The following is a 288358-nucleotide window of genomic DNA, read 5'->3' as shown; positions in this document are numbered from 1 at the left end:
AAACTGTAGACCAGGCTAGCCTCAAACTCAGAGATCCGCCTGCCTATTACTACTTAAACTTTATTTTTATTTACGTGTATGTTTGTTTGTTTATGTGCAAGGGTATTCTATGTGTGTGGACGGCCTAGCAGGCCAGCTGGAGTTACAGGCAGCTGCGAGCAACTTGACGTGGCTGCTGGGAACAGAACTCAAGCTCTCTGAGAGAGTGGAAGTGATCTTAACTACTGAGTCATCTCTCCAGCCTCCACTTAAAATTCTTAAAAATTTATATGTATTATTTAATAAGCTGTGTATTTTTGAGCCACGATACCTTCAAAGACCATGAAGTATCAAGTAGAGGTCTCTTCTATCTCCACCCCCACCTCACTAACAAACATATCCTTCTTCCTGGTGCTAAGAATCAGTCCAGGGTCCCTAGGCACATGCTGGGCAAGTATTTGCCGCTGACCTACATCCCCAGCCACTCTTAATAATTACTTATTATTATTGCCTGTTTTGATACAGGGCCTTAATGTGTAGATTTGACTGGCCTAGAATCTGCTAGATCGGCTGCCACCAAACTCATGGTTATCCTCCTGCCTCTACCTTTCAAGTGCTGGGATGATACTTTTGTATCGCCACTTGCAACCACAATAATATTTAATGATAGACCCGCCCTCTGGATTTTCTAAGCCAAGAATTCTCTATGTTGCTTCCAATGAAATCTTTTGGATAATTAAAAATGCTGTTTTAGGCCCTTGTCCTACGCATAGGAGTCAGCATGAGCCAAGGCCAGGGGTAGTTCTGTGAGTATCCTTCCATTTGATTCTTCTTAGAACATGGAAAACATTTTTCCTTCATTTTATTTGCTCAGTGATAGATTCTCCTGAAAAACTGGAACCCAGATGTCAAGATGCATTCTTTATTTTTTTGGAGGTCAATATTGTTTTCAAGTTTAAAATGTTGTTTGTAAATGAGGACAATATGAAGATCTTGTTGGGTGAGATATATTAAGAAGAAGAGCTACAGACTTCTTCATATCCTATGTGATTCTGAAGGCATTTCTAAAGAGAGGTTAGAAGGTCCAACCCCCGTAGCTTTTGCAGGATTTGCTCTGCAGCTGTGGATATACTGATGCTCTTTTGAGAGACTAGACAGCACCTGGTGTTAGGATGCCGGGAGAGCAGAACCGAGCGAGCTGCTGGCGTACTCCCCTCTCCCCTCTCTGTGCTAGGTGAGGAAAGTTTGGAGAGGGATAATGGGGCACATGTGATCTGAAGGTGGGGGGGAACCAGCGATGGTGGTGGGGTGTAAGGGGCACAAAGAAGGACCGTGGGTGAAGGGGACGAAGGGGAACAGAGCACTAGGCCACATTGTAAGAAAGCCTTGATGTACGCTATTGTTATGTACGCTAACTCAATTGAAACAAACCAACAGAGTAAGGAGAGGGAGCGTTATGGTAGCAATTTGGTCCTGTGTATCCACTTCCTCAGTCTTACCTGGGGTACCTGAAAAGTGGGCAGGGATTTATCAGAAGAGACTCATGAGCCTGTACTCAGGGATGACCTCACCAGGGGCTGCCTGATTTCCTTGGTTCTGGCCCCATAGATGATGGGGTTGATCAGACATGGGAGCAGCAGGTAGAAAGCACTGAGCAGGTTGTGTGTGTCTTGGGAGGCAGCACGAGCCACGTGGTAGACAATGGATGAGGACATGGTGGAGGAGTAGACAGTGAAGATGACCAGCAGGTGGGAGCCACAGGTGTTCAGGGCCTTAGACCGCGCTCCACCTGATGAGATCTTGAAGACAACATGGAGGATGCGGGAATAGGAGGCTCCTAGCAGAAGCATATCCAGGACTCTGTTGAAGATGCGAACAGTGAGTCCCACGGTCTTATTCAGTGAGATGTCCCCACAGGACAGCTTCATCAGGGCCATGTGCTCACAGGCAAAGTGATGGATCACATCTGAGCGGCAGAAGCGCACTCGGGAGGCCAGCACCACCACCGGAGCAACGATGCATGTGCTCCTGGTGGCTGCCAACCCCACCAGGCAAGCCAGTAGCTGTCCTGTCACTATCTCTGGGTAGCGGAGAGGGTAGCAGATAGCCACACAGCGATTCAGGGCCATGACCAGGAGGATGTTGCAGTCAAAGACAATGAAGAAGTAGATGCAGAACATCTGCCCCAGGCACTGAGGGAGGGAGATGCGGTTGAAGCGTGTGGAGAAGCTGAACAGCATGGTGGGCAGCACGGTGGTGGCAGTGCAGACATTGACAGCCAGTAGCAGGGCGATGAGCAGATACATGGGCTGGTGCAGGGTCTGCTGGGATGCCACTGTGTGGATGATCAGGGCATTGGTGAAGAGGATCACCAGGTAGAGGCTGAGGAAGGGCAGCACCAGGAGGGCTCTGGCTTCTTGTATCCCTGGGAAGCCCACCAGGAAGAAGCTGGTGTAGGACTCATTGTAGGCGCCATTGCTCCACCCTGACATGATGCCCGAGGACACAGGGCGTCTCCAGGGAGAAGGAGGGGCAGGATGCCTGGTTTCAGTCCCTGAAAGGCCCTGCAAGAACCTGCCCCAGCCTTACCAGGCTGGACTGGGTGCTTTACCAGTCATCGGCTCCAGAGTTTCTGTTGAGGGAATGAAGAGCTGCATGTTAACATTTAGTCTGCTATCTAGGAAGTGACGACTCCCCAGTCCCTCCATGGCTGTGAGCCTAGGAAATGACGACTCCCCAGTCCCTTCATGGAAATTACAACTCCCCAGTCCCTCTATGGTTGTTTCCCATTTGTCACTGAGTCCTGATTGGAGACCTACCTTTGACCGTTTGTATACCTGGGACTTGGAACGTCAGGTGAACAATGTCTCTGTTTTGAGTGGCTTCAGATTGTATGGAATGTGATCCAAGTGAGAAGAGAGAAAACGCCGTGAACTCCCGTGTGTGGAAGTGGAACCCTTTCCCTTCTAGGTTCAGCTGATGGGACAAACCCAAGGTGGGGAAGGGAAGCAGAGCAGTGTCTCTCTGTTGTCTTTTAAGACGGCACCATCCGGGTGAGTTGTACAACTGTTTCTTTGGTTCTTCCCCGCCTCTTTCTCCCTCCTACCCCTACTTCTTTCTGAAATCATCATCCGAATGCTACATTCACCTCAACTCTGAGTTTTCAACTCTCCCTTCAGAAGTTCAGACCTTTAATCTCGAGAGCCATCCTAAGCCGACCCCAATGTCTGAGCAGAGGAGGTTTGGATTCTGGGACTGGGGCCAAGGGAGGAGACTATGGCTCAGGGCTGAGCGAAGTTCTCAGAGAAGAGCCTGGACTACGATAAGGAGGTGAGGGGCGGCTCATATTTCAAGTTATTTAGTGGTGGTGAGAACGGGGCAGGAGAGGGCAGCATAACCATTCTCGTGTTCCCCGGGATCCCAGATTCGGAGACCTGTGGAGCTCAGGAATCTGTGAACAGCCGAGGATGGACTCATAGGGGGGAGTCAGGTCCTCCTGCAGGAATGCAATTCCCCTGGTCAGAGCACAGCTATCTGACGTTGGGAAGACAATGGCTTTTGAGGATAATGGTTTTACTTTGTTTTGAAGTTCTATCTTTTGGTGAAACAACCCACTGTACCACAGTTGGAGTTTGGGACGGAGTCCACCCTTAGCAAGAACTTTCTATGGAGCTACTGGCATCCCTCGGAATATGCCTCCCTTGCTCCTGAGTGTGCTCCCAGGAATCACACAGAGTTCATCCAATCTATAAAACGGTGGCTAGTTTGTTTGTTTGGTTTGGTTTTTTGAGACAGCATTTCTCTGTGTCTCGCTGGCTGTCTTGGAATTTGCTCTGTAGACCAGGCTGGCCTCAAACTCAGAGATCCACCTACCTCTGCCTCCCAAGTGCTGAGATTAAAGGTGTGTGCACCACCATGCCTGGCAAAATCCAGTCTTTTAGAGGAGGCTTTTGGACAGGAGTTTGGGTTGGTTTAAATGTGGTCCTGACAGGACAGGTGCTGGCTGTGTTTCATCTCCTGACTATAGGAAGCATCAAAGTGCGTGGCTGTCATTGATCAGAAGAGGGAGGCCAGGCTGGGGAGACGAGGGTGAAAGCTGGAGTGTGCTGAGCTCATGGGACAACATGGTGGAGACAGTCACAAGGAAGCCCAGTCCTGCCACTCACTGCTGTGACTCTGGTAAGTGAAGGGCTTATTCCATCCTTAGCTCTGAAGTGGGACTTACTATAATGGCTCTCAGGATGTCTGTAAAGATGATGAGTAGCGTGGATGACTCTGATTCTTTTCTTATCTTTCTCCCCACCTCTCCCGCCCCCAGGGTCTCATGTCCTTAGGATGGTCATAAACTCACTGTGTAGCAGAGGTTGATCTTGAACCCCTGATCTTTTCTCCCAAGGGCTGTGCTGGTACAGGCATGGGCCACCAGATCAAGTTTGGGGCTTCTTTCTCTATGTCCCTTTTTGGTAAATAAAAGAAGTGAGCTCAGGGCCCCTCTGTAAATCCTGGACATGAACAAGGAGTCTGGGGACAGAGGAAAGGCTGCTGCCTTGGTCCGTGGGCATAGGTACCTACGCTATCCTGAGTTTGTAGGCAGATAGGTCACGCAACCTTAGTTCCCATCTGTCCAGAAAAGGGAAGGTACAGTCTCAGATCTCTCCCTTATACAAAAGCGGGTCCTTTGTGGCACTGGCTGTGATGGCAGACATCCGATCTTCAGGTACACAGATTTGCTGGGGGACACTATTCAGTGCGACACTGGCTGCTCTGAGATGCACACCTGTCAGGAAGGTCTAGAATTTACCTTCACACACGAGGAAAGGAGTAAGTCAGATTCAGTCTGTTGCAGTACGGTTCTGGGTTCCTCTCAGAAGATGACTTAGGAGACATGACCAACCTCAGAAACCCTGACAACCAAGATTAGAGGCTGGGACTGTGGATGCGTGCTCTTCATCCCCCCTGGATTGGCAAGGGTGGCGTACGGGCAAGAGGAACTGAGGAGCTGGAGTTGGCCCCTCCTCATCCCCATCTTCTCTGAGAGCCTCACCCATGCCCCTGCCTGGCTAAGCACATACTCTCCTACTTACCAGGACACAGGCAGGGAAGTAAGGACTGGTCAAGTCAGCCCCAGTCGCCAGAGTGAGTTAAATTCTCTCCCTTCTTCCCCGAGGGAAACAAGAGCTCCTGAGGTTCCCTACCAAGTTCTGACTTAGCCAATTACCAGGGCCCCAGTGGCCGCCAGGATCCTCTATGTGGGGGATGGAGAACGAGAAGAGCTCCTGCTGAGAGAAGCTAGGGAAGGGGGGGGGGAGGGACACACACACACACACACACACACACACACACACACACTTGTCTGTAGGGAGCCGAGTCCCGGCAGAGAGTCTTACCCGGGATTTTCCTTTGACTGTCTCACCCACTCCTTCCCTTCCCAGGGTTCTCATCCTTCTGATGGAGTCAGCCACCCATCAACCCCAGTGACTCCACATCCCCATACCCAGTCTGTCCCTTGTACCCAGCCCTGGAAGTCTCCATGGATCACACTGCACACTGGGGTCATGTCCTCATTCTCAAACACTCATCCTTTGGTGTCCCCTCTGTTAGAAATGCTGCCACCCCATGTGTTCTGGGGTGGGGTAGAGAAAGCAGTCAGGACTGAGAAGGGCCTCGAGGGCTGCCTCCTCTTCCTAGCCTATCCCTGCCTGGCTTTTGTTCCTTCTTTCCCTAGCAGCCCCGTCCTGTTAGGATTGTTCATGCTTTCAATTTCCGTCCATTTGTATGCAAAATTCAAGAAGTTATTGTTTTTTACTGCTGAGTAGTACTCTAATATGTATATATTCCATACTTTCTTCATCCATTCTTCCATTGAAGGACATCTAGGTTGTTTCCAGGTTCTGGCTATTACAAACAATGCTGCTATGAACATAGTTGAGCATATACTTTTGTTGTATGTTTGGGCATCTCTTGGGTATATTCCCAATAGTGGTATTGCTGGGTGCTTTGTGGGAGGGAGCCCAGGTAGTTTGGATGCTCACCTTAATAGACCTGGATGGAGGTGGGTGGTCCTTGGACCTCCCACAGGGCAGAGAAACCTGCTTGCTCTTTGGGCTGAGGAGGAAGGAAGACTTGATTGGGGGAGGGGGAGGGAATGGGAGGTGGTGGCGGGGAAGAGGCAGAAATCTTTAATAATTAAATTAATTAATTAATAAAAAAAATCAGCAAGAAAAAAAAATAAATATTTTTCTTTCTCAAAGCTCTTTAAAACAAAAACAAAAAAAAAAAAAACAAAAAAAAAGGATTGTTCATGCTTCAGGTGCCAGGAGCGGCCACTTCTCTGTCTGACACCCAGGAGGTGAGATTACGGTAAACTTAATTTTTCTTAGTCGTTACTCACTTGACGGGTAAAAATGGAACGTCTTTGGTTCCTTAGGTGTTCTTTCTTTTTCTCCCTTCCTCACTGCCCTCACCTTTGAGACAGCATTCCACACTGTGGCTCAGTCTGGCTTGGAACTTACTATCTTCCTGTCTCAGCCTAACCAAGTGTTATTACATGCACATCACTTACAATTTTCTGACGTTTGAACATTGGCTCTGTGTGGACAGTGTGTGTGAACAGTGGTGTGAACAGCACGTGTGTGAACAGCATGTGTATGAATAGCGTGTGTGTGAATGTGTGTGTGAACAGCGTGTGTGTGAACAGGTTGTGTGTGAACAGCATGTGTGTGGGAACAGCGTGTGTGTGAACAGTGTGTGTGTGTGAACAGTGTGTGTATGAACAGTGTGTGTGTGAACAGGTTGTGTGTGAACAGCATGTGTGTGTGAACAGCGTGTGTGTGAACAGTGTGTGTGTGTGTGTGAACGGCGTGTGTATGAACAGTGTGTGTGTGAACAGGTTGTTCACTGTGATTTGGTAAATGCTTTGCTAGCTTAACTTCTGTGTTTTTTTGTTTTTGTTTTAATTTTGTTTGGAATGATTCTTTTCTCATACAATACATCCTGTCTACAATTTCAGCTTCTGTCTATGACATAAACATGAACTCTCCCGCAGGAGGCCCTCCTGTGCTCCATGCTGGAGTTCCAGTATGTATGTATGTATGCCACATACATGCTTGGTGCTCAGGGAGGTCAGAGGAGAGCATTGGATCCTCAGAACTGGAGTTACTGAGGGTTGTAAACTGCCCTGTGAGTGCAGAGAACCAAATCTGAGTCCTTTGCCAAAGCAGCAGCACCCTTAACCACTGAGCCTCACTCCAGTCCCCTCCCCCAGCCTAGTTCTTTATCCAGGCACTTGAGGACAAAGTCCAGGGCTTGGCAGCCAAAGGGGAAGCTGGTGACGGGAGGAGGATGTGTAGTGTCTGACTCCTGGTACGGAGCGTGTGAAACTGAGGCTAGCTCAGGGTCATGTGTCTACACGATGCCTGGAAGTCAGAAGAAAGTCAAGCACAATCCAGGTATGTCTTCTAACGGAGTGTGATTTGGACACACTAGAGCCAGAACGTTCTGGGCACAGCAGGGAAGTTGCTCAGACCCAGGGGTCTGAGAGAAAGTAGAGTTTGAATGACCCTTGGTCCAGGAGGTTCTGGATGCCTGCAGCAGGTGTGCTGACATTTGATTGTAATCTGGGTCAGGATGGGAGGGGACACACTCAGTCTGGGATTCTGGATGCAGCAGGTGTGCTGACGTTAGATTCTAATCTGGGTCGGGATGGGAGGGGACACACTCATAGTCTGGGTTCAGCAGCCACATACAGCGAGGAGAGAGAGCTTGGTAAGCCTTGAGACCCATCAGTGGCACACACACTGAGAATCTACCAGGAAACTAATGTGTAGCTATGGTTGGGAGGCCCTGATCTAGACTTTCCTGCAAGGCTGTCTGTCTTCTGTAAGAAACGGTTTTCTATGGGGCTCAGTGAGCCCATCCTGGGCTGCACAGCGGGCAGAGCAGGGAGCCTTAAACGGTACTTCTGCGCTGATGGAACTCCACTTCCATTCTGGCTGACTTGGTCCTGAGGGAGGTCAAACTGTAGACCAGGCTAGCCTCAAACTCAGAGATCCGCCTGCCTATTACTACTTAAACTTTATTTTTATTTACGTGTATGTTTGTTTGTTTATGTGCAAGGGTATTCTATGTGTGTGGACGGCCTAGCAGGCCAGCTGGAGTTACAGGCAGCTGCGAGCAACTTGACGTGGCTGCTGGGAACAGAACTCAAGCTCTCTGAGAGAGTGGAAGTGATCTTAACTACTGAGTCATCTCTCCAGCCTCCACTTAAAATTCTTAAAAATTTATATGTATTATTTAATAAGCTGTGTATTTTTGAGCCACGATACCTTCAAAGACCATGAAGTATCAAGTAGAGGTCTCTTCTATCTCCACCCCCACCTCACTAACAAACATATCCTTCTTCCTGGTGCTAAGAATCAGTCCAGGGTCCCTAGGCACATGCTGGGCAAGTATTTGCCGCTGACCTACATCCCCAGCCACTCTTAATAATTACTTATTATTATTGCCTGTTTTGATACAGGGCCTTAATGTGTAGATTTGACTGGCCTAGAATCTGCTAGATCGGCTGCCACCAAACTCATGGTTATCCTCCTGCCTCTACCTTTCAAGTGCTGGGATGATACTTTTGTATCGCCACTTGCAACCACAATAATATTTAATGATAGACCCGCCCTCTGGATTTTCTAAGCCAAGAATTCTCTATGTTGCTTCCAATGAAATCTTTTGGATAATTAAAAATGCTGTTTTAGGCCCTTGTCCTACGCATAGGAGTCAGCATGAGCCAAGGCCAGGGGTAGTTCTGTGAGTATCCTTCCATTTGATTCTTCTTAGAACATGGAAAACATTTTTCCTTCATTTTATTTGCTCAGTGATAGATTCTCCTGAAAAACTGGAACCCAGATGTCAAGATGCATTCTTTATTTTTTTGGAGGTCAATATTGTTTTCAAGTTTAAAATGTTGTTTGTAAATGAGGACAATATGAAGGTCTTTTTGGGTGAGATATATTAAGAAGAAGAGCTACAGACTTCTTCATATCCTATGTGATTCTGAAGGCATTTCTAAAGAGAGGTTAGAAGGTCCAACCCCCGTAGCTTTTGCAGGATTTGCTCTGCAGCTGTGGATATACTGATGCTCTTTTGAGAGACTAGACAGCACCTGGTGTTAGGATGCCGGGAGAGCAGAACCGAGCGAGCTGCTGGCGTACTCCCCTCTCCCCTCTCTGTGCTAGGTGAGGAAAGTTTGGAGAGGGATAATGGGGCACATGTGATCTGAAGGTGGGGGGGAACCAGCGATGGTGGTGGGGTGTAAGGGGCACAAAGAAGGACCGTGGGTGAAGGGGACGAAGGGGAACAGAGCACTAGGCCACATTGTAAGAAAGCCTTGATGTACGCTATTGTTATGTACGCTAACTCAATTGAAACAAACCAACAGAGTAAGGAGAGGGAGCGTTATGGTAGCAATTTGGTCCTGTGTATCCACTTCCTCAGTCTTACCTGGGGTACCTGAAAAGTGGGCAGGGATTTATCAGAAGAGACTCATGAGCCTGTACTCAGGGATGACCTCACCAGGGGCTGCCTGATTTCCTTGGTTCTGGCCCCATAGATGATGGGGTTGACCAGACATGGGAGCAGCAGGTAGAAAGCACTGAGCAGGTTGTGTGTGTCTTGGGAGGCAGCACGAGCCACGTGGTAGACAATGGATGAGGACATGGTGGAGGAGTAGACAGTGAAGATGACCAGCAGGTGGGAGCCACAGGTGTTCAGGGCCTTAGACCGCGCTCCACCTGATGAGATCTTGAAGACAACATGGAGGATGCGGGAATAGGAGGCTCCTAGCAGAAGCATATCCAGGACTCTGTTGAAGATGCGAACAGTGAGTCCCACGGTCTTATTCAGTGAGATGTCCCCACAGGACAGCTTCATCAGGGCCGTGTGCTCACGGGCAAAGTGATGGATCACATCTGAGCGGCAGAAGCGCATTCGGGAGGCCAGCACCACCACCGGAGCAACGATGCATGTGCTCCTGGTGGCTGCCAACCCCACCAGGCAAGCCAGTAGCTGTCCTGTCACTATCTCTGGGTAGCGGAGAGGGTAGCAGATAGCCACATAGCGATCCAGGGCCATGACCAGGAGGATGTTGCAGTCCATAGAAACCAGAAAGTAGATGCAGAACATCTGCCTCAGGCACTGAGGGAGGGAGATGCGGATGAAGCGTGTGAAGAAGCTGAACAGCATGGCAGGAAGCACGGTGGTGGCAGTGCAGACATTGACAGCCAGTAGCAGGGCGATGAGCAGGTACATGGGCTGGTGCAGGGTCTGCTGGGATGCCACTGTGTGGATGATCAGGGCATTGGTGAAGAGGATCACCAGGTAGAGGCTGAGGAAGGGCAGCACCAGGAGGGCTCTGGCTTCTTGTATCCCTGGGAAGCCCACCAGGAGGAAGCTGGTGTAGGACTCATTGTAGGCGCCATTGCTCCACCCTGACATGATGCCCGAGGACACAGGGCGTCTCCAGGGAGAAGGAGGGGCAGGATGCCTGGTTTCAGTCCCTGAAAGGCCCTGCAAGAACCTGCCCCAGCCTCACCAGTCTGGACCGGGTGTTTGGGTTTTCATGAGTCTCCAATATTTCTAGGAGAAAAAAGAAGACTTTTAGGCTTATTATTTAATGAGCTATACATATTTCTATAAGTCATTGCTTGCATTTCCAATATATCACGGGAGCAGATTTTGTGTGCAGAATCTGTGGGTCAAGTGACAGTCACACTTTTTCATGTATGAAGTGGATTTCCAGAGAAGTTGAATGGATCTCATCACTGACTCAGTGGTGGCTGACATGTCTAGTTGATTTTGTTGTCTATCAGGAACTTGATATTTCCCTAGTAGTTTAAATGTTAGTCATTATGTATTTTTGAGACATGGTTTACTAATCTTGTCAGCATTTTCACTTTGTTTGTGGTATTACTAAGACTAAAAGTCTACACGTATAAAATTAATTCAATTAATATATCTTTTTGTAAATTATTTCCTTTGTTTTTAGCATAGAAAATACTATCTTATTCAAAGGCCAAACAGATAGTGAATATATTCTGTTATTCTTTGGGATATGAGTTTTATTTTTTGTATGTTTGTGTCCTAATGTTTGTGTTGGTGTGCTTGCCTGAGTGTCCGGAGGTCAACACCAGGTGTCTTTCTGTACAAACTCCCACCTTATTCCTGAGACGGGTTGTTCACAGTTTGTCTATATTTTCTGGCCTGGGTGTCCCTGAGATCCAACCGTCTCGGTTCTCATGTTTGTTCAGCAAACACTTTATACTGTTCTACTTATCTCTGCTGCTGTGTTAAAACACTATGCAAAAGAGAGAGAGGCTTCTGAGAGAAAGCTTATTCTAGTTTACAATTGCAGACAGAGCCACAGTGGTGGAGAGGCATGGTGGCAGGCAGCTGGAGCAGGAAGCTGAAGTCGCCTCTCCACCAGCACACAGGAAGCAAAGTGAGGACATAGGCCCCCAAAGCCCACTCCCCAGTGACATAGCATCTTCCAGCAAAGTCCTACCTCTTAAGGTTTTATAATCTTCCCAAATGGTGCCACCAATAGGCGACCAAGTGTTCAAATGGGAGACATTGCTCTTTCAAACCATAACGTCCACTGAGCAATCTTTCCATCCAAGTGTTTATGATGGGCTCTGGAAAAGCCCACGGAGGAGCAGACCCCTGAGCCAGGCTGGAGATGTTGGGAAGCAGCATACAGGCTGGGAGGAGAATTCTGGGGTTGAGACTTCACACAAGGATACCGATGTTCATGGGCGTGGGGCTGTGAGAAGCCATCCAGAAGCCATGGATGAGGGTGAAGGAATAGGAAGGCAGAAACCAAACAAGACTGTGTGGCTTGGAGCCCAGGGTTTGAGTGTGCTTCAGCAGTGATGGGGTGGGGAGTCAGTGGATGTGGTGAGTGGGCTGGAGGGCCTTGCAGGACCTGTCAGGGGACCCTACACGCTACTCACTGGCCACCACCCAGGCTCAAATGTGAAGCTTACTAAGAGGAAGGATCCCCTCTTTCAGGCAAGGACATCTCACATGACCCTTCCCTATGTCCTGTGGCCCAGGACTTCAACCCCTGCCAAGATCCACAAGCCTTCCCCTCCCCTGTTTTATACAGATATTTGTCTTTGGATTCAGGCTCCATCTGAATAACAGTAGAATCTCACCCAAAGATCCTTCATTCAACTTCATCTGCAAAATACCCTTTTCCTACACGATTACATTCATAGGCTCCAGGGGTTAGGACCTGGGCATTTTTGTGTGTGTGTGTGTGTGTGTGTGTGTGTGTGTGAGGCCATTACACAGCTTACTAAAGCCTTTATATGTGGAGTGTGGAAGAAGCAGGAGAGGGTTGGTGAGGAGCCTTGCTCTGGGGTCACATGCGGGTGTACATGTGTGTCAGTGAGGAGTCTTGCTCTGGGGTCACATGCGGGTGTACATGTGTGTCAGTGAGGAGTCTTGCTCTGGGGCCACATGCGGGCGCACGTGTGTGTGTCAGTGAGGAGCCTTGCTCTGGGGTCACATGCAGGTGCACGTGTGTGTATTAGTGAGGAGCCTTGCTCTGGGGTCACATGCAGGTGCACGTGTGTGTGTCAGTGAGGAGCCTTGCTCTAGGGTCACATGCGGGTGCACGTGTGTGTGTCAGTGAGGAGCCTTGCTCTGGGGTCACATGCAGGTGCACGTGTGTGTGTCAGTGAGGAGCCTTGCTCTAGGGTCACATGCGGGTGTACATGTGTGTCAGTGAGGAGTCTTGCTCTGGGGTCACATGCGGGTGTACGTGTGATGGTCATGGTGGGGTCCAAATCTGTGTCCCACCTTGTAGAGGTCTAAAGTCATGGACTCTAGGGAAGCAGCTGAGAAGAATGGGACCTACCTCTGCTAAGGTTGTGGTCAGCCCAGGCAGGCTTCCTGGGGGAGGGGAGCCTCAAGCCTTGTTGTAGGAAACAGCTGCCCATAGTTACTGAGCGAATATCCAGACAGAAAGATGTCATTCATTCAAGGGTCCTTTGAACACGCAACCCCCAGTTACGCCTCTTCTTTGGTTCAGACAGCTTCCACGAGTAAGCTGACCATCCTCTCTCAGACTGGGGTATCCTCCTGCGGGTTGGCAATGTCCAATGAGATGGTGAGCTTCTGAGGCTGCAGAGTGTAGAGGGCAGAGGGCAGGTCCTGAGGTCAGTGGCCAGGTCCGCATGGCAGTTCACCAAGAAGGGACACAGAAAGTGGGTCCAGGCATCTCAAAGGCAACAGGGTCACCTGTGGGCCTGCTCCTTCACCCACCCTCATGCCTGTCAGCTTTTCTTTTCCATCATCTTTCTTGGAAGTTCACCATGCTGTGCTAGGTCCTTTGGCCCTCTCCATGTACCAGGTACTGCTGGTTTTATCTCCAGCGTCCTCTCTGGCGAGCTATTAGAGCCTTCATTCTAGGTCATCTCCAAGTCTCCTGCAGGTCAGCCCTTCCAGCCTCTTCACTTCCTCCAGCCCCTCATCACCTAAGCAAAGCCCACTGAGGCTCTCACCATCAACTCGCCAAGTCTAGACTCTCACCTTGCTTTCAAGACTCTCCTCTCCCCAGCCCCCCTGAACCTCTCATCCCTCCTCATCTGACTCATGTGATGCCTACCCCTCTGTCTGACTGGCCCTTCCTTCCCAAGCCTCACCAGAGTGGGCATCACCAGCTCTGGAAGCTGCCCTGCTTGCCTTTGTCACAGTGTCTGAATCTTTCAGAAGGAGGGGTTTTGTGGAATTGGTGTGTAGAGGAATGGGAGGAATGGCTGTGTCATGCAGAGTAGATGGGAGGCTTTGGGGAGACGAGGTCTCATGTAAGTCCTTGACATTGTTGTGGTCTGAGGATTCAAATCAACCTGTGTAGACACAAGGGGTTACAAAAAGCAAGATTCAATAATGGGGCAGCACAAACAGAAACTGACTAGTCAGGGACAACAGCACAGATTCGGGAGCTGACTGTGTTTCAGAGGTTCATCTTACTGAGTATTTAAGCACAAAATCTACAAACATCTGTGCCAAGTTACAGTTACATTTTCCCACCAATTAGGATTCAAAGATTAGGGACTTTTCATACGTGTTCCTTTTGGGAAATATTTGTTCAAGTCTGTAAAGATGTATCGCATTTGTTTAACTATGCAAAGATATGTTGCTGTTTTATCTTGCCCACTGAGGGCATTGAATTGATCTAATAAGAAACTGAATGACAAATAGTGATGGAGGAGGTATAGGCAGGACTTCTGGGCAGGGAGAGTAAGTGGTAGGAGAAACTTAGGCTTGGGGGAGATAGAAAAAGAGACACCAGGAAGACGCTAGGGGCCAGTCAGGCAGACATGGAGGAAGCAGGAAAATAAGAGATATAGAACGAAAGGTAAAAAGTCCCAAGGCAAAACAGATGACTAGATGAATAGTCTATGGAGCACAGTGCCCACAGAGCCAAGAGATGGGGTGGGTGTTTTTTGGCCATTTGATAGGTTATGGATGTTTGTCATCATTTAGTGGAGATAGAGGATAAAAGATAAGTATTCATCTCTAATGTTTTACATTGATATGGACTTTTGTATAGTGATACAAATTTAAGGTTATTTTTGTTATACTGTATATATGTTTCTACTCTTGTTTAAGGTATTGTATCTGTGCAGCTCATTTTAAAATGTAATATAAAATTCTAGTAATTGAAAGCTATTATTACAATCTGTTTAGGATAATTAAGAGATGTAGGTTAATAGTCACCTATAACGATCAAACTCATAGTTATGTTAGGTATGTTTTTAAGGGTAAACAGATACGTTTTAGATAGATAGGTGATCTATCTTTAGAGATCTACAGAGTATGGCACTTACAATGCTTAATAACTTGTCTTTTCATGACATGAGACATGTCTGCTCCTGGCAGCACCGATTTACTTCATAAAAGGATGATGGGCATCAAAGAATCTCCATGTGAAGTTCTATTTCATTGTGGCAAAGCTAGCCACTCAGGCAAGAAACTACCCTTGCCTCGATTGTTGACAGTATACTGTACAAACTGGACTAGCAGGACACAAAGGGAAAAGACTGCCAAACTTTACCAAGACAAGATAGGAAAGTTCTTCAAAATTCTTGCTTCACAGAAAAGTCTGCCAGACATTCTAGGTCTGTAGGCTAAAGATGGCTACCCTAATGGTGCAGAGGAGCCTTAGGTGACTGTCCAGGCAGCCAGCTGCTTCTGTCATGTCTATGGTTTTAGAAAACACTTGCTCTGCTTTTCCTGTTTACTCGGTTAAGATTGCATCTGTTTCAGGTCTTTGATGGGGATGAAGATGAGATAGTTATATCTATAGTTTTACTTGTTACCAAATTTAGAAAACAAATTGACATGAGATGTAAAGTTTATTGGGTTGAGAAATATAAAAGCTTAGGTTTTTATCTAGGAAAATTTTTTTAAATTGATTTTTATTGAGCTCTACATTTTTCTCTGCTTCCCTCCCTGCCTCTCTCCTCCCCATCAACTCTCTCCCAAGGTCCCCATGCTCATAATTACTCAGAAGATCTTGTCTACTTCCCTTGTAGATTAGATCTACGTATGTCTCTCTTAGGGTCCACATTGTTGTCTAGGTTCTCTGGGATTGTGATTTGTGGGCTGGTTTTCTTTGATTTATGTTTAAAAACCACTTATGAGTGAGTAAATGTGATAATTATCTTTCTGGGTCTGGGTTACCTCACTCAAAATGATGTTTTCTAGCTCCATCCATTTGCCTGCAAAATTTAAGACATCATTATTTTTTTCTGCTGTGTAGTACTCCATTGTGTAAATGTACCACATTTTTCTTATCCATTCTTTGGTCGAGGGGCATTTAGGTTGTTTCCAGGTCCTGGCTATGATATACAAAACTGCTATGAGCATAGTTGAGCACATGTCCTTGTGGCATGATTGAGCATCCTTTGGATATATACCCAAAAGTGGCAATACTGTGTCTTGAGGAAGGTTGTTTCCTATTTTTCTGAGAAATCACCACACTGACATTCAAAGGGGCTGTACTAGCTTGCATTCCCACCAGCAATGGAGGAGTGTTCCCTTTTCCCCACAACCTCTCCAGCATAAGTTGTCATCAATGTTTTTGATCTTGGCCATTCTTACAGGTGTAAGATGGAATCTCAGAGTTGTTTTGATTTGCATTTCTCGGATGACTAAGGATGTTGAACATTTCCTTACGTGTCTTCAGCCATTTTAGATTCCTCTGTTGAGAGTTCTCTGTTTAGGTCTGTACTCCATTTTTCTATTGGATTATGTGTTCTTTTGATGACCAATTTCTTGAGTTCTTTGTATATTTTGGAGATCAGACTTCTGTCTGATGTGGGGTTAGTGAAGATCTTTTCCCATTCTGTAGGCTGTCGTTTTGTCTTGTTGACCGGGTCCTTTGCTTTACAGAAGCTTTTCAGTTTCAGGGGGTCCCATTTATTCATTGTTTCTCTCAGTGTCTGTGCTGCTGAGGTTTTATTTAGGAAGTGGTCTCCTGTGCCAATGCGTTCAAGTGTACTTCCCACTTTCTCTTCTATAAGGTTCAGTGTAGCAGTCTTTATTATGAGTTTTTTGATCCATTTGGACTTGAGTTTTGTGCATGGTGATAGATATGGGTCTATTTTCACTTTTCTACATGTTGATATCCAGTTATGCCAGCACCACATGTTAAATATGCTTTCTTTTTTTCCATTTGATATTTTTTGCTTCTTTATCAAATATCAGGTGTTCGAAGATGTGGCTTGATATCCAGGTCTTCTATTTGGTTCCATTGGTCCTCTTGACTGTTCTTATGCCAATACCAGGCTGTTTTCAGTACTGTAGCTCTGTAGTAGAGTTTGAAGTCAGGGATTGTGATGCCTCCAGAAGTTCTTTTATTGTACAGGATTGCTTTGGCTATCCTGTTTTTTTTCCTTTTCCAAATGAAGTTGAGTACCGTTCTTTTGAGGTCTTTGAAGAATTTTTCTAGGATTTTGATGGGCATTGCTTTTGGTAAGATTGCCATTTTTACTATATTAATTCTGCCTACCCAAGAGCATGGGAGGTCTTTCCACTTTCTGGTGTCTTCTTCAGTTTCTTTCTTCAAAGATTTAAAGTTCTTGTCATACAAGTCTTTCACTTGTTTGGTTAGAGTTACTCTGAGATATTTTATGCTATTTGTGGCTATTGTGAAGGGTGATGTTTCTCTGATTTCTTTCTCAGCCCTTTTATCATCTGTGTACAGGAGGGCTACTGATTTTTTTGTGTTAATCTTGTATCCTGCTACATTGCTGAAAGTGTTCATGAGTTGTAGAAGTTCCTTGGTAGAATTTTTGGTTTCACTTATGTTATGTTATGTTATGTTATGATAGTTTTATCATATCATCTGCAAACAGTGAGAGTTTGACTTCTTATCTGATTTGTGTCCCCTTGATCTCCTTTTGGTGTCTTATTGCTCTAACTAGGACCTCAAGAACTATATTGAACAGATATGGAGAGAGTGAACAACTTGTCTTGTTCCTGATTGCAGTGGGATCGCTGGGAGTTTCTCTCCATTTAGTTTGATGTTGGCTGTTGGCTTGCTGTACATTGACCTTATTATGTATAGGTATGTTCCTTGTATCCCTGCTCTCTCCAAGACCTTTATCATGAAGGGATGTTGTATTTTGTCAAAAGCTTTTTCGGCATCTAATGAGATGAGGTGTTTATTTTTCATTTGTTTATATGGTGAGTTATGTTGACAGATTTTCGTATGTTGAACCATCCCTGCATCTGTGGGATGAAGCTGACTTGATCATGGTGGATGACAGTTCTGATGTGTTCTTGGATTCAGTGTTTTGAGGTCTAAAAAGATGGTTTTGAGTTGATGATACAGGTTAGGATAGAAAGTAAATTAGGTATACAACTTTGGATTCACCAGATAGAATGAAGTATTTTCTCTAAGTTTGCCAAATACAATGGACTGGATATTGTAAATGTAATTCTTACTTGGTAATTGATCTTATTGTGTATAGTTTAACTATGTTAAAGCTAAAAACTTTCTTCTTATTAAGACAAAAAGGGGAAATGTTGTGGAATATTTATTTACCTATGCAAAGATGTATTGCATGGTTAATGCAAAGATGTGTTGCTGTTTTACCTTGCCTGCCCAAGACACCGGATTGGTCTGATAAAGAGCTGAATGGCAAATAGTGATGGAGGAGATATAGGCAGGACTCTGGGCAGTGAGAGTAAGTGGTAGAAGCTTAGGCTTGGGAAAGAAAGAAAAAGAGACACCAGGGAGATCACAAGGGCAGCCAGGCAGACATGGAGGAAGCAGGAAAGTAGGCAAAACACAGATGAAAAGAAACAGATTAAGTTACAAGAGTTAGTGGGATAAGCCAAACTAAGGCTGAGCATTTATAATTAGTGATAAGTTTTCGTGTCTTTATTTGGGAGCTGTTTGGTGGCCAAAAAAAAAGTCCAACCACATGTCCATCATTGTCAACATCATAGAATGGAGCTTCCCAGTCTAGCTAATCAGATTCATTTGCTCCTTCTGTTGTTAGGAGCAGCTGTGATATTTTTAGAGAGCTAAAGATGAATAACAGGCCATTTTTCTTGTTTAAAGAGGAAGTGGGTCAGCTATTGGAAAGTTCTCAGCTCTCCTAGGGCTCAGGAATGTGATTTTTGTTTCACCCTACAGGTAAAATGGAGTCTGAAGTAAAAATGGCAGTACTTAGGACAAAGAGCTTTATCCTGTTTCCAACAATATCTGTCTCAAGAGAATCATCTGTGCTCCATGTAGAGCTCACCAGTGACTTCTGAACTTGTATCTCCCTTATATCTGCACCCATCAAACCCCAGCCCAGGGAAATAGAACATGTGACCCTAGGAGGCACTGACAGGAGGTACAAGGAGCTGGGCATCTAGGCTCTTGAGTGTGCAACACTCTGGCTGGAAGTCCTTGGCTAGTCACCACCCCCATTTTGTGTTTTTTTTTTTTTTTTTTTTGAGACAGGGTTTCTCTGTGTAACAGCACTGACTGTCCTGGAACTTGTTTGTAGATCAGGCTGGCCTTGAACTCAGAGATCTGCATGCCTCTGCCTCCCAATTGCTGGGATTAAAGGCTTGTGTCATTAAGCCTGTCTCTCTCTCCCTTCTTAAAAGAAGGGTGTTAGATTGGGTAGCTTCATGGACTTTCCCTTCCTAGATTGCATGGAAAATAAACCAAAACAACTGAGATTTCTTTGTGTGTGTGTGTGTGTGTGTGTGTGTGTGAATGCATACACTCCAATGCGTGAGCATTCAGAGGCCAGAAGCTGCTGTCTGCTGGCTTCCCATATTGTTCTGACCCAGGGTCTCTGGAAGCTGGGGCTCACTGTTGTCACTAGTCTGAGGCTCACCTGTCTCCACCCCTAGTCCCAAGGTTACAGATGTGTACAACCATGCTTTAAAAACCAAAACCCAAACCAAAAACATTGGTTCTGGGTATCTGAACTCACTTATCCTGTACTTTATCTACTCAGTAGCCCTCCTGGATTCGGTTAGGCCATAGTTTCTGTGAGCCTGGCCACACTGTGGATAAGAAGGCTCGTTCATGGTCCTCAGCTAATTCACTGGGGAGAGGAGTGGCTTTGCCCCTCTCTGCAGATGAGAACTGAGGCTCTGAGCAGGCAGTCTGAGTAGCCACAAAGCGAGGTCAGAGTGTGTCCCCTGGCTCTCCAGTCTCTGGTGCCCACCCTAGTTGCAGAGGCACAGGACAGACTTTCTGTCTCCTGGATGCTGGGCAGATTGTCCTTTGTACAAGGTGTAAGGTGAAAAAGGCCAAGGAAAAACACCCTGACGTGACCTTGACTTGACCCCAGGACCAAGGCCTGAGATCCTACCAGTCCCTGAGTTTACTCCGGAGTCAGGCTGTAGAATCCCTCCCATCCCTGAGCACAGAATCCCACCAATCTTCTGAGGTCCCTGAGTGCGAAATCCCACCATTCCCTGAGCTTGCCCCAGAATCAGGCTGCACAAATCCAATTCCAAATCACCTTGGAAAGCTCCCCCTGCCCTGAGAAACCCTATATAAGCTCTGCACCCTGTTCAGTTTGCTGCTGCTCCTCACCCTAACAGCAGCCACCCTCCCGGATTCTTCCTTCCCAACCAATCTCCTGAGCGAGGATTGCTGTGCCATGTGACATTTTCAGCAGAGAGGAGCCCAGCTGTAATGACTTTTGCTCAGGTTTGAGGGAAGCAGAACTGCAGCACTTTCTCTGGGGAAACTTCCCCTAGTGGAGCAGAGCCGTAGCAACTTCGCTGGTGAAACCCTCCCCTCCAGAGCAGAGAAGTTACAGCGGGGAACGCTCCCTGGAGCGGGGCTGTAGGCTGCTATGCTTAGCGGGACTTTGTGTTGTTCCTTGGTTCCCGACCGTCAGGATACTTTTCCATTAGAGCTGAAACTCTTACACAAGGTCACCCTTTGCTCACCCTGTTCTCTCAGCCTTACACCTCTACTGTTGCTGGGTACAGTCTTAAAAATGGATGCTGGTCCTTTTGGTGGATCTGCTGCTTCCTCCAGCCTTGTCTCTGTCTTCAGAGAAGGAACAGAAAAAACCTTTCAGACAGTAGACAAACAGCCCAAGAGAAGGGCTTCCCTCAAATCTTGTCCCATATAGAGGGGCAGATAGGCTGTGGAATCATAGGAAATGATTGAAAACATCTTGGTCTACCATTCCTCCTCTTACAAGGGTATTCTGACCATGCCTTTAGTCGCAGCACTCAGTAGGTGGAGGTGAGTGGATCTCAGTGAGTTCAAAGCCAGCCTAGTCTACATATTGAGTTCAAGAGGAGTCAGGGGTGCACGTGAGACCCCTGGCTTAAACAAAAGGGTAGGTATAGAAAAACAGCTGTCCACAGATCTGTGACATCTACCAGGGGGGAGGCCAACACTGCCTCGTCAAGAAGGAGCCAATCAGTCGCCAGCCCCTGATTTGTCCTCCCCAGTGTTCTGACCTCACCACTTAAAGGGTCTCACAGGCCTTTGTAAAGCAATGATCCTCAGACCTCTCCCGGCTGTGACAGACCGGCCGGAGAGCTGACCCTTGGCTGGACTAACTGGGTGATAGTGAGGACTCACTGGACTCAGGCCTGGCTCTGATGTGGCCTCTCCTTCTAGAGCACCCCGCTTGGGCACAGGCTGGACGGAGGTCACTTTACTGGACTAGTTGGGTGCACTCTAGAGTCCTGCCCCCCTGTGCGTCTCATGCACATAGAAAGGATAGAAACCCTTCCCTCGCAGGGTGCTTTGGGCTGAGCACCCTAGCCCCCCTCAAAAAAAAAAAAAACTAGGCATCATGCTTGAAGACCTCCTGCTTTAAGTAGAAGGGAATTTGAAAAAAATGGTGTGGTATGGCTGCAGTGTGCGGGGACAGGTGAGAGGTCACCTGAGCCTGACCAGGGGCCTCAGGGCCCTGATGGAAACCCAGCAAACCCAGCTATTGAATTCTGGTTTCTCCCCTGCTGCAAGATTATTTGGCTGTGGGCCTTTTGATCTCTGGGTGAAGCTTCTGTTGCTGCGTGTCCTTTCTAATCCAGTCTGGACACCCCAGGATCCGTGCACCAGTAGACCTCTGGCTTCTTGCTTGGAACTTCCTCAGCAGCCAGAGATGCCCCCCCCATCAGTCATAAAGACCCGCCCCCCCATCAGTCACAGGCTGCACTTCTCAGAAACGCCACAAGGTGGAACCCAAGCGCCACACACCAGAAGGCAACTGCTTCCCCGGGTCTAAGCTGCAGGGATTGTGTCTGGGATGTTTGAGCCTGGCCGGGCTGGTTTAGAGCCCCCTTAGCGCTAGACTTCCCTGTACATCTTTACACACCCTCTAAAGGACTCTCTCCATTCCAGTGTCGAGGCCTGGAGCAGGGGACCTGGATTCTGTTCTGGTTCTGAGCAGTCTTGGAAGTTAATCTCCTTCCCTACCCCACACTTTGAGACTCAGATTGCTGTTCTGATGAATGAGCACAACATCATGACCAACTTCATCTCCCTTCTGTGCCCCTCTTCTTCCTTTGTTCTTTCTGCCATATTTACTGAGGCCCCTAGACTAGGTGTAGCATACAGCTGTGTGCAGGGTCAATTGAGGTCCCCTAGCACAGACACAGACAACGTGGAGTCTAACAATATCTGAGACTGTAAATAGTCTTAGAACAACCCTGACCCCGACTCACAGGAGAGGAGGCAGGTGAAAGCTCCCCGCCCCCATGGTCGCATGACCAGGAAACAGCAGAGCTGGGATTTGAACCTGGACCATTTGACTCTAAGCCCCATCAAGGCTGGTTTCCATGCTTACCTGTGTTGGGTGCTATGGCTTCTCTGAGTTCCAGCCAGTCTTCTCCAGGGGACTTGGGGCCAACTTTGGTCATTTTCTCTCGTACTGTTTGAATGCAAAGGGCCTTACAGGATCCTGTATTTATCGCTAGATCATCGGGTGGTAGCTGTTTTGGAAGGACCCGGGGCCTACCTGGTGGACACAGGCCACTAGGGGTAGATCTTTGGAAGTCCTGCCTACTTCTGTGCTGTTTGCTTCCTACTCCACCAACATGTGAGAAGTGGTGACTGCAAGCTCCTGCCACCAGTCTGCGAGCCCACGCTAAGCCTTTCCCACCGGAGTAAACTCTGCCTTCTGCAACCAAATAGTCTTCACGCCTTTGCGGACACTGTTAGGGATTTTGTCACAGCATCAAGCAAGGTGACTAGGGCACTTGCCCATCTGGACCCTAACCTCCCTCCTTCCTCCCAAGTCCCCACTCCTCCTGCAGGTTTGGTTCTGGCGAGGACTCACAAGGAAGCAGGAGCCCACTGAAAACTCAGGGGTCCTTAGAAGGTTCTAGGCCCAGCTTTTATCTGCCGTCTCCTGGACACAGGTCTATCAGGAACAGAGGCCCAAGTCCTCTGTCCTCGGTTCTGGTCCCGTCGTGAATGCCTATCATGTAGATTGGGGCGATTGATCTCATCCTTGCTCCAAAGACTGTGAAAGCATGAGGGGTTTCCCCTTCAGAGACAGCGTGAGGCGCGTGAGGCTGCCAGAAGGAAGGGCTGAGGGGCACACACAGCAAGCTCTTCGCTTTTGTTCAGGATGGAGGTAGGAGAGGCATCCATCAGCCTCTGTGTGTCCCCAGTTCTGCCTTTCTCTGCTCTGCATGGGCTCCATTGCTTATGGTGAGGTGTGCTGTGCGTACTCATACGTGTGCTGTGCGTACTCATGGTGAGGTGTGCCATGTATAGTCATGGTGACGTGTGCCGTGCGTGCCCATGGTGATGTGTGCCATGCATGCTCGTGTTGACGTGTGCTGTGCAGCAGTGCCAGCAGGGTGAAGTGATATGAAAGTGCTAAGGAAAATCTGCCCTTCCTGCCAACCTGCTCCTACACTCTCTGGGCAGCAAAGCCCTGGACTTCACTCTGGGCCTGGTGACCTCCAGACAGGGGTCCCAGCCTTCAGGACCATAGCTGCCTTGTGTGGGAGACAGTACAGGATAATTCTCTTCAGTTCTAGAACGCACAGGACACGCTCACCCGCTTCTCTCAACTCTGTTCTCACAATAATGCCAAGGAGCAGGGATGCTGAGGCTGAGCTCAGGCAGATTGTGACATTCCACACTGATGCTCAGCTTGTCTCTCCATCCTCTATCCCAGCATGGGCCACGTTGGATTTACTTCCCAGTCTTCATCAGACTGAAGAGGGCACAGGGAGCCTGCAGTAGACTCAAAACTTGGAACCTGCTCCCCAACCTGACATGGGCTAAGGGAGAAAAATTACTTTCAGATTTTTAGCACCAAATTCTGTGACCCCCTATTTCATTAAAATACTGTGGTATAAACCACAGTAAAAAGAAAAATTACCCAGGGCTGTACCTGTGACAGGTGTCATAGACACTGCCTTTAACTTAATAATGTTATGCAGTAGATTGCCTAAAAGTCCCCTCCCATGTATAAAGAAACAGAGATCAGAGAAGCTAAATCCATATTATGTGTATTTGCACAGCAGCAGTAGAGTGGGGGTCTCAGTCTAGAGCTACTGCTCCCCACAGGGAGCAGTTAGACGTGGTGGACAGTTGGGAAGTCTCTGTGTCTTGGCTTATTTTTCTCTAAGTCGGGGCGAGAACATCCACCCCCTGGAGATCTTCCGGGGCACATGGATTGCATGATGTGAGATGTTTGCTTCTGAAACATGGCCGCTTGACCCTGGCATCGTCTTTACCTCACCTCGCTCTCTCCCGAGGCTGTTGTGAGAAGGAAATGGGGCATTTGTGACGGGCCCTGGGAATGGAGGAGCCATTTCAGTGCCGCAGTTCTTGACCTCATGTCCTAGGACAGCGTGGGGACAGGGTCAGGGCATCTCTCACCAAGTTGAGGGCAACCTGAGGCTCTGAGGAGCCAGTAGCGCCTCAGACGGCCAGACAGTGGCTGGGGCTTACGCCTGGGCCTGAGCAACCTGGAGAAGCCTGGGGATCAACAGGGACCTGGTGTCCCTCAAGGTTGGGGAAAGTTTTGGCTTCAGTAGAGAAAGTTGTGGGCGCCATGGGAGAAGATTACAGGTACTCAAACTTTTCTCCCTCTGAGCTCATCGTGGAGTCCCTCAGGCTGCCAAGCGTTTTGCCACTAATTAGGCCATAATGAGCTGGACCTTGGTGGCTCCTTTAGGTGCCCCCGAGGATGCAGAATCAGCAGGACACCTGGAGCCCAATTACTGTAGCCTGGACCTAATGCCTGGTCCAGCTGAGGCCTGAACCCCAGGAGCCCCATCTACCCCAGGTGCCCACTTTTCTTGCCTGGCTAAACTTTTAATGAGAGCCATGGCTGCTTCTCTCACTTCCTCAGGTGTGACCCCTGGGCCCTGCCTGCTTCCCACTTAAAGGCACAGAGCAATTTTTAGTGTCCAATGCACTGCAGTTTGACTGGCTCTGTCAATCAACAGGCAGGTCTGTTAGTCAACACTGACCCATGTGTGTGTCTGGTGCAGGCCCAGGTTTCTCAGGACTTTGTTATTCAGACCAACAGTCACAGAGTTGGCAGGGGGACAAGATGACGTAACACAAACTGAAGAGCCGAGTGCTGGGAATGAGTATCATTGCCTTTAGCCTGGCTGTGACCTTGACTCTGACCTCTATTCCTAGCTGGACTCAGCCAGCTCTGACCCTGGTGCTCTGCTGACCCCTGAGTTCTCTGCTCCAGACTAGGTTGACCTAGTGACTGTGCTGTTTTTAGGTCTCTCTGGGCTCCAGTCCTTCCCTATTCTCCCCCGATTTCCTAGGCTTTCAGACAGTCAAGGGCCTGTCCCTAAACATGCCTGCCCCTCACTGCACAGATGGGAGGAGATACAGGCTTAGGGAGGAGCAGGGCTGCGTGGATACTCTATGTACTTTAGTATTGTTTGGTCACCTCAGCAGCCATGTGATGGGAAGCAGGCAGCCATCTGCCTACCGGTCTGCAGACTCTAAAGTAATACTGTGCACATAGCATTTCTCCATTATTCCTGGGCACATTTTTGTGCCTCTGCTTCCCCAAATCAGAAAATATTAGCATGCACCTCATAGGGTAGTTGTGTTAAGTGAGTTCATGTGGAATGCTGGAGCTGGTCCTCTGCATGGTGGGATCTCAACTGTTAATTCCAGCCATCTTTGCAGTTACTATGATCCAGGAGCTCAAGCGGCTCCTACTGTGTGCCAAGGCTGGTGCTGTCGGCCCTGGGGTTGCAGCAGTGAACACGTCTGCCCTTGACACAGATTTTAAGGGGATTCAGACAAGGTCAAGGTCAAGGGTGGGGTGGCTGAGGTGGGCCAAGCCCCTCAGCAGAGGCCCTTGATCCTCATCTAGAGGTGGGGCGGAGGCACAGCAGGGAAGGGTTCCCAGAGGAACTGAAGTCAGACGTGGTTTGTTGAGTTCTTATAAAGGATTGGGCCCTGTCCAAGTGTTTTGTGAGCACGGCCTTAGCCCACCAGAACTACATAGGCAGTGAAGTCGCTTTTCTACTAGGGGTGGTGGTTCAATTAGTTCTCGCAAACCACCCTGCTGGCAAACAGTGGTGCCAGGACCCAGTCAAGTGTTGTTTAAACTCAAATCTTGTCCCCATTTCTTCATCTTTAGGGTGATATTTCTTCATGTATGGGGGTGGTTGTGATGGACAGACAGAGGAGGGAGGCCCTAGAGGGAGAAGAGAACCATAAAACTAGCTGTACAGAGAGGACTCAGCCTTGAGATTTCCCCTGCAAGGGTCTGGCCTGAGTTCACACCGCTGGCCCACTCGCTAGCAGTGTGACTCTGACCTAAAAAAAAAAGTGACTTCATTGCTGTGCACAGCGGTTTCATTCTGCAAAAGGGGAGAAGGGCAAAAGCAGACCACGGATTCTTTGCCCCCGCTGCAGCTTTGTATTACTGCATTTTACCCTCAGCTCTTAGCGGTCTCCCCTTCCCTCAGAGAAATCTGGGGAGCTTGGGGGAATAGGCTAGCATGTAGGATGGTGCTTGGGACATAGGATGTGGACAGAGGAAGCTGTCACTACCCCACACTACTAGGGGACGTCCCACAAGGCCAAGGATGGTATTCTTGAGCACGACAAGCATTTGAGGTGTGTCCCAAGGTGCAATCCGTGAAACAGCGTCACAGGACGCTACTATCTTTTCAAAGAATTGAACCAAGAGAAACACCTTTTCCCCTCCAAGATACTCCAACTTATTAAAAGAAATTGTCAGCCCACCAGCCCTCAAAGCTGAGGGAGAGAGCATACAGTGGTTCTCAAACTCAGGGCCGGGGCCATAGTGCCTTTTTGTTTGTAGCACCGGTGTGTTTGTCTCCTAAAAGACAATTGGGAAAACACGAGGTTTTCTTTGCCTTTTCCTTTTTTTATTTCTTAAAATTTTTGATTACAGGGTCTCCGATAGCCCAAGCTACTCTAACTGGTTGTGTAGTGGAAAATGGCCTTGAATTTTACACCATCTTGCTCCTACCTCCTGAGTGCTGGAATTATCAGTGTGTGCCACCAAGCCAAGCTCACAGGGCTTTTGTTTTGCTGCAGTCTGACACTGTGGGTCTCAGTGTCGCCATGTGGGCTTAGTTTCCTTCTGCGAAATGGGAACATGCGTGTGCACACGACAGGGCCTATCGCAATGTTATCAGAACTAAGTGAGGAAACCAATGTAATTCTACATAATTTCTGGCACACAACAGTAAATGTTGACTTTTTGATAGATGTAAACCTCCTCTGATCCCCCCTCCAGATGTGTGGATCTTGTCCAGAGGTTAGCCCTTTCAGTTTGCGGTATAAGTGGAACATCCACACATCCCAGACTGAGACCCAGTGATCACTTCCCCCTGACCTCTGGTCACTGGACCAGGGGCTAGGGTTCGGCAGCCAAGGCTTTTGGGTGGGCTGGGATGAAGGGCGGATCTGGGGATCCGGCCGAAGGCACAATGAACTCTAGTTTGTGTCTCTGTCCCCTCAATGGCGGGTGGGGGGCGGGGGGAGCGGGGCGGGGGGGGGGCGCGGCCGCCTCCGCTCTGGTGGCTCCGGGAGCTGGCGGGCGGCTGCACGGTTGCCTAGGCCGGGCCTCGGCTGCGCTCCGCTGGGGCTCGTTAGCACCGCGGGCTGGCCGTCAACGCTGCGGCCCGTGGGAGCCAGGCGATCTCGTAAACACGGGCTCCCCGCGCGCTGACGAGGCCCCGGGGAGGCGGCGGGCTTGAGGGCAGCGGCGGGCCCTGAGCCCGAGGATCCGCCAGGGGACCCGGGCTCCCTAGGCCGGTGCGTGCGACCGCGAGAGGGCGCCCGAGTCCACGGAACGAGCCTGCAGGGCGCGCGAGGCTGCGGAGACGTCGGGCGCGCTGGCTCCAGGAAGGCTCCTTGTTTAGGGGCTGCCAGTGTAGGCGGTGTGGGGGACCTCAGTGTCTCCACGACAAAACATTGATCCCGATTTTTCTCACTCAGGTTTTAAAAATAAACGCAACAAACTTGTAGCCAGCCTGGGGCTGATGGAGGTGCAGGGAAAGGTCTTGGGCGAACGTACTAGGGCGCTTCCCTTTTTTATAACTTTACTACCTGGCAACAGGCTGCGGTTCTCAACGCTCTGCTTGTGTTCTGGTTTAAATCCGACTAATCTTTCTCTTCTCCTTACCAAGGGAAACTTAAAATTAAGATGTTAAAGGATCATATTAACACATGCTTGTAATACAAGCCCCAGACGTGGAGGCAGACGCATCAAGGTCATCCTTGACCCAGCAAGTTTGACACCCGGAGATCCTGCATCAATAGACAAACAAAAACAATAGCAAAACAACCAAACTACCCTCCTCTCTCTCACCCTCTCCTCACAAAATAAACAAAACCCTAACCCCTAATATTCCCCTACCCCCAACCCAAGGGGTTAGAACCTGTATTTGGCATTGTTAACCCTGTTGGAGAAACCAGGCCTGCTTGGGATGGGTGTGGCTCCGAGAGAAAGCCGGCTGAGTTCTCTGGACAACCACACCTGTTAGCACTCGTTGCTGCCACGCTTCTTTCTGTTCTCCGTAGCGCAGGGACTGGCTCTACCGCTGTCCCGTGCACCCCCCTCCATCCCGTGTCCTTGTCCTTTCTGTCTAGAAAGCAATAGTGCTTCTTGTCTGCAAGTAGCTCATCCTAATCCTGACGTCCACGGCACTGTGGACCCTCTGACTGCGATGCCTGTACTTCTGACAGACTGGGTGGGGAGTGCTGATGTCCCCTTGAGGGCGGTACCTCATCAGCTCTGCTTGGGGTGGCTTACCATTAACTTCTCACAGTTTTGGAGGCTGGGTATTTCAAGATTCAGGTGCTGGCAGATGGAGGGCCTATTCAGAGTGTGCGGAAAAAGGGAAAGTATTGGGCCGTGAGAGCAGCGGGAATGAGACTCAGGCACGTATTAAAGAGAAAAGCTTCTTTCTTGAACTTTCAGCTCCAGATGCCTGGCTAAAGCTCACTGGAGGCAGGTAGCAGGCTGCTCCTTGGTCAAGAGAAGCAAGCTTTTATTGATCTGGAGGTGGGGTAGGCTATGGCTTGCTAATTTCCTGTCGTTCATGGGCACAGCGGAACTTTCTTCTTGTGCACAAGCATTCTGGTCTTGGGATTTGTAAGCTTACTGATAGCAAGGGAAACTGGGAGCTACTGAGCTCCTTATTGTCCTGTACAAATATCTCGGCTTCTTGGTTTGTGTGGATCAACCTGAGGGACTGTCTGTCCTTCAGTTGCCGAGAAGTACAAGGGCCGGACAGAAGAAGCTCACCAGGCTGCAGTGGGAAATAGACAAGTTATCTCTGAATTACAGTTTTGGAAAAAAACTTCTTTTCCTCCTACAAGACAGGGTATCTCTGTGTAGCTCTGGCTGTCCTGGAGTTCTATCTGTACACCAGGCTGACTTTGAACTCAAGAGATCTGCCTGCCTCTGTACCCTGAGTGCTGGGATTAAATGGGTGTGTCACCATTCCCAGCTGGAAAAAAAAAATTAAATGGTCAACAGTCTCTCTACGTGCAGAGTTGAGGAGGATGTGGCTCAGACGTTAAGACAGCAAAGCAGACAGACACAGTATGAAGACAGAACTGCCCGGCCTTCTCATTTAGTTACCCATCAGAGGCCCGCAGGCTGCGTCAAGGAGTCAGGGTAACTGGAGCACTGGTATAAACCCCATGTCAGGCCTTACCCATAGTTCAGCTGGGCGATATCCTGAATTAGGGTAATTAGAGCCAATGCCTTTTTGCTCTGACAGACTGCCTGACGTTAGAATTGACTCGGAGGATTTGCAAAGGGCATTCATGCAGGGATGAGGTTTTTTCTTTCTCACACTTTCCTTTCTCATTTGTATAGCCATTTTTTTTTTTTTTTGATTTTTGAGACAGGGTTTCTCTGTAGCTTTGGAACCTGTCCTGGAACTAGCTCTTGTAGACCAGGCTGGCCTCGAACTCACAGAGATCCACCTGCCTCTGCCTCCCGAGTGCTGGGATTAAAGGCGTGCGCCACCACCGCCCGGCTTGTATAGCCATTTTTGAACCTGACTAGTTTTAACTTGGTCTGGTGATCTTGTGATCAAAAAGCAAGTCTTTAATTTAAAAAAAAGGTTAAGAGTCCAGAGTTCATTTGTCCTTTGTTACTCTATGGTGTTCCTATCTGTGGGAGCAAGATAACGAAAGAGCCCCTCTTCCCATCATCCTTGGCTCTTCAGAAAGTTGCTGTTTTCTGAGCTGTGTCTATTTCTCTTTCAAAAGTGCAGGCCAGCATCAGTGTGTGGGATGCCATCTCACGGTGGCTGTAGCAACTCCTGCCTCCACAGTGAACTGCACGTGTCATCTGTGTGGTGCAGGCATGACTTCCTTAGCAATGGGCTCTATATTGAGAAATTTCGTTTTGGGGGTTTTGCTGTTGTGTGAACATCATAGTGTACTTGTGAAAGCTTAGGTGGTATAACCTGCAATGCCTAGCTTTATCTGCTACTGCTCCAAGGCCATGCTGAACAAAACATGATATTAAGTCAGGCATTGGAGAAAACTATGCAACCTAGAGACATGGGAACGCATGAGCTTCTGCGGGGCAGCACTGAGTTGTTTATTTCTCTTATAGGAGGTTCCCTGAAGGGCATGCCTGAATTCCAGTGCTCTGGAGAAGCCTTGGATACGAGGTGAAGGAAGAACAATTTCTGAAAGCTCCTGTGCTGGCTAGCCCAGTGCATGTAGCAAACAAGAGATCTTGTCTCCAACAAGCTGGAAGGCCTCTACAATCTGGCTGCTGGAGGCTGAGGTCCCTGCTTTCCTTGGCCAGTTCCTGCCACAGCTAATTTCCCTGCGGCCTGTTCTGGCACCGAGCCTTCCCTGGCAGAGCAGGCTGCACGTGAGGAGACTCTGTCACTATTCCTAGCAGTCCTCCAGGGTCCTCCCGGTGCCACGTACCTGGTTATTACAATTACGAATGTATGTGAGTGCATGTGTTATACTTTATCCAGTCCACAGCTGTTGCATTAGCCCAGGATCGTATACGAGTAAGGGGCTGTGCTATTGCGTGAGGGGCTGTGCTATCGTGTGAGGGGCTGTGTTATCGTGCGAGGGGCTGCGCTATCGTGTGAGGGACTGTGCTATCGCGTGAGGAGCTGCGCTAGTCCATGATGCGCTAGGCATTGGGGTGTTAGCCACTACAGTCTCGTGGGACCACTGTCTCTATGTGTGGTCTGGTGTTGATAAAAAGTTGTTGTATAGCACGTGGCTGTATGTTGGTGATAATTCTGGGACAGAGGGAGGAGTTAGAAGCAGGAGGAATTCCATTCTCGGCACTTGGGCTCTCAAGTGGCAAAATTGGCAGGCATACCACCTTTCTCACCTGCGGCAGAGCATTGTGAGCGCCAAACCCAGCCCACAGGGGGTTCCCAAGGGCGCTCACAGGTGAGCCACGAGTAGAGCAGCAAACTGCTCCTTTCTTGCTTTCATCCTCTCTTCCTGGCACAGGCTCTCCACCACTCCTGGGAGTGGGCCCTGCTGGGGCCATGGCTGCCTCTGCACTCGGGTGGTTGGCAGGCTGAGGTCCCTGCTTCCATTGGCCAGTTCCTGCCGCAGCTAATGTCCCTGCAGCCTGTTCTGGCACCGAGCTTTCCCTGATGGAGCAGACAGCATGTGAAGAGACTGTTCTGGACAGGCAGGCCAGTTCCATCCCTGCCATTCCCGTCGAGTCCTTCCTAGGTGGATCAGCAGGGGCAGAACTTTCCCAGAAGCCTGCATGCTACTCTGTTAATACATTCCTGTGTGTACTAATAATTGCTTCCGGGCGTGAGTCTGCAGCTCACAAAACGGGTGTTCCCAAAGCGTGTTTATCTCATCAGATGCGTGGGGGAGATTCTGAGTGGGTGTCAGGAGACAGTCTTCCTCACATATGAGCCTCCAGAGGATTCTGGGACACAGGCTCCCATGTTGCCTCCTGTCATCCTGGCTGCTGGAAATATGGCTTCTCATATGGATCTTGTTAGTCCTGCAATGCCAGAGGCTCTTGTTCCCATTTTCCCTCCACATTATAGGTCGCTCTCCCAGAATTTGCATTGGCAAGCTCTCCCCAAATTCTGCATCAGACTGTCTTGTGCTATGCCAGCTCTGGCAGGACATGAGAGGGACAGAGAGCAGAAACTCAAATGGCCTGTTAGAGACAGTCTTCACAGCTTGTGGAGATGCCCTGGGGATACCCGGGAAGGGAGAGTGTGGGAGGACCAAGCCTCCTCTTCCTGGGTAGGTCTACCTTGGTCTATGTCTCACCAGTGGGAGAAACTTTTTTATTCTATAAAAGGTAGTTATCCAGACAAGGATCCATTGTGAAGTTCAGCTCCCACAAAAGGAATAAGGAACAGTTACGTGAATGTCAGTGATCAAACAAGGAAGCCATCTTGGCCAAATGTGCTTGCTAGCCCAGGTTGGGTTAAAATGTTTTGCCAGCTACCTTTGCTGTGTGGCTAAGGTGGTTGTGTTCCTTTGTGCGGCCCTGAGATTATTGTTTGTTTTCCTCAGTAGGGAAGTGAGGTCTGACCGAGAAGGCAAAGGTGCACCAGAGTCATCCAGAGGCTTCTCAACAGTTCCTGGGCTCCACTGTTTCCCGTTTCGGTTCAGAGGCTTGGGGCTCAGATTTGCGTTTCCCTCAAGTTCTCATAAAGTGCAGCTGCTAGTCTGTCCATCCGTCCGTCCACGGACAACCCTTTGAGGAGTTTTAGGGTAGTTAGTGATTTGGGAATATTTGCCCTGCAAGGAGTTCCTTAGTCAAGAGACATACAGCATAAATACAGCTTTATAGATTTGTCCCTGTGGCATTATAAAATGGCACAGGTGTTTTTGGTGTGCCATTATTATTATATATAATAATCATTATTATAATAATTTACACTCTCAACTTTCCATTCTCTTAATTAATGATATGAACTAAGAATAGAAAGAGATTTCCTTATTTTAAGTTTTTATATGCTGGGATCTCAGGCACATACCATTGTAGAACTTTAAGACAATTCTGAAGCCATTTCTGACAACTCTCAGTCTCAGCAGTAATGCTCCCCCCTTCCCCCCTGGGAACCAAGGACCTAACAATTGCCCACACAAGTTGGGAACATTCCATCATCTTTCTGAGTCCTTGTGAATGTTCTCCAAATAGAACTCAGCTATTGAATAGGGGCAAGATAACCCTTAGGTGTTGACTCAGTTCCCGGTGTTTTGACTCAGTCCCTGGGAAAGGGGCAAAGTGACCCTCAGATGTTCCCTCTTACCTCATCTGATCTGGCAACCACTCTCCAGCCAATTATTGGTAATAGCCTTTTTGAATAAGCCAATCATAATAGTTAAAGAACAACCCCCAGACACTCCTTCCTTTAAAGGTTTTTCCCTTTAAAAATAGCCTGTACCAGACATTCAGGGTCTTCTAGCTTCCCGACTGCTGGAGGATCCTGTCATGACCGAATTAATAAAATCCTCATGTTTTTACCTCAGCTGTGATGTGAGAGATGGTCTCTGGGGGCGACTCCTCCTCCTTGGTGATTGGACGCTAGGGTCCAACACCATCATGTCTATGTGTCAGTTCTTTTTGGGCAGAGGTGAACACTGGAACCAGCCCCAGGTAGAAATGCAGTTTGCTTAACTAATCGGCAGGCTCGAATGCTGGCTCCAAGGGAGCTGTGCAGAAACTGAGAGGCTCTGTCATTGCTAAAGCTTATGTCTGAGAATGACTGTGGTTCTGGGGGTAAGTCTCAGCTGCAGGAGTGTGGTTATTTTGGTTCTAATCTCTTGCTGGTGATTTTGCATTGCTGTGTGTCACAGTCACTGTTCTGTTTCAGTGAAGAGATGATATGCCCAAGGCAACTCTTGTGAAAGAAAGCACTTAACTGGGGGCTGGCTTACAGTTTCAGAGCTTTGGTCCATTATCATCATGGTGAGAAGCACGGTGGCAGGCATGGCAGGGATGGTGCTGGAGAAATAGCTGGAAGCTACATCCTGATCCTCAGGCATTGGGGTGGGGAGGGAGGGAGGAAGGGAGGGAGAGGGAGAGAGAAGGGGGAGGGAGGGAGGGGAGGGAAAGAGAGAGAAAGAGGGAGGGAGAGGGAGAGGGAGAGAGAAGGGGGAGGGAGTGAGGGAGGGGAGGGAAGGAGAGAGAGGGAGGGGGAAGGAGAGAGGGAGGGAGGGAGAGAGAGAGAGAGAGAGAGAGAGAGAGAGATCTTGGCAAGGGCTTTTGAAAGCTCAGAGTTTACCCCTAGTGATATACTTCCTCCAACAAGGTCATACCTCCTAATCCTCCTAATCCTCTTTAGCTCTACTCCTTGGGGACTGAACATTCAAACACGGGCCTATAGAAGCCATTCTTATTCAGGTCACCACACTACATTGACACAATCTGTCAACAAACTTGCTGTTTCTTCACTTGGTTATTAAAAAAACCCTAACAGAAACTACTTAACAATCCCTGTTGTTATGTGTTTGGGTTATCTCTGCTCACTAGGGTGTGCTTGAGTGTGGGGTCACTGAAGGGTGCACTTGTGAAGGCTAATTTTGCCTGTGGCTATTGCAGGAGGGCCAGGTGTGGTGGTGCACACCTTTAATCCCACCATTCAAGAGGCATAGGCAGAGGCAGGAAGATCTCTGTGAGTTCCAGGTCAGCCAGGACTACCTCTCAAAAAAACCGTCACCCACAAAACATCATCATCATCATCATCATCACCAACAAAAATGGCTGGGAGGTTGATGGGGCACACCTTTGGGTGTCTGTAATAGTTTCCAGAGATGATTAGTTTATGAGGTTGGTGATCTCCTGGACGGATCCTTTCATGGATGTCTCCTAATTTAGCATTGTTTTGAGATATGTAAAGAGGGGAATTGTGGCCCCACTCCCTGAATTTTATGGAAAGTATAAATTATAGCCGATGAGTTATTAATTTAAAAGAAAAAGATTGACGTAAAGTTGTGGGGTTAAGGAGGTGGGGTGGGTCTGTGAAACGTTGGTGTGTGTGATCAAAATACACATATGAGGTTTTTAAGGAACACACAAAAATAATAGCAAATTCATTTTTATATTGCTAAGTGGATTAATGATAAGGTTGGTGCCTGCTGATTTCCATTATAATAGAAGGTAGTCTATTTCATAAAACAGTGCCCAAATCGTGTTTATTGAAAATAGAAAACAGAAAACAACAGTGGCACCAAAACCAACATAATCTATGAGACTGTAATCTAGGAGGGGCGGTTGCTGAGGAGAGCATGGAGCCTGAAGAGGTGGAGCAGTTTGCCTCATGTGCATAAGCTTGAGGTGTGTGCGTGTGCGTTTGCATATAAAACATATTTACATATATCTGAGTCCAGTCAGTAAATACATATAAAACATATTTACATATATCTGAGTCCAGTCAGTAAATATATATAAAACACATTTATATATATCTGAGTCCAGTCAGTAAATACATATAAAACATATTTACATATATCTGAGTCCAGTCAGTAAATATATATAAAACATATTTACATATATCTGAGTCCAGTCAGTAAATACATATAAAACATATTTACATATATCTGAGTCCATTAAGTATTGCCCTTATTTGCGTCTATTTTGGCTGACAATTTAGGATTGGGGTCTTATCCCCGAATATAGCAACAATTCACAAAACAAAACAACAACCTGGCTCTCCCTTTCAGCAGCGGTTCTTGATCAAGGGGTTCAATCTTGTCAAATTCTTTTTTTTCTAGTTGTACATATACTAAACAACTGTTTTAAAAATAATTTCTTTCTGATTCCAATATATGCTAGATTTGCTGAAGAATTTAAATATTTGGGGTCACGTACAAATCCTCAAGCAGCAGCGGTTGAGAGGGGAAAGGTTTCAGAAGCTCTGCTTTAAGTCTCCCATGACACTCTTATTAAAGAATGATCTTCTTGCTTTAGGAGACTGGGTCGGATTGTACCCAGAAAGGTCACAACGAATGGGGGAACACTGGCAGATAATCAGTGTGCTAGACCCCCAGCCATGAGACCCCTGTGAAAGCAGGAGTGACCAGTGGGGATGTGTTAATCAGGCAAATCCCTGACATTCAGGAGACTGACAGTCGTCCCGGATTGGGTCTGTTAGCTCAGTTGCAAAAAATTCAAGAACACGGACTGTGTTGTTCTTGGGCCCCTCACAGCAGGCTAGTGAAGAAAGCCAGATGTTGTTGAAAACATTTGCATGTGATTTGTATTTTCACTCTACGAATAGAAGGTGAGATTTTTGGCTCACCTTTGCACATAGGACTACTTTAAACCACATGGGCTTTAGCCACCAGCACACGTGGATCTCCACCCCTTTCTTCATTTCCCACCTCACTGCCCTGCATGGGAACAGCCTGCTCATCTTCATTGTCCTCACAGGCCTGGTCTCCATGGACCCATGGACCTCTTCCTCTGCATGCGACGGGAGCAGGCATTGTCCTCTCCACCTGCACGGTTCCCAGGCCTTGGCCATTTTCTGGTTCCATGCTGGGGAGACTTCTCTGGATCCCTGCTCACCAACCGTTCCAGCTTCATCTCTGAGTCAGGGATCTTGCTGGTGATGACATTTGACCGTTACATCGCCATTTGCTACCCCATGAGGTTCACTGCTGTAGTTGGAATTTTCTTTGAACTGCCAACCAGTTCCCAAATAAAGACATGGAGATTTATTATTAATTATGAATGTTTGGCCTTAGCTTTAGTTTGCCCACTAGCTCTTTTAACTTAATGTAACCTGTTTCTATTCTTCGACGTTTTGCTTTGCTTGGGGCTTTTTACCTGTCTTTGAAAGATTGAATCTTTATGTCTTGTTTTCCTGTTTCCTCCATGTCTCTCTGTCTGGCTCCTAGCCTCTCCCTGTCATCTCTTTTTCTTTTTTCCTTGAGCCTTCCTTTCTTTCCTCCTCCCTCTTATTTTCTTTGCCCAGAAGTTCTGCCTATACCTCCTCCCTTGTTCATCCTTTTATTAGACCAATCAGGTGCCTAAGGCAAGGTAGAACAGCAACAAGTCTTTATAGAATTAAACAAAAACAACACATCTTTATAGAGTTAAATAAAAACAACACATCTTTATAGAATTAAACAAAACAGCACATCTTTATAGAGTTAAACAACACATCACTGTTCTCCCTTCCTCAGGGGTTTGGACACCACACCGCACACCATGTTCATGTCCTCCTGGGCAATGTCTGCATTCTGGGTCCACCGATGCTGTATCTTATCATTTATGGGGTCAAGATCAAAGAGATCTGGGACCAGGTGGTTTGTGTATTATTTCGAAGGCAAATATGACTGGTGTTGGAAGCAGACTTTCTGTTTTTCCAAATACGAGGGAAATTCTAGTGTGAGCATAAGGATGCAGATGAAGTATCAACCAAATGATTTCTGGTGTTGATGCTTCTAGGTGAATTCTATCCATTAAAAATGATTCTTCCAAAACCTATACCTTGTCACTAAATATCAGTGTCTTTGGGGCCTTCCCTAGTTCACTTCCTTGCTTGTAGAAGGGAGAAGTACACCGGATTGTCTTGCTCAGTCTCTCTTACCCTGTAACCTTGGACTAGAGAATCAGATGAGATGCAGTCATGGCAGTGACCGTCCTGGTAATTGCAGTGTGTTTTACGCTCCAAATCACTTTAATCTCAGAAATCACAGAACATTCTCCTGCGTCCTTTGCATCTTCAGGATCAACACCATTCTGCTTTTGCTCTTACTTTTCCAATCAAAAGGAAAATAAAACAAAAACGAAAACTAATGGGAGTCTATATCTGCTTACAGCCACGAGCACACTCCGGCTTCTCAGTTAGCAGGAAGCTACCTTGTTTGCTTGTTCTGCTGACTTTATCTGCGCCTTTCCCTCTGTTTTAGCTTTGACCACACAGCTCACTGAGCGTGTATTTGGCAGCATCACAGTGATTTTTTTTTAAAACCCACTGTGTTTGTTTCAACTTGAATATAATGCATAGGAGCGGGTCAGAAAGCCTCTCCCACTGCTTTTTGGAAAAGTTCTGTCTCATGTAGCCCAGGCTTGCCTTTCACTCGCTGTGTAGTTGGCCTTGAACTTCTGATCCTCAAGCCTCTATCTCCTAAGTGCCAGGACCACAGCAGTTTCCACCAGAGCCGCAGTGATGAACCAGAGCCGCCCGAGGCAAACCAGGGCACCTCGCTACCACGCTACAGCTGGATGCGGTGGGTTCGAACCAGTTTCCATACCTGCTTCTGAGCGGGACTTAAAGGCTACTCTCTGCAGTCTTATGCTTTACAAGTGAAAAAATCACAACATGAAAGTGCAACAAGGGAGTTTTTCAGTGTACACTTTTTTTTTTTTGGTTTTTCGGGACAGGGTTTCTCTGTAGCTTTGGTGTCCGTCCTGGAACTAGCTCTTGTAGACCAGGCTGGCCTCGAACTCCTAGAGATCCGCCTGCCTCTGCCTCCCGAGTGCTAGGATTAAAGGCGTGCGCCACCACCGCCCGGCTTCAGTGTACACTTTAAATAGGAACAATCAGTGTAAAGAAAAGGTGATTATTAGTGTTGAAATTTTATTTATAAAGAAATTGATTTCATACATCTAAAAATAAATATAACCAGTGCACACTCACAAGAAGGCATGTTCCTCCAAATTAAAAAATGGTTTTAAATGAAAAATTAAAATAAAATTGCAAAGCCGGGCGATGGTGGCGCACGCCTTTAATCCCAGCACTCAGGAGGCAGAGGCAGGCGGATCTCTGTGAGTTCGAGACCAGCCTGGTCTACAAGAGCTAGTTCCAGGACAGGCTCAAAAACCACAGAGAAACCCTGTCTCGAAAAACAAAAAAAAAACAAAAAAAAAAACAAAAAAAAATAAATAAAAAAATAAAAAATTAAAATAAAATTGCATCAGTTTCCCTCTTCATATTCTCCCTCCCATCTTTTCTAACTACCCTTTCCCCCAATTCTCCCATGCCGCCAATTCAAGCTGATAGCCTGGTTTTCTCTGATTACCATCATTACATATATACTATGTGTATGTGCACCAATATGTAAATACAGCTTGCTGGGTCCATTTTTGTTATTTGTCTCTTTATGGTTTCAAGACTGACAGCCAGTAAGGGGGGGTCATCTCTGGGAGAAGCGAATTCTTCCCCCAGAAGTTCTTAGTTGCCTGTAATTTCATGGGACCTCATGGAATTTACCCCATTTACACTGCCGTGCTTATCGATGTCGTCATTGTTCTGGTCTTGTTTGTGAAGCCGTTTCTTTGAGAGACTGTCTTCATTGCAGACTTCCTGGTATTCTGGCTCTTACAGTCTTCCCATCCCCTCTCGGAAGAGTCCATTCCTTGAGTCCAGATGCAGGAGCTCTGAGTAGACGTGTCTGATCTGTGGATCTCTGCATCATGTCCAGCTGTGGTTTTTCTGTCATGGTCTTCATTTGTGTAAAGAGGCTTTTTTGATGAAGCGTGTTCATTGTACTCATCTGAGAATCTGTTGCATTTTCTATTATCATTATCAGTATTATTGTGTATGTATGTGGAAATAATTTTGTCACTGTGTGTGTGTGTAGATGATACCATGTAGAAGTTGGTTCTCTTCTACAATGTGGGTTCTGGGGATAGAACACAATTAGTCAAACTTAGTGACAACTACCTTTGTCTGCTGAGTCGTTCTGTGGGCTCTTTGCCCAATTAGAGACATTAACTGGCTTAACTTCCTCAAGGCATTAGGTTAGATATTCTTGCTGGATCTTATTCTTATCTACTAGAGAAATTTTAGGATTTGATTATCATACGGGTGGGGTAAGGTACTGGTATTTGTGGAGCTGTAGACTCATCAATGTGATAGAAGGTCTTAGAGATAAGAAATGTAACAGATGTCATCTAATATTTATGTAAGGAAAAACATGTGCTTCCTCCATCTCTTGTTGATGACTCTCAGTGTCTCTGCCTTCTTCTTCCCAGCATCCTCTCTGCCCCCCAAATCCTGCCTACCTATTGGCCACTTAGCTTTTTATTAAACCAATCCAAGTGACAAATCTTCACAGTGTACAAAATGATTGTTGTACAGCACTCCAGCACCATGTGTGCCCATGTGCTGCCATGCTTCCCACGGTGAGAACATGGGATTAAGCTTCTGAGCTGTGAGACAGACCCAGTTAAATGTTTTCCTTTATAAAAGTTACCATGGTCATGATGTCTCTTCACAGCAAGAGAAACCCAAACTAAGACACTATTATTAAACAAAATGAGTCACACAATAAAACCAAAGTCTTGAAAAGAAGAGAGGGTGAGGGAAGAGAATAACCATAGTGCAATATATATATAAATAAAATGAACTATGTAAACAAAAGTAAATTTAAACTAAAAATTGTAGTTGACAAATGATTGTATATACTTATAGTATAAGACAATCATTTAAGATACTTAGAATAGCTAAAATGAGCTAATTAAATATGCTTCACTTTACTATGATGGCTAATTCAGATCATCAATTTTCTACCCTTAAGAGATGCCTAGAGAATTTGCAGAGCCCTCTAGTGTGTCTGTGATGGCATTTCCTAAGACATTTCATTGTTATAGCACATCAAGGGCAGGGAGATTGCTCAGTGCACAAAGCACTTGCCACACAAGCGTGAGGATCCGAGTTTGAATCCCTAGAGCCACTTAAAAAACACTCGCCATCCTGCTGCTTCTGTGGTGAGAAATCAGGAGAATCCCCAGAGACTCCTGGGTCAGCTGTCCTGTTGTTTGCAGCAGCAAACACCACAAAAGAGGTGTCACAAGCGGAAGATGAGTGTGGTAGCCAGAGTTGCTCTCTGGCCTCTGTAAGTCTGCACAGCAGAGGTCTCCTACACTCACGGACATGAATGTGCTCATTCGAGTGTTAGGAAAAGAGTGTTGGGACTACAGCTAGATGCAATGTGCTACATATTTGAAAACGGAAAGTTCTTTTTAAGAGTTCTCGTTAACCAGAAAATGACTGGTTGAAGAAATGCATTCACTAACTAGCTGGGCTTGGGAGCTGGAGAGCTAGCGTGGTGGCTAAGAGTACCGGCTGTTATTCCAGAGGGCTTGTGTTTGGTTCTTAGAGACCACATGGCAGCTTGCTCACATCTGTAGCACCAGTTCCTGAGGCTCTCTGATGCCCTCATCTGGCCTCCTGTTGTATTAGGAACACAGACAGGCAAAGCAACCCCATGCATGAAAGAATAGAAAAATCAAAATATCTTGTTTTGGCTATTCCAAAGTGTATGTGTTTTTAAGACACCATACTGTATATTCCATAAATGCAAAATCATTGACTAGATAGCTAATTTTATGTTAAATGCAAATAACCATATTTATGCAGTATGGAGAGCAATTGTAACACACCGTGAAAGAGGAAGATTCAGATGGTGCCTAAGGACTGAATTCAAGTTCACTTATCCATCAAAGCAGATGCTCCCCAGAGTCTGGCCAGCGAGGGTAAGGGCAGAGAATAGCGAAGAGCACAGCACAGCATGTCAGGAGGATGGTGGGTGAGGAGGTGCTGTATCTGGGGAACGGGTCCATGGGAAGCGTTGCTGGGAAGGTGAGTCGCAGCAGCAATGCCTTCAACAGTTCTCACTGCCAGGAAATGATCAGATGGGAGCTTTCATTTCCTGGCTGCCCAGACCCGAATAATCACCCAGAAACTATATTGACCACAACATTGTTTGACCTATGGCTCAGGTGTATTTCTAGTTAGCTCTTACTTCTTAAATTAGCCAGTTTCAATCAGTCTACATATTGCTACATGGTCGTGGCATTACCTCATTTTCTACATGTCTTGTTTCCTTGGTGACCGGCTGGCATCTGCTTGACCCTGCCTATTATCTCTCCATATCCCTGTTCATATTTCCTGCCTGGTTTTATTCTGCTAAACCACTGGCTGAAACAGCTTTATTCATTAGCCAATAAAGCAACACATATACAGAAGGCCTTCCCACATCATTGATTTATGCCATTCTTGCTAGTGCCTCAGTTGCTGAACCAAGGAGAAAATTTGTGAGGAAATCTTCCCTGAAGTTGAACAGTCAGGGGCTCCCAAATGCCATTCCTTTGCTTCGTCAGCATCTTCACATATCCCACAACCCCGTCCCCGGCTGGGGAACCCTTAGACGCTAGGCCACCCAAGCACCTGCAAAGTCACACCCAGTGACAGATGTCATGTAATTCTAGCATTCATGTTTTAACTCCACCCATTTAATTAATCATATTTTAATCAATAAATAGTTCGTGTGTATGCAAAATGATAAGCACAGGCCAGGTGTAGGAGGTAAAGAAGTAACTAAATAAGACACTGGTCTCATACGCAGAGTCTAGATTTTTTTTTTTTTTTTTTTTTTTTGGTTTTTCGAGACAGGGTTTCTCTGTAGCTTTGGAGCCTGTCCTGGAACTCCCTTTGTAGACCAGTCTGGCCTCGAACTCACAGAGATCCGCCTGCCTCTGCCTCCCGAGTGTGCTGGGATTAAAGGCGTGCGCCACCACCGCCCAGCCAGAGTCTAGATTTGAATAAATTGATAAACTAATAAGTGGCATTAAGATAGAAAAGGGAGTGTGAGGGACCTAAGAGAGGAGGGCAAGAGAATTTGTCCTCTTTGGGGGAAGACAGAATGCCATGTTTTCTCTTATACACAATGTAGCTTTAAATATATACAATGTAGCATGTGTGTTTCCCACAACTAAGTTTCTGGTAGTGAGAATTTGAAGGCATAAAAGAGATTATTTGGAGGGAGATTAGCAAGTTGCGGGTGGGAGAGAAGGAGGGTGGGTAAGAAGCAGACAGGAGCCAGATCCATGATTTAGCTGTGTGAGAATATTATGAAACCCATTCTGTACTGTAACTGAAATTGTGATTAAAATTTTTAAAAAGGTAGCAAAAAGGAAATCGTGAAGACCCTTGTCTTTATGGTCATCAGCTGCTCTGTCATGTTTGGTGTGGTAGCCTTGCCGAGTAGGAATGACCTTCACGAAGGAAGTGTCACTGTGGGGATGGGCTTTGAAGTCTCTGCTGGAGGCTTTGCTCCAATGGGTTCACAGACCTGGGGCGGATGTGTGGAGTCAGAGCCAGGAGGAGACTGTGACTGCCTGTTGTTGCTCAAGCAAGAGGCCCCATAGCCTGGGATGTCTTTATTTATCCAGCTCGGACAGTTTTACAACCAGCTTTTACTACCTAAGTTTCTAAAAATGGTTGCAATAATTACCAGTTTGTTCCTTCGCTCTTTCCCCTTCCGTCTCCCAACTCCCCCACTGGTAGCCCCTCCCTTTTTTTTGACCTATATAATCTCTGCGCTCAGAAGCATAAGCGATTTTGCAAGCTACAAGGGAACTTTTCTAACTAGGCTCTTTCTCTAGCACCATGTCCCGCCATGATGATAATGTACTAACCCCCTGACACTGTAAGTCACCCCAATGCTTTCCATTGTAAGAGTTGCTGTGGTTGTGGGGTCTCTTCACAGCAATAGAACTAAGATGGCTGGTCTCAGGGTCATCTGTCTCTACTTGTCTCTGTCTATCATAAGCTGGATAAGTGGAGGATAAAGGCAGAGAAAGCTATGCTTGGGTGCAACATCAGGTAAAGTGAAAGTGAAGCAATCAAAGGAGACAAACAATGAAAACAAATGAGTCGGGGGCTGGAGAGACGGCTCAGTGCTTGATGGCACTTGTTCTCACAGGAGACCATGGTTCAATGCCCAGCACCCAAACGGCAGCTCACAACTCCAGTTCCGGGGATCCAATGCCCTCTCCTGGGCTTCACGGGCACCAGTGATGCATGACCTACATTCAGGAAAAACACATAAATTAAATAGAAGTAAACAAAATAAAATAAATTGTTAAAAACAAAGCAAATCCAACTGTGTCTTGAACAATCAGAGCTTGCATGTCCTATTAATGAGCAATGGATATTTTATTCTTTAGACCGTGGAGATCTGCTTTACTCTCAGTTACTCTGAGGATGAATATCTCTTTAACACAATCCTTGTCGTGAAGGATAAAAACTTTGGGGGCTGCAGAGATAGCTCAGCGGGTCAGAGCACTTGCTGTGCAAGCACGAAGGCTTTTGTTTGGATCCCATCACCCGTGTAAAAATGCTGAGAGTAGCCAAGAGTTCCTGTAGCACCAGCACTGTTGAGGAAAGAGGCAGGACAATCACCTGGGTTTGTTGACGACCAACTTTCCTTCAGGGTCAGTGGGAGACCCCATCTCAAAGAACAAGGCAGGAAGTCATAAAGCAGGGCACTTGACAGCCTCCTCTGGCCTTTGTTCGCATATTAGCATGCACATACATGTCATGTATGTACACACATATACACACACGCAGAGAGAGAGAGAGAGAGAGAGAGAAAGAGAGAGAGAGAAAGAACTACTGATAACCAATAAATACTACCAGCTTTTTATTTATGTGGAAAATTGTGTTTAACTGTGTTGTAGGAACGGCGGGCTGTGTTCCTGGCACCCGGCCGCCTGCACAGCTAGCTTTATATCCGAAATAATTACACGGAAATTGTATTTTTTAAACAATGTCTGGCCCATTAGTTTTAGCCTCTTATTGGCTAGCTCTTACATATTGATCTAACCCATTTTTAATATTTTGTGTAGCACCATGAGCTGGCTTACCAGGAAAGATCTTAACCTGTGTCTGTCTGGAGTGGGAGAATCATGGCAACTGCCTGACTCGGCTTTTTTCTCCCAGCATTCTGTCTGTCTACTCTGCCTACCTAATTTTCTGTCCTATTAAAGGCCAAGCAGTTTCTTTATTACTTAACCAATGAAACAACAGATAGAAAGATGACCCTCCTCCATCATTTCCCCTTTTTCTGTTTAATTATTTCGGGGCATAAGCTAGCGGGCGGCCGGGAGCTAGGGCGGCAGGGAAGCGGCCTGCCGCTCCACACAACATAACTGTCCTGGAACTTCTCTATAGAGCAGGCTGGCTTTGAACTCAGACCAGGCTGGCTTTAAACTCAGAGATCTGTCTTCTCTGCTTCCCAAATGCTGGGGTTAAAGATATGTGTCACCAGGCCGGCAAAACCTAGTCTTTTACAATGAGGGAAAGCTGGCAGGGTGACCAACCCAGCCCAGAACCAGGACTATGAGTTAGCCCACCCAACACCCACCTCATCTATAAACTGCTGGAATGTGTGAAGGGGCTGGACCTGCAGATCCAAGGTTATGGGATCTCCATGACACAAGGCAACGATAGGATACCCAAGAGGAAAGAGGAGCCCCAGTGAGGGACCCAGTGTTGATGGTGTAGCAGAAGCCAGAGGCTGCGAGCCAGACCAATGACTCGCTACAATGCACACTTACAAATAAAGATGTATGGACGACTGAACGGTGCACTGTGTGACTCCCCAGATCATACTACAGCTTCCATTCCCAGATTTGTTTTATTGTATCTTTGTTGTTGTTTGTTTTGTTATATTTTAAATTTTGTTTTGCAGGGAGGTTGCAAGGGCAGGGGGTGGAGCGAGGAGACGAGGAGATGAGTGGGATCGGAATGTAAGATGTGAAATCTACAAGGCATCAATAAAAAGCTAAAAACAGGCCGTTTCCTCCCTTGTTCTCTCTTTGCTGCTTGACCTCTGACATCGTGGGTCACAAGCACGCTCCTGGGAAGGGCCTGTCCTAGCCGGGCTCTACCCTACACTGTAACATTCCCACGTAGCTGAAGCTGATCTCTGACAATGTGAAAGAACAGAGTCACAAACTGGCCCTGGATCCCTCCAAATAGGCGAGGTCCTAAGGGGCTCACATAGTGTGACACGGGTCTGTCTTTGACTAGTAATAAAATCTTGAAAATCCATAAGTACAAAAGCCTTGCCCCTGATGTCCCTGATAATCTCTACCATTTGATTTATGGGTCTGGGATCTTCACGACTTGCACTCAGAGGTTTGGGTGCCACACTCCACCTCATACCCACATCCTGTTGGCCAATGTCTGCATTCTGGCCTCACCTACGTGGAACCCCATCATTTATGGAATGAACACCAAGCCCAAGCAAATCCAGGAGCAGGTAATTCATGTCTTGTTTACAAAACATAAGTGAATTTGGCCCAAAAATTCAGAACTCAGGTTTTGGAATCCACAGCTATCTATGGAGTGGTGTTTGGAACTGGTGGATATCTCAGTCAGTTTTGCATCTTCAGCAACTTTACTAGGGAGGTTGTAGAACTGAATCTCTGGTTTCGTATCCGTGAGAGCAGTGTCGTGTTCTCGTGTACTCTGCTAAACAAAGACACTCTTGTGTAGGCTCTGGGGTAGATGGGGTTGTTTCCAGACATCATGTTCTCGTGATACTAGCGTGAGTTTTGGAACAAAGTGAATGAGAACACTCTGTTGCCTTGGGATTCGCTTCATGGAGTTTCTCAAGCTCTGAGACATTTATGATATCTCTGGGCCACCACATAGAACATTTCATTCCTTCATGCTCTTTATTTTAGTTAAGTGACATCCTGGATCAGTGATGTTGGGCTCTGTTATTATTTCTTTTTAATTTTTTAAAAATTTTTTCATTGCTTTTACTGAGCGATACCTTTTTTCCCCCATTCCCTTCCCTTCCTCCCCTCTCCCTTTTTACCCTCTCCTGTGACTCCCAGGCTCCCAATTTGCTCAAGATATCTTGTCTTTTTTTACTTTCCTATGTAGATCCATGTATATTTCTCTTAGGGTTCTCTTTGTTGTCTAATTTCTCTGGAGTTGTGGCCTGTAGGTTGGTTTTTCTTTGCTTTATGTCCAAAAGCCACTCATGGGTGAATACATAGTATATTTGTCTTTCTGTGCTTGGGTTACCTCACTCAATGTGATTTTTTTTCTAGATCCTTCCATTTGCTTGCAAATTTCAGGATGTCATTGCTTTTTTCTGCTGTGTAGTACTTCATTGTGTAAATATACCACATTTTCCTTATCCATTCTTCTTTCGAGGGGCATCTAGGTTGTTTCCAGATTCTTGCTATTATAAATAATGCTGCTAGGAACATAGTCAAGCACATGTCCTTATGGTACAATTGAGCATCTTTTGGGTATATACCCAACAGAGGTGTTGCTGTGTCTTGAGGTAGGTTGTTTCCTAATTTTCTGAGAAATTGCCATACTGATTTTCAAAGCGACTGTATAAGTTTGCATTCCTACCAGCAATGGAAAAGCATTCCCCTTATCTGACATCCTCTCCAGCATAAGTTTTTATCAGTGTTTTTGACAGGTGTAAGACGGAATCTCAGAGTTTCAATTTGCATTTCTCTGATGGCTAAGTATGATCAGCCCTCTGTCTGATGTGGGATTGGTGAAGATATTTTCCCATTCTGTGGGCTGCTGTTCTGTCTTGTTGACTGTATCCTTTGCTTTACAGAAGCTTTTTAGTTTCAGGAGGTCCCATTTATTAATTGTTTCTTTCAGTGTCTGTGCTGCTGGGGTTATATATAGGAAGTGGTCTCCTGTGCCAATGCATTCAAGTGTACTTGCCACTTTCTCTTCTATGAGGTTCAGTGTGCTTGGTTTTACATTGAGGTTTTTGATCCATTTGGACTTGAGTTTTGCGCATCTATTTGTATTCTTCTGCATGTTGAAATCCAGCTATGCCATCTGCTGTTATTTCCTACTGAAACGTACTTAGATGGCGTACACGCTAAGCAGCCCGGACTGTAAGCCATATGGTTCACATTTGTAGACCAGCCTTGAGGCGCCTGTGTCTGCTGACTTGTTTTTGGAGAAGAAGGCTGTGGTCCCTGCAGGGGTGGAGCCTGCTGGCAGAAAAATGAGGAAGTCAGGCTATGTACTTCAGAGCTCTTTTAGGGGACATTCAAGTCCTTCACCTACCCAGGCTGGCTTTTACATGGGCACTGTGGATCCAGACTCAAGTATGTGTCCTTTTCGTCACAAGAACTTTATATCCTGATCCATCTCCCAACCCCTATGTTTATTTGTTGACAAAAATTAGCAGCCATATTTGGAACTATGGATGATTCATTTCAAATTTTCTTATGGCTACCAAACTTTTGGGAGGCCTGTCTCTCATAAAAATGGGTTACCCTTTGCATATTGCCTGTATATGCTATCTCGTGCATTTTCAATTGCCTCTGGATTATTGATAACACTCAATACAATGTAAATATTGTATAAGCAATTGCTATACTGTATAGTGAATAAATAATAAACCAATAATGACAAGAATAAAAGGTCTGCATTTGTCTAGCATAAACACATTCCCCCACCCCAGGCATTTTGGGATCAGAAAAAACCTGGTAGAAGGGAATCTCCCAGGAATCTACAAGGATGACCCCAGCTAAGACTCCTAGCAATAGCAGACACATAACCTGTACTGGCCATCTCCTGTGATCAGATCCCTGCCTAGCCCAACTGTCATCAGAGAGGCTTCATCCCACAACTGATGGAAGCAGATGCAGACCCACAGCTAAACTTTAGGTGAAGCTCAAGGACTCCTGCAGAAGAGGAGGAGAAAGAATTGTAGGAGCCAGAGGAATCAAGAACACCACAAGAAAACTCACAGAATCAACTAACCTGGGCTCATAGGGGTTTGCAGAAGCTGAACCAACAACCAGAGAGCCTGCATGGGACTGACCTAGGCACTCTGTATATATGTTACAGTTGTGTAGCGTGGTCCTTTTGTGGGATTCCTAACAGTGAGAACAGGGGCTGTCTCTGACTTTTTTGCTGGCTTTTGGGACCCCCATAATGATGTCACCTTGCCCAGTCTTAATACATGGGGAGGTGCTTAGTCTTATTGCAACTTGATATGCCATGTTCTGTTGATGTTCATGGGAGACCTGTCCTTTCCTAAACAGAAATGGAGAAGTGGATTGCAGGGGTGGGAACAGAAGGGGAATAAGAGGGAGGGACTGGAAGGAGGAGAGGAGGGAGGGGAAACAGCTGCTGGGATGTAAAATAAATTAAAGAAGTAGAAAACATTCCTCCACAAATACTTTCTATCTGTCTTTGGTTGAATCCATTGATAGAGGATCTACAAATAAGGAGGGTGGTCTGTGTACATAAATACATTTTTGTATATTGACTGTGTCTAACACATTTTAAAATAAGTAAACGTTGTGAGATGACTGTCATGCTCTTCCTTCTTCACAGAGAGCACATTTAATTCCACATGTGCTTGGAAATAAGTTGTAATTGAAATTCCAGTGGTTTTTGATGCTTTTCCCCTTTTTATGCCTATTTGCCACCAGTAGTAAAACTCTGGAAAATCTACAAAAGGACCGTGCTGTCTGGGGTGATGAAGTCTGAGAAGCCGAGGAAAGACTGTTTCAAAATACTGGGCGGAACTCAGGCGCAAACAAAGAGCAGGAGCCGACCCCGCCCAACTAATCCAAGCTGCCTCAGGTTAGGAAGCAGGAAAGGGTGCCTGCTGAAAGTAGTCATGTGCTAGTGACATCACGGAGCAAGTGCTTTTTCACTTTCAAGCACAGACTCTGTGTTTATGTTTTCAAACACACTAGCAGAATACCAGCAGAGTGAAATGTGCTGTTCCCGCAGAGGACCTGAGTTCAGTTCTAGTGTGCATTTCATACAGCTCACAGCCTCACGTAATTCCAGCTCCAAGGCATTTGTTACCTCTGGTCTCCACAGGCCAATGTACACATAGGCCCAAAAGTGCCCTTATTTACACACAGACATGCATATAATTTAAAAATTAATAAAAATGGAATACAATGGTGATTAACTCATTTAACATGACAGAAAGTTAAAGAAGCAGAAATCATGAGAGTAAAAAGAAACTAAATAGCATGGGAGTTGATGTAAACAGAAGCAGAACAATATGCGTTATGTACTTATGTGTGAGTATTCCAAAGGAACGTTTAAGATTTTCAGGTTAGCAGTCAACTAGCATTGCTTCTTTATGCGTCCCACCAATAGGAAGACCTTCATAAGCTCTGAGGCAGAAACATTAACTGTAAAAAGATAAGAAATCCTATACCATGGAAACACTAATCAATTGAAAGCCAATGTTGCCATATTAATAAAAATAAAGGTGGGCGTTTGTTATGTAGTAATTGTCCCTGAACTGCAGCATTTCATCCTAGAGGGAGGCTATAAGACTCAGGGAGCGAACAGAATGTGAAATCTCAGGAAAGTACTCAAAACCAACACCATCCACAGGGTCGCTACCAAGGCCACATAAGTAGTAATGACTACTGGGAAAGAGAGGCTCTGTGGGGTAACGCTATTGTACACTGTAAAGATTTGTCACCCATATTGGTTTAATAAAATGCTGATTGGTCAGTAGCCAGGAAGGAAGTATATAGGTGGGGTGACCAGGCTAGGAGAATTCTGGGAAGAGAAAGTGTCAATCGCTGGTCAGATGCAGAGGAAGCGCTGCCTCACAGAGAAAAGGTGTCAAGCACATGGCTAAGCATAGATAAGAATTATGAGTTAATTTAAGTGGTAAGAGCTAGTTAGTAATAAGCCTGAGATAATAGGCCAACCAGTTTAAAATTAATATAAGCCTCTGAGTATTTATTTGGGACTGAATGGCTGTAGGACTAGATGGGACAGAAACTTTTGTTTACAGGAGACTCCCAATTGTGTCAAATTGTCTGCCAGCCAGGCAGGGAGTTCCAAGGATGTGGTTTTGATGAGTCATAGCCCGTACTGGGTTGGGTTTTTGTGCCCTCCGTGCTCCTGGTAGTGACCCCATCCGACACCTAACCTCATTAAACTTGTTCATTTGCCAAGTTGGACTTGGGTGGAATCATATCTTGGGCCTGTTATCACTGACTACTTCTGTTGAGTAAGATGTTTGTTCCCAACATCCCAGGAGAAGTCACAGAACAACTTCAGAAGAAAGGCCATGACTAGACTCATAATAATTGTGCTCTATAGTCTCCAGAGAAACATCAAGACTTCCAAATCTTTTCACTAAATAGCACAGACTTAAAATTTCATTCAGCATTTTTACATGCTAGATTCCAGAAATGTACAATGAAAAATGAAGTTCAAATCAATTAAGATCAAACTAAGTGAAAACAGTTAAAATAAGACTTTGCTGTTTTCTTATCCAAAAGCACTGGGCACCCCTGACTCCTGGAAGCCTTCCTAGCAGCTCTTCCTATTTACACACAGTTACTGGACTTTATCTGCATCTCTTCTGTTTCTGTTCAGGAGGCTGATGCACAGAGCTGGATTCGAGCCCCTCTAGTGTTTGTATACCTCATTGACTTCCCTCAGGGTGCACACAGTTTTACTCTTGGTGAGCGGTTGATTGACTTGTGGTAGTAGATGCCCACAATAGGACTTGGTCCAAATCAGATCCTTCAGTTTAGCCGAGCAAAATACTTTCCCCCTTGTGGTCCCATTGTACACCACTGTTCAGGGAGCATATTATTTCAATTAGCTATGCAAAACTTGACCTGACTGTAATATTTCTGTCTCTTCAAAAATGCAGTTCATATCTTATTCAGCTGGTCATCTGATATAGTTCCAGGCATGCCAGCCGTGAAGCACAGCAGAGAAGTACTATATGACTCTGGTATCATAGACACTACCTTTGGGCACAGGATGATGAGATTTCAGTCCTCTGTGGAAGGCCGTCTGCATCGGTGGATACTGTCAACCACACTGGTCTCGGCTATACACTTTCCTGCCTGCTGGGCATCCCTGACCTAGAGGACCAGCACATGTGGATCTCTCTCCCCATCTTCATTTCCCACGTCACAGACCTGCTTGGGAACAGCCTGTCCATCTTCATTGTCCTTACAGGTCTGGTCTCCGTGGACCCATGGGCCTCTTCCTCTGCATGCTGGTGGGAGCAGGCATTGTCCTCTCCACCCGCACGGTTCCCAGGCCTTGGCCATTTTCTGGTTCCATGCTGGGGAGACTTCTCTGGATCCCTGCTCACCAACCGTTCCACCTTCATCTCAATTTTGCCCACAATTCTGCTTTTGAAAAGACGAACGTTTTCCAGAACCAGCAGGTCTTCTACACACAGCTCGTGAACACACCGGCTTGTCCAAGTTTGCTTGTAACAACATTCAAGTAAATATCTGGCATGGATTTTTTGTTTTAATGTCCACAGTCACTTTAGATGTTGTGCTAATATTTATTTCTTACATACCAATTCTCCGTGCTATCTTCTACCTTCCCTCCCAAGGTGCTTGTTATAAAGCTCTTGGTCCTGTGGGTCCCATGTCTGTGTCATCATACTCTTTCATGGGCTTGTGATCTTCTCAACCCCCTAGACTGCACCTGGTACCCATGTGCTGCTTGCCAGTGCTTGCATTCTGGCTCCACCAGTGTTGACTCCCATCATCTATGGGGCCAAGACCAAGCAAATCCGAGACCAAGTGACTCACGAGCTGTTGTATTCTCAACCTTATAGTCACGTCTGAGGTGAACTCTGCAGCCCTGGCAGCTGAGTAAGGTTGAGCCAAACTATTTATCTCAATGACTCTCTTTGTGGATAAACTCCACTAGGGGAATTGTGATATGCTTCTCAAGGTCTCAGATCAGGAACGGGATGGGAACACTTGGAGTTTAAGATGTATAGCTTTGTTACTGTATGAGCTGCGGTCAGTGCTGGGCTCTCCTCTGGTTTGAGTATTCATGTCCCGCCAATGCGTCCACCCCATTTCCTCATTTCCCTTTGCTGCCCTTCCCCTTCCCACGTTCTTTTATCCTTACTTCGACTTTCGCATCATATACATGTGTAGTTATGTATCTCACATACGTGTGATTTCATGCATCTAAAACCTCGGGTTCACAAATGAGAGAAAAGGAGATATTTGTCTTTCTGACTCTGACTTACTTTGCCTAACACGATGATCTCCAGCTGTGTCCAAGTCTCTGCAAATTATGTATTTCCATCCCTTTTCTAGCTGAATGAAGCAATGTGTCTATACATACACAATACTTTACAATTATTTTTAATTGATTATTTGTGAATTTCACATCGTGTACCCTGTTCACAGACCTCCCAGTCTTCCCACGTCTGCTTTCTCTTCCCTATGACCTTCCCACCCCAAGGGGAAAAAAAAAGTCCATTTTGTGTTGTCCATATGTTTTCTGGAACATGGTCAGATTCTTAGTGACCAGTCTCCTAAGGAAAGATGAGTCTTTCTCCGCCTGCATCCATGCCAGAAGTCACCAACTGAGCAGAGCCTAGCAGTGGCCTGAGCCCATGCCACTGCCTGTTACTGTCAATGTTCTGTGGTGTGGTGAAGTGAGGGGCCAGTATGCCTGTGTACATCACTCCAGGCAGAAGCCTAGAGCACAGCGTTGGGACGGGCTTCCGTGGTAACATGGGCAGTAGACATTTGTATCAGGACCACTGGCCCACTCTGACTCTCAGCAGCTATAGGGCTATGATGGCCTCAGGTGGTGTACACATGTCAGTCACATCAGCATGGCACCCCGAGGCAGCAAAGTCCGAGGACGGCTCCAAAGCATCAGGCGACCACAGCGACCGCTTATGTCTACACGGGTCTCAGGTTCTTCGTGGCGTGGTGCAGCAGCATGGACCACCAATACTAACTTGGTCTCTGGTGGCCTCCATGGCCACTGTGGTCCTTCTCGGAGGTCCAATCCAGACAGTGGGATTTTTTATTTATTTACTTCAAACAGATTCCTAATAAGTACTAAAATGTAAGTTTTCTATGAGTAATAAGATAAAGCACAGGGATGTGAGAACATTCCTGTCACCGTTTCCATCTTTGGAGCACCTCGTGTTTACTCAAGGAGCTCAGCGTGCACGTAGGGATTAGATGCTGGGCTGCTGAGGGCTCAGTGATACCAAATCGGAGGAAGGAGAGATTATAAAAGTTATCCTCTGACCTGCACACACGCTCCATGACATGCATGTGTGCAGTTACACATACACAAATCATATATCCCATACATACACACACACCAAAACCCAAGCCCTAAGGAACTGTGTGTCACACACAAACAAAAAATTAAAAACTACATAAGAACAAACTAGAAGCTATGCCAACGCACAGCAGTGGCAGGGAGGAAGGGGACGGAGAAGTGATGTAATTGAGATTATATTATAATCTCAAAAATAAAAATCCGAGAAAAGTGTCATGGCACACGAGCAGTGCAGAACGCTCACTCACCCACTACTTTTTTCGAGAAACATTTATAACTCATGTGGTATTTGCGCTAAATTGGAGGCAGGTGCAGCCATAACCGTGTGGTGGAGCTGTGCTGTGTTTTGGTAAGTTTTACCTTCTCCCGCCATGAAACAAAAGTGAGATGGTTGATAGCCATTTTCTTCTCTGTGGTGACCATTTGACTCTGTGTATCCAACAGCACCATGCCCGGCACCTTAAAATATACAACAAAATCTAATTAAAAACTAAGCCTGATTCCCTGAAGCAGGGAAAACAAAGAAAGTATGTAGTTACACACTTATTGCCACAGCTAGTCGGAACATGCAATATACAGTATGCAATGTGAGTTACAAGAAGCAGACAAAGAAGCTGGGAGTGCTATCAAGGGAAACATTTTATCAGTAGATGCTGGCATTAGCTCGACAGACACAGCAATGTAAATACTGACTGCTTAAGTAGACGACATTTTGTTATGACACTGTCAACATAGCACTAGTTCAATGTTGGTTGAGTGGATGAGATAGATAAACAAACAAACAAACAAACAAAAGACGTATGAAAGAGGTAGACAGACTTCCAGTGTTTAAAGTGATTCTTAAGTTAGGGTTTAAGAGGATCATGTGGAATGAAGCTTGGGGCTCTCCAGAAGGCTTCTAGCCAAATCCCTGTCCTCTGACTTTATGTCTTTCCCACCGAATTATCTCACCCCACCTCATGGAATCCCACAGGAATCTTTTTACTATGGGCCTCCAGGGTGCGTGCCGTGAAAGAGTGATATTCACATAGGACGGTAACTCTAGAAACGAATGTGGTGAAAACGTGTGTGGTGTGTGTGTGCACATGCACGTGTGTGTGCGTGTGCATGTATATGTGGTGTGTGTGTGGGTATGTGTGTGAGTGTGTGCATGGTGTGTGTGTTTGTGTGCACATGCACATATGTGTGCATGTGCATGTGTATGTGGTGTGTGTGTGGTGTATGTGTGGTGTATGTGTGTGTGATATGTGTGTGAGTGTGTGGTGTATGTGTGTGTGGTGTGTGTGAGTGTGTGGTGTATGTGCATGGTGTGTGCGTGGTGTGTGTGTGTGGTGTGTGTACATATATGTGTGCACATGCATATGTGTGTGTGGTGTATGTGGTGTATGTGCATGTGTATGTGAGCATGTGTGTGGTGTGTGTGGTGTATGTGCATGTGTATGTGAGCATGTGTATGGTGTATGTGCATGTGTATGTGAGCATGTGTGTGGTGTGTGTGTGTGTGGTGTATGTGCATGTGTATGTGAGCATGTGTGCGTGTGTGTGTGTGTCTCTGCATGCAGCTGGCAGAGGCGGGACTGAACACAGACGGCTCAAATGTTCGTGTTATTTTGGCCTATACCACACTGTCAGATGCACTTCTGAAGTTGTAGCATAACTAGAGTTGGTGGGAAATGGGATGGAAGCCCTCAAAATATGGTTTGAGTAGTCAACATAAGAGACTGAGGTTTGAAATATTTTTATTGTATGGTATTTATTTATTTGGTGTGCATATGTGTGTAGTTATGCACATGCCACGGCATGCATGTAGAGGCCAGAGGATGACTTGGGCGTCAGTTCTCGTCTTCCCCTGTGTGGATTCTAGCGATTGCAGTCATGTGGTCAGGTTTGGCGGCAGGCACCTTTCATACACGGAGCCAGCTTGCTGGCCCAAAGAAGGTCTTTAAATTTAAAAGAAATTTGATGCTACCTAAACTTCTATTCAAATTATAGCCTGGCTACTAACAGAGTGTTTGAACAAATTGTTTGTGAAGCTGTCAGTTTCTTGTACAAAACTGTGATAGTTTCAATTTCATAGCTTTGGTGTGAGGTTTAGAGAAAAGAAATATATTTAATATTTAGGTATTTAATGATCACTATTATAGAATTAAGAAGCATAAGTGACAGAGATTGGAGATTACAGGTAGAAAAATGAAAGGTGCCACGAGCCTTGGTAATTGTGACTCAGTTCTAGGGAACGTCACGCGCTGGGAGATGGTAATGGGTGCATGTGGGCGGGCAGGAGAGCAACATCATTAGAGTGATGGGTTATTGTGGAGACACAGAGAGGGCTGGTCCTCAGATGGGACCAGCCTTTCAGAGGAGGAAGAGGGAAAAGATGACGGTGTATACAACTCAACTTTAGGTATCGAGCGAGCGTCCTTGAGGTGAGGGTCTCTACCAGCATTTTCCTCCTTGAACTAGGAGTCTGAGTGTTATAATTGTCTGATAAATTTGTTGTTCTATCCAGTGAAAAATGATCTGTTCTGTTCTCCTCAACCCATTCAGGTCTTTGGGAAGAGAGAAGTGACCGTCATATCCTATACTCCAGAGTATGGATAACCTGGCCTGGGCATGGCGACTTTTAATTACACAGGATCCAGTCATTCACTCTATTCTGCTGGGCATCCTGGCCTGGAAGATCAACATGCATGGATCTCTCTTCTCTTCTTTATCTCCTACTGGTTGCTCTCTTTGGAAACAGTGTCCTCACCCTTGTCACCATCACTGAACGTAGCCTCCATGAACCCACGTACCTCTTCCTCTGCGCTGGCTGTGGCTGACCTCGTCCTGTCTACTGCCGCTGTGCCCAAGGCTCTGGCCATATTCTGGTTTCATGCTGGAGCAATTTCCCTCGGTGGCTGTGCCACTCAGATCTTCTTCATCCATTGCTACCTTCATTGCCGAATCAGGGATTCTGTTGTCCATGGCATTTGACCGCTATGTGACCATCTGTGACCCACCGCCCTATGACACAGTGCTCGGTCACATGGTGGCTGCTAGGGTCGGCCTGGCTGTGGTCCTGAGAAGTTTCTGTGGGATACTCCCCGATGTGTTCCTGGTGTGACAGTTGCCTTTCTGCCACAGCAACGTGCTGCTGCACACCTACTGTGAGCACATGGCTGTTGCTAAGTTTGCCTGTGCTGATGTTAGTGTCGATGTTTGGTATGGCTTGTGTGTTCTCCTCTCTACTCTAGGCCTTGTGCCCTGCTCATCTTAGTGTCCCACAGCCTCGTTCTCTATGCGGTCTTCCGTCTTCCCTCCAGAGGAGCCCGGCCAAAGGCTCTGGGTACATGTGGATCCTGCGTTGGTGTCGTTTCCATGTTTTACCTGCCTGGCATTTTTACCATAAGTTTGGGCACCACCTTCCTCTCCATATCCACATTCTACTGGCCATTGTCTGCATGTTGGCCCCTCCCATGCTGAATCCCATCATCTATGGGATCAAAACCAGGCAGATTCGTGAGCGTGTACTTAGTATTTTGGCTTCACGGTGGAAACTATACTGAGTTGGATTTATTATCAGGTGGCATATTTACCATACAGAGCTTTAGCTACTTTGCAAAGAACGAAGAATGAATCCAGACTCCCATGGAGAGTATACAAAGAGACTTGTCCTGACTTTCAAAGTCACTTCATCATGTGATCAAAAAAAGATAGCGTTTAGGAAGCATGGGCTTTTGAGTCAGGACTGAATCCTGACTTTGCTGTTGATGAAGATGGTGGTGTTGTTGATGATGATGGCGATCTATTGATCCTTGGACAAACAGCTTATTTTCACAGAAAGTCTTCTTAGGATATGTTTGGGACAACTTTAAAAGAGGGATGCCCACACCAAAGTAACTAAAAGAACAAGAAAGTTTTACTTACAATGAATTTTACTAATGCATCACAATGAAAACATCTGCGTTGAATCTGGAGCAATGTAATTGTGTGTATACATTAATTTTCACTAAAACACATTTAAGTCAGAATGTAGCTTAATGCAATAGAAAGCAATGCTTGTGAACATAGTGGGGGTGTGCACATACTTATGCGCATATCTTAGTTGGGAGGTTGGTTCTATGAACATCTGGCACAGAAATATCTTAGTTGGGAAGTTGGTTCTATGAACATCTGGCACAGAAAAAGCATAAGGCTTATTATTGTTTTGTACAGTGTTGTATACATTCCTCTTACTTATTAATCATTAGTTTTCATATTAGAGGTCTCTGTAGATTGACGAGGACTGAATTAAAACATTGTGAACATTACAGCTTAATAAACGTCTAATGTAAAAACTCCACATTTTGGTTTGCAGGCTTGTCACAGTCTTCGTAGTTCTTGACTGTGCTCTGATGGTATCTTCATTAAACTGTGGCATGGCTGACCTACAAACAGGATTTTTGTTACATATACTGCGGAATAAATTGTAACTATATTTAAAAATTTCTTTCTTTTTACTTTAGTATTTTTAAAGTTTTTATACATTGCTTCTTTTTTACCCTCACTTTAAGATTATTTCTTTGAGAATTTGATACAGTGTATTTTAACCCTATTTACCCCCTCTCCTCACACCTTCCAAATCTTCCCTCTCTGCTGTCTTACTCTGTGTCCTCTCCTCCTTTAAAGCTCACCAGGTACTGTTTACATTCACATACTCTTGGAGATATGGCTCTCATCGAGAGTGGTCTACCCACCAGGGTCCACTCCCTTGGAGAAAACTGACTCTTCTGGCAGCTACCAACTACCAAACGCTCTTTAGGTAGGGGTGGGGCTTTGTGCCCATCTCTCATCATGCTGATTTTGTCTGGCTGGAGCCAGGACAGATATAATGTTTCTTTAATATTTTTTATGTCTGTCCATTTGAAGGGTGGTGGCAGACTGAAAAAAGTTCAGGAAAATCAACAGGCCTTTCAGTCTGTAGGGCCCACCGAACAAGGGGCAGCAGCCATGTGTGCAGCCAGTTGGGCCTGTGGGGAATGCATTCTGAGTCCTCTGATAAGGCTGCCTGAGAATACGGTGGGGACATTGGAGCCCAGCTCTGCAGTCCCTGTGCCTATGACAGCTAATTGTGGGAAATAACTGATATTGAGCGTAGCTAAATTTCATCTGGGTAGTACTGTGGGATCTTTAACTCCAGGGCCAGGCCCACAGCACCTAGCGGACATTCCCTTCCACTGAAAGAATCCCAGGGCAGAAGCCGAAGTCCAAAAAAGGACGGGAGGAGTGCTGTTGGAGGAGGAAGGGAGGAGTGCTGTCAGGATGGGAGGAGTGCTGTCGGAGGAGGAGGGGAGGAGTGCTGTCGGAGGAGGGGAGGAGTGCTGTCGGAGGAGGAGGGGAGGAGTGCTGTCGGAGGAGGGGAGGAGTGCTGTCGGAGGAGGAAGGGAGGAGTGCTGTCAGGATGGGAGGAGTGCTGTCGGAGGAGGAGGGGAGGAGTGCTGTCGGAGGAGGGGAGGAGTACTGTTGGAGGAGGAGGGGAGGAGTGCTGTCAGGATGGGAGGAGTGCTGTTGGAGGAGGAGGGAAGGAATGCTGTTGGAAGAGGGGAGGAGTACTGTTGGAGGAGGAAGGGAGGAGTGCTGTTGGAGGAGGAGGGGAGGAGTGCTGTTGGAGGAGGAGGGGAGGAGTACTGTTGGAGGAGGAGGGGAGGAGTGCTGTTGGAGGAGGAGGGGAGGAGTGCTGTCGGAGGAGGGGAGTAGTGCTGTCGGAGGAGGAGGGGAGGAGTGATGTCGAAGGAGGAGGGAAGGAGTGCTGTCGGAGGAGGAGGGGAGGAGTGCTGTCGGAGGAGGATGGGGAGGAGTGCTGTTGGAGGAGGAGGGGAGGAGTGCTGTTGGAGGAGGAGGGGAGGAGTGCTGTTGGAAGAGGGGAGGAGTGCTGTCGGAGGAGGGGAGGAGTGCTGTCGGAGGAGGAGGGAAGGAGTGCTGTTGGAGGAGGGGAGGAGTGCTGTTGGAAGAGGGGAGGAGTGCTGTCGGAGGAGGGGAGGAGTGCTGTCGGAGGAGGAGGGGAGGAGTGCTGTCGGAGGAGGAGGGGAGGAGTGCTGTTGGAGGAGGAGGGGAGGAGTGCTGTTGGAGGAGGAGGGGAGGAGTGCTGTTGGAAGAGGGGAGGAGTGCTGTCGGAGGAGGGGAGGAGTGCTGTCGGAGGAGGGGAGGAGTGCTGTTGGAAGAGGGGAGGAGTGCTGTCGGAGGAGGGGAGGAGTGCTGTCGGAGGAGGAGGGGAGGAGTGCTGTCGGAGGAGGAGGGGAGGAGTGCTGTTGGAGGGGAATGTGAGTCAAGCACAGACACCAAAGTGTAATAATGAAACTTACTATATGTTTACAAAAATTTATGAAAAAATTTAAAATCTGTCAGGTATTGCTTGATATTCTGAAACACAGAAGCATATAATAAATAATCTCAGGGCATTTATTTATTAAAACGTTCTTTGGCAAACTTCATACTAGCTCTAAGTTCAGTGTTTACATCCTGCCACCGATGTCACACCTGCATGCGGTCCACAAAGCCACCTTTTCGACCAAACGGTGTGACCAGCACTCACAATGTGAGCCCCATGGTCAGCTTCTTCGTTCCCGGACGGACAAGCCACCGCTCTGCCACAGGTCAAAGCTTTACCTCTAAGTTACTGAGAAAGGAGGCGGCTTCTGCAAAGTGTACTTCTAAGACAAACAGAACCACAAGTAATTTCTTAAGAATGGATAATCAGCTGGGGTGTGGTGGTGCACTCCTTTAATCCCAGCACTAGGGAGGCAGAGGCAGAGGGATCTCTGTGAGTTCGAGACCAGCCTGGTCTACAGAGCTAGTTCCAGGACAGGCTCTAAAACAACAGCAAAACCCTGTCTTGGAAAACCACAAAGAAAAAACAAAACAATGGATAATCAGGAGAACACACAGTGTTAAACAAAATTTGGAATGAAAGAAGCACAGCTGCTTTCTCCCAGTCCAGCTATTGACACTCTTCCCGTTTGATTCCAGGGCCTCTTCACTGGGTACAAAGCCTTCATTAGACATAAAGGGTGTCTCTAGTCCTCTGCTCATCCTCCTAGCAGTTACTTTAATGATTCTTTCAGCTTTCTGAGGTAAGTTGTTGTCGGCAGTAAGCTTCGATACTCTGACCTGTTGCACCAACGGGGTACTTTCATCCTAGCTGTACACACACACACACACACACACACACACGTTAACCTTTAGTCGCTTAAGTTCTGCGCTGAGCTGGGTCTCTGTGACGCTGCATTGCTACAGTGGAGAGGTTTTTTGGTTTGAGCAGCTGCGGTTTCTTGACTCTGGCAGCCATCGGGTCATAGCTGTTTCCACTCACACTGTACAGAAAATCTTCTGGAACTACTGACTGAATTAAAAACAGTCCTGAATTTTCTTTATTGTACATTTATCCATCCTTCATTTTATCTTCTTACGGTATTTTTGAAGCTCTGGATATATTCATGTTCTAGTTCAGGTACTCATTTCAGTGTCTACCTAGACTTCGGCCATCACTGGGGACGTGAGCACACTGTCATTGCTACATTCAGCTCTTGCCTGTCACTATTTTATTCTGACTTTGGTTTGTCACACTGGAAGATATTCCTGACCTAGTCTACAGATGAAGTGTGTTGGCATTCTGGGGGCGAGGGAACAAACAAACAAAAGAAATAAAAAACAAAACAAAACAACTCTGGTAACAAAAAACCCCAATCCAAACTAAAAGATGTACAATGTTAAATACACATATTTGGACTTCTCCAACAAGAACCGAAGCAGTTTCTTAGGACGCCTTTTGACAAGCCATGGACGATACAGGAATAGATAGGTAAGTGGCCCAAGTTAATAGCCAAGAAACAGAGAAAAGAAAACAAAGGAAGTCACACGAAGGAGACAGAAATGTGGTCTTGTCTGGGTTAGAAGAGTTCGGGTCCACTGTGAGGAGTCTGTCTCACCGGCGGGAGTCCTTAAGGAACCTACGGTAGGAATATTGATGTTGAAGGTTAGTTGACGTTGACTTTCCATTGCTCCAGCTAACGCCTTCATTTTGGGCTCTGGCTCCTCTAAAGAGATGAGGGTGTGAGATGGTTCCCCTGGAGGGGCAAAAAAGGCAGCGTGCATGGCAGGAACACCAACAGGAAGTAACAGTCTCCGGAAACTGCCTTCAGTAGTCACTGGACCTAGGTCATGACAGGGAGGAGGTAACAGCAGTCATTGGACCTCGGTCGTGACAGGGAGGAGGAAACAGCAGTCACTGGACCTCGGTCATGACAGGGAGGAGGAAACAGCAGTCACTGGACCTCGGTCATGACAGGGAGGAGGGAACAGCAGTCATTGGACCTTGGTCATGACAGGGAGGAGGGAACAGCGTCCACAAAGTGCGGTCAGCAGGCACCGAGTCCGACCATCACATCTTCAGTGGACAGAGCTTCAGAGGGGCTGAGTTTCCTCCACCGTCATTGAAACTGACATTGAAAAAGGGCCGCAGGGGTCCAGCAAAGTCACACTCCGAGAAGGTGTAGATGAGGGAGCCATGGTCAGTGATGTTATAGAAGGAGACAATGCCAGCCTCATAGTCTACAAAGACCCCAACTTGGCACGGAGGCACCTGCAGGTGGAGAGTGGTCTGGGGGACGGTGCCAGCCTCGTAGTTGTCTTTTTTCCACAGCCAAATGGTCCAGAAGCCGTTCTCAGGACTGAGTGAAAACAGCCCCTTCCTCTGCACAGACTCTCGGCAAACCCCCAGATCCCAGGCCTCCTTTCCGGTCACATCTACCTCCCAGTAAATCTTCCCAGAAGTGAATCTCTGTGCACCTAGCACCATGGGGTAATTATCGAATCTCTCCGCATTTTCAGGCACATTCTGACGGGTCTCTCCAAGCCTCACTTGCCTCCTATCCTTTGGGATGATGAGCCATGGGTTGGCTGTGTTGCGATCCAGAGTGATATGGACTGCGGAAAGAAGGTCACAGGTAAGTCCCGGTGGGGCCAGCAACTCTGCCTGTAGTGAGGGGAATCATGTGAACTCCTTTGAGGAGGGAGGGGTGACCTTGAACCTTACTTTGTGACCCACAGCAATCCTGGCCCTTTCCTTGGCAGGTGAGGAGACCTTACCTGTGTGTCTTTGCTCCACATGGCTTTTCCACATGCTACCATCCTGTGCTCCCCATGACCCTCATTGTCCCCTTACGTTCGAGCCCACAGTTCCTAGAAGTCACCTCACCCCAACATGTCCTCAGCATCTTCTTCCGCCCTGGCACATGGCATGCATTTGTCAGGTCTGGGGAGGTAACATCTAACGTATCCAGGTTCAAGGATCCACTCCTAGGGGAAAAGAAGAGTTTGAGAATTGTACTTGGCACTCCTGTCTTCTACCCTGGGCCCTAACGACATTCATCATGGACACTCTGATAATTAAATTCAATACAAATTGACAAATACTCGTGCATTTGATGTCCATGTGAAAGGAAAGAAACAATTTCAGAGTTCCAAGCTCTAAGAAACTCAAGGAAACCCCCATTCCTTCCCGAAGCCAGACGTCACCACTAACTCTATTCTACACACTTCTGCAGGCAGCCCTCTAGGAGGTTGGGTTCTTCTGTGAAGAACCTGGAGTCCCAGCATGCTTGGATTGCCTGCCCCCACCCTTTTTTCTCTTTTTGGTTTGTTTGTGGAGGACTTTAATGTATAAAGATGATACAGTCTAACTACAACAGAGAACTTATCAGCTGAGATGTCCTTTTGAGGCCAGAAAACATTTCAGACAGGACCAGGTCTCTGAGAACAGGGCTGCCTGGGAAAACCCCCCGTGCGTGTGTGCCTAGCTCAGTAACCACTTCTATGTACGAAGCTCCCCGGTCCCTTTTCTAACTGAGGAACCCTGTCCTTACCTTTCTAGGACAATCCTTACCTCCTGGGGAGAGAAGAGACATAGAGTCAATTCTGGAGTTTCTGATTGATCACTGAGACCTAACTCCTCAAGGCACGTGCCATTACCCATGTTTCCTCGGGGCTGTGCTCTGCACCGTTTCCCTGAACCACAGGTGATTCCTGCTGACTCTTAGCAGAGAGGACTGCTCATAGAATATCCAGGATCCAACATGGCTGTAGTTAGGATTCAGCCAGGGATTTAAAGACTGACTGAGAAAACAAATTAGAAGGGCTAGGCTCTTGGAGGAGGTGGGTTGATCATGGAGATGGAAGAAGAGGAAAATAAATAGCAATACCCAACTGAAGCCCAGAGGCAGTTTCAGGGAGAGAATGAAAGGCTAAGGTAGGATATCCAGAAAAGCTCCTTGCCATTTATGGGCTTGAGGAGTTTGGGGAGGAAGGGTCAGCTGCTTGGAAGCTTTGTTCTGTGCTGTGGCTAATCCTCTGCCATATTTAGAGGGAGCTTAGGTGGGAATATTCGTTCCCAGAGAGTGACAACCACAATGTTGGAACTGACAGGCTCCTAGGCTCAGTCAACAGGCACTAGGGAGCCCAGTTCAGTGATGGGCAAGAAAAAGCCTCCACGTCAAACCAATATGACCAGCTTTTCTGAACAAACCCCAGAGAAATGTCTGTTTGCACCTGACTGAAGGCACAGTGATGGAAGAGGGAGAAAGGATCTAGTCCACAATGTTCCAACGTAGATGCAAGACGGCCGTGGAATCTACGTGATCCTAAGAGCAGTATGTATGCGTGTCATCTTAATCTCTGCCTCTTACTACTTCGACATTTAACTTGACTTTCTCACTGTCTGTCAAGCCTCTGCTCCCTGGTTTCCTCATCCGTGGGATGGGATCACGGTAGCACTTACCTCACCCACAGTAAGCCGTCTGTGTGCTGTTTAGGACTCCACAGTTATCATTACGGGACAAAATTAGAAAAGAAATAGTAGCACCAATACATAATTTCTTAGTTAATGTGCTCTGGAAAACATTATTTTAAGGCCAACTTTATTTTGGGAAAAGAGTGAGTCCTATTTGCAGAAGCAGGACAAGCTAAAACGCAAGCAGGCGGCTCACAGAGAACACAAAGAATTTAAAACGCAGCAGCTCGGACTAACGCTAGGGCACGCTCCTGTCCGCCCTCCATGACTTCACAAATGAGAAGTTGAGTAGAGGAAGGAAAACCAGCTTCCCATGACCTAACACTCTGGAGGGAAACGACACAGTTCAGTTTTATAAATTACATTCTTTAAAACATGGCTGCTTGTCTAAGCACCAGAATGGATTTTCTCATTTAATTCTTTTTGAAAAAAGAAACAAACCACTGGAGATACGCAGTACTACATCCCAGGGACGTGTGTGAGGGCGGTGCTCCAGTTCCCACACATGGGCCACTGCAGCTTCCCAGTGATGTCTGTCTATTGCTTGCTACACGGAACACTTTCTCCTGAAATGGAAGCCACTCCTGGGTACACGGTTCAGGAATTTAAGAGTATCCCAAAGATTAAGGAGGCACTTGCTTTTAGAGTGGTTCCAGATAGCTCTGGCTACTCCGGGAGCTTGTGCTGGGGCGGAGGTGGGGGGGTGTCTTACCTGCAGTAGCTCCAGGTTAGAGCCCCGGCTCCTCCGCTCCAGCTCTGTGATCAGCTCCTGCAGGGCCTGATTCTTCTCAGCTAGCTCAATCTCCTTCTCCCCCAGGACTCTCAGGTGCTCCCGCTCATCCTTCTCCAGTTTCTGCAGCTGCCTCTGCTCCTCCTTGGCCAGCAAGTTATTCTGGTGTACAAACTCCGAATGAATCCTCGACTTCTGTATGTCCACGTTCTTCTGCAGTGGCAAGGCAAAGACAGGAGTTTTACATTTTTATTTTTGATCAAATTTCCTAGGCTTTGGTGGGGAGGCGTTTCTGTTCCCTGGTCACCTATCCCCGTTTATGTCTAGGAATAGGCTCGCACGCACACACCCATACCACGCACAGGGCACGCTCTCCAGCGCACACACGACCTCTGGAACTATCAGGGAAACAGCGCTGTAAGCGGCACACTGGGGCCGGAGCCGTAGTAAGTTACAGCTTCACAATTTCTGGCACCAACAGTCATTTTTCAACATTTCTTCCAAAACCCAGCAACACCCATGTGAGTCCTTTTATCTTTCTATCTCTAAGCCCTGGGGCACATCAATGGCCCCAGGATGGGAGGGTCACCTCTCCCACCCCAGGATGACCTCTTTGCCACCACAATTGATTAGTCTTAGCTAATTCCACTTCCTCTTTTGGGGTCTGTGATTGCTGTAAGCCCTTGCTTGTTTTGTCAGTTTCAAATGTATCCCATTTTCTACCAGCAAATTAGCAACGTGACAGGCTTTAATTCTTTATCAGGCTTTGAACTAATAACCTGGCCGCCACTAAGTAGCCACTCAATCAGGTGGACATCCTACATCAGACTTACATAGATCTCTTTGAGCTGTTTCCCCCAGCCACGCTTTGTCTAAAGGGCACAGCTGGGATACTCTCAGGATACCTCAGACCCAGAAACTACAGCATTGATTCTGTTATCCCAAGAGTGTTATCCGCTGAGACAGGTCAGAAGGAACGGAGTGGCCTTCTTACACTTTCTCCAGTAATTCTTGATCTTTGTGCCAGATTGGGGGAAATCTCATCTGATTTCAAGTTTCTTCCTCTCTCTCTCCCTTCCTTAAATTCCTCTCTATCTAGGGGTATAGTGTGGATGATTCTTGGGGAGTGACCTATGTAACAAATCTCCCAGCCCTTGGAGAGGCACAGTTATGGTTAACGCTCGCTTGAGGTCAAGACCTGGGACCCAGCCCATCCTTGGCCTCTTGCCTTCCAGTCTGTTCTCTGCTTCGCAAGATCCATTTCCAGCTTCTCGGCCAATTCTTTCCCTTTCTTCAGTTTTTCTAAAGCCACACGGAGCTTCTCCTGCAGAGAAAGGTGGCAGGTTAGTCACCAGCTAGAGGGGGATGGGAAGACTTTGGGGAAAGCCTAGTATGTCTTACAAAACAGAGCTACACTGACAGGGGGATGGGGTCTGGGTCATTACATCTCTCGTTCACCAGGAAGCCAAAACACATGATTCGTGTAGCAGACCCATGGTAGCCTCAGCTCCTGAGAAATAAGCTTGCGTTTGATGTGTAAGTTCCTCTCAGTGAACGAAGAAAATAACCTTCTATTCCCCAACTTCTCAGCTATAGGGGTGACTCTCAGCCACTGTTCTGGGGAACAAAGCATCCTTCCTAGGCCATCTTTTTATACCCACGCAGATCTCTGTGCTAGGGCCTCACCTGGTACACCTGAGCGGCCTCTTCGATAGGGACCTTGGTGTGGTCACGGTGTTTCCCAGACTGGGCACACACCCAGCAAAGGGCCTGCCCATCTTCCTCACAGAACACGTGAAGCTTCTCTCCATGCTTTATGCAGCGGTCTTCGGCGCTGCCCTTCTTGGCATCCTGGGCTGTTTTTTTAAGGTTTTCTATCATGTTGGCTATATGTCGATTGGGCCTGAGGTTTCTGAGCATAAAGCGTTGCCGGCACTCGGGACATGAACCACCTCCATCTTTCCCAACCTCAGAAATGCATTCCTTGCAAAAGCTATGGCCACATTCGATGCTCACTGGCTCCGCCATGGGGTCCAGGCAGATGGCACAGGTGACATCCTCCCACATCTTTTCCACAGACATTTCTGAGGCTGTAGAATTCTGAGGAGTGCAGAGAGGGGGAGAGATAAAATGAAAGCTTGCAAGACAAAAGCAAAAGCAAGGCAAAACTAAAACTCCCCAAAATAATGCAATGGAAAACGCGTGGGAGAATGACATGGAAGGAAGAAACGAAAGGAGGCAAGAATATCAACCTGGTAACAGCAGCCTCTCCTCCATAGTCTGACCCAGCAATCCAGTCAGGCAGAAGGGGAAACTGAGTCTCCAGGAGAGGCAGAGAAAATTGGCGGTGATAATGCTGTTACCACAAGTCCACCTTCATCACATCCATCCCCGCTAACCGTCAGGGTCCACACTTCTCCCACACACTTTCTCATCTCACGCCTCCACGTGCAGAGAAGTTAACCACAGCAGAACTGGCTATATCCCGTACGCCATATTTACCATGGACCCGCCACATTCCAGCCGGGTGCTACATGCTTATGTCAGTCTTCATTGATCCTGACTATAAGCACAGGAGTCAGGAATTCCTCAGTTATCACACAAGGCAGAGTGGTCGAATATGAGGGGCTGCGTATGTGGTAAGTAAACAACAGATACGCTATACCATACAGCCTAGGTGTGCCAGTAGCTCCCCTACAGGCTCATGCACGTGTACTTCAAGATGTGCATTCGTTAGCACACCTGCTAAGAGCACATTCCTAGCCACGAGGGTTGCATTGTATGCATGTATATATGTATACACTTACCTCCAGCAAGGTTTCTCAAGGGGCGGGGCTTTACCTGAGCTCCCCTCTGGGCTAGGTCACAACCTGCTTCTCCCACCTTTACCAGCACCCTGCCTCAGCTCAGGCACCACTCACCAGGGCCCTTCCAGGCCACTGGAAAGTTACTTTCAGAGCCCAGCCCCCATGGCAGGGCTGGAACTAGAGAACTCTGCAGAAGAGAAGCAGCAGGTGGGCCCGCCGGTTGGGGTGCGAGACGCTGGTGGGAGGGGGCTCCCCGAATCTGGGGCGGAGGAGAGAGCCGTCCCACGTGGGCCGGGGATCCCAGCCTCACTCACCTTACCAGGTTCCTCAGCCTTGGCCACTGCTCTCAGCTTCGCTGCACAAGCCTGATCCCTAAATTTCACTTTCAGTTTCCTCTCAGAGGTCTGTCTAGGAGGAAGAGGGTGGAGCAAGGGGAGGGCGGAGACGGGGCGGGGACAGTGAGGAAAGAGGTCAGAGGTGCTAGAAGGCACCGTCAGCCAGGGGGCAGGCGGAGGAAACTGCAGTCCCGGGACCGTGCTCTCTGCGTACTGCGTTCTCTCTGAATTCTCTCTGCTACTCTCTGCGTTCTCTCTGAGGCCACCTCGTCTCATTTCCCAGCACGTAACCTACAGGATACCGATCTGTTGTCTCGGACACTGGTCTTCAGGTCACACTTGGGAGCCTCTGGGAGAAGAGGTCTGGATGGAGAGGAATGAATCGCCACCTGCTTGCTACTCCCAGGAATGGATTCCTTCCCACAAGACTGGAAGTTCTTTAAAATCTGGGCTTTGAAAGATCCCGCCACCGTTTTATTAGCATATATTAATTGTACAGTGTACTGTAATTAAGTTAATTTCCCGTTGCTTTATCTTCCGATTTTTCTCCCCTCTTCTCACATAGTCTGGGGTGAAAAGTTGATTCCTTGTGATGTTAAAGTAGGTGCTGTCCCAATGAAAGGAGTTGGGATTTGTGGGCATCGACTGCATTTATAACACACTAAAAAACATCGGTTGATTTTTTCTTAATATTTATTATATTTAGAAAACATAAAAGCATCTCATGTTTTGAATTTTTTAGTCCTATTTAGGAGAGATTTTCTCAGGTGACATATACTGTCTAGACTGTGCTACTGTAGTGGGATTTGATTGCAGGAACACAAACAGCCCCAGAAAGCAGAATGAAAAACAGAGTCAGCGAAGAGAGCTGTAGACCTCAGAAGAGACATCTTCACACCACTGAAGACCTGTGTTTCCTGCAGTCAGCAGGCCAGAGAAGAACCTCATCCCCAGATAAGGCAGAGGAAGAGTCGGTGTCTATTTTGCTATATAACAGTAGATGGCGCTCTGTTTCTGTTTGCAGGCTGGATTGACACACCCACCCTAAGGTTCTGTTGGTACCTGGGCACACAGCTTGACTAATACAATAGGTGTAGGTAGCTGCCTCAACTCCCACGTTGATAAATGTTTGAAGATCCAAACTATCACTCATTCCAAATTTTCTTCACCCACAGATAGTACTTTTATATTCCAGTCCGGTTCCGCCCCTCCCCCCCTTAGGTGACTCAAGTCTTTATTTGGGAAGGCGTAATGCCATTGACACACATTACTGCCCAGCATATTGACTGTTTAGTGAACTGAGGAGGAGTATTTTGGGTTTTGATCATAGTCTCCACTGAGACTACTTTACTTTAATGTGTGTCAGTAGCCAAAGTTGTCCCTGGTGGTAGGGATAAGTCCACTCTGGCCAGGACAGGAAGGACATCCTCTGCCTAGTTCTAACTTAGTGACCTAAGAGGCTCCAAAGCAGGACCGGTCGGGAAGAGGAAGGGCTCACCAGGAGCGGGAGAGGTGCAAGAGTGGGAGAGAGAAGGTTGCTCATTTTTTTTTTTTTTTTTTTGATTTTCGAAACAGAGTTTCTCCGTAGCTTTTGGTTCCGGTCCTGGAACTAGCTCTTGTAGACCAGGCTGGCCTTGAACTCACAGAGATCCACCTGCCTCTGCTTCCTTGAGTGCTTGGATTAAAGGTGTGTGCCACCACCACCCGGCGTAAGGTTGCTCATTTTAACTGTGCGTCAGAATTAGCTTCATAGATGAGGTATTGGCTGGTTTCTGTGCCTGCAATAAAATACCACGGGTTGAGTAATTCGTAAAAACAAGTTTCTTTTTTTATGGTTGTGGAAGGCGGGAAGTCCGAGATACGGCCGCAGCAGGTTTGCTGCCCCGTACTTGCTCTCTTCTTAAGATGGGGCCTTCTCTTTGGATCTGGATTCTAAGCCACAGCTTCGTTTCTTGTAATCATCGTCGTCATCAGCATCATCGTCGCCATCATCACCTTAATATATGAATTTCATGCATACACAGACACCCAGATCACACAGCAGATAAGTTTCCAAATTGGCGTCACACCTGGGCTCTCGTCAGGTCTGCTGGCCGCCTGTCCTAGCTGATGATGCCCATCCCAGACGAATGGTTTCCATGGAGAAGCCCCATTATTAGGACTTGCTGGATCTAAAACAGTTTCATGGTTACAGGTAATGCTTTGGAAATAGCTTAGTGGTGCAGGTTTAAAAATGGCGACACCTGGCAGACATAATGTAAAAAGAAAAACATATGCAGGAATATTACTTTGTTTGAAGAATTCCATTCGCTTAATGTAAATAATATCAGTAGAAAACTGCTCAGATTTTCCTAGGCACAGTAAAAAAAAAAAAGTCAGGCTAAGAGTTAGTGTTATACATAATGGCAGCAGTCCACTTCCTCCAGGGACCCCCAGCTTCCTCCTTCCACTCCCCCCAGAAAGTGATGGGATCTCCAATCTTAAGACCCCGTTATGGATCAAATGCTGTAAGCAAATGCACAAAGAGAGCCAGATTAATTTTGGCTGTAAGTTGGCTGGCTTGAGGTGCTGGCTGGAGAACTGGTCTCTCTCTTTAAATGAGTTTGATATAGTTCCTCTGCCCGCCCCCCAAAGCATACTAAAACTCTTCCATAGCTTTGACCAAGGGGAGGGCAAGGTTAATATGTGTGTTGGTATAGAGGAGGCTTGTTGGGCCACCAAAGACAGTTCTTAATATCTAATGGGGAAGTCAAAAGAGCGTGTGTAAAGTTTATAAGTCCTTTCCCAAGAGCCCCATGTATTATAATTTATTTAGGTTTTAAAGGACTCAAGTGTGTGTGTGTGTGTGTGTGTGTGTGTATGTTTTAAAGTGCATGAATTTGGTAGGAAAAATGGTAGGGGAGTAGGGGAGGAAGTGGGGGAAAGGGAATGGGGAATAGGAAATACAGTTGATCAAAACACAGTATATGCATGTATGAAATTCTCAAATAGTAAAAAAAAATTCCACATGAAAAGTTTGTATTTTAAAAGAGAATGTACAGTCATTTTATAAAGTAAATGATCTGAAATAAACCAGATTAATGAGTGTTGGAAAAAACGAGATTTATTTTATGTGTGTGTTTACGTGCGCATGTGAGCAAGTGCCCATGAAGGCCAGACGGCGATGCTGGATACTCTGGAGCTGGGCTTATTAGGCAGCTATGTTGCCTGATGTGAGTGCTGAGGACCAAAATCTGGTAATCTGGAAGAGTAGGAAGCACTGTACATGGTCTCCCAGCCACACACGTCCTAATCTAATCCAGCAAAGATTCTTTAGAGCAATCATCACCTCCAATATACAAACAAAGACTAAAGATCAAGGACGTCACTTGTTCACAATCACATATTTGGTGAACTAAACAGCCCAGAAGTTTTCTACTACATCAAGCTAGGCAAATGATCACCAAGGACATTCCTGGGAAGGAGAGAAAGCTTGCTTCTGGAGTCTTTACCTTCCAACACTGCCATTTCCAAGCGCCACCTTGGGGTTAAGCAGAAAAGTTTTCATCCTCTCTCCCAAGTTCCCCAGGCCTAAGGTACTGGTGTGTGTTTCTGGCTAGCCTAATTCCTCTTTGGAAGAACTTGGCAAGATCACACTGATGCTTTCTAGATACAGGCATTCTTCAAGGTCTCTTCCACAGAAGGACAGAGTGTGCCCAATCTCTAGGTACCCTCTTGCTCCCCACCTGCCTCCGTCTGTCACAGGAGTTCATGGGGCTGGGTCTTCAGGAAACATAGCCACTCTTGTATGAGTTGTCTTGAGCGCCCTCCTGGTGCTCCTAAGGAAACTCATCAGGTATTAAAACAGTTGCCTGATGCTTCCACACGAAGTCTCAGAGCTGCCTGTCCCAGAGCTCAGGGACCTCAACAAGGTGAGCTGAGTAAATCTCTTGGATTTGCGTCTGGTTCCCAGCAGACCTGTTATGTCTCCACTTCCAACAGGAAGATTATAAAGCACTGGCCTTTTTGGGCAGAGCAAGAGATGCTTCTTACTAACAGAGGAACAGATGAGAGGAGACACGGGCTCCGGAGCTGTGGTGAGTGAGCGGATGAGCTGCCAGGGCTGGGCGGAGGGATGGGGCACCAGAGCCTGTACCGTCTGCCTGTGCCATCATTTCCGCTACTGAGCAGCACGGTAGCCATCTAGAGCAGCCGCCTTCCCTCTGGGTCAGTTGCCCCTGAGACGTGAGAGTGCCCGGATGAAGGCTTTTCCTGATCTCTTAGCATGAGGGACTTGAGTCTGTGAGACTTTCTTTAGGGCTGACTGTTCCTAGGTGGCCGGATCAAGGACTAGCAGGAGAAGATGGACACCTCAGGATGAAGGGTAACACTGTTCTTCAATTCTCCACTAACTGTTCCAATCTGGGAAGAGCTATAGGTCTTCCTCGTGACGCGTGTAGTGGCTGCTTCAGGCACAGGCAGAACCTGAAGTGTTCTACAGCCCGTTGCGGGGCAAAGTTAACTACAGTATGGGATCAGCTGCCTCGCTAAACCTCCATCTAAGTGGCGATTTCTGACTAGTTTGAGGAAGGCAGTTGACAGTCTCTCTTCTGCTAAGCTAACTCGGTCTGAGGAGGCCTTAACCGTATGATGCTGGTCCTGTTAACACTTACTAGAGCAGTAAGTGTTACTTCATGACTTCTGGATGATCTCATAGACCTTCACTGCCCCTCAAGGATAGATGTGCTCGTGTTGTTTCTTGTTCACAAATCAGGCAATTTAGGACAAAGAGGTATCAAAACATGCCCAATACTCACTGGTGGCAAGTAGCAATGCTGGGATTCAAACCCAGACTTTATGGATCTAAAGCACAGACTTGAAATGTTTTTAGATTAGTTTAGTTTATTTTGTGTGTGTGAGTGTTTTGCCTGCATGTCTGTATGCACACTACATGTACTCTCAAAGGTTGTTGTCTGTCATGTGGGGTGGGGAAGCCAGCCTGGGCCCTCTGCATGAGCAACAAGAGCTCTCAATGTCTGATCCATTTCTTTAGCCCCTAGAGTGTGCACCTTTAATTCTGTGCTGCCGCCTAGAATGTAATATATATTGCGTGCCTACATGCTCCATGCTACTAAAATTGCCCAAGGAAGTTAAAGGGTTTTAATGTTCGCAGTGAGCTCAGGTGTCCTTAGGCTTATCCGTATTAATCCTGGAGGAGGAGCCCAGTGGCCTGCTATGAAATTGGCATAGTGCTTGTGATTTACATAAAAGCTTTTGTGTCAATCATTGTTTGTCTTTCTTCCCTTCTTCCTTCCCTCCCTCCCTCCTTTCTTTCCTTCTTTCCTCCCTCTCTCCTTCCTTCCTCCCTCCCTCCCTCCCTCCCTCCCTCCCTCCCTCCCTCCCTCCCTCCCTCCCTCCCTCCCTCCCTCTCTTCCTTCCTTTCTTCTAAGTGTCTATAGCTATTATATCTTGATACTAAATATATTCTGGACTTATTGTAGACCGTAACCTCACCAGTTAAATGTAAGATTTTAGTTGCTCTTTGTTTTAAAGCAAAGACAATACTCATACGATTAGATTTTGAAGATCAACTATTTAAAACATTCGAAGAGATTTAATACAAGTCAGAATAACAACAAGAGAAGGATCTGATTTATTTAAAACAAAAATTTTTTTCCTATAAAGATCAGGAGTGTGTAAACAAAAAGTTTTACAAGATTCTCCAGTTTCCATTCTTTTCTCTTAACCTCATTGCAACTCCGCTGACAGCATCAGACCCAAGTTTGTTATTAGTTTTGGTCCACGGACTCTGAGGATCCCAGTTTGTAAGGGGTGTAGGGAAGGAGGTGTGCAGAGCAAATCACCTCTTCGCCCACCCTGCACTCATCCTCCCTACCACGTACACAATGAAAGCTTCAGTCAATCTGGAAGCCACGGAGGTGGAGAAGTGTGAACTGTTTGGTGAACCTGCAAACAGTTCATAACTTCCTTGTCATGGGTGCCTGGCATAGGCAGGTGTATCCCAAGCTTATTTCTGAGCAGTGTAATTTTAGCCCTCATGTTAGCTGAGGCACATTGGTATCATGGCTTGAGGAAACTTGAGTTTCTGGCTCATGCCAGTTTCTGCTAGGCTTAGGATTCGGCACTGTGATCTGTTTTTCTGTGTCTTCCCTTTAGGCCCTAGGACTCAGATGGCAAAGCCAGAGACTTAAACCCTCACATTCCCTTGAGTGTTGGTGACTGATGCTTGGTTGCCATAGAAACCTTCTTGGGATCTCCAACCTTCTCTAAGCTGGACTATTTCCTTTCAAGACTCATAGTGAAGCTATTAGTGATAGACTTCTTTGATTGCAAAACAAATAGACTTTACACTATTCACGACCTTCTGGGACCCGGATAGGTAAAATGATGGAAGGACAGGGAATCTAATTTAATTTTTTCCATCCCCAGAATTGACTGTGTTTCTGACTTTTCTCTATCTACCCAACCTGTGCATCATTTATCTATTTTATCTCTTCCTCAGCCCTGTCCTCCTGCTCCCTCTACATCTACTTTGATCAAGTGTCTGGGTCCCTCTTAGGAGATTCCTGCTTTGAGAATGTTCTTCCTCAGCCATAACTCCATATCTGATCCACATGGTTTACACACAGGGTGGCCATTAAGTTCGTGAGCTCCTTTTGGTGTAGGATGTAGAAATCTGAGAATTCTCAAGGACTGGTGCCTGGGACACTAAAGGGGTCATGAAGGAGGCAGGGGTGCTAGAGGACCAGCACTCTCAAGTATGTAGCTTCCTGTCACCTCTTTGGAGACAGGCATTTCCAGCACTAATCATGTTAGTAGGTCCAATAGATAATAGAAGAAGCAATCATAACATGGTGCCTAAGAGCCCCTGGGATCAGGTTGCCTCGAATTCTACTCTGGCCATTCACTTCTTCACTTCATGGTCTTAGGCAAGTCATCAAATTACTTGGTGTCTCAGTTTTCCCATGTGAAAATGGGAGGATAATTCTATTCTCATAATATAGCAAACCCTTAATAAGTAGGGAATTTATTATTATTATAAAATTATTATTATTGGAGCCATTGTATAGCCTAGACTGGCCTCAAACCCACAATCTTCTTATCCCAACCCCTCCTATGTACTGGCATTGCAGGTGTGCTTTACTGCTGTGATAGGTGTGAAGTATGTGTGTGGTAGCCATGTCAGTACTCATGTACCAAGCACTTAATACATGTAGGAAGAGATGGTTATTTTAAAAATATTTTGGGAGCGAAAATGCTGATGGCAGGCACACCAGCATTGGTATCAAGTCATATGTTTCTTCTGCTTACTTCTAATGAGGTAAGACAGGAATTTTTGTCTCTTCGATTGTTTTCTCATCTTCAGGAAGGAGACAAGGCCACTCAAAGGCTTTGGAAGGTGGGGGCTTCATGAGATGTGGGCTATAGAATCTAGGCTAGGGCATGGTTAGCATTGCCCTTTCATCAATTCTACAATGTGTAAAACAGTGTGCAGTCTTTCCCATGTTCATGAGCACTCTGCGACATCAGTCTCATGGTCCTTTATTACATGAAAGGAGATGATGCTGGCTCAAGCTGAGAAACACAGCTTCTGGAGGCCACACTCACTGGGGCTGAAGGGTAGAGGGTAGCCCTTGCAGTGTTACTCTGACTGGATAGTTGCTCATGTTTATGTGTGAGACCAAGTGTGGTTTGACTTGTGTGACAGAGAGGCTTAGGCAGAGCATACAGGTGTGCACACAATGCGGGGAGACTGTAGGATTCAGACAGACAAGATGATGCCTGCCACGAACTTTCCTTCAGCAAGCTTCATCCTCACAATTCTCCAGAGAGATGTGCTTTAAAATAGGGCAAAAGAAGGAATGACGGAACTTTGATACTGATTAAGAGCTTATATTTCTGAGTTTTCATTACTCAAGAGTGTCCTTAGACTTTCTTTCTTTTTTTTTCAAGAAGCAATCCAAACTACATCTTTATTGTCATCTAAAATATAACACTGATGAAAATGCAAAGCATTTCATGATATTTAGTGTATATGTATGTATATATCTCTATCTATCTATCTATCTATCTATCTATCTATCTATCTATCTATCTATCTCTATATATCTATAACAGATGACAAAGCAAACCAACAGAAGGAAAAAGCCTCAAGAGCAGGCATAAGAATAATAGACCTGCTTGTTCGCGCAACGAGAGTCCCACAAAAGTACTAAACTCAAAGCCATGACATATACTCTGAGGGTTTGGTGCACACCATGCAGACCCAGTGCTTGCGGCTTCAGTCTCTGTGAGTTCACATGAGCTTTGCTTGGTTGGATTAGAGGGCCTTGTTCTCTTGGTGTCCTCTGTCCCCTCTGGTTACTCCACTCCTTCCGCCTCCTCTTGCACTGGGTTTCCTGAGTTCTGAGGTCCCCAAACTTTCACTGAATGAGAGAACGAACTGACAAGGTGAAGTAGACACCATGTCAGACACATGCTGTTGTATATACTTACGATGGAAGAATCCTCCAGCAAAGAGATGAACAAATTGCAAGTAGATGCAGTGGTATGGATGTGTCATAGATATAAAGTTGAGTGAATTACATGTGCACACTGTATGATTATAATTATATAAAGTTTCAAGATTTGTGACATTCATCTTTGGTGTCATGAATCAAGATAGGGGGAGGATGGAGTCACTGGAAACAGTCATTGAACCTGGAGATTCTGAAAACACTTGTTTTTTTATTTTAAACTGTACTATTATTTTTTTGAGTGAGTGTGGGGGGGGAGGGAGGGGAATAGAGGTGGACATGCTATGCACACGTGTGCAGATCAGAGGATTGCTGTGTGGACATGGTTCTTTTCTTCCACCTTTACATGGGGAGTGACTCTGTTTGCCAAGCTTGCCCAGCAAGCACCTTTACTCTGAGCCATCTTGCTGGCCCTCCTGGCCCTCAGTATTCGGCTACGTGGATATACTCACCTTGCGGGAATCCATCAAACTTTACATTTTTGATTTGCAGACTTTCTTGTGTAAGTGCTATATCCTAATCAACATATTTTAAAACAATCAAACAGCAAATTCGATGAGTAGAAGGATATCTTACCAATTCAGGGTACGTAGGGGAAAGGTGACTGAAAAGATTAGAGACATAAGATGGGCACCATGGAGACCGCTTAGCTCTGCTCCTCTGTACATCAGGGACCATCGATGCTCACAAATGCCAGAGTTGCCCGAACAGAAGTGCCCCCTATTTATTTATTTATTTACACATTCATTCTTTGATTCATTTATCAATTCTTAGCTGTTTATGTATCAATTTAAGTACTTATACTGAACTTTCCGTAAATATTTTGAGCCTAATTAAATAAATGGAAACTTGAAAACTGAAATACACAAAGATTGCAGTAAACGGGACAATGGAGCCGATTCGTTACTCAGAAGAATGGTGTGGGTTTGGATTGATTAGTTTCATTGGGATCTGAAGAGAAGAGAAAGTTCAAAGATTAGCTGATTAGGAGAATATATTCAGAGTAAAAGGACAGGTTTTTGAGTGTTTTATGGATAAAACAAAGGAAAGGAGACAGGAATCCACAGAAAAGGGACTGTGGCTTTGGGAGGGATGAGAGAGGTTAGTGTTTTGTTCATTCAATCCGTAATGTAGACCAGTGTGCAATGCTAGGTGGACAAGGGAAGGTCAGCTGTGCTTTGGGGCGAGAAGCTGGGAGAAAGTGATGTGTGAGGTTTGAGAACAGTAGAGAACACACACTTCAGTCTGGGTGTCAGAACAGGAGAGAGCACACACTTCAGTCTGGTGTGTCAGAACAGGAGAGAACACATACTTCAGTCTGGTGTATGAGGACAGGAGAGCGCACACACTTCAGTCTGGTGTATGAGAACAGGAGAAAGCATACACTTCAGTCTGGTGTGTCAGAACAGGAGAGCGCACACACTTCAGTTTGGTGTATGAGAACAGGAGAGAGCACACACTTCAGTCTGGTGTGTCAGAACAGGAGAGAGCACACACTTCAGTCTGGTGTATGAGGACAGGAGAGAGCACACACTTCAGTCTGGTGTGTGAGGACAAGAGAGCACACACTTCAGTCTGGTGTGTCAGAACAGGAGAGCACACACAATTCAGTCTGGTATGTGAGGACAGAAGAGCGCACACTTCAGTATGGTGTGTGAAGACAGGAGAGAGTGCACACTTCAGTCTGTGCTCTTGGGCAGAGCTTTATTAATCCTGGGGTTCTGGGAGCATGTGATTCTGCTTTGCCTGACATCATGTGATGCCCTTGAGCTCTGTCAGCTCATCACCAACCTCACCCCCGCTCTGTTCCCAGCCAAGGAGACCTTCGAGGTAGCTGAACCCATCTAAGAGCTTTTGTAGTAAGAGGGCTGAAAGGGGTGGTTTCAGAGAAACTGCTCTTTAGTTTAGTCCGTGACCAGAGCCCTATGCCTATAGGAAGGTCAGGATCACATATGAAAGCTTTATGTACAGGATGAGATGGATGTAGGACTGGAAAAAGCACTAGCAAGATTGAATGCATTTGGTAAATTCCCACCTTGCCTTGCTTACCAGACTCTGAGGAATCCTTGGCCACTTCTTTCAAGCCAGTTCATCTTCACAGGAGAGAAATTCGTCACCAGTGAGCCCATTTGAAGAGGCTATTTTGACTGGTACACATTGCATGTATGTATTGAAATATCACATGGTTCTTTACAAATATGTACAATTATTGCACATTCACCAAAAATTTAAATATGCTTAAGGGGTAAAATGTTAGCTGGCTGAATCGATTATTATATAACGTACACATTAATAGGTATGAAACACTCCGCACATTTGAACAGTTAGCAACGACTAAAATGAGATATAACAAAGTAAAGAACCTGTTTTCCTCCCAGAAAGCCTTTCCCAGAAGGCTCGCAGAAAATGTACACACCAGCAGCAGAAGGGAGAGCAGCCAGCCCCCTAAGGGGATGCTTCTGCACCCACACCGTTGGGTCGACCGTCCTTTCCGGCATACTTGATGACAGTGTCAGGTGGAAAACCCACCTCTAAGGGACAATGCAGCCACCCTCCTCTCACTGGGCCGTATGTTTTGTTTGTATTCTCATCCTAAAATTAAAAAATATCTATCACACTTAGTGTGTGTGTGCGCGTGTGCACGCATGTGCGAGCCTGTGTGTGCGTGTGTGTGTGCGCGCGCACGCGCATGTGCGTGTGCTTCGTGCCAATCAGAGGACAATGGTAGAAATCAGATTCTCTTCTTCCACTGTGTAGGTTACAGGGATCCAACTTAGGCTTCAGGCTTGGCAGAAGGCGCTGTTACCAGCTGAGGTATCTTGCTGGCCACCATCCGTTTCTTTGCAGAATTATTCTTCCCTCAGTATGTAGCCTGAGAAGGCTCTCTTGGTGATTAGGCTTTAAGGTTTCACTCTGGTGAAAGACAGAAGTTGCTCAGGCCCCAGTGAAGGGAGGTGCTGCTGGCTAAAGAAAAGGCAGGTAGCAAAAATAAGAAATTGACTCAGGAAATGTACCCAACAACACGTTCTTCAGAGAAGGAAATCAAACTAGGCAAGAGCTCCTAGGAGGAGTGTTGCTGTTTTTCAGTGGCCTGGTTACAGGCTGTGAGTAACTCTCCTTTTCTAGATCAGTGGCTACATGAACAAATGTCTCTTCTCATAGGGTGGACAGTTTCCTCCTGGAGTCAGCATGTTCTGCAACACCAGCACTCCTGGTCACTCTACCTTCCTCCTTACTGGCTTTCCAGGCCTGGAAGCCTCCCACCATTGGGTTTCCGTTCCTATCAATCTCATTTGTGTGGTTTCCATCCTGGGCAACAGCGTCATCCTGTTCCTGATCCGCACAGATCCAGCCTTACATGAACCCATGTACATGTTCCTGTCCATGCTAGCTGCCTCTGATCTGGGCCTCTGTGCCTCCACCTTCCCCACCATGGTGCGGCTCTTCTGGCTGGGTATTCGGGAACTGCCCTTCGACCTCTGTGCAGCACAGATGTTCTTCATCCATGCCTTCACCTACGTGGAATCTGGCGTGCTACTGGCCATGGCCTTTGATCGTTTTATTGCCATCCGAGATCCTCTGCACTATGCCACGATCCTTCCCCACTCTGCAGTGGCCAAAGTCGGGGTGGCCGTTTTAGTAAGGGCCATCCTGCTCAATCTCCCTGCACCCATCCTTCTCCGGCGCCTGCTCTTTCCTCAGGTCAGTGTCCTCTCCCACTGCTACTGCCTGCACTGTGACCTCGTGGGACTAGCTTGCTCAGACACTCAGATCAACAGCTTGGTCGGCCTGGTCTCCATCCTCCTCTCCCTGGGCCTCGACTCCTCTCTCATCATGCTGTCCTATGCTCTGATCCTGCGGACTGTGCTAAGCATCGCATCGCCCGGGGAACGGCTCAAGGCACTCAACACGTGTGTCTCGCACCTCTGCATTGTTCTCATCTTTTATTTGCCAAAGTTGGGGCTGTCTGTGCTGCACCGAGTGGAGAAACACAGCTACCCAGCTCTGGCGGTGCTCATGGCCAACCTGCACTTCCTGGTGCCACCCTTCATGAACCCTGTCGTCTATTGCATCAAGTCCAAGCAGATCCGTCAGGACTTCCTAAAGCGCTTCCAACAGAAGAGGGTTGAGGCTTTCTAGGCCACTATGACCTCAGTGGGCCATCACGAATCTTGGGGTGGTGAGGTGTAGTGAATGCGTCAACTTTTGAGGCCTTTGAATGTCTTAACCCTTGAACACTTTGGGGGCCCTCTTGGCTTCTATCATTATAGACTCCAGACACAGAGCTTATCTGAGAACTCCATCCATAATCTTTTCCATGTTCTAAATCAGAGCTGAACTTTCTAGACTGAACCATGCTGCAGCATCTTACCCAGGTTGCCAGTGTCACTGGCAGAATGTTGGTATCAATCTGTTTCACTTCTGTCACTGTGTTAGAATACCCAGGTGAAAAGCGCCACAGGGGAGAAAAGTCTATATTTGGTCTACAGATAGTCTGTTATTTAATGGACACCAGCACAGGAACTGGAAGCATCATGTCTGTAGTCAAGAGCAGAAGGAGAATAAACACATGGGTTCTAGCCTGTGTACTCAGCCACCCCTTTCTCTCCTCTACAGCCCAGGAACCTTGCCAGAGGAATGGTGCCATTCAGAATGGGCTGTTTCATTTAATGATCAACCCTCTACACACATGCCCACAGACCAAGCTGATCCAGGAAATCCTTCAATGGAGACTCCCTTCTCAGGTGGTTCTAGGTTGTGTCAGATTGATAGTTAAAATAATTGGCACACTGTCTACCCAGGCATTTCTCCTTCCTAGATTTCCCTTTGCATTTTGTGCATAAACCCAAGGAAGAACTGTCATAAACTATGCTTATTTGTCTTCCCCCAAATTTTGTATTAACTGACTCCTGTGTCAACAAGCACAGAGGGGGCGGGTGATGGGGAAACACAGATGACAATATTGCACTTACTTGCAGCTTAGGGAAAATCTTTTAAAAATTCTTTGAGAATTTCAAGCAACGTATTTTGACCATATTCATTCCTTCCCAAACTCCTTCATGAAGGCGCAAGTCATAAACAATCCCACACCAGTTTGGAATTGTGATTAATAGGGTGGTATTTATTTAAAGGGGAATAAACTTACAGATCACGGTCCCAGACAACAGCCCTCTGCGCACGCAATTGGGAAGAAGTCTAGTCGCCGGAACCGGAGCAGGAAGTAAAGAGAGAGAGGAGGGAAGTGGCCGCTTTTTTTAAAGGGAAAGATACCACGCCCCAATGGGCTGGTATCTTGGTGGCTATTGGCTGGAGGAGCGGAAGGACCTCCCGCAACACCTCCCCCTTTTATTTAAGTAAGAGAGTTCTAAACCTACTATGAAATTATATACAATAAGTACAAATATCCTATTCTAACTAGCTTAGGTCTTATATAATAAATAGCTTGGCTAAGTCATGAGTCGAAAGTAACTACATTTATATAGTCTTCAACCCCATCGAAGATCTGAGAAGGGAAATAATGTTACCTGAGTAATTAGGAAGTGCAATCAAACAACTTCTAAAACATGCAACAAATCACAGAGACAACTAGCTACCTGGGCAATCACCCAAGGTCACGTTTGCAGCGTTGAAGCAACCAACTTTGGCTAAGGCCTAACATAACTGACACACCATTTTCAAAGGCAAGAAACTTGTCAAAACTATCTTACCCTGTCTTGGCAGGATATGACAGTCCTGTTTTTTCCATTCACAGATACTCTGTATTTCTGTCAGTGGTTGAGGTATGGGCATTTCTTTACCCAAAGGCCAGTTCAGCCAAGAAGAAAGGCTCCGGGTGGAGTGTCTTTGGTGCTCAACATTCTCTCGGGAATAGAGCGGTGTTGCCAGGAGCAATTGTGTCTCACTACCACAAAACTCTGAGTTAGATTAAAGGCCATTTTCTACAGCTCTTTGAAGAGGTTGAAGATTATCTATCTATACTGAGTATAATCTCTATGTATCTAAAGAACCTGATTAGTCTAATTATAAATGACAAACTTAGAATACTATTGATCTATATAATTCTCAATACCTATCTAACTTAAAGACTAAGACAATAAATAACTGTGAAACAAATGAGGACAATGACCTCCAAATATAAGCAATGTACAAATATACATTGCAGTATGGTAAATATATATCAATACACAAGCAATATGTAAATATCTTAATCAGAGGTAGAAATGTACACTGCAATATGGTAAATATATACAATATATATCAATACAATATATGTCAATACATAAAAAATGTTTTTAAACAGAGGTAGAAACATGCATGCATACAATAGTCAATATAATTTCACTTTGTATCAATATATAAGAATCGATACCAATACATTTGTCTCAAAACAATAACTCACAAGTACCAACAAGTACCAATCTATTATCCCTCTTTTTTTTTTTTTTTTTTTCAAATGATCCCTGAGCTTATTATAAAATTCCTTCCCCAACCCTCAACCATATACCAATTTATAATCAACCCCTAAATGATGTCCCTAAACCCAAGGGCAAACTTTACTGGGAGAGGGGACGTCGTCCTCTAGAGTTACTTCCAGCTGTCATGGGGGCGACGTTCTTTCTGGGGGATCCTGTGAAAGTAAAATGATGGTTAAATTTCAAGATCGATGTCTTTTAAAATTGCAAATAGTCTCTGAGTATTTTGTGCAGGTCTGGCCAGAATGTTGTATAAGAGGTGCACCATTTCAGCTAACCAAGTTGGGATCGTCTTGTGCAGCTGGTACCCAAAACAGGTCTTGTAGTAGCGCTATCGGTATCATGACGTCATATCAACCAGGTGGAGTCGTTGTTATGGGGCCCCATCTTCTTCCTGGAAACTTTAAATGTCACTTCAGGAAAAACTCATTGTTCATTGTGAAAAACTTAAACATCAATCATATAGACATACACACACACACATACACACACACACATATATTCAATGAAAGGAATGATAGATATATTCAATGAAAAGTATGATAGATATGAAGAAAAGCAAAGATGTTTTCTAAACTCATATTTCTTTCTGTCCCCTATCATGGCTCTTGACATGAGACAGAAACTCCAGAAACTCTGGGTTTTTCTCTTACCAACAGGCTTGGAATTGGAGAGGGACTGAGCCAGAGTCCAACTTCAAAACCAGCTCTATAAATTTAGAAATATGGTTTAGTATATTTTACTTACACAACTTATTCAGTTTTCTTAATAGTTCCTATTGGGCAAGTATTTTTCCATCTGTCAGTATCCAAACATCCAGGATCCCTTGAATTTTTCAAAGATGAGTGTTTTCCTGTGGAGATAAGAACAGAACCCTGCCCCCATTCTATATGTTTTTCTTACCACCTGTAGGAATATCATCATTGTGGATGAGTTGTCATTTCTCCTTTCCAAGAGGTTTCTCCTCTTCAAATCGAACCTTTATTAATTTTGATGGTATCCACAATTTTTCTTCTCCTGTGGAAACAAGAGCAAAACCCCTTCCCCAACGTAGCACATCTCCTGGCTTCCATTGAGAGGTCAGCACATCTTTGAAATAAATTGGTTGATTTAGTTCAGCAGACTTTTCCATTATCCAATGTCTTTCTGCTGCTGTCGTTCCTTTCTCATTAGCGTTAAGAAAATTCAAGGTCAATAAAGCATTATGTAATCTATTTCTGGGGGTATTTTCGGTCCCTTTCTGTTTGTTCAGCATATCCTTTATAGTACGATTTGATCTTTCTATAACTGCCTGACCTGTGGGATTATGTGGTATACCTGTAATGTGTTTTATATTATAATAAGCAAAAAAGCGTTTCATTTTCTTAGATACATATGCTGGACCATTGTCTGTCTTTATTTGTGCAGGTATTCCCATGATGGCCATAACTTCCAATAGATGTGTGATTACTGAATCAGCCTTTTCTGAGCTCAGGGCAGTAGCCCATTGAAAACCTGAATACGTGTCTATGGTGTGGTGTACATATTTTAATTTACCAAATTCCATAAAGTGGAACACATCCATCTGCCAGATTTCATTTCTCTTAGTACCCTTTGGGTTACTCCCTGCAGGCAACGGTGTTTGATTATAGAAGGAACAAGTAGGACATCTCTTTATAATGTCCTTAGCTTGTTGCCATGTAATGGAAAATTCTTTCTTTAGGCCTTTACTATTGACATGATGCTTCTTATGAAATTCTGAGGCCTGCAACACGCTTCCAATCAATAATTGATCAATCTCAGCGTTGCCTTGTGCTAGAGGACCAGGCAGACCTGTATGGGACCGGATGTGTGTTATGTACATCGGACAAAGCCTGTTCCTGATTATGTCTTGTACCTGGATAAACAATGAAGTCAACTCTGTGTCATCTGGTATAAATTCAGCAGTTTCAATATGCAAGATAACTCTTTCTGCATATTGTGAATCTGTAACTATATTAAGAGGTTCTTTAAAATCCCTTAGCACCATAAGAATGGCATATAATTCTGCCTTCTGGACAGAATTATAAGGGCTTTGTTCCACCTTACTCAATTCATCTGACTTATAACCTGCTTTCCCTGATTTATTTGCATCAGTATAGAATGTACGGGCTCCAGTTATTGGAGCATCACGTACAATTCTAGGAAGAATCCAAGAAGTTCTCTTTATTAGGTTAAGTCTACCACTTTTGGGATAGTTGCTATTAATTTCTCCCAAAAAATTAGCACAAGCTCTTTGCCATGGTTCATTGTCTTCCCATAACTTTTTTATTTCTTCAGTAGTAAAAGGCACTATAATTTCTGCTGGGTCTATACCTGCTAGTTGACGAAGTCTCAGTTTACCCTTTATAATTAATTCAGAGACTTTTTCCACATAAGTTTTTAATTTTTTACTTGGTTTATTAGGTATAAATATCCACTCTAAAATAATATCTTCCCTCTGCATTAGAATCCCTGTAGGAGAAATTCTGGAAGGCAATATGACTAGGATGCAGCTAAGATTTGGGTTCACCCTATCCACATGTGCCTCCTGTAATTTTTCCTCAATCATTGTCAGTTCCTTTTCTGCTTCAGCTGTCAGTTTTCTTGGACTATTCAAATCTTTATCACCATCTAAGGTTTTGTTTAAATGAACTATTAGATCAGGTGTTATCCCAACAGCTGGTCGTAGACTGGAAATGTCTCCTAACAATCTTTGGAAATCATTAAGAGTCTTTAACCTGTCTCGCCTAATTTGTGCCTTTTGCGTTTTAATTTTCTCTAACCCTATTCTGTAACCTAGGTAATTAATAGAATTTCCTCTTTGAATCTTTTCAGGGGCAATTTGTAATCCCCACCTAGGCAAGACTTTCTTTACTTCTTCAAACATCCTTTCTAAAGTATCTTTATTTGAATCAGATAACAAGATGTCATCCATGTAATGGTAAATTATGGACTTGGGGAATTGTTTACGAATTATTTCCAATGGCTTACTTACAAAATATTGGCACAATGTAGGACTATTGAGCATACCCTGTGGGAGGACAGTCCATTGATATCTCCTATTAGGCTGAGAATTATTATAAGTAGGCACTGTGAAGGCAAATTTTTCTCTATCCTTTTCTTGTAACGGTATGGTGAAAAAACAATCTTTCAAATCAATAACTATAAGAGGCCATCCTTTTGGTAATAGAGAAGGCAAAGGAATTCCAGATTGTAGTGGGCCCATAGGTTGAATTACCTTGTTGACAGCTCTTAAATCTGTCACCATTCTCCATTTACCGGATTTCTTTTTTACAACAAACACAGGAGAATTCCAAGGGCTGGTTGATTCTTCAATATGGTGAGCATCTAGTTGCTCTTGCACCAGCTGTTCCAATGCCTGTAATTTATCTTCAGCTAGAGGCCACTGTTTGATCCATATTGGCTTCTCAGTTAGCCATTTTAAAGGTAGGGCTGTTGGTACCTCTAAAGGTTTGGTATTTGCTGTATGTTCTTGTACAGCCTGAATGGCTGGTGACCTTTTCCCATAATATCTCATCATGTCCTTCCCAGAATTATGAGTTCCTGGAACTACAGGAATGTTAATCTGGGTATTCCATTGCTGTAGCAGGTCTCGGCCCCATAAATTTATTGCGATATTGGCAATATATGGCCTTAGTCTTCCTATTTGCCCTTCAGGCCCTATGCATTCAACCCATCTTGTGCTTTGTTTTACGCGAGATAGGGTTCCAATTCCCAGGAACTGAACATCTACCTCTTGAAGAGGCCAATTCGGATGCCAAGATTCTGGAGTAATAATACTTACATCCGCACCTGTGTCCAATAAGCCTTCAATAAAAGTGCCATTTATACAGACTCTTAGCTTTGGTCTTTGATCATTAATAGAAGTCTGCCAAAATATACGTTTACTCTGTCCTACTGGGTTTTTTGACTCATCCTCCATGCGTAATTCATCATTTAGACCAGTAATATTTTTTACAGCAGAAATTGGAGCTTTTAATTTTCTTGGTGAGGCACGTTCTCTACTGTGACTGGGAATGACTGGGTCACTGTTGGCTTGGGGGCCTGCGAGAGGCCCCTCAAGGAGTTTCCCGACTGTATCGGGTTGCCTTGTCTGTCTGTTGTTGACCTGCATTCGTTGGACCAGTGTCGGCCTTTACCACATCTCCTACATATACCTGAAGGCCGAGGTCTCCTATTTTTGTCATTCCCAGAAGGGATATTATTCCTAGAAATCCTTTGCCTGCAATCCCTTTTCAGATGTCCTAATTTACCACAATTAAAACACCTGGCAGTTTGATGTCTCCTCATTGCTTTGGAAATCGCTTCTCCTACCCAAGATTCATCATTATAGCTAAACGTCTCAACATTCATTGTATGCTGAATCCATTCATCCATAGGTGCTGATCTAAACTTTAAAGGCCCAATTATCTTTTTGCATTCTATGTTTGCATTCTCAAAAGCTAGAGATTCAAGAAGTAGTCGTCTAGCTTCTGGGTCTGTTACCCCTATGTCCAGAGCCTTAATTAATCTTTGCAAAAAGTCAATAAAGGGTTCTCTCTGTCCCTGCCTAATTCTGGTATATGATTCAACCCTTTTTGCTGGATCTTGTAGCCTATTCCAAGCATTTAAAGCTGCTTGGTGACATAAACACAGTACTTCATCATCATAAAGAGCTTGGACCTGTGGGTCAGCATATTCTCCTACACCAAGAATTTGATCTTGGGAAACCTCCACACCTTTTGCTCTTCCTTGCTGTTCCATATGTTTGGATTCTTCTCTGAAATAGATTCCAAACATCAAGGAAGGTCCATTATCTAAAACTGCAGACACTAACTGATGGAAATCGTGGGGGGTAGCTCTAGCATTAGAAGCCCAAGTCCTTATCATTTCCTTAACATATGCAGAATGCAAGCCAAAGGTAACTATAGCTTGCTTAATTTCTTTTAGATCATTCATTGCTATTGGCATCCATCTAGCTTCTCTGACTCCCTTTGAGCCTTTAGAAGTTGACGCTTTGTCAGAATGAATTACAGGGTATGTCGCTAAAACCCTGGGTAAGCCAGATCTAATAGCTGGTGGTGGCATTGTATCCTGTCCTTGTGCCTTCTTACTCTGTTCACCAGCTCCAATAATTTCTTCAATCATTTCAAGTCTTTTTATCATTGTCTCTCTTAAATCCTGAATCTCCTGAGCTACATGTGTTTCTAGTGATTTCACTGAGGTATCAATTTTTTGGTCCCCATTCTGCACCTGTGATTTCAAAGCTTTTGAATCCTGAATCTCCTGACCTGTATTAGTTTCTGGTAAAGATTGCATGGTTCTTAGGAGTGCCATAATTTTCCTAAATAATAGAATATTCAAAAGAATACTGAAACCTAGTAACCAGTAAATTAAGTTATCTCCATAGTCGTATAAACCTTGCATGAAAAAACCCATTGTTTTGGTAGTCAAAATAGTAAAATTCATGTTGGAAACGAAAACTGCCATATTACCTATTATCCAGCAGGTGGCGCTGTTCCCAAGTCGCGACGAAAACGGGGTCCTGTTTCAGTGTCCGCCTAGTATTTGTTAAAAACTGGGAAATGCAAGTTGCTCAACAAAGTAAATGTAATTAAATCAATTCCGTACACGGAACCATAAACCCAGAATCCAGGGGTAGAGAAGAGTAACCCGGAAGCTGTGTATGCCTCCACGTGACAGAGTCGTCCCAAGGGGTTGCAGCTTTCCGCAACCGGTAACCGCGTGCTCTGGTTCGCTCTGCTTAAGAGCTGTGCTTGCAAGGGAGATTTGAAAACGATTCAGAAAAGAGCAAACCACGTGGGCAGAGACTACGCGGTCCTGTGGAATTTAAATCCACGTAGCGAGGCAAAGGATAGGCTGCGTGGGGACTTGAAGTCAATCTGAAGTGTCTAAAGGGAAAATATAAAGAACTGCAGCAAGAAAAGCCACTGCGTGATGATTTATGTTAAACTGCTGGCTCCACGCACAAGGCACAGGCCGCAAGGCACAGGCCGCAAGGCACAGGCCGCGGCCGAACTGGCGGCCAGCAGCCGAGCGGGGGAAGGAGGGGTCCTAAAACCAAACGTTGGGTGCCAGATGAAGGCGCAAGTCATAAACAATCCCACACCAGTTTGGAATTGTGATTAATAGGGTGGTATTTATTTAAAGGGGAATAAACTTACAGATCACGGTCCCAGACAACAGCCCTCTGCGCACGCAATTGGGAAGAAGTCTAGTCGCCGGAACCGGAGCAGGAAGTAAAGAGAGAGAGGAGGGAAGTGGCCGCTTTTTTTAAAGGGAAAGATACCACGCCCCAATGGGCTGGTATCTTGGTGGCTATTGGCTGGAGGAGCGGAAGGACCTCCCGCAACACCTTCAAGACCCACTTCCTTTTTTATCTTCTTAACTTTGTGCCCTCATTAAAAAAAAAAAAACAACAAAACATCAAGTCCAACTTGTGCTGCTTATACACTTGTGAGTATGCAACCATTCACTAGGAGGTACTTGACCTATCAGCGACCACAGTCTTACATAAAATGGACTCTCTTCCTATTGCACAGTTTGCCAATAGCTCCTCAGCTAGGGGGTGGGACTTTGTGCCACCCTACCCCCCTCTTCCATGGCGGGATCTTATCTGGCCGAAGCCTGCAGATGTCTTGTGCATGCTGTCTCATCTGCTGTCAGTCTGCACACATCTATCCAGCTGTGCCTGGGAGGCATGGTTTCCCGAGAGTGACCTATAATCTTGCCATCATCTCTGCTGCAGTGATCCCCGAGCCTTGGATGGAGAGGACATGATATAGATATCCCATTTAAGGCTGAGCATTCAGACTCTCTTATTCTCTGCCCCTTTGCTAGTTGTGCAAGTCCATATTCATCACTATGCTCTTCCGAAAGCCACTGTCTGATGAAACTCGAGAGACATACTCATCTATGGGTGTGACGATGTCCTTTGGATGGCTGTGTCTGTTTAGCAGAAAAGTAGTCGTGGTTTCTCCCTTGGAGACCATGACCTGTCCAGCCACAGATTCTTGGCCCTGGTAACAGTGCCAGTGCCAAGTATGGGTTTCATCTTGAGAAGTGAAGTTTTTTTTTCTTTCTTTCTTTTTTATGTATTAGATTTATTAACAATCCAAGTTCTCCGTCCCTCTCCTCCTCCCATCTTCTACCATTCCCTCCACACACCCTCCCACTTTACCCCCATCCAGTCCTCAGAGAGGGTAAGGCACATTGCTTTGTGAAAGGTCCAAGGCCCTCCCTAGTATACCTAGGCTGAGCAAGGTATACATCCAAAGAGAATAGTTTCCCAAAAAGCCAGTACATACAGTAGGGATAAATCCTGGTGCCATTGCCAGTGGCCCCTCAGTATGCCCTAGTCATGCAATTGTTAACCACATCCAGAGGTTTGGTCCTGTGCTTGTTCCTTCCCAGTCCGGCTGGAGTTGGTAAGCTCCTGTTGTTAGCTCAGGTAAACTGTTTCAGTGGGTGAACCCATCATGGTCTTGACCTCTTTGCTCATATTCTCATTCCTCCCACTCTTCAACTGGACTTTGGGGGTCTCTGCCTCTGTTTCCATCAGTCGCTGGATGAAGGTTCTAGATGCCCCTCGACTGAAGAATGGATAAAGAAAATGTGACAATTTACACATTAGAGTACTACTCACTGGTAAAATACAATGGCGTCTTGAATTTGCTTGCAAATGGATGGAATTAAAAAACACTATCCTGTACCAACATGTAGAAGAATGAAAATAGATCCATATCTATCACCATGCACAAAACTCAAGTCCAAATGGATCAAAAACCTCAACATAAAGCCAGCCACACTGAACTTTATAGAAGAGAAAGTGGGAAGTGCACTTGAACGCATTGGCACAGGAGACCACTTCCTAAATATAACCCCAGTAGCACAGACACAGAGAGAAACAATTAATAAATGGGACTTCCTGAAACCGAAAAGCTTCTGTAAAGGAAAGGACATGGTCAAAAAGACAAAACGACAGCCTACAAAATGGGAAAAGATCTTCACCAACCCTACATCAGACAGAGGTCTGATCTCCAAAATATACAAAGAACTCAAGAAATTGGACACCAAAAGATCACATAATCCAATAAAAAATGGAGTACAGACCTAAACAGAGAACTCTCAACAGAGGAATCTAAAATGGCTGAAAGACACTTAAGGAAATGTTCAACATCCTTAGTCATCAGAGAAATGAAAATTAAAACAACTCTGAGATTCCATCTTACACCTGTAAGAATGGTCAAGATCAAAAACACCGGTGACAATTTATGCTGGAGAGGTTGTAGGGTAAAGAGAACACTCCTGCATTGCTGGTGGGAATACAAGCTGGTACAGCCCCTTTGGATATCAGTGTGGTGATTTCTCAGAAAGTTAGGAAACAACTTTCCTGAAGACCCAGTCATACCACTTTTGGGTATATATCCAAAGGATGCTCAATTGTGCCACAAGAACATGTGCTCAGTTATGCTCATAGCAGCATTGTTTGCCATAACCAAAACCTGGAAACAACCTAAATGCGCTTTGACTGAAGAATAGATGAGGAAAATGTGGTACATTTACACAATGGAGTACTACACAGCAGAATAAATAATGACATCTTGAATTTTGCAGACAAATGGATGGAGCTTGAAAACATCATTTTGAGTGAGGTAACCCAGACCCAGAAAGACAATTTTCACATGTATTCACTCATAAGTGGGTTTTAAACATAAAGCAAAGAAAACCAGCCCACAAATCACAATCCCAGAGAACCTAGACAACAATGAGGACCCTAAGAGAGACATATGTGGATCTAATCTATATGGGTAGTAGAAAAAGACAAGATCTTCTGAGTAAATTGGGAGCATGGGGATCTTGGGAGAGGGCTGAAGGGGAGGGGAGAGGGGAAAGGCAGGGAGGGGAGCAGAGAAAAATGTAGAGTTCAGCAAAAATCAATAAAAAGAAGAAAACACTATCTGAGTGAGGTAACCCAGACCCAAAAATATGAATATGGTATGTACTCACTCATAAGTGGATACTAGGTATAAACAAAGGACATTGAGCCTATAGTTCATGATCCTAGAGAAGCTAAGTAATAAAGTGAACCCAAAGAAAAACATATATATATAACCACCTGTAAATTGGAAATAGACACGATTGCCTGACAAAATTTGGAGCATGGGGTGGGGGAGAAGGGAGAGTGGAAGGGGACTAGGTGGGGAGAAGGGGAAGGTTGAGGAGAACTTGAGGGAATGAGATAGTTGAGATGGAGGAAGGACAGATATGAGAGAAAGGAAAGAGATATCTTGATTGAGGGAGCCATTATAGGGTTAGCAGAATCTTGGCGCTAGAGAAATTCACAGGAATCTACAAGGATGACGCCGGCTAAGACCTTAAGCAATAGAGGAGAGGGGGCCCGATCTTGGTTTGCCCTGTAGTCAGACTGATGAATATCCTAAATATCATCTTCCTTTTTCCTTCTCTCTCTCTCTCTCTCTCTCTCTCTCTCTCTCTCTCTCTCTCTCTCTCTCTCTCTCTCTCTCTCTCTCTCTCTCTCTCTCTCTCTTGTCCTGTGTACCTTTTCCTTTTAGTTAGAAAGTTTGTTATTGACAGGATTAAGGAAGTTATTTCTGGGAGACACTTGTTTCTTAGGTACAAATAGTAATGCTAGACTTTCCTTCGGTTCCACAGCAGTTGACCTACTGCAGTTGATAGTCTCCAAGAGACAAAGGATTCAGGGCTGTTTGTTCATTGATGTGTCTTTAGCACCAGGAATGGTGCCTTCTCAAGAGGGATGCAGGGCCTTCAATGGATCCGTGAGTGGGGGAGATGCAAGGGTAGGAGATTAACAGCTGGTTCTCAGGAGGGCAGAGAACTGGGAGATCTGAATGTCTAAGGCAGATGAGGGGAGCAGGCAGCTAATACATTAACTGGAATGCATGAGGTAAGGATGGATGTCACAGACCTTTGGGATACTATTTGGGAAACTACACTCTTAGACCACAAGAAGGTGGCTTCTTCCAAGACAGCAACTTGAGAGGAGCCAAGGACACTGTGGAATCTTTTCCATTACTGCTTCCAAATTTTCAGGAGACTGAAGGATTCTCATTCCACTTATGACCTTTCTCTTGATACAAATTATTCAAGTATTTATTGAATAAATGTGGATGTTCCTGGTGGAAAAAGCCCATGACAACCCTGCTAGGTAGGACTTTTACTTTATAGCTCTCTAGACAATTGAGACCCCAATGATTATGGTCATTTGTCATTTTCATAAATTGAGAAAAGAGAGAATAAGGACCTTGGGGGCGGGAAGACAGTATGGAGAGCTGTGAATCTTGAATAAAGATGTGTGACTGAAGAGCTTGCTTGTTCTGCTGTATCCCATTTCCTCTGGCCACAGTAGTGTGAATTCTGTACATGTCAGTAAGTAGGAGGCTTTTGTGAGCCTCGTGTTTGAAGGTTACAGACACTCTCCTCAGAGATCAAGAAACAAGGATGAAAAACACAGGTTTAGAAGTCTGGGCTGTGAAAATCATTGCACGGTCAGAATAAATGAGTTTTTCTGTGGGCGCATGGAAGACTACTAAAATAAACAAGGAGATGGAGGCCTGGCTTTCAAATTTCCATTTTGATATACTGTGTCTAGTACTATCCAGCCAACAACATCAGTGAATTTTGTTTGGTCCCTCTTCTGCTTCACCTGCAAGTCCAATAACAAGAAGGTTCTAGACCTGGAGGAAGTCCATTTCATTGATGGTTTTACCAGTTTCTGTCCGATACCAGAGGCTCACAAGATGATATGCACTGGCAGTTAAACAAACAACAAACAAACAATTGTTTTAGAGCCCAGAGGCTAGAACATTCCCATTCATAAGATCAAAGGAATAGACTTGGGGATCGGACACTCAGCCTTGTATTATAGGGACCCTGGACTCTATCACACTTAAGTGACAACATCTCTGAGCTTGGTAATGTCTTTCTCTTTTCTTTTTAATTTTTAAAGATTTATTTATTTTATCTTTATGAATGCTTTTTAAAATATGTTTTTAAATTGAAATAGAACTATATCACTTTATCCCCCTTTCCTCCATACCCTCGCAGGTACCTGGAATAAGGCATGCGTTTTTGCCTGCATATTTGTATGTGCATCATGTGTGTGCCTGGTGCCCATGCAGGTCTAAGATCTGGTGCCCATGAAGGTCTAAGAGAGTGCTGGATGCCTGGAACTGGAGTTTTGGGTAATTGTCAGCCACCATGTGGGTACTGAGAATCAAACCCAGGTCCTCTATAAGAGCAACACAAGTGCTAAACTGTTGGGTCATCTCTCATGTCCCATTGGTGATGTCTCTCAGGGTTCCCTCTCTGTCGATGCAGCCTGACTTTTCATGGCTGTTATGACATTACAAGCTGGTTGGGATCTAGGATCCCATACCTCTACAGCTTCATCCACTGGGCAAACACCTCAGCATATCCCACAGTCTTTACCTTCGCTTTACAAGTCAACTACAGAATGGCTAAGCCAGCCATAATAAGGACTCCCGAGATCCTCTCTAAAATGCTTTGCTATTAGTTTACCCTGTAGAGATTGTTAGGACGTAATGTTCAGTGGCCTTCTGGTTTCAGTGTCAATAAAATGTCCATGCACTGCAGCACGCCTGTAATCCCAGCACTCAGGAGGCAGAGACAGGTGGATCTCTGTGAGTTTGAGGCCAGCCTGGTTTACAAAAGTGAGTTCCGGGACAGTCAGTATTGTTACACAGAGAAACTCTATCTCAAAAAACAAAAACAAACAAACAAAAACAAAAAAATGTCCATGCACATGAATGTAATGCTTCTGTGTTCTAATCAGACTGCATGGGTACGCGGAAAACACAAGTCTGAAAGTCTTATTCTGCCTCATGCTTTTGTGCGGCCTTCAGCTAACTACAGCACCCTTCTGAGGTGCCATTTTCTTAGATGGAGATACCTTCCTTGCAGAGGTGGAGACTTGACTGTACAGAGCACACAGTTCAGCACTAGAGGACCCTTTGATGTAGATTGAGTTATTTGATTAGTGACGTTTTTCCTTTTTACTAGAAACACCATGGAGACAGTTTCTTGACTTAGCCAATCTTATTGTTGAACATGGATTAGTCTATTGCAAGCCTTTTATGTAATAAAGAAATAAGCAAAAGACTGCATTCCTAGTGTTTTGCAACTGAAGGTAGCATTGATTCAAGTTGCAATTGCCCTTACACCACAATGACGTGAAGATGAAATGAGGTCCATTTGGAGAATATTAAGAAGTACAGGAAGATGCAATAACACTATAACTTAGTGTCATATATCCCTTGGGCCCCATAAACCTGAGGCGGTGCCCTTGCCTAGCTGCCTGCACTCCCAGATCATGTCTAATTTAATTATCTTTTCCCAAAGCTCTAGGAACCCCGAGAGACATCTCCTAGCTTTGAGAGCTGATTTGAGAGTCTTCTAATTCCCTATCACCTAAACCATTAATACAATTTCACAATTCAGTTAAACTTAAGAAGAATGTTGACTTACACTTTAGAAGTATTTATAAAGATGACTTTTAACCCTTGCCTAGCAAAGGAGGCTTGTATTGATATTTTCTTTTTATGGAGGAAGAATATTGCTATGTCTGAGAGTTGGGGGAGGAGAGACTTGCCTTCTCACTGATGTTTATAGTCTTCCTAAAAAGCTCAAGTGTGTGTGTGTGTGTGTGTGTGAGTGTGTGTATTTATTATGTATGTAGGCCAGAGGACAACTCAGGTTGTCGTTCCTCTAAGCACTATAGATGATTTTTCATGCAGGGCCCTACTTCTATCTCTCTTTCTATACACCTTTCTTCACATCATTGACAGGTATTTATAAGTCATTGGTTATAATATGCTGCCGCCCTTCTTCAGAGATGGACTTTGCCATTGAGTAACATCTTGTCTTTCTCACCTTGTTCTACATTTGTTGTAGTAATGTAGAAGTCTTCCCCCAAGGCTTTAGATTGTTACCATCAGGCATTTGAAATTAGCAGGCGCAGATTAGAACCATGCTCTAAGCTTTATGAGGGACAATTCCACATTTAGTGGTATATTCCAAGATTTGGCTCTTTAAGGGAGCATTGTGCTTCAGCTAGGCTAAGTTTCTGTATCTCCAAAACTGCCAACCGTGTCAGGTGTCACTTGTAAAGATGCAAAGCTTAATTTCCTTCCCCCACCTCTCCTCCTTCATTTCCTCCGCTTCCTCCTCCATCCCTTCCCTTCCTCAGCTTCCTCCTCCTTCTTTATTGTTACAGAGTCTCATTATGTAGCTCAGGTTGCCCCCAAATTAATGATCTTTAGACCCCAATCTTGAATGCTGGAGCTACAGATATATGTCACTAGGCCTGGCCCTAAGACTCTGTTTCTCTGAAACTCAGTCATTGTGCTTGACAGCCAGCTGGCTTCATGCATGAGACAATAAAAAATGTTTTTACAGCTTGACAGCTGCCGTTTTTCAAGTTCTCATTTTTTCCTTTGGGGTCATCCCTCTTTACAAATTCATTTTAATTTATATCATATTCTTTTCCCATTGGAGAAGATGTGAAACTTGCTAACCTGACTAAGCATTTTTAATTCAGGAGGATGGGTCAGCTTATAAAACCATTTCACTGGGAGAACTGCTTAAGTCAATTTCATCCATCAAAAGAGTAACTAAAGCCCAAACATACAAGGTTATACTTCTGAAGGGCCCAATTTATTATGGGATGGGTTGAGAGAGGGATTTCTGTACCTTACCAGTTGGATTATGTAACCACAAGGATCCTAACGGATCTCCAAGATGAATACATTAGAAAACAAATAATATTCAGTCACTCGTCCTCTTTCTTGGAAGCGTGCCATGTGGTTAGCATGGACACACTCCAGTCTTCATCTGGAAGCATGTTGTGTGTTAGTATGAACACACTTCTGTCTTCATTAGAAGCACGCTGTGTGGCTACATGAACACACTTCTGTCTTCATCCAGAAGCATGCTCTGTGTTAGCATGAACACACTTCTGTCTTCATCCAGAAGTATACTGTGTGGTTACCATGGACACACTTCTGTCTTCATCCAGAAGTATGCTGTGTGGTTAGCATGGACACACTTCTGTCTTCATCTGGAAGCATGCTGTGTGGTTAGCCTGGCAAACTTCTGTCTTCAACCGGAAGCATGCTGTGTGGTTGCATGAACATATATCTTCCCCACCCCTTGCCCCTTAAAGATTGTTTGGTACATACGACAACTTGATGTGGGATTTCCCTCTGAGTGCTGTGAATATCATTGCCTTTCTTGGTCTGTTGATAGGGCAGAACTTATGAAGGCAGTGAAAACTAAACTGAATGCTGCGAGAGTCAAGAAGAGGAGGTAGCAGAGTCAAGGAGAAGCCATTTAGCCCCACCGGAGACAGACACTGGGAACTTTACTGGATAAGCCACAGCTTTACTGGCAATACACAGACTACTAGAAATGGGTTAAATTAAGGCATAAGTGTTAGCCAATAAGAAGCTGGAGCTAATGGGCCAAGCAGGGTTTTAAATAATATAGTTTCTGTGTGATTATTTTGGGTCTGAGGTGCTGGGCAGCTGGGAAACAAATAAGTGGCCTCCTTACAACAGCAACTCAGTGTAACATGGAGGGTCCTGCCCAGTACCTCACAACTGTTTAGCCCCAAAGAAAATCACACATAGGACTCCATAAATTATAAGCTGATTGGCCCATTAGCTCTAGCCTCTCACTGGCTAACTCTTACATCTTGATTAACCCATTTTTTCTGATCTATGTTAGCCATGTGGCTCAGTACCTTTTTCAGTGGGGCAGATTATAACCTGCTGCTCCAGTGTTCTGGGCAGGAGTGGGAGTAATCAACTTCCTCCTTTCCAGAATTCTCCTGTTCCATTGCATCATTTCTACTTCCTGTCTGGTTTTCCTGCCTATACTTCCTGCCTGGCCAATCAGCGTTTATTTAAAACATGATTGACAGAATACAGAAAATTCTCCCACACTACTTCCCCCTCTAAGGAAAATATCCATAGTCCATTTTTTGGGAATGTGGGCGTAGTATTCCAGGCTACTTCCAACTGGTTGGGGGTGCTGATAATCCTAGGGGGACCTAAAGAAAATTTAGAGTTATGACCAAGTCCTGACTGAAGTATCCTGTGAGTCTTGATCATCTCAGGCAGCAGTTTTTTTAAAGTACCTTGAATTATTCTTTCTTTTTTTTTTTTAAAGATTTATTTATTTACTATGTATACAACATTCCTTCGATATATACTTGCATGCCAGAAGAGGGCACCAGATCTCATTATAGATGGCTGTGAGCCACCATGTGGTTGCTGGGAATTGAACTCAGGACCTCTGAAAGAGCAGTCAGTGCTCTTAACCTCTGAGCCATCTCTCCAGCCCCAGGCAGCAGTCTTGAACCTGTTCTGGATGAAGACATCTGGGCCATCTCTTCCTGCCAGAGATTTCTCAGGTGGTCTTCCTTGATCAAAGCTGATTTTTCTTAACTCTGAATAAATCCAGAGCCTCTCGTTTTCTGTGGAAACAAAAGCAAAATCTCTTCTCCAAAGTAACATACTTTTTGACTTCAATTTTGAAGTCAAGGTATTTTCAAAATACCTATTTTGGATTAATTCTGCAGCATTTATAAGCAAATATCTTTTAGTAGCTGTTGCTCCTTCCTCAGCATTCAAACAATTTAAAGAGTGCATAATAACATACAGTATCAAGATTCTCTATGTGGCTTTATTTTAACCTCTATTTCTTTTATTTTCACTTTTACTTTTTGAGACAGGTTCTCTGTATATCATTGTTCTGGAATAACTCTGTAGACCAGGCTGTCTTTGAACTCACAGAGATCCGTCTGTCTCTCCCTCCCAGGCAAATCCTACTGGTGTGTGCCACCACAACTGGCTACTCTCTCTCTCTCTCTCTCTCTCTCTCTCTCTCTCTCTCTCTCTCTCTCTCTCTTTCATTCAGAACTTTAACCTTTAAGCCTGTATATGTTTTTAACACACTGTAAACCATTTAGAGGTTTTCTTCCTTTTTGAATCTCTTTTTACTGTATAGCTCTCTTTTTCTGACCATGTGGGTCTTTAATTTGCTAAGGAATATGGAGAAGTTTTTTGCCACAACTCTATGGCATTTCAAGGTCCTTGCCAGCAAGCAAGCTGCAGTAGTGTGTCCATAAACAACACTCAAAAGCTCCTATGGCATTTCCTTGCCAGGAAGCAAGCTGCACAGTGTATCCATAGCTCCATAGTCAGGACCGCCTGCTTGAAAGAGTCAGAGTTTTCCCTGGCACGATGGCCCAGAAAGCCAGCACTTTAAAACAGTACAGCTTTTTTCCTGCTATGGCTGAAACCCCAAATGCTTTACTCTAGTCTTTCCCAAGCTTTCTCAGGCTTTTTGTGGATGTAGTTATCCATGTTGGGCACCATTCTGTAACATGGAGGGTCCTGTTTGTTGTTGGGGTTTTTGTCCCACCCGGTACCCCACAACTGTTAGCCCCAAAGAAAATCACACATAGGTCTCCATAGATTATAAGCTGATTGGCTCATTAGTTCTAGCCTCTCACTGGCTAACTCACATCTTGATTAACCCATTTTTCTGATCTATGTTAGCCATGTGGCTCAGTACCTTTTTCAGTGGGGCAGATCACATCCTGCTGCTTTGGTGGTCTAGGCAGGAGTGGGAGTAATTAACTTCCTCCTTCCCAGAATTCTCCTGTCTTCATTGCATCATTTCTACTTCCTGCCTGGCCAATCAGCGTTTATTTAAAACATGATTGACAGAATACAGACAATTCTCCCGCACCAACTCAGAAGCAGAGGCCTTGTTAAATTTTTTGGTTTGATTTTCCTCCTGTGAGAGAGCAATTTTTCTCAGGACCCACACCAGGCATGGGGCTTTTGTTCAGTAAGGGTGGGGAAGAATGGAAATGCCGTGCACTCATCATCACCAATTCTTTCCTTGCTATCCTCTCTCGTGCTCAGGTCAGGCTTTCAGCTCCTTAACTCCACTGGGATGACTCATTAATCCAAGCTAAAGTGGGACAGAGGCTCCCTGGGGAAGAGCTCACCAAATGGTTAACCAGCAGTCAGCCCTGAAAACACATGCATGCAAATATCATTTACAGACTGGGCAGGTGGTGGACATGTATGTAGGAATATATATACCAACTGTTCAAGGAAAAGAGGCCAGGAATTGAACAAGAGGACTGGTATATAGGAAGGTTTGGAGGAAGAAAGGAAAGGAGGAAATTATAATTATATTAATTAAAAAACATTAAAATAGTTTCCATTTATTGTCTGACATCAGCATTTAACTGATACAGAGGCCATGGAGCGGTGTTGCTTACTGGTTTGCTCATCATTCCTTGCTCAGTCTGCTTTCTTTTAGAACCCAGGACCACATTCCGGGGATGGTCCCACCCACATTAGGCTGGGTTCTCCATCAATAACTAGTTAAGAAAAGACCCTATATTTTGCCTACAGCCTGATATTATGAAGATATGTTCTCAATTGAAGCTCTCTCCTCTGTGTCACGTTGACACAAAACTCAGTGTTTTGTGGTATCCATGAGAGATTACTTGGAATGGATTGAAGTCAACAGAAAGTCTTCATTAGTCAGTCGGGACTACGTTGAGTGTTCAGGATCCCAGTGTAGTCCCAGGCCTTTCTCAGCATGAGCTTCTAAGCACAGAAGTATAGTTTGCAGCAATAAAAAACCCAAATACTGTACCGATGTAGAAACCAGATTTTGATAGTACACATTTAAGTAGACAATTAAGAGAGGAAATGAGAGAAGTCTCACAGGAATTATTTTTGAAACATTTTGTTATCATTGAATACTTTATAGATAAAGAATATAAAAAGCAGGGTAGACAAGACAGCTCAGGGTAGACAAGACAGCTCAGCTTACCATGAAATCTAATGACCTACATTTAATCTTAGAAGCCACACGTGGAAGGAGAGAACTGACTCCTGAAATATATGCTCTTGCCTCTATGCCTGTGCTATGACCAATTTGACAAGGTTCAATGTAACTCAGTTTGACAGAGGAAGAACTTCCAACAAATTGCTGGAGCAGATGGATATCCACATGTGAAAAAGGAAATTTGAGTCCTAACTTGATGGAGATGGGTCTTGTATTAATCTGTTGCTTTCATTGGTTAATTAATAAAGAAACTGCCTAGGTCCATTTATAGGCCAGCCCTTAGGTGGGTGGAGTAAACAGACAGAATGCTGGGAGAAAGAAGCCGAGTCAGGAGTCGCCATGATTCTCCCACTCCAGACAGACGCAGGTTAAGATCTTTCCTGGTAAGCCAGCTCATGGTGCTACATAGAATATTAGAAATGGGTTAGATCAATATGTAAGAGCTAGCCAATAAGAGGCCGGAACTAATGGGCCAGGCAGTGATTAAAAGAATACAGTTTCTGTGTAATTATTTGGGGGCATAAGCTAAGCCATGTGGGCGGCCAGGTGCCGGGGACGCAGCCCTGCCGCTCATATTACAACACTAACTTATGCTGTAATAGCTGATATTTGTGTTGGGCCATACACCTAAAATTAAAATGTAAGTATATGAACTGAATAATAAACCACAAATAAAATGATTTTCAGTTTACCATAACTTGCATTTTAAGTAAAAGATATCATTAAGAAAACAAAGCAAGCCAGGCAGTGGTGGCACATGCCTTTAATTTCAGCACTTGGGAGGCAGAGACAGGCAGATCTCAGTGAGTCTGAGGACAACCTGGTCTACAAAGAGAGTTCCAGGACAGCCAAGACTATTACACAGGGAAACTCTGTCTTGAAAAGCCAAAAAGCAAGCAAGCAAGCAAATCACAAAATTAGACGAATAGTAGTGTATGTTTGACAGATAATTTAGACTCAGAGCAAATAGACAAAACAAATATTAAGCAAGAAGTTCTAAATCTGGGCAAAATACCAAATTTTTCATAAGAGGAATATTCATGAATTGTCAACATGAGAGAGTTTGTTTAACATAATTAGTTATAAGAAAAACTCAACACAATGCTGCAATGAATTTCTTCTAGTTTATGCTCACTGGAGTGGTTAAAAAAATAATGACACTATCAATGATGGGCAGGAGAGGGATGACTGGGAACTGATTGACATCACTGATGAGACTGTGACATGGTACAACTACACTGAGCAAAGCCATCCAGCAGGTTCTGTTAAATACACACCTCCTCTCTTCCTAGCAATTGTACCTGTAGGTTAAGAAATATAGCAGCTTTATTTCCTACCAACCCAAAGTGGAAAACATCCAGGGGTCCAAGATCAGAGAGTCAAACTGTGGTGGCTTTGCAAAATCTAGTATTTGTCAGCAATAAAAAGGAATAGCAACCTGCAGGCGGGAAGTATTGTTCTCGGGTCAGGAGCCACATTTCTCCCACTTAATCAGCATCCTTTGGAAGAGAGGAGAGATTGTAGACAGTGGGATTTCCGGGGAAACCACTATCAGTTTGGAAGCTGTTCTTCCTGTAGCCAAATCTTCCTGAGCATTGTGACCCCATCTCCATCACAAGTAGCAAGCAGTGAATGATTCCTCCTCCACATATGCGATCTGCACATTAAAATAACGATGCCATTGAGTGTGGGCTTCTGCTTTCCATCATGTTGGCGGCTGGGTCTGGGGTGGGGTTGAAGCATTATGACTGAACAGGACCCCTCTTCAGTAGTCGGAATGCTCCGTCTCTGATCTGCTTGGTTTTCATCCCATAGATGATGGGGTTGAGCATGGGTGGCACAACCAGGTAGAGGTCAGCCAGGAGGATGTGGACATGCTTGGGCACATGCTGGCCAAAGCGCTGTGTATAGAATGAGAAGAGCCCTGGCGTGTAGAAGAGAAGGATGACACCCAGGTGGGAGCCACACGTGCCAAAGGTCTTAGCTCTGGCCTCTTTGGAGGAGAGGCCCAGCACAGCCCGGAGGATGAGCGCATAGGATACGGCAATACAAATGGAGTCAGTTCCTACTACTAGTGTGGCTGCCGTGATGCCATATATATTGTTTGGTTGTGTGCCGCCACAAGCCAGCTTCACCACAGCCATGTGCTCACAGTAGGAGTGTGCCACCACTCGGCCACAGTAGCTCAGCCTTGCCAGTAGGCAAGTAAGTGGGGTCATGAGCCCTAAGCCACGAAGCAGAGCAACAGCCCCTAACTTGCTCACTGACTCTAGGGACAGCAATGATCCATAGTGCAGCGGCCGACAGATGGCCAAGTAGCGGTCAAAGGCCATTGATAGCAAGATCCCAGACTCTACAGCTGAGAAGCCATGGATAAAGAACATTTGGGCAGCACAGGCCCCAAAGGCAATCTCAGCAGCATTTGCCCAAAAGAGTGCAAGGAGCTTGGGCACAGTGGAGGTGCAGAGCACCAGGTCAATGGTGGACAGCATGCACAGGAACAGGTACATAGGTTGGTGCAGTGACGGCTCAGAGTGCACCACCAGCAGGACCGCCATGTTGCCAAGCACTGCCAGGGCATACATGGAGCAGAAAGGAAATGCAATCCAGAAGTGGGATGACTCCAGGCCAGGAATTCCCATAAGTAGGAAGGAGCTTGGGTTCTGATGGCTGTGGTTTGTGTATTGCATGGTCAGGCCGAAGACCAGTATGTATGGAAGATCTCACTGCTTTGTCCTAAGCTCTACGAAGCCTTAAGAGATAAGATCATCTTTCTGCTCTAGCTGAATGGCAGCAGAAACATTTGAGTCAAGACTCTACAAAAAAGCATCTGGGATGAGAAGATTTGTAGGGCCCTGGGAAATAACAAAACAGGAGATGAGTTAGTATCAGCAAGGTTCAAAGGACACCCTTCTCACTTCTGTGTGATTTAATAATGTCTGGTCTGTGGGGTGGGGCTAGAGGGCATGGCTATAGAATCACCACACAGTAAATTCAGAGCTAGAGATGTTTACATAGTTGTCTCTGCCTATGAACCTTTGAAATTCTCTAGTACTGTTTTCCTCAAATTCATTGGCTGTGTGACAACACACAGGTGATGTTAGCACAGGGTCAGTTGGAGTAACGGGAGCTTCAGATATGGTTCCTTTTCAAGATGTGAAGATTATTATTGAAGGAGGTAAATGGACGGTAAAGACATTTTTTTGGGGGGGGCGGGATTCCAAGCTCCTAAGTCTATCACAACTCAAGCATAAGGACTGAAACTTCAGCTTTGACCAGAAATATCAAAGCACAGATGAAGGACTACATCTCATGTAGCCTCTGTGGATAGAAGATGTTCTGGCTCAAGTTAGTAAGATCCTGGAATTGTGTCAGGTATCCTATGCAGCTGTAGGTAGAACAAGGTGAAGCGATGCAGAATGGGTAGCAGTAGCTGTCAAGCTGATTTAGTCTCAACAAATGATTTGTTGAGGGTCATAATAAGTGATTTGATGAGATCATTGACATATAATTGCTTGCAAATATATTCTATAATAAAATGTTAAGTTATGTAAAAGCATGAGATGTAAATTTTAATCATCAGCAATATACAACACCCATAAGCAAGCAGAGTTAAACTTTGTCCAAAGACAATGCTGGGCTTTGATGTATCTCTATTCCACACTGTCTGCCTCACATACTCTTCTGATCTCCCTCCACCTACATACATCTTCTCACTTTTTTATACACGAACCAGCAATATTTGAGAATTTAAGAGAGTGGGGAGATCAAGTGAAGAATGTGGGAAGAGGACAGTAGGGGAGAGATGCTGATGAAAATGAAACCGAGAAGAGAATCAAAGCCTGAATTCACATGGAGAGAAGTGCTCACGACAAGATGGGCCACGAGCATGTCCTGGTTGCATGTCCATCAGCATTTACAGGGACTCCTGTCTTCTGATTTAGTGACCTCTAGGCTGAGGGCTGAGCAGCATGCTTGCTGAGCCCATTCAAGGTGAAGGTGGTACCGGACACTTTTACGGCATTTCCCTATATCTCTATATCTCCTAGCCATCTTTTTATTCTCTAGTGTTTTTTTTTTCTGATTCATCTGCAACTTGCAGTCTACCAAACATACCCCATCCACTTCCAAATAACTTTCTCAAAATAGCAAGTAGTTTCTCATCCATTTGCCTTGTTTGAATCATGTTAGCATTTGCTATATGACAGACCTTACTTAAAACATATAAGAATAGGTGCCCAGGTGCCAGGAACAGAGCTAAGTTTGAGGTAAGGAACAGGTTTTTCACCCCTCTTGAGTGTATGAAAACCCTTTGCCAGAATTCATCACTCCTTGATGAAAGACCAAGATCATTGCAGTTCAAATCCTGGCAGAAACTCACTAGCTGTGTGGATTCAATGATCTCATCTAAACTCTGCTCACCTGCTTCCCTGTGACCTGGAGAGGCTGATCCATACACTATAGGACACTGTTGATTGACAGAAGAGGTCTTTATCCAAAGAGCCAGGAATATCTCAGCGAGAAATGATTCTAGTGGCACTTGAGTCTGTGGTCAGCTTATCGTATGTCTAATGCAGAAGTGAGCTTACAGACAGACTTACCAGGTGTGAGAAGAGGGTGATCGTGGAGTTCAGGCCCTGTGGGGCTTAGAGCTTCAGTATTTATCCTGTCATTAGGACTCTAGGTATGAGCAGAAACTCCCTGGTGATAAGGACAGTGAAGAGACCTCTGGGATGCTGCAGAGAAGCATCAAATTGAAGCTTTGAAATTTAGACTTTGTTTGAGGAGGGAAGAATGTCTTAATCCACCTTCTGCTATAACAATACCACAGTGTGCTTTATAAATAATAAAAATTTATTTGGCTTATGGTTTTAAAGGCTGGCAAGTTCAAGTTCTAGGGGCTCCATCTGGCAAGGGCCTCGTTACTGCATTACTATGTGCTATTTATTTATTTGCAAATGAAACTGTTGTGTGACCTCTCAATTCACTACTGGGAGTATACTCAAAGAAAATGAAATCAGTATGTGAAGAGATATCTGAACTCCCAGTGTTTATTCACAGCCAGTGGCATGGAACTCAGAGCCATCAATAGATACGTGGTTGGAGAGGATGCAGTGGATATGCACAGATAAACGCTATTTAGCCATAACAAGAACAAAATTCTATTTGCCACAATATGGATGAACTGCAGATTGTATTAGGAGAAAGAAAACAGACACAGAAAGACAAATTCCTCTTATCTGTGGAATTTAAAGACTGGCATGGTGGAAAAAGAAAGCTAGATCAAAGGACACAGAAGTTGAAGTTAATTGGGGGATAGGTTTGAGAGGGCCAGGCAAATATCATGACAAACTCCTAATAGCTCAGTTAAGAACTAGGCCTCAGTTCCTGCCTCTTGAGACTAAACAAGACAGTTTCTGAGGAAGATACAACAAAGCATATCCAATTGCCAACACCCTTTGGACGTGGAAAAGTGCACCTGATAAGCCTGGACCAAACTCCCCATTGCCTTAGGGCAATAACCAAATATGGACAAAGCCTGTGACCTTTGCTATAAAAGCTGTAAGCTTAGCTAACTCCTGCTAGCTCTAGCCAATTAGAACATACTAATCATACACTAAACACTAAAATCACACTGCTTTTGGAAGTCCTTTAGTTATAAAACAGTCTACAAGCTTTTCTTGGGGTCACCCTTTGCCGGTTTTGCCTTTGTGTTGGATGTGCAACCCCAGCATGCTAGCACTTCTAGTCTAGAGATAACAAATGCTCTTGTTGATTGCATGTGTAGAGGGTGGTCTTTTGTGGGACTTCTCCAGGGCTCTAATGAGGTTTGAGAGAGAGTTACTATATTATGCTCTGAACTTTGTTAACAATAGTTAACAATTTTTTTCCTTAGTGCTGGTGATCCAATCCAGTTCTTGCATAATCTAGTGATGACAGAGGTTTCTGTCCCGCCCAGTACTACAGTCATTCAGTCCCAAAGAAACACATAAAGAGGCCTACATTAATTATAAACTGGTTGGTCAATTAGTTTAGGTTTTCTTATTAACTAACTCTAACATCTTAAATCAGCCCATAATTCTTGTCTGTGTTAGCCACATGACTTGGTACCTTTTATCAGTGAGACGTTATCATCTTGTTTCCTCTTGGTCTGGGTGATGACTACAGACTGAGCCTTTTCCCTTCCCAGAATTCTCCTGTTCTGGTTGCCCTGCCTATACTTCCTGCCTGGCTACTAGGCAATCAGCATTTTATTAAACCAGTACAAGTGACAAATCTTCAGAGAGTACAAGACCATTGTCCCACAGCAATCTAGACAAGTGACCTGCCCCTTTAATGTGGGATTAATGTACATATTAAGTCAGCTTTATTTATCCAAGTCACAAAGTACATATATTTAAGACATTATGCTATGCACGAAAAACGTACACAATTGTCAGGAGCCATTTCCCCCCAAAATTATTGCAGGGACCATTGCCCTGGGGAATTTGCAGAGAGCCCCACACCCTAACGGTATTTAGAACTGTTTTGTTGGCAGAGCCTACCCCACACCCAATTATCTGTTAACAGAGAGCTACCTGTTAGCGGAACCCGCCTCACATTCCAACTATCTAGAGAACTAGGTATGTCAACTTGTTACTTCCTGACTGATCGTAACCTCCTGGCCGATGACCTCGTGACCGGCTTGGACCATCACGGCAAGATCCCTTCCTGCCTCTGCCCCCATCCCAACCCAAATTCCTCATCCAGGGGCTATATAAGCCACAACCATGACGCTAATAAATGGAGGCTTTGACAAGAACTCTGCTAGGCCTCCTTCCTGTCTCCCCCCATGTCTTTCAGGTAGCGCCTCTCCGGGACCCTGGAATAACTGAGCAGCCAGGCGGGTTACAATCCCTAAACTAACTGACCCGCCAAGGCAGTCTACACACAATTTTATTTAAAAATTAAAAAATGAGAGGTGCTTTGGGAAAAAATGGATTATAAGGAAAAAAGTGTTAGGAAGTGCAAGTTGGTGATTATGATAGACCTTTCTGAGGAGCTGACTGAGTTGGGGATCTTGATGAAGTAAGTGAGAAGGGCAAGCCCGTTTATGAGGTATACTGCTACAGGCAAAAGGAACAGTAGATATGGAAGCATCTGGAATGCATTTCATGAATTTGAAAGACAGCCTCAGGCCAATCGCTAAGGCAGAGTGACAGAGGAGATAGTGAAAATGAATTTGGTGATGAGGACGTGGCCAATGAGACAAAGGCTGTAGCAGGTTGTGGTGTGGATTCTGTTTGCTTGAAATGCGATGAAAGACACTGAAGAGAGTGGTGGTTGTGAGCCCCATAGGCTCACAAGGAAGGGCACCATTGGGAGGTGTGGCTTTGTTGGGGCAAGTATGTTACTGGGGGTGAACTTGGTGTTTCTGAAGCCCAAGTCATCCACAGTGGCACTCTTTCCTCCTGCTGTATGCCAATCCAGATGTAGAACTCTCAGCTACCTCTTCAGCTCCATATCTGCCTGTGTGCCACTATGCTACCCACCATGATGATAAGGGACTAAAATTTTGAAACTGTAAACCAGCCCCAATTAAATACTTTCTTTTTTAGGAGCTGCCATAGTCATGGTGTCTCTTCACAGTGATCTAAGACAAAAGTTGGTCCCAGAAGTATAGCGTTGTTGTGATTGTCCTGACCATGCTTTTGTTTGGAGGAATATGGAATACTTTGGGACTAGAATATTTCTGGACTAGAAAAGCGTTTGGACACTGTAAGTGGGCTTCAATGGGCTACAGTAGTAGGATCGTGTAAGACAGTAGTTTTGAGGGTGAATTGAAGTCGGACCTTAACAATGTAAACTTTGTGGGGAAGTCCTGCTTCAGGGCAATGTGTCCTGGAGACAACAGGCCCAAGGGTGGTGCATGCTTACTTCTGAGGGTTGACATTAGGACACCCATGCAGAAAGAAGACACAACTTCAATAGAAGTAGCTGCAGTGCCTCAGAGAGTAATGTTTTCAGGTTGAGGGGTACAGAGGCATATTTGAACTCCAGCTTCTCTCCTTAGGATCATGGCAGAGTAGTAGATCTAAGACCAGTCCTGGGAGGTGCTGATACTTTGATAATATTAGAGACTAATAATTATTGAATATTAATAGCATAGTTTGTTATTCTATAGTGATCTCATTGGATCCTGTAAGGTGTGAAGGACCAGGCACTGGGGTCAGGAGAATGAAACTATCTAAAGAATGAAGAGATTAAGCACCTTGCCAATGTTACAAACTAGATTTAAACTCAGGTCTCCTGTCCATAATATTAAATGACAGCTCAGTGTAGATAACAAACCTACAAACAAAGATAAAACCACAGATGACCATGCTCTCGTTATGAACCAGCAACCCTCCCTTTCTCAGCCAAGGAGCAAGCAGCATCAGGACCAGCTCTTTGTGTCTTCTGGAGACGGCTGCAGTTCTCAGCAGACACCGAGGGATGGTAGAAAGAGGCACACTCATTACCTGACTGTAATTAGGCCACACTCTGCCTCCAGGGAGAAGCAAGACTGAATGTAACAGCCACAAAATGGCCAGGATGTGGACTTGGTAGGAAGCCAGAGGCAAAGACTAGAAGCCCTAGTGTCTCCCCAGAGAGGAGTCAGTGCTTATGACAAGGCCTGGTTAGGGTGTTCCTCAGAGACAAGGTCAACTGTTCCCCTTTTCTTTTGGGAAAAGGGAAGGCTAAGGGGTATATCCAGTCTGTTTTGTCCATCCCTTCTCACGGAGAAAGGAGCGTGACAGGGCTTTGCCATGACCTGCAGGAAGTGAATGGAGCTACATTTTGAGGTATGAGGCAGTTGATGCAGACTGATCAGGGAAGGGAACTTGTGATGGGGTCAGCGAGCCTCTGGGGCTTTGAGGGTGGGGCATGAGTGATTATCTGGGGGGTAGGGAGGCAGAACAGATCAAGAAAAGGGGTCAGGGCATTGCCTCAGCTCCCTGCTCTCACTCCCATTCCAGTATAAGCCCAGGTACTAGGACACTTCCTACCCTCTTCTGAGGCTTTGTCTGCTTTGGGCATCCGACCCTCTCCTTGGGCCATCATTAGAAGCCCTGGCTGCTTGTGTCTTTGGGGTGCTACTTACAGTCTACTACCACCAGCAAACCCTGGCTGAGCAACCCAGACCCTGCCTAGCCGCTCTCTCCTCTTGCCGCCATTACTTTCCTTCCACTCCACATTCAGGTGCTCTCTCCCTCACCCACAACTACTGCGAGGTGGCTGAAGGCAATGGGAAGGACCGGTGGGACATCTGGTTTGTTAAAGAGTTCAGTAACAAGCAGCTGTGTCTCCACAGTGTGCTCCTACAGCCGCAATCCTGGAACATTGCAGGAAGGGTCAAAAGACGTGGAAACTAGGCTTAGTTCTGAAGCTTGAGTCCTCCACAAGGACTTGGTAATGTACTTCTCCAAATCAATCATTTAAAGGTTTTTTTTTTTTTTCTAGATAAAGGCATAGTGAACTAAGTAGACAACAGTGCTGCTTCAATGCTATCAGCTGTGGTTTTGGGGGAAACAACTTCTTTTGGCTCCTCACTGATATCATTGGGAGGCGGGCAATGAACATAGCTGTCCCAGTGACATGAAGAACTGGGAATAACCCCCAAGCCAAGGTGGATTAAATGTTTGGTGGAGACTGAATGGAACTGGAGGTATGTTTTCCTGGAAGCTGAAAAGAGCAAAACTTGATAGCTTCTGGGTATAGTAGACATGACAGACAAGATCTGAGACTGATCCGTGAGGGGAAACAGACCAGAGGAGCAGCGGCAGTCATCAGCAGTGTGACAGGGTCACTCAGGTGATGTAGGTGGGTCATCTGTGTTATTATTTTTTATGCGGGGGTGTTGTTCGGGAGGGGGAGACACGAGACGCGCGGGGTTGGGGAAGGAGAGACAAGACACGCGGGGTCCCACGTGGGTAAACTTTAATGGGGGAGGGTAACATACAAGGAACGGGAGTGAAGAGACAAAAGGGGAAGAGAAGGGGAGAGCGCGAGAGAGAAGGGGAGAGAGGGAGGGCGGGTTGGAACGCCCATTTTTAAAGGGCTCTGGGCATTTTGGGGTTTGTAGTCCACTTGGAGACTGTATTTTTTGCGCATGTGTGGCCTTGTCTCCAAAGGAACAACATTCCACCCTTTTGGTTTTATTAAAAAAAAAATTGAGGGGGGGGGTTGAGGGTCTTAACGGGTAGGGAATAGGGGCGTAGCCCGGTCTCTCATGACTGCTTCCTGCTGACTTTGGGCGTCGAGGGGTCCGGGGAGCGTCCTATTGTCCTGATGATGTCATATCGATGTTTTGTCCGCTGGCATCAAGTGGCTGATTGAAGAAATCGCATCTGTCTGGAGATTGTATCTGTCTGGCTCTTGAGTAGCTGGGTCACCGTTAGGATGCTGGAAAGCAAAAGTCGCATTAGTAGAGAGAAAAAGTTAGAGGGGAGATTTGGGGTGGAGGGGGTTGGGGTGGAGGGGGGGGCTTTTAGGAGGCCAGGGGTTAAGAATAAGAATAAAAAAGGTAAATGATACTTATTTCGTTAATTGAATGATACTTATTCCGTTTTGCTTGTGTCTGCTTTGTCCAGGTGGGTCCGGCTGGTGTCTTGGAGCTTAAAGAAAATGTCTTAAAAGAAATAGATTTTAATCATATATTCCTTAACATTTTAGGGGTCACCGCTGCAGTCAGTGACAAACCTGTTATGTCAGGAACTTGGTTAAGCATTTGCTTATCACCTGAACCTCTTGGCTCTGTGTTTGATGATGATTCCTGTAGAGACAACTGGATGGTTATTTAGGAATTTAGCACAGGAGTAAAAAATGAAAAATGAGACCATTGTTTTCCTTAGGCTGGAGTAGAGGGGGTTGGACCTGTTGTCCTTTGGAACTTGAGGGAACATGGTCCCGTCTGAGTTACCGTGTAAGGAGGATTGTTCTGAGCTGTGGGGATGAACGGTTTCAGATGTGACAGGTGAATCCAGTGAGGAATTCCCTCGAGCTTGGCAGCTGTGGGAGTTAGAAGAATTACCCTGAGAGGACCCTGCCATTTAGGGGAAAGGGGTGAGGGACGTTGACCTGGAGGTGAGAATAAAACCTTATCTCCTATTTTAACCGGCGGTGGACATGTGTTAGCACATGGTTGAGGTAGTGAGTGATCCGTGAAGTCCCACAGCAGTGAACGTAGGTGGAAAAGGAGGGGAGTGAGCAGGTGATCAGGAAGGGGAGAGGTTCCCGATGGGAGGCCAGGGGTTAAAACTGGCCGCCCATACATGAGTTCAAAGGGTGAAATGAAAAGAGGGCCCTTTGGGAGAGCCCGGAGCCTGAGAAGGGCCAGAGGCAAAAGCCTTACCCAGTCGAGGTGAAGTTCTTGTGACATCTTAACGAGGGCATCCTTTAAAGAGCGGTTAGTCCGTTCTACCTTACCTGAAGACTGGGGGTGGTATGGTATATGAAAATTCCAGGGGATTCCAAGTGCCCTAGACAGATTCTGAGAAATCTGGGAAGTAAACTCTGGGCCGTTATCTGACTGAAGAGAAGTTGGGAGCCCGAACCGCGGAACAATTTCTCGGAGGAGGATATCAGAAACTGTCTGGGCTCTCTTGTTAGAGGTGGGGAAAGCTTCAACCCACCCAGACATTGTATCCACCAACACCAGGAGATATTTAATTTTTTTAACTGTGGGCATATGAGTAAAATCCAGCTGCCAGTCAGTTCCCGGAAGGGAGCCCCTGGCTTGGTGAGTAGGGAAAGGAAAGCTACGATATTTGGTCCTGGGATCTGACTTTTGGCAGATCTCACAGGAGGCAGTGGTAGCCTTTAGGAACCTGGTATCCTCAGGGAGTGAGCGAGGCGGCGGGCGGGAGTGGAGCCCAGAGGTGCTTTGGAAGATCGCGGCCGAGGGACGGGGCGGGAGGGGGATGGGGAAGAATCCGAAGACGTTTCCGACTGTCTGCATGTCCTGCGGTGGGGGCGGGTGGAAGCCTCCACCCCCCCATGCGACCTGTGGTGGGGGTGGGGAGAATTTTCCAGCCGCTCCCGTGATGGGCGGGGGCGGGTGGAAGCCTCCTCGGAGGAACTGGGCGAAATCCCTGTAGATCCAGAACGGGAGCTTGTTGGGGAACTACACGGAGAACGGTTAGGTGACCTGGAGGAGGATTTTCTGTGCCTAAAAGAAACTTTGGAGGAAAGGGGAATGGAAGAACCATCGTTAGATCTGGCAGAACGGGAAGGAGTAGCCCCGCGAGGCCGGGGAGGTGGAGGTTCGTCCGCGGGGTCCATAGCAGGAGCAGAAGGTTCCGGGTGGGGCGGCATTGCTAAGAACATGTGAGCAGGTGAGCACTGAGAGACAGTAGAAGGATCCGTTTTTAAAGCCATGTAAAAGAATGCCATAATATACATCATTTCTTTCCATTTAGCAGAACGGTGGCAAAAGTTAGCTAGTTCCCGTAGAATATCGGGGTCAAAAGACCCGAACGATGGCCATTTAAAGTTCCCCTGTAGGCCGTAGGAAGGCCACCTCTTAGAGCAAAGACAAATGAGCGTAGATAATTTAACAGAAGGAATTAAGGCGTGGGGCTGTAGAGCTTCCAACAGCTGTCCCAGAGGAGAGGAAGGGGGAATTGGTTTTGAAGACTTAGCGCCCATGGCTAGAACCGTGAAAATATCCGCAGAAGGCACCCGAAGATGCTCCGAACACAGTTGCTCTGGACACAGGCGTCAGAGTACCCAGGGGACCGTGCTATGGGCTAGCTGACCCAGTCCTAGTTTTCGACAGGAGACGGGGGTCTAGGCTAGGAGGGGACAGTTAAGCCCGAAGGCTGCCCGTTGCAGCCGAAACGAACACCCAGGCCCTGTGAAAAGGCGTCCGATTTCACAGGGGGGGTGGTAGGACCTTGGCTGAGCCGAATTCAGCCAAGGTCGGGCCGCACCGTAGCGGCGGGCCGCACCGTAGCGGCGGTCACGATGAAGAGAAGAAAGAAAAGGAATGAAACAGAGGACAGAGAACCAAAAGCCCCGGGCTTTTGGGCGCGGATAAAAACAGGTCTAGCCTAGGGCGGAAGGTCGGGGGAAGAGGGGGGGTTAGCAACCACACCCAGGACACGCCAGAGGAAGCCGGGAGCTCGGCCGGCCTCCTCCAGGTGAGAGGGGATGGTTAGCCAGCCCAGGTAAACTCACGAATTAGCCGCTGACGGTTGGAGAGGGAGGGCCGTGTCGAGATGGCTGGAACACGTGGAGTGGTCGCAGGTCGTCCGGTTCTGACCTTGTCCCGGGGGAGGCCCCGAGCTCCAGGAGGCGCCAAAACCCAGAGCCGAGGCCTCAGGTGAGGGCCCCGGGGCGCGAAGGTCCCCGAGCAGACGGCACCAATGTTATTATTTTTTATGCGGGGGTGTTGTTCGGGAGGGGGAGACACGAGACGTGCGGGGTTGGGGAAGGAGAGACAAGACACGCGGGGTCCCACGTGGGTAAACTTTAATGGGGGAGGGTAACATACAAGGAACGGGAGTGAAGAGACAAAAGGGGAAGAGAAGGGGAGAGCGCGAGAGAGAAGGGGAGAGAGGGAGGGCGGGTTGGAACGCCCATTTTTAAAGGGCTCTGGGCATTTTGGGGTTTGTAGTCCACTTGGAGACTGTATTTTTTGCGCATGTGTGGCCTTGTCTCCAAAGGAACAACAATCTGTCTGTTGCTTTCATTGGTTAATTAATAAAGAAACTGCTTGGCTTTTGATAGGCCAGCCCTTAGGTGGGTGGAGTAGACAGAACAGAATTCTGGGAGAAAGAAGCCGAGTTAGTCAGTCGCCATAGCGCTCCTCTCCGAGATGGATGCAGGTTAAGAATATTCTTGGTAAGACACCTCGTGGTGCTACACAGATTACTAAATATTGGTTAAAGCAAGATGTGAGAATTAGCCAATAAGAGGCTACAGATAACGGGCCAAGCAGTGTTTAAAAGAATACAGTTTCCGTGTAATTATTTCGGGTGTAAAGCTAGCCGGGTGGCGGGACACAGCCCGCCATTTCTACTACACTCAGGGAAGAGTAGTGGCTTGCTTGGAGTAGGAGCAGCACATTTCTTTAGGATGGGATGTCGGAGGATACAGCTTTATTGAGTCAGTGACTACCTAGCAAATGCCAACCTGACCTCATGGTGTCGGTAAACACAAAAGGGCATTCTGTCTTCCTGGGCCTTTCATGTTGTCCACCCCTAACTTGTGTCTTAGAGAAAATTCACAGTTCTATACAGCCTTGGAGAGGGCAATTTCTTCTTTCTTAAATTGAGTTAGATTTGTTTATATAATATATTCTGATTGCTGATTTCCTTCCCCCACCTTCTCAGATCCACCCTCCTCACTCCCAGGAGCCTTCTTTCTACGTCTGTGTAACTTGTGAGCTTTGCTCTCTCCCCTTCTCAGAACTTGTCCTTCTCTCTGGGTCTCCTTTACCCACCTCACGATTGCTTATTTACATTCACACAGACCTTAAAAGCCACGGTCTCCGTAAGAGAGAGCTGAGACTTTTGTCTTTCCGAGACTAGGTCACCTCACTTACTAGAACACATTTAAGAGCCATTCATTTCCTGCAAATTTCATTTAAATTCCTTACAACAAAGTTCTCACAGCCCAAATTTGACATGGACAGTTTCCAGGTGTGTAGCCATCGCAGTAAGAACCGCCAGTTTTCCTAACTCAAATGGTACCTGCATTTACTGAGTATGTTTTATGCTAAGTCTTTTTACATGATACTCTCAAAATGCTCAAAAGAAACATTTTAGGCTGTCTCTGGAAAAGGTAAGAGGGAGTATGTGTCAACATTTTTTTGATAAAATGTTTAAGTTTACTTATGGTAGTGGGGAATTGAAACTAACACCTTTCCCCCCCTGAAATCACCTGTGTTTATTTTTCCATATGATTTTATACCTAAATATAAGTGAGGGGTGTGTGTGTGTGTGGGAATGTGACAAAAGACTTATTAACATGGTACAAAGGACAGCCCAAACAGTTAACGCTTATAACACTTTGAGGCACCAAATCATTAGCATTTTGTTGTTTAGGCAGTGAAGCTGTCCTGGATCACAAGTCCTGAAGACAGCCACTCCCCAGGGGATCCCACAGTTACAAAAGAAGGAGCAGAAGTACATTTGCATATCTTGGCCACCTGTCAGGATGGCATGGACCTACTTGCATGAGCTATTTTAATGTCAAAAGAATCAACTAATTACCTTCTGAGTTGGAATGTGCAACTTGCCAGCCACTTAGAGCAACTTCCATCATACGGGGAGGAAACTGATTCACATTTCTGGGCCTCCACAATCCCTCCCTTTTTATAAATTGTAATAAGTGTATTTGCCTTAGGTGAGCACTTTGCTGTTTCCCAGACTTACCCATCTTTGGTACATGTATTTTAATCACACAAGTCCATGTCTTAGTCACCTGGGAAAACTCATACCTTTTGTATGCTAGGCAAGAGCTCTAGCATTGTGCTATATTCTCAACTGTGTTTGAGAATTGTTCCCCTTCCTACTCTGGTTCTCTCTCTCCTTCCCTCCCTCCTTACCCCCTTCCTTCCTTCCTTCCTTCCTTCCTTCCTTCCTTCCTTCCTTCCTTCCTTCCTTCCTTCCTTCCTTTCTTTTCTTCTTCCTTCAAGATAGGGTTTCTCTGTGTAGCCCTGGCTGTCCTGGAACTACCTCTGTAGGCCAGGCTGGCCTCCAACTCAAAGATCTTCCTGCCTCTGCTTACCTAGGGCTGGGATTAAAGATGTGTGCCACCACACCTGGCTCTGTTTAAGTATTTTCAAAGCAGATAATAAACAAGGAGATAAAAGAGGAAGACAAGGGTCCCAGTTGAAAGAACAAGTAGTGCCACAATCAAAGATCAGCTTGTAAAATGGTAGGATAGAATGCTTTCTGAATGCCATGAAATCTAGCAAGGAAGTGGGTGAAAGAGAGAACTAGAGATGGAAATCAAGGTACATGAAGGAGCCAAAAAAGACTCTTCATGTTTTTCTTAGCTGTAGAAAAGATGTTCATTGCAGAGATCATTGTGTGTTCAGTAGAATTTATAGAATACAGTAGTATAGAATATACTATCTATATACAGTAGTATAGAATCCAGCAGTAGCTGGGTCTTGTGAATCAGATCTAAAGCCCAACTACTAGAGAGGCTGAGGCTGGAACATCTCAAGTTCAAGGCCAGCCTGGACAATTTAGTGAAATCGTATTTTAAGTAAAATGTAAAAAGAGCTTTTGGGATAGACCTCAATGGTAATATGTGACTCATCTTTGCAAGGCCCTAGGTTTAAACCTCAGCACAGCAAATAAAACCAACCAACCAATCCAAAACTTACAGATAAGTAAATTAAGAGGTGATAAGTTTGCTTGTTTTCCATATACTTAACTTTGCTATTTCAGAAAGAAGCTCTTTTTGTGTTGAGGAGTTTTGTTGGAGTTGGGAGGCAGCAAGAAGTCCGTGAGACCAAGTAAAGTTTTGCAAGATGAAAGCAGAAATCCTTATCTTTAATAGAGACGCCTCTGAATTTCCTCTGCACTGCAGAACGGCCTTGAGCTAATCGATCCCAAGAAGGCTGCTTTTTGGTACCACCCACAGTAGTATTAGATATTCTGAGAGCAGGTGACTTGACGGTATAGGACGCTTGTGTAATTTTTTGATATGTATTATTATTATTTATTTAAAGATTCACAAACATGAAGAAGGGCTGATACTCCTCCATAACTGATTGGGACTTAAATTGAACACTGATTCTACTAATGGTGGATTCTCTTGAGAGGGGCTCTGTGGAAGCAGCTAGGAGAAAGAAAACTTCCAGCAGCCATGTTTGCTAACAATATCAACTCAACTCATCCAGTGGTCTTCTTGTTGATGGGGATCCCAGGCCTAGAGCACCTACATATTTGGATCTCCATCCCCTTCTGCTCAGCCTACACCTTGGCTGTGCTTGGTAACTGCACCCTCCTTTTCATCATCCGGGTTGACGCAGCCCTCCACGAGCCCATGTACCTCTTTCTGGCCATGTTGGCATCAATAGATTTGGTTCTTTCCTCTTCAACACTGCCCAAAATGCTTGCCCTGTTCTGGCTGAGGGATCGAGAGATCAATTTCCATGCCTGCCTGGTTCAAATGTTCTTTCTCCATTCCTTCGCTATCATGGAGTCAGCAATGTTGCTGGCCATGGCCTTTGACCGTTATGTCGCCATCTGTAAGCCCCTGCACTACACCACGATTCTGACCAAGCCCCTCATCGTCAAGATTGGCCTGGCCTCTGTGACTAGGGCTGTGACACTAATGACTCCACTCCCCTTTCTGCTAAGACGCTTCCACTACTGTCGAGGGACAGTGATTGCCCACTGCTACTGTGAACACATGGCTGTGGTAAGGCTGGCGTGTGGAGACACGAGATTCAACAACATCTATGGCATTGTCGTGGCCATGTTTATTGTGGTGCTGGACCTGCTCTTTGTTGCCTTGTCTTATCTCTTCATCCTTCGTGCTGTTGTTAAGCTTGCCTCTCAGGAGGCCCGCTACAAGGCCTTTGGGACATGTGTGTCTCATATAGGTGCCATCTTGGCCTTCTACACACCTGTGGTTGTCTCCTCAGTCATGCATCGTGTAGCTCGTCAGGCCGCCCCTCATGTCCACATACTCCTGGCTAATTTCTATCTGCTTTTTCCACCCATGGTCAATCCTATCATCTATGGTGTCAAGACCAAGCAGATTCGAGAGCGAGTCTTAGGACTCTTCCTCAGAAAGGATGTAAAAGGAGGGTGAGGGACAGTTGAAGAAGGAGTTAGACACAGGATGATAGCAGGAATGCCAGGATCTCCATGGTTACTTTTATCTTGATGTGATCTTGAAAAATGTCTAGCCATTGACAATGCATCTTTCTAAATTTTGACTTGCCAATTTTTCCGAATCCTCACTCCTACCCTACAGTAACATGACAGAGCCATGAACTGCTGACCCCCTTCAGACTTCAAATAAAGACGATGTTCTTAAGCTCATTTGTTCATGAGAAGCCTGAGGGTCTGATTTCTCGTCTGCTTCCCTGGAACATAAAGCTTTATTTATCTGTCTACTCGGAACCTGGATAAGCACCAAGAGTCTATCAATGAAGAGATTCTTATGTTCAGACGGAATGCTCTCACTGTTGGGGTTTGTAACATTCTGGGACTCCAGGTTCATGTGACTAGACCGCTCTTTCTTTCCTTACGCAGCCTGTGCATTCTTTGATTTCTGTTCACCTTTTCATCCTCACAGCCATTTGCTCTCATTGAACACTGAATAACACACAGCATATCTTCTGATCCATCTTATGTCATATAGAGCTTTCTTTGTACATATGTAAAAAAACCCCTTATGTTTTCAACAAAATGTGAATTGTTTATTTATTAATCCAGGCAAGAGTGTCTAGGGCAGCAGTTTTCAACCTGTGGGTTACAACTCCTTTGAGGATTGAATATCATATTTCCTGCTTATCAGATATTTATATTACAATTCATGACAGTAACAAAATTATAGTTATGAAGTAGCAAATGAAATAATTCTATGGTTGGGGGTCACCACAGCATGAGGAACTGTATTAAAGGGTCACAGCATTAGGAAGGTAGAGAACCCCTGCTCTAGGAGCTTGGAACACATGCATCTTAAAGTAGACACTCTGGGTTTGTGCAAAAGTCCTAGGAAGAGAAGGAAATGATAATTTCAATAGATTCTGTTCTTTGCATCTCTAACTTCAATCCCAGAATTTAGTACATGGGAGAAAAATCAGAAAAACAAAGTAGAGAAGAAAAAGGAATATAAAGCCATCTTTCCCTTTGTCTCATGCAAACTTACATGCTGGACAATTTTCTTATTATTCACCTGGGCAGCTCCTATGGCCTTCTCAGACAAGCCCCAACGCATGTCTCCTTGAGTGTATCATTTCTGTTTTATCTTGCAACTCTTTGTTTCCTCGGGCTGTTATGTAGGAATTATATCTTTTTCTCTGTAGGGTATTATATATACTTCATTAATTGCTAATGTAATAAAAACTTTTGAATGGTTTCTTTTGAGTATGGTGGGATATAAGGGAAGTTTCAAATTAGCATTGAATATTAACATATAAACGGAGAGAAGCATGAAGTAAAAGAAATTACTTTTTTTTCACTGTTCAAGGTTTATTTGGTGTTTTCATTGGCAAAACACACTTGGGTAGTTGGTTGAATCATCTGTATGCATATCTTACTTTTACATTCTATTTCAATGTATACTACAGACACATAATACACAAAATAATACACTTTAGAGCAGTTATACACAGACATGCATTGAACTGAGGTTGTAGTGTCTTTCACGTTCTGATTCAAATTTATGTATTCACATTTCTGGAACATATTTTAGCACTTTGTGGCAAGGGGGAATAGTAAATAAGCTTTAGAACTGAGCCAGAATGTTTTGATACTATCTGAAAAACAAACTTTGTAATTTGGATTAATTCCTGAGTAAAAGTAAGTGTTGGTTTTTGTCAAAAAAAAAGTTACTTTTTTTAATTTGTTTTCCGAGAGGATTTCTCAATAGTTATGGAGAAGAAGTTACTTTTTTAAAAAAATATTTATTTATTTATTTATTATGTATTCAATATTCTGTCTGTGTGTATGCCTGAAGGCCAGAAGAGGGCACCAGACCTCATTACAGATGGCTGTGAGCCACCATGTGGTTGCTGGGAATTGAACTCAGGACCTTTGGCAGAGCAGGTAATGCTCTTAACTGCTGAGCCATCTCTCCAGCCCCCGAGAAGAAGTTACTTTTAAAAATGAACTTTTTATATATGTGTGTACATGTCTGTGTGGGGATGTTTTCATGTGTGAGTGTAGGTGTCCTCTGAGGCCAGAAGTGGGCATCAGATTCTGAAACTGGGGTCATGGGAGGTTATGAGCTGCCTGACATGGGTGTCTGGAACTGGACTCAGGTCCTCTGCAAGAGCAGAACGTGCTTCTAACTACTGAGTTATCTTTCCAGACCTAACAAATTACTTTTTATCAAGAGTTCTGTTGGTTTATATAAGGAATATAAGCTGCAGGCCAGACCCACCCTCAACAAAAGAAGAATTTTGTTTATAGTGTAAGTCCAGTAATATAAGAATCCCTAGGCAAGAAACACATACCATCATCATAATGAGGGTTGGTCACAAAATAGTGAAAGGGACATTTTTTGTGTTAGCTTCCTGGAGCTTGGAACACAAAGTATAAACAAGAAATGTGATCAGGTTAAGGCACATATATTTTACCCTCAAAGAAGACAATACAAGATTAGTAAATAGAAAATGGTGCAGCCTTGGCTTGGTTACATATTTCCAGTCATGGGATAACTGTATCATCCCAACTATGTGTCCTCAACTAGGAACATATAGATACATGCCACAAGATGGTTTCATAATGGTTGTGCTTGACAGAATTGTCTTGTTCTCCTTAGCAACTTCCATGGAACCTTGCTCTCTTCCTTTTGCTCAAGATAGAAGTCTTGATGTTGGCTTGGAATCCCCTTTCTCTCATACCTGTATCTGTTTCTTTCTTGATCCATTGGTACATTTGTCAGATGTGCACAACCTAGTGATTTCTTTTTTTCTACTTCTCAGTTTTTTTATTGATATTTATTGAGCTCTACATTTTTCTCTGCTCTCCTCCCTGCCTCTCCCCTCCCCTTCAACCCTCTCCCAAAGTCCCCATGCTCCTGATTTACTCAGGAGATCTTGTCTTTTTCTACTTCCCATGTAGGTTAGATCCATGTAAGTCTCTGTTAGGGTCCTTATTGTTGTCTAGATTCTCTGCAATTGTGGTTTGTAGGCTGGTTTTCTTTGCTTTATGTTTAAAAACCACCTATGAGTGAGTACATTTGATAATTGTCTTTCTGTGTCTTGCTTACCTCACTCAAAATGATGTTTTCTAGCTCCATCCATTTGCCTGCAAATTTCAAGATATGATTTTTTTTCTTTCTGTGTAGTACTCCATTGTATAAATGTACCTTGTTTTCCTTATCCATTCTTTGGTCGAGAGGCATTTAGGTTGTTTCCAAGTTCTGGCTATGGCAAACAATGAACATAGTTGAGCACATGTCCTTGTGGCACGATTGAGCATCCTTTGGATATATACCCAATAGTAGCATTGCTGGGTGTTGAGAAAGATTGTTTCCTGATTTTCTGAGAAACTGCCACACTGACATCCAAAAGGGTTGTACCAGCTTGCACCCACACCAGCAATGCAGAAGTGTTCCCTTTACCCCACAATCTCTCCAGCATAAGTTGTCATCAGTGTTTTTGATCTTGGCCATTCTTACAGGTGTAAGATGAAATCTCAGAGTTGTTTTGATTTACATTTCTCTGATAACTAAGGATGTTGGACATTTCCTTAAGTGTCTTTCAGCCATTTTAGATTCCTCTGTTGAGAGTTCTCTGTTTAGGTCTTTACTCCATTTTTTTATTGGATTATGTGATCTTTTGGTGTCCAATTTCTTGAGTTCTTTGCATATTTTGGAGATCAGACCTCTGTCTGATGTGGGGTTGGTGAAGATCTTTTTCCATTCTGTAACCTGTCTTTTTGTCTTGTTGACCATGTCCTTTGCTTTACAGAAGCTTTTCAGTTTCAAGAGGTCCCATTTATTAATTGTTTCTCTCAGTGTCTGTGCTACTGGGGTTATATTTAGGAAGTGGTCTCCTGTGCTCATGTGTTCGAGTGTACTGCCCACTTTCTCTTCTATGAGACAACCTAGTGATTTTATTGTCACATCCCCTGATACCACCTTGCTTCTGAGACATCATACTCCTTGAAGTCAATGCAATAGACTTTCTTCCTTCATGGTGCCTAGTTTAAACCCAAGGTTTTTCTTGTTAATGCTCAACTACTGTATCTGGGGTCCTCAAACAGACTCTTAAATTATTTGTCTTCAATTATCCTCCCTTCTTTGTGCTGCTCTGTTGCAGGTTATATATCTGAAAAAATAGACTTTAAACTAAAACTAGTCAGAGGAACTAAGGATTGTTACTTCATACTCATTCAATGAACAACCCACCAGGAGGGCGTTACAATTCTAAACATATACATGCCAAACATAGGAGCACCTAATTTTATAAAAGAATTACAACTATATGAAAAATCATAGATTAACTTTAATACCCTATTTCCACCAATAGACAGGTCATCTGGAAAAAAACAAAACAGGAAAACACAGGAGTTGGAATACATCATAAACCAAGCAGACCTAATAGACATCTTTCACACAAGCATGAAAAAATACACATCCTTTTTAGTAGCCTATGGAACTCTCTGTAAAATGAGTTAGATATTAATATACCAAGCAAGTCTCAACAAATAAAGAAAAAGTAAAATGGGGTCCTATAACTTCACAAAATATTAAATTATATCACTATATAGAAGAGAGTTTCAGAAAGACTTGAAGCAAAAGGCAGGGTTTTCTGCATGGTTTCATTAGGTTAAGTACCAATGTTATGCCCAAATCTGCGGGGTCCCCACAAAAGCCAACAAAGGAGACCGAGTCCCATATGTAAAAACATATAGCCTTTATTTTAATCAAGTTTTCAAACTCTGTCTCTCCACATGTCCAATGTATTGGAAAATCCAGAGAGCCCTGAGCTCAATTAGGATAGGTTTTTTTTTTTTTTTTTTGTAGAGGCGGGGTGTCTGATTGGCTGACATTTGTCCAGGGGTGTCCCATTGAGGTGAGCTGGCAGGTGTCTCTATCTACAGCTCTTGGAATGCCAGGCATTTCCTTTGAATGGTCTGCTCTTGGGTGAGGGTCAGGCAATCTTGGCCTGTGGTTCCTCCTGCAGCCAGGCTTGTCTCAGGGTAAACTATTGAGACTCCAGACTCCATTTAAATTAATCGATGGCCAGAGTCCCAGGTGATAATGGTTGGAAGTAAAGAACTTCCTTTGGGTGACCTGCCCAGACTTAGCCTATCATGGCTGGCCCCCACACCCAGACCCTAGGGGCACAGGACTTTGCATCATTAGTACTTCTTTCCTGGGACACAAGAGACCAAGTGGTTGACTAAAAGAGCAAGAATTATGACGCTGGTTGGTTTGTACAGAGTCCTCAGTCAGGATGGAGGGGCCGATACCAGGAGGTTGCATAGCAGAGAGTCTTTGCCAGGGTCCTGTGGGAACACTATTGTGCTTTATCTCAGTGAATGAACAATACCACAGTCTCCTAGGTCTGGTTCTACAGGTCATGATATGAAGGAGTGCTATTTATTATAGCCCAAGATGGATCAGGCTTGGAGGCCAGTGGAGGAACCGGGAAGCAGCAGTAGGCATCCCTCTCTAGGACTGCCTGGTGATACCTGTCCAAAAGTCCACTTCACTTCCTACTGAAGTCTTAACCTCAGATCAAGGAAGAGGTCAATTAAAAAACACCTAGGAGGAATTTTGAGACTGAATTATAAATTAAAATTGTCTGAGTCTTAAAGTTATGGGGCTGGAGAGATAGTTCAGTGGTTAAGAGCACTGGCTGCTCTTCCAGAGGACCTGGGTTCAATTGCCAGCACCCACATGGCAGCTCATGTGTGATAAATTTTTAGCCTTTTGTCATTCCAAGACTAGTTTGGGAAGCATCATCTTAGATGAAAAGCCTCAAATAGTCGTAAGCGTGTGCTGGGTAACCAAAGGAAACAGAAAATAACAACAACAAACAAAACAAAACAGAACAGAGCTAGCTTTGTGGATATGTCTTTCTGCAGAGAAAAAAATCAGCATTAAGAACTTTCTACATCTATAAGTGAGCTGTGATTAAGACATCCTTAACTTTTCTTTTTTGAGATTTTTCCCACAATGGAAAACATCCCATTTAGGTCTGAGTGCTTCAAGGTCTCTGTTTTCTTTTTTGGTTTTTCCAAACATGGTTTTTCTGTGTAGCTCTGGCTTTCCAGGAACTCACTCTGTAGACCAGGCTTGCCTCAATCTCAGAGAGATCCTCCTGTTTTTGCCTCCTTGAGTGCTGGGATTAAAGGCATGCACCACCACTGCCTGGCTAATTCTCTATGTTTTCATCAGTCCCCTCACCTCAAGACTCAGGGATCTGTGAGGAAGAGGAGGCAGAAAGACTGCAAGAACCAGAGGTGATAGAAAAGAATTTATTTATTTTTATTTTCTGTATATGGGTGTTTTGTCTGCCTATTTGCCTGTGTACCATGTGCATGCAGAACCTGTGGAGACAAGATGAAGGCTTGGATCTCTTGGGACTGGAATTATAGTCGGCTACCATGTGGGTGCTAGGAATTGAATCCTGTCCCCTGGAAGAGCAGTCAGTGTTCTTAGTTGCCTGAGCCGTCTCTCCAGCCCTAATTAGGATAGTTTTCATGGTTCCCAGGACCTATTTCATTCTTTTTTTGCCTTATTGTTCATTCTGCCTCAGGGAGTCTTTTAACTATTTAGGGGACAGGTTTATTTTTATAATTTGTGTGCCAGGCGACACACAAGAATGCTACATTATCTTATTGCATCCTTACAATAAACCCATAATGATTATCATTATTTTCATTTCCAAAAACTGAAACAGGCTTTAATCATATTCAAAGTCTGACATACTATTGTAGGTCCACCTCTGCCCTTTACGATTCTACAGTCCAAGTTCTTAAGACATTTGCACCACACAACCCTGTACAAATACCACACCAGTGTCTCCTCCCTCAGTCATTTCCCAGGCTGAAAAAGGCATGGTAGTTTTCCAGAGCATTGGTTATGTGCGAGGACACAGTTGTAAGAGGAGGAAGCAACCACTGGTTTGATTCTGATATTTACTCATTAGTCACATCTCCATACTGAAATTCTTTAGTGCTCATTCCCTTCTAGATTGTTGACATAAGCCTTCCGCCAAACCGTATAGCTGTGCCCACAGATGACAGGGGGACTAAACGTCTTATTGAAACTAAGATGACACCACTGAGTCTGGTCGGTGCTCCTAGGAGGTGGCCGCTGGATGGAGCATGAACATAAATTCATCCCTTTTCTTATCTTTACCCTCAGTCATTCTGTTCTGTATGATGCTGGAGTTGGTTCTGGTCTACGGGAGACTCAGCAGATTGTCTAGAGAGAAATGCCTAGCTACAGATTTTCTAAAACTATTCCGCCACAAAGTTCTTAGTATAAAGCTGCATTTTAAAAGTTCAAACTTTCCATATGTACAATTATAAGGTATAAGTGGAATTTAGGCATTATAATAGCGAACTATCAAAGTTTCCTGGTAACGTCCCTCAGCCTACTCCACCACTGGTTTGAAAGTTACATTCTTTTATCTTCTTTCATCTTCTCCTGTGCTTGGGACAGCCTAATACTTAAAACAGATTTTCTAGCTCTGAGAAGACAAAAGCATCTTTTCTCCAACTTCAGGTAAAAGTCAGTAGTAAAAATTAATTTTAGAGCTAAAATTATGCTCATAAACTCCATATTTTTTCATAGTAATTTGACTCAAGTTTGGCTCTGGAGTCAGGGATCTTGAGAGGATTGGAGAATAATCATCCTTTACCTGAGGCAATGGAGAAAGAGGAGCAAATGTTATCTAAGCAATCTTGGTTTTAGGCATAGATGTGTAAAATGAAGCTTGGGCTTAGTCAGGGATTTACATTAAACATTGGAGGTTTGTGCTATTCCAAGTTTCTTATTTATCTTGTTTTTTAAACAATAGACTTGTATTTCTGGCTCGACCATTGACTTTCTTAGATTATATTTTCTAAAATGCTAAAGTGACATTTTTTTTTTCTTTCTTTTTTAACTTAAGAGCACCCATTTTGGCCTTTAAAAACTCATCATGACTTATAAACTTGAAGCTAAATTTCTTAAAATTTGAAAAAAGATTCTAACCAAAATGGACAGAAATGTGATTCTGAAGCCTTAGCACCAGGAGTGATTGCCGTTTAAAAATGCATCACCAAAACTTTTGTAGAAGTGTTTTGAGCTAAAGTCTTCTCATGGAACTTTTGTGATCAGTTAGCAATGTAGCAAAAGGTTAAGTCATAGCAAAGGCTCAAGAAGAGTTCCCCAAATGGACCTGAACATTTTCAAGGTTTATCTACCAAGGTCTCTATCTATTTTCTTCACCTTTGACCTTTCTTTTACCCAACCGCCTTCACGGCAATCTCACTTTTACCTTCTTTCCTTCATCCCTTTGTTATCTCAGCAAAGCTATTGTTATCATGTGTTATCTTGGAACCTCTGAAATGGCATCTCACAATGTCCTTTGCTATCTCCTATTTGTTCTCCATTTAGCTCTGGGAGAGGTGATATTCTCTGTCCACCTTGTCTGTTTAAATGAAGGAATGACTTGGTTTAAAGATGTTAACTCTGATAGACAGTTAAATCTCGTTCTAAGCCTCATTAATCTTTCTCATATTTATGTTGCATCCATCTTTGATAGATAAATGTCATTTTAATAGGGACAACTCAAAAAAATTTGAAAAGTTTGCCAATATAGTAAATAACTGAAAGTGTTCAAAGAATTTAGTAAATTGTGTTTAAGAAGGTTTTAGAATTCTGCTATCTACAATTTGTGCTTGATTCCCCTTGCCATAGAGAAACAGGAAATCTGATACATTGAAAGGGAAGGATAAAATGATCTCAGTTCTCATAGCTATATGCTTATTGCACCTAATTGCATAAAATTAAATAGGTTTTAAAAAGGGAATTACAGTAGAGGAGCTTATCACCCAATCTTGCTTTTCTACTTCAAGATATTGGATTCATACTGCATAGAAAATGCATGCGCCAACAGAATAGTCATTAGTTCTGCTTTTAGGCTCTTATCCCCACCGTTTAGATAGCACCCAGAAATATCATGGACTTCCTTACTCAAGAAGAGCCTCTTCCAATCATCACCAAATATTTATATGTTCCTGGGTTGAGTTCCTGACTTAATAATGTGCAAAAGTCTCTCTCGGATCTGCTTGGTGCGCACAGCATAGACAACTGGGTTGAGGATGGGTGGGATGAGGAGATAAAAGTTGGCCAAGAGAATATGGATGTGGGAAGGCACGTGATGGCCAAAGCGATGGGTGAGAGATGAGACAGCTATAGGGACATAGAAGACGAGGATGGCACAGATGTGAGATCCACATGTCCCTAAAGTTTTAAACCTGGCCTCAGAGGTGGACAATCCTAACACAGCTCTGAAAATCATTACATAAGATGCAGTTATAGCTAGCGAGTCTAGGATTAACACCAGGAATCCAATTCCCATTCCATATAAATTGTTGACTCTCGTGTTACCACATGCCAAAGTGACCACTGCCATGTGCTCACAGTATGAGTGGGCAATGATTTGGGTTCGATAAAGGGGCAGCCTCAGGCGAATTAGGAGTGGAAGAGGTCCAATGTAGAATACTCCTCGGAGGAGTGCAACCAGCCCCAAACGTCCCACCAGGGCATGGGTAAGCACTGACGTATGGTGTAGTGGGTCACAGATGGCCACGTAGCGGTCAAAAGCCATGGCAAGAAAGATGCCCGACTCAACAGTAGCAAAGCAGTGGACAAAGAACATCTGAACCAAGCAGGCATCTAGACCAATGCTGCAGGCACCAAACCAAAAGATGGCTAGTAGTTTGGGCATTGTAGAAGTTGACAGGACCAGGTCAATGACAGCCAACATGCACAGAAAGAAGTACATGGGCTGGTGCAGGCTGCGCTCTGTTTTAACCACTGCCAAGATGGTGATGTTCCCCACCACAGCCACCAGATACATAGAGCCAAAGGGGATGGAGAGCCAGATGTGCAGGTGCTCCAACCCTGGGATGCCGGTGAGCCAGAAGGAGCTGGGTACTGAGCAGGCATTGTTAGAAATGAGCATGCCTGGGAGCAGGCGCTATGCAGAGGTGCCTGGGAGCAGGGGCTATGCAGAGGTCTTGAGGTCAGGTTTCTGCTCCTGTGAGAGAGAATGGCTCTTGCAGCTCTGGAACATATCCTCATTTCCATTCTTGGTAACTTGTGGCACCTACGAAAAGAAGAATTCTGAATGGCAGCTTGAAAGATCACTATGTTACTTAATTTATGAGAATTATATATGATGATACCCATTGCTAAACACAGAAACAGGTACGCTCAGGGTTTCTGCCACTGGCTTTCCAAATGGAGTATAGAAACATATACCCTTGACCCAGGAAGTTTATTTCGGAGAACTTTTCCGAAAGAGAAAGAAAATGCAGAAATGATATCCCAATAATAGTTAAATGAAAATAAAAAGTAACATGCTTACTCAGTAACTATATATGCTTTTTTAAATCATCGACCAATATCATTAATATCAATAATGTACTTTAATTAGCCTCTTCATATTTTTATTCTAATGAAAAGTTGGACCTATGTGGTCAACATAAATAAAGCATTGCTTAAATTTTAATTTGCACATTTACTGAATTAAAATTATATGTACTAATAATTCTATACTAAAACTATATGAATTTACTAATATAATGGTAAATGGAGGCTGTCTTCTGATTGTCACTATGCACAATGAAACACATGTGCTTACGCACATGCATGCTCATGAGTATGTGCATGCATGCGTGCACACACAAACACACAGACACACATACAGACAGACAAACACACACAGACACATAGACACACACAGGCACAGACAGACAGACATACAGATACTCAAACACACACAGACACACACAGACACACAGATACTCAAACACACAGATACAGACAGACATACATATACACAAATACACAGACACACATACAGACACACAAACACACACAAACACACAGACACATAGACACACACAGACACAGACAGACAGACATACAGATACACAAACACACAGACACACAGACACAGACGGACACACACAGAGATTTCACCCACATTTTAGGTTGCTGAATTTTAAGCTTAAACAGATGGAAGAATAGACTCAACTTCTTGGGAACGGTTACTCTCTCTTTTGCATAATCTTTGCTCCTTAGTTTTGGTGGACTGGCCTGTAAGCACATTATGTGCCTTTTGCTTTCAAGGACTCCAACACATAAGAGTCTTATTTTGAAATGTCATAGCTAGCTTCATTAGCATGAATTTATATTGATTGAAGAGACATACTGATTGTGTTGGGATCAGTTCAGGGTAAAGAGATCCTGTAACCTAAGACAAGGGGCTCAACTGGGCTCAAGGGCTCCAGACTTTTCTCTGCAGTTCCTAAATACTGTGATTTCTTTTTAATTTGACTCAACCGAAAAAAGTCTCAACCACTGCTGCTTTTGACTAACCCTATGAAGAGAGCAGTTTCTGCTCTAGAAGCCTGCTTCCAGGAGCTTTGCTCCCCGTGATCCTGGTGTGTGCTTACCCATGGGGCATGCCCACAGAGCTGTAGGCTCCGTTCCTCACAGTGGTTAGCTCGTATCTGATGCCTGGGAAAATGTAGTTAGCAGCAAGGGGAACACCGTGTCCCCATCACGATCACTTTCTTTCCTTTCCTTTATCTAGGTTCTGAAAACTAGCTGGTTATTTCCCCAAGGCTTCACAGAGAAACATGCATGCTTCCCTCTGGACTTTAATTCCCTCTCAGGAGCAGTCTTCACTCCCTGTCCACTCGAGCTCCAAGGGCCAGACACAGACTTGTTCCTACCCTCTGGTGGGTGGTCTTTGACTGCTTCCCTTGGGCCTGAGGTACTTACAGAGTCTCAGAGTCCTACCTCAGGATCTCTCTCAAGAGAAGTGTGGGGCAAACTACTAGATCCTCCTAGATCGCCATGTAACTATTGCAGGATCTTTTCACTACCTCTAAAAACAAAAACAACAACAGCAACAGAAAAAAAAAATCAACAAACAACCAAAAAGCATTCATCACCATGGGGGAGATGGTTCAGTGGCTGAAGTTCTTGCTTTGCAAACATGAGGACCTGAGTGTGATCTTCATAACCCATGTAAAAAAGCTGGGAGTGGTGGTGCACGCCTTATGACCTACTACTAGGACAAGAGAAGAGGCAGCAGCGGCTCCCTGGGGCACGGCCAGCCAACCGTCTGCTTGGTGAGCTTCAGCTAGTGAGAGACCCTGTCTCAGTAGACAAAGGGAACGAATGGCACATAAGGATGACGTCAGAGGTTTATCTCTTCCACACACATATAGACACATATGTTCTCTCTCTCTCTCTCTCTCTCTCTCTCTCTCTCTCTCTCTCTCACCTTAGTTAACATCTGGCCTATACCAAGAAGAAAACAACTTACAATTAAATGTTAATCTTTTTTTTTTTTTTTTTAAAAAAAACCTCTACTTTTTTCAGTTCATTTTTGTTTCATCCAAATATTTGTAAGTTGGAAATAGTTGTGTGTGGTAATATTCTAAGGCTAATGAGAAGGCTAATTTTAGTTTTCCCTCCATATGCAGAGGCACAGACATATTTCCCAACATCATATATCTGTAGAAGCACAGACTAGATTTCTAGGAGGAAGCTGATGGTTGGGCATAGCGTGAGGAGTCCCGTTTCGGTTTTCTCCCTAAGGAATTCCTCTAGCCTATGCACAATGGCATCAAGAAAACTCTTCTGGAAAATGTCCTTGAAGCAAAATATACATTTTACAGATAAGAAAAAGGGTACCATTTACTTTTATTATTTATGTGGCATAAACACTTCTTTATTTGAAAGGAATTAATATACTTATTTTGAGGCATTGTTTTGCTTTTATTTTTATGGAGTTTAAACAATTGAATATTTGAAAAGAATTTGTAGCAAATATACTTACTTTGAAAATTATTTTTCCCTTTTCTCTGGATTTTTGGTATTTGTGACAATGGGAAGGATGATTCAGAAAATACTGAAAAGATCTTTCTCTATGGGGTGTGGACATCTGTACAGGGAGAGTCTTACAGTCTCTTAGTTGTGATGCTGGAGACTGAACTCAGGACCCTATGGCTGCCATGCTCTCTATCACTAAGTTATACTCCACTGTAAGGCTAGGGACAGATCCGGGCAGAAGAGGTCCCAAAGGTCAGAGGACATTCGTAGGTGGAATGAGTATACGTGAGGCTCTCAGGATGATATGAGGATGGTGGGGTACCCCCTAATCAATAAATGAGTCATTGCTTTGAAAAAAAAAGACCTACAGAATATGGTATTTAAAATACTTTAATAACATAAGGTTTTTCAAGTCAGATAGTGGTGGCATATACCTTTAATCCCAGCACTTGGGAGGCAGAGGCAGGCAGATCTCTGTGAATTCAAGGCCAACTTGATCTACAAGAACTAGTTCTAGGACAGCTAGGACTGTTACACAGAGAAACTCTATCTCAAAAAAAAAAAAGGCTTTTCATGACAGTGAGACATTTCTGCTCTTGGCAGCACTAATTTACTTCAAAAAAGGATGATAGGGATTGAGGAACCTCCATATAGAGTTTGTTTTCTTTGTGGCAAAAGTTAGCCATTTGGGCAAGAAACTGCTCTTGATTGATTGTTGGCAGTATGCTGTTCAAATGGACAGGATACAAAAGAAGAAAACTGCCAAACTTTTCCAAGACAAGGCAGGACAGTACTTTAAAATTCCTGCTTCCCAGAAAAGTCTGTCATATATTTTAGGCCCATAGACTGCAGACAGATGCCCTAATGTTGCAGAGGAACCTTGGAGTGACTGTTCAGGCAGCTAGATATTTCTGTTGTTTTTTAATTTTGTAAGTGGTTTGCTCTAAACTTCTTGTTTATTCAATACTTTATCCTTCTCAGATCTCTGATGGAGTTGAAGATGAGATAGTTTTAGTTATAGTTTTCTTTGTTACCAGATTCAGAAAAGAAACTTACAAAAGATATAAAATGTATAAGAGACATAAAAATTTGAGTTGTTTATCTAAGAGCATGTTCTAATGTCCAAAAAGATATTTTTAGGTTGGTGATATAAGATATATAAAAAAAAGTGATTTAGGTATAAAATTTTGGACTCACTAAGGTAGGATAGATAATATAGTACTCTCTTCAAATTTGCAAAATGCGTACGGCTGGACACTGTAAATATAATTCTTACTTGAAAGTTGTTCTTATTGTATATAGTTTTACTTGCTAAAGTTAAGTTCTTCCTTTTTTATTTGGACAATAATTTGTATTATTGCATATAGTTTTACTGTGTTAGAGTTAAAAAACCTTTTCCTTTTATTTAGACAAAGAAGAAAATGTTGTAGGATATTTTTTTGTGTACTTTGAAGATGTGTCTTTGTCAAGGTGACTTCTGATTGGTTTAATAGAGTTGATGGGGCTAGAGAGATGGCTCAGGGGTTAAGAGCACTGACTGCTCTTCCAGAGGTCTTGAGTTCAATGCCCAGCAACCACATGGTAGCTCACAACCATCTGTAATGAGATCTGGTGTCCTCTTCTGGCCAGCAAGCATACAGACAGACAGAACACTGTATACATAATAAATAAATCTTAAAAAAAAAGAGTGGAATGGCCAAAGCTAGGCAGGAAGGGGTTAGGTAGGACTTCTAGGCAAAGAAAGAGGAAGAGGAGATGAATTAAGACTTGGAGAGATGCCAGAGGACACGAAGAGGAGGCAGGAGATGCAAGAAGGAAGAAAAGTAAAAAGCCATGAGGCAAAACATAGATTAATATGAACGAGCTAATTTAAGTTATAAGAGCTGGTAGGACAAGCCTAAACTATAGGCTGAGCTTTCATAATTAATAAGTCTCTGTGTCTTTGTGTGTGTGTGTGTGTGTGTGTGTGTGTGTGTGAGAGAGATCTGGCTCCCAAAGGAAGACTAAAGGAGAAAGTGGAGTTGGCGGAAACATTGCATATAAATACTTTTAAAATAAAGAGGAGATTTAAAATTATTCATTTAGATCAGAGGTTCTCAATCGTTTTAATGCTGCAACCCTTTAATGTTGTGGTGACACTCAACTATAAATTTATTTTTGTTGCTACTTCATAACTGTAATTTTGTCACTGTTATAATTGTAATGTAAATATCTACAGGCAGACAGTCTTAGGTGACCCCATCAAAGGATCGTTCAACTCAGAAAGGGGTTGTGACCCACAGGTTGAGAACCACTGATTTAGATTGACATAGAAACCAGGACCAGTTTTATAGCTTAAATGAGAGAAGAAATAAATGGGAGGTTGAAGCTAATCTGAGCAATACCAAGATCCACCATCAACACTATGGTGAGTGATTGTAAAGGCTAAGGTACACTTGGATGCTTAAAGTTGGATGTAAACATAGTCAAAAGAAGAAATATACATGATGTGCTAATTTAGATCTAAGAACAAAATGAGTATTTATCTAAAAAAGGCCATAGTATTGAATCTATTACACAATAAGCAGTCAAACCTCCACGTCATATCTAGGAAAGAAAAACATCTGCACACCTCCCAGAAGTAGAGAAGAAATCTTTTCTGTGTTATTTGTTTTTGCTGTTTTCTGTATCAGCAGAAATAATCACAGTTCATTGAAGGACTTTCTGGGTGAGCACTAATTACAGACATTTAAAGAACATATAATCCTGGAGGCTTGTTTTGAAAATGTCTCAGAGTGTTCCTGAGAAGAGTTGGGCCTTGACCCACTGTAAACTAGTCACTATGGTTAGGTGGCAAGTTTGCAGGGAGTGTGTGCCGGGGGAGGCATGTATGTGCATACATGTGTGTGTGTGAACATGTGTGCATGTGTGTGTATGTCTGTGATGTTTCAAGTTAACTATTCAGTACCAGAATTAATAAAAATCAAACCCACCTACCTATTTAGCCTTTAAAAACTTAATGTTGAATAACATCTCTGACTGACACTACATCTTTGTGGTTTCCATGTTTATTGGTTAACTTTTAACCAATGGAAATCTTAAGAAAGGATGATGTGGGGAGCTGGAAGTCATGGTTTTGGTAAAGGTCAATGACCTTGAATAGTTGATGCGTCTCTTTCAGAGCACTGACATCAAGAAACTTAATACACTGAACCATCTCCAAGAAGAATTATTCTGCTTCTTGGAAAATTCTTTTTCATTTTTCTTCTTTTTCCTTTCCTTCTTTATATATATCAATCATACAAAATAGTTTGATTATTATACTTTCATACACATTCTGTTATTTTTCTACTATAAAGAGATAGTTTAATGAAGAATTCCATCAACTGTTTTTCATTAAGTGATATTGATGGCCCAAAATAAAATTCTTTTCTTGGAAAATATTGTAAGGTTCTAAGTGAAAATTAGCTCAAGCACAAAGGGTTAAAACAAAGGGTTAAAAAAGCACAAAGGTTAAAACTGAGTTTATTAATCAGCACTTACTATGTACATGTGTGAATGAACACACAGTATACCCAGCCTCACCCTTCCTTTAGGACAAGGATGTATATTCCCAAAACACATCCTTGCTTAGTGAGTCTGCTGCACGCTTGCTCAGTGGGTCAACAGGACTTCTAGGTTGTGTGTTTGCTGACATTTGAAAGATTCCTGCTGCTGCCTATAGTTCATACACTTGTCTAAATCATTGCTTGATTTCCTGTTACACTTCCTTGAGCTGTCTAACGTATGTCCTAAGACATTTTAGGTATAAACATGTATGCAAACATGTTACAGTAATTGGAGTTACATAGTATTGAAACATTTGTCATCTTATTGGTTAGTGTATGTCCCGGGGGCTAATGCCACATCCCCAAATTCTCGCAGCAGTGATTCTCAAAAGGAGTGGCTTAGAACAGTGCTTCTCACATGTTGATGTATATGCAAACCACTCGGGAGGTCTGGTTAAAATGCACTGATCACTGGGGCTTGGAGGTGAAACATTTTTGCTTTTACTTTTTACATTTTAACAAGCTCCCAGGTGATATCCTACTTGTTTGAGGAGCATTCTTTGTGCAGCAAGGAGTAACACACCCTGGTAACTCCCTACATTAAATTGAAGTTAAATCTTCAACATTCACACAAAGATTCCATTTTTACAAATATTCTCTTCATTATTGACCATAGTGATATGTTAAGGCTAGGACTAGACTTAACCTAGGTAATATGACAAGCCCTGTACATGTAGTTAAGTAATTTTTTAAGTAGTGTGATAAATATCATGGTTTCCAATTTATCAACAAGGAGATTCAGATAGAGAGATTCAAATGGCCTGGTCTCAGGACAATGAATCTTTCTGTTTAAATGACATGTTGGTAGGTAGCTTTTATTTTGCAAACATTCACGGGTGATATAGCAATCTACCATGGTTGGAAAATGAAGAATAATCTGGAAATCAATCCTTTTAAAATTATTTATTTTGTATTTTTTTGAGAAAAGATCTCATGTGTCTCGTGCTAGTTTCCTCAGTATAGCTAAGACAACCTTGAACTTCTAATCCTGGTCATTACAGACATGGATGTTTATGTGGTGCCAAGGACTGAAACCATCATGGAAACACTAGAAGAAAACATAAGAAAAATCCTTCAGGGCCTTGAAATGTACAGAACATTTTAGGCAAGATTCCAATGGAAACAAAAGGCAAAACCTGACAAATCAGTTTCCAGAAACCTGAAGATTTTGCAAAGGAATCAGTAAATGAAGTGACAAGACAACGCCCAGAGTTGGAGAAAATATCAACAAACTGTACCAGTGACAATGGGTTAATCCCAGAGTGTATAAGGAACTGTAAAAGCTCAATCGTGAAACAAAACAAAATAAAACAGTTACTTGGTTAGGAGAGAGCAACAACCCAGGCAGACATTTCTCTAAGGAGGAACACAGACGGGCAGTGAGGGCAAGGAAGAAATGCGCCACAGTGGTGATCATCATGGAAGTTCAAGTGAACCTCAAGCCGCTGAGTTCTCCTCCTGTCACTGCAGATAGCAATGCTGGTGAGGTGTGGAGAAGGGGAACGCTTGGACAGTGGTGATGGGGACGCAAATTAGTAAAGTTGTCATGTAAAATAGCACGGTATTTCTTCAAAACACAGGAAAATAGAACCCTTCCATCCCCCCAAAATCTCTCTTCTGAGTATATATTTAAAGGAAATGGAATTAATGTGTTGAATAAGCATCTACATTCATGTTTATTGCAGCATTAATGACTAAGAAACAACCTAGGTGCCCGTTAACTGATGAATGGATTAAAAAAAAAACACATATGTGCATAATGGCTAACTACTCAGTCATAAACACACTGAAGTTCTGTCACTATGCTAAATAAAACAAGCCATGAAAACCAAGAAAAATGATCTCATTCATATGTGAAATCTAAGAATTTTGGCTTCATAAAATGCAAAGACGGTAGAGACTGAAGAGACTATGGGGGAGGGAAGAATGGAGAGTTTGGTTAATGACTACTAAGCTATAGTCATGAGAAAAACATTCTTGTGTTCTATTGTATGGTAGGATAACCACAAATAAAAAGAATATTGTCCATTTCAAACACCTATAAGAAAGTATTTATAAGATAGAATAAATATTTGAAGACATATCTTTAACTTGATCTGAATATTTTATAATTATGTATATATCTATCAATATATTGCATATTACTGTAGCATATAATTTTTAAAGTTTTTATATATTTTCTAAAATAAGCTTAATAAAACAGCATAAAAGAAAATAAAGTTTGGATATCTACTCTCAATTATGGCTAACAAAAAATTATCACTACATAAATGATGTTTGATTATTTTCCATGGAGTTATGAATATGTTTATGTAGAAAAACAAATTAGCTCCAAAAGAACATGAAGGACAGACTACACAAAGGTGCAGACTGGAGTAACTGGCTTTGTAGTAAGAATAATCTCATTGACAAAAAGGATCACTACACATAAGTGTATTAAAACAAATGTAAGAACTTAGACATAATATATTAGCCAGAAAACCCAAGAACCCTCACAAATCCAAAAAAATCTTTGTTTCTGATGGACAGAATCTAGGCAAGCTTTTCTTTCATCCAAAACTGAGTGAACTCTGGTACAGTTTCAGGGCAAACTGTGGCATGATATCATCACTGAGGCTAAGAATAGCTTTAGAGACAGAAGACTGCAATCCAAAGAGGGATGAACCTATAACTGATTGATGTAATAAGAGGATAATCAGTCTCTCTCTCTCTCTCTCTCTCTCTCTCTCTCTCTCTCTCTGTGTGTGTGAGTGAGAGAGAGAGAGACAGAGAGAGAGAGAAGAGAGAGACAGAGAGACAGACAGAAAGACAGTGATAGAAGGAGACAGAGAGACAGACAGATAGGCAGAGGGAGACACACATACACACAGAAATGGAGAGACAGAGAGAGATAGAGAGAGATAGACAGACACAGAGAAAACCCAAATAACAATAAAATGAAGGCTTTGAGAGAAGAAAATATTGGTCTGTGTTATCTGAAGAAAGAGGTTATAGTTCTTGAAATAAGAATAGAATAGCCCAAGCGGCTGCATATCACTCTTTAAGGGATGTTTTCCAGAGCAGCTGAAAATCCCTATGGAATCATGTTGGGTGTAGACATCCGCAGAGGTCTGAGTCATCTTCATAAATATGTTGATGCTATTCTCAGGGAAGACAGAAGAGAAAATAATCAGAACTGGAACAAATGGACTGACATAGGTAGGAAAAGTCTTATTTGTTATGTCTTCTACATAGGCAAATTGTATAGAAGATACTTTGGGGGTATTTTAAAAATAGAATCCCCAGAGGATTAAGACTGAAGAGAATAGTATAGAGAGTCATGCTATGATGTAATGCTAAGGCAGAAATAAGATAGGAAACATAAATGCTTTTATTAGGAATAAAAGAAGCATATAGAAGGAAAGAAAATAGTTCATGGAGAAGTTAAAATAAAGACAAAATTGAGGAGGTAGACTGCTGGGTAAATGAACAGGAACTACAGAGGCAGGCATAACAAATAGAATATAAGAGATGGAAGAAAGAATCTCAGGTGTTGAAGATATAATAGAGGAAACAGATTCATTGGTCAAAGAAAACAATAAATTCTTAACCTAAAACATCCAGGAAATCTGGGACACCATGAAAAGACTAAACCTAGGAATAATAGGGATAGAAGAAGGAGAAGAATTCCAGCTCAAAGGCACAGAAAATATATTCAACAAAATCATAGAAGAAAACTTTCTCAATGTAAAGAAGGATATCACCATGAAGGCACAAGAACTTACAGAACACCAAATAGACTAGAACAACAACAAACAGTCCCCTCGCCATATAATAATCAAAACACAAAGCATTCAGAATAAAAAAATAACATTAGGAGCTGCAAAAGGAAAAGGGTCAAGTAACATATAAAGGCAGACCTATCAGAATTACACCTGACTTCTCATTGGAAACCATGAAAGCCAGAAGGTCTTGGAAAGATATGCAGCTAACACTAAGAGACCATGGACTCAAGTCCAGACTACTATATCCAGCAAAACTTTCAATCACCATCGATGGAGAAAACAAGATATTCCATGACAAAACCAGATTTAAACATTACCTATCCACAAATCCAACTCTGTAGAAAGTACTAGAAGGAAAACTCCAACACAAGGAAGTGAACTGCACCCACAAAAATACAGGCAACACATAACCTCACACCAGCAAGTCCCAAAGAAAGGAAACACATAAACACTACCATCTAAAATAACAGGAATTGACAATCATTAATTGGTCATTAATATCTCTTAATATCAACAGACTCAATTCATCCATAAAAAGATACAGGCTAAGAGAATGGATATGAAAGGAGGATCCATCCTTCTACTGTATACAAGAAACATGCCTCAACCTCAAAGACAGACATTACCTCAGAGTAAAGGGTTGGGAAAAGATTTCCCAGTCAAATGGACATAAGAAACAAGCAGGTGCAGCTAACATAATATCTAAGAAAATAGACTTTAAACCAAAATCAGTCAGAAGAGATGGAAAAGGAAACTTTATACTCATTACAGAAACCATTCATCAAGATGAAGTCTCCATCCTGAACATCTATGGTCAAAATAAAGGGCACTCTTATATGTAAAAGAAACATTACTAAAGCTTAAATCGCACACCAAACCCCACACACTAATAGTAAAAGACTTCAACACCCCACTCTCCACAATAGACAGGTCAATCAGACAGAAACTTAAGAAAGAAATAAGAGAACTAACAGAAGTCATGACTGAAATGGACTTAACAGACATCTACAGAACATTTCACCCAAACACAAAAGAATATACTTTCTTCTGAGCACCTCATGGAACCTTCTCTAAAACTGACCATATACTCGGGAACAAAGAAAACCTCAACAGATTACAGAAAAATTGAAACAACCCCCTGTATCACCATGTTAGAATTTAACAACAGCACTAATTGCAGAAAGCCTATAAACTCGTGGAAATTGAACAGTGCTCCATTAATCTTCCCTGGGGCAAGGAAGAAATAAAGAAAGAAATTAATGGCTTCCTAGAATTCAATGAAAATGAAGGCACAATCTACCCAAACCTATGGAACACTAAGAAAGCAGTGCTAAGAGATGCTCCTCTGATAATTAAGGGGGCATCTGAATTGCCTGGAAGGAGGAACCAACAGCCTCTGAGAAGTGAAGGGCTGCTATAGAGCATGTGAAGTCTCTCAAAGCCCCATGCTCAGAACATAGGACTAGACAGACACTATAAGATACTTCCGTAGAGGTCACCATCTACTTGGAGAAAAGCCTGGAATCTGGTTACAAGGCAGCATAGTTTTGAAAATGGACATGGATTCTACCTTTCAAGGATTCCAAGAGATCACAGTCTGAAAACTAGTTTATTTGTGATCATGGACCCCTCGTAACAATTTCTCATCCCCTAACAGAAACGGGACAGAAGGAGCAGGGCCACTACCCCTCCTCCACTAGATTTCACAGACCAGCTCTTTGGATTGCTTTTCTCTCTCTGTCTCTGACAGAGCAAAATTCACTATTCCTTACCTCAAAAGTGTCACATTCTTTTTCTGTGGCCTTGAGAAGAAACTCCCCCTCCTTGGTTGACAATTTCAATCCACAGAAAGAAGATAATGGAGGTATTTGATGATTTTCAAAAATCCTTGAGAGAACCTAATATGTAATCATCTATTTTCATTCATTTGTTGTTTTCTTCCTTCTCTGAACAATATGAAAATGCTTGTATATTCTTCATGTATGCTTCATGAAGTAATGAATAATGAAACATTTTATCCTTTATTATGCTTAACTTTCAATACTTATGCAATGTTTAATTAACTCATGCATTTATAAAAAAATGATTTCAACAAGTGAAAGGAGTTTGCCAAAGAGTTTTAAACTCCTGCTAGCATTTGGAAAAGGGTTGGTTGAGATGGGTAGACTAGCCAGACAAAGAGAAGCAGATGTGGGGGAGACAAGATAAAGAAATTAGAAAAGGCATTTTCTAGAAACTTGGTATCAGGAAGTATTTTAATGAGATCCAGGGATGCAAATTTGGCTGAAGGAACCAAATGAAAGAGTAACTGGTGTAAGTTGCTAGAGATGAAACTGTAGGTAGGTGTTGTATCCTACTGTGAGGGCTCTGACAGTGAAAGTTATGACTCTCCTCTAAGTACATCAAAAGCTCGTAAAGAAATTTTTTTTAAATATTTATTTATTATTTATTATGTATACAATAGTCTATCTGTGTGTATGCCGAAGGCCAGAGGAGGGCACCAGACCTTATTACAGATGGTTGTGAGCCACCATGTGGTTGCTGGGAATTGAACTCAGGACGTTTGGAAGAGCAGGCAATGCTCTTAACCACTGAGCCATCTCTCCAGCCCTCGTAAAGAAAATTTTGTTTGTGATTGGTAACTCAGATTTCTAGAACAAATTTTATCCTACCTTCAGAATGAAAAAATGTGCTAAAAGAGGTGTGAATGTGGAAAAAATGACCTAGGGAGCCTGAAATATGAGAGCCACACTATTTATTAGCTATAAAATAGGAGAGAAAGGAAGCTGAGCATGGTGGTTACATGTGCATTCATGAGGCCAAGGCAGGGCCACAAGTTCAAGACCAACCCCAGATACATAGTGAGACTTTGTTTCAAATATTTTCCTCCACCAAAAAAGAATGGGAAGGAAAGATAAACTTTTCTTATATTTTAGAGGAAAATTTGAAAAGGAGTTAAATGTTTGAATGAATAGAGTTTCCAATATTGGTTCCCAGACATCTGATGTGTTAAGAGAATATGAAAATAAACTTAGCATAAATTTTTATATATCTTATTCTTTGTTCTTTGCTTCTTTAAAATTAAAATTATAAAAATTGTATATTTTTTGACATTTGTGAGCATTAAATACTAAATGATGTGTATGTAGTGAACAAGTGTATCCATAACCATGTCTATCATGACATAGAGTTCATAGTTCATTATAAACACAGTGGGTTAAGGGCATAGTAAAGTATATATATATATGTATGTATACATACATACATATAAACACAAGGTACCTAGGTACTATTTCTCTGTTCTTGTCTAGTATTTATAAAGCCATTTATTTATCTCATGTGAAACTATCTTTTTAGTTTAGGAGCTGTGAGCTAAGTGGGAGAGACCAGCTTTATCCACTGGTGAGATCACCAAGATGAACTCAAATGTTTCCCGTAAAAATAACTTTGCCAGAGGTTTCTGTTCCTCCCGGTCCTGCAGCCATTAGTCCCAAAGAAATACACAGAGGTCTACATTAATTATAAACTTCTTGGCCTATTAGATCAGGCTTCTTATCAACTCTTTTTTTTTTAAAGATTTTATTTATTTATTATGTATACAACATTCTGCCTTCATGTATGCCTGCATGCCAGAAGAAGGCGCCAGATCTCATGACAGATGGTTGTGAGCCACCATGTGGTTGCTGGGAATTGAACTCAGGACCTCTGGAAGAGCAGTCAGTGCTCTTAACCACTGAGCCATCTCTCCAGCCCCTTATCAACTCTTATATCCAACATTAACCCATAATTCTTGTCTGTGTTAGCCATGTGGCTTGGTACCTTCATCAGTGAGGCAGTCTCATCTTGCTTCCTCTGTGTCTGGGTGATGACCATAGACTGAGCCTTTCCTGTTCCCAGAATTCCCCTATTCTTGTTGCTCCACCTGTACTTCCTGCCTGATTGCCCTGCCTATACTTCCTGCTTGGCTACTGGCCAATCAGTGTTTTATTAAAATGATACAAGTGACAAATCTTTATAAAGTACAAGACCATTGTCCCACAGCAAATTACCATAGTTTTCATTCTGACAGATATCCCAGGGATGTCAGACAAGAACCCATGGATGGTCTTTCCCTGGGATTTCTCTACATATTCACCGTCCTGGTTAATGGTACCATCCTAGCGGTTGTCAAAGTGGAGCAGAGCCTCCATGAACCTATGTAGTACTTCCTCTGCATCTTGGCTCTGACTGATGTTAGTCTCTCCATGTCTACTCTGCCCTCTATGATCAGCATCTTCTGGTTCAACACCCCTGAGATTCCCTTTGATGCATGTGTAACACAGATGTTCTTCATTCACAGATTTGGAGTAGTAGGATCTGGAGTCCTAGTGTTCATGACCTTCGGCAGATTTGTGGCCATCTGAGAATCTCTGCATTATGCGTCTATCCTCACTCATGGTGTTATTGGAAAGATTGGACTAGTTGTCTTTGCCCGGGCAATCTGTGTGGTCTTCCTGTGCCTTTTCTGGCTATCATTCTGTCATTCCAATGTCTTATCATTCATACTGTCTGCACCAGGTTATAATGCGCCTAGCCTGTGCCAGCACTGTGTCAGCAGCCTCTACGGCTTCATCGTCGTCATCCTCACGTCAAGGCTTGATGCCCCCATCATTCTCTTCCTGAAGACAGTGCTGGGCATTGCCTCAGAGCCCAGAGGCTCAAAGCCCTCAACACCCACCTCTCACATCTGTGCTGAGCTTCTCTTTTATATTCCTCTCATTGGTGCCACCATGATCTACGGATTTGGGAAACATTTATCATCAGTTGTGCACATGCTTATGGCCAATATCTACCTTCTCCCCACTGTGCTAAACCCCATTGTCTACAGTGTGAAGAACAAGCAGATACATAGACAGATCATCCAAGTGTTTCAGGGGAAAAAGAACAGCACCTAGTGGTGCAGAGTCAAATCCCGGATACAGAATAAGTAGACAGTGGAAAAACTGTGAGTTTCACATTTAGCGGTTATGGTGAAATCAGTTATTCATATACATTAAAGTAAAAGATCAAGAAAAGTTTTTGCAGATAAAATACGGTGATTCTTGTTCTTTACTATATTTTGGAAAATAGGTATTTGATATGTGGTATCATAAAATCCAATTTGACTTAGTAACATACTTTTTCTTCTTTGAAACTGGAGATGAATATAAGCTATGGCAAACTGTTTAACTACATAATATAAACATTCATTCTTATAATGTTAAGAATTATCTTAATTGTGCAGTTGCCTATCAGTTGTCAGTATTCTTGAAAGTAAACTTTATTAAACTGATTGGTTCTCCAAATAATTCAAAATTATTTAATTTACTTATCAATTAAGTAATAATTACATCAATGAAGATCCATTAAGTCCTATAGTAATTCTGAAGAATTGGGCATATAAAATACTCTTTTATCATGGGAACAGCTCCCACAAAAAGGCTAGCCAATTCCAAGAGGTCAGCCCTAAACACATAGAAGAGAATCATCTTAGCATCCTATATTTATAAACTTACACACACATATATATACACACATATATATATTTAATAATTACAATTAAAGAATAAGAGGCTATATGTGTTGGAAGGAGTGGGAGGAACACAGGAGGAATTAGGGGGAGGAGAGGAACAAGGAGAATGATGTACATAGAGTGGTCATATATGAAATTACCCCCAAACAAAGTAAATAAAATTTAAAAATGCTTTTAAGTAGAGAAAACTGTTATATGATCAAACTGCATTTCTCTCTGTCTGGGTGTTTTTTTTTTTTTTTTTTTAACTTATTTATTTATTTTTATTCTTTTTTAATTAAAATTTCCACCTGCTCCCCATTTCCCATTTCCCTCCCCTCCTCCCAAATATTGCCCTCCCCCCACTTCCCTCCCCCTATCCCCACTCCTCTTCTCCTCCCCCCACTCCATTCCCCCTCCCTCTCGATACTGAAGAGCAGTCCAAATTCCCTGCCCTGCGGGAAGACCAAGGTCCTTCTATCTACGTCCAGAAAGGTGAGCGTCCAAACAGGCTAAGCTCCCACAAAGCCAGTTCATGTATTAGGATCGAAACCTAGTGCCATTGTCCTTGGCTTCTCATCAGTCTTCATTGACCGCCATGCTCAGAGAGTCCGGAATCAACCCATGCTTATTCAGTCCCAGACCAGCTGGCCTTGGTGGGCTCCCAATAACTCAGTTCCACTGTCACAGTGGGTGGGTGCATCCCTCGTGGTCCTGATTTTTTGCTCATGTTCTCCCTCCTTCTGCTCCTCATTTGGACCTTAAGAGCTCAGACCGTTGCTCCAAATTGAGACTCTGTCTCTACCTCGATCCATCGCCAGATGAAGGTTCTAAGGTGATATGCAAGATATTCATCAGTATAGGATAGGGTCATTTCAGGTTCCCTCTCCTTAGTTGCCCAAGGTACCAGCTGGGGACATATTCCTGGACACCTGCGAACCCCTCAAGAGTCAAGTCTCTTGCCAACCCTAAGATGGCTCCCTTAGATAGGATATATACTTCGCTGCTCCCGTATCCATCCTTCCTATATCCCAACCATCCCAATCCTCCGAGCTCCTCCCATCCTCCCCTTCTCATATTTCTCATCCCATTTCCCCTTTGCCCCATGCCACCTCACCCGCAAGTTCCCAGTTTTTGCCCTGGAATCTTGTCTACTTCCCCCTCTCCATGCGGATGACTATATGATTTTCTTTGGGTTCACTTTCTTATTTAGCTTCTATAGGATCACACATTATATGCTTAATGTCTTTTATTTTATGGCTAGAAACCGATTATGAGTGAGTACATCCCATGTTCCTCTTTTTGAGTCTGGGATACCTCACTCAGGATAGTGTTTTCTATTTCCATCCATTTGCACGCAAAATTCGAGAAGTCATTGTTTTTTACTGCTGAGTAGTACTCTAATATGTATATATTCCACACTTTCTTCATCCATTCCTCCATTGAAGGGCATCTAGGTTGTTTCCAGGTTTTGGCTATTACAAACAATGCTGCTATGAACATAGTTGAACAGATACTTTTGTCATTTGATGTGGCATCTCTTGGGTATATTCCCAATAGTGGTATTACTGGATCTTGGGGTAGGTTGATCCCAAATTTCCTGAGAAATCGCCACACTGATTTCCAAAGTGGTTGCACAAGTTTGCATTCCCACCAGCAATGAATGAGTGTGCCTCTTTGTCCACAACCTCTCCAGCAAAGGCTATCATTGGTGTTCTTGATTTTAGCCATTCTGACAGGTGTAAGATGGTATCTCAAAGTTGTTTTAATTTGCATTTCCCTTATCGCTAAGGAGGTTGAGCATGACCTTAGGTGTCTTTTGGCCATTTGAATTTCTTCTGTTGAGAATTCTCTGTTCAGATCAGTGCCCCATTTTTTTATTGGGTTCATTAGCATTTTAAAGTTTAGTTTCTTGAGTTCTTTATATATTTTGGTGATCAGACCTTTGTCTGTTGCAGGGTTGGTGAAGATCTTCTCCCAGTCAGTGGGTTGCCTTTTTGTCTTAGTGACAGTGTCCTTTGCTTTACAGAAGCTACTCAGTTTCAGGAGGTCCCATTTATTCAATGTTGCCCTTAATGTCTGTGCTGCTGGGGATAAACGTAGGAAGTGATCTCCTGTACCCATATGTTGTAGAGTACTTCCAACTTTTTCTTCTATCAGGTTCAGTGTGTTCAGACTAATATTGAGGTCTTTAATCCATTTGGACTTGAGTTTTGTGCATGGTGATAGATATGGATCTATTTTCATTCTTCTACACGTTGACAACCAGTTCTGCCAGCACCATTTGTTGAAGATGCTCTCTTTTTTCCATTGAATACTTTTAGCTCCTTTATCAAAAATTAGGTGTTCATAAGTTTGTGGGTTAAAATCAGGGTCTTCTACTCGGTTCCATTGGTCGACTTCTCTGTTTTTATGCCAATACCAAACTGTTTTCAATACTGAGGCTCTGTAATAGAGTTTGAGGTCAGGGATGGTAATGCCTCCAGACGATCCTTTATTATATAAGATTGTTTTGGCTATCCTGGGTTTTTTGTTTCTCCATATAAAGTTGATTATTGTCCTCTCAAGATCTGTGAAGAATTTTGATGGGATTTTGATGGGGATTGCATTGAATCTATAAATTGCCCTTGGTAGAATTGCCATTTTTACTATGTTGATCCTCCCTATCCAAGAGCAAGGGAGATCCTTCCATTTTCTGGTATCCTCCTCAATTTCTTTCTTCATTGACTTAAAGTTCTTGTCAAATAGATCCTTTACTTCCTTGGTTAGGGTTACCCCAAGATATTTTATGCTATTTGTGGCTATCGTGAAGGGTGATGCTTCTCTGATTTCCATCTCTGCTTCCTTATCCTTTGTGTATAGGAGGGCAACTGATTTTTTGGAATTGATCTTGTATCCTGCAACGCTACTAAAGGTGTTTATCAGCTGAAGGAGTTCTTTGCTGGAGTTTTTGGGGTCGCTTATGTACACTATCATATCGTCTGCAAATAATGAAAGTTTAACTTCTTCCTTTCCGATTTGAATCCCTTTGATCCCCTTATGTTGTCTTATTGCTATTGCTAGAATTTCAAGCACTATATTAAAGAGGTATGGAGAGAGTGGACAACCTTGTCGTGTTCCTGATTTTAGTGGAATAGCTTTGAGTTTCTCTCCATTTAATTTGATGTTAGCTGACGGCTTGCTATAAATAGCTTTTATTATAGTTAGGAACGACCCTTGTATTCCTAATCTCTCTAAGACCTTTATCATAAAGGGATGTTGAATTTTGTCAAATGCTTTTTCAGCATCTAATGAAATGATCATATGGTTTTTTTCTTTCAGTTTATTTATATGATGGATTACATTGATAGATTTTCGTATGTTGAACCAGCCCTGCATCTCTGGGATGAAGCCTACTTGATCATAATGGATAGTTTTTCTGATGTGTTCTTGGATTCGGTTTGCCAGTATTTTATTGAGTATTTTTGCGTCGATGTTCATGAGTGAGATTGGCCTGTAGTTCTCTTTCTTGGTTGTGTCTTTGTGTGGTTTTGGTATCAGAGTAACTTCAGCTTCATAAAAGGAATTTGGCAATGACTTCTCTGTTTCAATATTGTGAAATACATTAAGGAGTATAGGTATTAGGTCTTCTTGGAAGTTCTGGTAGAATTCTGCATTGAAGCCATCTGGACCTGGGCTTTTTTTGGTGGGGAGGTTTTTTATAACAACTTCTAATTCTTCGCGACTAACAGGTCTATTTAGATTGTTCACCTGGTCCTGGTTTAACTTTGGTATATGGTACTTATCTAAAAAAGTGTCCATTTCTATAACATTTTCCAATTTTGTGGCATACAGATTTTTGTAGTAAGATCTAATGATTCTCTGAATTTCCTCTGAGTCTGTGGTTATGTCTCCCTTTTCGTTTCTGATTTTGTTAATTTGCGTATTCTCTCTTCGCCGTTTGATTAGTTTGGATAGGGGTTTATCAATCTTATTGATTTTCTCCATGAACCAGCTTTTTGTTTCATTGATTCTTTGGATTGTTTTCTGTGTTTCTATTTTGTTGATTTCAGCCCTCAATTTGATTATTTCCAGTCTTCTACTTCTCCTAGGTGAGTCTGCTTCTTTTTTTTCTAAAGCTTTCAGGTGGGCTATTAAGTCTCCAATGTGTGCTTTCTCCGTTTTCTTTAAGTGGGCACTTAATGCTATGAATTTTCCTCTTAGCACTGCTTTCATAGTGTCCCATAGGTTTGAGTATGTTGAGTCTTTGTTTTCATTGAATTCAAGAAAGACTTTAATTTCTTTCTTTATTTCTTCCTTGATCCAGGTGTGGTTCAGTAGTTGACTGTCCAGTTTCCATGAGTTCATAGGCTTTCTGGGGATAGCATTGTTGTTGAATTCTAACTTTAATCCATGGTGATCTGATAAGACACAGGTGGTTACCGATATTTTTTTGTAACTGTGTAAGTTTGCTTTGTTACCGAGTATGTGGTCTATTTTCGAGAAGGTTCCATGAGCTGCAGAGAAGAAGGTATATTCTTTCCTATTTGGGTGGAATGTTCTATAGATGTCTGTTAAGTCCATTTGATTCATTACCTCCCTTAATCCTCTTATTTCTCTGTTAGGTTTCTGTTTGATTGACCTGTCCATTGGTGAGAGAGGAGTGTTGAAATCTCCTACTATTAGTGTGTGTGGTTTGATGACTGCCTTGAGTTTTAGTAACGTTTCTTTTACATAAGTGGGTGCTTTTATATTAGGGGCATATATATTCAGGATTGAGATTTCATCCTGGTGAATTGTTCCTGTTATGAGTAAAAAATGTCCATCTCCATCTCTTTTGATTGATTTTAGTTTGAAGTCAACTTTCTTAGAAATTAGTATGGCCACACCTGCTTGTTTCTTAGGTCGTTTGCTTGATAAACCTTTTCCCAGCCCTTTACTCTGAGTAGATGTCTGTCTTTGTGGTTGAGGTGTGTTTCTTGTAAGCAGCAGAATGTTGGATCCTGTTTTCGTATCCAATCTCTTAGCCTGTGCCTCTTTATAGGTGAGTTGAGTCCATTGATATTAAGTGATATTAATGACCAGTGGTTGTTAACTCCGGTCATTTTTCCTTTCTTTCTTTCTTTTCTTTGGTAGTAGAGTTTGTGTGTTTCCCTTCTTCAAGTTGTGCTGGTGAAGGGTCTTTAGATGTCTGAGTTATTGTGGGCATTGTTGGACTCCTTGGTTTGTGATTTTCCTTCAATTACTTTCTGAAGGGCTGGATTTGTGGCTACGTATTGTTTAAATTTGTTTTTATCCTGGAAAACTTTGTTTTCTCCATTTATAGTGAACGAAAGCTTGGCTGGGTATAGTAGTCTGGGCTTGCATCCATGGTCTCGTAGTTTCTGCAGTATGTCTATCCAGGACCTTCTGGCTTTCATGGTTTCCATAGAGAAGTCAGGTGTAAGTCTGATAGGTTTACCTTTATAAGTAACTTGCCCCTTTTCCTTTGCAGCTCTTAATATTCTTTCTTTATTCTGTATGTTTTGTGTTTTGATTATTATATGACGAGGAGTTTTTTTTTTTTTTTTTTTTTTTTTGCTCCAGTCTATTCGGTGTTCTCTATGCTTCTTGGACCTTCAAAGGAATATCTTTCTTAAGGTTGGGAAAGTTTTCTTCTATAATTTTATTAAATATATTTTCTGGACCATTGAGCTGTACTTCTTCTCCTTCTTCTATCCCTATTATTCTTAGGTTTGGTCTTTTTATTGTGTCCCATATTTCCTGAATGTTTTGTGATGAGAATTTGTTGGTTATGCTGTTTTCTTTGATGAGAGTGTTTATTTTCTCTATGGTATCTTCAGTGTCTGAGATTCTTTCTTCTATCTCTTGTAATCTGTTGGTGGTACTTGTCTCTGTAGTTCCTGTTCGTTTATTCAAATTTTCCATCTCCATCCTTCCCTCGGTTTGTGTTTTCTTTATTACTTCCACTTCGTTCTTCAAGTCTTGAACCGTTTCCCTTACCTGTTTGATTACTTTTTCTTGTTTCTCTTGGTTTTCTTGGGTATCTTTGAGAGATTTATTCATTTCCTCTACCTTTTTGTTTGTAATCTCTAATTGGTTGTGGCAGTTTTTCACCTCCTGTTTAAGGTCCTCTATTATTTTCATAAAATTCACTTTTGAGTCGAATTCTTCTAATTCTTCTGTATTAGGGTTTAGACTTCTCATTTCGGGATTCCTGGATCCTGGTGATGTCACGTTGCCTTTCAAGTTGTTGGGGGAATTCTTGCATTGGCGCCTGCCCATCTTTTCCTTCAAATGGAGCCAGGAGAGGCCTGATGTCTTGGACCAGTCTTTGCTGTGACTAACTCTCTAGGTGTATCTCCTCAGTGTAGGGGCAGGAACCGTTCCCTTCCAGGTGAACTCCTCAACACCAAAACATGGATGCGTGGTATTCCAATGACCCGCATAAAGAAGGCGGAATGCAAGGGGTCGGGCGGGGTCCAGTAGAACACAGGCGACACTGCAGTACAAGCTGGAGGTGCCTGCGCTCCCTTTCGGGGGTTGCTGAGGCCTGCCCGCTGCTCTGGTTGGGTAGCCTTAGTGTAGGGGCGTTTGTGCTCTCTACCGGGACCGTCCGCCCCAGGATAGTACACACTCACCCGTCCCGATGAAACTTCTTGGCACCTACACAGGAACTCCTGGATGCCCCAATGAGCCAGGGACTAATGGAAGTAGGGCGCAGGCAGAGCAGGTCCAGCAGATCACAGCAGAGACTGCAGCCCCAGCAGCAGGGGCCCGCTTTCCCTGGTGGGGACCTTGAGGCCTGCCCTCCACTCAAGAACTCACTGCTCTGGGTTGGTAGCCTTAGTGAAATGGCAGGAAACTGTTCCACAGCTAAGGACCTTGCAGACAAGGCAGGTTTGGGGGTGGGGGTGGGGGCGGGTGTGTAGGAGAGCAAGCCCTGCAGCAGGAGCTGGGGGAGGGGTGTTTGTGCTCTCTACCGGGACAGTCTGCCCCAGGATAGCACACACTCACCCGTCCCGATGAAACTTCTCGGCACCTACACAGGAACTCCTGGATGCCCCAATGAGCCAGGGACTAAGGGAAGTAGGGCGCAGGCAGAGCAGGTCCAGCAGATCACAGCAGAGACTGCAGCCCCAGCAGCAGGGGCCCGCTTTCCCTGGCGGGGACCTTGAGGCCTGCCCTCTGGTCAGGGACTCACTGCTCTGGGTTGGTAGCCTTAGTGAAATGGCAGGAAACTGTTCCACAGCTAAGGACCTTGCAGACAAGGCAGGTTTGGGGGTGGGGGTGGGGGCGGGTGTGTAGGAGAGCAAGCCCTGCAGCAGGAGCTGGGGGAGGGGTGTTTGTGCTCTCTACCCGGACAGTCTGCCCCAGGGTAGCACACACTCACCCGTCCCGATGAAACTTCTTGGCACCTACACAGGAACTCCTGGATGCCCCAATGAGCCAGGGACTAATGGAAGTAGGGCGCAGGCAGAGCAGGTCCAGCAGATCACAGCAGAGGCTGCAGCCCCAGCAGCAGGGGCCCGCTTTCCCTGGCGGGGACCTTGAGGCCTGCCCTCCACTCAAGAACTCACTGCTCTGGGTTGGTAGCCTTAGTGAAATGGCAGGAAACTGTTCCACAGCTAAGGACCTTGCAGACAAGGCAGGTTTGGGGGTGGGGGTGGGGGCGGGTGTATAGGAGAGCAAGCCCTGCAGCAGGAGCTGGGGGAGGGGTGTTTGTGCTCTCTACCTGGACAGTCCGCCCCAGGATAGCACACACTCACCCGTCCCGATGAAACTTCTCGGCACCTACACAGGAACTCCTCTGGGTGTTTATGATATAACTAAATCAGATACACATGTTGTTCTTTATATATGCCTTCTTCTACTGGTATTACTTTCTTTTATATTTAATATATTTTTAGATTTTCTCTCACATAAATTAAGGCATTAAAAAATGTCCCACCATTTCTCTCTTGACCAAATGAAAATGGACAATTTTTCTGCATACTGGGTGATCCCTGGTTTTCATATGGGGCAAGCAATTCTCAGTAGAAGTTTTTTTATTTTCTCAGAATTTCATACGTGCATATAATATGTTTTGAAAGGGATCTTCACTTCATCTTCTTCCTTAAAATATTCCCTATAACAATTACCACTTTTCCCTCCCCATTTCATGTGGTCATTTTTTAAAACCACTGAATCTGCTTAATATTGCTAGCATATACATTGGTATAGAGACATATACTGGAGCATGTGTTTCCAATAAGAGGCTCTATCTCTGAAGAAAACCAACTCTCTCTCCCTCTTATAGCCACAAGATTGCCAAAAGTTCTTCAGCTAGGGAGAAAGGGACGTTATGTGCTCTTCTCCCATCCATGCTTGAATTATGCTAGTTTGCTCTTGTGTAGATCTTGTACATGCGGTCACGACAACTGCAAGTTGTAGTCAGTAGTCCTGTCTTATCTGGAAAACACTGTGTTGAAGCAGTCATCCAGTGCTTTTGGCTCTTATAGGCTTTCTGTCACTTCTGAGATAGTCCCCGAGTCTTGAGGGGAATGGGGATGATATATATGTCCCATTTAGGACCAACCACTCCTCAACCCTTGTTCTCTGCACAATGAGCAGTTGTGAGTCTCAGCATTAAACACCATCTACTGCAAAAGGAAACTTCTTTGATGAGGGTTGAGAGATGCACTAATCTGTTGGCATAAAGATAAGTATATAGGAATGTAGCACTATGTCCACGTAGCAGAATAATAATTGGTTCTCCCCTAGAGTCTGTGAACTATTCACTCACTGGTTCTTGGCCTGTTTACCAGTACTAGAAACGAGTTCTGTTTTGTGGAGCAGGCCTTCTAAACCAATCAGAAAGTGGTTTGTTACTCCTATAACATTTCTGCCACTACTACACCAGAGGCTCTACCTTGCCAGGTCAGTTGTTGTTACAGCTTGTCTTCACATCTGAGTCAGGTTGTTAATTGCTGTTCTCCAAGAGTTTCCAGAACCATGAAAGCCAGCCAGTAGGGAAAAGCTTCTGGGTCAGTGCCAGCCTGATTTTCTGTGTCTTATAATTCAAGTATGTGGTATCTTCAACAATAGGGTCTAACTCTCAAGCTCTGGAGGGTAACCAAGAGCAATAGCAATACTTTGTAATGTTCAGGATATCTGTGGGACTCCAACAACTCAAAAGTGAGATAAGCACTAGTTGGTGCTAGGCTTTTAGTTTGATAGTCTCTGGTGTCTGGGAAAGGCATCATTCCTTCAATTAATTATGAGATAATCCCATTCAAATTATTGTTATATTAATAGGTATTTTATGAAGTTTCTAAAGTACTAGGTTTCTATGTGGCTTTTTCAAGGGTCTTCAATATCAGTTATCCCTTCTTAGTCCCTTCCTCTATCTTGCCTTCTTATCCCTCACCCCCTTAACTTATCTGGCTCAATTATTACTCCTCACTTAATATCATTTATGATGTGTCTCTTTCCTCCCTTTCAGTCACTTTCCTAGACTTTTACTTGGTCCCTGATGTTTATGTGTATTCCAGTTAAAATGTACAAATCTAAAGGTTCAGTACTTAGATACATGAGAGAGACCATGTAGCATTTTTATTTCTGAGTCTGTGTTACCTGTTAGTATAATGCTCCATCTACATACAAATTTAAAAATTTAATTTTTATCTATAGCTGAATGAATTTCCATCATACATATGTATCACATTTTCATCATCCATTCATCAATTGGCGAACATCTAGGCTGCTCTATTTTCTGGCATTGGGTGAGCTAGCTGAGGCAGTGCTGGAGAGCTCATCTGGGTAGTAATGACGAGGGAAGTCTAGCAAGCTAACCAACCCTGCTACCACCCAGGCTCAGAACTAGAGCTATGAGTTAGCCCACCCCAACACTCACTGAATCTATGAACTGTTGGAGCATTTGAAGGGGACAAACCTACAAATCTCAAACATCAGGATCTCCAAGACACAGGACAATAGGATATCCAAGAGGAGCCCCAGTGAGAGCCATTATTGGTGGTGTAGCAGAAGCCAGAGGCCTTGAGCCAGACCGATGACTCATAGCATTGATCACTTACAAGTAAACATGTATAAACTAAAGGGCAATCTGTATGGCTCACCGGGCCACACTACAGATCCCATGATAAGATTTTTTCTTTTTTGTTTTTTGTTTTGATTCTTTGTTAGGTTTTTGGTTTTTCTTTTATATTAGGTTTTGCTTTTGGGAGAGGTTGCAAGGGCAGAGGGCGGTTGTGAGGGGACAGGGAGATGAGTAGGATAGGAATGCATGATGTGAAATCCACAAAGAATCAACGAAAGTAAAAAAAGTCAACTAGCTTTCTTATTTTTCACACATTTCTTAAACTGCACTCTAAGCAAGTGCTCCAGCTCTGAGCTATGTGATCAGACTGTCACACAGCACTTCCTCGATTGTGAGAGAGGATCTCCCACAGTGAACTCACAGAGATCCTTTTCTGTTCAAAGATAACTTAACAATGTCATGAGAAATACTTAACGGATAAAGGCCACCGTGAGTCTCTCGGAGAAACTGAGAAACACTGCAGTGAATTTGAGAGATCAGGTATACCATTAGTCTGAATAAATGTTGAGCAATGCTAGAAGCACTGATGTCTAGACTTTAAATTTGGATTCTCTGGCTTCCAGGCTCTATGACTTCTGTCACATGTCATCTATAACATGCAGACATCATGATGCCAGCAAAATCAGAGGGTTGAGAATGCAGTGAGAAAACACCTTGAAAAGAATCTCTCTGGGAGCCAGGCTCATACAGGCTTCCTGTTGAACCCTTCTTTTCTTTCAGGATGAAATTGATTTTATCGAATTGGTATTTAGCTATTCCCTGAGACCTGAAGGAACAAAGCCCGTTAACTCACTAGGCATCTGAGTCATCCTGCAGTCTGGGGAGCTCCAAATGGAACACAGAGAAAAGCCAGTACTCTGGAGGAATTACAGTGTTTACCTGCTGGGCAGAGGCCAAGGGACACTGGGTATCCAGGGAAAAGGCAGGCTGAAGGAGTACTGGGGAGGAGGGATCCCTCTGGGAGGTCTTTGATAAGACAATTCTCATCTTGACTCTCCATTGTTTCCTTTGGTCTCCTGTGGTGCTCACCGCTTCTGGGAAGGGTTCTGAATAAATCTTATTTCTTTTCGGTGAAAAATGTGTATCATCACACATAGATAATTAGAGAAAGTTAAATAAACAAAACGCAGGCACGGAGGCAACTGAAACAGGAAGTTGGGCTGACACAGTCTCTAGGGCAAGGCCACCCTAGAAAGGTAGAACCAAGTCCTCTGCCAAAGTGTGGAGGTTGGCCAGGTTTGCAAGGTGCCGCTAACACCGAGGGCTTCTGCAGCAAGCGATGGGAGAGTGGAGGAGAAGGGAGCGTGAACAGGAATGGAAAACTACTTGTATTTAGCAGAAAGAAGGGAGAGGTCCAGCTCTGGGGTAATGGAGGGGTAGCTTCAGGACAAGGAGGAGCGATGTGAAAAGCCTATGCCGTCTAGGCCGAGAGACAGCGTGTCTAGTGCGGGGGAGCGGCCCTGCGGCAGGCACACAGGGTTAACGCTGGCAGCTTGGCTACATTCAGATGAGAATCGCAGTTCACTTTCACCCACGGTGAAATTTAAAATCTAAAACTCAAGGAGTTACTGACGCCAAAGGGAGCCACAAGGGTGGCAACCGATCTCGGATGGAGCCTGTTGTTGATCTTCATAAATGAGATAAAAATTTTGAAGAAAAATAACCAAAACAAATGTTTGTAAAACATGCAACCCTCTGTGAGTCCTGACTAATAGGAAAGTAAGTAACTTTAGAAGGTCATAGTGTGATGAGGTGAGGTTGTCAGGGCTGGAGAGACAACGGTAGGGCATAAGTACATAAAGCCCTAGGCAAAAGGCAAAAGGCAAAAGGCAAAAGGCAAAAGGCGGGTTTCTGTCAGGCAGCCATGAGAGGAAGTGGGAATTCTGGATCTTTGGGCTTTTCCTCAAATCTCTAGGCAGTGATGCTGAGCCCTGACTCTGTGGCACTCAGGGCAGATACAGAAGCTAGCGTGTCCTGAGCTGTTTTCACTTTTCAAGCCATTCTGCTTGACTGTGTCCACCTGCCCTCACCCGTTCTTTACTGAGGTTGTCACACACAGCCAGGTTCCTGCGCTCCATCATGTGGAGCTTATTATGACCTCAGTCTCTGTCAGTAGACAGCCTTTTCCCCTTTGTGGTTTGTTTGTTTCAAAGTTTCGTAATTTGAACTGAGATTTCACACATTTGGTTTTGCAGATAATTCCTGAAAACTCTGCTCAAGGTGGCTGCAGACACCTGGATGTCATTTCAATTAGTGCTTAGCTGTCCGGGACGGACAGTGAAATGACAGGTATATGTCCTATAGTTAGCATGAGAACAGGTGAGTGCTCTCCTAGTCGTTAGATAACAGAGAAAATGTCTAATGTAGCAATGGGATTCGGAGAGATGCCCATAGGTCTCAGCTATACAATTACCCAGGGAGGTAACTGACACACACACACACACACACACACACACACACACACACACACACACACACACACACAGAGAAGAGAAGCTAAAGAGGGGATGGATAGTCAAGACATTATCCAAGGGTAAGAACATGTCAGTTTAGCCTGGAAGCCCATTACTGACTAGAGGTCACAGGATTTAGTGGCTGGTCAGCCTGGTCCCAAAGCTTGTCAAATAACTCTTCATTTGAAGATTGTTGGAAACGTAAGGAATTAGTTCCTCGGGTGTATTTGTCTATTATTCAGTGAACACAGGCATGTAATTGATGTGGTAATCTACTAGGTTGAGCCTAAGCTGCCTGTCCATTTTCCCTGGATGCGGAATGCTCTAGAGCAACAGGATAAATTGTGGAAGCACCACTTTGCCTGCCACACCCACTCCAAACATCCTTTCATCCCTGGAAGGACTTTTAGACAGCAGCAGCACCCAATAACAGTTCTTAGATTTTGTTGTCAGAAAAGAGTTGTTAGTAGATGGACAAGTACTCTTGCCACTAAGGAGACAATGAAATGACTAAACAGACCCCACCCCCCCTAAAAAACAAAAACAGAGCAAATTACAGGTCATTAGAAGCTCACTGCTCACTGTGTGCATCTCTGGTGGGATATCTTCTACTGGCAGATCACCGGGTGATAGGAGGAAAGTGTCAGGCAATGTGTGCTTTTTAAAAAAATTTGGTCTCCGAGTTATACTTACCCATTTGAGTATGTGATTTAGAGCAATTTCTTGGATTAACCCATGAAAACAGTCTCTTCAAAATTAGTTACTTTATTGACCACACTGAGTACCAAGCACCCTGCTATATACCAAACATCTTCCGATATAGGGGCATGTGCAGTAAGATCAGTGAAGGGCAAGGAGGAAACAAACGCTCAGGAATACTTGTTTTGCTGATTGAGTTTTGGTTGTTATTTTTTGTTATTTTGCCTCTAATTCAGTCATACTCACTTAAGTATGCTAGCTAGAGTAATCTGGACATACTGGATTAGGCAGGATAAACAAAGCCGACTTTTACTTTCTATACTTTAGAGAACATATATTGTTCAAATCAGCATAGTAAGCTCTTTGTTTAGCTTTTCATTTAAGTTCAAAATAGCTCTTTGATACAGGGACGACAATTTTCTTTCCTACCAGTGTGGAAGTTAGGGTTGGAAGGTGTACAGGATGTGATCAAGGAAAAAGGGCTAGCAAGCGACAAACTGGGGTTTTCATTCTGTGACGTATGATTTTAGAGTCACTGCTGTTGGCCACTGTTTTTCTGTCTCTAAATGACATAACCCTAATGACACATTTTGCATGAGACAACAGAAAGAATTTTAGGTTGTGCTTCTGGAAGATCCACCAGCATTTCCAGTCTGAGAGAAATCACCAAATCAAAGGGGGCTTGTGTGATGTGTTCTCAGAGTATTCTGGGGCTATACACACATTCAAGTACCGTGTAAAACCACAGGAAATGAGAAATTAAAGGGGAGAGAAGCAAAGGCTTACAGCACAGGACACTGGGGAAGTCACCGCATACCCAGTGACCCGGAAATACCTGAACAAGGGCAAAGTAAACCCTGCCAAGGTTGGCACGCGGCTCCCAGACTGGCAGAGGAGAACTGTTGAGGTGAGTGTCCACAGCTGTTCTCTTGACTTCAGAGCTGTGTTAAATCTACTGCTAGGAGTCAGTTCTGGGAAGATCTAGTTGGGAACCCAAAACTGACTATATGGCATTACATGATGTTGGATGAAGTATTTTCTCACTTAAGTCAATTGTTTTACATGAATACCTGCTGTATATTATAAATGTAGAAATTCTCACGTTATAAATAATGTTTCTTCTCTTAGTATGACCATATGTTTTGTTTAAAACATGCTTCACTTTCACAAGGATAAAGTTTCCTTGGTCTCTGGAGTACCTTGGTAGATATCATGAGAAAGGGTAAACCATATTGAAGAAGCAGAAAAGCTATGGGAAGGTTCATCTTGATGTGCGTCTGAAGGTTTAATGTGCAATTATTTAGCGTAGTAATCAAAACTACAAGGAAATTGAGCACCAAAGTGAGAAATTATAAGTATTTAAAAACCAATTTTTTATATGTAAAGCGATTATGTCATTTTCTAAAGGCCTTATTTCCTGAACCTACACTTTCTATATAATGCATTTCTGACCGACAAGAAATTTTTTTTATTTCTCTAGGTATGATCTTAAGCAGCTATAATACGATGTTTGATCTCAATAAATTTGTATAATTTAGCAATCATGAGAAAAAAGGCAAATTCTTTGATTATTCATTATGTTGATGTAGCTGTCTATAAGGAATATATGAAATGTATCTCCTAGCTTTGTTCCACAGGCTAGGGTTACACAAAGTTACAAAGAAATGATATATACTTGACTGTATCTCATCAACCATAGATAGACCATTTGAATCGTCAATTTGAAATCATTAAGGATCAACATGAAAGATTCCATGAACACCTGAGATAAAAATAAACATGCAATACCTACATGGAAATAGCTATGGAGAGAGAGAGAGAGAGACAGAGACCGAGACAGAGAAAGAGAGAGAACACTGCCTGTAGAAAAACTAAGAATTGATCCTTGAGATGTGAATAGAAATTGGCCAAGTGCAAAATTTTTTATAGGATAAAAGGTTACTTTTAAAATATGTTAATTATTTTAGGTTATGCAAATACCACCAAGAAGAAAATACCCCAACAATTTTTGACCATCACACAGAAGAATCAACTTTGTAAGACAATTACCTCTCTCATAGTACCTTATAAATGAACAGGAAAGCAGTCTGACCAGTGATGCTGGCTACATTCTACAATCACACAATGGAGTCCCCTGCCACCTTCTTCCTCATTGGCATTCCAGGCTTGCAGTCTTCCTATCTTTGGCTGGCCATCTCATTGAGCTCCATGTACAGCATAGCCCTCCTAGGAAACACCCTCATCATCACTGTGATCTGCATGGACCCCACTCTACAAGAGCCCATGTGCTTCTTTCTCTGTGTTCTGGCTGCTGTGGACATTGTTATGGCTTCCTCTGTGGTACCTAAGATGCTGAGCATCTTCAGCTCAGGAGACAGCTCCATCAGCTTTAATGCCTGTTTCACTCAGATGTACTTTGTCCATGCAGCTACAGCTGTGGAGACAGGGCTGCTACTGGCCATGGCTTTTGATCGCTATGTGGCCATCTGCAAGCCCCTACATTATATGAGAATCCTCACCCCTAACGTGATGCTGGGGATTAGTGTGACCATCACCACTAGAGCTGTGATGTTTATGACTCCATTGAGTTGGATGTTGAGTCATTTGCCTTTCTGTGGCTCCAATGTAGTTCCACATTCCTACTGTGAACACATGGCTGTGGCCAAGTTAGCGTGTGCTGACCCCATGCCCACCAGTCTCTACAGTTTGATTTTTTCCTCCATCATTGTGGGCTCAGATGTGGCCTTCATTTCTGCCTCCTATACTTTGATCCTCAGGGCAGTGTTTGGTTTATCATCAAAGCATGCACAGCGGAAGGCGCTGAGCACATGCGGCTCTCATGTTGCGGTTATGGCTCTGTACTATCTCCCTGGGATGGCGTCCATCTATGTAGCCTGGCTAGGACAGGACAAAGTTCCGCTGCACACCCAAGTGTTGCTGGCTGACTTGTACCTGATCATTCCACCCACCCTAAACCCTGTCATTTATGGTATCAGGACCAAGCAGATCCGGGCGCGGATATGGAGTCTGCTGATGCAGGGCTTCTCTCTCCAGGCCACTCACAGTTCATGAGCACAAAGATTCCCATACCTTAAGTTCCAGCCAACGGCCGTGAGAACTCTGAGATCTACGGACATGTACTGGCTTATGGGTGTGGAGCCTCCTTGGATAACACTTCAACTTCTCACTAGAGTTTGACAGAAGTGATTGCATTTCCTGGTGTCTTTATTTAGCATGCTACTATATTGAAATTTGGGCAGAGCATGAGTTTGTTATTTTGTTTCTTTATTATTTATTATGTTTTTAAAATCTCTGTTCCTATCTAAAATCATTCCCTCTGTTGATGAAAGTTAGTTTGTTCCCTTTTCCCTTACTAGAACTTTCTTGTTCCTCCCCCTGTGTGATGCTCTGCTACAAACTAGCTCTTCCTCTCTGGCTCACCAGTGAATCCATTTTATTTGATGCCAGTGTTTATTCTTGGAGCACAAACCTCCTTCACCTAAAATAGATTTTAGTTTATCTTATGTAAACTTAAGGTCAATGGTGTTGGCCTCTTTCTAATGAATGAACTGGAAAAAGAAACACAGTAATAAAAAAACCAATCCTGAATCTGGGAGGAAATTCCCTTCTAATAGCCACACAGTTTCATAGGGCAGAGACACATATATTTGATTCTTAATGAAATTGAAAATCTTAATAAGACTAATTATCTGATATTAAAATTCAAAGTGCTAGGAAAAGTTGCAGTAGCAGGTTGGTTAATTGTTGCCTTGATTAGAATGAACTGTCTTCCACCTCTTCTGATTAGTTTTAAGTCTATCGGAAATATAATCAGTACAGTACTGACGTAAAGATGGGAAAAATAATTATCAGGGAGCTCAGACCTGAACTCAGAGGTATATTTGGTTAACAGATCTGACGTTGCTCATGGTTTTATCACTACTGGACTTTCAAATGCAAAACTATTAGATGAGACTCTTACCTTACACCGTATGCAAAAATTAACAGAAAAAAAATATAAAGAACTAATTGAAAGACTGAAAATCATAAAACTAGAGAAAACATTTAACATTGCAAAGATTTCTTGGATATGATATCCAAAGTGTAGTCAGCAAAAGCAAAAAATAGATGCAGCTAAAGGAGCAGAACTAATCCTGTGTAACAAAAGACAAAACAGAATGCAGAGGCGCCACGCAGGATGGAGGAAGGTATGTTCGGAATTGAATACTTAATAAGAATTATTTACTTAGTAAATGATTAAATTCTATAATTCAACAACAACAAATCAGGTACTCAAACTGCAATTGATATTCCTGTAAAGGACATGTACAAGTGACCAGCTAACATATGCAAAGATGCTTTTTGTCACTAATAATTACAGACATTAAAAATAAAACTACAGTGAGATAGTTCATTTGACCCTAGGCGTGATTACAAAAACTCAAGCTAGACCACCCCCTGCCAAGTAAAAACCAACTTTGGGTGAAAGTGCGAACAAACTGAAATCTCTTTGTACTGTTAGTGGAGACTGCGATAGTAAAACTATGTTAGTGGGATGGGTAATCTATGAAATATGAAAAGCAGGGATAACCTGAGGCAGCAATTACACTTCAGGTAATTCATAAACAATGGGATCAGGGTCTCCAAGCTTAGTTCTTGGCCCTCAAATTCATGGCATCACACAGATGTGCAAACCGTATGAGATCAGTGAAGTATGTTCTGATAGAGAATCTGCAACTTCATCCTTGGTCTTAGAAGCTTTGAACATTTTTCTATATCTCAAGTTCAGTGATGAAACGTGGGTATAATGACAGCAGATCCTTCAGAGGACTGTTAAACCAAATATGGAAATCTTAGGAAAACACCCACCAGAGCAGTGTCTCTCAATCTTTGGGTCACACCCTTTATGGGGTTCAATGACCCTTTCATAGGGGTCACCTAAGACCATTGGAAATATGAGATATTTATACTATGTTTCATAAAAGTAACAAAATTATAATTATGAAGTAGTAATAAACATGATGTTATGTTTGGGGGTCATCACAACATGGGGAACTGTATCAAAGGATTGCAGCATTAGGAAGGTTGAGAACCACTGCCTTAGAGGCTCTGGAGTATTGAAGAATTAAAAAAGTAACCAGGGCTAGTATAACACCAGAGCTGGTACAATGGCTCAGTGGGTACAGGCACTTGCTGCCGCGCCTGACAACCTGAGTTCAATTCCCAGGAGCTACATGATGGAAGAAGAGGAATGACTACTTTGAGCTGCTATCTGACCTTCCTATGTATACCATGGTATGGGCATACCCACATACATATGCACAATAAATAAATAGATAAGTAAACAAATACATGAATGAAAAAAATGTACTAAGGGAAAAAAAATGAAACTTGTACCATTTGATTTTTTTTTTTTTTTTAGATGTATACTGCATCATTAGTCGAATGTTTAGGTATCCTCTGGAGATGAGAAGACACAAACACTTCGCTCTCCAGGCTCCTGACTCCTCTCAGTCTGTAATGCCCAAGAGACTGCAGAGAAGAGAGGCAGTCTCTGGAGGAGTCACAGTGTTTGGCTGCTGGGCAGAGGCCAAGAGCAGTGGTGTTCTGGGAAGACAGATGCCAGAGTATCTCATGGGAAAGGGAGCCTCCCAGTGGGAGGTGTTTGGAAAGGACTGCACTCAAAGTAACCCCATTGTCTTTGATCTCCTGTGGTTCCTGTGATGTTACTGCTTCTCGTGAATCTACATATTATTTGGTGTGAGACATGTGTAATAGTAGGCATTCTTAACCAGAGAATGAATGCTACATGAGGAAATCTATTATGTGATAACTGAATTAGGAAAGAGTTTGAACTTAAAAAGTCTTGAGGTTAGGGTTATGTCAGAACTGAGGATTCTAGTTCCCTATCCAAGTATATAAGTATAATGTGGCTGACCAGGTCTGGAGGCATTTTATGGACACCTGCAGCTTCCTCTGGAAATGATGTGAGGGATGGCAGACATATATTATATACCTATATAATAGGTATATAGGGTTACTTGTGTCCAAAGCAGAGAAACGAAAAGGTAAGTGCAACCCTGGACTGGTAAATATGTATTTTTAGGGTCAAGACTTGCTTTGAGAAAACAGATGCCCTAGGCAGAGTGAGATTGTTTTTGGATGTTGACGGAGGCACTTAGGTAGGGCCATGAGGTTGTCACAGGCTGCAACGCTGTATTCAAGTGAATATGTAAGCAGTACTGCTTTCATCTGGACAGCATGTTAATTCTGCATCCCTCCATCCTTTTATTTGGAATAAAATATCATTTCACATCCTATGATTTACTTATTGATGTTAAATGACTTGCCTAGGTCACTTTTCAGTGATGGACCCTGCAGACACGCACACCTTCAGGGATTAAGGACCAGTGCGAGGCTGGAAAGGCATCTCAGGAGATTTGGGCATAGGCTCTCTGAAAGAATTCATCCCAACAAGCAGCATGTTTCCGTGTGTTGATAGTGTAACCTCTACACCTTAGATTTCTGTATCTTATAGCATGCGTTTTGAGTAGCCCAACGAGCTAATAAAAAAATAAACATACAGGAAATGATGCTTAAGAAGTTACTGTATTCACAACAGATCTTTAATGGAAGTCATTGATATTCTCAAGAAAATATTTAAATATTTCAAAGAAGAAACAATTAAAACAAATGCTCTTTATTTTGAAAAGACTAAACACACACACACACCCACACACACACACACACACACACTAACAGCACCAAATATGAAGAAAAGCAAATAAAACCAAGTTAAAAAATGTTTAAAAGAAATGAGGACTATCACTAACTCCAAACCATCGTGAGAATCTGGGAAATGGTGTGAGACAATTCTGTATTCTGTCAATTATGTTTTAAATAAATGCTGATTGGCTAGTAGCCAGGCAGAAAGTATAGGCGACAACCAGACAGGAAGTAGAGGTGGGGCAATAAGAACAGGAGTATTCTGGGAAGAAGGAAGCTAACATATACTAGAATAATGGGCTGGTATACGTTATAAGAGCTAATACAAAGCCTGAGCTAATGGGTCAATCAATTTATATCTACTGTGGACTTCTGTGTGATTCTTTGGGGCTAAATGGCTGTGGGAACTGGGCAGGACCTCATGTTAAAGGGAAGAGATGAGGTTCCCAGTGCTGCAGACAGGAAGGTGGAGCAGGGTATAAGGTGAGGATGCCCTCAGGTGAAAGGTGAGTTTATATAGAACAGCTTCTGGGTCAGAGGTGAATGGGTGTGGGCATTCTGGATCTTTCAGTTTTCTTCAAACCCATAGGCACCAAAGCTCAGTCCCAAATCTGTAGCATCCCAAACATAGACTGTGGTGGCAGGGATACCCAGGCTTCATTTTCACGATTCTTCTCAATTCCACTGTGAAGTCCTCAGTGTGACCTCATCTGTCAGCAATGTAATTATATACAACATGGATTTTATTTGACCATGACATAGAACTTGTTCTGTAGTTCAGTCAGTCTCAGTATACAACATTTACTATTTTGAAGGTTTCTCTTTCATGTTATTTTTTTTCTCAAAAAGACCATATGTGAATATCAAGTCCTAGAAAATTGGGTCTTTAGAAAACTCTGGAAGATTCTGCACTAGTGTGGGGTCAGTCATCTCTCCAGGAGTCAAGTGGACACCATGTGGTGAGAATGGAGACCCAGCTTATCTTATGTTTGCGTAGCACAGAAGATGCCTTTTCCTGAACATGGGACCCTAACACTGACTTTCACCATTCTGATCTATTCAATCATTCAGGAGAAAGGATTGAGAGCTAAGAAGAGTCAGGACCCAAGGATAAAGATGAGACAACTTCTTAGGCTGCAAAACCTTTATTAATCAGAGGTTATGGGACTTGAAAGCCTACTCAAACTAACTAGTCTCAAGGCTTGGCAAATAAGCTCTTTTCATGGAGGGTGGAAAGGAAATAAAAGAAACACTTCTTGGGCTGCATCTGAATATTAAGTCAACACCTTTCTTGTCGGGTGATATGGCCACGCCAGGCTAAGGCCTCCGATGATGCAATGTTAAGGCTCTTTGGGCTTAAGGAAAGAGTGGGGGACTTAACGTGGTCTACCCCATAGTTTCCTAGGCCAAACTATCTGTGCGTGTCCCAAGAGAGAGGAATGGTCCGGGAGTGGTCAGAAAATGTGTTGAGGCAGGGATGGAACCTACTCAGAGTGCACTTGCCACGTCCACTCTGATCTCTAATCCAACTACATTTTGGTGTCAATATTTTGTATGACATCAGAGCCATATTCACACACTCTAAGGCTTCATAATTAGAAGCAGAGTTTTACATAGTATAAGAAAGGCTCTTTTGTTCAGAACGGATGATAACAGAAAAATATTAAATGAACAGACAAAAGGCTTAGTTTTGGAACCACTTTGTAAAAGAACAGAGAGTGAGTTCCTCATTGTATTTTAAAACTATCTTGGCATTAATGCCAACTCTATGGGCAAAACCTCAGTGTCTGATCATGGTAGAACAACTGAAATCCTTAAGAGAATGGGTGTTGTGTTGGTGGATTTATGATTTTTGGTGTTGTTGTTTTGTTCTTTTTTGAGACAGGGTTTTCCTGTGTAGCTCTGGCTAACTTGGAAGTTTCCTGTTTCCATCTGTGTCTGTGGTGCCAAGACTGTAATCAGCACTGATCTTTTTGGTGTAAGGTTCATGTGGGATGGAGGACACTCATGTGTGGGAACACTCACACTCTGGAAATGACTTGGTATGATAATTTACTGGGTGCAACGGAGGCAAAGACTAAGGACCCAATCTTCCTCTCTTCCTGACTCCTCACAGCCTCAAGGGCTTGGTTTTTGTACTTTGCACAGGTTGAGTATTTTCTTATATATAATGAGTGGAACCAGAGTATTTTAGACTTAGCATTTTCCTGGACTTGCGACTATATATACATAAAGAGACATTTTGGCAGTGAGATCTAAGTCTGAACATGAATTTCATTTTTGTTTCCCATATATCTTGTACAGATAGCCTGAAAGTAATTTTATAAAATAATTTTAGTGTTATTGCATTCTGAATGTGACCTATCATTATGCGAACTTTCTTCCACTTTTGGTAGTATGTTGATTATAAGACATTTTGAATTTTGGAGCATTTTGGATTTCACATTTTTGAATGAGTGACATTTAATCTTTTCTACTTTTATCAGCCATCATAAGATCTAGGGTATTTCCTTTCTTTTTTCTTGAGACAGGGTTCCAGTATATAGCCCCACTGGATTGCCATTCACTATGTAGACCATGTAGGACTTAAAGTTGTAGCAATTCTCTGCCTCTGCCTCTCAAGGCATGTCTATAAGCAGGCCCCACCATCCTGGTACAGCATATTATCTTGGTATAATAAGATGTGGAACTACCTTCCATTTCAGAATAAGAGCTGGAGGTTATACTGATGGTTACTAAGGATGTTAACTAGACTGTTGGGTACTTTTTTTTCTTGGTGATGTTTCTATGTTTATTGTTTATTGTATGTTTTTATGTTTATTGTACTGTCTCTTGACCAAAAATTCGGAGAGTTTCATGCCTGTTGGTTTCAAATATATTTCAGAAGTGGTTTCCTACTATTTAGGTAACCAAAGTCTTAGCAGCTCTGACGTCACTAGACAAAGTGAAAGAAAAGCTGTTCTTGACTGCCTGCCACTCTACAAGCCACACCCCCATAAGCTCATGTGTGTGTGCACTGTTTTTCCCCATACATGGAGATGTGAGACAAGAGGCAAGTGTTACCTCACTACCACAAGCTGGACTTGAGAAGCTATGTAGTGTTAGGTAAAGGGAAAGCCGAAGGCTCGCATTCTGCTTCACAGCTACGAGGAAGCCTCGGCTGTCAGCTCTGGAGGAGGAGGATGGTGCGAGTCCCTTTCTCAAGCATAACCTGCCTTCCAGCTGGCAGTTCGTTCCTCCTTGTTGACTTCCAGCTTCCAGGCTTTGTCCTGTTCTTTCCTCAGAAGTTCCAGAGCCTCCTGGAGTTTGCACTGTAAGAGACAGGAAGCTCATGAGTGTGACAATGTTCCTCAGACAAAAGGCTGGATAAATGGAAGAGAAAAGTGAGGCACAGAAGGCACAGACTGCCCATGTGACACCCAGGGAAGCTCTTTGGGTTAAGAATCATCTTAACTTGCATAGATGCCAAGTGTCTGTAAAGGTCTATAGCTAGACTTTTGAGGAAACAATAACTTAGGACTTGCCTGCTTATGGCTATTTTTATTCTCATTACTTTTCTTCCCTGTTGTTTCCCAGAACCTTGCTGCTGAGAGTGTGCTCCAAAGTCAGGAATATCAGCACAGCAGAATCTGGAGTCTTACCCTATACTTCGAAAACGAGAACCTGAATTTAGGAAGCTCCTTGGGTAGTTCGGACACACAGTAACAGTAAGATGCTTTCCCAGGAGAATAAAGATTCTTATGGGAAAGCTAAAAGCATTTAGTTACCACCTTCCATTCTGATAACAGCAAGTTTTCTGTTAGGGAATTATAAAGTGACAGGAGGACCAAAGGAACTGAATCAAAGATTCAGATATCAATCCACACACCTATGAACATGTGATTTTTGACAAAAAGTAAAAAAATATAAAATGGAAAAAAGAAAGCATATTCAACAAATGGTGCTGGCATAACTGGATATCAACATGTAGAAGAATAAAAATAGATCCACATCTATCACCATGCACAAAACCCAAGTCCAAATGGATCAAAGACCTCAACATAAAGCCAACCACACTGAACCTTATAGAAGAGAAAGTGAGAAGTACACTTGACCACATTGGCACAGGGAACCACTTCCTAAATATAATCCCAGCAGCATAGACACTGAGAGAAACAATTAATAAATGGGACCTCCTGAAACTGAGAAGCTTCTGCAAAGCAAAGGACCTGGTCAACAAGACAAAATGACAGCCTACAGAATGGGAAAAGATTTTTACCACGTCCACATCAGACAGAGGGCTGATCTCCAAAATACACAAAGAACTCAAGAAATTGGTCATCAAAAGAACAAATAATCCAATAAAAAATGGGGTACAGACCTAAACAGAGAACTCTCAACATGAATCTAAAATGGCTGAAAGACACTTAAGGAAATGCTCAACATCCTTAGTCATCAGAGAAATGCAAATCAAAACAACTCTGAGATTCTATCTTACACCTATAAGAACGGCCAAGATCAAAAACACTGATGACAACTTATGCTGGAGAGGATGTGGGGGGTAAAGGGAACACTCCTGCATTGCTGGTGGGAATGCAAGCTGGTACAGCCCCTAAGGATGTCAGTGTGGTGATTCTCAGAAAATTAGGAAACAACTTACCTCAAGACCTAGCAATACCATTTTGAGTATATACCCAAAGGATGCTCAATTGTACCACAACACATGTGCTCAACTATGTTCATAGCAGCATTATTTGTCATAGCCAGAACCTGATAACAATCTAAATGCCCCTCGTCTGAAAAATGAATAAAGAAGATGTGGTACTTTTACACAATGGAGTACTACACAATGGGAAAAAAATAATGACATCTTGAAATTTGTGGGCAGATGGATAGATCTAGAAAACATCATATTGAGTGAGGTAATCCAGACCCAGAAATACAAATATAATATGTACTCATGCATAAGAGGCTTTTAGACATAAAGCAAAGGAAACCAGTCTACAAATCACAATCCCAGAGAACCTAGACAACAAAGAGGAGCCTAAGAGAGACATATTTGGATCTAATCTACATGGGAAGTAGAAAAAGACAAGATCTCCTGAGTAAATTTGGAGTGTGGGGATCATGGGAGAGGGCAGAAGGGCAGCGGGGAGGAAGAGAGGACAGCAGAGGAAAACATACGACTCAATAAAAGCAATAAAAATAAAACCATGAAAAAATAAAATTAAAAAATTATAAAGTACAGACATGGTTCAAGCATTTGTAACGCAGCAATACTGCTGGCATCTGGATGTGAAGCACCCTTCACAGGCCATGTGTTTGAAGCCCTGATCCTCGGCTGGGGATGGCTGTGGGAAGCTGTAGGGAATGTTAGGAGGTCTAGCCTGCATGGAAAAAGCGGATCACTGTGGGGCAGCCCTTGAGGTCTTCCTAACTACAGATGTCATGTGACCAGATGTCATGTGCTCCTGTCACTGTGATTTTCCCACTGCAATGCCCTGTATCCGTTTGAACTCTAAGTCAAAATGGATCTTTTCTCCCTTACCGTGGCTTCTTGTATGGGATTTGATGACAGCAACAAGAAAAACAACTAATAAAAGTACAGTCCCCAGATGTTGGTGTTATCACCATTTTATAAATAAAACTGAGGCTCAGAAAGTGACCTATCCAAAGCTAGTAAATGACAGGGCTGGGAATTAGCCAAGATCTTAGCCTCTGTGTCAGAATGTTAAATTATTTCCTTGTCCTAAAACTCTCAAAATGAAATGAAATAGCCACACTTTTAATGTTTTAGATATTTGTCCCATAGAGAAAAATGTTTATTCAGAGGATTTGCCATATGTCCTTACATTTTAATCTTAACTTGAAGAAAGAGAATTAAAATAGAACAAGATTATTTCTCATGTACATCTGAGAAAGAGCACGGTAGGGCCTAGAAGCTGATCACAGTGGTTAGGACAAACCAGCAAGGCATGTGACAGAGGTCTTATCCCCAAGTGTGGGAAATGGAGCCCTTGACAAAGAACAAGCTCTCTAGTCTAGCCTTTCATCTGTCTTTAATTTAAAGTGAAGTCAGAAAGACCTGATAATATGGATACTGTGAGCATTAATGCATGTTTAGCACATCAGTATGCCTGGCCATTGGAGAATCAATCCTAAGGGATTCATCTACAGTCCTTTCCAGTTCCCAAATAATGTGTCACGATCCAAAATTACTAAGCCTGAGTTGAATTTTTAAAATGAAGAGGTTAAAATGATTTAGCTAATGTCAAGTAACTCTATGTGGCCTTAGTAGGGGGAAGTTAGCAGGTTCTTAACTACTAAATAACTGTCATTATGCAAACTCATTCAAGTCACGTACAAACCAATGGAAACCAAGGGTTTTCTTCAAGTTCTCAACACTAAACTCATCCTCTGGTTAGGCATCCCTAAGTTAAGGCTTGAGATGGGATGCAGAGGAAATGGGAGAGAAGAAAATCAAAGATGGCCATGAATGAAGGAAAAGATGTAGCTCAGAATATTAGATGCAATGATTTGTAGCCACCAGGGGCAAGGGGATCAGCTCTCCAAGATAGACTTCTGGTATAGAGAAGATCAGATAAGGGGCAGAGAAAAGACGGGTGTAGCCAGCTTCTATTGCCTACTTCGTATTCCCAGGCAACATCCAGTGGGCACAACACTGTGGGCTTAATGCTCTGGGGACTGATGACAGGCCTTGCAGGTTACCGTGTCAGCCACTTTGCAGAACACATCAGAGGTTCCTAATGGAGATCACACACATCAGCCTCTCGTCCCATTTCCACACAGAACCTTAGTAGACGGACCTCATCTACAACACTGGCCAGTTGCCAACTGGGACATAGTTTCCTTGGCTGCATAGGAGCTTGACAAAGGGGACAGGTGTGGTCCAAGTCCTGGGACTCTCCTGAGAGCTTCCAGAGTCCAGAGAGACAGCTGTGGCAGAAAGTGTGGCCACAGTCGATGCCCGCAGGCTCCCTGAGGAAGGGCATACAGACAGGATAGCTCATTTCTTCCACAAAGGCTTCTACTAATGCTGCAGGACTTACGGTTCCATCTAACAACAGTCCCAGAACAGGAATGAAGACTGCAAAGAATAAAAGAAAAAGAGAAAATAAGAGGAAAAAGTAACAACAGTAAGCTCTGCCCCCGATAACAAAAGTAGTGATTGATAAAAATGCACTTGTTTTAGAACCTTCATTGGCCGCCATTTATAATGAACATTGGCCACCACTGAAACATTGGGCACACCACAGAATGTACAAGAAGGGTAGGAATGGCTAAGAAAGTGGATTTAGAGAATTCTTTTTTATTTGTTTGTTCAATTCTGATTCTTCTGAGTTTATTCTACCCTACCATTCCCATCATGTTAGAGAAATCAACATATTCTCTCTTGGACTATAAGTTAGTTCAAAATGTGATAGTCCTGCATTCAGAAGAAGTCCACAAAATACTGTCAGCTTCTCTCTGTGATACCTTTTGTGTACAGTTATGTTCTTCAAGGTGCAAAAGCACAGGAGCTCTGTCTGTCTGCTCAGGTTTTCAGGGCTTGTACACTCAAGTGTAAAATGTCATTTCACTGTGTCCTGTTGTTACTAATGGCCTCTCCTGCGTCTCGTCATTCATCAAGAGAACGAGACACTCTCCTCAGCAGGTAGTGAGGCATGCTAGAAGCTGAGGGAAAAGCACCCCTTGGAAAACAAGAATCACATCAGGATGTAGATGTATACAGATGACTGTGCGCAGGCCACACGTGTATGGAGTGTGAGCGGTCAGTGGCAGGCTTTCTTGGTATATTTGTTAACTCACACAGTAAGTTCTGCTCCTGAACAGGCCATGTAAAGGGAGGCTTCACATTGGCTTTAAATACTGCTACATTTCCAGGATCTAATAGTGTCTACCAGGCAAAGAACTGCTGAATACATTCCTGCCAAGTGATTACATTAGGGTTAGGGAACACTTCCTAGACCCAAATGCTCTTACAGTTTATTAGGAAATATAAGAAATTATAGGGAACACTCTTGAATATCTACTATGTGCCAGGTATGGCTCTATGTACTTTTCATGGATAATGTTTATCTCACCATAATTTCTAGGATAGAAACCATTGTTCTCATTTTGCAGGTGCTTGTGCCAGGTTCCTATTATTATACTTAGGGAAAACCACCTGTCTTCTTCAGCTCAGGATATGAGACAAATTCAAAACCAGAGAGGAAGAACTCACTGTTGATTCTTGCAGAAGGGCATTTTGGAGGAACCAGGACAGAAAATCTGTAGGGCTTGGATGCAGGCTACCAGCAGGTCTTTCCTTCTCACCGTTTCCCTGCTCCACTCTCACCACCAGACCACGGGATCTGGAATCCTAAGATCCAGTTCTGCAAATACCGAAGTCCCGCATGGTTCATTGCAAGCCCCGTTGGAGGGATCCTCGACCCATGTCTACTCATTTGACCCTCTTTGGGGTTGTGCTGTTCTAACTGGGACTGTTCCCAGGATCCTACTGTTGACATCACTTACCACAAGTTTGTTTGCCTTAACTCTCACACCAGAGATTGACCAAGCATATTTTGTTTTTATCATGATATTCCTAATGCCATGGTAAATTTAAATTACAGAGATGGCTTATTTTGGTCACATTGCATTCTCAATGCCAAGAACAATTCCTTGGTATTTGTTAAATTTCTGAGAATTAGATACGAATGTAGATGGTAGCTGATAGTGGAGTTGTTAATGTTTTCATCTAAGGTAGTGTGTGTGCGTGCACACTTTGATATATTTTCATCGAAGGTAGTTGTGTGTGTGTGTGCACTTTGATATCAAAAACACAAGAGAAACATTAGAATCAAAAATAGCAGTTGAAAATTTGGAAGATACTGGCTGTAGCAAAGTGAGGCAAAGAAACAGAAATGATAAAACATGAAAAGTGGTGGAAGCATGTTATTTTTATATATGGCCTCAAAAAGATGTAAACATGGGGGGCTGTCAAAGATCTGGGGATCTCCAACAGAAAATCTGCTTTAATGCTCTTTCTCACACATAAATTACTTGATCAAGTCTTAAAATTATTAACCTTTCATGCGTGCCCAATTTGCAGCCGAGAACAGCTATGAATATGGCCCAACACAAAACTGTAAACTTAATTTTCTTTATGAAACTCTTCTGGTTAGTGCGGTTCTCCAGCATGATCTTTGTAGATGACAAGTCATCTGACTACGTTAGAACGTAGCACCCAACCCGTCTGACAAAGGTAGAAAGCAGCGCCCAGCCGCGCTTCCACAGCGCCTTGAGAGGGTGGGTGGGCGGAGCCTGGTGATAACTCGGGACCTGAAGGCCAGGGAAGACCGCGCCTTCCTAACCTTCAGCTCTAAGCAGGTCCCAAGGGCGGTGGGCTAGTGGGTTGGGTAAGGAGGGCAAGACCTGTGTCTTCCTAAGATCCCCGGCAGCCGCCTCCCTTCTCTATGCTCAGCGTAACCCAGCGGCCCAGTCTGCAGCGTTAGAAGCGGCAAGGATCTTAACCAGCTCATCCAGGTCGGGAAAGCCGCTGACCTAAAACGAGAGCCGCCACCGCACCGGCAGCTTCCTCAGAGCTCCAGGACCCGCCCACAGCTTCGGAACCTGTGAACCTCAGGCCCGGGTCTGGTCCAGCCCTCTTCTGCACTAAGAGCGGCCTGATTGGCTGTTAACCTGTCACTTTTCCTTGTTGACGTCAGCAGCCTGGGAGCCCTGCGGAGTGCGTAGTGGCACATTTACACGCTGGAATAGAGTTTTCCTGGAAGATGTGCAGCCAGCCATGGCTCCAGATTTCAGACACTTAAAGTTATTAATAAACGTTTCTGTTTTTCCTGGCTAACTCGACATTTCCATTCTTTTCTTTTTAAAAACAATAATTTATTTATTTTACATCTCCGGCTGCAGCTTTCCCTCCCTCCTCTCCTTCCAGTACTCCCTGCCCCCCAGGTTCCCATCCTCCTATCCACTCCTCCAGTTTTGCTTAGGAAGGGGTTGGTCTCCCATGAATGTCAACAAAACATGGCATGCCAAGTTTCTTTAAGACCAAGTACCTCCCCATGTATTAAGGGTAGGCAAGGTGACCCAGTGTAAGGAGTAGGGTCCCAAAGGTCAGGAAAGGAGTCAGAGACAGCCCCTGTTACCACTGTTAGGCGTCCTATAAGAGGACGCAGCTGTAATATGTATGCAGAGTGCCTAGCTCAGTCCCGTGCAGTCTCCCTGGTTGTCGGTTCAGTCTCTGTGAGTCCCTATGAGCCCAGGTTAGTTGATTCTATGAGTTTTCTTGTGTCCTTGACTCCTCTGGCTCTTTCAGTCCTTTCTCCTTCTGTTCTGTAGGATTCCCCCAGCTCTGCCTATGGCTGTAGTTTGACTGTGGGTCCGCATCTGTTTTCATCAATTGCCAGCTGAAGCCACTCTGATGATAACTGGACAAGGCACCAAGCTACGAGGATAGCAAACTATTGTTAGCACCATTACACTGACATTTTCCCCTCTCCAGTCGTGTTTAGTTCTATCCTAGGTCTCTGGGCCATTCAGCCGAGGAGTCATGGTGCTCCAGGCAGCGTCAGGTGTGGGTTTACTCTCTTGGCATGGGTTTTAGGCTAGACAGGTCATTGGTTGGCCACTCCCTCAATCTCTAGGCCGCTTTTACTCCAGCACATCTCATAGGACGGGCAGACTATAGGTCGAAGGTTATGTGGATGGGTTGGCTTCCCACTCCATCCACTTGAAGTCTTGCCTGGTCACAATTCATTTAAAAATGGGGTACAGATCTAAACATAGAATTCTCAACAGAAGAATCTCAAATGGCCAAGAAATACTTCAGTAGATGTTCAGTGTCCTTAGCCATCAGGGAAATGCAAGTCAAAATGACTCTGAGAGTCCATCTTACATCTATCAGAATGGCTAAGATAAAAAATACAAGTGACAGCTCATGCTGGAGAGGATGAGGAGCAAGGGAAGCACTCCTCCATTGCTGGTGGGACTGCAAACTTGGACAGCCACTTTGGAAATCAGTGTGGTAGTTCCTCAGAAAATGGGGAATCAGTTTACCACAAGACCCAGCTACACCACTGTTGAGCACAAACCCAAATGATGCTCAACCATGCCATAAGGAAACTTGCTCAACTATGTCCATAGCAGCTTTGTTTGTAATATCCAGGACCTGGAAACAACCTAGATGTCCCTCAACTGAGGAATGGATAAGCATGGAGTGTGGTACATTTACAGAAAATTTCATCGTCCAGGCTGGGTTTTCCTTTGTACCCATAGGGCCTTGCTCTTCTCTAATACTTGACTTTTACTGAGTAAGCAAGAGCTGACACTCATTGACTGCATGGAAGTAACCTGAAAATCCACAATGAATCCAAGTTCCAGTGACATATTTATTTTCAGGGCTGTTTGGATTCCATGCCAATGTCAGAACTCAGGTAGTGGTTGAAATTCATCTGAGTGGTCTAGAAAACTCCCGAAGAAGTTGGACCATCTGAAAAGTGGGAAGTGAAGCAGGTACCGAGATCTGAACGGAACCTCTGCTCTTTGGTAGAACAATGACTCTCAGCCCTCCTAATGCTGTGACCCTTTCATAAGTTCCTTATGTAGTGGCCACCTCCAACCATAAAATCACTTTGTTGCTACTTCATAATGGTTGTTTTGCTACTGTTATGAATTATAAAGTAAATATCATATGTAATCTCAAAGGGGTAGTGGCACACCTCTTGAGAGTCATTTCGGTAGAGAGCAACGGCTGTCTTTATATCACAGTTGAACAGATTAGTTCAAAGTAGACATTTTTTTTTTGGTTTTTCAAGATAGGGTTTCTCTGTAGCTTTGGAGCCTGTCCTGGAACTATCTCTTGTAGACCAGGTTGGCCTTGAACTCAGAGTTCCGCCTGCCTCTGCCTCCTAAGTGCTGAGATTAAAGGCGTGGGACACCACTGCCCAGCTCAAATTAGACATTTTTAACATCAATGAGCATGAATGCAAAGAGATATGATTTGCAAGTATGGGTCATATATTCTCTGTCTTTAAGTCACTCAAGTTCAGGGGAATTTAAAACAGTTAATGGGAACACCTTTTCCATGTGTAGCTTGAATGTGTCTGTAACTATGTTTGACTCTCAAAGGCCCTGATGACAGGCATACCATGGAGATGCTGGGGAAAGAAGCTTGTGTTTTTGAGGGGCAGGCTAGACTTAAAGCTTTTTGAAGACAAGACCGAATCACCTTATTGGTTGATGAACTTGTACAGAATAAAATTGAACAAAGGATTTTCTACATTATTTACATTTGTAGGGTTTCTCTCAGTAAGGATGTGTTCAAGGATCTGAAAAGAACCAAATTTACAAAGACTTTCCTATAAAACTTACACTTATGTGATGCTTTAGGTAGGATTCCCTAGAAGAACAGAATGAGAAGAATGTATATGCAGACACATATGCACAAGAACACATGCAAGCAAGCACACACACATGCATGCACCTGCACACACATATTCTCATATACACATGCACATATGTGCACACACACACAGAGGATTTATTTGGACTGGCTTGTATGATAGGGTCATAGATGCTGGGTTTTAATAAACAGCCATCAGTAACCTTAGGAGGCAAAGAACTCAATGGCTACTCAGTCCATGAAGTTGGATGTCTCAGCACTGAAGACACAGGACTTCTCTGGTCTTTCTATTGAGACCATATTGGAAGGGTGAGGATCCTGGAGTCTAATGTAGGTGGAGCATGACAAAGGAATGACAGACACACTCAGGAAGAAGGTAAGGCAGGCTTTCCTGGAACCTTCTTCATAGGGTCACCTGTTAGAAGGGGCCGCCCAGTTTGAGGGTGGATATTCATCCCTTAGCTAATCTTCTCTGGAAGCATTCTCATAAAGACAATCAGAGGCATGTCTCTTAGGTCACTCTAAAGCCCATCAAGTGGCTATTAAAGACCAACCATCCCATTCCATCCTTTTAAATCTGACATCTTCTCAATAAAGGCAATCTAAGTGCTTGTCCAGCATGTATGTCCAGCTTGTATGAAGCTCTGGGTTTGAGTCCCAACCTCACAGAAGTTGGACATGATGGTACATGGATGTAATCATTGAATCTGGGATGTTTGTAAGATCAGAAGGTCAAGGTCATTCTGAGCTACATAGCCATTGATCTCCATCTTAAATAAAGTAAAATAGATATTTATGAGAACATGTCTTAAAACAAAAAGACCCTGATATCATAGCTTCACCTAATATGATGTAACTATCCTCATACAACTCAAAGCACACTAATTATTCTCAAAGACTAGACAGTGAAGTCCCTTGTGGGATATTTATCATTTAAAATATGCTGCTTCACTCTAGAAGGGCTTGCAGGTGTCCGGGGAGATGTCCCAAGTTAGTTCCTTGGGCAACTGAGGAGAGGGAACCTGAAATGGCCCTATCCTATAGCCATACTGATGAATATCTTGCATATCACCATAGAACCTTCATCTGGCGATGGATGGAGATAGAGACAGAGACCCACATTGGAGCACTGGACTGAGTTCCCAAGGTCCCAATGAGGAGCAGAAGGAGGGAGAACATAAGCAAAGAAGTCAGGACCGCGAGGGGTGCACCCACCCATTGTGACAGTGGGGATGATCTATTGGAAGCTCAACAAGACCAGCTGGACTGGGACTGAATAAGCATGGGATAAAACCGGACTCTCTGAACATGGCGGACAATGAGGGCTGATGAGAAGCCAAGGACAATGGCACTGAGTTTTGATCCTACTGCATGAACTGGCGTTGTGGGAGCCTAGTCTGTTTGGATGCTCACCTTCCTAGACCTGGATGGAGGGGGGAGGACCTTGGACTTCCCACAGGGCAGGGAACCCTGTCTGCTCTTCAGATTGGAGAGGGAGGGGGAAGGAGTGGGGGGAGGGGGAGGGAAATGGGAGGCGGGGAGGAGGCAGAAATTTTTTCAATAAAAAAATATGCTGCTTCAAAACTTAAGTACTGATAATCAATTCACTGCTGTTACATAATAAAAGAATAGGAGAGGAAGGAAAATTTGGTTTTCATATATATATGTATATATACACATATATACGCACACACACATATACCTGTATACACACGTATCATGTAAACATGTAAAAACATAGCTTTAACAAAATAGGGCTAAAACACGCAATTCCACTCCTCATTTCTGTAACTGGTCACGTGACACAGTTGGTGTTATCTACCAGTCAATCATCTCTCTGTCTTTATGTGAATGTGTGCAGGGCGGAGGCACACATGTGTCATGACACACATGGTGGAAAGAGGACAACCTTGGGTGTCCATCACATCTCCTGCTTTGTCTCTTCTCATTGCTGCTGTGTGTACCAGGCCAGCTGCCCATAAACTTTCAGGGACTCTCCCGTCTCTGTCTTGCTGGAGTTGCAGACATTGAGGACCATACCCAAGGTGTGGGTTCTGGGGTTTGGAGCTCAAGTCCTCATGCTTGTATCCAGTCCCCTTCCCTCTCATTCATTTCCTCACTCCTCTCATCTATTTGCACCAACTCCACTGCTTTGCAATGGTCAACTCGTTTGTGTCCTTTTTGCAAATCTGAACAGTCCCTTATTTTATGCTTAGGTGTGACTTAGACAATGTTGACTTTCCTACAACAGTCCCTCATTTCCAAGATAATCTGGACTTAATCTGCAGATGATCAAAGTTGTGCCGGGAACAGAGAACATCATAGTCTTTAGTGTTGAAGCTGAGGTGTCTGAGGGACTTCTACCTCCAATAGACAGTGCCGTGTTTTAGATGTAGGAGAAAAACCTAGCCTGTTTAGGCAATGGAAGCTATAGGGGCGAGTAAAAGTATTCAGGTTAATGCAGAGAGAGAAGACAGAGGGACCTGGGACACAACTTTGAAGAAACTCAGGACAGGCAGCCCCTTTACTGTTCCATCCTGTTAGCACTTGTTTATGTCCAATCTTTGTTCTGAAATTCAGATTAAATAAACTCTAGGAGCTACCAATTCTTTCACATGTGAGCATTTTAAGAGCTGTGCATAGCCCAGTTCTTCTCTGTCTTCTCCAAACATTACTGCATTCAAGATTCCACCAGCCCATCATAACAGCTCTCAAAATAACCCAGGTCCTTGTACTTTTAGCCTTTACACAATTAGTTTTCAATTTATTTTCTTTCTCTGATAGTTGTGATGTGGTCTGAACAGGACTTCTTGTTTAGTTGATGCCTTCAGTTGTTTAGACACAAACACTCCTGGGAGGATTGTTAGTGTATTATTTATTTTTCACTACACGCAAAAGGAGCCCCACTCTGTTTCATTGAAACCTCTACTCTACACTGTGTAAGAACTATGACTGACCACACAAGAAGAAAAGAGGACAGCAAGAGAACTGACCGGAAGTGATATGCTGTGGAAAGACATCAGAAGAAACCCAGAATTAACCTTTTGGTCTTTGAGGTATCTTTCTAGAAGCTACTAGGTTACAACTCTTCCATATGGCCACAAGGGAGCAGCATCTAAAAGCAGAATCAGCTCCTTGCCCACTGTTAGTACAAGTGTGCTTCCTTGCCTTGTGTTTTCTGGTGTTGGTCTATCCCTGTGGTCCAGGATTTACTCTTTTCCACCTGTCCATTTCTTTTCTCTCTTCCACAGTATGAATTCCCCCGCACAACTTTGCTAAAAAGATCTCAGGAGAATTGAGTAGGAGTCAAGCTCAGTTTTCCTTGGGGGTTTGAGTGGACTTTGGGTCCCAGATCACAGATCCCTGCTGGCACCCCAAAAGGCCACCAGACGATCTATATTTAGGTAGCAGAACTGATGATATATGTGCCCTGGCTCAGACCTGAAAGAGGCAGCGCAGGGGAGGTTTGTCTTGGCTTTGGGAAATCCACAGAGATTGCACAGGGCACATAGGGCACATTTGGACAGCCTGGCTGCTTAGAGACCTCTGTCCTTAATCAGTCCTTCCAATGACAGTAGCCTGGATGGGAGGCTATGGTCAGTGACTCGTTCAGAGAGGAATTTCTTTCAGCCTCCTTGAGGCCTGTTCCAATTATTACCGACCTCTTCAAGAGAACTCTCCAGCTCTAGCCTTCTGGCCTTAAGAAGCAAGGCAAGGGAAATTAATTTACCAGGAAAAGTGTAAAATGGAAAGTGTGTGTGTGTGTGTGTGTGTGTGGTGTGTTGGTGGTACACGTAGTGCGTGGTTATGACAAAGAAACAGGATGGAAGCTGAGCCTGAAATCAAAGTTTGAGCCTCACTGTGAAATGCTGGCTTAACAGTGGATGGGGTCTGATTTTAAAGGCTAGGGAGATCACCCCTAACTCTGTAATCAGAAGCCATGTGTGCAAGGGGATTGGAGTATGGACATAGGTTTGGGAGGGATCTTATTTGGGCCAAGGCGAGCCCAAGCTCAGGGCAGAGGGATACAGCAGCGTGATGTGTATATAGAGTTGAGCCAGGAATGATATTAGCTTACCAGGAGAGGTAGAAGAGGCTTACCTGTGGCCACCTGATTGTGGCAGCAGCTGTACTCACTGATGTCTTTCTGTGTCCCCACTGCATGTGGTTTTAATGACACACTCCAGCAAAGCACAACTTGGGATCAACTCTCACACTGACCTGGAGATGTCCTGATGGGTGATTCCACTCTGTTTTATGTTGGTCACTTGGAATGATAGTTTTTCTTCAGCCTCATCTCCCCACTCCCTAGAACACCAGAACAGGTTTCCATAGTTCTCGCAGATGAAAAAGACCAATCACTTCGGGGGAAAGGAATAATTTTTAAAAACAGCCTGACTTGGAAATCCTGGCTCTCTGCATGTGGTTGAACAGGTTCTGGTGGACGCTGTTTGCATCCAATTCAGATAATCAAGGAATTACTTTATCTATTTGGGAATGTCATACAAGGGTACAATGCATTTTGATCATATTCCTCCTCCTCCTTCTCTTCAACTTCTTCAAAAAGCCTCTTCATTTCAGCTTCATACCAGATAATTTTACTAAGGGAGTTGGGTAAATACTGTATAGACTTAGAAAAAGAAATCTTCCTTGCAAACAGATTCTAGGATGAGTTCCCATTTCCTGCCATAAACCAGATTATGATAGGCCAGAGGCAGTCAGATAGCAAGACTCTGGTTCTAGACCCAACCCCGCCCAAGCCCAGATTACACCCAAAGGGGCAGAGTCAGAATGGAAGGTCTGTGAAGACCTGCAGGGATGTAGCTAAGAGTCATAGTCAGGCCAGCACTATCAGCTCTGAAAAGAAAGAAAGATTGTTCTGAGTGTTTGAGGAGGAGGCATTCACTCATCAAGATTAATAGAATGTTTTCTTATGTAGTCCTGGGACCTCAGAGGGTCAGGATGAAGACTGGGATGTTCACAGGAGGTGTATAAAACATGACTTTGAATCTGGTTAATTTTGGTGTGTGATGTTTTCATTTATTTACATTTTTAATAATGAAATTTATAAAATTAAAAATAGGAAGAATGAGAACAGAAAGAGGTGGGGGCTCAAGATATTTGAGGACTTTTTAAATTAAATCTTTTTTACTCTTACTACTCCAACATCTTTTCCTTGTTAGTTCTTTCTCTTCTCTGGGCTGTAACTAAACACTGTTTTTCCTTTTCTCTTTCCCAGTCTCTGGATCTGGCATGCAGACACTACAGCCCTTGGTCCCTCTCACCATCACTTCAAATGGAAGTTTGGCCCATCCAGCCCATTTTCTACTGGTAGGCATCCCTGGCCTGGGACCTAATGTCCACTTTTGGCTGGCTTTCCCCTTATGCTTCATGTATGCAGTGGCCACACTGGGCAACCTGGCCATCATCCTCATCATTCGTGTGGAGAGACGCTTGCATGAACCCATGTACCTCTTCCTGGCCATGCTTTCTACCATTGACCTGGTCCTTTCCTCTGTCACCATGCCCAAAATGGCCAGCTTGTTTCTGACAGGCATTCAGGAGATCAAGTTCAACATTTGCTTGACCCAAATGTTCCTTATTCATGCTCTATCAGCCATGGAGTCCGCTGTCCTGCTGGCCATGGCTTTTGACCGCTTTGTGGCCATCTGCTACCCATTACACCATGCTTCTGTGCTCACAGGGCATATGGTGGCCAAGATTGGGCTAGCTTCCCTGACCAGAGGATTTGTATTCTTCTTCCCACTGCCCTTCCTTTTGAAGCGGTTGTCATACTGCCGAACACATACGGTCACACACTCCTTCTGTCTTCATCAAGATATTATGAAGCTATCCTGTACCGACACCAAAGTCAATGTAGTTTATGGACTCTTTATCATCCTCTCAGTTATGGGTGTGGACTCCCTCTTCATTGGCTTCTCCTATATCCTCATCCTGAGGGCTGTGTTGGAGTTGTCAACTCGAGGGGCAGCACTCAAGGCTTTCAATACCTGTATCTCTCATCTCTGTGCTGTCCTGGTCTTCTATGTGCCCCTCATTGGGCTATCAGTGGTACACAGGCTGGGTGGTTCCACATCCCTGGTCCATGTGGTTATGGCTAATATCTATCTCCTGCTACCACCTGTGGTCAACCCCATTGTCTATGGAGCAAAGACCAAGGAGATCCGTTCAAGAATTACCCGTATGTTCTCACAAGATGGCAGGTGAGGACACCCAGCCTGGCATCCTCAATAATACCAAAGATGACAGGATGAGGATATGCAGAATGACTTGGTTATTACAGTATGCAGCTCACTGGGCTGTCTGCTTCTAGTTATGGCAACAGATAGTTTGAATCTTTGTTTCCTGGAATATACGTCAATACAGAACTTATGACCAGCCTGGACAGACCATTATGGAAAACAGCTGTGTTATGGTCTCTGGTGTAATAGCTGTGCCATCTCCCTTTCTCTTAACTAGAAAATATACATAGTTTTGAAATAGGAAGGCTATAAACGCCACCATCTTATGATTCTTTAGTTTTGATATATAATTTTTATGATGCTTTCTCCCATCTGTACATGTCAGTGAATCTGTGTTGATTATATAACCTATTACTCATACCTCAAAGTAGTTGCATAATTATAATTGAAGGTTAATGAAGGCATTTAGAGGAGATGTAATTGGAGAGGAGGCGATTGATATGAAATTTGAAGTTTTTTTTTTATACATTCGCATGCATTTATGTGGAATCTGTAAGTGTCCACCTGGAGACTGTTACCCCTATAAGGATGTTTTCTATTTTGGTTTTGGATATTTGTGAATATGTTTATATAGAAAAGATAAAGGGAGTGAAAGAGGGAGAGAGAAACACGAATGTGTGCTAGCTATGTCCTGGTGAATGTGTTAGTTATGTCCTGATGTGTGTATGTTATGACTGGTGTCGTTGGCTGTACTTTTACCTGTTCATGAGATGTATTGATTTGTATCTGTGTAAGACTGCTGTTTTGTGCATCTTTATGTTGGGAAGTATATTTGTGGATGCCTGGTGCCTGTCTTCCTTTGCTTGTATCTGTAGAATGTGATACAGCTATCTATGGGTGTGTAGTCCTGGGATGACTTGACCTTCAGCATGTGTGCTCTTTGTCTTCTGGCATATGTTTCAGTGTGAAGCCATAGGTGGAAGTAGAAGGTTGAGGAAGCCTGGTTACAAGTAGCAGGAATAATTTCCGATATTGAGACACAAATCTCTAAGATATCGGGGTCCTCTGTCAAGCTCAGGCTTTTGGTTATGACTCTGGGAGCATAAATAATCACTCTGCTTTTTCTTTCTCTGTCAAGGCCAGTTTATACCTTTTCTATCTTTCTCACGGCCTCTTCTCGTCTTCCTGCCTTTTCATTTGGGCACTGGCTTCTTGAAGTCCTTATCTCAGTCTTCCTTCCTCAGTGGTAGGTATAGCTTCCTCATCTCTCCCTTTCATTTACTGGTGGTTTACCAAGCATGTCCAAAAGTCCTCGACTGTAGATCTGTTAATCTTATTGGGGGAGCAAGGAGCAGAAGATGTACGTGTGTGATGTCTGTGAGCGTATGTACACCTTACCCATGGCACACTCAATCTGCATACAGATCTTAATATAGGTACAAAAAGATTTACATAAAAGAAGTATAGATAGAAACTAATGAAGATTATGACAGAGGAAAAAATGCTGAAATTCAATGTAAAATGTAAAAATTTGGAAATACCATGACAAGGTATATTTTATAATCTCTCTTGCTCTCATTTCCTCATGAGTAAAATGACCAACAGCAATGAAATAGATATTTTTAACATCCTTTTAAAGTGTTAATTAAGTGTTATCAGCATATATGATCATATGTATCCTGTTTTATGATACAAGTTTAGAAAGCACCATTTATATTATGGTCTATGTGAACAGTCCTCTGGATTTTTTGTAAAATTGCAGAATTGTGTCAGTGGTTGCTATTCTGATATATTGTCACGCCCAATTTAAAACCAATCAATCAAACCTTTTTATCTCTTAATAAAAGATTATTTTGCAAATTTTAAGAGAGGTTGAAATTTATATCTCTGTGTTGTGATATGACTTAGAAATGGAATACAAAGTTGCACAACTCTGCCAAGAACTTCCTTCAGATGTGGCCTTTGTCATCATCAGGGAGGGACGCATTGTGGGGCTGGAATCATATGGGGTTCAGATTAAGATTAATGACTTTTATTTGGAGACTAGTTCTTTAACCTGTGGAAATATAGCAATTTTACAAACTATTAACACTATGAAATATAAATACAACATAGAACTTATTAAATGACTGTGGGATTAGGTGAGATAATGAATATGAACATGGGAAAAATCAAAAGTGATTAATAAATATTGATGATAATGGTTTTAAATAATAAAAATGACAACCATATATGTTATTCTCCTCCTGGAAGATAGGTTTCTAAGTACATCAATTCCCAGTTTTCATAACCAAGTTCCATGTCAGGTCTGAAAGCTGTTCCCTTGCCTAGATTATTGCTTGGTTGTCTTCTCAGGAAAGTTTGGGAATCTTTGAATTCTCTGAATCTCCTTGGTTGCATGCCTGGTGGTGACTAGGGTCACTGTGACTCTGCTGGGGGATCTGGCTAGACAAAGTTCTTCCCTTAAACTCCCATAGTCTCTGTGCTCCCTCTGTCATGGAGCACCAACCTCTATAATCCATCTGGATGCGTCTTCCTTTGTTATAGATCTCATGGAGTTATACAACAACACAACTTTCTGCTTATTCTCTATAATGAAATTTAAATACCCCTATGATACTTTCCTGTCCCCTTGTCAATATCTATACTTCTACACCTGACAATAAAGAGCTCTGTGGTTATGTGACTCTGTTGCTTAGCAATATGACGAAGGAGAGCGCATTTTATTTTATCTTAAAAATTTACTCTTGTTCCCTTATCCAACCTCACCTCCTCTTCCTTTTAACTGTATTCCTTGACTGTTCTTGAAGTATCCTATGAAGTCCCCAAATGCTTTCTCCAACTATTAATGGTCAAGCTATTATAAAACTACAATATAGCAGCATTATATTTTAGGTATTGCTTTTCCCCCTTTTCACAGATGAGGAAATCAAGGTTTTGACAGGTTTATGACTGTTCTAAGGCCATGCAACTGTGACTCAACTCTACCTCCCTCCTTCCAAGGTTACAAACTTGCACTTCAGATCTGACTGTGAGATTAATACACAGTAAAGTGTCCAAAAGAGGAGTAATGGTAGGATCAAGGAATGATCTCAAGTGTGTGCTGCATGCTGGAAGAGTCATTGGATAGTTATTCCATGCCAACAATCTCTTGTTTGGAAGACAAGCAATATATTTCTTGATAAGCCTCTTTATCTACTGAACCATCTCAGCAGCCACGCTAAGAGTTTCAAATATGCTTTGTGTACAAATCTTTTGTCAGTATGCGCTTTGCATCCTTCCCCACCATGTGACTAACCTTGAGCTTGCTTTTTCATGTGTTGTAAAAGTTAGACTTTTTATTTGATGAAGTTTGATTTGTCAAGTTTATACTTTTGTTGGTTGCATCTAAAATCTCATTTGCAAACTGGAAGTCACAGAAGACACTTTTCTGTAGAAGCTTTGCAGTTTTAGGTCTATGATTCATTTTGAGTTATTTGAGTGTGCACTGTAAAATGCAGATCAACACAACGGCATCTGCTCATCTTAGTAACACTGGCTTACATATGCATAACTATATATAACTATCCTACTACCCTAGTAACATTGTATTACTATGTCCGTTTATGGTGCCTATGCATAAATTGATTATTTGCACATGTGTTTGTCCAACTCTAGACTATTCTGCTTCATGACATATGTTTATACCAAGATCACCTTGTTTTGATTAGTGTAGCATTGTAAGAAATCTATAGAAAATGAAATATTTTAAACACTTCAACTTTGCTTCTGCTTTTCAAAGTTGATCTGTTTATATTTCCATGTAAATTTTATCAGCAATTTAAAAATTATAATAACATAACTACAAAATAGAACAAAATTCTTTTTTAAAGTTTGTTTTGGGCTGCATGGAATCTATTGATCCAGTTTGAGAGAATTAGTTTGATTGAGTCTTCCGGTCTATGAGCAGGATATTTTCCTCTTTGTAAAATGAAAAAAATGAAATTTATGCCCTGGCAATGCTGAAGCATGCATGGGCAGTCTGTATATGGCAGTCCTGTTGAACTTGTCCATATTGGGTTTTATGGTCTTAACTGATGAGGATGGCTGACCAGGTCTCCTCCTCAAGAGGGCGCCAGATCTCATTACAGATGATGGTGAGCCCCCATGTGGTTGTTGGGAATTGAACTCAGGACTTTCGGAAGAGAAGACAGTGCTCTTAACCGCTGAGCCATCTCAAGGATCATAGTCTCAATTCAGCACTTAAAGTATTTTTTCCAGAGTTATCTCTAAATATTTTTACAGTTTTGATGCTGATATAAGTGATACTGTCTATTCAATTAAAATGAAAACTTACATATTGTTAGTACAGAGAACTAGGATTTCTCTTTACTAATTTTGAATCTTAAAAGTTACCACACTGAAATGTTATTTCTAGGATTTCTTGACAAATGTTCATGTTGTCTATGAATGAAGACAGTTTTATTTTTTGCTTTTCAAAATGGAGTCATTTGTAACAAAAGCTAAACATGAACTTGCTATACCATCTTAAAAGGATAAGACTCAGTCTTTCATTATTAAGTATGTTTTAATCAATTCTTTTAAAACTTTTTTTATTGAATTTTTGGGAATTTTACATCATACTCCTCAATCCAACTATTTCCCAGTCCCTCTGTATCTGCCCTTTACCCTTGTAGCATCTTCCCCAATGAAACACTTAAAAATCAATAATTAAAATGAAATAGATAAAAACAAAAACATAAAAAGTTCACATAAGAATAATCATCAAAAAGACATACACAACCCTCCAATCAAAAAACAAATAAAAAGCAAATAAAAGAAACACTTTGCTCCTCCATCTTTCCTTCCTCTCCATCACATCCCCACTCCTCGCAGCAGCCCTGGGAGCTGCTGTGTGTCATGCAGTAGACCCTTTTGTCCACACAGCTTTATTTGCAAACTTTCATTATAGTGTTGACTGGTCAGGTTTCAGATCTCGGGCTTCTGGTACAATATCAATGCTGGACTCTCATTGAATCCCCTCTTGGATATCCTGCTATTGCCCGGAGTCATGGAGACCCCGAGACTGTGGTTCTGCGGGGCCAGTCTCTTCACGTGTTCCAGCGGGCTATAGATGGGGCACATGTTGGGAGGTGCCAACTGAAAGTCCTAGATGTGTGCCTAGAAGGTAGCTAAGAGTTGGTCAGTCCAGGACTCTGGGACCACCCCTGTCAGGTGAGGGGTGGAGCCAACTTTCCCCAGTGCCATGGCAGCTCTCCTGTGAGGGGCAGGGCCAGTTCTCCCATGCTGGGTAATGGATTCCAGAATCCTGGAACCACTGAAGGGTCAGCTCTCCGGTGAGGGCATTGGCTGGTTCTCCGAGGCTAGTGAGAGGCAGGGCCAGATCAGCATGGCCCTTGTACTTAACTCATGGGCATCAACACAGACCCTGGCTATGGTAGGTGCAGGACCCAGATATGGCCTTCAGCAGCAGTCTGGGCCTAGATGTCACCATGGCCCTGCAAGCCACTCAGATCGTCATCGCTCCAGCTGCAGGGTGGCCTTCAGACAGTAACATGGCTCTAGGTGGTGGTCCAGACCCCAGGAATCCCCACGGCCTTCAGTGATAACAGCAGCCATGGATATCAACACAGACGCTGGCTGTGGCAGGCCATGTTCATCAATTCTTGAGTGACTTATTGAGACGTTTGACCACAATTCTAGATATCTTTTTTTCTGTATTTTTATCACTTTTCCATGTTTATAGAAATTTGTTTTGCTATGAAATGTGTGTTTTCTAATAGGAGTAAAGCTACTTTAGCATTCTTATGATTAACATAGTCATGAAACATTGCTTTTTTGTTATTGGCTTTCTCTTTTGTCAATTTTGTACATGTGTGTACAACACATTGTGGTGATGTTCATCCCCATGACCTTCTCTTAGCTCCTTCCACTCCCACAGCTCCTTCTTCCCAACTACTTCTCCTCCTACTTTCATTGTTTTTCAAAATTTATTTATTTTATTTGTGCAAAGCTGTTGTGACTAGCCATAGCTTCTGTGTCTGTCTGCTGTAACAGCCAGAAGACAGTTATTCACAGGACCCCTCATCCTCCAGCTTGTCCAGCCTTTCTGCCTCTCCTACGATGTCGCCTCACCAGAGAAATTCTTATGCTTCGTTCCCAGGAGGCATTGCAATAACTTGGAACTACTCTGATCATTTGTTTGGGTTATGCTTTGAAGTTTCGCCAGTCAGAACTTGCTCATCTTCAGGGGTGGGCTTCTGCACCCTCCATAAAGAGGTGAACTGTGAAAGCCTTCAGTCTGGTTGTCCGGAAGCCACCAGTCTTTGTCCTGCGTGGTCACTGCAGAGTGTTATTTCTAACTTTTAAATGGTTCTCCCCATAGTTTTAGTTAGCTTGCTCACATAATTAGCATTCTTAAGAAGAATCTACACCCTCAAGGGCTGTCTTTTATGCACCTTCAATTCTTTGCCTTTGCATTTTGACTGACTTGGTCATTCTGAACCCTCAGTCCAACTCCACAACCGAGGGAAGCCTCTAGACTCTGCCTGGATTCCCTTTCCCATGCTGCATCATGGGAAAGGGAATGATGAGGCACAAGCTGGAAGCTGCAGATACTTCCCAGTTGTTCATTTAGTTTCATGCTGTTCTGTCCTCCTTCGCCTGAAGTCAGTGCTGCACAAACCGTTGCTTTATGGCTTTTAATCACGTTCTCACTGTTTCACGTGGTTCTTGCTTCATGCTACCACCTTAGTTGGAAATAATTGCGTGTGTGTGAAAAGTCTTTGTGTTATGCATGCCTATGGGCCAATGGAGGCTGTCACAGTGTCTCTAGAGTGGAGACAGAGCATCAGGCTGAAAGTTCTGCAGGTACCAGAAGCTTTTGTATTTAGTAGTTTTGATGTGAGTTATAATACTAAGGCTTGCATTGTCATTTCTACATAGCTTGGGTTAATGTGCCCCGCGTTTTGACATAAGACCTTCAACTGTAATAATGAATAGTGAACAAAGTGAGTCAATTAAAAACCATATTTGTTCAAATACAAATGTAGTTTTTAACTTATTTAGAAAGTTAGGTCACTTAGTTTCACATAGAAATTATTCTCTCTCTTTATAAATGTTCTCTTACTCTTTTATCCTTAACAGAAGCCAAATGACAGATTTTATGTTGCTGGTCAGGGGTATAGAGAGGGTTAAAGAAACCGCATTACGTGCTCTTTCCTTGGCCTGGATTTCAGTACACCATGGAGTAGCAGGCAGAGGTATTATCCCCAGGGACCCGTGTTTTGTATTAGCTAGACATAGCAGCCAGAGCTGAGAGAGAAGGAGGTCCTTAGGGCTTTAGAGGACAGGACCACTGGGTTCCAGGCTCAGCAAGGACCTAACAGCACCCACAAAAGGAAAGTTGGGGGATAAAGATCATGTCAGGCTAGAGACAGGCTCTCAATTACAGAGTCTCTGAAAATTAACTCTGCCTTCCCCTGGCTGTTTGACAGCTTCCTGAAGAGACTGTGAAAGAACCTCACATGACCACAGGTACAAAACCGAGTTTTATCTGGCTCTTTCTTACTCTAGCTTCACGTTTGGGATTGGTCTAACTATCCCAGCGTGCAGCGGTCCATTTTCAAGGGACTCTAGAGACCATCTACCAATGCCTTCCTGCCTACTTCCCCACAGCCAGGCTCATCCTTTTAGGGTGTGGAAACTTAGAAGGGAACCAGAACCACAGTAGGCTTGTGGACATATCTGCTGATGGACCCCCTGGACACAGATTGCTTTCCCAACGAGGAGGGGAGGAAAGAGGGAGGTGGGAAGTCCAAGAGTAAAGAGCCCTAAGAAGACCCATAAGGAGGTGGAGACTGAAGGGGCAGGGCTTCTTTGCAGCCTGTCAGATCTCCTTCAGAAAGAGTGCAGGGGAGAAGGAACACAGGATCCTCCAGGACTGCTGGGGTGAGTATAGGAGAAGGCATGGGGTCCCTTGTCACTGAAGACCTTCCACGATACCTCTTTGGAGGATGAGTAGCCTGGCTGTGGAGACCTAGGTGTAATGGTCGGTGTTGGTGGTGTGGAGGAAGCCACTCACCTAAAGGACAGGCAACCTTAGTACTGTATGGGGAAAGGAGCGAGGATGTTAAATGTTGCCTAGAAGGAGGTTTCAGTACCTGTTTTCCAGGGACTTGTTTACTGGGGACTATGGAGTGGTTGGCAGGGGAATATGAGCCGGTGTGAATGGAGAAAGAACAGACTGGGTTGGAGTTGAACTGGGATAGATTGGGATTGGACTGGGTTTCAGTGTATGGACAGAGATGGCCTGGGTAATAACTGTGACTGAAGCCCTGCCTGAGATGGGGTGCTCTGGGTGGGGTCAGGGCTCAATTAAGTCTCTATCAAGAGTCCAATTGGTCTGGTCCTCTTGCCAAGGCTGCAGTTCTGAGTTTACTCAGATCTTGACTCAATCCTAGGATTGAGGTTCAGTCTTTAGCTCATTTAAAAATTGGCTTAACGTCCATGCTTTCGATTCCTTTGCCTTGTATTCTTTGCCTTTAGATGCACCAAAGCCGTTGTAGCTTTCCAAATGAGGTCTTTTCTCTCTCACTTTGGGTCTCTACCTTTTTCAGAATGCACCACGCACGCACGCACGCACACACACACACACACACACACACCCCTATTGTTTATGACAAAGCTCTCAGGCATAGTCAAAAATTGTGCTACACGACCTGGCCATTAGCCCCATCTGATTTTCTCTCTAAGTCTCCCTTGCTTTCAGTTTGGTACCTTGAGCTCATGAACTCATAGGTTCATTGCTGCCTTAAGATCTTTTCCTCTTGTGGTCTCGCAAGGTTGAGTGCTCTTTCCCTAGGTCTCAGACCAGCTGGTCTGTCCTCACTGCAGGCTGCTGAGCTTGCTTGCCATTTCCTCTGGCCCCTGTGTGGACTAGATCTATATCTTACCACTCCAACTATCTTCAGTGCTCTTATATTAACTTGCAACTTTCTTATCTGTCTTTATTTCTTGTCATTGCTGCCTGAATGTATGGGCCGCAAGAAAGTCGCAATATTGTCTGTTAACCCACTGCTGATAGCCAGTTTATCCTTCCTGTCTAACTAAATGTTTCTGTATCTTTACCTCATTGAATCCCCTGATTAACAGCACTGGTCCTGCAAGCTTTAACTTGATAACAGCATTGCAGGGAACCCTCTGAGCCCAAAGAACGTGGGGAGCTACTGTTCCCTTTGCTCCTGAAGGCTGCACCTCAGCCTTGCCCTCGCATTCATCACAGCACACAGTGATGGCTGCATGCTCGTCTCCGGCTCTCCGCACACCAGATGGTCTGAACTGTGCCTTGCTTACTCTGCACGTCAGTATCTCTGGTGCTTGGTTCAGAGCTCAGCAGGCAGGAGCCAGCCAGGCAGTAACTGTTGGGTTAAAGTGAGCGCCTGAACAAAGTCTCCCCCAGGCATTTATGGCCTTCACACTTGCAGGCAGCAGTCATGCGCCAGGCTAGCCTCTCAGGCTACTCAGAGTCACTTCTAGCACTGCCGGTTTGTAGAGTTCTGACCTGGCCCTTTGCAGGAAGTGGAGGGTAGGGACCTAAGCCCCACCAAGGTAATATTTCTGGGGTGACTTTAAGGGACCAGACTGACATGATAGGATAGGATGAGAAACTTCACTATACTTCTTGAAAAGGTCTATCTTTCAAGTATTGTCTTGCGCATTAAAGTCAAGAATGACCGATGTCCTGCAAGGTTCACCTGCTTCTCCGAATCGCAGCAGATTTAGGGCACAATGAGTGTTGATGATTTGGGTAAATGTGGTTCTGAGGATACTCCTCATGTGAAGTGCTAAGAAAAGTTCAGCTTCCTCAAGGATCAAGCTCCTCCTGGTTGCCCATGAAGTCACCTTCCCTCTCTGGACCTGGAATTAGAAACGGAGGTTCCCAGTTCCATTTGGCCTCTAAGACATTCTCTTCCAAATATTCTAACAAAGCCTGGAAGTAGCATCAGAGGCTCTTATCACTGCTCTGGACATGAAACACTCCATTTTTACCTAGATAAGGACAAAGACCACAAATCCCCAGCCTCATTTCCTCTTGCCCTGCCCCTAAGAGATGCTTAGGTGTCCTGGTCCCTAAAGAGGTCTCTGGACTCAGCCCCTTTACTTTGCATCCCTCAGATGTAACATGGAAATTGTTCCTATAAAACATTACTAAGGGGATTGTGAGAAGGACAGGATAAGTTTGGAATATTGGAAACATAGATTGGTCAATGTTAAGAGCTTTCACTCTTAATATTGTTACCTGTCAAATGGTATCACTACCCATCTAACAAGTTGGTGAAGGCTCCCATTAGAGTAGGAGTGAGTAGCTGGAGAACAGAACCCTTCTCCACTTCTCTACCTTGGGGCCCTTGGCACAGCCAGGAGATTTGGCCTGAAAGAAAAGAGTGGCCCAGAGCCTCATCTAAGAGAGACCTCTTTATTATTCTCTTGCTTTCTTGTCTAGGGTTATACTGGGACAAGTGTCCCATTTGTCAGACCCTCATCTTGCCTTACCTCCGGCCAGACTTTGTCAGCTTCTAGAAGGTGTAGCGCAACCCAAGGCATCCTAAGGTAAGAGGACAGGTGGCGGCCTCGGCTGTTTCTACCCTACTCATCGATTGCTAAGTCGAACCTCTCGAAGTCCTGGTTTTCTCATCTGTCACGAGGAAAGGTTTCAGAGAACTCCATCGATCCTGCAGAGTTGTTCTCAGCGGAGAGATAATATTTATGTCTGGTGTTTTGCAGGCATTCAGTAAGCTCTATTAATATCACAAAACAGCAGTCAGGGCTGGGAGATTGCTTCGTTGTTCTCGGGTCAGAAGAGCGGGCACTTAGGCCTTGTTTTCCTTTCTGCCAACTTTCCCATGGGACTATAGGAATGGCAGCAGTTCTGGCGAGGAATGCGGGGTGGGCTGGCGAGAAGAACTGAGCTAGTATCAGAGGGAGCGCTTTAAAGGCTGAGACCACAGAGTGGATTTAGACTGCACAGTGGAGTCCGCTGCTCTCTGAGTCCTGAGAAAAGGTAAGATGCCCAAATAGTTCCCGGACAAACATCCCATGACTCACTAAGCTAATTTGACATTTTAGGGAAAAATTAAGATCAAGGTTACTCCTTTGGTATTAGGACACACACACACACACACACACACACACACACAGAGAGAGAGAGAGAGAGAGAGAGAGAGAGAGAGAGAGAGAATCTTTGTTTATTTTTCCATAGTTTTGTTCCATTTTCTAAATAGAATGATTTTGTTCTAACTTGCTTGGAAGCTCCTGACTTGAGTGAGTTTGAGTGGGTGTAATGTGGACCGGTTCTGGGTCCACAGGGCTTCCTGAAGTTGTCCCTTCTATTATCCTTTGGAGAACTGTAGGGATAGGCAGGACTGTGCAGTCTGAAGGGTCCCCTGAACTGCCAGGGCCCCTTTCCATTCCTTCATTTCTCATCTCTACAGATTTTGAGGTCCAGATTTTATTTTGAGCTGCCTCCCTTCCAGGCCGACTGACTCTTCCCTCTTTTGATTTCTGGCATCTCTCTACCACTCTTACCCCTGTGAGAAGTTGAGTAGATTCATAGTTGTGTATGGGTATATGCATAGAATGAGCATATAAATATATTGAGTGATGATTAAGCAAGCTGGAAAAAAGAAAATTTCATTTGGTATATTTTCAATGTTATGAACTCTTTGATAGTTTTATAATACCTTTGGCACAGCTAATCTCACATAAATTCACATTAGTGCTAGGAAGTTATTATTATTCTTATCTGAGATAATAATAATCATAATAATTTAATAATTTACTACCCCAAGAGTTGAACTCGAGACCCCTGTTTCTCCCCCAAAAGAGCCTACTCACAGCTTCAGCCTGCTCGCAGAGGCCTTAACATTTCCCATGTGGACAAATGGCTTTTTCCCGATTTGCTTCCTAATGCAGGATATTTTAATCTTGGCAGCCTGCCACCTTTCCCATGTCTGTTCATGTGAACTTCTGGGTGGAATGGATAGCTAGCTGATCCTCCGGAGTACTGCAGTCTCTTCTGGTTAGTGCCTCCAGGTGAGGAACCCTAGGTGATACCTGTCCTCAGGCACAGACGGTGCTGCATCCTCTGTACTTCTCAGAGCCGAGACATTGCAGCAGCTTTGAGAGCTTTTGCTTCTTTCTCTTCTTCCTTTCTCCCCTACCCCCTTATTCTATTTTTTCTTATTTTCTCACATAACCTTTGAATCCCTGTGGGTTTTGTTTGTTCTTAAGGTTTCTGTTCTTCCCTTTAAGACTACCCAGAACTGACATTTGTATGTTCTTTCCTGCCTCTCCAACCTCTGAAGTGCAGGTATCTGGCAGTCCGACCTATCCCTTGCCTGTGTGATCTTCATCGGATGTTCTCCAAGGGATGCTGCTATTACTAAAACTCATTTAATTATGAATGAGTATAATTGGATGCTAATTAATAAATGTAGTAATATCCTTGATATTAAGGGATTTAGGATTGGGGAAAAGAAGTGGTTCTTATTACGAGGAGAGTCAGTGCATAAAAAGAGACCCAAACAAAGTTATTTGGGAATGCAGACAGGAAATGGTTGATTATTCAGGGAAAGGAGCTTAGGGAAAGTAACATAAGAGAGAAAAAATAAGCAAGGGCTTGAAGAACAAACGTGGGATCAAACCTGGGTTTCCTGCATGTTAGGCAAGCACGCTGTCAGTTGAGTCACGCCTCCAGCCCTTTCCTGGGTATTTTACTACAGGCAATATCATCTGGTCAGGACTGGTGTCGTGCAGATGAGCAAGCTTAGAGCACAGCGGCCAGCATCACATGACCTAGCTTGTGTGACCCGTGATCAACATCAAGGAATAAAGGAGCAACATTGTAATTATTGTACTAACTGTATGAGAGTATCATCTAAACACTTAACATTCACCATCTCATTTCATCCTCACGGTGTTCTCATTGGATACTGGATCTGATATTCTCATTGGATATTGAATCTGATATGATTTCAGTGATGAGGAGACTGAGGCATGGGAGTAGCAGATGACTTTCCCTAGTTGACACTGCTCACAACTAGGATTTATGCAGGACCGATTCTGAATCTCAGTAGCCTCCACAATGATATGGTATCGACTCTGAGATTTTAGTTATGGACAAGAAGAATTTATGTGCTTGAGAGACAACCAGGTAGTCTCTTTTAGATTATATGTATGGGCTCCAAAAAGAACTCAGACATCAATATACTTGGGGTCAAGAGTTTATAGAGAGAAAAGTAGATTTACTATTAAAGAGATTGATGTAGTCTGGAGAGAAAGTATAGACAAAGAACACCAAAGGAAAAATCTTTGTATAGGATCGCCATTTTATGGTATTGCTAAGAGTCAAGCAGAGGAAGGTGGAGATGGAGGAGGGATAACAGGAACTGGTGAACAGAGAGAGATGAGGAGCAACGGGCAGGACAGGAGCAGGATTAAGAAGCAGGGAGTTGTGCCACTACAAATACAATTCAGAAGAGTGAGAGGTACTAATGGCTTTGCCTCTTTGCCTGTAGTAGATTAACGGCGGTTCTCTGCTTGAACTTCTTTTCTCCTAACAGACTGAATCATCTCTCTTACAACCCCCTCCCATGTCTCACAGGTCAAACAGGTGTTGTACCACTGTTGCATTTGTATGATAATCACCTTAGAATGAAATGATGAAATTGGTCGTAATTACAGTAATTTATTTAGTGTTTCTCCATCCATTTTCCAGGGTCTGATAATGACTTATATGAGTAATATGATCAATATTAAGCATGGGTAGTATGAGTATAAGATACTATAGAGGATGTAGTTTATTTTTTTAGTTTGAGGATTAAATGATTAATAATATCAGAGGGATGTCTTATTATTTCACTTGATATATAAGCAGGATTAACAAGTAGAATTAAGCGAATTTTCATCTTGGACTTGATTCACGGTTAGATGAAATTTAGTGTAATTTCAGAGTTTGGAAAGGCAATGGGATTAGAGTTTTGTTAGAGAATAGGACACTAGGATCAAGGACTGTATGGCATTGAGATTCTAGAGGACCTGACAATGACTTGTCTTTGTCTTTCAGCTTCAACCTGCAGGGTGCTGGCTACATCTCAGTTCCTTCAGTATGGTGGCCATCAACAGCAGTGAACCCAGTGCCACGTATTTCATCTTAATAGGACTCCCAGGATTAGAAGAGGCTCAGTTCTGGTTGGCTTTCCCACTGTGCTCCCTCTACCTTATTGCTGTGCTAGGTAACTTGACAATCATCTACATTGTGAGGACAGAACACAGCCTCCATGAGCCCATGTACGTCTTTCTCTGCATGCTTTCAGGCCTAGACATCCTCATTTCCACCTCATCTATGCCAAAAATGATGGCCATTTTCTGGTTTAATTCCACTACCATCCAGTTTGATGCTTGTCTGGTACAGATGTTTGCCATCCATTCCTTGTCTGGCATGGAGTCCACGGTGCTGCTGGCCATGGCCTTTGATCGCTATGTGGCCATCTGCCACCCTCTACGTCATGCCACTGTGCTCACATTGCCTCGTGTTGCCAAGATTGGCATGGCTGCTGTGGTCAGGGGTGCTGCATTAATGGCACCCTTACCTGTCTTCATCAAAAGATTGCCTTTCTGCCGTTCCAATATCCTTTCTCATTCCTACTGCCTACACCAAGATGTCATGAAGTTGGCCTGTGCTGACATCCGTGTCAATGTCATCTATGGCCTCATTGTTATTATCTCTGCCATTGGCTTGGACTCGCTTCTCATCTCCTTCTCGTACTTGCTCATCCTAAAGACTGTGCTGGGCTTGACACGTGAAGCCCAGGCAAAAGCGTTCGGCACTTGTGTCTCTCATGTGTGCGCTGTTTTCATATTCTATGTGCCTTTCATTGGACTGTCAATGGTGCACCGTTTTAGCAAAAGGCGTGATTCTCTCCTTCCTGTCATTATGGCTAATGTCTATCTGCTCATTCCTCCTGTGCTCAACCCCATCGTCTATGGAGTGAAGACAAAGGAGATCCGGCAGCGCATCCTGCGTCTTTTCCTCACAACCACACACACTACAGATCACTAGGAATCCATGAGGAAACCCACTCCATTCAAAGTTTTCTAATCCATACTTTAATATCATCATCTTGGAAGACAGTATTAAGAAAACAAATCTTTCTTAATCAAAGCACAACTCAGATCTTTCAAAGATAAAACTGGCTGTGGAATTTCTGTGGGAATGGAATAAAACCTGCAATCTCCATACTCCAACATCAGATTCCATTTTGGTTTTTCTCGATATGATTATTAAGACCAAGGCTTGTGATTTGAAGGTTATTGCTTCCCATTTTATCACCACTTCCAAATCTCCGTTCATTTTACTGATGATGGTTTATAGCATTCAGAGATGGAGCAACACATCTAAAATGCTCATCACAGGTATGACAAAAAGAAAATAAACACAAGACTATATTAAATTATATAAGTTAGAGTAAACCTCTGATTTCCTCATCAGAATTCACAATGACTTTGGATTTCTAAGAAGTTATAAATGGATTTTTTCTTTAAAACTATTTACAAAGAATTTATTGTTTTTCTTCTGTGTCCCAGGCCAGAAAAAAATCTATATTTGCCTATATTATGAAATGACACACTTCGTTATGACAGTTGTTACAGACAAGAAGACATTCTTTTTCACCTATTTACGTTTATCAACTTTTTATTTGTACCCTGATAGCACCAATGGAAAAACTGATACTTCCTGGGAACCAGTGGGTTACATGGAATCGTGGAAGCTCAAAAACAGAAGAAAACAATGAAGTTTTTATGTCCAATTCTATGATATGTTGAAGAATTGTTAGACAGACTTGCGGGATGTTGAGTTGGGAATCTCCAGAGCCTACACTGTTTTGGAAGGGGGCATTTGGTCCTTTATTTTCCCTTGCCTAGCGCTGCTCTGAGGAACTTCCTGTCAATAGAGCCCAAGGCTCTAATCATCCCAGTAGAGCTGCTCTGCATCCTTGCCCAATACCACTGTGCCTGTGAGTGTTCGCAGATGGCTTTATCTGAGAAACAGTGTGATTAGCTACAGATTCCCTGGGTGTCTTTTTTTTTTTGGTGGTGGTGGAGTTTCGAGACAGGGTTTCTTTGTAGCTTTGGAGCCTGTCCTGGAACTAGCTCTTGTAGACCAGGCTGGCCTCAAACTCACAGAGATCTGCCTGCCTCTGCCTTCCAAGTGCTGGGACTAAAGGTGTTTGCCATCACCACCAGGCTTACTTGAGTGTCTTAAGGACGTTTTAGGGGAAGCAGTTGAGAATACCCAGCAGCTTGTGGTATAAAGAGAGGAGGGATAGTCACCACAGAAGTTAAGAACAAGAGACATAATACTGAGTAGGGTCATAAGCTCACATGGCTGACCAGGAAGTAAGACTAGGGGAAGGGGGCATCCATAGAAAATGAGAAGAACATAATAAGCAAACACAGAAGACACCTGGAGCTTTAAGCTGTGTTGCAATGCAGGAAATAAGGACGGTGTTTCTACCAATGGTACATAGCACAGATATAGCCTTGAGGCACACCTAGGAATTCTACAGGCTAGTCAGAGGATTTCCAGGAGTGGGCAGCCTGCTGTAGGAATTGTAGCAGTGGAGGTGGAGTAGATGGATCAAGGACTGGGATCATCACACCCAGAAAAGCCATAGTCAGATCTATTGTGGTTTTTTTTTTTTTTTTTTTTTTTTTTTTTTTTTTTTTTTTTTTTTTGTTTTGTTTTTTGTTTTTTGAGACAGGGTTTCTCTGTGGTTTGGAGCCTGTCCTGGAACTAGATCTTGTAGACCAGGCTGGCTTCGAACTCACAGAGATCCGCCTGCCTCTGCCTCCCAAGAACTGGGATTAAAGGCGTGTGCCACCACCGCCCGGCTCAGATCTATTGTGTAGGTGGTGAATGTGAGAGGCAGGCAGCAAAACAGGAGCATGGTAGAACTTCCTGTCATGGCTAGCAGCACAGAGACCCACTTGCACATAGAACTTTTGAACTATACTCCAGAATATAAGAACCGTGTGTGATAGAAGTGACTAGGCAAAGGGGAGGGGAGGTCAAAGGAAATCGCGTGAAATGTACTCAGTGCAAGATCTGGTCACTTTGAACGGAGGGGTAGAAAATCGTCCATTGCCCAGAGGTGCTCTGACATGGCCGTCGAGAGTGAGACAATGAAGAGGATTAGGAAGACACGAATTCCTTACCTAAAAAGTGAATGTGATCACTAAAATCAAAAACCACAGACATTCTGAAAATGTAAAAGAAATTAAAGCATAATAAAAATATTCAATATGTTACTCAAAAGAATTTTTAAAAATTGGTACTTTTTCTTCCAGGGTTTTAGTATGTACTTCCATGTATGCTTTGTTGGACATATGATAAGTTTGTGTGTGTGTGTGTGTTTGTGTATGTGCATATACACACATATGTTTGTGTGTATGGTTGGAGGACATTTGTGTATGAGTGTGTGTGTGTATGCTTTCACTTTGATGATTTTTTTTTTTGAGACAGAATCTCACATACCCAAAGTGGCCTCAAAGTCACTGTGTAGCTAGGATGACCTTGAACCAATGATTTTCTTGCATTCAGTTCTCAAGCGCTGGAACTCCAGGTGCATGCCTCCATTCAATCCCACTGCACATCTGCTTTCTGTATGCAGTCCCCTTGGAGGCTCTCATATTCAATGCTTGATGAATGATTAGTTACACTGTCCAATTAAGTTTTTCTTATGGAGGCAGAGTTAGTGCCTTAGATTTCAGAAAAGTTTGAATTTCTTCCAGTCTGGCACATGTACCCAGCTCACCTGCTATCTGTAGATCCCACTGGCAGCTACTGGAAAGACATCATGAAATTAGCAGGCAAATGGATGACCTAGAAAAACTCATCCTGAGGGAGCTAACTGAGATCCAGGAAGACAGAATAAGTACTCACTTATGAGTGGATATTAGCTGTAAAGGAAAAGTTAATCACGCTACTGTCCACAGGCCAGAGGGTCTACGTGAGGAGGATGTAAGGTGAGTGCAAGGATCTCCCCGGGAAGGGGAATTAAAATAGAAAATGTTTCGTGTATTTATCAGTCTTTAATCCTCATCATTGCATCTTTACAATGTAAACAATGAACAGCTTTGTAACAGGAATAAGGCAGGTGGTCTTCTCACAACTCAGCACAGCTAGAGACTTCCAGTGCTTAATATGGCTTTCCTTTATTTTACCCAATTGTAATGTATTTTAAGTTCATTAACTTTGGCCCTTCCCACTTAACACTCTGAACATGGCGCCTCTGATGGGCTTGGACTTGACACTGTAGATGATGGGGTTGAGCACAGGAGGCACCACAAGGTACACATAGGCAACAAGGGCATGAACAATGTGGGGCAGGTGTTTACCAAAACGATGGATCATGGACACACCTACAACTGGAATGTAAAAGACCAGGACAGCAAAGATATGGGAAACACAAGTGTTGAGGGTCCGAACACGCTCCCTGGGGGAGGCTAGACCCATCACTGTGTGAAGAATCAAGGAATAGGACATAACAATAAGCAAGGAATCTATACCCACTGTGGACAGAACCACATAGAGTCCATATAGGATGTTGACAGTAATGTCAGCACAGGCCAGCTTCATGACATCAGCATGGAAACAGAAAGAGTGAGAGAGGAGAATCTTGCCAGGGCAGTAGTTCAGTCGCTTCAGCAAGAAAGGCAATGGCAAGAGGGACAGAGTAGCTCGGGTCGTAATGGCCACACCAATCCTGATGATGACATTATTAGTGAGGACAGATGCATAGCGCAGGGGGTTGGAGATAGCCACAAAGCGATCAAATGACATGGCCAAGAGTACTGAAGACTCCACCACGGAGAAGAAATGCAGAAAGAACATCTGGAGCAGACAGGCATGAAAGTCAATGAAACGGTAGTCAAACCAGAGCACAGCCAGGGTGGAAGGCAGTGTGGAAAAACTGAGGCCCACATCACTTAGGACCAACATAGACAAGAAGTAGTACATGGGCTGGTGTAGGCTGTGGGTCCTTTTCACAGCCAGGAGGATGAGGCAGTTTCCAGTGAGTGCCACAGCATACATGGAGGAGAAGGGGATAGAGATCCAGCCATGGGCAGCCTCTAGTCCTGGGATGCCAGTCATGAGGAAAGACTGTGGCTGGAAGAAGGAGATGTTGATGAAGGGCTGGGAAAGGAGCATGCTTCCAAGGAGATGTGATGTCCTTAATCTTGACAAACACTGAACATGTCTAGGATGAGAGGAGATAGTGAGGTAGTGTTGAGCCAAAAGTTTCGATCAAGTTTCATTAGCTTATCATTTACTTCTAGGTATAAAGGAATGATATTGATGATAACATCAATGCAGACTATGTGGGTTATATTCTAATTAGCATCATAGTATATCTTGCCTATAATTTTCTCATATCTTCAAGAAAACTCTAGGTACTTTTGAATATCTGGCTTTTTTTAAACACAGGGTTGGGCAGTTGGAGTTATAAATTTTACACAAGTTGTTGAAAAGAGTCTTATCTCTAATGCTGACACCTGGTCCAGCTGGTGGACTAAACTCCAAATGCTGGGAAACAGCTTACTGGTCACACCATTATCCACTTTTTGTACAAATTGAGGACATGCTATATCTCCATGCCTAGGCAGAAGTGAGAAGTCCTGTCTGGTAAGAGATAATGAAAACTAATCCAGGCATATGGAACAAAGGAAGTTTACTTTTATAGAGTTCAATGAGCTCTCCAAGAGTTTAAGTACATGAGAAATTACTGTGTTTTCCCCACAATTTTGCACTTTTTAACTAAGTTTTTCCAATGCCCAACTGTTTATGTTGCCTTTGGCTTTTCTATGAAACATTTTTGACATATGCAAGAACTTTAATGATTCATATTTAACATTTTAGGCTGAATTTATTCATACATAGAATCAAGAAACTCTTTGAAAAGGCCATATTTCCTCACCCATTGTACCGAAGAGAAACCCAAGGGTGGGGTGCTGTAAGTGGCCTACCTCAATGGGCAGCCCATGCATTGTTGTCTTGGAGTTTGAATTCTTGTACATCTGATACCAAAACCAAAACTGTCTCCTGTGGTTTTTCCTGATGACAGAAGTGCCTGAACAGTTGTCTTTAGTAGAAAATACTAAACATTGCTTCTGTGATTATTGTGTTACTAACACATTGCAATTCTTCAGGCTTTCAATAGTTGCGACTCATTTGATCCCCACAGCTATTGTGAAATGTAGACTTTAGGGGACTGCTCTTCCTGCATTGTGAATGGTAATCAATGTTCAGGGATGTGTCTTGCCCATGGTACTCCTCCTTTAAACATCTTTCAGTGGCCCCCGTGCAGTTCGGTAGCACAAGTGTTGGGTAGTCCTGTGATGAAGCACATTCCCCAACTCTTGATTCTGTGCATGGTAGATTTGTCCTGTTAGGAGTCTTTAGCCAAGCAGATCGTATTATTTATTTTGGAGATTTCTTGCTCTGCCTGTATTCTTCCTTTGATTTTCACATGACTGGAATCCTCATTTCTTTAGGTAGTAAACATCATTTTCTCAAAGAGCCCTTTGGATGACACTTGTTTCAATGATGCCTTGACCTATAATCCCCTCCTTCATTATTCTCACATGACACATGCTTTTCCCCCCTGTATGTCACTGAATTGATACTTACATGTCATGATTACTTCTTTCCTTGCTGATTTTCTGTTTCTTTTACTAGATTACAAATTTCATGGATGGGTCAATCATAAGGTTTTGTCTGTTAGCAGATAACTCTTACCTAGTGCAGTTCCTGGTGCAGAATAAAGTCACAGTCAACATCTATTTAAATGAATCAATAACCAAATGATAACCAAGTTTTATACAAAAGAGACAAAAACAGGTAAAAAACAAGCTGTGTTCCTCCAGGCATCAGGTAATAGAACTGATGGTAAGTTTTGAAGTAAAAGGAATCGAAGCCCTGTCTCAAGAAATCATGCCTTGAACCTATGGCATGGACATAATATGTAAGATTTATAGTTGATTGCACAGAGAAGAAATCTCTAAGAAAAGTTTGGCTAATTTTATGAAAGCTGATGGCTATCATATCAACTATAATCTCAAATATTTTGTCTGTGTTCTATTTTAAGAAGCCCAGCGGGGTTACCAACAGATATATACGGCATTATAGTATGTCCCCAACTTTAGGTTTGTTGGACATCTTTCTTATGTTCCTGGCTCATCTCACCTTCCATCTGTGCTCTCCTTTTCATCATTCAATTCAGAGGAAATTGTTCATAATCTTATTTTTCTTACTTTTGTTTTAGGGAAACTGCTGGTCCTGCTCTTTCCTTTGGCTCCTTCCCCTACCTCTCTTTCCCTCTAACTTTCCTTACAGATTTCTCAAAGTCTCAACCAACAGGTCCTTATACATCACCACCTTTAAACTGGTCCTCTTCAGTAAACCAAGTTTCATTATCATCAGTGCTTTAGCTGGAGTACAGCACTGACCTTTGTGTGCAAACCTCTGGGATTGGAATATGTCAGATAATTTCAACTGCATATGTCTTCTACTTGTTGAAATAACAACAACTCACAGGTTTAAGAATGTGAGAGTAATTTTAACATTTTTTTTTAAATGGAGAGAATTAGAAAAAAGATTTTGGGTTTCAGCCATTCTGCTGGGTATATATAGGGCACGGTAGGAGTTTGGTTAGCTTTGAGTGAAAAATTAATTCAAAGTGCTACCATTATTTGCAGAACCAAATGCCTATTGAGTTGAAAGAAATACTCAATTGCAGTGCTGTTTAGCATCAAATCTTCTCCTTTCCCCCTTCTCTGTCCTACCTCATAGATTGCATTAGATCCCAGACTCATTATCTCCCCCTTGTCTCCAGTCTTCAGCATAAACCAGATTGTTTGTAGTTTGAACTCTGGCATTCGGTGATTGCAAATCTATTGTTCTTGAAATTCAATCAATCAATAAATCAATCAAGATTTTTACTTTCTTATCTCTTTACATCTCATTTTATTCCTCCGAATTTCCTTCCTTATGATTTCCTTGTTTCAATTTTTTATCTGTACTAACTCGTAAGTATTTTTCTTTCAATTACTAATTCATGCCTATAAAATTGCCACACACCCACATACACAGCAGTTTCCGATATCAGCCAGTTTGACTGGTTACCCAAACTGGAAGTCTTAGTGTGTGGTACACATGTTGGTTAATTCTCTGGGCTTACTTGGCTAAATTATAGTCCCAGTTTTTGATTAACCAGTGTTCTATATATTTCTAAGCATAATTTTATATGTGAACAATTAGCTTTTGAATTTTTAGACTTTGAAGAAAGACCATCACTCTCTATTCTTTGTATGGCTTTATTTAATCAGAAGAAAGGGTAAACTGAGGTCTTCCTAAGAAATGGATTCTGTTCCAAAAGGCATTGAGATTCAGAGTGTATATTAACTCTTCTTTGGGTTTCCAGTCTGCCCTGGATAAGTCATACCTAAGTACTCACAACTGCAAGAGCCAATTTCTTATTCCTGTTCCAGTTCTGTTTATCTTTGGAACTTTGAAGATAAACACACACACTAGAAATTTAGTCACTTTGATGAATGAATGAAAAATTCACTGGAGGAGTCTGGAGAGCATGCTTGTATGCTCCCAAGCACAAATATTTACATTTAAAAAAAATTTCATTATAGACAGAACTTCAGAGGTTCCTTTGAGCATCACTGTTTTAGGGCTCATATAGAATTTCTGGGCTCTTCTTAAACCCAATAACCATGTCTCTTTCTGACCTCTACCTTTTGGTATTGGGGAAGAGAGGGAAGCCCAATTGTGAGCCTTCATTACTCACCTTGGCTGTGGTGCTGGTCAAATCTACTCTACCACATCCCACACAGAACTTCTTCACAGAACACAGAAGCTTCTTCAGTTAAGATAGTCTTTTTTTATTTTGAGTCAGGAAAATGCAGTCAGACTCAGGGGAAAATGGGATTTGAGTCACAGAGAAACTTCTCTGTGTTCAGTTCCACCTCTGGGAGAGGAATATTTGTTGAGAGATTCAATTGGTTGGTTGAGGGAATCTCAGAGAGATTAGAGACGTGACCAATAAGATCATACCTCTATTCCAACTGTCTCGAAGTTCTGCTTACCTCAAGTTCTTTTTTTTTATTATTATTTATTTATTTACCTCAAGTTCTAATGCATCAGTGGCCCAATACCTCTGCTCCCTAAAGAAAAGACTCAGTCGACACTGAGGTTAGAGGCTTAAATTTCTTTTATTGTTGTCATATAATTCATCCAGACCACAGTTCCTCTCCCCAACTCCTCCAGTCCCCCCATAATCTCCCTCAGATCTACTCCTCCTCTGACTCCTTTCAGAAAAGAGGAGGCCTCCAGGGAATAACAGCTGAATACAGGATAAGAAAGGCAATAAAACTAGGCATAAACCCTTATATCAAGGTTGGGCAAGGCAAACCAGTAGGAGGACAAGTGTCCCAAGATCAACGGAAAGAGTCAGAGACATCCTCCAGCACTCCTGCTATTAGGAGTCCCACAAAACACCAAGCTAATAAACAGAACATATTTGCAGAGGACCTAGCTTTGACCCACTCAGGCTCCGTGATTGTTGCTTCAGTCTCTGTGAACCCCTATGAGCCCCACTTAGTTGATTCTGTGGACTGTGTTCTCCTGGTGTCCTCGACACCCCTGAATTCTTTCTCCACCTCTTCTGTGGGGTTCCTCAAGTGCCAAGGGGACTTGAAATTATCAGGCCAATAAATCCTTAGTGACTGAGTAAAGGAGAGTAGATATGTTTTAGAAAGAAAACGTGGATCAAGATGGGTCCAAGAATTGAAGAAACATGGAACTTAAAGATGAACACTGTGACTGTTCACCAACGTGTTGGAAATAAGAAAAATGCCATGTTCTGAACTGTACTGAGAGTTATGGTGGTTGAACGCTTAAAAGAAACCCCACACTTCCTACAGCACTGAATTCCCCAATATAACACATTTTGATGAACTCACAAATTCAGCAACCTGCCTCCTAAGTGATATTCTCACCCTTTCAACACTTTTTGTTCTGTCTCCACTTTCTAAAAAGTAAAGACAGTGTATTGGATCCGCACCCATGCCATCACAAAATTGCTACAGCACTTGTCAGTCTTCCTTGGACTTCAGATATAGCACATAATACTTGTAAAGAGAATTATTTAATCCTTTCACCATGTAATGTGGCAGAGTACCAGCTAGGACAGGACACGGGACCAGGAGAAAGACTTGCCTCTGAGTCAGTGTGCCCTATAGCACTTTTGCATGTGTGCCATATAACATGTAAAACTTTTGATGCCAATTGTAACAGGAAATGTGTGGAGTCTCTATCGAGGCCTAACATAATACCTGCTAGGTACATAGACACAAATGAGGAAAATCAATATCGCTGATTTGGAATTGGTTAGAGAGTGATCACCAGCAGAATATAAAGCAGAAAATACAAAATTCTGCATCAATGGGCCAAGATATATTCAGAATAGATCTTGACCTGGGGGCAGGCCACAGCTCATGCTTAAACACTGGTAGACACTCTTGAGACAGACTGAAAAGCTCTACTTGTATGAGTCCTGCCTTCCTGCTCTTCCGTCACTTGACTCTTTTCTAGTCCTATTTAACTCCTTTTTCTGCTCTGTAGGCAGAGGACTTTCCCCTTAAGACTTCTCCCACTTCTAGTTCTGTATTTATCCGTGTCAATTCAAATTCCGTCATCTACCAAACATACCCTTATTTTTTTCAGGAGCCCAGTAAAAACTCAGAAAATCCCAGAGTTCAAAGATGTATTTTCCTCCTACCCAACCTTAGTGTCAGTAACCTTTGCTCGCCACTACATTTCCTTGCTCATTCTCCACTCTACTCCAATGGACTATCATAGTCTATCAGGCAAAAATGATCTTTTTCCCCCATGAGAACTCAAGAACTTAAAAATATGCATAAATAAAACATTTGCTTCAAGCCTAACTTTTTAGTATGTGGGTCAGGGCCCTATTTGAGTTGACATAACCAAGAGTTGGGGATGTGTTAAATTTAGTGACTGAATTATCAGTGAACAAAAACTTCAAATGAAACAACAACAACAAAAAAATCTGAGGAGTTTCTAAAGGCAACAAACCATACTGCACCACATGACTTCAGGGCTGGCGTGGCTGTGAACACACTGTATGAGTACTTTCCATTCCCTTACTGTCATACAGCACATCCTAATCAACAGGGTCTGAAACAATTCAGCTCAGTTTTGAGTTTACTGTGGGTTTTTTTTTCTGTACATACAAAATATTCCCACCCCCTTGGTTTTTCGAGATAGGGTTTTGTTGTAGCTATCAAGCCTGTCCTGGAACTAGCTCTGTAGACCAGGTTGGCCTCAAACTCACAGAGATCCACCTGCCTCTGCCTCCTGAGTGCTGGGATTAAAGGTGTGTGCCACCACTGCATGGTAATTTTCCTCTCTCTCTCTCTCTCTCTCTCTCTCTCTCTCTCTCTCTCTCTCGATTTATTTATTTATTATGTATACAGTATTGTCAGTATTCTGTCTGCATGTGTGCCTACAGGTCAGAAGAGGGCACCAGATCTCCTTACGGATGGTTGTGAGCCACCATGCGGTTGCTGGGAATTGAACTCAGGACCTTTGGGAAGAACAGGCAGTGCTCTTAACCACTGAGCTATTTCTCCAGCTCCCTTTTTCTCTTTTCAAAACTTAATGCTTCTATTACAGAAAAGAAATCTTTTAACTGTTTTTCTACCATATTCATTCTTCATGAAAATTAGCATATCATTGGATTATATTATAATATAGTACACATTATATCTATATTATTAATGCTAGCATTATTTAAAATACTTCTGTGTTACTGACTTCAGTTTAATGAAAAGTGTACAATGATGTCTTGGAGTGAGGCCCAAATCTTCAACAGTTTCTGAGACGAATCTAAGTTTACTTGCTGCCATTTTATTCTATGCATTTATAAAGCAATTTTCTCAGCAGTGGTCATTAGAAAATAGAGATGTCATCAATTCTGAAAAATTCTAAAGATACTTTATAGCTTGCAGTATGAAATACTCTGATGATGGAAATTACAAAATAATTATACACTAGTTCAGAATTGTGTAAAATAAAGGGTTATTTATTTAGGGGTAGACTCCCAGATCATAGTCCTAGATCATAGTCCTCTACACAAACAGGAAATAAAAACTGAGTCTAGCAGCCAGAAGTGAGAGCCAGAAGTGAGAAAGTGAGCATGTGCTTTACATACTTTGTGCTTTAAATGCTTTGCATTTATAGTATAAGAGACTATGCCCAAGTAGGCTGGTATCTTAAAGACTATTAGATAAGGCACTCCCACAGCACCTCCCCCTTTTGTTTAAATAAGAGAGTTCCAAACACAATACGAAACTATGTACATTAGAAACAGATATCAAGTATAAAGTTAGAATTACAACCAGCATAAACAATATTAAGCAAGAAACATATCCTTATGTTTTAATAAACTTCTATCCCAAGGTGTCTAAATCTTGTATTGGAAATGGCTTGGGTAGATCATAAGAGAACGGTAACTATGAATATCTAATCTTCAACTCCATTGAAGACCTGAGAAGGGAGATAATATTACTTGAGTAGGCAGGAAGTGCCATCAAGCAGCTTCCAAAATGTGCAGTATATGAAGAAACAACTGGCTGCCTGAGCAATCACCCAAAGTCTCATTTGCAATGTTGAAGCAACCAACTTTGGCTAAGGCCTAGAGAAACTGACAGACCATTTTCAGAGGCAGGAAAATTTTCAGAACTATCTTGCCCTGTCTTGACAATGTTTGCCAGTCTTTTTTCTTGTATCCTGCTTGTCCAGTCCAGACATTGTGCACTTTGTCAGTGGTTGAGGCATGGGTAATTCCAAAGTCAGTTGTACCAAGAAGAAGACAAACTCCAAATAGTATCTTTGGTGCATAACACTCTCTCGGGTGGAGATTGGTGCTGCCAGGAGCAATTGTGTCTCATGTCAACAGAATTGTAAATTATTTAAATGCCATGTTCTACAGATCTTTGAAGTGATTGAAGATTACCTATCTATGTTGAATACAATCTCTATGTATCTAAAGAACCTAATTAGTTTGACTAAAAGTATAACAAACATGACTATTGACCTATAATACTTAATACCTTTATAACTTAATGATTAAGACTTTATATCAGAATATTAAATAACCTTTAAACCACTGTGCAGTAAAGAAGACAGTGACCTCAAAATGTAAACAATGTATAAATATGTTTTTTGATTTTTTGACTTTGTTTTTTTAATTGATTTTTATTGAGCTCTACATTTTTCTCTGCTCCCCTCCCTGTTTCTCCCTTCAATCCTTCCCCAAGGTCCTTATGTTCCTATTTTACTCAGGATATCTTATTTTTTTACTTTCCATGTAGATTAGATCTACGTAAGTATCTCTTAGTGTCTTCATTGTTATCTAAATTCTCTGGGATTGTGGTTTGTAGGCTGGCTTTCTATGCTTTATGTTTAAAAATCACCTATGAGTGAGTACATGTGATAATTGTCTTTCTGGGTCTGGGTTACCTCCCTCAAAATAATGCTTTCTAGCCCCATCCATTTTCTTACCAAATTCAAGATGTCATTATTTTTTTCTGCTATGTAGTACTCCATTGTGTAAATGTACCATATTTTCCTTATTCATTCTTTGATCGAGGGGCATTTAGGTTGTTTCCAGGTTCTGGCTATGACAAACAATATTGCTATGAACATAGCTGAGCATGTGTCCTTGTGGCACAATTGAGCATCCTTTGGATATATACACAAAAGTGTTATTACTGGGTCTTGAGGAAGATTGTTTCCTAATTTTCTTAGAAATTACCACACTGATATCCAAAGAAGTTGTACCAGCTTGCATTCCCACCAGCAATGCAGAAGTGTTCCTTCTTTTCCACAACGTCTCCTGCATAAATTGTCATCAGTGTTTTTGATCTTGGCCATTCTTACAGGAGTAAGATGGACTCTCAGAGCTGTTTTGATTTGCATTTTTCTGATGACTTAGGAAGTTGATATTTCCTTAATGTCTTTCAGCCATTTTAGATTACTCTGTTGACAGTTCTCTGTTTAGGTCTGTACTACATTTTTTTTTTACTGGATTATGTGATCTTTTAATGACCAGTTTATTGAGTTCTTTATATATTTTGGACATCAAACTTTGTCTGAGGTGGGGTTAGTGAAAATTTTTTCCCATTCTGTAGGCTGTCATTTTGTCTTGTTGACTGTGTCCTTTGCTTTACAGAAGCGTGGGGGAAAGAAATCAGAGAAACAACACCCTTCACAATAGCCACAAATAGCATAAAATATCTCGGAATAATTCTAACCAACCAAGTGGAAGATTTGTATGACAAGAACTTTAAATCTTTAAAGAAAAAAATTGAAGAAGACACCAGAAAGTGAAAAGATCTAGCATGTTTTTGGGTAGGCAGAATTAACATAGGAAAAATGGCAATCTTACTAAAAAAATTCTACATATTCAATGCAATGCCCATCAGAATCCCAGCAAAATTCTTCATAGACCTCGAAAGAACAGTACTCAACTTCATATGAGAAAGTAAAAATCCTAGGATAGCCAAAACAATCCTGTACAACAAAAGAACTTCTGGAGGAATCACAATCCCAGACTTCAAAGTCTACTACAGAGCTACAGTACTTAAAACAGCCTGGTACTGGCATAAGAACAGACAGGAGGACCAATGGAAATGAATAGAAGACCTGGATATTAATTCACACTCCTTTGAACACCTGATTTTTGACAAAGAAGCAAAAAAACATCAAATGGAAAAAAGAAAGCATATTTAACAAATGGTACTGGCATAACTGTGTATCAACATGTAGAAGAATGAAAATAGACTCATATCTATCACCGTGTACAAAACTCAAGTCCAGATGTATCAAAGACCTCAACATAAATCCAGCTACACTGAACCTTAGAGAAGAGAAAGTGGGAAGTATACTTGAATGCATTGGCACAGGAGACCACTTCCTAAATATAACCCCAGCAGCACAGGCACTGAGAGAAACAATTAATAAATGGACTTCCTGAAACTGAAAAGCTTCTGTATAAATATCTTGATTAGATATAGAAATAAATAATGCAATATGATAAATAAATCCTAAAATTGTATCAATATACAAAATGTCTAAAACAGAGGTAGAAACTTGCACGCATACAATCTGACAAAATAACTGTGTATAGGTGCAGAAATATTACAAACAGAGATAGGAGCATATGCAATATAACAAACACAATTTGAACTTGCATCAACATATAAGAATGTATACCAATGTAAATTGTCCATAAATAGTAGCTTACAAGTCTTCACTCTATTACTCACTATTATTATTATTAGTGTGAATACGTTCACACTAATCTAGCTATTATCCCTTTTAGTTTTTCCTTTTTTTTTGATCTCTGGTCCTACATATTTCTACCCTATCCCCCAACCCTATACAAGTAATAATCAACGCATAAATGGTGCCCCTAACCATGAGGACAAACTTTGTTGTGAGAGGGGACGTCGTCTTCTAGAATTGCTTCCCACTGTCATGGGGGAGATGTTCTTTTTATGGGATACTATAAAAGTTAAATGATGTTTAAGTTTCAAGGTTGCTGTTTTGTATAATTGCAAATGGTCTTTGAGTATTCAATGGGGTTTTTCTGTAGTTCTTATTTTCATTCTGGCCAGAATATTGTAAGAAGGTACATCAAAAACTGGTCTCACAGTAGCTCTAACCGCACCATGACATCATATCAAACAGGTGAAGTTGTTGTAGGGCCCCATCTTCTTCCTGAAAGCTTCAAAGATTACTGCAGGAAAATCTATTGTTCATTGTTGAAAATTTAAGCATCATTCATATAGATATATATTCAATGAAAGATATGATACAGACAAAATGGGCATGGAGAAAATAAAATATTTCCTTAAAATCCATCTTCTTTCTGTCCCATACCAGATTCCTCCTGATATGAGACAGAAATTCTGAATTTTTCTTTTAACAACATGCTTGGATTTAGAGAAGGATAGCTATAATCCAACTCTAAATTCAGCTTTGATTTTTAAGTACAGATATATACATGTCCAGATAATCATATTTTATCATGCAGATGATAGATATAGCATCATAAGTCAGATTTCTCTTTGCTTGGTGATCCTTTCTATATAATTATCTTTTCATCTTTAGGCATCTAGATGTCCAAGGTCTCTCAACTCTTTGAATATGAATATTTTCCTGCAAAGACAAGAACAAAATCTGCCCCAACCCTTATAAGGTTTTTTTTAACTACCTGTATGATTGTCATATGGATGACTTGTCATTTCTCTTTCTCAAGAGGTTTCTCTTTTTCAAACTGAAAATTTATTAATTTTGATGGTATCCATAGCTTTTCTTCTCTTGTGGAAACAAGAGCAAAATCCCTTCAACATATCTCCTGGTTTCCATTGTGAGGTCAACACATCCTTGAAATATGCTGGCTGATTTAAAACAAAAATTTATTCTACTATCCAATGTCTCTCTGCTGTTGTTGCTCCTTTCTCATTAGCATTAAGAAAATTCAGGGTTAATAAAGCATTATGTAATCTATTTCTAGGAGTATTTTCTATCCCTTTCTGTTTGTTTAGCATATCCTTTATAGTTTAATTTGATCTTTCTATAACTGCCTGACCTGTATGATTGTTTGGTATACCTGAAATATGCTTTATATTATAACAAGCAAAAAACTGTTTCATTTCCTAAGACACATATGCTAGATCATTGTCTGTCTTTATTTGTGCAGGTATATCCTTAATGTCCATAACTTCTAATAAATGCATGATTACTGAATCAGCCTTTTCTGAGCTCAAGGCAGTTGCTCATTGAAAACCTGAATAAGTGTCAATGGTGTGGTGTACTTATTTTAATTTACCAAATTCTGTAAAGTGGAACACATCCATCTGCCACATCTCATTCCTTTGAGTACCCTTTGGGTTACTTCCTGCAGGTAATGATATTTGGTTATAGAAAGAGCAAGTAGGACATCTCTTTCTTTAAACCTTTGCTATTGACATGATGTTTCTTATGGAATTCTGAGGCCTTTAGCATACTTCCAATCAATAATTGATCAATTTCTGCATTACCTTGAACTACAGGACCTGACAACCCCTATGGGATTGGATGTGTGTTATATATAAAGGACAAAGCCTATTTCTGATTATGTCCTGAACCTGAATAAATAGTGAAATTAATTATAAATTTAGCAGTTTCAATATGCATGTCAACTCTTTCTGCATGTTGTGAATCAGTAACTATATTGAGACATTCTTTAAACTCCCTTAGTACCATGAGAATAGCATATAACTCTGCATTTTGGACAGACTTATAAGGGCTTTGTTCTACCTTACTTAATTCTTCTGATTTGTAACTGCTTTTCCTATTGTTTACACCAGTATAAAATGTATGGGCTCTAGTTGTTGGTACATCACTTACAATTTGGGGAAAAATCCAAGTAGTTCTCTCTATAAGGTTAAGTGTATTGCTTTTGGGATAATTTTATTAATTTCTTCCAAAAATTAGCATAAGCTCTTTGCCATGGTTATCTTTCCATAATTTTCAATTTCATCAGTAGTAAAAGACACCATAATCTCTGTTGTGTCTATACCTGCTAGTTGATAAAACTTTAATTTTCCTTTTATGATTAATTCAGAGATTTTTTTCCACATAAGGTTTTAATTTTTTACTTGGTTTATGTGGTAAAAATATCCACTCTAAGATAATATTTTCCCTCTGCATTAAAATGCCTGTAGGGGAAATTCTGGAAGGCAATATGACTAGAATACAATGAAGATTTGATTCACTCTATTTATGTGCCTCTTGTAATTTTTCTTCAACAACAGTCAATTCTTATTCGATTTCAGTTGTTAATTCCATGGGCCTATTTAAGTCTTTGCCACCATCTAAGGTTTAGTTTAAATGAATTATTAGATCAGGTGTTATCCCAACAGCTGGTCATAGAAATGTCTTCTAACAATCTTTGAAAGTCATTAAGAGTAATCTTTCTCTCCTAATTTGTGCCTTTTGGGTTCTAATTTTCTGTAAACCTATTTTGTAACCTAGGTAATTTACAGAATCTCCTCTTTGTATTTTTTTCAGGAACAATTTGTAATCCCCTTTCTTTACATCTTCAAAAATTCTTTCTAAAGTATACACATTTGAGTCAGACAACAAAATGTCATCCATGTAATGGTAAGTTATAGATTTACATATTATTTCCAATGGCTGACTTACAAAGTTTTGACCCAGGGTAGGGTTATTGAACATTCCCTGTGGGAGGATGGTTCACTGGTATCTCCTAGTAGGCTGAGAATTATTATAAGTAGGCACTGTGAAAGGAAATTTTTCTCTGTTCATTTCTTGTAAAGATAGAGTGAAGAAATAATTTTTTAAATCATTAACCATGAGAGGCCATTCTTTGGGTAATAGAGAATGCAGAGGAATTCCAGATTGTAGAGGACCCATAGGTTGGATAACCTTGTTGACAGCTCTTAGATTTGTCACCATTCTCCATTTTCCAGATTTCTTTTTAACAACAAATACAGGAGAATTCCAAGGGCTGGCAGATTCATCAATATGGTGATCATCTAGTTGCTCCTGTACCTGCTGTTCTAAAGCCTGAAACTTATCTTCTGTTAAAGGCTATTGTTTAACCCATATGAATTTCTCAGTTAACCATTTTAAAGGCAAGACTGTTAGAACCCCTGAAGGTTTGCTAGTTGCTTTGTGTTCTTATATAGCCTGAATGGATGATGATCTTTGCTTATAATACTTTATAATATCCTTCCCAGAAACATGAAATTTTGGGACTGCAGGAATGTTAACCTGGGCATTCCATTGCTGCAATAGGTCATAACCCCATAAATTTACTTTGGTTTTAGATCATTTATACAATTCTGCCAAAATACATGTTCTTTATTTCCTACTGGAATACTTGATTCATCTTCCATGTCTATTCCATCATCTAGGACAGTATGATTTTTTATAGTAGGCACTGAATTGTTTAATTTTCCTGGTGAGACATGTTCTCAACAGTGACTGGGAATGACTGGATCTTTCTTGATATGGGGGCCTGCGAGAGGCCCCCCAAGGAGTTTCCCAGTGGTATTGGGTTGCCTTGCCTGTGTTTTGTTGACCTACATTCATTGGTCCATTTTTTTTGTCTGTGCCACACCTCCTACATATACCAGAAGGCTGAGTACTCCTATTCTTGCCATTCTTAAAGGAGACATTATTCCTATGAATTCCTTGTCTACAGTCCTTTCTTAGAGGTTCATTCTACCACAATTAAAACACTTGGCATTTTGGTGTGTCTTCATACCATTGGAAATCGCTTCTCCTACCCAAGCCTCAGTACTATAGTCAAACGTTTCAACATTAATTGTATGCAAGATCCACTCATCTATTGGTGCTGATCTGACCTTTATAGGCTCAAGAATTTTCTTGCATTCTAATTTGTCATTTTCAAAAGCCAAAGATTCAATAAGTATATGTCTTGCTTCTGGGTATATTACTTTTACTTGTACAGCCTTAGTATATCTTTGTAAAAAGCCACTAAAGGGTTCTCTCTTTCCTAGTTCCTGAATCCTGTCCCAAGCATTTAAAGCTGCTGCATTTTACATGGACAAGGTGCAATTATTATAGCAATCCTGTTCCTGAGGATCAGAGTAATGACCCTTGCCAAGAATTTGATCTTGGGAATTCTCAAATCTCCCTTGTTCTCAAATTTTTGTCTCTTCTCTCCAATAACACTTCTAAAGCAGTTGAGATCCATCTTCTAGGACCATTGAGATTAATTGTAGCCAATCGTATGGCATACCCTTCTTGCTTGAAGCCCACATTTTCACCATTTTCCTGACAAAAGGTGAATGTAGTTCATAAGAAACTATTGCTTCTTTTAGATCATTCATATATATTGGTTCCTATGAATATTCTTTGACAACCTTAGGGTACTTTGTGACAGATGGTCTTTCTGTGGAAGTTACTGGATATGCAGTTAAAACTCTGGGTAAGTCATCCCAGGGTCTGGCTTGTCCTTGTACCTTCTGTCCCTGCTCATCAGTTTCAACAAATTCCTCGATCTTTTCAATTCTTTTTACAACTGCCTTTTGTTAAGTCTGAAAATCCTGTTTAGTGTTCTATTCCAATTCCCCCATGGAGGATTTCAACATATGAAACTTGTCCAGTAAAGATAACATCTCATCCTTAGATATAATTTTGATGGTGTGCATATTACCTTCCTGGAGAGATATCTTATCTGTCAACCTATCATAATTTTCAACATATTCCAAGTGTTAAATTCTACAACATAAATTCTTTGTGATAATTCTGTCAAATTGATGCTATACCTCTCCATAGTATTGATCTTCTCAACTGACTGTCCATTATTAGCCTGTCAAGACTGTATTATTTTTCAAATTGCCTCATTCTTGGCCCTGTTATCAAACCATGTTTTTATTGAGATAATATGATAAACAAAGATAATTCCTAGAATCAAATAAAAAGATGTAGAAGGAAAATTACTTAAGTTTTGTAGAATACCACCAATAGCATAAGCAAATAATTATTGAACTCCTGGATAGTTATGGCATAAGTAATTTTTGTAGTTTTTTGGATCTTACCTGTCTCAAGGCAATTACAATGAATTGGAGTAGGTGTAATAATCTTTGTTTGTTAGTGGGTGATGCAGCTATGCTACATGGCTGAGAGATACAGTAGCATCAGCAAATAGCACGTGTTGCTTACTTGGGTACTGAAAAAATGCTTTGTTTAACAAATTAAGAGCAGTTATTAAGGCAATTAAATGATTAAGAGAGTTGTGGCCCAGGATAAAGAGAAAACCCAAAGTTTTCTGTTAGTTTGAGTTGTGGATCACAGGCAGCAGTAGGTGGGCTGGTGAGTAATTCGCCAAGTGGCAGCATATAGGTGATGAGCTTGGGAGTGCTGAGCAGCAGCATGCTGCATCTGAGTGTTGGATAGAGCCGTGGGTGGGAGAGTCTGTGCCCAATGTGCCATGAGGCTGGCAAACCAATCTACACATTTGGGCACCAGATGATGACGGAAGTTACAAAATAATCCCACACTAGTTCAGAATTACATATAATTATTTATTTTTTTATTTATTTAAGGTAGACTAACAGATCACTGTCCTAGATCACAGCATTCTGCACAAATGGGGAACAGGAACAGAATCTAGCAGCTGGAAGTGAGAGAGTGAGTGCATGCTTTACAGCTTCATTTATAGTATAAGAGCTCATAACCAAATAAGTTAGTATCTTAAAGGCTATTGGCAGAAGGAGCTCCCACAGTGATACTCAGTTGAGACTTACTTAAGTGAAAAATATTATTAATATGCAAATTTAATGTCATGTTTAATAACTGATAAAATTTTATGCCAAACACAGAATGTTTAAAAATTTTTTCATGATTTCTTACCAATAAATATTTAGTTTCAATACTTTTTTTTGTATACATGCATGCCCAGGATTGTGTACATATCTCTCAGGTGAGAAAGAGTCAGAATAGAATAAATTCAGGAAAGCTTGTTGGGATAAATAAATCAATAGCTATTTCAACTATTAGAATGAACAATTTTTATTGGCATTTGTAACATATTGTGACATGTATTATTTAGTGTATAATGATCCTAGCAATATTTTATAACATAATTATTCAAATTTAATTATAGAAAGGACACAATAATAAACAGATACTTGTTTGTCTGCTTCCCCAGAACTTTGTACCTACTTTAAACAATGTATCTATTACATCACATTTAATAAACTGTTTTTCTATTTAGACATTTCAGATATGCACTGAAATTTAAGGTCTACAAAGCAAGGCAACATGTAAACTATTTTTTTGTTGCTGGAATCTAAAGTAGTGCTAGAAAACATTGACAATGGAGTATTTACTCATCTGTTAAAAAAAATGACATCATGAAATTTATAGTCAAATAGATGGAACTAGAAAACATCATCCTGAGTGAGGTTACCCACAGTCAGAATGACAAGCACAGTGTGTCCTTACTCATAAGTAGACTAGGTGTAAAACAGAGGATAACCAGACTACAGCCCACAGCACTAGATAAACTAAACAAAGAAGACCTCATGAAGAATGTATGGGTCACCCTGGGACGGGGAAATAGATGAGCTCTCCTGGGTACACTGGAGGCATAGGTGGGAAGTATAAGAAAGGATATGGGGGGGAATAAGAACACGAGGGAATGGGATGGTCAAGCTTGGGGAAAGATGGATAGGGGACAGCAATGAAAGAGATACCTTGATCAAAGGGACCATTATGAGATTAGGAAAAAACCTGGTACTAGGAAAACTCCAAGGAACCCACAGCAATAGTGTAAAGGGTGCCTGAACTGCCCTTTCCCTGTAATTGGAGTGGTGATACCCTAACTGTTATTATAGGCTGCCTTCATCCTGCTGAAGATAGAGCTGGTGGGAGCAGATGTTCTGCTCCACAGCCAAGCACTAGGCTGAGTTCTGGGAGTCCAGTTGAAGAGAGGAAGGAGGGATGATATGAGCAAAGGGAATCAAGATCAAGAGGAAGAAATCTACAGAGAACTGAACCAAGCCATGAACTCTAGAGGGACAGCTGTGGAGCCTGCATGAGACCAAACTGGGCCGTCTGCATGTGGGAGAGACTTTGTATAGCTTGGTCTGTTTGAGGCGCCCTTGGCAGTGAGATTGGGATCTATCGCTGGTGCATGAACTGACTTTTTGGAGCACATTCCTTATGGTGGGATACCTTTCTCAGCCTGATGCAAGGGAGGGTGACTTGGTTCTGCCTCAGCTGAATGTACCAGGCTTTGTAGACTCCCCCTGGGAGGAGTGGATGGGAGTTGGTGGGGGGAAGTGCAGGGGGAGAAGGAGGAGGGATGGTAGGGAGAATTGTGGTTGGTATGTAAAATGAATTAAAAAAATAAAAAAAGAAAACATGCGTGATATAAATGAGGTGATAAATGAACAAAACACATTTTCAGGTAGGAGAATGTAGCTCAGTGGTAGAGGGACTCCATACCGTGTTACAGGCTTTAGAAATGATCCCTAGCACCATAGAAACAATTTTAGAAATAACTTTACTACATTCTTATACTTATTATTGTTGGTGTCCATAAGAAAGCCATTTGTATGACTTGACCCACTTTGCTGTTTCTGTTTCCCAACCACTTCACAGTCTTCAAGTCCCATAAACATCCAGTGTCATCAGCTCTGATCTTTTCCTCTTAGTACCCTGAACATGGCCCCTCTGATGGGCTTGGACTTGACACTGTAGATGATGGGGTTGAGCACAGGAGGCACCACAAGGTACACATAGGCAACAAGGGCATGAACAATGTGGGGCAGGTGCCTCCCAAAACGATGAATCATGGACACACCTATTACTGGAATGTAAAAGACCAGGACAGCCAAGATATGGGAAACACAAGTGTTGAGGGCACGGACACGCTCCTTGGGAGAGGCTAGACCCATCACTGTGTGAAGAATCAAGGAATAGGACATAACAATTAGCAAGGAATCTATACCCACTGTGGACAGAACCACATAGAGTCCATATAGGATGTTGACAGTAATATCAGCACAGGCCAGCTTCATGACATCAGCATGGAAGCAGAAAGAGTGAGAGAGGAGAATCTTGCCAGGGCAGTAGTTCAGTCGCTTCAGCAAGAAGGGCACTGGGAATAGTGACAGAGTTGCTCGAGCTACAATGACAGCCCCAATCCTGATGATGACATTATTAGTGAGGACAGACGCATAACGCAGGGGGTTGGAGATAGCCACAAACCGGTCAAATGACATGGCCAAGAGTACTGAAGACTCCACCACGGAGAAGGAGTGTAGGAAGAACATTTGTATTAGGCAGGTGTGGAAACTGATCACACGATAGTTAAACCAGAGCACAGCCAGGGTGGAAGGCAGTGTGGAAAAACTGAGGCCCACATCGCTTAGGGCCAGCATGGACAGGAAGTAGTACATGGGCTGGTGTAGGCTGTGGGTCCTCTTCACAGCCAGGAGGATGAGGCAGTTTCCTGTGAGTGCCACAGCATACATGGAGGAGAAGGGGATGGAGATCCAGCCATGGGCAGCCTCTAGTCCTGGGATGCCAGTCATGAGGAAAGACTGTGGTTGGAAGAAGGAGATGTTGATGAAGGGCTGGGAAGGGAGCATCGTTGGAGACAGTGAAGGGATCTAGGAAGATGTGGTCTGTTCAATCTCTGTATAAACCTAAGTAAAATGTTGAAGTTAGTGCAAAAACGTTGGTGTAAAATCTATTGACACACTTCCAAGCATGAACACAACAGATACGGAACGTATTTAGAAATGCAGTGTCTCTAAAATAAATAAAAATTTTAAAGGAGGAAATAAGACTGGTCAGATGGATCAGTGAGTAAAGGTACTTGCTGCCACGCCTGATGACCTTGTTCCCAGATGCAATTTGTTGGAAGTAGAGACCAAAACCATCCATCTGACCTCTGATCTCACATCTACTCTATGGTATTCCTCCCTCACATTGAGTAAATAATAAATATCAAATAAAAGGAAACTCTAAATTCAACCCAATGACTACCAAAGTAATAGTTAAATGTGAGAAACAATATTCTCTTCACAAATGAACCCAACAATGAGGATTTTAAGAGCTAGAATTCCAGGAAGTCTACTGCTATAATCTCTCTTAGAAATGATTGCATAAATAGGACTGAAATTGTGGCAATATCAATGAACATATTTATGTAGAAGGGGAAATTGCATGGGTCCCACCTCCAGGCAAGAACTCCAGGCAACTGGTGACTGCTAGGAGAGGAAGAATTGTTACCTCTAGGGCTGAGCCCCTCACTGCTTGTTCAATATGAAGTGAACAACCTTGAGACAACATGCTCACAAATAACAAAAATGGACTCAGTCAGTTGTTTTTTCATATATTTTTTGCAAACTTATACACACATATATACCAGGAATAATCAAAGAAAAGGCTACCAGAGCATTGTGAGACACGGGTGGGATTCAAGAGAAGGTACTTGGTAGGGATGGAGGGAAGAAAGTGAAGGACAGAAGAGATGCAACAATATTGTCATTAAAAATCTATAAAAAATTAAAAAGAAAAAGCCATACTCATAGGAAGTTCAATAATGAAAAAAGAAATGAAAAAGAATTCTGTACCAAAGTTTTCTAAATAGTTCGAAAATAAAAGAATGGATTGATCAGACAGAGTGAAAATAATTTGATGAAAAAGAAATTTAAAATCAAAATGGCAGAGCAAAGAAAAGAATAATATAAATAGCAAAGTAGTATGAGGTTGAAAAATTTCTGTTACCAAAGGCTAACAGTTAGAAGAATTAATTAAAAAGAGGGCTGGAGAAATGGCTCAGAGGTTAAGAGCACTGACTACTCTTCTAGAGGTCCTGAGTTCAATTCCCAGTAACCACATTGTGGCTCACAGCCACCTATAATGAGATCTGGTGCCCCCTTCTGGCATGCAAGCAATACATGGAAGGAATGTTGTATACATAATAAATAGATAATTCTTTAAAAAAAAAGAATAATCAAAGTTAAGTAGAAATATGAACCTGAAGAACATGTGATGCTTTTAACAGTGGAATTGTAAACACAATCTTTGAACAGAAGTAAGTAAACATGGAAAACAGACATATATTTCAGTGTGTGATAAAATATTTTATGAAAAATTTAAAAGACTATGTAAAAGTATTTATGTTGCCAGAAATAAATACCAGTGAACAGGCAGATGTCGCTTATACTGGGTGTTATAGTTTATATTGCAAGAATGAAAGAAAATCTAGAGATATCTTCTTCGTAGCAGTAATCCTCCCAATAGGAAAATGTTATATTTAATTAGAACCTCCCAGGGCTACTAGACCACAAGCGCCAAGAGCGCCGCACAGAGAGCTGTGGAAAAGAAAGGCCACCAGTCATGGCATGCACAGTGCTGTGCAGGAAGGAGAGGGAGGGAGGCATATTGGAATCAAGACAGTTTTTGTTGTTTCTAGTATGAACTAAAATTATAGGATACATATTTTCAATTTTATCCAGGCCTTTGGGAGTCAAGATTTTAGAAGTAAGAAATAAAAATGATATCTAAAATAAAACAACTTATTCCAAGTAGTGCCTTTGGGAAGCTGAAGCAGGGATGACAGAATTCATTCCTGAACATAAAACAAAGGCTATCAAGACTGACCCCATAGTGAGGAGCGTCCTGATGGCTGGATGTGAACTGGACACCTGGAAGGAGGCACATATGCTTTGAACAGTGGTGGGTTGTGGGACTCACAATGAAAGTACAACAAATGAACCTGGACATTGTTCAGTTCTAGACAACATGGGACCAGTAAAAGCACAACTGGGCCGTTTAATAAGGACAAAAGCAAATCAGTCATTTGCCACATAAGGTGAACTGGGCTTAACAGAGACTGAGAACTGTAATGTATTGATCGGTTATGTGTGTTTTCTAGGCCCCTCATTAATGCTGCTGCTGCTTTTTCTGTTCCTTGGGACCTAAAAGAAAACAATGATTTTTATCTATAGAAGCTTCACAACTATGTTCATAGTAGCATTGTTTGTCATAGCCAGAACCTGGAAACAAGCTAAATGCCCCTAGACTGAAGAATGGATAAGGAAAATTGTGGCACATTTACACAATGGAGTATACAGTAGAAAAAAATAATGACATCTTGAAACTTGCAGGCAAATGGTTGGATCTAGAAAACATCATATTAAGTGATGTAAACCAGACCCAGAAAGACAATTATTATATACACTCACTCATAAGTCATTTTTAAACATAAAGGAAAGAAAACCAGCCTACAAATCATAATGTCATAGAACCTAGAAACAATGAGGACCCTAAGAGAGACATACATGGATCTGATCTAAATGGGAGGTAGAAAAAGACAAAATCTCCTGAGTAAATTGTAAGCATGGGGACCATGACAGAGGGTTGAATGGGAGGGAAGAGAAAGTGAGAGGAGCAGAGAAAAATGTATAGCTCAATAAAATCAATAAAAAAGAAGGTTCAGAAGACCCAGAGGGCACAGAGAAACAAGAGGACAGCACTGAAGACCAGCAACCTGAGCAGAGCTGAGCCTGCCTAGCTCTCTTCCCCATCTTAGACCAGAGAGACCCTGCAGTTAGTTTGATTCTGTACCAACAGCTAGGCATGCTGGGGCCTTCCCAGCTGGAAGAGTAGAAGCAGGATTGAATGTCTACGGAAAAATCCAAAGTTGACAAGGACAGTGGGGAGGATGGACAAGTGCTCAGATGGGAAGAGAACCAGACACACTTCTCATCCACTCCCTCTCTTCAGATGATACTGTAAATACAGCGTGAGTTTTCAATTCATATCTGAGCTATAAACTCCAGGACTTTGGCTAATCTATCTGCCAGTTTCTACTGTTTCTAGTTCCAGAAGGTTTCTCTTTCCTTGGCACCAGCCCCACTCCCACTCATACCACCATCTGAGGTTGAGATACAGCAGCCATCAATGTGGGAAGTGAAGAAAACACCATTCTGGGGCATAGATACTCACTCTGGCTGTTGTTCCAAGCTCTTCTCTCTGCATTGGAGGGACTGAGATTTATCTCCCTGCACAGAGAGTTGTGGCAGCAGCATCTGTCTCCAGGGAAGATGAGGTCAGAGAGGAATCATTCCACTCAGCTCCTTGGAGCTTGGTCTGACATCCAGAGAAAGGCCGTTCAGAATCATAGACTTCATAGCAACCCATCAAGTTTGAGTTGTGTTCAGAGATTGGTAGCATCCATGGCCCATTTGAATTTGAAACCCTTCCAGGATAAAATTCCTGAAGTACCCTTTGGGCCAGTGCACAGGATGAGTCCTGTAGGATTCCCTGACTTCGCATAGAGTAGGGAGAAGGAACAATGGGGTGGTGCCCAGTGGTATCCAAACCTAGTGTAGGGGAGTCTGGGAAAGCTTTAGAGGAAGTAGGCATGGACAGACTTCTAAACACTGTGCAGAGCTCTCTGCTCTCATTCTGAAAAGCCAGGAGTGAGATTTTGAATCTCCTCAGTGATTCTGTTGACACTCCTGTCTTAGGACTAACCTAATCAACAAGAAAGGGCAATAATGGCAACAGTTGGCATGGCAGTCAGATTTGGATTTAAATCCTTCTGTCTCTCACCACGTATGGCCTCTCCCCCAGGTCTGTCTCAGCTGTTAGAGAACTCTATGTATTTCAGCATTATCCTAAGGCCTTCTGTAAATCATATGGGGCTATGAACTACTTCATATTAGACTTGTTCAAATCCTCACAAACCATAACAAAACTAGTTTTAAAAAAACTGGATAAGAATCTTGACTAGACGTTTCCCAGAATACCTGCAAATGGGCCATGAGAACATGAGAAGATGCTCAGTGTTACTGACCATCGGGGAAATTTAAACCACAGTGAGATGATACCTCCCACCTGTTAGTTATTATAAAACAATAAAAAGACAAATTAAAGAGATGGCAAGTGTCAGCGAGGATTTCTGTATGTATGGGTGCGAATGTAAAAAGATGTCATCATTACTGAAAACAGCATGGAGTCGTCTCCAAAAATTAAAAACAACTATTGTATGATCCATCAGTCCCACTATTGGGCACCCAGCCGAAGGGAATGAGGTCAGGTCCTGAAGAGTCATCCGCACGGCCATGTTCTCCACAGGGTTCCTCATAACAGCCTTGACACTGTGTGTGTCTACCAATAGAGGAGTGGATTACAAATGTACCATTCTCTCTCTGGAATATTATTCAGCCTTATAGTGATACAATGTAGCTAATGGTAACAGATGGGTGATCATAGAATCTGATGCTAAGAAAAATAAACAGGACACAGAAAAAACAGATACAGAGGGATCTCATTTATTTGTGTGCTATAAAGTTGTTAAATTCATAGAATGAATGAAACTGACAATAAAAAAGCAAGTTCACCCCTCCCAGACAGGGGATGATAGAAGACTTAGACTATGTGGTTTTTTTCTTCTGTAAATGTCATGGACTATATGGTGATAATAGTTAATTATTATTGTACACTTGAAATTGCTGGAGAGGAGACCTTAAATGTCCTCATTAGAGAAATGGCAGCTATGTGAGATGATACATGTGTTGATTGACTTCTGCCAGCGGTTTCATAACAGAGTCACAGATTAGAACATGAAGTTTCACCCTCTTTTTCTCACTCTCATGCACACACGCAGGCACGCACATGCACGCACACACACATGCACACACAGACTCACTCATACACACCTACGTTTTTGTCAGTCATTTCTCACTAAAGCTGGAAAATATTGTTTTGTCAGCCTTATCACCTGATTTATTTATTTATTTTTTATGTACAAATGGTGCCTTTATTGGTACAGTCCGAGGGGCAGGTAGGCACCATCACATGTGCCTACTTCCCTTGGCTTCCAGCCTCAGCAAATCCAGCTCATGCCCTCCACAGCGGGGTTGGATAGGGCTCCAGACTCAGGCCTCTACATCCACGGTGCACTGATTACAGTGTTCCAGAAAAGTCCTGAGCGAGGCCACCTGCCCGTTTCCGGGCTGGCTGCCAACACGGTGGAAGACGCAGTTGGTGCAGAGGAACAGCGGTGTTCAAGGTAACACCAGCGGTCCTCAGGGGTGGCACGTCAAGCTCCATCTGCCCTGGCAGGCCTGCCCAAGTCACAGTGGCTGCGCGGTGACATGAGATGGGCTGGGATTCTGAGGATCTACTCTATCGGACAAGTGGCTGGCTGACGGCACATCAAGCTATTTTTTCCTCCGGGAGGCCCCAGCGTCACTGCTGTTGCTGTTGGGGCTACAGCAGCCCGCTCAGAGGCAGCTTTGGAATCCTTTTTGGAAGTTTGCTTACATTTTTTCCTCTTTAGACAGTTATGAGGACTGGAATGGGCAGGGGGCAAGCAGAGTCTGTACAGTTCTGTCAGTCACCACAGCCCAGAAGCCCCCATAGCAGGATGGAAGGCTCCAGAGGAGACAGCTGCGTGCGCACCCAGTTCAGGGTCTGAGCTAGAGCGTTGCCTGAGCTTCGGGCCCGGAATGGACTCTTATCCTTAAGTCCAAACTGTTGCAGCAGCATTTCCAGCGTTGGGTGCCCCAGGGACACAGGTGGGAAGAATTCTTCTACCCACTGGCGGTGCCACCATTGGCTCTGCTCCCTGGGCTTTGAGAACCAGTACTTATAGCCCTAGGCCCGCAGGTAGGTGGGTGGCTGCTCATGAAAGGGGTACTTGGCAATGTGGTTCAGCACCAAGTAGATTACTGGCTCTTTGCCCTGCCGGAGACGTAGCACCAAGCTGGTGAAATAGGGGCTGTGAGTATCTGGGCCAAGGGCGGCAAACCACATCTTACAATTACGATGTGGCTGGTGGGGTATCACGATAGGAGTGGACGGCTCACATTTCCAGGTTTGTACATGAATTCTATCTCTGTCCAGTGCTGTCCATCATGGCTGCCCTCCAGCACCACTTCAGGCTGCCCACTCAGACCAGTCATCCGATGGAAGAGGCCATATGAGCTGGCCAGCTGTAGACGCTCCACAGACTGAATAGGTGATGAGCCCCAATCCAGAGCCGCCCGCGGATCCCAGGCTCCATGTAGGAGGAAAGTACTAGGCTTATCAAGTACGGATAGGGATAGAACGGTCAGCAGGGCCCTAGGCCAGGAGGTAGGCATCTTCTTGTGGCTTCTGAGGCCAGGCAGGTAACGGTTGTCCAGGAGGGAAGTGGTAAGCACCAAGGTTAGCAGGTTGAAGAAATTGTAGTTACCTGTAATGTTAATCAGGACTTGTAATAATACCTGAGCACAGAAGGCGGTCAACCGTAGGTGGGGAATAGGAGCAAAGAGCAGACTGGTTTCTGTGATCTCGTTGAGAAAGGTGGCCACCACACTGAACTTGTACAGCCAGACTGGCAGGTAGGTGGTGGACAAACCAGGCAGCTGGTGTGGGCAGGCCCGGTAAGTCCCCACCATGCTGGGGAGCAGATGGTCAGCTTGACCACATCAGCGGCAGACATGAGTCGAAAGAGCAGCCAGAACACAAGCCAGAATGGGAGGTTTTCATGGGGTAAGGCCCCTGCTAATCCACCCTGGAGGGCCTTGTGGTTGGAAGGCTTCTTCAGTGGGGCTACTAGGATAGCCAGGAAGCCCGTCTCCAGTAGCAGGGAATCCCTCTGGAAATAAAGGAACACGTGACCCACCTGGCAGGTTGAGAAGTAGGCAACCCAGAGCAGCGGGTAGGTAAAGGGGTGTTGTAGAGAGTTCAGGACAGGACACCCGGTGCTACCACAGTGCCCAATAGGGTCAGTAGATCCCGACCCTGGGCAGTATCCAGCCCCGGTCTTAGTGCTTCCCAGAGCAGTGTTGGCGTTTCCCACAGCTGCTGCCACCGACCCTTGCCTTGGGGCTGCAGTGTTCTTTGAGCAGGAAGGATGCCCTCTAGGCTATAGAGGCCTGAGATCTGGGTGTAGAGGAATGCAAAGGCAAACAGACAGCGGCCACACCCACTAACTGGTCCATAAACTTAGTATCATCTGGTCCTTCAGCTCCCGCCTGATGGAGGAGTTACTTTCATTTAATAAAGAAACTGCCTTGGCCCATTTATAGGCCAGCCCTTAGGTGGGTGGAGTAAACAGAACAGAATGCTGGGAGAAAGAAGCCGAGTCAGTGAGTCGCCATGATTCTCCCACTCCAGACAGACGCAGGTTAAAATCTTTCCTGGTAAGCCAGCTCGTGGTACTACACAGAATATTAGAAACGGGTTAGATCAATATGTAAGAGCTAGCCAATAAGAGGCTGGAACTAATGGGCCAGGCAGTGATTAAAAGAATACAGTTTCCGTGTAATTATTTCGGGGCATAAGCTAGCCATGCAGGCGGCTGGGTGCTGGGGACGCAGCCCTGCAGCTCATATTACAACAGAGTGGCACCCAATGTGCTAATGAACTCCACGTAAAACCTGAGAGGGCTTAAAAAGGACACAGAGAAAATTTAAGACAGCTTTTTGCTGTTTGTGGGTTGCATGCGGCAAAGAAATTGTCCTGACTCAGCAACAGGAAAAAACTGGCTGTTTTAAAATGCCGGCTTTCTGGGCTGTGCCACCATCACGATCTCTGTCTGGCTCCTGCTGGAGACAGAGCTTTTGAATGGAACATTTGGAGTAAAGTGCTACGGCTTGCTTGATGGCAATATGGACTGCTCTGTGCCTGGAACTGTGTGTGGCTCAGGGGCACCAAATGGCTCTGAGGCAGAGCGGCTCAGCTCCGCCATGCTGAACTGTGCTGGTCTCAGGCAGGACCTACCGTAATTACCATAATAACAGCACAGTTAAGGTTTCAGCTGGGCAGGACACAGGCAGTACCGTATTATCTGTACATGGTGCAACTTAGGTTTTTAAGAAGTGCTTAACATTTTAAGAAATGCTCCTGGATAGTAAAAAAATTACAGATTCACAATAGAACTGATTCAGACACTGTTGGATGAATGTACGTAGGCTTGAGAGAGAGAAAAAATATATATAAAGAATAAAGTTAATGTCTTAAAAAAAGGGTAAAGTCTTTAAAGAGACAGAGTACAGATAGTTATAGATTAAAAGAAATAAAGAAAAATAAGCCACGTAAAAATGGAAAATTCACAGAGAGTCTGGATTCTTTGTATTATTGTGTTTTCTTTAAAATTTTTGACTATAAAGGAGCTAAGTGCAGATAGACATTTCATTATATGGGCTGCCAAGCTAAACCAGAATGGATACAAGGGTATTATGATTTCAGAATATGGGTCTAAGGATATGATGCTTTGGAGAGGGTCTTCTTTTGTTTTCACAGAGGATGAGACTCTGTGGATTGCGTCTATACCAATATGGTATGATAGACCACGTCCTCCTGAAAGGTTGCTGTGAACACCTTCAGAAAATTACTTCACTCAACTGCCGACTGAGATGACCCTGACACACAGGTTACACCATGAAAGATCTGAATACAGCGCCCCCATTCAGCAGGAAGCAGTTTGGAGAGAAAAACTGCGCCCATGTTCCCAAATATTGTTTATAAATGTTCTTTTACATTTAAAGGAGGATATGATGTAGATATGAATAATTTGCATTGGTGTGGATTTTAAGGTCAATTTTGTTATATGTATATGTATTTCTGATCTTGATTACGGTATTGTGATTGTATAGTTCATTTAAAAATGTAATGTATAATTAGGAAATATAGGTTGCTAATGGATAATCATAAATAATAGTCAAGCTTGTAGTCACGTTAGTTAGATTTTCTAGATATATAGAGATATATTTCAATTAGGCATACTTCATATCTTTCAAAGACTACAGAAAATGGCATTTAATGTTTTAATAGCTTAGGGTTTTCATGACAATGAGACATGTCTGCTCATGGCAGCACCAATCTACTTCAAGAGGATGATGGGCATCGAAGAGGCTCCTTATGGAGTTTGATAGACATTTGGGCAAGAAACTGCTCTTGCCTGGACTGATGCATAAACGACACAGAGAACCCGCAGAGAGAGGACTGCTGAACTTGCCTAAAGGTGAGATGTTCTTTTGGGGTTCCTGATTCGTGAAAGAGTCTGCGAGACATTCTGCAGGACACAGCAAAAAGTGACTGAACTGTCTTTGGAATTTCCTGCTTCATGGAAGAGTCTGCTGGATACTATGGGCCTGAAGGCCAAAGACGGATGCCCCAACGGTACAAAAGAACTTTGGGTGACTGTCCAGGCAGCGAGATGTCTCTGTCATTTCTAAAGTTTGAAATTTCTTATTTCTTTTTTACTTAGGTAATATTATATCCTTCTGGAGTCTTTGATGGAGTTGAAGAATGGTTAGTTATAGTTATAATTTTCCTTAGTTATGATAAAAGATAAAATAGATATAAATATTGTAACTGTAATTCTTGCTTGATAACCATTTTGTTATATGTAATTTTACTATGTTAAAGTTAAAGCCTTTCTTTTTTGTTTAAACAAAAAAAGGGGAAATGATGGAGGAGTTACTTTCATTTAATAAAGAAACTGCCTAGGTCCATTTATAGGCCAGCCCTTAGGTGGGTGGAGTAAACAGAACAGAATGCTGGGAGAAAGAAGCCGAGTCAGTGAGTCGCCATGATTCTCCCACTCCAGACAGATGCAGGTTAAGATCTTTCCTGGTAAGCCAGCTCATGGTACTACACAGAATATTAGAAACGGGTTAGATCAATATGTAAGAGCTAGCCAATAAGAGGCTGGAACTAATGGGCCAGGCAGTGATTAAAAGAATACAGTTTCCGTGTAATTATTTTGGGGCATAAGCTAGCCATGCGGGCGGCCAGGTGCCGGAGACACAGCCCCTCCGCTCGTATTACTACACCCGCCCCAGACACTTAACTGTGCCCTTCGGCATAGGCCCCGCCCCTTTTGGTCCGCCTTTTCCCCCCAGGCACCTTCCACTTTTTCATCACCTGATTTATTTTTAAACCACTTAAAATCTTGGTGACTTTCTTTTTTATTCCAGCCATTGCTGTGGGTACCTTTTCTGAGTCAAGTTCTGGTCACCTTAATACGTTCTCACTAAGGCCCTGTTACCTGTGCCCCGTGCTTCCCGCTGTCTACTCCTTTGATGATACAGGGTGAGCGGTCCATGGTCCATGGAGAATCGCTGGATACTAAGGCATAGACTACTTCCCAGTGCTTGGAGCTAATGTTGAGTAGGATCCGAAAGGGAAGACTATCCTCTTCCATCTAAGTCACATTTGAGGGAGTCCTGCAAGACCTAGCAATTCTTATCTATGGAGTGAACAACTCCACACTGCATTTTCTTTAGATCTTTCTTTCCTCTGTTTCAGTCTCGCTGTAGTTCAGCCTTGGCCACTGGGATAGACCCATGCCTATAGTGTGTCAGCTTTGGCTTTGGGGAAACAGGCCGTGCTCTGGCAATGAGGCCTCTGTCGGTGCCAGAATTATGCCAGTGTTTCACGCATCTCTAGTCTCCCTATGGTTTTCTCTATTTGCTTTCCCTTACTTTACTCTGATTCCAGTTTAACTATCACTTGTTCACAAATGTCTCTCCATTCTCCAAACTGCTTTCTCTTTCCTTGGTGTGGCTAAAAGCTCATTTTAGACTATTATATTATGGTGTAGGAGTTCCTTCTGTTTGTGTGTTGCTTTCATTGGTTAATGAATAAAGAAACTGCCTTGGCCTAGTTGATAGGGCAGAATTTAGGTAAGCAGAGAAGACAGACTGAATGCTGGGAGTAAGAAAGCAGAGTCAGAGAGAGCCTGAGTCAGACATGCTGAATCTTTCCCGGTAAGCCACTGCTACGTGGTGATACACAGATTAATAGAAATGGGTTATATCAAGATGTGAGAGTTAGCCAATAAGAGGCTAGAGCTAATGGACCAAGCAGTAATTTAATTAACATAGTTTCTGTGTGCTTATTTTGGGGCTAAGCTAGCCGGGCAGCTGGGACAAACAAGCAGGCCTCCATGCAACAATATTATGGGCTCAAGGTTCATAACTTTTATTTTATACCTGAAATTTACATGGTTCATTTTCATATTTTATCCTTCAGGCCACGTATAAACAATTTCTGAATATTTATCTTTGAATGACTTTCAAGATGTATACAAAATGTATTATATATGCTTTAAAATGTTTAAGTGAAATGTATTATGTATACAGAGTATACATGATTTTCAAAAAAAGAAAGAAGAGAAGCGAGAAACTAGACGTTGGCTGCAAGAATGGGTGATATTGTCAGAAAGAATTCCAGTGTGGTAGGAGGCTGGTAAAATCTGGCTGTATGTGCTTGTTAAGTGTCAATCTTCTCCAGGGAAAACAAAAATATCCCAGGGAAGACTCTATTCCCAATAAGAAACACATTATTTTTTATCATTTCTTACCAAGCCCATCTAGGATAAATGATACAGCTCAGAAATGGGGATTACTTAAAATCATGGAGCAATGTGAGCTTTTCTGTTCTAAGGCAACCTTGTGTTATGGCTCTCAAGGGGGACTGACTACCTAAATGAGTGCCCTCACTATCAGGCCAACATAAACATGTCTGGGAATAGGGCAGTGCTTTTATGGTTATCTGTCCCTGGAGACCCTGTTTTCTGGGAAAGACACTGTTACTACAGTGACTGCTTGCTTGAGAGTCCCAGTTTCAGTGGCCTCTCACAGAAGGAATAGCCTGGGGTCACATGCCAGCTGACTAGCCTCCCCAAATGCAGAAGCCTTTCCAGGTAATGGGAACAGAAAGACAAACACTCTCCCAAGATCCTGATGTGTGTAGCTAAGCTGTAGCCATGGTCATTGCCCCTCCCTTTAATTGACCATTTTTGAAAAGTAACCACATTTCCTGTGGCAGCTTTGAAAGTTGGCTTGCTATCCCTTCTCCAGGAAACGTGTCAATCACTTCAAAACCTTCTCTATCTCATTGAAATTCCATCTCTCTCACCCATTGTGCTCTCTTCCATTCCCCTGCCTCCACCTAGTGTTTGTACGGTAGGGGATGGAACGGGCAAAAGAAGGGGGAGTCAAGAGAGGAGGGAGAACCAGAAGAGAGATGGAGAACTTGCAAGTCTGATTTTTTAAATTTTTTTATAATTTGTGTGTATGAGTGTTTTGCCTATGTACTACATGCGTACTGAGGAGGACAGAAAAGAACATTAGCTCCCTTGGTACTGAAATAAAGGACAGGTTTGAGCTGCTGTGGAGGTGCCAGAATTGAACCTGGGTCCTCTGGAATAGCAGCCAGTGCTCTTAACTGCTCAGGCATCCCACAACAAGTACTCATCAAGTCCTGTTTTTAAATTTCAAGCTTTTGGGATAATATCAGCAAGTGAGTAGCACTCTGGGGCTGAGACAGGAGGTTGGTTACACACATAGAACTTGGCTTGCTGTGGCTCCAGTGTGCATTCTTATCCCTTTACCTCATTGTTATGCAACAAAATTTTTACTTGTCTCCCTCCTATTATAATATGACAAGCATTTGTTGAGAGTGCTCTAACTACTGCCCTCTGTGTTAGGTGTTGACCAAGGGTTACTGCATCGAATTCTCACAAAAGCACTGCAAGGTGAGTGTGAACAGCCATGCCTGGAAGAGGCAAGGAGCCAGCTCAGAGACTGACTTGACCTGCGAGTGCACAGCAGCCCTTCCTACTGCGGTCACCTTCCATTTAGAGAGCCTTTGAATGTTTCCTGTGGGGGAAAATTTCTGTCTCTGAGAACGGTTTTGATTTTCTAGAAAGAGCCATAATTGGGTAGGAACAGAGTGTAGGAGATTAAGTTAAAAAGTACCATGTTTGGGAAAAGAACAGGTGCAGACACAGGGAAAAAGCCAGCCTTTCATGTAGGCCAGAGTGCAGCTTCCACAGAGTACCCTGCATTGGTATTCTCTAAGGCTTGTTAAGGATATTTGTAGAATAGCATGTTTGAAATGTGGCAGGAATTTAGAGATTATCCTATTCACTGGAGAGATTGCATGAATTAGGGAAGATCTAGTACGGGCCATGCTTGTGCCTTTCAGCACATCCGTCTTGGCCATCCCCTGAGGGAACACAGTATGGAATAGATGAATACGAAGCTTCTTTTCTCTTCTCTGTCTTGTCTCTCTCTGCCATACAATGTCCCATATAACCTGTGCATTCACACTCTCTGAGGAACTGAGGATGGCACTGATCTGTAGGTGCTCCTTCCTCCACCTCCAAAGCACTGGATTGCGGGGTGCACCACCGTGCCCACCCGAGCACAGCTCTTCAAAATACCCAAAGCTTATGATTGACAGCACCACAATGAATGTTTTCAAGTGTCACAGTAGTAGGTCTTATGTTCAACACTCCCCCCACATTAGGAAATAACATCAAGACGGGGAGCAGGGAGAAAACTCTCCGAGATGATGGATGCATTTGTTGTACTGATTGTGATAACAATGTTTAGAGTGTGGACTGACAACAAATTGTGTGTAACTCTGTAGCTCTTTGTGTTTTAACCTACATAAATGAATTGGGTAATAAAACGGTATTTTATCTCACCGAGAGGTATGTTCAACACTCCTGGAAAACAGATGAGGGAAAGGAACCTCCCAGAGAGGGAGCTGGCCCAGTAGCCCCAGGCTGGCATCACCTCTACTCTCCCCTTCCCTTCCAGAAGAGACACAGAATCTTTGAGAAGCAATGAACCTGCCCTTGTGTCTGAATCCTCACTGCTTACAGGTTTCAGATGGAAAAGCAGGGGTCTGAAGGGGAAATGGTTTAGCTAAAACACTCTGGAGGAAGTCGTCTCTTAGGACCCACTATCACACACGCAGGTCAGTTTATGCCTGCCTGGTCGGGCTACAGATCTCAAGTGCAGTGCAGGCAGGTGTAGCAGGGGAGACAGGGACCTCAGAGCGATCTTACTTAAAGTCTGAAATCTACCTTTTATTACTATGTGACTTGAAGAAGTTTATTTAATTAACCACTTATTTTCTATTTGGGAATTTTTTTTTTTTCCGATTCAGGGTTTCTCTGTGTAGCTTTGGAGCCTGTCCTGGAACTAGTTCTTGTAGACCAGGTTGGCCTCAAACTCACAGAGATCCACCTGCCTCTGTCTCCTGAGTGCTGGGATTAAAGGTGTGCACCACCACCACCTGGCCTTAAATGGTTCTTTTAATTGCTCATGGATTATATAATAAGGAGTTATTAACATAATTATATATTTTATATATTGTGGTAGAGGATTATAGTAAGTCCCCAGTAAGTGCTACTTCCGAATACAGTGTAGAAATCCCAACTCATAGACTTCTCAAACCTTCTTTCCTTGACTCAGTCCCACGTGTCCTGCATCACACTTTGGTCCACCTCTTGCTTCACCTTAGGTATGACAAATACTTTCATTCATTGGTTTAATTTCTATCTCAACTAGGCATTTTTGGTGCTTTTCTACTTTAGGGATTCCCTCAAGGCACACAACGAAAATACCAGGGTCAGCCTTCAGTAAAATAGGAGTTCTTGGTGAGGCAATTCCCTAAGGCATATTTTAAGAGAGCCAAATACCCCTTATCCATAGCAGTGGCCTCACTAATAGCTAGATGGAATATTCTGCCTCCAGGATCGCTCTGTTTGCTCTCTCTTCTTGTTTTCTAGAACGGTATCTGATTCTACTTTGCTGGAGTCCGTGTTTCAAACCGTTCTTTGCATACCCAGCTCACTGCATCAAGTATTTCTTCTGTGAGACACTGCCTCCTGTTTATGTGATTTTCATAGACTTGTAGATTTTGCTGAAGACCACCAGCTAAAGACAACCAGAGCATGCCTGTAGTCATACAAAGCCAGATTTATTCGCTTGTAGTAGGTAGCTAAGGGGAACATATCAGTGTTCCAAAAGGAGAGAAGTGATTGTATTTGCAGTGTGTGGGTTCTTATGTGTTATTCATATGGAGCTTTTAAAGGCAGAGGTTGTTTGGTGGTCGCATCCTTAGACTATGCTAGTGCATGCACTTGGAGTCGGGTAACACATGAATGGAAGGAACTGGCTTTACAAAATTTTGGGCTTAGATCAAGATGCCTATTAAAAATTAGGCAGAGACAGTTAATTTCCTTTATATTTCACATGCTAACATTTTTCGTGGTTTTATTTTCAATTTATGGCTTTCCCTTCACAGTTTAACTGTCCACAGGAACAGTTTCCAGCTGTATCAGATTTTCAGGTCTCTGTCAGATAAGAGTCTCTAGATGGGGCTGGAGGGAGAGTTTGGCAGTCAAGCGCACTGGCTCCTTTTCCAGAGGACTGGGATTCAATAACTCATGTCCATATGTGTCTTATCTGTAACTCCTGTCCTGGGGGATCAGACTTCTTCTGGTCTCCAAGGACATTGAATATATGTGATACATAGACATATATGAAGGCAAAATATCCACACACATAAAATAAAGAAATGAAAAAAAATCTTCAGAGATAATAATGGGTGAATAAATAAGGAGAGACTCACAGACATAGATATAATGAAAAGACAGAATGGGAACTGACTTGCATGATTATGGGGGCTTGTCGATCCAAAATCTGCAGGGTGGGCTTCTAGATTGGAAGTCCAAGGAGAAGACAACATCACAGTTCAGCCCCAACCTATATATTCTGCGAAGTTCTTTCTCACCCAGGGGAGGTCAGTCTTTGCTCTATTCAGCCTTCATCTAATTGAGTCAGGCTTCTACACATTGCAGAGGGCAGCCTTTTTCTTTGTTCAGAGTTCACTGACTCTGAACATCACTCAAAAACACACCACCGTGAAGATACCCAGAAAACTGTATGTCCAAATATCTGGAGGTCACTTCCCAGTCAAGTGGCTGTAAAATGTTCGTCCCCACAGTGTCAAATGACTTCCCCTTCTCCACAAATCACCATTTTATTATTGTGATCAGGAAGACCTTGCTAAACTAACACATGATATTCACAGAAATAACAACAAAGTTCTCTTGGAAGTTTTTGTTTCTGCCTTTTGGCCTTAGAAATGAAACCTATTACAAAGTTATAGGCAGGAAACAATCGTAAAGACAGTACATAACTTACCCAAGGGTGTGCTGCCCTGCTGTTGGCTCCTCCGTGGGTTATCTGACAGCTACGAGCACGGCTATCAGCCTTCGAGAGCTCTGAAAGGCTGTAACATGGGCCTGTTGTAAACACAGCAAACTGTTGAGTTGTGGTCCTTTGTTACTTCAGATCCAATATCCTCTCTTTGCAGCTATTTTTAAAAGTCTTAATAATATATTTCCTTTAACCTAACATACCCAAACATTTTTTACTACTTTAATGATATATAATTGACAATAAAATATTTTACAGCAATTTAAATGATTTTTTTTATTGTGGCAGCTGCCTATTACACAAATTTCACCATTTTAAACATTAAGTGTACACTGAATATATTAATATTATTCCATAGGTATCATTACTATTTCTAGAACCTTTTCATCATTCCATTCTCTATGAAGGGAATATTGTACATGAAATAAGTTCATTCAACATCTTTACAGTTGTGCAAGCCATACCTGGCAGGCCCTTTGCACTGATGACAAAGAAGACTAGGGGATCTCTCATATCTCCCAACATTACTTTATAGGATCATATAAACATAAAAACAGTAGAAATAACACTGAACATTTTAAGATAAATTATTATGTCATTTAACACCTAAGTCAAGACTCAGACACTAACACATATTACCCATTCAAAAGATCTGACAGATACAGAACATAATACAAAGAAGACAAAAACAAAGGTATATAAGAGACTAAATGATTGAAAGTTTCTTTCATCTGAGGAAAAGCAGGCTACTCTGCCACAAAGAGCCGTTTGTTGCTCTCAAATAGGGCAGGACTAATGACTCAGCTCAAACACAAGGACATCCATGTTAACGCACAGCAGAGAGAAAGCAGGATTTGTAACGGGCAGAGGAAATGGATGGCAGATGTTAAACAGGAAGCAATATAACATGGTAGTAAAACAAATGTACTCAATTATCAGATTTAATTTAAGATCTTGGCACAGCACATACAAGAAAGTTTTTTGCTCATTAAAGCCTCTATCATATGTTGTGATGGGCAAAAATGGTACCTGCTTTGGAAAAAGGATGAGATTAAAGACAGGCTGAAAACCACATATCATGGGGCCTGGAACATGTTAAGCCGTCATGACACAGTCATAAGCATTGCTCTTTGGGACTTGGCTGTGTTCCTGGGTAGAGAATAACAAGCTTGAAGTGAATGAGGCAAGCCTTGCTTACTTACCATACTGTCGGCTTCATGGTCTACATTCTAGCCAATACACATAACAACTGAGCAATAGCTTCATGACAAACAGAGGAGGGATAAAGCAAACTCATTAGTAATTTGAACATATTTCATCCAAGTCACAAGCCTGGTCAGTTAGTTTAAATCACAAATCCTAGTTGCCTTATTTAATATTACTCACAGTTCTCATTTTAGAGCAGAGTCCTTGAACCACATAATGTTCATTGATAGAGATTATTTCACGTCATAACCATGATGAAGATAGACCATACTTAGTTCACTGTCCCATCCAGGGAAAAGCACTAATGTGCTTATGGGTGACTGGAATTAAGCAGGTATGATGAAATCACTATATTAAGCTATCGAGGACAAGGGTGATAAAATGGTAAGGGTCACGTGTTTCCTCCAGCTTCAATGTCCTTGTCACAGCTGATCTTAAACATAGCCAGCACTCGAGTTCTGATCTGCTTGGTCTTAGCACCGTAGATGATGGGATTAATCACAGGAGGCAGCAGCAGGTAGACATCCCCCATGAGAACATGCACAATGGGGTCTAGGCTGTTTCCAAAACGGTGTACCACTGATAGGCCAATGAGTGGTACATAGAAAGCCAGAACCACACCAATGTGTGATACACAGGTCCCAAATGCCTTAGCTCGCTCGGACTTGGAAGGCAGTTGCAGAACTGTTCGTATAATCAGAAAGTAAGACAAGGAGATGAACATGACGTCTACACCCATGACGAGCAGAATGGCAGTTAGACCATAGACTACATTGGGCAGTGTGTCTGTATAGGCCAACTTCATCACGTCCTGATGGACACAATAGGAATGGGAGAGCACATTGGAGTGACAGAAGGCCAGCCGCTTGATCAGCAGCGGGAGCGGGAAGAAGAATAGGGATCCCCGGACCAGCGCCACCATGCCGATTTGAACTGTCACTGTATTGTTGAGCACAGCAGCATGACGCAGTGGGTGGCAGATGGCCACATAGCGGTCAAAGGCCATGGCCAGCAGAATGGTAGATTCAACTGCCGAGAGAGCATGAATGAAGAACATCTGGGCAAGACAGGCATCAAAAGTAATCTCCCGGGAGTCAAACCAAAAGAGGGCGAGGATCTTGGGCATGGTGGATGTGGACAGAGCCAGATCGATAGCGGCCAGCATGCAGAGAAAAAGGTACATGGGCGCATGCAGACTCCGCTCCGTCCTCACGATGAACACCACGATGCAGTTTCCAAACAGTGCCACGGCATACATGGAAAGCAGGGGGAAGCCAAACCAAAAGTGAGCTCCCTCCAGTCCTGGGATTCCGATTAGCACGAAGGTGGCATGTGTGAAGTTGCAGGAGCTCATCGCTGACACCAAGTGGGGAGGTCTGTAGAGGGCGAGGTCACAGTGACAGCCTGCAAGGGCAGGGAGCAGAGTCAGGGAGTCCCCTGGAACTTAGTGCATGCTAGCCCTCTCTCCCTTCTCCCTCTACCTCCAACCACACCCCAGCTCTTTTCCAAAGGAGGAAATGTGAATGCTCAAAATTCACTTGTTTCTCACTATTCCTACGGCACACTTAAAATTTCCAAATAAAGCTTTGGTAGAAAAATATTTTTCCCCATAATGTGACTTCCTCAGACCTTCTTTTTGCCTCTACCTTCACTGTCTGGATATTAGGCACCCCCATTTCATAAAATTACCGTAGTAACTCTTTTCACCTAGTGCTGTCACCCTCCGCTCTCTCTTCCTGTCTCTTCCCCGCTGCCCACCCTCCTTTGCTTTCCTCCATCTTTATTTTTACTTTCTTCCTTCACCGTTTTCCTTCTCTCTCCCCTTCTCTCTTTACATTTATTGATTCAGATTTCAGAAATATTTACTTGAATGACCTGTTAAGCACAATGCTATTAGTGAGACACAAATCTGAGAGTCATCCCTTTTGACTTCCACAAGGTTTGCTTAGGGTAGAAGATGGATAAGTAATAAATCCATCAGAGCATTGTGATAAAGCTAGTGTAAGAGATTCATGGACCGCAGGGATGACAAAGACAGAGCAACCTTCCTCGAAATGATGCTCTTTAAATTTCAGTCCTAAAGCGTGAGCAGAATTAAGTAGTCAGAAGAGACAATAAAGGCTCTTCCAAGGTAGGGGGAATCGAAAGTATTTTTCAAGTAAAAAGAAAAAAGAAAAGAAAAGAAAAAAGAAACTTATCTGGATTTATAAAACAAAGATACTAGCTCCCTGTCATCATCTCTGTGCAGATGGAGGTGCTGGCAAGATCCATCACCTCCAGCAGATCCTAGCTACTAGACATGTTCCCTCTGATAGTTTCTTCCATTGTTCCTGGCCAGCAGCCAGGATCTGTATGCCTGGAAGTCACCACCAATGGTATTTTCTTTTGTCCCAAAGAGAACTTGGGGGATAAGCCCTGATTTGGGGAGCAGTATTACTGATTTTTTATAATATTCTGAGGAATTTTCTTGGGATCTGTGCCAATAAGTCATTCATGTCAAGGGAGGACTTTCTTCTCTTTTTTTTTTCTTTTTCTGGAGCTCAGTGTTGCTTTGTTTCAACCCCATACTCCACTCAATCAGCTAAACACTCACATCAATCTCTTTCTCTGTCAAGCTCCCTAATGTCCTGTATTTAGAGCTGGTTAACTTCAGCAGTTGAGGGCTTGGCTATGGGAGTTGGGGCCTTTGATGCTTAGAAGTAAATGATGCAGGTGTCTTTGTTGACAGTGTCCAGGGTACCCTGATTAATTTGTTTATCTCTCCCAGGATTCTTTCTCCTTTCTGACTAAGGTCTTTAATACAGTTTGGCTTTTCTTCTCTTTATTCAACTTCTCCTTAATGGAGAGAGTTTAGAGAACTGATGCTTTAATCACAATTAAACAAGAACCAAGACATTTTAAGCTGGAATCTCCCTGTGTTGAAAGAGCAAAGACAACAGATTAAGGATTCAAAGGCTATAAAACCCATATCGCTGATTTTGATTTTCTCCATTCTTAGGGTTTGGGCAAGTAAAGGAACAGCTTTTCAACATCGAATCCTAAACCCTGCTACTTGATACTGTCAGAGACAATGTCACTCTTCGGTGAGATGCAAAATAGTCTCAAAAGAGTGAGATGAATGTCCCAATAAGAGCTGTGAGCCCCGCCTGAGCTCAGCACACACCAGTAATCCCTCACAGGGCTACAAAGTAGTACATATGCCACTCTGCCTGGGGAGTTGCACCCCAAGTGGCCTCTCTGGTTTATCAAAGTCTCAGACTGTGACCTCTGACAATTTCCCTGTCCTGATTCACCTAGATCTCTGTCAAAACACCCACCCCTTTGTCACACCCCCCTTCTGGTGTGGAACAGTCCTGTGTGTTTTTATTTTTGTCTTGGATCCAACCATCTGTTTTTGTACTTATCGCAAACAGCTCGTGGGAGAGAATGCACGTGTCCCAACAAACGACTCTTGTGTGGTGGAGGGCAAAACAAAACAACCTTCCCTGGAGGGAGACCGTTTTACTTGACCATTGTACCCAAGAGAAATGGGACAAACGAGAAAAGAAGGTAGGTTGGAGGTGTACCAAGAGGCAGAAAGTGACGTTTCACATTCTCAATGGCTTCTGCTTATTTAAAGATCTCTCTCATCCAGAGTTGCCTGCTTTCCTAATCCACCCCTCTGTATAGCATCCGTCCAGCCATGGCGGTGCTTAAAGCACAGAAGTAGTCTGTCCCAGTTTGTGTTATTTTAAAAGAGGTAACACTATTTTTCTAGGCTACATAACCTTAAAAAGTCTACAAAGCACTAATATAAACAGTAAAATAGCAAGGTTATAGCATTAATAGCAGTCTACAAAGCTCAATATTTCCATACAATATATTGAAGTATCAGAAACTGATCTTCCAAAAACCTTTTACTCACAACAGCATCAACAATAATAAATTTAACCAAACAAAACTAGTAGAAAATTTAAATATTGTGATTTACAAACTATTCCTGAGATAAATTAAACATAGTATCTAACAAATGGAATGATGTACCGTTCATGGATTAGAACACAAAACTGTACTGAGTACAGCTTTTCTCTAGGATAATATGCAGATTTATTCTAATCTCTATTGAGGTTTCTCTAGGCTGTTTGAACAGCAGTTTTTAAAGTTAGCATGCAAAGTGAAAGGTTTACCATGGCATTTTCATGGAAATGTGGGATTGTACATTGTTTTTATTCAGTTCCTCACCACCCTCTTCCTGGTCCCCATTACACCCTCAAATATTTCCCCTCTCTGCTTCGTGCTACATGGACTGCATAACCCTCTTCCCTCCTTCTTATCCCTCCTTATTTTAAATCTCCTTCCTCTCCTCTGACAGTTCCTTTCTATTCTCTCCACACACACACTCAGAGAGAGAGAGAGAGAGAGAGAGAGAGAGAGAGAGAGAGAGAGAGAGGAGAGAGGAGAGATTCTGCCTATGACAGCAAAAGTATTTGTCATTCTGAGTCTAGTTTAATTTGCTTGACAGAATGATCTCCAGTTCTACCCATTTTTCTACAAATGGCATTACTTCATTCCTTATAGTTGAGCATAATTCTGTTATATGTCACCTGCTTTCCAGGAGAGCATCAGCTAAGGCACTGGGCTTGTCTTGTGATGAAATACGAGGGGTCTTCAAGGCGGCAGGATCCTCGGGCTGCCACTCCCGGCAAGCCAGCACTCACCTGAGAACGGGACAGTTCTACTCAAGGAGGCAGCTGGATCTGGCTCTCTCTTTCAGGAGCAGGTCTCTTTATAGTGCTACTCGGCAGTCAGGGAGCAGGCTGTGGGAATACCAGCTGATGCTCTAGGGGTCTGGCAGACAGTGGAGGACAAGGCTCAAGTCCACTCATCTCGTGTGCTGCTCTCACAGGCTTCCCACTTGTCCTGTCTAGGGAAACAATCTCAAAGGGCCAAGGTCTCTGTCACCATTCCCGCAATGACATATGTGAGTCTCTTGACAACAAACATGTGTTCCCACTCCTCCGAGATGATCTAATTTCCACAGTCAGTCACAAGGTTAGAGTTTCCTCATTATCTGATTTGCTAGACACAGCAGGCAAAGTGTAGGAATAGTCACGATCCTTAACTGCTGGAGTTCACGTTGGCCTTAAATCCCAAGCAGGTACATTAAAATGTAGTTCTATAATTCAAAGTAGGAAAACTCTCGTCTGCTTCTCTTGCAGTTTAATCATAGCCCCTGATATAATGAAGTCACTTCTTTTTATGCCTGTGCTGTGGGCAAAGATGGCTCATTGGTCTATATCATATACTGATAACGTTAGACGGAGAATCTCATGTATTATTTATTTATTCACATTAAACCAGTGTTTGCCAAGAGCCTGTAATTTCATAAGCAAAATTGAGAAAATTTCCAGGGTTATGAAATACATTTTTTGATTAGATTGGCTGAAATTAAATTAAATTAACATATAAACTAAATAGAATGCTAGATAATCATAAGGAGAAAAAAATGAAGAGGATAAAGAACATGTTAATATCAGAAGGAGGGCTTAAAACCTCAGGTGAAGCTGCTGGATGGAGGAGGTACTTAGAGAAGTGAGGGATACACGCATGAAAATATCTGGGGAAAATTGTTTCAGACAAAGGATCAGAGATGGTAAATAAATTTCCCAAGGAATAAGTATGCCCAGCACCTAAGAACAGACAGGCAGTGTACTCCAGTGGAGAGAAGAGGGAGAGGGCAGCATGAAGGGAGAGTCAGAGAACTGCCCATAGAGGGACTTGTAGCACCGAACAGTCAATTTATGTTCTTCCCTCGGATCTCAGTGAGCTGAGGGTTCTTACACAAAGTCAGACATAACCCTACAGACTAGTCCTCTCTACTTGTCTCCTCTACACGAATTTGTTTTTATTGATCCATTAGTGTTCATTCTGGCCTTTCTTTCACTGTTTCTTTTCAGTGACTTCATACTTCAGGTCTTTTAAATTTAGCTAAAGCACCACATTCATCAAGAAGCTGCATCTCTGGGTTTAATGACCTTGGTTTATGGCTAGAGTCCACAAACGAGTGAGTACATACAATATTTATCTTTTTGGTTCTGGGTTATCTCACTCAGGATAGTGTTTTCTATTTCCATCCATTTGCATGCAAAATTCAAGATGTCATTTTTTCCCCACTGAGTAGTACTCTAATATGTATATATTCCACACTTTCTTTATCCATTCTTCCATTGAGGGACATCTAGGTTGTTTCCAGGTTCTGGCTATTACAAATAATGCTGCTATGAACATAGTTGAACAAATGCTTTTGTAGTATGATTGGACATCTCTTGGGTGTATTCCCAAGAGTGGTATTGCTGGATCCTGAGGTAGGTTGATTTCCAATTTCCTGAGAAACCGCCACACTGATTTCCAAAGTGGTTGCACAAGTTTGTATTCCCGCCAGCAATGGATGAGTGTTCCCCTTACTCCACATCCTCTCCAGCAAAGGCTATTATTGGTGTTTTTGATTTTAGCCATTCTGACAGGTGTAAGATGGTATCTCAAAGTTGTTTTGATTTGCATTTCCCTGATTGCTAAAGAAGTTGAACATGACCTTATGTGTCTCTTGGCCATTTGGACTTCTTCAGTTGAGAATTCTCTGTTCAGTTCAGTGCCCCATTTTTTAAGCCCATAGTTCACAAGCCCAGCAAAGCCAAATAACAAGGTGAACCCAAGGAAAATCATATATAGATCCTCCTGGAAAATGGAAGCAAACAAGATTGCAGGGCAAAAGCTGTGAGCATGGGGGTGGAGGAAGGGGTGGGAGTGAGTTTGGGGGAAGGGGAGGGGTAAAAGGGAAGGGAGAAGGGAAGGACTGGCAAGAGCTTGGGGGAGTGGGAGGGTGGAGATGGGGGAAGGGCAGATATAGGAGCAGGGAAGAAGATACCTACAATAAGGGAGCCATTTTAGGGTTGGCAAGAGACTTGGATCTAGAGGGGATCCCAGGTGTCCATGGGATGTCCTTAGCTAGGTCCTTGGGCAACAGAGGAGAGGGTGCCTGAACTGTCCTTGTCCCCCTATCACACTGATGATTATCTTGAATATGATTATCACCATAGAATCTTTGTCCAGTGACGGATGGAGATAGAGACAGAGACCCTCATCAGAGCAACAGACTGAGCTCTCAAGGTCCAGTTGAAAGGCAGGAGGGAGAAGACGAGCAAGGAAGACAGGATCGCGAGGGGTTGGTCTACCAACCGAGGCAGTGTGCCTGTTCTAATGGGAGCTCACCAAATCCAGCTGGACCGGGTCTGAATGAGCATGTGATCAAACTGGTCTCTGTGATTGTGGCTGACAATAGGAACTGACTGAGAAGCCATTGATAAAGGCACTGGGACTTGTGTTTACGGGATGTTTTGGCTTTTTGGGACCCTAGTCTATATGGATGCACAGCTCCCTAGGCCTGGGTGTAGGGGGGAGGGCCTTTGACTTCCCATAGGGCAGTATTCCTGGCCCTTTCTCAAGCAGGTCAGAGAGGGAGGAGGAAGTGTGGGTGAGTGGGAGAGAATTTGGAGGAGGGAAGGAAGTGTAAATAATTGAATGGAAGAATAAAAAAAAAGTGGCATCTCTAAGCCCTCTGGTATTTCTTCTCTGGTGCCATGTGCCCTCTTTCATATCCATATGGTATGTCTCTGATTGATGTTTATCTTGCCTTGTCTCCTATTCCTTCTAGGTTTGCCTTAGATCAGTCTTATCTTGTTATTGTCACTCTAAAAACAGAAACATAATTATTGTCTTTAAGTCTCAAGACTTATTATACACCTATATCCAGGAATGTGGTCCTTCTCTTATTGTGTAAAAGCATGTTCTCTCAATACTGGTTTTATGTAGACTCTATATTGAGCTTTAAGGAAAAGAGATAAATATGATCATGTCACTACCCTAAAATGCTAAAATAATATCTACACATTCTTGACATAATATAGAATAATAGTAAATATCAGTGATTTTTCATGAGGACTTGAATCGGGACATTCATTAATCAAGGTGTGTCCAAGAAAGAGCTTTTTAAAAAATTCAATTTAATGTGTATGGGTATTTGTCTGCATGTGTGTCTTTGTGCCTTGTGTCTGCAGACCCCAGAAGAGAATATCAGGTCTCTCTGGAACTAGAGTTACAGATGGTTGTAAGCTGCCATGTGGGTACTGGGAATTACACACTAGTCCTTTGGAGGACATCCAGTGCTCTTACCTGTTCAGCCACCTCTCAATCCCCCAGAGGTAAAGCATAGAAGGACACAGAATTCCCTAAGTAGAGTGGTGTTTCTGGAGCAATATAAAAAGAAAAGAAATTGAGAGGGCAAATAGATGTGAGTTAATGTAAGCTGTGAACTCAAGGCTTCATTTTCATGGTTCATATCAAGGACATCTTAATTACATATGTGTATTAAATTGCACTTCTAGAAGTTGTTTGAAGGATGCATTTCAGGAAGATAAGATTAGATATGCATATGAACTTAAACTTAAGATGTATACTTTTTCCTCATTGCCCATAGTTAATTCCCCAACCCATCTTGTTCAATTTTTCTTCTAAATATAATACCCATATCACTGTTTTAGGAAAAGTCTCTGACTCACAATGGAGAACCAACTTGGCCAGAGCATAACATTTGCTCTGTGAATTTCCCATGCTCAGGGTCAGGCTGCCCATTTATAATTACGGACACTTACAGTTCCTAGGGTTGTCTACAGGTTAGTGTGTAGATGTAAGCTGAGAGGAGTATCTTCAGAAGTGTCATAAAAATCAGAGCATCTGACTCTTAAAATTGAGATTACTTCTTATTTATCCCCATAAAGTTAGTTAAATAGAATAAACAGACTTGGATGGAATTGGGAGAAGGACTGGAATAGAGGCTTAAACAGGGAGTGGAAGAGGTGGTCATGGGAGGGAATACAGGGAGAGATAGCTAGAATTATGGGGCATTTGTGGAAACCTAACATGGCAGAAACTTCCTAAAATATATACATACATGAAGGTGAACTAAATGAAATTGCCAAATAATTGGGAAGACAAAGTCCCATCTGGCCACAATTAATAAAATAATAAAGGAAAAATATTTAATTTTTTTGAGATTAAAATATAATTACATAATTTCTCTCTCCAAACTATCCCATGTACCCCTTCTGGCTCTCTTTCAAATGCATAGCCTCCTTTTTATTATTTGTTACATATTTATATGTATATTATATATACTATATTCCTAAATGCATAAATCCAAACAGTTCAGTCTCTACTCTGTTACTTGTTATGTATATTTTCAGGGCTGATTATTTGGCATTGGCTAACCAATTGGTGTGTTCTACTCCAACTGTATTTTTTTTTTTTTTTTTGAGGTGGAGTTTCTCTGTGTAGCCCTGGCTGTCCTGGAACTCGCTCTGTAGACCAGGTTGATCTTAAACTGAGAGATCCACCTGTCTCTGCCTCCTGAGTGCTGGGATTAAAGGCCTGTGCCATCACTGTTTCTTTTTCAATTTTAAGACTGTATTTTGCCATCCTTCACTCCCAGCTCAAGTCACTCCTACCCTGTCTGTCATTGCTCTCCGAGTATCACACCTTATGCAGTGAAGTAAGCAAAATCTAACATTTAAACCAAAAAACCTTTCTGGATTTTTCTGCAGTTATTTTGAACTTTTATCTTGGCTTCATTATAGGTTAGGACCATATGAGGAGCATGGTCCATGAGGTCCAGAGAACAGAATAGGATGGGAGCAAACAGAAATTGGTTGTTTATTCAAAATATTAATCATCCATGTAAATGTCTCCTTAATTTTCTTTTTTGCTTTTAACTCATGTTTATTAAGGAATATACAAAGGAAGTTTTATGTTGGAGAGAGAGAGAGAGAGAGAGAGAGAGAGAGAGAGAGAGAGAGAGAGAGAGAGAGAGAAATAAGGCTGATAGAAATTAGGGCAAGGTGGTGCTAAGGAGGACTCCTTGCATAGCATCCTTAAAAATTAAAAGTTTCATGAATAAATATCTTGGGAACTATGAGAAGACTGTTATGATCTTGTACACTACCCAAATTCTTATACCTCTTTTAAGATCTTATGTATTTGTTCAAAGTTCAACTGAGGTTAAAAGGCAGTTTGGAACTAGACATGGTGGCACGCACCTATAATTACAGTTGCTTAGGAGTTTGGGGTAGTGTAGTGTCACCATGGGAATTTTGTGAAACTATTTTAAAACCAAACCAAAACAAAACAACCAACAAGAAAGAAAATCTAAAGATACAAGGAGCCAGACACTATTAATAGAAGTGTAAAAACAGAACAGCAGTAGATAAAATGCGGTTCCTGGTCTTGAGAAGGGTTCCTAATGTGGAAGAACAATTACAATAGAATCTAAAGAGGTTCACCACAAGAAATAAGCAGAAGGTCGTGATGGTGCATCTGGGTGGAATGCAAGGGGTCTGGGATCCTCCAAATAAGTGACCTCTATTCTAAGAGGGAGGGTGATAGTAGTGAATACTACTGTAGGTGGAGATAGCAGCTTGTGCAAAGGCTTGAAGTGACAGAGGAAAATCAGAATAGAGGAAATGTAACTTTCTTATGGGCTTGCAGTACTGTACAGAAGATAAAGGGTTCTTAAGAGGTAAAGGGAGACAGGATGCTCAGAGAGAAACAAATTCTTTATCCCCAAAAGCCTTATCTTGTGATGGGGAAACAAGCAAAACAAAACAACAAAACATCTCCCCTCCCTAGTATATGATAGGTTGGGTGTTGAAAGTGCCAGGAATTAAAAAAGGCAGGTACTAGTGGTGGTGGTGCATGTCTTTAATCCTAGTACTTAGGAGGCACAGGCAGAGACAGGCAGATCTCTGTGAGTTCGAGGCCAGCTTGGTCTACAAGTGATGTGGAATTCCCCTCCATATGTTGTGAATACCATTGGTTAATAAGGAAGCTGGCTTGACCTGATAGGGTAGAGCAGAGCTAGGCAGGGAAAACTAAACTGAATGCTAGGAGAAAGAAAGGCGAAGTCAGAAAGAAGCCATGTAGCCCCACCAGAGATAGATGCTCGAACTTTACTCAGTAAGCCACAGCCTTGTGGCGATACACAGATTAATGGAGATGGGTTAATTTAAGATATGAGTTAGCCAGGAATATGCTTAAGCTATTGGCCAAACAGTATTGCAAATAATATGGTTTCCTGTGTGATTATTTCAGGGCTGAGCAGCCAGAAACAAATAAGTGGTCTCTAACAACAAATTGGTGCACCAACGTGGCCAACTAAAATCCACTTAAAACCCGAGAGAGCTTGGAAAGGAATTCTAGATACAAAAGAACAGAGTTTAGCACAGTTTCTTGGTAGCCACAATATTTTTCTAGATGGGTTTGTGGTGAGCAAGGGCTCCATGGCTACTTTAGGAGAGGTCACTAAAAACTGCATGGATTCTTTAAAAAAAAAAAAAACTGTGGCTTCCTGGTTTGCCAGCACAGATGGCTCTGACTCTTTTTCAGGACATCTGGCTACAGAGCATTTAAATAGGCTTTGTAAGCAATGTGTTACAAACTACTTGATGGCTCAACATAGAGCTGCTGCATATTTGAAACTGGGGCAGTGTGCATGGCTTGCAGAGTCAGTGAACAGACTTCCACCATGTTGGATTGTCTGGAGCAAGCAGGGAGGGCTGTATATACCCTAGCAACATCGCAGTTTAGATTCTTAAGAAGCACTTAGCATTTTAAGAAGCCTTCTGGTCAGAAAATAATTACAGATATGCAATAAAGACAAATCCAGATGGAAAAGACCTCTAAATGAGTCACAGTGTTGAATAAATGTACATAGGCTTGGGAGAGAAAAGAAAAAAGTATAGACAGTTATAAAGGAAAATAAATGGTTTATTAAAAAACAAAGTCTTTAAAGAGATAGAATACAGACAATCATAGATTAAAGAAGTTAAGATAATAAAATAAATATTAAGAAGTAATCGAGTAAAAAAGCTGTGTAAAGGTGAGATATACACAGAGAGTCTGGTTTATGTATATTATTGTGTTTTCTTTGAATTTTTTGACTATAAAGGAGCTAAATAACCAGCATATATACTTTAAAGGTATCTTGACTTCAGAACTTGAGTCTAAGGATATGTTGCTTTGAAAAAGAGGTTCTTCTTTTGTTTCCACAGAGGATGAGAACCAGTGGAATCCTTCCAGACTAATGTGGTTTGATAGTCCAAGACCCCCTGAGTGGTTGCTTTGAACACCACCTCCCAAAAAGAAAATACTTTGCCTAACAAAAAGCAGAAAGAAGTTTGGTGAGAACTATGCCCATATTCCCAAATATTGTCTATAAATGTTTGTTTATATTTAAGGGGGGATATGATATAGAGATTTGCATTGGTATGGATCTTCATTTATTAATACAAATTTAAGGTCAATTTTTAAATATTCTGTATATGTATTTCTGATCTTGATTAAGGTATTGTGTTTGTCCTACTCATTAAACAATGTAATGTATATTTAAGAAGTATAGGTTAATAGATAATTATTTATAATAGTCAAGCTTGTAGTCATGTTACTTAGGTTTTCTAGATGTATATTTCAGTTAGATAGATATTCTTCAAATCTTTCAGAGGCCTTCAGATATGGAATTTAAAATTTTTTTATAACTTAGGACTTTTCATGACAATGAGACACATTTGCTCCTGGCAGCACCAGGAGCTTCAAGAGGAAGATGGTCATCGAAGAGGCTCCTCATGGAGTTTGTTAGCCATTTGGGCAAGAAACTGCTCTTGCCTGGACTGCTTGATGGTATGCTGTGTGAACTGAACATGCAGGACCCACAGAGAAATGACTGATGAACTTGCCTAAAGGTGAGACCATCCTTCAGGGTTCCTGCTTCATGAAAGAGTCTGTCAGACATTCTGCAGGATACAAAAGAAAGTGACTGACAAACTGCCAATACAGGTGGAACTGTCTTTGAAATTTTCTGCTTCATGGAAAAGTCTGCCAGACACTATGGGCCTGTAGGCTAAAGATGGATACCCCAATGTCACGGAAGAACTTTGGGTGACTGTCCAGGCAGCCAGATGTCTCTATCAATTTTAGAGTTTTGGAAGTTGCTTACAATGCACTTCAGGTTTACTTAGGTAATATTATATCCTTCTAGAGTCTTTGATGGAGTTGAAGAATTTATAGTTGTAGTTATAGTTTTTCTTAGTTATAATAAAGTCTCACTTCCCTTCTTCCTAGCATTCTGTTCTGTCTTCCCTGCATACCTATGTTCTCCTATCAGGCCAAGCAGTTTTCTTTATTAATTAATCAATGAAAGCAATAGATAGATAGAAGACCCACCTATATCAAGATAAAGTAGATATAAATGTTGCAACTGTAATTCTAGCTTGACACCTGCTTTTTTATATGTAATTTATGTTAAAGATAAAGCCTTCCTTTTTATTTAAACAGAAAAGAGGAGGTGATGTGTGATTCTCCTTGTATGCTGTGAATGCCATTAGTTAATAAAAAAACTGGCTTGGCCTGATAGGGTAGAACAGATCTAGGCAGAAAAAGCTAAACTGAATGCTGGGAGAAAGAAAGGCAAAATCAGAAAGAAGCCATGTAGCTCAGCTAGTGACAGATGCCGAAACTTTACCCAGTAAGCCACAGCCTTGTAGAGATACACAGATTAATGGAAATGTGTTAATTTAAGATATGAGTTAGCCAGGAACACGCTTAAGCTATTGGCCAAACCATATTGCAAATAATATGGTTTCTGTGTGATTATTTCAGCGCAGAGCAGCTGGAAACAAACAAGCAGCCTTTGACAACATACAAGGGCTAGTTCCAGGACAGATTACACAGAGAAACCCTGTCTTGAAAGCCAAAAACCAAAACCAAAGCAAACAAACAAAAAACAAAAAACAACAGAAAAAAAAAAGAAAAAGAAAAACCAGGCAGGTGAGGATGGAGGTAAATACTGTCAGGAAATGAGGGAAAGAGGTATTACTGTTATGATTATTATCCTTACAATGTTTGGAGTCCTGCAGTAGGGCATACTGGGTAGGGTCCTGCATGAAGAGAGGATGTAAGTCAGCAATTGATCTCTGAGAGAAGAACACTACAGGCAAGAAATGGTGAGTATGAATTATAAGGCTGGAGTGTGCCTGATGATATGAGAAGCTATCTGGAGGCTAATGCAGGTTTACTAGGTGAATCAAAGGGCATTTGGGGATGGAGCTGGAATAGTGGTGGAGACTCAGCACAAATAGAGGTCTTTCCACACCACTACAATCACTGACCCCCATGGGTCAGACAAGAGCCCGTGAGAGTGTGCTAAAGAGGGACTCATAAGATCTGCTATGAGTCCTAGAATAAGTACTCTTAACTGTAAAATGCATGAAGGAAGATTCTCCAGAAAGCCATTCCCAGATGATTTCAGGTTCAAGTTGATAGCTGGCATCCTCAGGATAGCTGTGGAAACAAAGTCAAGTGGTTGGATTCTGGATTTGTTGACAAACAATTAAGTGTGGAACAGGAGTAACAGCAAGGCAGGAGAGTTCATGGAAAGGGTTTCATCTTAGAGATCTGGAAAACAGAGTTTCTGGTTATGGAAGCCTGTAGACAGGCCTGCATTTTTATTGATGGAACTGTTAGGAATACTTAAGATGATTGTGAGACAAATTAAATGATTATGTTGTAAACATTGATACATTTAATGTCATAAAAGGATATGAAATGACGAGAAAAAGAAGCACAATAGGAAGAAGATGCCTGAGAACAAAGTTCTGGGATATTTCAACACATTTAAGTCAAGACTAAATTAAGAGAAAGGAAGTAGTAGACTGTAAAGTCCCAGTGCTAGGTGTAGTATATCTCGTCTAGTTGTCAGCACGGGGTCTCCCAGAAAACTCAGACACTGCAGACTGCTTTCATTGCTCCTAGTTGCCCACCAGAACAATGGTGGGATACTATTTCCAAAGACACCACATGCTTTAGTGGCAGGACTTGGAGAAATAAAGCTGATGTTGACCTGGAAGCTCCCCCTGCTGTCTGGCTCTCATAGTGCCAGAACATACTATCAAGGATACTAGAAAGCAAAAGTCATTGATAATCTTACCCAGCTACGAACACCACAAGTTCCAATTATGATAGAATTGGGAAGGTATATTCATGGGTGAAACTGTGGTAAAATATTTTGGGGGTGACTAACTGCTTAATGATCTGGTTTAAAGTTGGATCCACAAGATTTATTTATGTCTGATGTAAATCTGGCCAAGACCTCATAGTTGGAGAGATCATAGACTCTAGGATCAACTTACACTATTAGCTTGCTAAATGGACATTGTGTCAAACTACCTTCTAAATACACATCTCTATACACATAGGCAGTCTCAATCTTCACCAGAGAAGTTTCTTTGAACAGTGATGGCAGATAGCTAGAAAATACTACCTACTTTTCTACAAAGGGATGATTTAATATGAAATTAATACGAAATTTTAACTGCTACAATAAAATAAGAATAAAAGTGCTGTTGATAAAGGGGCAAGGAAAAACTTGAGATATAGGCTATCTGTAGTTCTTGCTTCCTATTTATAAATCAGTATCTCGTCACCTGTGAAATAAGGGGTCAAGTAGCTGACATTCTAGACGTATTCTAGCATTGACTGACAATGTGGCCTGAAACAAGCCATGTAGCTCTAGTCTTTTGTGATTCTATATTCCTTTAGAATGGAGAACTTTTATCAAAGCTTTACGTATCTGCTTGGTCCTCACACTGTAGATGATGGGGTTCATGACAGGAGGGATCAGCAGGTAGGTGTTAGCAATCATGGTATGAACATAGGGTGGGGCTCGTTTTGCAAATCTGTGGACAAAGGACAAACTGATCAGTGGAATATAGAATAGAGCTACGGCCCCAATATGGGAGATACATGTGCTGAAGGCTTTCTTCCTCTCTTCTGGAGAAGCAATGCTGAGGACAGTTCTAATGATCAGGACATAGGAAAGGAGGATGAGAACAGAGTCCACACCAACAGTAGAAATCATGGCAGTCAGTCCTACTACACTGTTGACCCTGGTGTCTGTGCATGAGAGCTTCATGACATCGGGGTGGAAGCAGTAGGAGTGGCGGAGCACATGGCTGCTGCAGAAGGTTAGTCTCTTAAGAAGTGCAACCATTGGTGTCAGCATCACTGTTCCTCTGATGACAGTTGCCACCCCAATTTGAGCTATTCTAAAATCAGTTAAGACAGAGGCATACCTAAGGGGGTTGGAGATGGCCACATAGCGATCAAAAGCCATGGCCAGCAGCACTGAGGACTCCATGACAGTGAAGAATTTAATGAAGAACATCTGTGACAAGCAGGCATTGAAGCTGATCTCCCTGGCATTGAACCAGAATATTCCCAGCATGGTGGCCAGAGTGGATACGGACAGTCCGAGGTCAGTGGTGGACAGCATGGAGAGGAAATAATACATGGGCTCGTGGAGGCTGGGCTGAGTGATAATGGCGAAGAGAATCAGGCTGTTCCCTGAGAGGGCAGTTGTGTAGAGAAAGCAGAAGGGGATGGAGATCCAGGTGTGGTAGGCTTCCAACTCAGGCACACCGGTGAGCAGGAAAATGATGGAAGAAGATGAGGTATTCTGGAGAGTTGACATGCTAGGTTGAAAGTACAGACAGGTCTGAAGCAGGTCTTTGTGTGTTCTATTCATAAATAATTTTTTCCAACATTTATTTGACCAAGCGTGAGCATCTATACAATATATGAAAACAGGGATGACAACTTTAAATTGATAAAAATTTGTATGATTTCAACTATTACAGCAATATTTTTCTATTTTTGGAAAAATTGTCTCAGTCCACAGGTCATTTTCTGCTAGCTGCATTTGGACTGTGTGATCTATCTTCCAGCTGGGGACAACACAGGTCACGTGTACCCACTTAGTATAACATCTTACCATATTCAACTACTTTTGGTCTAAATGTTTTGAATGACTAATTCTCCACAATAGATTCTCTGCATTTGTGGAAACATACTGCCTGGGAGATATAATGAAATGTTTCTGTCTTGTTTTGCAGAGGAAGATGAATCTTTATTGAAAATATCACATTTTCTTCTTCCTCTGAGTAGAAAAATTAGACAGGAAGGTGGGCATGCATGAACTGAAAATGGGGTTTGGGGAAAAACATTAAGGCTATGGTTGGTTATGGCTCAAGGGAAGTAGTCACTTTTGGGCAGGGTCCTTGGTGGAAAAGAAAGTCACTAGGTGACAGACAGCAAGCATAGGACGTGAAAGGGCACAGAAGGATGACTAAATGTGTCCAGAACACACACACACACACACACACACATACACACACACACACACACACACACACACATTCTACTTTTAGGGTCATGCTAGGGAACCTTACTAAAATAAATTGCAAAAATAATTGAAATTACTGGAATATTATGGAGAAAGGGGAAAAAGTTAATTGAACTGAATTGAGTATATCTGGAGACTCTAACATTTTTAGTCCTGAATGCCCTATGGGAGTGATGAAATTATTGTCAGAGATGTATGATCATCATAATGAAAAGACTTAAGAGTTGATGCTGATGTACTACATACTTCTAAACAGATGCAAGAAGATATTTTAACTATTGTAACCACCCCTAAATGATAGCAAATTGAGGTGGTAGATATACTAATTAATTTGATTTGATTAGTCTTGAATGTATACATTTAGGAAAACACTACATTGTATTCTATAAATATTCACAACCACAGTTTGTCTTTTAAAAGAGAATCATTCAAAACCTGAAAACAACCTAGATCCCTTCAATGGAAGAATGGATGAAGAAAGTATGGAATATATACATATTAGAGTACTACTCAGCAGTAAAAAACAATGACTCCTTGAATTTTGCATGCAAATGGACGGAAATAGAAAACACTATCCTGAGTGAGGTAAGCCAGACCCATAAAGAGGAACATGGGATGTACTCACTCATATTTGGTTTCTAGCCATAAATAAAGGACATTGAGCCTATAATTTGTGATCCTAGAGAAGCTAAATAAGAAGGTGAACACAAAGAAAAACATATAGGCATCCTCCTGAATATTAACCTTCATCAGGCGATGAAAGGAGACAGAGACAGAGACCCACATTGGAGCACTGGACTGAAATTTCAAGGTCCAAATCATCAGGAGCAGAAGGAGAGAAAGCACGAGCAAGGAACTCAGGACCGCGAGGGGGGTACCTACTCACTGAGACAATGGGGATGTTCAATCGGGAACTCACCAAGGCCAGCTGGCCTGGGTCTGAAAAAGCATGGGATAAAACCGGACTCGCTGATCATAGCAGACAATGAGGACTACTGAGAACTCAAGAACAATGGCAATGGGTTTTTGATCCTATTGCACATACTGGCTTTGTGGGAGCCTAGGTAGTTTGGATGCTCACCTTACTAGACTGGGATGGAGGTGGGTGGTCCTTGGACTTCCCACAGGGCAGGGAACCCTGATTGCTCTTAGGGCTGACCAGGGAGGGAACTTAATTGGGGGAGGGGGAGGGAAATGGGAGGTGGTGGTGGGGAGGAGGCAGAAATCTTTAATAAATAAATAAATTAATTAATTAAAAAAAGAAATTAAAAAAATCCAAACAAGAATTTTAAACATCAAAGAGAGCTAAGAAAGGCAGAAGAGGATTGTCAGAATGTGATAATGCAGTTGGTTTGTAGAACAGAAGAAAGGCTAACGAAAAAGCAGTGACAATTTCCTGTGTATGCATAGGGATATGTTTTCAAGTGAGACCTTTTTCCAGAGTTCTGTGTTAAAAGCTGAAGAATAGCACAGCATCTTCCCTTTAATAGTTTGCAGTGAGTGAGGGAGAAACATCCTCGAGGTTTACAGTAACTCCAATATCTAGCTGCACAACACTGAACAACAGGAATGGCTTTGGAAGGCGGAGGGTCGCCATGTGTACCTGATAAATCTGGCAACCATGCCATGTGTAATGACTGATTGTTTTAAACATGCCTTATGTAATGACCAATTTGTTGTTGCTGTCACTGAGTTCCAGAAAGTTTTACAAATGATGACTTAAAAATTAAACTACTATAAGAATAATTTCCTGAATTCTTAACTTGTTCATTAATAATTTAACTTATTCATGGTGAATTTTCATACTTCTTGATAATTTCTTCCTTCTCTTTGTTGATGAAAGATGATAAAACAAAACAAACTCTACAGTACAGTTTGGCCTGATCCGTATTTTCTCTGGCAGCAGAGAACTCAAATTCCCTGCTTTCAGCTGGGCTTTCGACACTCTCAAACCAGAATTTCTTATAATTTCTTTTCATTCAAGCTAGACCCAGACAGGACCTCACATTCCTTTTTAGAGCCATGAATTCTTTATAAGCAGTTGACCGTCTACAATAAATCTTTAGGTCAGCTCAACAGTAGACAGTATAGGGTACTCACAGAGTCTTGTTAGTTAGTAAGACATTAAGTGAGTCTGAAATGATTTTATGTTTGAAGAAATCAAAAGAAGTTGTCATAGACTTTAGACTCCACTCTTAAAGTTTTAAAGCATCCTCTTTAATAAGAGTCCAGTGACTCTCATCAACAATAAAAATGCAATGGTTTTGACTATGAATGATATATCAGATTTTGTATAGGCATATAGGTATGGTGAGAACCACAGAGCCATAGTCAAAGAAATGGGCTCTACTAACTGCAGAGTGCCCTAAGGTAGGAGAGGCCTAAGAGATAAAACTGAGAAAGCTCAGGGAAGCAGCTCCCATGTCTGTGTTGGCATGTGCGAATGAGCCTGTGTTAAGTGTTGAGAAATTAATTCTAGGGAATATCAACTAAGTAGATGAATTGTACCTAAACTTTTCATGAGTAGATGTGAGCTTACAAGAGTGAAAACAGGGTAAGTGTGCTCTTGCCAGAGAGAACATGAGAAGTGATAAAAGCCATAGACAATTATAAGAAAAATCACACAAAAGGGTTCTTAGCATGAGTCTGGGCACAGAGGAGGAAAAGAAGTGGACGAGAACATAAGAATCCGAGTTTCTTGGAAAGGATGAAGTGTTAGATTTTGTGTCGCAAAGCGTCAAGAGCCAGGCATTTCCAAATATTTTATGAATAAGCAAACAAGCTGTTCTTCATCTCTTCTAATTCAACTCCAACAGGATTCCTTTCCTTCTTTAGCATTTGGCTGGACATCATTGATTCCTTTTCACAAGTTCCGCCCAACTCAATAGCGGAAGCTTTGCACACTTTAGTACAGGTGTTTCCGGAATACGCATCTCCACTAGGACCCTTTCCCATCTGCCATTATAGCCCACAGTGCTTAGATGGGAGAGGGATCAGTCATAAACCCCAATCTCTTTCAGTTTCCTGTTGTACAGTTTATAGGGAGCAAAGAAAAAGAGTCTGAAGAACAATCTGCTTTTGTTTATTTTTCCTTCACCCTTGGTAACAAGCAGGATATTCACCCCACTGAGAACTCCCAGAAAAGCCTTCCTCTCTAACTGCTGAATTTCTAAATATTCTGTATAAATTCCAGATAAGCTTTTCCCCTTAACTCAAAATTTGACTATCTCTTCCTTTATGCTTTCTCTTTCAATTCTTTCGTTGATGGTTACTCTGAATAATTACCTCCTCCACCATCAATCAGAAAATACTGTCCTCTGCTTTATTAATTGTGGTGTTATAGAAAGCTTGACTTTCCCTATCCTCTCTTGCAGTCCATATCCTCCTCTTGAGATGATCTAGTTATGACCATGGCTTTGAATAACACATATCGATCTGACTCTTAAATCTGCTCTCTGATGATAGCATCTCCTAACTCTGTATTCCAAAACTTAGCAGAATCATGGAAGAGTTAATCATGAAGGCAACAGTGAATGTGAAGCAGAGTAGGAGTACAATCTGTGTTTTAGAGGAACTCAAGCCACAGCTGGAGAACAAATAAAAGCTCTTGCTTCCAGTGATAGTAAAAAGTGAATAAAATACCAGTTTCTGAGCGATATCATCTCATTCCTCAGACACTACAACAGAACTCATTTCCTTCCCCATCCCAGACTTGGTTTCTTTCACTTATCTGCAAGTGGTATTAGGGTATAGTAATCCTCTTATTAAATTTACCACCCCTCACCTTTGTCTTGTATCTCTGTCTCATTCTATTAAAATATTCACTGTTTGTATTTTTCATTAATGACTCTAGTTCTCCAATGTCTGGGATGATAGACAACCGTACTTGAGGTTATATTTTAACACATATTTTTGTTACATTAAAAATCCACCTGCCCTACATTAGAGAATAATAAGCCACTAAATGTTCACGACATTATTCTGTAACTTTATTTTTTTTTCTCTCACCGAGAGAATATTTTACCATGTAACCCATAGCTAGCCTCTAATTCAAGATGCTATTGCCTTGGCCTCCTAAGCAATGAGATTACAAATATTCCTCCTCATTTTGGTGCCCCATCCTGCTCATATCTGTCAGACTCACCTTCTCCAATCACACAGCTTCATTCATTCCAGTGTGAACTTTCCTATTTAGACAAAGTTCTTTTTTGCTGCGGTATTGAGAGCTGTAGCCTGTCTACCCTCTCTAGACCATGTGGCACCATCAGTATTCTCCGGGCTGTTGCTGATGGTTTATAGCATGTGGTGGGCCAGGGCTGGATCTGTGCTCAGAAACACTAGTTTGGAAGCCTTGTACAACAATGCAAATTATTCATGCTGATATGTCATATGTATTAGGTCAGCAAGTATTATTGTGCTCTAGCCAGCACAATTGTATTCTTATTGTATCAACATGTAACAGATATGAATGGATTTATTTTAAAGACTCTTTTTTGATGAAAAGAATAAAAACAATTATGAGAGGTTATGAAACATTTTCAGGGTCACATACACTTGGTGAGTAGCATAGGCAGTATTCTGAACTCAGTTATCTTCAATTCCAATATTCATACTCTCAAAAAAGCTTATTTCACTGAAACCTAAAAGTTATGTAAACTTCCTTTAATACAGTTCAGTCATCTCTAGGGCTGGCTAAGTAAACTACCTAATGGAGCTCTGGCATACAAAAACTGCTCACAACAGGTATTTCACTTTTATTTTAAGTTACATTTGATTTATTCATTTACATTTTTGAGACAGGCTTTCATGTATCACAGGCTGACTCTGAGATTAGTATGCAGGTAACCTTGAGCTTCCAATCCTCTTACCTCCACCTCCCAAGTACTGGTATTACAGACATGTATCACTATGATCAGCTACACGCTCTTACTTTTTCATGAGTCATTGAACTTAGAAGTGAGTTTAACTGATCATGACAAATGCCTCAGAACACTAATTTAGGCATTTGACTAAAGCCAGGTCATTCAGGCCCCTAGAAGACAGAACAAAGCACTCATTCTCTGCTGGCTTCCTGGGAGCCCACAATTCAAAATCATTCTGTCTTCTACAGTCCTCTCTCCCATGATCTTATCTTTTGTGAACACCACAGTGCAACTGTTCCCTGCTGCTAAGACAGCACAGCTCACCCAGAGGCAGGAGCGTCACTGAACAAAGTTTTACTTACAGAGCCCATCCAACAGCGATGATTCCCTCTCAGGGTAACTCAGAAGGTGGAGGGAGCTTCAGGATTCCAGGGCAGGGCTGAGCTTCTGTTGAGTGTCACCCAGCTCCTTTGGAGATGAGCACAGAGTGCAGGAACCAGTTCCCTGTGGCAGAGCTAATTTACTGTGCCTCCAGGGTGTGGACGCTCCCAGAGGACTTCACTAGCCTGACACAAGCTTTTTATATCTCGTCCAGAATGTGATTATGGCTGCATGCTTTACAGGCTGATGTGAAGTTTTGAACTTGTGATATTTCATTGAGAGTTTTTGGAAAGCAGCTTTACCAAGATATAGTACATATACTGTAAAATTGACCCATTTATAGTGTATTATTCAATTGTTCTTAGAACAATTACAGAATTATGCAGTAAACATCATCACAATCCTATTTAGGAAAATTTCAGCACCTCAAAAATGCTATAACCATTAGCAAGCCTGTTGATCTTGATTAAAAAATAAAATATGATATGCTTAAAAACATCTCCTGTTATGAGTATAAGTTATAGTTCCCTCTATAATGTCTTAACCCCTTAGGATCTGACCGTATTCACAGCAGCACTGGTTTATTAGCTTCCTGGGAATGCACTGGTGAAGTGGCAACCTCTTAAGTCAAGAGGTCACCTATACATCCATACATATATGAGGTAACTATTTCCTAATGACACCCTATATTCTAGCTGTCCTGTAAGTGTTAGAGGTTAATAAAAAGAATACAACATAGGCCTCACTGCCTGGACTTTTAGTTTAGAAGAGAGACAGGCCAACCGACATTCATATGCTAGTCAATGACAAGGTTATGTTAGAAGCGTAAGGCAGGTGCTTGGTAAGCACAGTGGTAGAATGTTTCAGCCCAGTATTTAGATATACAGGAAACAAATACTATATTGTTTATTTTCTCTTAATTTTATCTTCTTTATTTTTTGATATCTAAACTGACAAGGTAGGGGATATCTAGAATAATTTTGATGTATTCATACTCTGCTCAAGTTATGAGACTATTATGTTGAGGAATATGGGCGGGTGATGGTTTAGCCGGTGATGTTATCTAAGGTGGGCTGACTACCTCCTGCCTCAGTCCTTCTAAGCGTTACCCACAGATTGGTTATATACACGGTCTTTTTCAATTGCAGGACCACTTTTGGCTTTATAGATCTATGAGTTAGCCTTAATTTCTGTCTCTTATGTCCTGTATCCATTACATTTACAGATCCTATCTATATTTGAAAATATCTGTAGTATTTGTTTCTTATCATTTTTTTGATCTTATATGTCAAACACACCGCGACACGTTTTTCTTTTAATTGATTATATCTAGACATTTCTTAATGTCTAGAATCTGAATGTGGTAATTTGCATTTCAAAGGGATTTTGAACTTTGCTGATGTGATGAAAGTTAAAGGTTTGAGATGAGGTTGTTTAGGTTGACCCATTCTTCACACAATCCTTCAAAATGGGTAACTAAAGAGGTGGCTCTGTGCCAAAGGCTCATCACCCTCTTCAGTGCTTTTGGAGATCACAAAAGAAGTCATTAAGCCAAGATCCACGGACAGACTTGAGGAATAGACAAAGTAATTTTGAAATTTCCTTACCCAAGTCCCCTCTTCCCTCTCCCATCTCTGATATAGGGCCTTACCGCATAGCTCTGACTAGATTGAAACTTTCTATGTTGACCAGACTAATGTTAAACTCATAGAGATTCACCCTTCTTTGCCTCCTGAGTGCAGAGATTAAAAGTGTGTGTCAGTATGCATGGCTAAGTAGTAGGTTTCTTTATGACATTTTCATACATACGCAATCTTCCTTCCCTCTCCTGTTCCCTGGTTTTCAGCTCCAGTAGCTCTTTAGATGCTTTCAATTTAGTCCTTCCTACTTTTTCTTTTTTGTCACTTGTGTTTTATTACCTTTGCCACCACTTTCCCTTAAAGACAACCCCTCTGCCTCTTCTCATGGGTTTCCTTTGCAGTTTCCCAAGTTTCATACACACTTGCGGCCACTTTAATTAAAAATGCATAAAATTAGAAGCTAACATACACAACTGAAACAGTACAGTTTTTATTTGTCTTTCTTAGCCAAGGTACTCTCACTTAAATTTCTTAATTTAATTTTTTGAATAAAATCATTCTTATTCTATCACTATATCTATCACTCTATCTCTCTATGTATTATCTATCTATCTATCTATCTATCTATCTATCTATCTATCTATCTATCTAACTATCATCTATCTATCTATCTATCTATCTATCTATCTATCTATCTATCTATCTATCCATCTATTATCTATCATCTATCTATCACTTATTTATTTACCTATCTGTCATGAATCACATATTATTTATTCATCAATTTCATTTCCTTGCTATCATGAATGAAGCAGCAATAAGCATGAGTGTGAAATATTAGTAGTAGGATATAAAGTTCTTTGGGAATATGCTTAGGAGTGATACAGCTAAGTCACATGGTAATTACAGTTTTAGTCTTTTGAGAATCCTCCATACTTAATTCTGTAGTGTTTCATCCCATACCTTTTGTGAAAAAACGATTCTTTCTGAATCCTTGACTTTAGTTCAGTGAGACCCACCCATATTAACCTATGCCCTACACACCAATGATAGTAAACTTGGTGGAAAAATCTAATATCAGTTTGAATTATGCAGTTTCTAATAATTAAACCATTTAAGGAACCTATTAAGTTTTCTCAAGTAGATATCATATTCTCTCTCTGTCTCTCTCTCTGTCTTTCTGTCTCTCTCTCTCTCTGTCTCTCTCTCTCTCTGTGTGAATGTGTGTGTGTATGCTCATGTGCATCCTTACAAAGAACTTCTTGGGACCTTTGAAGGTGTTTTTCATACCAGATTGGGTAGATTCTATAGCACAGACTATCTTCCCAAGAGTTTCAGAAAGTAATTGGAAAAAAAAATCACATTTGGGTTTTCTATGACTGAAATTGCTTTCCCAGAACATCAGATTTACAAAATGGTAGCGTGTGATACATGCATGTTACAAAAGTGTGCATATTGGCAAAGGATTTGTACATATCTTGTACACAAACTTTAAATAGGGCTCCTCTCTTTGCCTTATTTTCATACCATTTTGACAGAACTGTTAATGGTAATATTATTAAGATTTCTGAAAAGTGAATCACAAGGTTCATCAATAACATGACCAGAAAATATTTTATCAATATACTAGCATCAGTGCTTTGATCCTGGGAAGCATGTCAGTCTGTAACATCTTTGAACTATATTTTGTATTTCTTAAGTTTTGTAACTCAAACTGGAAATGTCAGAATTCAACATGAGTAAAGTGTTCTGTCTGGACCTGAGATAAATCCTATTTAGTTAATGTCAACATTTTACTGCAGCAAACAGTAAAATATTCTTGTCTATGAAATCAGATAATTTTTTTTAACTTACAATGCATGATATTTTGTTGCTGTGCTACAGTGTGCTAACCATTGTTTTACAGGTGTTTGCATAAACTTTAAGAGAGTGGGTTTTCCAGCTTTTATTATGGTTTTAAGTTTCCTATATATTCCATTTCTAAAAATTTATTGAAAGGAAAACACAAAAAAAATGCAGGCTGAATTTTATGTACAGTATTGTCTACAGAAGTCAGAATATAAGGAAAGTTTTTAGCGTAGGGAATACATGAACTATTTATAGTCAGGCCTCTTCCGCCTTTATGTTTCATGCGCAACTGATCATATGGACGGCTGTGACAGAACAGGAAGTAAGGGTCATATTCCAAAGCTCCCAAGGCAAATTGTGCAATATAGATTTAATGTATCTAGATTGTAGAAATAAAATGACAGTAGCAATGAAAACTGGTTACTGCAGCAAAAGTGTCTCCATTTAGCCCACCATTTACAAAGACATAAGGTCTGTGTCACTCCTGGATCCACTGTCTGAGAGCAGCACAGTTTATCTCTTTTCCTGGATCTGGCCATGTTGGATAAGTAGAAGATTTCCTACGCTCTTGTTCTATCCAGCAGTAACCGTGCAATTCTAGTGTGTATATAGACAAAACTCACACTTCCCTCTTCCTGTGAGCCTCTGGTGGCTGTTACAAACATTTCCATCCATCTCCTCTCTTCTGTGTTCAAGGAGCAAAGTTTATTTCTTGTTACAGAATTGGCTTAGCCTCTGGTAGACCCTCAGTTCCATCCCTACCAATGTACAATATCATCTGGTTCCATCTCATATTTTATATTGAAAAGATGTTGAGGGTGTAAGAGTGAACAGAGTAGATCCCACTCCAGTGTTTCTAAGGAGATATTGAGAGTTCCTAAGGCCAGGGTCATGAGGACCATAGGGTGACAAAGAATTGAAAACAGATTTGCCTTTTATACGATGATGGTTTTATCTCTTCTTCAGAGTACAACTATGTACTTCAAATGTTAGGAACACAGTGTCTGGCACATAATTGGCAATGAATAATAGCTCACTAAATTGGTGTATTGAGGGCTTTACGCACAAAATGATAGCAACCCAGTAAGAGTCATTAGTAGCATGTTTTGAGTCTATTGTGTACACTATGTGTCATGGATGCATATTAGAATATACTTATTTTACAAAATAAATTTATAAAACAGATAAAATTATTTCCCTATATCAAGATATAAAAATTGTGATGCAGATCTCCTGTTAGCCCATGATAACATGGTAGGTGACAGAGCTAAGTGTTAGGTAAAGACTGTCTGGTCCAAAATAATTTTGTTAACTTAATAAACAAAATACTTAATAACTTAAAACGGTATTGCTAACTTAATACAGTGTTCATTACTTGCAAATTTTATCATGTTTCTTCATTGACATTTTTTTTGGTTCAAGAGTATTAATACTTTGACCATATTAACTTATTTTCTCTTCTGCTGTCTTTCTTCTACTGGCCTCCCTTCATTTCTTAGTTTCCCCTTTACCTTTATATTTTAATGTTCCATCTATTTATCTGTCTGTCTGTCTGTCTGTTTGTATGTCTCTCTACTTATCACCTATCTGTATAATTTATATGCATAACACTCTTGCCTGGATTACTTTAGTTAGCAATATAAACATCATTTCCATCATTTTCTAGCAAATGAAATTATTTTATTTTTCTTTAGGGCAGAGTTAAAATTCATTGTGCATGTGTGTGTGTATGCCACATTTTCTGTTTCCATTTTTCTGTTAATGGATACCCAAGTCAAATTTATAACTTGGATTTTGTGCTTAGGTAACCATGAACGAAGTTTTCTCTGCAGTATGTGTACTTAGATTCCTTTGAGTGTGCCCAGAAATGCTGTAGCTAGCTGGACTATGTGTTAACTGTATTTTTAGCTTTTTTGAACTTCCATACTGATTTTCATAGTTGATTGTACCTTACACCACCACTGCCAGTGTACAAAATTTTATTTTCCTCTGCATCCTTGTCACACTTAATGTTGTTTGATTTCAAGTGACAGCTATTCTGACAGTAAGGTAGAATTTCAGTGTAGTTCTGATTTACTCTTTCCTATGGTTAAAGGTGCTGGGGAATTTGCTATGTACTGGCCATATTCAAAATACTCAAGTTTGAGACAGGCTGTTTAGATAGAGGCTTATCTTGTGGAAATGTGTCCTTTGGGTATCTACTCGTTTTTTTCTTCAGCTACTAAATTCTTTCAATATTTGTGGTTTGCTCTGAAATAGATCTTGACATTTGATAGCTGTGTCCCTTATCTTACAACTGTGCATATAGGATTCGTGTTTTGAGCAGGGAAGTAAGATTTCTCACATTTATGTCCTCTAACTACTAGGCATCTTTTTTTTGGCTTCAGTATCTTGGAAGCAACTATTTGAACTGTGCATTTTTCCCATGGAGTGTCATGCATTTCTTGGCAAATTTAAAAAAAATCTGGGAAAATGCCTTACCATCTGTTGAAATGATGTCTAGGCAAGAACTGTTTCTGTTAGTCAAGATGATGCTCAAAAGGAAAGCATATTTTCTTAGGTTCATGATGAACTAGATAAATAAAAAACATGTTTTCCCAGTCTTTCCCAGAGATCTAGACAAAAGGGGGACTTTAAGCAGGACATTTAAGGAACTGTTTTTCATCTGTGTTACTAGTATTTTTGAATATTAGGTATATTTCCAAAGTAATATTCTTTGTTTATGAAGTTACTAGATTCCCAAGATGACATTCAATATCAAAACTTTATTATTAACACAGAAAATCCAAAAGCCACTTTTAAAGAAAAGGTACCTGTTTTCATATAGGGCATTCTCCATTAGCATATGTGATAAATACACTAATATCCTGCTTAGGGAAAGTTATCAGATCATCTTTTATAACATGGAAAGTAATGCACAGGGACCCACAGACTTTGCTGTCTTTGTTTAGTTATTTCCATTTAGGTTGCTAGTTTCTGTGGCTCTGTGCACATAGTTTGTAATTCCCAAGGATTATAGACAGGGGAAGACTTGATTTCCAAATCATGTAAGTGTCCTTGGCTTCAGTGACCATACTTATTCAGCACATCCTCTACCATATGGGCTCTGTGTCTCGTGATGGTGGTGAAACAGGCTCATGGTCACTGTGGGTGGAGGCTGCTTGTTCATGCCCAGCTGCTCAGACCCAAAATAATCACACAGAAACTGGATGAATTAAAACACTGCTTGGCCAGTCACTTGGGAGTATTGCTAGCTAGCTCTTCTGTCTTAAATTAATCCATCTCTATTAATCTGTGTATCACCATGAGGTCATGGCCTACTGGCCAGGTTCTAGCACACTCTCGCAGGCATCTTTCTCCTTTGGCGGCTACATGGTGTCCCTCTTTGATGCTGCCTGCTCTCTCTCTCTATATCTTTTCCAGCCTGGCTAAATTATGTTAAGCCATTGGCTAAAGACAGTTTATTTATTAACCAATTGAAGTAAAACATATTCATAGCATACAGTGGGGGAATCCCACATCACCTCCCCTTTTTTGGTCTAAATAAAAAGGAAGGTTTGAACTTTTACATAGTAAAATTACTTATAACAAAACAGGTATCAAGCAAGAATTACAGTTAAAATATTTATATCTACTTTATCTTTTATCATAACTAAGGAAAACTATAACTATCTGTTCTTCAACTCCATCAAAGATCACAGAAGAATATAATGTTACCTAAGTTAACAGGAAGTGCATTGTAAGCAAATTCCAAAACTCTAGAATTGACAGACATCTCACTGCCTGCACAGTCACCCAAAATTCCTCTGATACATTGGGGCATCCATCTTTAGCTTACAGGCCCACAGTATCCGGCAGACTTTTTCATGAAGCAGGAAATTTTAAAGATAATTCCACCTATATTGGCAGTTTGTCAGTCACTTTCTTCTGTATCCTGCAGAAAGTCTCGCAGACTCTTTCATGAGGCAAGAAGCCCAAAGGACTGTCTCACCTTCTTTTGGCAAGTTCAGAAGTCATTTTCCTGTGGGTCCTGCATGTCCAGTTCATACATCATACCATCAAGAAGTTCAGGGAGGAACAGTTTCTTGCCCAAATGGCTAGCAAACTCCATGAGAAGCCTCTTCAATATTCATCGTCCTCTTGAAGTAGTTCAGTGCTGCCAGGAACAGATGTGTCTCATTGTCATGGAAAGTTCTAAGTTCTTAAACATTTCAAATGCCATTCTTTATTAGTCTTTGAAAGGTTTGAAGAATAACTCCCGATCTGAAATATATCTCTGTACATCTAGAAAACCTGACTGATATGAGTACAAGCTTGACTATTATAGATGACTATCTAGTAACCTATAATATACATATAACAAAACTGACCTTAAATTTGTAGGACTAGAACAACACCAATAGAACAAGATCCATTCCAATGCAAAGTATCCATCTCTATAGCATATCCCCCTTAAATATAAACAAACATTTATAAACAATATTTGGCATTTTTGTCCATTGAATCCTCTCTCCTAGGCTTTGGCCCTAAGCAGAGCTCTGTCCTACAGCTCCTTGGGGCTGACCCTGCTCCTGAATGAGCTTGGAAATTGTAACTCATCTATATGGTATCTGAAGAAGTAAGAGTAAAGTTAGACTAAAGCAATTATAATTATAAATCTGTCACCTGGAGCACAAAGGGTTAGCAGGACACAGTTCTGCAGAGTTTTCTCCTAGGAATTCATGTTTTTTTTTTATGTTGAGCAAAAGGCTCTCATCAGACAGCTTCTGCAGTCCTCATAAAACCTCCCTTTCTCAAGTCGTAGAGTGCTCCCATTGCAAGATTTTTTTTTCCTCTTTTGGGTTCTTCAAGAAAAACGGAACCATTTTGGAGCCTGTGTTCAGAAGACAGGGCTGGGATTGTTGATCCTCTCTCCTTAATATAGAAGAACATCTTGGCCTGTAAGTTTTGAGGGTTAATCTCCTCTCCTCTCCTCTCCTCTCCTCTCCTCTCCTCTCCTCTCCTCTCCTCTCCTCTCCTCTCCTCTCCTCTCCTCTCCTCTCCTCTCCTCTCTTCTCCTCCTCTTCTCTCCTCTACCTTTAAAGACCAGGCAGCATGATCAATGCTTCCCTTCTAGACCCATTCTGAAATTCTGCATATGATGTCACAGTTTGAGGGCAATGAAGACTTTAGAAGTCAACAGGCAATGTATATTCTTCAGACTTATTACAATAGTATATAGTTAAAAGGAATTGGTTAATATAAACCCAGCAGTACTTAGCTGGATAGGTTATATAAACTTAAAATGTAACATTCAAAATGGTTACTATAAATATAGATTACAATTGTAATATATAATTCATTCTATAATTAGAACCTTAAAGAAAAACAAAATTGTGAATTTCCAGGAAAATGTTCTACTAAGTGAAGTAAGCACAACTCAAAAGGACAAACACCATATGTTCTCTCTCAGGCATGTGTCTAGCTGTTAACTTTTAAACATGCAATACAGCTGGACATAAATATGGGTAAAGGAGAGGAAACTTGAAGGATCCCGGGTGACTGGAGAAGACAATAGAACAAAGCAGAAAGGGGCACACTCTGGACAAAAGGGTCCAGTGAGGAAGGGGATGGGACAGTGAAGGGAGAGGGTATTAACTGAATGAAAATCCTATACAGAAGCCTATTAAATAGTAAAGTTTAAAGAGTACAGTTAAAAATAAAATAATTAAAATTAAAGAAATCACTTTTAAACAGATAGTCGCAAGACCAAGGAGTTGGAGCCATGAAGGGCAGAGTTCATTTCTTGGGTTTATCTACCATCAGGGTGCTGGGTGAATGTGGCCTGGCTCCTCTCAGCCTTGATTTCCTTGTCTTTAGTCTTCCTCCTCTGTAAGGTGGAGTGGCAGAACTCACTGGTGCTATTGTGAGTGTGATGTGTGTAAGACTTCCTGGTGAGGGTGGCCTGTCCACTTGATGCTCTTGGTGGTCTGGCTATAGGGATGTTTGCCTCATAGTCCTTGTGTTGGGGGATTCTCGTGTAGGGGAGACACTTTATAATGTACAAAGATAACTATTTCAGGGATTGAGAGAGGGCACAGTGGTTAAAAGCACTTACTGAACTTGTAGAGTACCAGCTCACAACCACCTGTACCTCCAGGTCCAGGGGATTCTATGGGCTCTGTGCTCCTTGGGCATATGTAGTTATAGGGTGCACAGAAATTCACAAGGCACTTATATATGTACATAAAGAAAAATGCGTAAAATTTAAAAAGAATAGCTATTTGATGTTTGCTCATTTGTTCCAGAAGTGAATTAGGAATTATGTTTTTCCTAAGTTATTCATTATTCCTTCCAAATTTGCTAATATATTCCTTTGTGCCTATCATTAATTATAGCACTCCAGGGAGTTCATACTAGAAAAAAGACTTCATATTAAGTGAAGTAAAATGCTTGAAATTTAGGAATTATTTATAATATTATCCTAGCTGGGCATATAAGCTCACGACTGTGAATTTGGCACTTGGAAGGCAGTAGTAGAGGATCTTGAAATGACACTCAAGGATGTGCGATTTTCACATTTCCTCAGTTATATACAAAAGTTATCATTTCTTCCCCTTCTTGTTACTTTGGTTTCATAAATGAGTCTCTAGCCCATGCTGGACAGTTATGATAACCCTTGAACTTTGATCCTACTGCCCCCCTCCTAAACTCTGGGAGCACAGGTATGTGCTCCTGTACCTCTGAGAAGTGGCCATCTACATGGTGTGCTGTCTTAGGAATACCTGTTTTACGTGAGGTCTCAGATATTCACTGTAAGGAATGGAGGTTATGAAATCGGGGACCATGTAGGAGTTAGAAGGGTGAGACTGTGAGGTGGGAATGATGTAAACACAGTACTCATGTATAAAGTTCTCAAATACACTAATAAAATAAATGTCAAAAATAAGTGATAAACCACAGAATTAACAAAAAGAAAACCAAGAACTGATATTTTTAATTCTTTATCTTTCAAACAAAGTAGACATGATTTTAATGTCCTTCCCCCTTTTTTTCTAAGAAAATAATGGTTCTTATCATGAAGTCTGTGTTAAAGTGAAGCCTTAGTCTTAATTTCAAAACAGTCAGAAAATGCATTTTTCTTTCACCATTAAATACTCCAATAAGTTTACATAAATATCTCCAAATGACGGTCTCTTTCTCTTTCACACACACACACACCATACACACACACACACACACAGAGAGAGAGAGAGAGAGAGAGAGAGAGAGAGAGAGAGAGAGAGAGAGAGAAAACTGAGTTTACAGTAATGCCAATCAAAACAAGCCCTGTGGGTTTCAGGGTCTTGGATTCCAGCTGAAAGATGAGATTGACATTTTTACTTGCAACTTTTCTGGAAGAATAGAGACAAGAGCCTATCTCTGCATCTCAAGGGAAGTGACTTCTGCCCCGTTGTCAGTGTTTGACATTTGCCAACGTGATTGATGTGGCTGCAGTCACAGGACTGGTGTGGGAAAATGTCTAAAATAAATCTAAAAGAAGTGAGTCTGAGAGCAGAACACCAGGGAGATTTAGGGTTAAAGAAAAAGCAAAACAAATACTTTCTAAGGTGAAAATGCAGAGTTATGGCTACGAGGTGCAAATGACTCAGGGACACACAGAGAGTTACCCTTTTCCTCAGGCCTAAATTTAGAAGCCATAGAAGAAGCTTGACAAGATATCTAATATAATATATCAAACACATGAATGGTGTTCTGAAAAATAGGAATAGAGCCCAAATACTTACTACTCACCCAATGCTGTGATTGCTCAGAGAGGCAGAGAGAGACAGAGAGATTTGTATTTTGACCTGAATTATTATGTAGGGGTCTCAGCTTGAGGTTCATGAGGTGGTAGGTACTTTAAGGGGGGGGCTGTGGCAGGAGGGATTTGTTTCTTAGTGACATGCCCTTAAGACTGAACTGGGGGACCCCTTTCATTTTCTTTTGGTTCTCGGTCATTTTTCATGAAATGCTCCTATCATGTTGAGCTGTCATGGGACTGAAATAACACAGGTGCTTAGTCATGAACTGAAACCTCGTAAACAATCTAGAGAAACCTTGCTTCTCCATAAGCCTCATTGGAAGGCAATATCCCAATACTCAAAGGTTTTCAGTTTTGATCACTCCCTATTTTCTTCCACTCCAATACCACAGAGCTGTCACACCTTTAGCTGACTCTTCTGCTTACATCCAGAGTACCAACTTTTCAATGTTTACTTCCTCAGGGTCATTTGCAGGCTCTATTGTTGAGACACATCTGATTTTAACTCATATCCATCACCCAAGAGGACACTGAAACACATGCATCAATGAATAGAAGGGGCAGACATTTACATTATGGTCAAACATGCTGAAGTGGAAAATGTGGCTTAGAAAGCTTCAGATGCAGAATAAAGCAGCTCCCTCAGTCCTTCTGATTGACACGTTTACAGAGAAAGGAAACTCCATTTCACTCTGAGATTAATATTCCTTTGAGCAGTAGAAAACTAAGGCCTCCGCTAAGGCAATTTCTGCTCCAGGGACTTTCCACAAGCATCCAGTGAGTTGTTAGCTCCTAGTGAGGTCATCTTCACATCTTTGTTCTGCAGGCAGAATTTTCCTTAAACATAATCAGGTTTCCAATTACTACCTGTATAAGCAGAGCTTCTCCTTCTGTCATCAAGGGTGAATAATTTGTGCAGAGTTATTGGTTCTTTTCTAATATTTAGATGTCTTTACACTGAGAGTTGTTATATATTTATTCAGTCATGATTAGAAAAACTATAATACTGTCTGTTTTACTCTTCTCTCATCACTGGGCATTAACGGACTTCAGAAATTGAAGTTATGAATAGTAGGTCTGGTTAACATTTATTGCTCAGAAATACCTATCAGCCATGTCCAACGCCATAGAACTGGAAGACACTTTTATTACCTATTAACACTTTATTATATGTTTGTACTTTGTGTGTATGCATGTGTTTGTGTTTGTATGCATGTGTGTACATGCGTGTGCATACTTGAACATCTACCATAGATGTGGAAGAAGATCAAATGACAACTTGCTGAAGTAGGTTATCTCCTTCTACCCTATGGGTTCTTGGGATTGAACATAGGTCACCAGGTTTGACTTCATTGTCCTTTACTTAATGAGCCATCTTGCCAGTCCTCATTACCTAATTTAGTCTCCTTTTCAATGTGTGTACACAGACACCCATACATAATACCGCACGGATCTTCTGAAAACCTGGATCTCCTCACAGATGTTAGTGCTGTTTCTTCCCCCAGTAGACCTGTGTTCAGTTTGACATATAGTATAATAGCAAATGGCTTGGCCTTTCCATTAAAGACAGGAACATTTTCTTCAGTGTTCCTAAATGCATGGTATGTAGTAGAGATTGGAAGCATTTCTATTCTTGTCATTACAGGATGTGTACCTGTCCTCCAAGAGCACCTGCTTCCTCAAGTCACTATGCCGTACTTCAACCAGAGCACTGCCTACCCAACAGTCTTCTTCCTCACTGGCATTCCTGGTCTTGAGACCTCTCAAGCCTGGATCTCCATCCCTTTCTGCTGCCTATATGCCATTGCCATCTCTGGGAATGGCATGATCCTCTTTGTCATCATCACTGAGTCAAGCCTCCATGAACCCATGTACTATTTTCTGTCCATGCTGTCCTTCACAGACTTGGGTCTGTGCTTTTCCACGTTGGTAACTGTGTTGGGCATCTTCTGGTTCAATGTTCGAGAAATCAGCTTTGATGCCTGCATTGGCCAAATGTTCTTTATCCATGGCTTTACATTCATGGAGTCTTCAGTCCTCCTGGTGATGGCCTTTGACCGCTTTATTGCCATCTGTAACCCACTGAGGTATGCTATGATCTTAACCACCTCACGGATCATTGCTGTGGGTTTTGTAATTGTAATTAGGGGGACCACAGCTCTTGTTCCTTTGCTCCTGCTCCTCAAGCGTCTGTCTTTTTGTCGTAGTCATGTGCTCCATCATTCCTACTGCTTCTATACTGATGTGATGAAGCTTTCATGTTCAGACACCAAGGTAAACAGTGCCTTTGGCCTGACCCTTGTCATCTCTTATGCAGGCGTGGACTCTGTCTTGATCCTTCTCTCTTATGTTCTGATCATCCGCTCTGTGCTCTGCATTGCATCCAAGGAGGAGCGGAAAAAGGCGTTTGGGACCTGTGTCTCCCATCTCAGTGCTGTTGCCATCTTCTACATCCCTATGATCAGTGTGTCCTTGGTGCACAGGTTCGCGAGGCATGCTCCTCCATTTGTGCATGCTCTAATTGCCAATGTTTATCTCCTCATCCCTCCTGTAATGAATCCCATAATCTATAGTGTGAAGACCAAACAAATTCGCAAGGCCATGATTAAAGTGTTCTTCATTAAGCCACCTTAGGGTTCCCTTTTTAAAGATTATGTTCCCTGAATTTCTGTGTTTGATTATTTATTTGTGTGATTTAAGACTTGGGCTTGAAAGAGTCTGTTAATAAATATATATTTTTTATTTTGATAATCCTGCAATTTCCTCCATACAAAGTTTTACACTTTGGATTTCCAAATGGCAGAAATACCATGTTTAGTTATTATCTTTTTATTATTGCTTTACCTGATACAATATTGTTCAAGTGTGTTATTTCCATTGACAAATTGAATTTAGTTCTCTAGATTATGTAGTAATTAATTGTTCATATAATACAGATCCTAATAAATATATGATTGAATAATTTAATAATGTACACAATATTTTTTAGATGATATTATTGCTGATCAAACATTTATAGTTGAAGAAAATGAAATAGTAGAGTCACTAAAGAAGCCATGAAAAACAAAAACTGCTCAAAATGAATATTTCCTAGTTGTTTAAAGATGCTTTGTGATCTCTCTGTTGAATGAATTATTATTTCATTCTTATAAGCCATGGTGATGTATTGTATTCAGTTCTGAGCTTTTTGGAGCATTCAGAACTGCTGTCCAAGGTCAGCTGCCGCTCCTGCCCTATGTGCCCACTCCCTCCATTGTCATCATCCTTTGCCATCATCACACAACTCCTGTATTCCGTTCACTTGCTATCACACAGATTCTTTACAAGTGCTGCCATTTTTGACCCCCACATACCATCGCTGACCTACCAAATTTCATAAATGTGGACTGGTATGTACTCAGTGGAAAACTTGGTCTAGTTAATGGGAGAAGTTTCATGGGACCTAGGATTGCCCAGAATTCTAATAATTTTTGTAAATCATTTGTCAGAAAGGAGACAACTAAAGGTAGCTCAGCCTAGAACCTTTAATACTGTGTCATAGTTTACATGAGATGTCCTCATTTTAACATAAGTAGACCAGTGTAAACAAGTGGTTGAGCAAAGAGGAGATTATTATGCGGTAATAAACCAGGGTCATCTGTGAACAATCCCAAATGTCACACACACGCACACACACACACACGCACACACACACACACAGATGTGTGTGTGGAGTTGGCAGATGGTGCTCGAAACTATGAATGAGGTCCATGAGTCATATTTAACATTTCTGGGGATATATGTCAGTTGCTAGCATGCACAAAGCCCTGGTTTTGCATACATGAGATATGTTGGCAAAGGCAGGATGAATTGTTGTAATTCCAGTACTCTAGAATTGGAGGCAGAAGGATCAGAAATTCAAGGTAATTCTTGGTTACACAGAGAGTTTGAGGCCTTCCTATACATATGAGATTTCGTCCCATTTTGTGGGAGGGACTTGGGGAGATAGCTCAGTGTGTCAGAGATGGTGCTATGCAAGAATGGTAAGTGAAGTCTGTACCTCTGGTACCCGTGTAAAAAGCCAACACCCTGGAGGATGCATGGTGGGTATGTTGAGGCTTCCTGACCTCCAGCTTTGCCCAGGCCCAGTGAGAGATCTTGTTTGAAGAGAATAAGATGAAGGGTGACAGAGAACACAGCTGACGTCCTCCTCTGTCACATGCATGTGCATGCACAGGCAACCTCCACAAGCATGTGAATACATTAACACAGACACCCAGCAACACACACACACACACACACACACACCCTTCAAACTTTACTTTTCTAAGCTGTGTAACCTGAATAAGAGTGTGTGAAGGCCTGGAGAAGGGGGAGTGCTAAAGGCCATACAGTGAGGTCTTTAGGTAAGTTCATAACCATTGATTAGTTATTTTCATTTCGTATGATATAACGGAAAGTTTTAATGAATAATGATGAGAGCCTGGAGAAATGACTCAGTGGTTAAGAGGACATAAAATTGTTACTGAGAGCCCAAGTTTAGTTTACATCACCCATAGTGAGGGGACCACAACAGGCTGTAGGTAACTTCAAATCCAGGAGGACCCAATGGCTGTGGCCTCTGTGGTCACCTGCATTTGCATGCTTAGCCCCACCCCCTACACACTTTCATAAGCAAAGTAATCAGAAAAAAGATGCCACCTTTGAAAAAGACATAATGATGTTGATCACGTGTCCTCCTATCACCAGCTTATTTTATTTGCAGAGGTATGTTTTCAGAAAACACGATCAAGCAAGAGAATAACCATTAGTCTGTGTGGATGAATCTAAAAAGCACGTCACTCCAGAGCAAGAAGTGTTTCCTTAGTGAAGGTGATACCATTGAGTGTTTCCATAAATAGAAATTTGTGTTGGATTTATAATAACTCTGGATCAGATAGAGCTTAGTCTTTTTCAAAAAAGATAGAGCGATATCATTTAAGTCAGTCACATCAGTGGGAGGGGCCTTGCAATTTTGTGTGGCTGGTCAAGTAAGGAAAACCTCAGGTCGAGTTTATCAGAGTTTTCTGTTTGCCAGTTTGTGAAAACTGCTTGTCTGCAATGCAGAGATGCCGAGTTTGACATCTTTCTGGAGGCAGAGGAGAGTGCCGCAGGGGCAGGAGTCGGCAGGTGTGGTTTGCAGAGTCCAGACCAGCATCAGTGGAGAAAGTCTGGGAACTGGCAACACAGGCAAAGAAGCTACTTACAGCAATATTTCTACACTTCTTGCAGAACTGCTTCACGTGTTATATAAAGTGGTGATCTTGAAACTAGAGGAAAAGGATGCTCAATAAGTGAATATACATACAAATATAGCCACATAAAAACAACTAATGAGAGGCCCTGAATTTGAAAGTGAGCCCGGAGTTGTATGTGGGAGTTTGGAGGGAGGAAAGGAAAAGATGGAATGATGTAATCATGTTATAATCTCAAACATAAAAGAAATCATAAAAAAGGTTCGGAGAGTTGGTGGCTCAGTTAATTGTGGTATGTAGAATTCCTCGAGGGCAGTAAAGTTTGCTATTCTCCCCGGATTATTTGTTCTGTACGAGAACAACCTCTTGGTTCCCTTGGTGTGAGCAAGGCATGCTAAGGTAAGGAGTACCCACCGCAGTGAACTATTAGACTAAGTTGAGTTTTCCTCATGCAGAAGAGGTAGCTTTTCATCAAGTCTGTCTAAACACAGATTGTTCTGAGCTCTGTGTCCTAATCACAGGAGCTTCTGGAGGCAAGGTGAAGGTGCAGGGGGGGGTCCTTGTTTTGGATTTGAAGAGGTACAGCATCTTGTTGTGAGAGGACCACACACATAAGACTGAAGGTAGGGCTGAGGATGCAGGAGCCTCCTCCTCCAGTCACTAGCCAGCAGGAAACTGGAGACCTCAAATTTGTACCACAAAGTTTTAATTTCTGCCCATATCCTGAATAATGTCCGGAGAGGACTCCAGCTCCTGAGGAAGACTGTCTGTGATGAGAAGTCATGGTCTGCTCTGTCACATCCTGAGTTGAGAACCCTGTTTTGCTTCTTTATTCTTATTTCGAATTACAGATTACATTCCTTCACACTTGCTGTGAAGCTGCACCCTCATTAGAAGCTCACCTTGCAAAGTAGCAACAGGGCTTTGATTAATTGTGAAGACCTGCATACAGAATAGTGGCTTTCATTGTGCTGTTTTCATATGTGATCATCACTGTAGCTTGCTCACATTCACTGGTTCCCTTTTTATTTCTGAGATAGCCTCTTTCTAATATTTTGCTATGTGTATATCCCAGTATTTAGCATAATCCCAGCCTCGAAGGCAGAGGCAGGTGGATCTCTACATTGAGGCCAGCCTGGTCTTCATTTTGAGTTCCAGTGAAGGTTACACAGAGAAACATTGTTTGAAAAACAAAAAAATATTTCATTCCAAAACAAAAACAAAAAACACATTGTGTATATTTTAAGAGAAAGCATGATATTTATCTTTCTGAACCTGTTTTATTTTTATTATGATGATTCAAATTACAATAATTTCCTAGAAAATTATATAATTATGTTTTTTGTGACTGAAGACAGCTCCTATGTGAGGTTAGAGAGATGGCATAGCAGTTATAGGCATACACTATTTTGTAGAGTATTCAGGTTTAGTTTTCAGCACTGATGTGTGGTTCACTGACCTGTTGTTTCAGCTTCTAGGGAATCTGTCACCACAGGCTTCAGGTTTCAGTGACCACCTGTACTCATGTACTCAAATCCCCCCCCCCACGCACACACATACACACACACACACACACACGGACACACACGGACACACACACACACGGACATCTGTAGGCACCGATGTGCACATGTAAGCACCTTCCCAAAAAACTCACTAGTTATAAAAAAACTCATGTATATATGCTGTGGTAGCAGTGGCGTGTCCTATATGTGTGGAGACTTGCAAAAAAAAATCAGAAAAGTGGGTTAAAAAGAACTTAAAGGGGGAAGAGATTCATGGGTAAACGTTGCCTAGTCATACTTAGATTAATATTCCTGTCCTTTTCTCAGTTTTCTGACAGTAAGGAAAGTAGACAAGAAGAGACACATAGGGAATGATTCAGGAAAAAGAATTACATAATCTTAAACTTTAATTCGTTACCCAGCTGCAAACGACTCCTATCAACAGAACTCTGCTGAGATTTCCACAGACATTGGCTAGCCTAATCGTCACAGAATCCCACGGATCAGGGGTAACTCTGTCCTGTTAGAGATGAGGAAACTGAGGCACAGTGCGGCGCAGCCATTTGTCGCAGAGCAAATGTCAGAGCATCTGAACCCACTCAAAGTTTACAGCATTCAATCGGAAGAACTTGGCTTACAATGCAGCATAAAAATTCAAAATACAAATTTTACTAATATTTATACTGAGCATTCCCCATACTCCATTCTGGTTGTGTGTCCTAATTCCTCATACATACACTATGTTTGAAACTGCTCAGGTACAGATGAGTTTTTAACATTGTAAATGGACCATGAGAATCATTGCATTTGCTGCTTGCTATATACATAAAATTCCATAACTATTTGTACATTTTCAAATTTTCAATATCTTTTAATTGATGTCTATTTTTATTTAAGAAGAAATAAGCAAACATCTTATTCATTTTTTATTAAATTTATGGATATAAATAACATGGAATGCCCTTATCTTTTTATATTATTATTTGTAGTGTTTGTATAACCAGAGGGTTTCAGCACGGCACAGCCATGCAGGCACACAGTGTATTTTAATCAGATTCTCTGTGTAACTGCCTTCTCTTTGCTGCTGCTCTAGTCACAGCCCCTAAGATACACATCTTATGCTCTGCCTTAGGCATTCATGTTTCTAGACATGCTTCTACAAGGGAGAGAACACATGTGGTTTACTCCTTTCTGAGTCTGGCTTAATTCACTTAATATATTATTTTCGTATACAGTGTCATCCTTACGTAATTCTTCATTTCTTGACTTTGACCCCTGAAAGGAGTATTCTCAGTTGACTCTTCAGTTTTCTTCCTCCATTTTGATAAGCTATTTCAACAGCTATTGTCTTTCAGAAATATTTACTAGTAAAGTGATCCACTTTGGACTGAGTGAGTCACAAATCAATCTATATTATCATTGCAGGATACTTAACTGAAAATACTGATTTGAATTCAATATGTCAACTCTCCAGAACACCTCATCTTCTTCTATCATTTTCCTGCTCACCGGTGTGCCTGGGCTGGAAGCCTACCACACCTGGATCTCCATCCTCTTCTGCTTTCTCTACACAACCACCCTCTCAGGGAACAGCCTGATTCTCTTCACCATTATCACTCAGCCCAGCCTCCACGAGCCCATGTATTATTTCCTCTCCATGCTGTCTACCACTGACCTCGGACTGTCTGTATCCACTCTGGCCACCATGCTGGGAATATTCTAGTACAATGCCAGGGAGATCAGCTTCATTGCCTGCTTGTCACAGATGTTCTTCATCCAACTCTTCACTGTTATGGAGTCCTCAGTGCTGCTGGCCATGGCTTTTGATTGCTATGTGGCCATCTCCAGTCCTCTTAGATATGTCTCTGTCTTAACTGATCTTAAAGTAGTAGCAATTGTGATGGAGGAGGGTCATCTGTCTATGTGTTACTTTCATTGGTTAATAAAGAAACTGCCTTGGCCCTTTGATAGGACAGAAAATTAGGTAGGCCGAGTAAACAGAACTGAATGCTGTGAGGAAGAAGGCAGTGAGGCAGACGCCATGTCTCTTCTCTCTGAGACAGACGCAGGTTAAGATCTTTCCTGGGAAGCCACCACCTCGTGGGCTACACAGATTACTAAATATGGGTTAAAGCAAGATGTGAGATTTAGCCAATAAGAGGCTGAAACTAATGGGCCAAGCAGTCTTTAAATGAATACAATTTGTGTGTAATTATTTTGGGTAAAGCTAGCCGGTGAACAGGAGCCAGGTGGTGGGAAGCGGCCCACAGCTTCTTCTACATGATTGGAGCAGCAATTGTTGTGCGCAGAACACTGATCCAGACTCCCCTGGCAGTGCTCCTGAAAAGACTGTCCTACTGCAGCAGCCATGTGCTCCGCCACTCCTACTGCTTCCACCCCGATGTCATGAAGCTCTCATGCACAGACACCAGGGTCAACAGCGCGCTTGGGCTCACTGCCCTGATCTCCACTGCTGGAGTGGACTCTGCCTTCATTCTCCTTTCCTATGTCCTGATCATTAGAACTGTTATAAGCATTGCTTCCCCAGAGGAGAGGAAGAAAGCCTTCAGCACGTGTATCTCCCATATTGAAGCTGTGGCTGTGTTCTATATTCCACTGCTCAGTCTGTCCTTTGTCCACAGATTTGCCAAAAGAGCCCCACCCTATGTCCATACTCTGCTTGCCAACACCTTCTTGCTGACCCCTCCTTTCCTGAACCCCATCATCTACAGTGTGAAGACCAAGCAGATTTGCAAGGCTGTGATGAAAGTTCTTCGTTCCAGCACGACAAAGAGCTAGACGGCCATTTCATATGTTTTCTGTTCTTTGTCACTCTGTGGGCGAGGAAGGTGACCTTTAAGGAGGTTACAATGTTGAAAACCATGCTTGTTTTGAGAATACCAAAGTGACAGATTTAGTTGCAATAAAGAACGTGTTAGCCAAGAGGGACTAATGTAAACTGCGGATTTCAAAATATGTCAGTGTTTTCTAAAATGTCCTGATACTAGTAGCATTTTCTCATTTATAATGAAAGACTTGAAAACACTGATATTTATTTCTCACTAAATAGTTCCAATGTGGATTTTTCACTTCTTTTTCTTATTGAAAAAGGGATGGTGGACTAACCCTTTCTTTTTATTTGAAATGTTTGGTACATGGAAGTTTTCTTGCTAGGTGTTGTAGAAGTTTTACAAATCAAGACAATTTTTTATTATATAATTTATACCTTCATGAGAACTTGAGTGTTTAGTATACATACACACTGATGCTCATATTCATATGAAGGTGGACAGATAAAAGAAAAACACTAGAAAGACTGATGATGTGAAGGCTGTGTTGAATGTCACTGGAGAGAGTATGGAAAACTTAGTGGAGATAGTTAAAGATGAGTCATAAAACTAAATCTTCAATTGGAATGTGGCTGAAAGATCAAAGTGGAGTGGATGGTAAAGTTCACCCCCAGGAAAGGTATAAAAATCTAATGGACCAGTTAGACTAATTTTCTTATGCTCTTGAGACTATGTTGCATGCTATAAAATTAAGAGAAAGTTTAAGCAGATTATAGGAGTTACTAACTTATTCAGTTTTTATATAGGAAATAAATCCATGATAAATGCTTATTTTTTAAAAATTTCCTTTCAGTTGAGTACTTGGAAAATTAATTAAAGATGTCTGCAATTGGGACTTACTGGGAAAGAGAAAGGTAGTTTTCCTCAATGAAGTGCCACTGTATATCATCTACACTCCACTCCTTCATAGGTCCCTGAACCCCAGTGGGAGGGTTCTGATGAAGACATCCCATTTGGACCAGACTGACTGTTCCAAAGTCTCCTACTCTCTGCTGCTGTCTAGTTGTGGCTCTCTGTGTTATTTTCATTTTCTCCATTAAGAATTTTTCCTGACCTTGGCTGAGTGAGACACTGATCTATGAGTGCAGCAGAATGGCATTGAGTTGTCTTATTGCTATGTTTCTTTAGCACAATGGCTCTCAACCATCCTGATCTTGTGACCCTTTAACACAGTTTCCCATGCTGTGGTGACTCCAAAACAACCACAAAATTGTTTTATTGCTGCTTCTTAACTGTAATTTTGCTACTATTTTGAATCATAATGTGAATGTAGTTATGCTGGATATTGCATATACAACCCCTGAAAAAGGGTCGTTCTACCCCAAAGGAGTCAAGACACACATGATGAGAACCACTGTTTTAGTAGAACAGTAGTATTTGATTTTCCCCTAGGTCCATGGCCTATTTAGTCTCAGGTTCCTGGGCATTCCTGTATTTTGAAAACCAAATTTAGTTTAAAAATAAGTTTAGGTTCAAAAAAGATGTTTAGAGACAATGTGAGTTCCTACTAAACACCCATTTCCATGACGAGTAGTATGTTTGTATCAGTGAAGGACACTTTACACATCAAGATGCCGAGGTGAACTCATTAGTACTTATCACTCAGAATTCTCTTTGTGTGTGTATATGTGTTTAACCTAATACCCTTTTTTATATCAGAATTATATCCAGTAATTGGCAGTACATTTAATTGCTACATTATGTTTAGATTCTCCTGGCTAAGACTTTCCCATGCTCTCATGTTTTGTTACTGAATGTATAGTTTTTTGTTGTTTATTTTTGTTTTTAAAATTATTTCTTTTATTTATTGATATCATAAAATAATTACACAATCCACCCTTCGCTTACCTCCTTCCAAACCCTTTCATATACCCACCCTTGTTTTCTTTCAAATTCATACCACCATTTTTGTTAATTCCTGTTATATACATTTATATTCATATACACAAATGTAACCTCAGTCTGTGTAGTGCTATTTCTATGTATGTTTTTTAGGTCTGACCATTAATATTGGTTTTTAAGACAGGATCTTCTATAGTTTAGCCTAGCCTCAGGTTTTCTATTACCTAAAGATGGCCTTGAACACTAATCCTTTTGCTTCTACCTTCCAAGTACTGGGACCCCAGGAATATACCATCATTTTCTTTTTCTTTTTTTTCTCTTTTTTAACTGATTTTTATTGAGCTCTATATTTTTCTCTGCTTCCCTCCTTGCATCTCCCCATCAACCCTCTCCCAAGGTCCCCATGCTCCCAATTTATTCAGGAGATCTTATCATTTTATTTTTTAAATTGATTTTTATTGAGCTCTACATTTTGTCTGCTCCCCTTCCTTCCTCTCCCCTCCGTTTTTAACCATCACCCCAAGGTTCCCATGCTTCCAATTTACTCAGGAGATCTTGTCCTTTTATACTTCCTATATAGATTAGATCTATGTAAGTCTCTCTTAGTGTCCTCATTGTTGTCTAAGTTCTCTGGGATTGTGATTTGTAGGCTGGTTTTCTTTGCTTTATGTTTAGAAACCACTTATGAGTGAGTATATGTGATAATTGTCTTTCTGGTCAGGGTTACCTCACTCAAAATGATGCTTTCTAGCTCCATCAATTTTTCTGCAAAATTCAAGATGTCTTTATTTTTTTCTGCGTGTAGTACTCCATTGTGTAAATGTACCACATTTTCCTTATTCATTCTTTGGTTGAGGGGCATTTAGGTTGTTTCCAGGTTCTGGCTATGACAAACAAAGCTGCTATGAACATAGTTGAGCACATGTCCTTGTGGCACGATTGAGCATCCTTTGGTTATATACACAAAAGTGGTATTATTGGGCCTTGAAGAAGGTTGTTTCCTAATTTTCTGAGAAATTGCCACATTGACATCCAAAGGGGCTGTACCAGCTTGCATTCCCACCAGCAATGCAAGAGTGTTACCTATACCCCACAACCTCTCCAGCAGAAGTTGTCATCAGTGCTTTTGATCTTGGCCATTCTTACAGGTGTAAGATGGAATCTCAGAGTTGTTTTGATTTGCATTTCTCTGATAACTAAGGATGTTGAACATTTTCTTAAGTGTCTTTCAGCCATTTTAGATTCCTCTGTTGAGAGTTCTCTGTTTATGTCTGTACTCCATATTTTATTGGATTATGTATTCTTTTTTTAATGTAAAAACACTTATGAAAACACACGTGACCATTTACGAATGATAAACTATAAGCACTAAAAATGTTTTGTTCTTTCTCTTTTTTTAATTTATTTTTCCATTCAAAAATTTACACTTCCTGTCCTCCTCCCATTTCCTTGAGTTCTTTGTATATTTTGGAGATCAGACCTCTGTCTGATGTGGGTTAGTGAAGATCTTTTCCCATTCTGTAGGCTGTTGTTTTGTCTTGTTGACCGTGTCCTTTGCTTTACCGAAGTTTTTCAGTTTCAGGAGGTCCCATTTGTTAATTGTTTCTCTCAGTGTCTGTGCTGCTGGGGTTATATTTAGGAAGTGGTTTCCTGTGCCAATGCATTCAAGTGTACTTCCCACTTTCTCTTCTATGAAATTCAGTGTGACTGGCTTTATGTTGAGGTCTTTGATCCATTTGGACTTGAGTTTTGTGCATGGTGATAGATATGGGTCTATTTTCATTCTTCTACATGTTGATATCCCGTTGTGCCAGCACCATTTGTTAAATATGCTTTCTTTTTTCCATTTGATATTTTTTGCTTTTTTGTCAAAAATCAGGTGTTCGAAGGTTTGTGGATTAATATCCAGGTCTTCTATTCAGTTTCATTGGTCCTCCTGTCTGTGCTTATGCCAATACCAGCCTGTTTTCAGTACTGTAGCTCTGTAGTAGAGTTTGAAGTCAGGGATTATGATGCCTCCAGAAGTTCTTTTATTGTACGGGATTGTTTTGGCTATCCTGGGCTTTTTGCTTTTTCATATGAAGTTGAATACTGTTCTTTCAAGTTCTGTGAAGAATTTTTCTGGGATTTTGATGGGCATTGCATTGAATTTGTAGATTACTTTCAATAAGATTGCCATTTTTACTATGTTAATTCTGCCTACCAAGAGCATGGGAGATCTTTCCACTTTCTGGTGTCTTCTTCAATTCTTTCTTTAAAGATTTAAAGTTTTTGTCATACAAGTCTTCCTTTTGTTTGGTTAGAGTTACTCTGAGATATTTTATGCTATTTGTGGCTATTGTGAAGAGTGTTGTTTCTCTAATTTCTTTCCAATCTTTTTATCATCTGTGTACAGGAGGGCTACTGATTTTTTTGAGTTATCTTGGAATGATAACTTATGAGTTGTAGAAGTTCCTTGGTAGAATTTTTGGGGTCGTTTATGTAAACTATCATATCATGAGCAAATAGTGACAGTTTGACTTCTTCATTTCTGAATTGTATTCCCTTGATCTCCTTTTGGTGTCTTATTGTTCTAGCTAGGACCTCAAGAACTATATTGAATAGATATGGAGAGAGTGGACAACCTTATCTTTTTCCTGATTTCAGTGGAATCGCTGGGAGTTTCTCTCCATTTAGTTTGATGTTGGCTGTTGGCTTGCTGTATATTTCCTTTATTATGCTTAGGTCTGTTCCTTGTATCCCTGCTCTCTCCAAGACCTTTATCATTAAGGGTTGTTGTATTTTGTCAAAAGCTTTTCCGGCATCTAATGAGATGATCATGTGGTTTTTATTTCTCAGTTTATATGTTGGGTTACCTTGACAGATTTTTGTATGTTGAACCATGCCTGCCTCCAAGGGAGTAAGCAGGAACCAGAGATCTCTGCAGGGCCAGGTGTGAGTCTGGGATCTCAGAGGGAGTAGGGCTGAGCAAGGACCTTGTGGGTTTGGGCGTTAGTGTGGGACATCAAAGGGAATAAGCTGAAGCTGAAATCTCTCCGCATCTGAGTATAAGTCTGGGACCTCTGAGGGAGTAAGCCTGAGTCAGGTCCTCTGCAGTTCTGGGCTCATCATTTTCTTTTGTACAATATCTCTTTTTGGAATTTGAAAATGCTTTCCTGTTTGACCATCATACTGAAATCTAATCTACTGTTGTTTCTTTCTCAGATTGCAATGAGGATTACCAAATGAACTTTCACTCACGTGACCCTTTCTTGTTATTATACATAAACCATCCTGTGTATTACGTCTTCTCTGTCACAAGCATGGACAATGCTCATATTTAAATATTTTTTAATAAATGGAAATATGAATGATTTCACTGAAAATGTACATATATTAAAAACAAGCATTGTTTTTGTAGATAAAAATTAAGTCAATAAATTTAAGATAAGAACTGACATCAAGAAGTTTCTTCTCTGCTGAGGGTTTTTTTTTAAACAAGAGGAAGACTCATTTGTTAGTCAATTATGTAACAACAAACCTTTGAGATGGAAAATCAAGAGACCTGTGTAGATAATTCTGCCCCAGTGGTTTTTTCCCCACC

The 288358-nt window shown here is 42.7% G+C and overlaps 15 protein-coding genes and 5 pseudogenes across 15 annotated transcripts; 9 read left to right on the top strand and 11 right to left on the bottom strand.

Annotated features, from left to right (window-relative positions):
- Positions 1–1520: 1520 nt before the first annotated feature.
- On the bottom strand, positions 1521–2471 carry LOC130879995 (olfactory receptor 52K1-like). The gene has a single exon (XM_057778801.1). It carries the CDS (start codon positions 2469–2471, stop codon positions 1521–1523), a length of 951 nt encoding a protein of 316 aa, XP_057634784.1.
- Positions 2472–9513: 7042 nt separating this feature from the next.
- Positions 9514–10464, bottom strand: LOC130879994 (olfactory receptor 52K1-like). Its single transcript, XM_057778800.1, has one exon. It carries the CDS (start codon positions 10462–10464, stop codon positions 9514–9516), a length of 951 nt encoding a protein of 316 aa, XP_057634783.1.
- Positions 10465–56433: 45969 nt separating this feature from the next.
- Positions 56434–57368, top strand: LOC130879993 (olfactory receptor 52B4-like; annotated as a pseudogene).
- A 4156-nt stretch (positions 57369–61524) lies between these two features.
- On the bottom strand, positions 61525–68532 carry Trim21 (tripartite motif containing 21). The gene is made up of 7 exons (XM_057779173.1): positions 68476–68532; positions 67041–67454; positions 66583–66678; positions 65337–65567; positions 63702–63724; positions 63035–63135; positions 61525–62763 (listed from the first exon to the last, which is right to left on the bottom strand). Exons 2-7 carry the CDS (start codon positions 67434–67436, stop codon positions 62219–62221), a joined length of 1392 nt encoding a protein of 463 aa, XP_057635156.1. The 5' UTR covers positions 67437–67454; positions 68476–68532; the 3' UTR covers positions 61525–62218.
- An 11669-nt stretch (positions 68533–80201) lies between these two features.
- Positions 80202–81152, top strand: LOC130879992 (olfactory receptor 51G2-like). Its single transcript, XM_057778798.1, has one exon. The coding sequence runs from the start codon at positions 80202–80204 to the stop codon at positions 81150–81152; it is 951 nt and encodes a 316-aa protein (XP_057634781.1).
- A 22036-nt stretch (positions 81153–103188) lies between these two features.
- On the bottom strand, positions 103189–104136 carry LOC130880233 (olfactory receptor 52P1-like). Its single transcript, XM_057779175.1, has one exon. It carries the CDS (start codon positions 104134–104136, stop codon positions 103189–103191), a length of 948 nt encoding a protein of 315 aa, XP_057635158.1.
- Positions 104137–118294: 14158 nt separating this feature from the next.
- Positions 118295–119248, top strand: LOC130879991 (olfactory receptor 52K1). The gene has a single exon (XM_057778797.1). The coding sequence runs from the start codon at positions 118295–118297 to the stop codon at positions 119246–119248; it is 954 nt and encodes a 317-aa protein (XP_057634780.1).
- A 9097-nt stretch (positions 119249–128345) lies between these two features.
- LOC130880232 (olfactory receptor 52M1-like) lies at positions 128346–129305 on the bottom strand. Its single transcript, XM_057779174.1, has one exon. It carries the CDS (start codon positions 129303–129305, stop codon positions 128346–128348), a length of 960 nt encoding a protein of 319 aa, XP_057635157.1.
- A 13655-nt stretch (positions 129306–142960) lies between these two features.
- Positions 142961–144478, top strand: LOC130880234 (olfactory receptor 51H1-like; annotated as a pseudogene).
- A 15923-nt stretch (positions 144479–160401) lies between these two features.
- Positions 160402–167078, top strand: LOC130879989 (olfactory receptor 52I1-like). The gene is made up of 2 exons (XM_057778796.1): positions 160402–161342; positions 167036–167078. Exons 1-2 carry the CDS (start codon positions 160402–160404, stop codon positions 167076–167078), a joined length of 984 nt encoding a protein of 327 aa, XP_057634779.1.
- Positions 167079–168230: 1152 nt separating this feature from the next.
- Positions 168231–182012, bottom strand: LOC130879988 (E3 ubiquitin-protein ligase TRIM68-like; annotated as a pseudogene).
- A 677-nt stretch (positions 182013–182689) lies between these two features.
- On the top strand, positions 182690–183664 carry LOC130880590 (olfactory receptor 51D1). Its single transcript, XM_057779701.1, has one exon. It carries the CDS (start codon positions 182690–182692, stop codon positions 183662–183664), a length of 975 nt encoding a protein of 324 aa, XP_057635684.1.
- Positions 183665–197771: 14107 nt separating this feature from the next.
- On the top strand, positions 197772–198760 carry LOC130880355 (olfactory receptor 51E1). The gene has a single exon (XM_057779344.1). It carries the CDS (start codon positions 197807–197809, stop codon positions 198758–198760), a length of 954 nt encoding a protein of 317 aa, XP_057635327.1. The 5' UTR covers positions 197772–197806.
- A 3189-nt stretch (positions 198761–201949) lies between these two features.
- Positions 201950–202912, bottom strand: LOC130880410 (olfactory receptor 51I2-like). Its single transcript, XM_057779421.1, has one exon. The coding sequence runs from the start codon at positions 202910–202912 to the stop codon at positions 201950–201952; it is 963 nt and encodes a 320-aa protein (XP_057635404.1).
- Positions 202913–221034: 18122 nt separating this feature from the next.
- On the bottom strand, positions 221035–221997 carry LOC130880350 (olfactory receptor 51I2-like). Its single transcript, XM_057779339.1, has one exon. The coding sequence runs from the start codon at positions 221995–221997 to the stop codon at positions 221035–221037; it is 963 nt and encodes a 320-aa protein (XP_057635322.1).
- Positions 221998–227589: 5592 nt separating this feature from the next.
- Positions 227590–232473, bottom strand: LOC130879987 (lipase maturation factor 2-like; annotated as a pseudogene).
- A 7510-nt stretch (positions 232474–239983) lies between these two features.
- LOC130880525 (olfactory receptor 51E2) lies at positions 239984–240946 on the bottom strand. Its single transcript, XM_057779601.1, has one exon. The coding sequence runs from the start codon at positions 240944–240946 to the stop codon at positions 239984–239986; it is 963 nt and encodes a 320-aa protein (XP_057635584.1).
- Positions 240947–255256: 14310 nt separating this feature from the next.
- On the bottom strand, positions 255257–256201 carry LOC130880192 (olfactory receptor 51F2-like). Its single transcript, XM_057779128.1, has one exon. It carries the CDS (start codon positions 256199–256201, stop codon positions 255257–255259), a length of 945 nt encoding a protein of 314 aa, XP_057635111.1.
- An 18854-nt stretch (positions 256202–275055) lies between these two features.
- On the top strand, positions 275056–278311 carry LOC130880198 (olfactory receptor 51F2-like). The gene is made up of 2 exons (XM_057779135.1): positions 275056–275978; positions 278293–278311. Exons 1-2 carry the CDS (start codon positions 275056–275058, stop codon positions 278309–278311), a joined length of 942 nt encoding a protein of 313 aa, XP_057635118.1.
- Positions 278312–281543: 3232 nt separating this feature from the next.
- On the top strand, positions 281544–282883 carry LOC130880342 (olfactory receptor 51F2-like; annotated as a pseudogene).
- Positions 282884–288358: the final 5475 nt, after the last annotated feature.

This window comes from Chionomys nivalis, chromosome 8 (genome assembly GCF_950005125.1).
Source record: "Chionomys nivalis chromosome 8, mChiNiv1.1, whole genome shotgun sequence".
Taxonomy (NCBI): Eukaryota; Metazoa; Chordata; class Mammalia; order Rodentia; family Cricetidae; genus Chionomys; species Chionomys nivalis.
Note: the sequence above shows the minus strand (reverse complement) of the source record. Positions and strands in the feature narration are given on the sequence as shown.

Bases quoted from the DNA above. Each gene is read 5' to 3' on its own strand.
- LOC130880233 (XM_057779175.1), bottom strand. From the start codon at position 104,136: ATGCAATACACAAACCACAGCCATCAGAACCCAAGCTCCTTCCTACTT.
- LOC130880350 (XM_057779339.1), bottom strand. From the start codon at position 221,997: ATGCTCCCTTCCCAGCCCTTCATCAACATCTCCTTCTTCCAACCACAG.
- LOC130879994 (XM_057778800.1), bottom strand. From the start codon at position 10,464: ATGTCAGGGTGGAGCAATGGCGCCTACAATGAGTCCTACACCAGCTTC.
- LOC130880590 (XM_057779701.1), top strand. From the start codon at position 182,690: ATGCAGACACTACAGCCCTTGGTCCCTCTCACCATCACTTCAAATGGA.
- LOC130880525 (XM_057779601.1), bottom strand. From the start codon at position 240,946: ATGAGCTCCTGCAACTTCACACATGCCACCTTCGTGCTAATCGGAATC.
- LOC130880410 (XM_057779421.1), bottom strand. From the start codon at position 202,912: ATGCTCCTTTCCCAGCCCTTCATCAACATCTCCTTCTTCCAGCCACAG.
- Trim21 (XM_057779173.1), bottom strand. From the start codon at position 67,436: ATGTCTGTGGAAAAGATGTGGGAGGATGTCACCTGTGCCATCTGCCTG. The intron at 66,679-67,040 runs GTGAGGCCCTAG...CTTTCTCTGCAG, and splicing joins AGGCCGCTCAGGTGTACCAG to GAGAAGCTCCGTGTGGCTTT. The intron at 65,568-66,582 runs GCAAGAGGCCAA...TTGCCACTGCAG, and splicing joins AGCAGAGAACAGACTGGAAG to AAGAACGTGGACATACAGAA.
- LOC130880192 (XM_057779128.1), bottom strand. From the start codon at position 256,201: ATGTCAACTCTCCAGAATACCTCATCTTCTTCCATCATTTTCCTGCTC.
- LOC130879991 (XM_057778797.1), top strand. From the start codon at position 118,295: ATGTTTGCTAACAATATCAACTCAACTCATCCAGTGGTCTTCTTGTTG.
- LOC130879992 (XM_057778798.1), top strand. From the start codon at position 80,202: ATGTTCTGCAACACCAGCACTCCTGGTCACTCTACCTTCCTCCTTACT.
- LOC130880198 (XM_057779135.1), top strand. From the start codon at position 275,056: ATGCCGTACTTCAACCAGAGCACTGCCTACCCAACAGTCTTCTTCCTC.
- LOC130879989 (XM_057778796.1), top strand. From the start codon at position 160,402: ATGCTGGCTACATTCTACAATCACACAATGGAGTCCCCTGCCACCTTC. The intron at 161,343-167,035 runs GGGCTTCTCTCT...GATGGAGGACAC, and splicing joins ATATGGAGTCTGCTGATGCA to TCATGTGTGGGAACACTCAC.
- LOC130880355 (XM_057779344.1), top strand. From the start codon at position 197,807: ATGGTGGCCATCAACAGCAGTGAACCCAGTGCCACGTATTTCATCTTA.
- LOC130879995 (XM_057778801.1), bottom strand. From the start codon at position 2,471: ATGTCAGGGTGGAGCAATGGCGCCTACAATGAGTCCTACACCAGCTTC.
- LOC130880232 (XM_057779174.1), bottom strand. From the start codon at position 129,305: ATGCTCATTTCTAACAATGCCTGCTCAGTACCCAGCTCCTTCTGGCTC.